The 235253-nt window shown below is 45.7% G+C and overlaps 5 protein-coding genes and 1 long non-coding RNA gene across 14 annotated transcripts; 2 read left to right on the top strand and 4 right to left on the bottom strand.

Moving 5' to 3' along the window:
• Positions 1-14155: 14155 nt before the first annotated feature.
• Positions 14156-34060, bottom strand: ACBD3 (acyl-CoA binding domain containing 3). 2 transcript variants are annotated; one of them, XM_057400028.1, is made up of 8 exons: positions 33744-34060; positions 26312-26453; positions 25153-25293; positions 24219-24377; positions 22048-22222; positions 18550-18742; positions 17117-17401; positions 14156-16235 (listed from the first exon to the last, which is right to left on the bottom strand). In XM_057400028.1, the coding sequence occupies exons 1-8, from the start codon at positions 33997-33999 to the stop codon at positions 16024-16026; spliced, it is 1563 nt and encodes a 520-aa protein (XP_057256011.1). In that variant the 5' UTR covers positions 34000-34060; the 3' UTR covers positions 14156-16023. The 2 variants fall into 2 exon arrangements, with proteins under 2 accessions (XP_057256011.1, XP_057256012.1); XM_057400029.1 differs by lacking the exon at positions 33744-34060 and adding an exon at positions 27860-27878.
• A 5616-nt stretch (positions 34061-39676) lies between these two features.
• On the bottom strand, positions 39677-57925 carry LOC130594263 (uncharacterized). Of its 2 annotated transcripts, none has more exons than XR_008971034.1 (6): positions 57741-57925; positions 48522-48752; positions 47821-48079; positions 41950-42031; positions 41515-41610; positions 39677-39877 (listed from the first exon to the last, which is right to left on the bottom strand). It is a non-coding gene; the product is annotated as an uncharacterized LOC130594263 (long non-coding RNA). The 2 variants fall into 2 exon arrangements; XR_008971033.1 differs by having other exon boundaries at positions 47821-48089.
• Positions 57456-58571, top strand: MIXL1 (Mix paired-like homeobox). The gene is made up of 2 exons (XM_057400030.1): positions 57456-57791; positions 57873-58571. The coding sequence occupies exons 1-2, from the start codon at positions 57504-57506 to the stop codon at positions 58317-58319; spliced, it is 735 nt and encodes a 244-aa protein (XP_057256013.1). The 5' UTR covers positions 57456-57503; the 3' UTR covers positions 58320-58571.
• Positions 58572-61692: 3121 nt separating this feature from the next.
• LIN9 (lin-9 DREAM MuvB core complex component) lies at positions 61693-97575 on the bottom strand. 5 transcript variants are annotated; one of them, XM_057400027.1, is made up of 16 exons: positions 97497-97575; positions 88808-88840; positions 87708-87802; positions 83923-84015; positions 82501-82512; positions 81914-82047; positions 78805-78930; positions 73966-74123; positions 72723-72856; positions 71659-71778; positions 71383-71484; positions 66204-66284; positions 63992-64117; positions 63545-63727; positions 63338-63435; positions 61693-62084 (listed from the first exon to the last, which is right to left on the bottom strand). In XM_057400027.1, exons 1-16 carry the CDS (start codon positions 97573-97575, stop codon positions 61979-61981), a joined length of 1680 nt encoding a protein of 559 aa, XP_057256010.1. In that variant the 3' UTR covers positions 61693-61978. The 5 variants fall into 5 exon arrangements, with proteins under 5 accessions (XP_057256010.1, XP_057256007.1, XP_057256006.1 ...); XM_057400024.1 differs by lacking the exons at positions 82501-82512; positions 83923-84015 and having other exon boundaries at positions 81914-82044; XM_057400023.1 differs by lacking the exons at positions 82501-82512; positions 83923-84015.
• A 5855-nt stretch (positions 97576-103430) lies between these two features.
• Positions 103431-135283, bottom strand: PARP1 (poly(ADP-ribose) polymerase 1). Its single transcript, XM_057400022.1, has 23 exons — positions 135143-135283; positions 131743-131905; positions 130813-130931; positions 129570-129784; positions 124462-124558; positions 122720-122836; positions 121688-121864; positions 121142-121283; positions 119499-119639; positions 118573-118815; positions 117752-117820; positions 116626-116758; positions 115561-115756; positions 114171-114299; positions 110817-110900; positions 109910-110032; positions 108685-108813; positions 107853-107951; positions 107171-107323; positions 106774-106901; positions 106359-106420; positions 105153-105267; positions 103431-103797 (listed from the first exon to the last, which is right to left on the bottom strand). Exons 1-23 carry the CDS (start codon positions 135260-135262, stop codon positions 103716-103718), a joined length of 3036 nt encoding a protein of 1011 aa, XP_057256005.1. The 5' UTR covers positions 135263-135283; the 3' UTR covers positions 103431-103715.
• Positions 135284-185054: 49771 nt separating this feature from the next.
• STUM (stum, mechanosensory transduction mediator homolog) lies at positions 185055-223927 on the top strand. 3 transcript variants are annotated; one of them, XM_057400032.1, is made up of 3 exons: positions 185055-185342; positions 215317-215496; positions 223841-223927. In XM_057400032.1, exons 1-3 carry the CDS (start codon positions 185156-185158, stop codon positions 223879-223881), a joined length of 408 nt encoding a protein of 135 aa, XP_057256015.1. In that variant the 5' UTR covers positions 185055-185155; the 3' UTR covers positions 223882-223927. The 3 variants fall into 3 exon arrangements, with proteins under 3 accessions (XP_057256015.1, XP_057256014.1, XP_057256016.1); XM_057400031.1 differs by having other exon boundaries at positions 215317-215505; positions 223655-223921; XM_057400033.1 differs by having other exon boundaries at positions 223655-223921.
• Positions 223928-235253: the final 11326 nt, after the last annotated feature.

Raw genomic sequence — 235253 nt, forward strand, 5'->3', positions numbered from 1 at the left:
TCCTCCTTATATCCAATCTAAACTTCCCCTGTTTAAGCTTAAACCCATCAGTCCTTGTCCTATCACTACAGTCCCTGATGGAGAGCAGCTACTCCTCTAGCAGCAAGGCAAGGATGCGGGCAGGGACCCAGTCACATCCTGCTCTCCAGCCACGCTCCCTTTGCCTTGTTTTCAGGAGGACTTGCAAGAAATAGGAGATTAAAGTCCTTTGGGCAGGCAAGGTCAGGTATTGAAGCGCCATATGTTTCACATGTGATTGATGGCTTGCAGGCAATGAGGCTGTGCAGCTTCACTGGGCCTAAGGGACTGAATCTGGACCCCATTGAAGGAGCCAACAGCTCCCTCAGCTTCCATTTGTTCCCCCATCTCTGTGCTTCAGAGAATGAGCATTTTGCAGGTTGAGGAAGCAGGAAAAGGGAGAAAACGAAATCTTTGGTTGATTACTTTGCTAAAAAGTAGTTGAAAATTGCTCCTGCCCGTTTTGCATCTATGCTCGGAGCAGTGATACTGACGAAGCAGTGAGGAGCTGGTGTGCACAGGGGCAGCTTGGGCAGTTTTCTGTTCTTTTAAGATGAGACAAAAAGAGTTGGGGGAAAAGGACTCACGGGAGGAAAGCTGCTTGGGGTACAGGGTCAATTCACAGAGGCAATACAGCGCCTGAGAGCTGGGAAAGAAGTGATTTAGCAGAACACAGGGCTCCGTTTCCAACTGTGTGGAATGCCTTGAGCCCTGGGGGAGGCTTTTGCAGGAGTCTGCCCTTTGTCAGTGCTTCTGAGGGTGGTGGCCACCCCAGCACCTGCCTGGCTCAGCGCTGCCCACCACGGTGCTGGGCACTGAGTGATGGCAAAGGCCATTGATGCTGTAGCAGTGCACCCAGTAGCTCACTGGGATAAACTGGCAACCAGGGCTGGAAAGGAGGAGGTGAAGGGCTGTGGAGGTGATTTTGAGTGGCAGGGGGAGAAGCCGAGGGTGTTTGCTCAGCAGACGTGCTGGGGCTGCCCAGCACAGTGAAAGCTGGACCCCTTCCTTCCTCTGAGCCGCTCTCATCCAGCAAAACCAGGAGGCCAGAGGCTGAGGTTTATGGCTGGTGTGTCTGAAACAAATCAAAGGATAGAGGATCTGGCTTGCCCGAGCACGGCAGGGAGCGTGCCAAGTCTTTCATGTAGGAGCACAGCCGCGGTGTTGCTGTGTGCTGGGTCTGGGTGGCGCATCCTGATGGGCAGGGACTGATGGTGACAGCAAGGGATGGGCCGGGGATCACAGATATGGACCAGAATTAACAGAAACAACATAAAATGGACCGTGCAGCTCAGTGCAACAGAGGAAAGCTGGATGGCACCCCAGGGGTTGGGGGTCCCCTTTAGGGACCTCCAGTTGCACTGTGCTGCTTATCCCCTGCCTTCCCAGCCACTTCCCCATTCCATATCCATCCTGTGGCCGTATAAAAGGGCAGGATTTCGGAGATGAGATGAAAATGACCTTTCATTTCCTTCCATCTGTGTTTGCTCGCTCAGTTGTCTGCCCGAGTTCCTAAATCAGAATTTAGCCCCCATCGCCTCCCTCCCGGTTTCTCTGCCTTGTGATTTGGGTTTTCCTTGGGCATTTTTCTACCTCTTGGGCTGTGAAATTTCCCGCTATGGCCATCACTTGAATTTACACACTCAATGCAAAACCTGACAAGCGGAGATAAGAAGTGTGGAAGCCATGGGAGGGGTATATGGTTTGTATAAAGCATCCAGAAATAACAGGACAGCACTGAAGTGCATGGCAGGAATGGCTCCGCAGCCTGAGCCTACCGTGCTGGGACAGCTTTGGGATGGAGACAGGTATGGGGCTGGAGGAAAGCTTCTCTCCGTGGGCGAGTTGCTAGAGGAGCAGCAGCAGGAACTCCTGCACGAGCTGAGCCAGACAGAAAGAAACATTGTCGTGTCTATTTTTGGGTTTTGTGCTGCTGCTCTTCACAATCCCATCCAAATGCATCCCTGTAATGGATGTTGCCCGAGAGGAAGCACATACATCCTCCTGTGAGAGGGTGCCTGCGCCTGTAAGCCTGTTTTCCCAACACTATAAATTGGTCCTGTAAAAGATGTTACCTCTCCCTGCCTCTCCTTAATAACTTGGTTCTGTGGCTATAACAACATTTTGCTGCCTTCATATTTTTCACCAGGACTCCAGCCCCCCCACACCTCCTTTTTATCTTCTGGGTAAAGAACAGCACTCAGCACAACCAGGCAGTTCTGCATCCCAGCATCCCAGCATCCCAGCATCCCAGCATCCCAGCATCCCAGCATCCCACCCCGGTGGCAGCCACTGGGTAGGGCAGGAGTGGTTGGGCACATGGATGTGAACAGAGGGGCCGGCGGAGGATGCTTTGGGAGAAGGTGGAATACTGGTACAGAGGGGAGGGCAGTGGTGATGGGGCCACATGAGGCTGTGGAAGATGGGTCGGGGTGGTTCAGGTACGGACAGTGAGGTCCTGGACAGCCCTCCTGGGGCTGTAAATTCACTGGGTTCTGTCACCGCATCCCATGGGGAGCCCAACCCCAAGGTGGGAGCTGCAACTGGCACTTGGCATTGCATGTGTGTGAAGAGCATCTTTGCTTCCCTGACCAAGCAAAGGCAGTAAGTGCCCACCCAATGGATGGTGATGCCCCACACCAAACCAGTGAATCTCAGGGTGAGATGGAGCAGCAAGAGTGCCTGTCTGGTGCTGGGGCAGCCCATCACCTCCCCACCCCAGCTCCAGCACAGCTTTGGCACAGTGTCAAGGCCCATGGAGAGCATCATGATGTCTTTTGCAATGCAGAAGAGGAATGGGAAGGGAGACTTTCAGTCTTATTTAGAAACTGTTAATGCACAACTCCCCCTGCCAAGTGACCAAGCAGGGAAGTGCTCGTCTGCACCCAGTTCCCCCCCATCCAGCACCACTGGGACCAGTAGCAAAGTTAGGTCCTCTCTGCATCACAGGCATCCAGGACCTGCCAGGTCTTCGTGCAGCTTGGGACTGCTCCTCTTCCTCACATGCACAGGGGATGTAGCAGAGCAAACTGCATCTGAAAGTTCCTGTTTCCAGGATTTCCTTCCCCTGAGGATCCTGAAGACCTTGGAGCCCTTTCACTGAACACTGCAGATGGGGCTGTGGTCCTTCAGAGCTGAAGGTATCCCTTGGATGCACACAGTGTTAGCAGAGCACAAACCAGGCATCAGGGTGTTGTATATTACAATAATAAAGGTTTAAAGTAAGCCCTTGGAGGTTACTCTTAGAGGTGAAACTTTGACATAGCCTTTGGCCACTGGGTAAGGCCTTAGGGACTATCATTCGTGGTTCACCTCTTTTTGTCCTGCTTGTATGCATGGCTGGGTACCCTAGGGGTAATGTGGCGGGCCTGTATGCTAGAGAAGATCAATACATCTGGGGTCAGTTGTATCTTTAGACTTAGAAATGGGACTTAAACATGATCATCCTCTTTGCTGTTCGTTGTGTGAAGGAAAAAGGGAATATTTTGACCACACAGCAGCTTTCCAGTATCTGAAGGGGGCCTACAGGGATGCTGGGGAGGGACTCTTCATTAGGGACTGTAGCAATAGGACAAGGGGTGATGGGTTCAAACCGAAACAGGGGAAGTTTAGATTGGATATAAGGAGGAAGTTCTTTACTGTAAGGGTGGTGAGGCACTGGAATGGGTCGCCCAGGGAGGTTGTGAATGCTCCATCCCTGGCAGTGTTCAAGACCAGGTTGGACAGAGCCTTGGGTGACATGGTTTAGTGGGAGGTGTCCCTGCCCATGGCATGGAACTGGGTGATCTTTAGGTCCTTTCCAACCCAAACCATCCTGTGACTCTACGATTTAAAAAGCAGCAAATGTCACCAGCTCGTCACGTCCTGGCCAATAGCTTGGGCAAAACCAAGCAGCTGAAAAGTCATATCTCTCACTCCAGCCGAGATGGTTTATGGAAGATCCCACCCCTTGCCATGGTTCATTCCTTCTGAGCTAAGCTGTGACCCTGCTGCTGCAACGTTGCTGTGAGTTGCCATCAAGAGCAGCCTCCTCCTTGCTTTATGCCATTACAGGAAAGCACGGGCAGGTATTTGCATGATGGCAACTGTAATGAGCTGGTTTTCTGACGATGCTGTCATCTTGTCATCCTCCTGGCAAATTGACTCTTATTGAACCCCCCATTTCAACTAGCTAAAGTGGTAACGGTTGTTGCTCTATCAGTGTTTCGGTGTACAGTAGCAACACTGGGAAAAAGCCAGGAAGTTGTAGGTATTAATGCTTCTTTGCTTGTCGGGCTATTTAGGTCTTAGGTGTGGGATGAGGGTGATTTAAATAATTCCCATAGATTCATCAGCTTCCAGTGTCACATGTATGGGGGACAGGAGGAATCACACGCGCAAGCATGCTTAACTAGGGAGCTGTCTAAGGGAGTGCTTTCATCTACAGGCATTAGCCGTCTACTGTCAAACAGATCAGGGGAAGAAAAGGCATATTCCCTTGTCAGAGGTTTGCCCTGTTTCCTGCTGTCTTTGATGACAGCATCCTGCATGTGAGAGATGCTCCCAGCATCACAGCAGTGTTCAGTGCATTTGGCCACCAGTGAAACACAAGGGCTCTGAGTAAATCAAACCAGGAATAAACTAAAAGAACCTTTGTAATCTGATGGGAAGAGGCTTATTTAACAAACCCCAATGAGCAGGGGGTCACCAGCCGCACAAAACAGAAGAAACCCCAAATGAGTACCCCATAAAATGAGGAGAAATTTAATATAGGGGAAAAGGAGTCACAAGTTCCCATAGTTCCATGTACTAAACAGAGGCTTTCAGAGAGATGCTTTGACAACACACATTTAAATATGTAATGGTCACGTATCTGTAGTGCAGCAGGGATCTCCAGCCGCAAGTACTGCCCTCAGCAAACGGGCTGTGGGGTAGGAAAGGAAAGTACTGGCTAAATCCAAACATTTCCATTGAAGCAGGAAAACTCTTACCTATGATTTGGCCAAAAGCACCGATGTGCATTGGTCAGCAGTGCTTTTGGGGCATGTGCAGTGTCACCCGGTGCTGTTGGATGCAGGGAAGCACACTGGGTGGCCATCATCTCCTCAGCTTGCTACAGGCAATTGTAAAGCATCTCTTGGGGCTCCAGACTTTCTGCCCCTGGGGCTGGGATTGCTTGGTGTTTCTCAGGCCATAAGCAACCCGTCTCTCTGTGTTCCCCTGGCAGTAAAGCAGAGGGTGTTACAATGAGGGTCCCCATGGGCTCAGAGGGTATTGGTGGTATTGCTGGTGGCTGACTCCACAGCAGGCTGTTGGGAAGAGTTTTGCTGCTGTGGGCGGGAGGCAGACTCAGGTCCTCTTGTTTCCCAAGGTGTTTGTCATCCCCAAACCCAGGTCTCTGGACACATCAGGTGCAATTTTTACTGCGGATGCAGGCTGTGAGTCTCCATCCATTGCCCCGTGCTTTAAATCTATTTCCCTGGAAGCTATGTGGGGCCCCGGCCCTGCTCAGCCTGTGCTGGCACCTCTCCCATCCGTGTTTCCTGACTCCCTGTGTTCAGGAAGCAGTTTCTGGGATGTTGCGGATATTCTTTGTCTCTGCTTCCTATTTCATTTCCTGCTCAACCCCCTCAGCCGGGTGCGTGTGCTGCTGACAGCCTCCTGCTTCCTTGGTTTGCTCTGCATCCCACCATTTATGCTCTATAATAGATGGGAAAGGCTGGGTTTTGGTAACTGATGTTCGCCTGGGCAATATCCCATGTGCCTGGGTATGGCACTGGTGTGCCCGTCCCTGCCAAAACACCACAGCTTTTGGCCAGGCTGCTCCATCCTTCCAGGAGACCTCCCCTGCAATATCCTCCCCTTTGAGTGCTGGGGGAGCAGAGTGGGTTTGGGTGCAGGTTGAGGGCCTGGCTCCTTCTTCTGAGCCTGGCTAAATGGCTTTATTCCCACAATTAACGTGCTGTGGCATGCTGCGAGCGCTGCCAAAATCCCGTCCCTTTCTGACTGCATTGTGGCTTTTCCTCTGGTTTCCTTTGTTTGGGATTAAATGGTCAACTAAGAAAAATCACAAACGAAGTCTTTCAATAACGATCTGGACCCACTGGTGCTCTAGAACCCCCCCGTGTGCCCAGGCTGGTGACACAAACCAAAGGCTGTGGCTGACGTTTTCCCACCGTGACCGCTTTTTGGCAGCAGCCTGCCCTGCTCAACCTGACTTGCATGACAAGGGCTGTGCCTCAGCGAGCCAGACGTTAAAAGGCTTTGAGAACTGGGACCCCTTCGTGTCTCAAGTTGACCTTTAAGACATGATGGGCACTTCTCCTGGGGCTGTTGATCCCTGCATCGCAGGCACAGGTACCTTCCTCAAGGGGAGATGCTCACCCCTGCAGTACTTGGAGGGCCCCCTAAACCCCCCTCCCAAATAGAGCTGAAGCTGCTCCTGGTTTCCTTCTCTTGATGTAAAAAGGCATTAAGTTTCAGCCTCAACAACATGGTTTATGGGGTTTTTAAGTGCACAATTCCTTAGGAAATGCAAGGTTTGTTTCCATGAGCTGTAGCATCAGCTGCTGCTGGGGAGGGGGGGGCAGCAGCTGCCAGGACTGCTCAACAGGCTTTTAAACAGGGTGAGAGCAACTCCCATTGCTGGTAAGGCACCCTTTAAAGAACAGCTCTCTCTTGTTGCTTAAGGTAAGGGAGAGACTTCATTTTCCCCCTGCTGATGCTTTCCCCTTGCCTGTGCCCTGGGCCCAGGCAGGCATCCCCCTGTGTCTCTACTGCCTTCACAGCATCTGCTGCTACCAGGGACGGGGTGTCACAAGTATATCTGAAACCTGTGGCTTTTCCTTGTCAATGTTAATGAATAGAGGGATTCTTTTCTACAGTGCTAGAAAGTGGATTTCTGCTATGGAGAGTGTGTGTGTGCAGGGAGGAGGCCATGCTTGCCTTGATGGTGAGCAGGTTAGTGCAGCTCTGCACTGGGAAAAGACGGGCATGTCCATTGGTCCCATCGCATGAAGCTGGGAGTGTGGCATCGGGATCAAACCTGCCCCATTCCTCGTGGGCAAAAGGTTACAATTCACTGAGAACCTGCTTGGGAATAAAATCAAATCTTTATGGAGAGCAGGGAATATTGAGGGGGATGAGTCTGGCAGCCTGGTGGCATGCAGCAGGTTGGTTTTATGGCTTATAATCCATTCATTACCATAGGGTGATGCACAGATGCTAATGCTGCTGGGGCAAGGACCAGCCCCGCTCTTCTGCCTCAGGTGCTGCTTCACGCACTGTGAAGTCGTCTGAGCTTGCATGAACATAGAAATGGGCTGGCCCTGTGGCAAAAGGGTTTCCCTGTTGCTTGTCTTGGCAAACCCTGTGCCACATCTTATCCCCCGTCAAGTGCCATGAGGATGCTGATGCTCCTGGCGGTCACCAGGCTTGGAATCGTTTTAGACCCTCGAGGTCTGGATGATTACTTTTGTTTTCTGGGTGTTTCTGCTAATACCAGCAGCTCTGACAGCTGATCTGGTTAAGGGCAGAAGTTGGTGAGACTGAGTCTTTCCATAAGCCAAAAGGAACCCATGGGCAGATGAGCACCAGGCATCTGCCGTTAGCAAGGGGTTTTCCCATTTCTATCATCTAATAATGCACCAGGGAAGAATAAGGGGTCTTACAGGGGAATTGGGGTGGATAAACTTTGCATTGTCAGGAGCGGACAATTCGGTATCTTGTCCCACCTACAGCTTCCCATGGGCTCTCTTGCCATGGCTCTGCATCCCAGAAGCATTCATCCCTGCCATGGTAGATGGGGAAGCCAAGGCAGAGATGGCCAATATACTTACCCTCTGCCCCTGGGCAAGTCCTGTCTGGAGTCCAAAATGTAATTTACAAAGCCTAACTCTTTAACTATAGCCCCATCTAATGGTGTGATCCCAGCCGCTCCCTGCTCCACGCTGGCGTTTGGGTGGATGCAAATCCATGTCCGGAGCTGGGGGTTCCTCATGGTGCGCCAGGAGTGCTGCTGTGCCAAATCCAGCCCTTCAGATGTTCCCAGCCCAGGACACAGCAGCAGCAGCAGCACAGGCTGCCACTGTCACCACCCTTGGCCATGCATGAGGTTCCCCCCCAATTTTATTTGCCTCCCACCCTCCCTGTTTACTGGCATAAAACCCAGCAGCCCCCAGGACCACTCTGATGAGGAAGGTTGGGCTCTGGCTCCTGCCACCCCAGCGTGGCCGTGCTTGGATGGATGCTCTGGGAACAGCAGGGTTTGTGCTGCAGGAGCCTTGTCCTGCAGGGCCCTCTTCTGCAGCCAGGTCGGTGTCTGGCACAGCATTCCAGGGCAATGCAGAGCCAAGGGTGTGAGCAGCTTGGTGCCACCAGTGCTCCTCCACAGCAGGGTGGTCAGTAGGTGCTCCTGTGTACATATAAGCTGCACTGGGATTAATGGAAAGCAATTAACGGGAAGCTCTGTGATCCATAGCCTGAAGAGTGCCCCGCACACACACAGGAGGGGCACATCACCGGCACCTCCATGGGACACCCTGTCCCAGCCACACGCACTGGCTGCTGCGGGGACCAGGACACTGCCTGCATCCCAGGCAGAGCCATGGGGGCACGGCTGCCTCCCAGCCCTTTCCAGCAAGGAAAATGGGGAAAATCTCCAGCAATAGCATGGAACGGGCCCGGTGCATACAGCCCATACAGCCCGTGTCCCTGGGCTGAACCCCTGTAGCTGTGCAGAGCCATGCACTAATGTCCCAGTGGCAACAGACTTCCCCTAATGGTGATTTTAATTGAATCTAAATACTACATATGCTGAAGGCATGGGAAGCCGTGGGAAATTAAGGCAGTGGGGCTCGTTTTGCAAGGACAGCAAAGAGGACAGATGCCCAGCAGGCACCCAGCCGCTGGTCTGTATCCCCCACCTTAAAACCAGCTGAGAGCAGGGTTTTTTCCAAGCCTTGCTGAGATAAATGCTCCAAAGCAGATTCCCCGTGCAAGAGAAGGAGTTCCGGTGGGTATTTCCTTTGCTGCCCCCCTTTCTCCATGCATGAGGTTGTTCCCTGAGCTCCCACATGACACAGTCCCCAAGACCCTCATGCTGGTTGAGTTGGAGCAGGGATGGTGACGCTGGGGCTCTTGGAGAGCCCTACAGGAGCATCTGAGCATTGAGAAGGAGGTGGCATCATTGGGCATCATCCCTTTGGCTCCAGAGCGAGCCCCACCTCTCCCACAGCCCAAGCCCAGCTCCAAGTTACTCACTAGCCCTCAACAGCACAGAAATCAGTCCAACCAACACCTATGCCCTTCTGCTCTTTCATTTTTTACCATTATTTTTGGCCTTTGCCCTTCCCAAGGGGCTCCTCCTGCAGCAGGGGCTGGACCGGGATGCTCTGGCATGGCTGGGGCTGGCTGGGCTGGCACACACCGAGGCAGGGCATGCAGGAGGCTCCTTGTTTCCCTGTGGTTTTCATTGGCTTCATGGCCACTGGAAGTCCCCCCTGGGGAGGCTGGCAGGGGGAGAAACCCAGCAGTGCTCCCAGCAGAGAGGCCAGCTGAACAGAAAGCTGCTCTTTGTGGGGTCCCTTCTGCTGGGGGGGGGGAGCGCTCACCCCTGTTTATCCAGCGCTGGTGGGCTGGCTACAAAAGGCTACCTGTACAAACGGGTTTTGGCACCAGCATCCCAGGGACAGCCTTTGCCAAGGGAAAACACTGTCGCCAGGCTCCAGGAAAACAGCGTTACTCATCCAGGGAAAACAACCCTGAGCAGCCTGCATGGGTTTATTCAGTGTGGCTTCATCTCCAATGGTGTCCTGGGTTCAGCAGTAGCAGTCATGTTTTTTCCTTTGTGTTAACTGGTGCAGTGCTGTGTTTTGACTTCTAGTTGGAGAACAGCGTTGGTGAAGCCGATGTTTTCGGTTGTTGCTAAGTGATGTTTACCCTGACCAAGGACTCTGTGAGGCTCATGCTCTGCCAGGGAGGAGGGGAAGCTGTGAGGAAGCAGAGACGGGGCGCCTGACCCGGGCTAGCCGGGGAGGTATTCCATACCACAGCACGTCATGCCCGGGGTGGGGGGTAACTGGGAGTTACCCGGAAGGACAGGGGCTTCCGGGTGGAACTCGTTTTCTTGGCCGGTGGTATCGTATTCTCTTCCCTTGTTATTTTCCCTTATCATTGTTTTAGCTGATAGTAGCGGTGGTGATTTGTTGCTGGACTGTTCTTGTCTCAACCCGTAGGAGTTGCAAAATCCTCCTCCCCGTTCCTCCGGGAGCGGGGAAGGGGAGAGCCCCGGTGCAGGGGGGGGGGAGACGGACACGGACCTTGATTGTTGTCAGCTTGGCACCACTCACTGGGAGTGAGTGAACAAGTTACCTGACTGGGTTTAAACCACGACAAATGGGCAGTAAAGTGCCTGTGGAGAGCAGTGTTTTTCCTCACCTATGTCACCCAGCTTGCCTCACCTTGGGTCTGGGCAGGCCTCAGGGTCCCCAGTCCTCACTGAGGGACACAGCAGGACAAAGGGCAGGGGATGGTTTCGCTGCTGGGATGCTGGGGTGCTCCCCAGGTGCTGGGACACTGTCTGGGGGCTTGGCGATAGGCACAGCTGAACCGAGCACTAAAACACCTCCTACCTTGCTCTTCCCATCACTGGCCCAGCACTGAAGTCACTTCTCCACATGTATGCAGCCATACAAGGCTTAATGAAAGAATTCAGGCATTAAAACCTTCTGGTCCCTGCAAACCAGAACCACATTTACAAGCATCACGTAAAGCTCCACTGGTTGCTCTGCAATCTCATTTGACTATCTTGGCACAGGGGAACTGCAAGTAACTTCCTGGTGGTTTTATGGCATGTGTCAAAGATAAGAGCGTGAGAAGTCAGGTTCAAGTCAATAAGTGACTGTTTAAACCCTCCAATGCAAAGGGCGGAAGGACCTTGTGTGGCTTATGCTAGCTTGGAAACCCCTTATTCTCCCCTGGTGTGGAGCTGCCCTTCAGCTCTGAGCACCACAGAGTGATGGCCGAGACACAAAGGCTGTTTCATCTGGCACAAGAACCTGGCAATGAAGAGGAACCATCCCATGAGCAGCTGAGGAGGGTTCCACTGCAGCTGCGTGGGCAGCCCCTCGGTCCATGCTACCGAGCCTGTTCCCACCTGCCCTAAACTCGGTCCCCTGCACCCTGTGCTGTAGCTTAATGGCTGTACAGGCGTTGTACTCATGAAGTGGAGGCAGAGGCCAAGCATTTGTTCCGCCGGGTGAGCACTGCTGCCCTCCTGCCCACAGCTCCAGTGCTGGGGGAGACCCCCTGTTTGAGCTTACACAGACAGACAGCAGCTCCGGACACGCTTCCCTAGCGCATCCCTGCCGAGCCGGGGATGCTGTGGTGGGAGAGGAGCCACTGACAGGCACAGGAGTGCCCAAACATGCTGCGAGGGATAACACCAAACCTCCTCCTGAGCCCTGGCACAGACCAGGTCAGGAGGGAGCAGTGACCATCACTGAGCAGCCGTTTCCTTAAACAAAAAGAGATGAAACCCAAAGTCCAGCACTGAAGAGAACAGTGAGCTCAGCAGCAGGACTGTGGGCCGACATAAAGGATTGCTTACCCAAATCTGACCTCCAGGGAGGTGGGCCGGTGTTCAGCCCCCTGGTTAAAAGGAGCAGGTTTCTTGTCAGCCTCATGATGGAGATGGTACAAGGCGAGGATAGTCAGGGTCAGGAGGAGAACGTGTTCTTTTTCCTCATTCCTTGCAAGTTTAGTTTTAGGATACCAAATGATAACTTTGCATATGCAATATCTCTATTGCACTGTGATCTCTACATCAATACTAATCCAAATGGTTTAATATACGTCTTTAAGCCAACCCAACGTTGTTACAATAAGACACCTTTGGAAGGTCATTGATGTGCTACGACAGGTCTCAGATATGCGGTATTTGGGGAAGGATTTAGGGTACTGCTTCATACTCTGCTTAACGTTCCGGTACCTGGAGCTGGATGGAGTGGACCCAAAAGCACATTGCTCACGCTGTAACCCACCCTATAAAGCAGCTGTTAGTGCAGATGCCCGAGCCTGGTGCAAGCTGCTGTGGCAGAGCACAACTCTACCACAGGACTCGCACATCTCTATGCCAAACCAAGCAACCCCAAAAGCCTTCCCTTCTGCAGGCTGCCTCCCCGTACAGACAGGCTGGGAGTGGAAGCTGGAAGCTCCCACCACTGGGCTTGGCCTGCAAATGAACCAGCAGCAGGAGCTGGGCTTATTAATTTGACCTGTGCTTTGAGCTCCTGGGAGAGAACAGAACAGGAACAGCCAGGAAGCAGCAGCTTGAAAGAGAGAAACTGTGATTTCCACAACCCCTGGAGGGACATGCCTTTGAGATGGGCTCTTGCTCTAGCCTGCACCTTTGAGCAGCTCCATGCGCATGGGAAGTGATGGCCTAGTCCCTGTAGCATGTGATGGGGCAGCCAGATGTGGAAGGAAGGGCAGAAGCTCCAGGACCTGAACCCAGGCTGGCAGGGATCAGAGGTCTTGAGCAGGCTTTTCCCAGCTTCCTTTTGCTGTCTTTTTTGCTGCAAACGTATCAGAGAGTGGAAAGAAGAGGATTGGGATTGCAGGGTCTGGTGCTAGACAGAAGAGAGCATCGAGCTGTCAGAAAGGAGCTGGCCCACTGCTCTCCTCTATCAATGAGGCTAACAAGTGCCCTGAGCTGTTCGCCGGGTGGACTGGCTAGCACCCAGGTGAAGGATGGCTGCTTTAACTTCTTTGCACTTCAACAGGTCTCTGCAGCCTCCTCTTACACTTCATAAAGCAACTGCATAACTAGGAAGAGGTTAAATGCCTGACCTACCATCATTTGACAGCAGAGGACTGATCTGAATGACCCTGCCCATTACAGCTACCTCAAAGCTTGCATCCATTCTGCTGCTCTCAATCTGTTTAAGCTGTGACTTACAAAGAACAAGGCAAAGAGTGCTAAAAGCCAAGGGGTTGGAAAGACAGCGGGGAGGAGAGGCAAGGATCATTTCATAGAGCAGCCCAGTGGCTCAGGTAGCAAGTTGTTTCAATGGCACTGCTCATCCTTCTGGGCCAGCAGAGCCAAAGAAACCCAGCCTTGGCATCTCCCACCCAACTGCCTTGAAGAAGAGGCTGCACAAGCACTATCCCTATAAATCCTGCTTCTTGAAACGACATCATTTCTATCAGCTGCCTATCCCTCAGGTTACTGAGCTTTTCTCACAGGACCAGTACATTTGGAACCCAGCTTCACCAACCTGCTTGCGTTTCATCACCCAGATTTACTGCTAGTGCCTCAGCTCATTTCAGAAAGCGTTTATGGTAACTCTCTTGTGAGAGAGAGCCGCCTTAAGTGAGCTGTGAGGAGTACAGGGCTTCACTTTTAATTGGAGAAAGGGGAATTTATACATGTGTGAGACAGGTACAATGGGTCCAGCTGGGGAGGCTGGCTGCTGTAATTGCTCTGGTTTTCAATGCACTGGCACATTTCATGTGAAAGTGCTTTGTAGCATACCCAATTTGGTACACTGAACTGCTCAGCATCTTGCTTCTAACAGCACAGCACTTGTTTTGTTCTCACTGAAGATTGCTTCTGCTCCACCCATGAAAGCTGGAAGCACCAGCTTGAGAGGCTGGGGACAGATGGTGCCAATGGGACCTGGCCCACCTACCAAACCATGGTCTCAGCTCCACGATAAAAGCTACTTACTAGTAAGGAGATTCTGGTCAACCAACCTTAGCATAACTTGCCTTTTTGCCTCTGGCTTCTCTTCTCATTCAGTCTAAACTGTGCATGGTGGTGCCTATCTCCTGCCCTTTAGGTCAAGGGCTTTTCAGGACTGGGGAATTAAGCTGCAGGGGGAAAGGTAGGCCCTTTGCTCCTAGGCACAAAATAGCTTACAAGTTTTAACTGCCCATATCCAACCTTTTCAAAACCAAAGGTTTTCCTGTTCAAGTTGGGCTCTTCCAATATTAACAAATAGCCTCACGCAGAGGTTCGTGCAGAGTCTTTGGTCCAAGTGACTTAGCTGCTAAGCCCACGGTGTTTGCACAGTACGGACGGTTTACAGACGAGCGGGAAGACAACAGCCATACGCAGCAATGCCAAGGTTTCCAAGTTAATAAAAAGCCAACAGCATTACAGATAAATGTATTTTAATTCGGATTAAATACTATCTCAAGGTATCTTGAAATCGCACTTGTACTGTACTAATCAACAGCCAGAGGCAATAAAAAAAGTCCGGAAACGTAAAAGTTCTAACATCCAACACATGACAGTAAGTGCTGCCATTTAAAGCGACAAACACCGCTCCCAAGAACAGAGATTCTCCAAGGAAAAAGTTGTAACATTTTTGTATGGACAAAAAAAAAGAAGATTTAAATTGAAGACCAGAAGAAATATATTAGTGCCTGCCTTTTTAAAAGGGGTTTTTTTTTTCCTTTTTTTTTTACATTAAATACAGTTTTCTTTAAAAGCAAGGTACTTCCTAAACTCGTGGTCTATATACTGTATGTACACAAGAGCAGAACATTGTACAGTGCATTTGGATAAAGCAGCACTAACTAGCTAGAAGCTGGTACGGTGTTGCTGAACCAAATGTAAGATGACAGGTTTAAGCACTCTAGGAGAAGTATCTCCATGGTTGGTATGAGGAAAGGAAAGTATCATGTATGTACAAACTGATCATCCAAACAAACTCAACATCATTTGCCATGGAACTGTACATGCTGCAGCTAATCAATGGAAGTCTTACTGCAAGAACTCATCTGAGAAACCCAAAGTAACCGTTTTCTTCCAGTAACAAAGTGCATTACCCACACAGAGAGCACTTACACAAGTTATCACCCCCTGGGGTACAGGGCTCCAAGGAGAGTGGATTCTTACTGCAGCCTTAAGCAGCCACCTGCATTTTTCCACTATACAAAATATGAAATGCCCCAACCAAACCATATGGAACTGAGATTAAAGCTACATTATTATCTGTATGTGCACTCTGCCTTTCTGCAGACAGTTACAGATTAAAGCAGGAAGCCTGCACCCAAGTATCACCAGCTCAGACTAAAACGGACTGGCAGTGATTTCCATAGTTAGTGCAACATTAACTCCTATACTTTATCAAAGTGACTTACTGCTCTTCAGATGCACAACGCACTTATTCAGGTCTTACAGAAACAGACAAACCAGAACATTGTGCAGAAAACTGGTTTCAGGTTTGTAGAGGTACGTATTTTTTTGTCTACCCCATTAAAAACCCACCAAACTTAGAAACAGTTTGTGCCCTGGTTCAAAGTCAATTGCCTCAAAGAGTTACTTTTTATTCTAGGGTTAGCAGCGGGGCAGAGAGATTAAGGTTTTCCTTGTTACATATACTTTTAATTGTCATTCAGAAGAGGTTATTTGCTGTACTTTCAGGATGCTCTTCATCCTTATCTTAGCCACTACACTGGTTTCAGGAACTGAATGTTTCTTTGATGAGGACAGAAGCGAGACAACTTGTTTCTAAACTGCATCAACTTAAAAGTTTCAAGTTTTAATGGTGTAAAAATCTGACATTCAATTACAGTTAAGAGAAACTTGCTACACAGCAAACTGCATCCAAATCTACCAGTTACTGATGGGACTTTAAATGAACTGTTAACAAGTTATTCAAAGCATCCAGACCTGGAAACATCAGATCACCCAGCCAGTGAGCCAGCAACTCCCTCCCCCTTTTTCATGAGGGTTTAACAAATGCAACTGATGTGACCTTAGCACTGGAGCCAATGACTTCCATTGGTTAACTCCAATACCCAAAAGAGCTAGGGAGATCCTCTGTTAAGCCCAATGCAATATGCATTAGTGTCATGGAGCAGGAAGATCCCAGTGTCTACTTGTTAGAAGTTCACACAAACCATACAGATACAGACAGGATAAAACACAGACTCAAAAGGATCCATTATGCCTGAAGAAAATTCCAACTAAAATGACATCTTCTGCACAGCCCAGCCTCAGACACAGCCACACCTTTATCTAGTATAATAAACTCTGTAGTAAACTGTTTTTGACCTCCATAGAGAGTAGGAGTTGTCAAATTTAAGAAGATAAACTCCTCTCCCTGGGTACTGGTGGCTGCCAGCATACACTTCTTCGTGACAGTCTCGTCTGTACACAGGCACTATTTCATCGAGCTGAGGCTTGTTGGCATTCTTTTTGGCTTTTTCTTCACTGCTAGCATTTTCTGCAAGGGCAAAAAAAAAGGTGTCAGTTAACATGGGTGAAACCTTTACAACAGAAAGTCAGACTGATCTGTGGTGCACAAGGCACTCTTTGTTAGTTAGAAACCAGTTGGGCCGAAGGGGTTCATACAGAGGCAGTGGCTAAAGCATTCAGAAGCAGGAGGCACAGTGAGCACTTTATCATGGATTTTACAGTTTGATATTAAAACTCTCCAAAACCAAAGCTCAGACAGTTTGCACAGATGCCAAACTGCATGAAAACTCCAGTTTTCATTCAGACAGTACCCAACACTGACTGATACTGACCCCACATACACACTACTGTGATTACTCAGGGGTAATATCCAGAAGGCCACAGCTTCCTGTGTTAGAGCAATTCCTTCCAAGCACGTCACTTGCCCATTTCAAAATGGTTTTTCCTGGTGGTATTTAGGCTCCCTCATAGGCAAAGGCTGTGACCTGTGTCCTGGCCACTACCAGGAACTGCTCTATTAAAAGCTGCCCTCTGAAGCCTCAAGGGAACTTCCTCCATAGAAAAGGCTCATGAAGAGCAGGGCAGGATACTGCTTAAGGTTTTCAGCATGCAGATCCACACTATGCTCTATTATAGCAAGGGTTTCAATCTAGGTTACTGAACAGCTGAGCTGGACACAAGGGCACACTAAGGAGTAAGTAAAGCTTAGGAAAAGGATGTCCCCACCCTCAACTGCTTTAACTGTGACCACATAAGGTAACTGAAATTACTTCCAGAATTGCACTTCCTATTGCAAATTGAAGAGAAGATTCCAACTAGATGGAAGTTGGGGGAACTAGGACATCAGTTATGTTTTCCCCCATGGCAAGCTCTGCAGGACTGGAAGATCATATAAATAAGCACACTTACCATCTTCTTCATCCTCATCATCACTGGATTCGCTGACATGCACACTGACTGCAGTATTAGGGGAGTCTGTCCATTCAAAATACACCCCAAAACCAATGTCATAATTGTCTGTAGCAAACTCCCAGAAGAGGTAAGAGCCCTCCTCATGAGTTGGTACTCTAACTGTAACAACTTCTCCTCGGCCCACTGTGATCACAGAGTCTGCATCCTGCCGGATTTTCTCCTTGAAGTCTCTTATCTGGGGTCGTGTCCACATCGATGGGGCAGCTATCACTGGAACAGAATCTGGAGAGAGGGGAGGAAAGACTCCAGTTAAGCTTTGTTTCAGCTACTTATGCTGCATGCTTGAGTGTGCCTTAGGGACACTTGAGCACCACAAGCATCAGAGTTGCTTCCAAGTTATTTTTACTTTTATTTCCTTAAGAAACACCTTTTCATGGTTGAAACTTGCACAAAATGCAGTGCAAGTTCAGATATGACACTGCACATTCAAATCCTACCAGTTTACCCACCCACCATACTTAAACCAATAGTGCTTACACAGAAAACTCAGAAGACTAATTTACTGTGACACGTGATGGGGTTACATTGCACAGAAGCCTTCACTGAAAGGAGTTTTAATGTGACAGAACCAGAGGTGGTATATTTGTGTAGAAACTGTCAGATCCTGACTAAAACAACTGGACACCTCATTAGACAGACAGGGACCATGCTAGTGTTGATTTCATACTGGGATCCAAAAAGTCTCTAGGGCTTGCAGCAACCTCACCTAGTGGCAGGTGTCCCTGCTCACAGCAGGGGGGAGGCTGAACTAGATGAGCTTTAAGGTCCCTTCCAACCCAAGCTGTTCTATGGTGTTGATTCTATGCTGATTGTTGATGAAAGTACAGAGGTAACACTCAGAAATAACAGCAATGAAAGCGCTACTAGGAGGCAACTTTTCCTGTTCCCTTTCCACAGCTTCCTAGGAGCTGAGGAAGGTGGGAAATGGGGGGGGGGGGGGATAGCAATCTGGACTGTATGTAAGTAGGGCAGCATTCAGAGAGAGTAAGAATTCAGCTTTATTTTCATCTGCAAGGATAAATCATTCAGTTTTGACCAAGTTCAAACAAGACTGAACATTCTATATTACTGCACAAAATGCCTTTCTGCTGTAACTTTCATACCCCTTTCCTTCAAGTCAAGGGTAAAAAGAGGTTCTGGATCCCGTCCACTTGGCTTGAAATGCCTTTACCGTGTCCTCTTTCTCTCCTCACAAAGGTGAGTTTTGCCTGTGCAATACTGTACTCCCTTGAGAGAGCCTGGACCCAGGAATCAAAGCTAGCTTTTGCATAACCCAATGAAGCCCAGCAAAGAGCCACAGTAACCATACTTCAGATCCTAAGAAGAGCTTTTACTATGTATTTTTAATTAAGGAATCTAGACAGCCCTACCTTTTGGTCCATTTTCCAGTGCTTCTTCCAAAACCTCTGGATCCAGCTCCTTTTCAGGGCTGTCTGCATGGGTACTGGCCTGCCCGTTAATAGACGGGGTGTCCCCTGGGGCAGGTGAATTTGCCTTCGATGCAGTAGTCAGGGGTGTCCCTGTCGATGCCACAACCACCTCCTGCTGTTTTTGTAAGGCTGCCTAAAATGACAGAAATTAAGTCAATAAAACCAAACCATCCCAAGATACCTTCTGTTGGAAGAGGGAGACAGAAAGACACTTGAAAGAATCTCCCCCTACACCCCAGGAAGGGGCTCGACACAAAAGCCCATAAGCAGCTTCCATTAACCACTGATAACTACATCTACTTAGTATCTGGGGAAGTGAATTCACTCTGTTCTAAGCTGGTGGACACAACCTGAACAAAAAGATTCAGCCTCCAAGTTAATCTGGGCACACACAACAAACACTTAACTGGGGAAGTTCTGCATTTCAGTAATTCCTAGAACATTGCTTTCAAAATCAAAGTGATGACTTGTTTGCTGGTTTTTAGCAGTGGGCTCAAAGGGTTCTAGCCCGAGCTCATCCAGGTCTGAAAGAGCTAGAAGTGTTTGAGGTCTATTAAGTACTGCCAATTTGTGACTTAACTTGCTCAACAGGGCTCTCTATCAAATCCACAAAGGCAGTTATTTGATATGAAAGCAGGATGCTCAAGAGCCACAACGACTGCAAGTGATCTGGGAGAGGAGTTATTAAAGCTCAGAAGTGCATCTTTTAGAACATGACTCGCGTACACTGAAGCTCTTTAGGTGGAATTTATCATGCTGTCCCTGTACAAAGGATTAAATACACCTAAAATGAGATTATACAAGGTAACAACCATCCTTTGGATTTAAGCAGGACATATTACCCCTTTAGCTTCAAGGCTTATTCCCCTGCTCCTAGTTATCAGTACAGAGCGATTATACATGTTTCTCTGTGGGGACAGGGAAGAAGTATAATTCACAGTACCATTCTTTAAAGAATAACTTAATACACACATGACTTTGATGAATGAACAGAACATGGTATGAAGACAGTACAGTCCAACATTAGTTAGATTTCAAAGCTGAGCAATTGAACCGGTGCTGCCCAGATCCACTTTCTACTACAGTTCTATACAGTGAGTCAATGTAAAGTGGCAAAAATTTTTCTAGACAACTACTGCATACAGCCCTTCCAAAATTAATGGCATCATAAGCTGATCCATAGCAACTATGACAGAACAGCGCTTTTTAACTGCAGCCAAGGTGGCTGAGATACAGTGATCCAAAAAAAGAGTATTCCTCAGAAGCCTTCAGGAAAGTCTGAAGCAGAATTAGGTAATTTTAGCTCAGTTGCATGCTGCTTTTTCATCCTTTCCTTTACAAGAGTTGTCCAAGTAGAGATGTGAAACATAAGCTTCACTACCTAGCAGACTTTCTATCTTGTAAGCCACTATAAAGGAAAGGCTGTTTTGCCCAGGTCTTGGAGGACATTAGTCTTCTGTAGGTAGAAAGCAGACAGCAATGACTGAAAGAAGCAGTGCCTGATAGCAGTGAGGAAAATTGGCAGCAGTGTCTGACACCTCAGTCTCAAGGGAGTAGTATCAATTACAGAAGGGCAAGACTGATGAGGCTATAGCTTTTGCTTACCACTAGGACACCAAAGCACTGGTACTAAGGTGTCATTAAGCTTCAGGAGTAACTATAACAGTGCAAGAAGCCTCTGACTTTCCTATACCACTTCAACTGCACCAGATCATGGTTTGGCTTGGAAGGAACCTTTAAAGATAAGCTTGTCCAACCTGCCTGCCAAGGGCAGGTACACCTTTCACTAGATCAGACCGCTCAATATTCCATCCAATCTGATCTGAACGCTTCCAGTGATGGAGCATCCGCAACTCCTCTGGACAACCTGATCCAGTGTCTGGCCACCCTGACTGTAAACCAAATTTCTTCCTTATGTCCATCTAAACCTAAGCTCCCTAATTAAAATCACTGCCCCTTGTCCTGTCGCTGCAGGCCCTTGCAAAAAGGTCCTTCTCTGTCTTCTTTATAAGCCTCCTTCAAGTACTGAAAGGCTGCAATGTCTCACCGGAACCTTTTCTTCCCCAGGCTGAACCACCCCAACTCTCTCAGCCTGTGCCCATAGGAGAAGTGTTCCAGACCTCTGAGCATTTTTGTGGCCCTACTCTAACAGGGCTATGTCTATCTTGTACTGGGAACCCCAGAGCTGAAAGCAGGGCTCCAGGTGGGATCTCCTAATAGCCTAGTAGAGGGGGAGAATAACCTTCCTCCCTCAGCCTTCTGGCCACATTCCTTTTTATGCGGTCCAGGATCCAGTTGGCATTCTGGGCTGCAAGAGCCCATTGTCACCTCATGCCCAGTTTTTCAACCACCAGTATCCCCAAATCCCATCTGAAGGGCTGCTCTCAATCCCCTCATCCCCAGTCTATACTGATACTGGGGGCTGCCCTGACCCAGGTGCAGGATCTTGCACTTGGTTGAATTTCATGAGGTTCCCATGGGTTCATATGGCTTTCTTCCTTGGACAGTTCTTCGCTGAGCACAGCCACCTCATCAGAGCACATTATGACTTAAAATTCAGTAACTAATTTCCTGTTAAGTCTTTAGCTCAAGAAGAACAGATCTCAGGCTGGCAGCTATAGGCCATTTAAGATTCAGGTCATGCTTAGAGAGGTCAGACATACGAGAGTCTGAATTCTGGCTTACATCTGCCTAAGACAGTTACAGATGGACATCTCTGAACTTTAAAATAGCTTGAGAAGTGAATACAGCACTTTTGCTAGAGATGCAAGATTCCCCTCAACAGAATTAGCCTTCTAAGCTGAAGCAAAAAAACCCTGCAAAGTAGTAATGTGCTACCTCCACCCATTGATACCAGAAATATAAAAGTTTGTCCTCCCACCCAAATCACGAGGGAGCAACGTGATTAGATACTGACGTGAGACAATAGATGCAAAAGGAGGGAGAAATCAGTAGTGCTCAAGTTGGCAGGGACGAGCGCTCTCAAACCCAGCAGTGACACGACAGTGCTGCAAACATGTTCAGCTGGAAACACATGGCTGACCAAAGACTGCTGCTCTGCACAGATCTTCAGGGGTGATACGTACACAGAGAGTCACTGGAATAGCTTTGTTCATGCTCAGGTGCACTGGTATGTTACCCCCATTAAATTACACACGCAATCGATGCTGCAGCAGAGCGTTTCACATTTGGTCTCCAAGAATAATATTGAACCAAGTAATTACTAATGGCTGCTTCAAGTTTTCTTAACTAACTGCTGCTTCAGAAAACTACTTGGAAGGATCAAATAATGGGGCTCTCGTGTTTGAATCTGAAGCAGCATTAGTCACTAGGACACTACCTCCCCTTGTAGCAATTATCTTTTCAAGGAGACAAGTAAGCACCCCCCAGAGACAGCCTGGAACACAAAATCCAAGTTTCTCAGCTGCTTGGCCATACCTGTTGCTGTGCAAGCTGGACTTGATACAACTGCTGCATGTACTGTTGATAATGCTGCTCCTGGAGCTGCCGAATTAGGATCTGCTGCTGTTCATAGTTGCCCGGATACTGCTGGGCTGCATACTGCTGGAACTGAATGGCAGTCTGGGAGTTCAGTGCTGCCATTATCTGTTGCCTAGATTGGTAGGAGGAGAGTATGAAGATTACCAGCAGCTAAGGGTATTGGGGAAATCCCTGTATTTAAGTCATTTAAGTGGCCTCAAAGACAGCTAATTCAATTCCTGCAAAACCCAATTAAGACAAATCTACATAATAGAGCAGAACCCATAGCCAAAGCAAATGTGAACTTTGCAAAAAAAAAAAAAGCTGAGAATATAAAGAAGGGAGCAACAATTTTTACCCAATGCTTGAAGAAACAAAAGCTCTTACATAATTCTCAATCTGCAGTCTGATCAAGAGGTAGTGCTACAAAAAATGCATGACTAAATTACTCAAACAAGCAAGAGAAAAGACCCACATTTGGTTTCTCCAGAAAACATGCAGAAACCATCCTTCTAGCAGCCCTTCTGCAGGCAGTGGTAAGGCCATACCTGGTGTGGACAGCACAACAATGCTTTCTGGTCCATCAAAGAACACACCACATTACTATCTTAATTTCCCAGGACATCATGCAAACAAATACGAAAAGTGTGACTGACTGTGGCCTAAATCAGGAACAAAGGTCCTGCCAAACAGGGCATCTGCACCTGCAATGAACTCAACTGCTGAAACTTCAGGAGGAACACATAAGTTACTTGTGCACAGGCTCAGTTTTGCTCCTCTTTCCAAAGGGCTAACAAAAACTCTACAGTAAAATTACTAGCTCGCTCCAGGGTTTGTCTCGCATGTTATATCCACCAGTGACAAACTATCAATGCTACAAAAGAAGGAAGCAGCATCACACAAATGCAGGTGTAATTCTTTCCTCCCCACTCTTCTTCCTACGCCAAAAATCATCCTTTAAAAACTCCAGAATTAGACTGGTTTAGTATACTAAAGGGCAAGGCTCAATTACTCTTCCCCAAATGATGATCAGTTTAGATACACTTGGCCTGTATATACATACCCACATTCCTTTACTGTCTCAAGTCTTTATCTCTGTAACCTGCTACGATCACTTAATACACATCTGCTATTCATGTTTAAAATAAAACTCTCTTAACTTCAAGGCGTACGTCAGCTCTTGTTACCTAGCACTGTGCAACAGTTCCTGTTGTGTTCTCTGTTCATTTATGTCTGTATTTGACACTCCTCTGGCTCTCACCATGTTAAACAAACAGCAAAACTTTTGGACTAATTATTTGCTCCCTCCTCAAACACAGCAAACACAGGATCTACTTCAGAGCCACCTCTTGAAAAGACATCTTTCTTGTGGAAAATGGTTGGTTACTGAAGAAGCTTTGATGATACAATATTTTCTTAAATATTATGTGTGCAAAGCTAGATCCACATTTTCAGCACATAGAGATGCGATGGGAACAATGAAATGTAACTAGAGCTGTACACTCTAAGTAAACAATTTAATTCAGGCTACAAACAGAGGTTTAGTGCATTTGACCATGAATGCTGCATCCCTTTTAGAAAGGTGCTAAGATCCAGTGATTGCCATTGTACAAATGAGACCTGCAGACACTTCACATTTCCTAGAAAAGCAGTACGTTTAAGGACATAGTGTTGGGCTACCCCATTAGGAAATTCCAGCCATGCATTCAAAACACCCCACTGAACTGCAGTTATCCCTTTTTCAAGGCTCCATCTCCTGGGAGAGGATAGAAACTTTCAAGTCACAGTTCAAAAAATGCTTCCAGCTGGACATTTAACTCTGCTCGGCTGAGTGCAGCATTAATCATTTAAGAAGCAGAGCAACAAGTTTTCATGAGGTGCAGCCCTTGAATCCAAAAACCTCCAGAGCTTCTCTTTAAACAAAGCTTCCCTGGCACTTTGATCTGAGAAGGCTGCATATAATAACGTGCAAGGATAATTATTCTCTACATACTATGACCCTCTCAGCTAAGGATGAAAACATCACTGCCAGACTCGAGTGCTCTGAACTTCAGATATTCAATCCTAGCATAACTATTTAAACAGTTAATACAGTTGTCTCAAGTGTGTTGCTTGTTTCAGCTACTCACTTCTGTTGTTCCATGCGAAGTCGTTCCTCCTCTATTCTCCTCCTCTCTTCTTCTTCCCTTCTAAGTCTTTCCTCTTCATCTCGCCTACGTTTTTCTTCTTCTTTTTGTAAACGCTCACGCTCTTCCTCTTCGCGCCGCCTTCGTTCTTCCTCTTCTCTTCTGCAACATCCACTCAATAAGCTACTTCAGCATTCCTACAATCCTAGGATGAGTTATTTTCAACATGCTGTAACCTGCCTTTTGCCTACCCAATAAGGTTTTTCGCCTGGTATCATCTCCTCCCACTTAAATTGGCCTAGAGAAGCGTCTTGTTGGACACAAGAAGAAAACATATCACTGCTTAGTTTTACTGCACTCCACAGTATGACAACAAGTGTAAACTCTGTATTATAATTTGGTATTTAAACCTGTTACTATACTATCTCTAGCAGAGAACAGTAGAAGAAAATTGCCTGGAAAGCTTAAACACATCTCCCAAGCTTTAACATCTGTTCAATAAACACACGGATACCGTATTTTAATAATCAGATGATACGTAAATGACAGTAGAAGATAGCCTTTGTCAAGCTGTGAGCCCATGCTAGAAGAGGAGTTTAAAGCACATGACAGTTTCATGTTCTGTGTATGGTTAGTCCACAGGCGTATTGGTGCAGACACTGGGAAGTGTGTACTTCTCAAGCAGATGACAGTATCAGCAAAATTAAAACAACTCTTTCTATTCTAGGAGTCTTCACCTCAGAGGCAATCATTCATTACTGGCAAAGTAAAAAGGCTTAAAAGAGCCTTTACCACTGCTCTAAGTGGTAGCAGAGCCACCTCAACCTCAAGCCCTTCTCTTCCCAGGACAAATTCAGCCTAAGCTAGCTGTGATACTGTCCATAGGTCAAGAGTTATACGCTCCATATTCTCCAACATCAGAGGACTCAAACATTACCTTTTCTTTTCTTGTTCTTCTTTCTCTATCTTGTGGGAAGTGACATACGTTGAAAACAAGTGACAGCACCTATTCAGGAGCTTAACGAATTCTGTCATAGCTTTTTGCTTTGACATGTTTCCAAGGGCAGCCCATTCCTTCCTGAGAGAGAGAAATCAGCTGAAATAACAGAAGGCTCAACTCTTTTGAAGTCAGCAATGAACTCTGAGAACCCAGCAAAGCAAAAAAAGTTGGGAGACCAAGGACCAAAGTTTATCATACGCAGTTTCAGAGCACCAACAGCTTTCTCCCCAAAGTGCTCTCCTCTGCCTGCACCAGAAGAACTCCTTCAGACAGGCATAACTCGGTGCTTAGATAAAATCTCATACATGCCGTCAACCCTACTTAGAATTCTGAACTACATCCAAAAGCTTCCCAGAAAACAAATGAACCTGAAATACTTTTCTACCCTCCATCCACTCTAGTTTGAGGGAAAGAATGCATACGTTTTACTGGATGAACAAACATGGTAACAACCACTGATTATAGCGCTTCAGTTAGTTTAATGCCAACAGCCTGGTTCTTCCTAATGGAAAGCTACATCCATCTAGGCAAAAGCAGTGCACTGGGTCCAGCTCCAAGAAGCCAGTGCTGCGTTGCACATTACCTTCCCACTAGAAATAGCAACAATGAACACTGCAAGCACAGCCTGAACAAGCACAGCAATGCACGAGAGACACTGGGAGTGGCCAGATCTCACAAAGGTTTACTCAGAGTCTGAAGGCATCAGGTATCTGAAATCAGAAGTTATCTTTGGTGAAGGCTGCTACCACTGGTGACAGGTTTGGTGTGCTGTAACCCTGGTGTGGGGGTTAGGATGAAAAATGGCCCTGCACATTAATGCATAGCCACGAAGCCTCACACTGCTGTGAGAAATTGGACTGTCAGCACAGCAGCTTTTCCTAATGCGGTTCAAAAAACCCAATAACCTTCTGTTAGCACCTTTACTGAACTGTGACTCAGATTTCCAAGATGCATTTGAAGAGGCCACTTTCGCTTTCCACTACCATACACACGTATCGAGGCAACCCACATACTTGTCTTCTTACTGCGGAAACTGGATGTCATCTTCAGACAGGAAAAGCAGAGTTAAGACCAAGAAGAGCACCAGTCCTTTTACCTTCTATCATTCCCCAGAACATCAAAGAATCCAACTTCAGGGCAAGTGTCAGGGTTGCAAGGTCCCAGCAGAACCTGCTTGTGCAGTGCCACAAGTTTGAGTTTTTCTTCGTATGTTGGATGAAAAGCTTTGCCATCTTTTTCTGTAGGACAAAAACCAAAAGACAGTTTCACTGTTGTGATTAATTGATTAGGCATGGGACAGCAAAGAACATTTTGTATAACCACCACCATTTCCTTCATAAAAAGAAGAGTAAAAGTCAAGTCACAAAAGGTTAGACAAATTCAGATGAAGTATAGACCTGTCCAGAAGAAACATACCTACTTCAGCTGCTGAAACTGAATTGTGATGTGTTTTTCATCATACCATCCAGTCACACTTAGCTAGCAAGTTATCACATAAATATTTACGATAATTAGTTAAGCATCATACCACATGGATCTATAGCCCTGAAATACTTAAAAACCTTAACTGAAATCAAATGTCTCTGCCAAGTCTGCTGTAGAGTGGCTAGGAAGGGGTTTCCACAAAGAAAGAGGTGATGTTAACGTTACAGATTGCTCTCCTTTCGTGTTCTTCGCCTCAATGGGAGTGGAAAAAGCAAGCCTTCAGGCAAGGAAAACTGCAGAGAGGGAAAATGAGAATTAAGCGAGAGCTTTCCTTGAGGGAACTGGATTGCTGCACTTTGCCAAGGCAGCTGGAATAAATGAAAAGTCTTAGAGGTGACTCCATCAGCACCAACGTGCATAGAGAGCTCCAGCTGCAAGACACAGGCAGCGTAAACCTGAACATAATCAGAATTCCAATGGCTCCACTACAACACCTTCTGAAGCAGATCTGGTTAGATCCTGCCAGGCACTTACTGGTAAGAAGAGACTTGCGTTGATCTAAAATTATACATGAATTAGTCAGCTAGGACTTATCTCAGCACATTTAAAGTGTCAAAACAAATCACAGGAAAAAGCACCGCTACACGTAATTACACTGCTCATTAAGAAGAGACCTTTTTCTTGAGCAAGAAAACAAATAAATAAGCATAATCTCCTTTTGGAAGGGCTGAAATGAGGGAGTTATTACCAGAGGTAAGCAACAGCCATTTCACATGACTGTACTACTAACTGCTCCCCATGAAGTCAGGAACTGCAGGCAGAGCTGCCGCTCGTTTCCAGCTCTCCTCCGGAACAAGCTGTTTACAGCCCCAAACTGAACAATCCAGCTCACACCTGAATTCTAGGGCTGACATTTACATGCAGCAAAATTGCTCAGTTGATGCTTGTGAACAGAGTTATTAGGAGGAAAAGCAGCAAATCTCAGAGCGAAAGAGAAGGGGCAATACCTCTATTATGGCTTACTGAGAAAATCCAAGTGAATACTTCTGAAAATCAGAAGCCAACCCACAGAGAAGGTGTTTACAGCAAGAAGCTGTATTTTCGACAGACCAAGTTCAGCACATTGCTGGTCTTGGATAAAACATCAGGATGAACCACACCATCTGTTATGAAGCCAGAACCAAAGAATTAGGAAGGTAAACATTTAATTACTTATTACCCATTCTTAGAGGACCACTTCACTCTTCCAGAATCTCAAGGATTCACTCTTCTCCCACTGTCGCACAACTTAACAGCAAATATAGCTTCCAGCTTCAAAAAACCAGAAGCCTTTCTCTACAAAAATATCTACTTCCAAAAATACCTGGTGGGGTGGAGAAGAGGGGGTTGCAAAGACTGAACCAGACTCTGCTCAGTGGTATTCAGTGAAAGGATAAGAGCAACAGACACAAACTGAAATATGCCCCATCCCTGGCAGTGTTCAAGGCCAGGTTGGACAGGGCTTGGAGAAACCTGGTCTAGTGGAAGGTGTCCCATCCCGTGGCAGGGGGCTGGAGCTGGATGAGCTTTAAGGTCTCTTCTAACCCAAACCATCCTGTGATTCCATGATAGGAAATTCCACTTAAGCGTAAGAGCGATTGGTTGGTTTGGTTTTTTACTGTGAGAGTGCTCAAGCCCTGCAACAGGCTGCCCAGAAAGATTCAGAAGTCTCCACCCTTGGAGATATTCAAACGCCAAACAGACGCGGTCCTGAGAAACTGGCTCTGAACACAGGGGGCTAAATTCTACACTCTTCAGAGGTCCCTTCCCACCCCAACAAGTCTGTGGTCCTTAAGAGATGCAAATCTTCGTGTCCAAATCTCTCCCTGGGACTCAGGTCTCCTGCTCTCTGTCTTTTCCTTAACTCTTCACACTTCATATTTAACTGGGAACTTGCTTATTAGGTAGCAAGCGCTTCCCTTAGCCTCAGTGAACAACATGCCCTTTGAAATCATACTTCATATCCTGGGGCAGTGTGCTTAAAAGCCAGTCCATCGATAAGGGTACTGCACTGAAGTTTTCCCAGGCTTCTGAGCCAAGTATGTATCTCAAGGGGGTCCCTATGGCATGATTTACCTTGCACAACCTGCATACCTACAACTGTCTGCCAAAACCCATAGCTATTTGCTATACCAGACCGCTACCTAAGCCAGCTAACATCATCAGTACTTGAACTTGCTTCTGAAGAGGGTTAAAGGGAATAAAAACGTTTCCCATGCTGTACACCACATATCTGCACTTTCACAGAACAGAGAAGTCAGACCTCAAGCCTTAACTCTAAAGAGAAACCAAAAGCCTACATTTACAAAGAGTGGCAACCCAAGGGAAGAACAACAAACATGCTAAGTAAGAGAGGAAAATAGACAGATGAGAAAAAGTATGAGACAGGCATTCAGCAACTTGTAGATAATGCAGATTAAAAGCAGACTCTCAGCAAAATATTTGGAGCCGCTCAAGAGAGCGCAGTTGTACATTAGCTATTTTTCAGTCGAATTCTTCAGCATGAACCACAGTATATAATCCTTTCAAAGATTTGGAATTGTTGCTGTTAAACCGAACCAGAGGACCTGAAGCCATCTGCAGAGTCAGATATGCCAAAACCAGCATTAGTGAGTCCAGACAAGTAGAAGCGCCAAATTTATTCAAGCATCCATGAATGTCCCATTTAAGTATTACCCACACATCTAATATAGCTGCCAGGAAGCTGAAGAACATCAAAGAGCTCTGGGGAACACACTGAGAAATCCAAAGGATGTGCACAGCAGTAGTGTGGCAACTATACGTCCCTCCCTATGCCACTGCTGTGTCTGACCCAATAGGGTCAGAGAATGTCTCAGCTTTCTTACAGATCAGAAGACTTCTTTTAGCTCAACAGAACCCAGCAGCATGTGCTCACAGCCCAGAAAGCAATCCCTTGACAGTGCCTTCTTTGTTTAGATGCCTGCAAAAGAGAGATCCACTGAGGGCAGCTCAGCTGAAGAACCCTGAAAACCAGTACTTAAACCATTAACGACCCTCCTTATGCTACAGGCACTTCGCTGACCACCATTTGTGTTGGCATGCAAACACAACAGAAACTGAAGCTATAACTAGCAATGAAATGCAGATAACAGAGGCTTATGTCACTTGGTGGCACTGCACCATTGACATGAATTGGTATAAAACCACACATTTAGACTCAAGGGAGTTTAAGAAACACGCTTAAGAGACTGCATCATGTTACTTCTAATAACTTCAGGTTATTTCTTCCCCTGTAAGAAACATGGCACAACATGCAGCAGTTTCCACTCCCAGCTCCACCGACTGCACTCACTCTAAATGCCCAATTCCCACGGGATGGCATTCAGCAGCGTCATCTAGAAGCAGCTAGAAAACAGTTTGTGAACTGCAAGTTTTTCACCTTGTAGCTCGTAAAAGTAGAAGTCTCACATTAATGCTATTAACTGGTAAAGTTTTAACGAGCAAGACCAAAACTGAGAAGCATGAGAACTGAATCACTGCCTGCAGAATCCAGGACACACCTACATTCCTAATTCTCCTCTCCTGAGGACGTTCTGCATCAACCAAACCAGTTACCAATTGGCCTTTCCAATTAAATGTGATCACAGCTCAACTTCACATCAAACATAGATACGTTACAGGGGTTCTCACACTGAAAACAAGAGCCTGCTTAACTCATGAACTGCAGTCATGCCATCAAATTAATCCTGAACACAAAAGTGAAGTCAAACAATTTAGAACAATGTATTGCTGAGGTCAAAGATGCATTCTTGTTAGGATAAGAGGAAGTAACTTGGGGCAGTCAAACAAAATCAGAATACTTAGCATACCAGGAGAGCTTTTAGATACCAAAATGATATGGTTTGCATACTGTCTACTCAAATGTGGTGCACTGCAAATCACTTCAGACAGTGCATGAACACTTCAGGGACTGTCATACAGGAGAGGTTGAGTGCAATGGTACTTCAACGACAGGATGTGGAAAACCATAAAGCCATTTGGTACTGGAAGAGATTTGCTGTCGGAGCTGTGCAAGGCACACCCTCCTACAGCAGGACACAGCTCACACCTTAAACAACTTACCTTCCCTGGCATAGCTCCTACCACAACAGGATAAGCCACCAGCGACACTTCTGTTCTGCCAGCTGCCCAGGACACATAATTACAGACAGTCCAAGAGAGAAACACATGCACCCCTCTCAATAACATGCCTATGTTCTCCACTATACACTGGATCCTGCACAGTGGAGCAGCTTCTTAATGCCAGCCAAAATGCCGGTTGACTTGAGCTAGGCTTGAAGGAGCAGCAAGGGAAAGAGTGCGTATTGTGAGGAAGGCTCTTGTTTTCTCACAGAAAAACAGACTGAAACACTATTAACCATCAATTTTCTATGCCTCTGTTATTCTGAAAAGCTTTCTTCACAAGCCATTATGGATGGTACAAAAAGCAAGCACACATCTCCTGCACAGCCTAGGGCCTGATGGTTGAAGTGACCCAGGGTCAAGCATTTTAGATCTGCTTTTGTCTTTATCAGAGACAGGATGAAGTAGCTTTTGAGTCTCCTCAATATCTTAGCCTAGTTTCATTTGTGTTTTTCACATTGTTCATGTGCACTCCCACCCTGTCTTTGTCTTCAAGCAATTCTGTTACATGCAATACACCACCACAGACAAGTGTTAGCAGCCATTCTAATACGCAAACCCAAAGTATTTTATCAGATTCGACTTTCCTAGGAAGAAAGTGCATGATGAGTTACATCCACAGAACTCAGTCTGCCCAGTGAAGCAGAAAGGAAGATGCTTAACTAGAAATTGCTGCTTACCCTCTGACCTCACACAGGGACTCCTCTAGTATCCCAACCCAAGCTCCTTCCACCCCAGTCACCACTGTTAATCCAGATACTACTGCACTGCACTGCCCTGAGTCACTTGTTTGCTCTGTAGTAGCTGTGTGAGTAAGTAACACCATACACTGAGGCGTGGATATGAACTAGCTCTAAGACAGAGTTTTCCAAAGACACCTCCCCTCTCCAAACCAGTATGGTTTTCAGAAGAATGATCAGAAACAAGATCTCAGCATTGATCTATCAGCCACGGGTCAACCTTCAGATCCCCCATATGCTGCTCCTCGAAGAAAAGGAGAAATCCGTACTTGTTCCTTGGCATCCACAAGGCTGCGAAACAACCATGCCCACTCCCACAGTTGTTCTGAAACAGGATGCATGAAAACCATTTGGAAACGAGACCGATTATTTTCAGAGCCATGCAGATATAGAACAAGCTGGCAGAATCAGTGATCTGAACTATTACAAACCCCTGTAACTCACCACCACAGCTATAAATAAAACCCCTCGTGTTATGCCACCTTCAGCAAAAAAAAATACAGATGAAAATACAAGCAACGACTTCACGTGACTTATCCCAGCCATAAGGAAAGAGGAACGAGGTCTTCATTTGGAAAGTCTGATAACTCCGTACGGCATGGAAAATCCCCTTCTTCGGAGCAAAGCCATGCTTTATAAGAAATTGCAGAAGGTTAAATGAGCAGCAGTAAGTTGAAACATACTGAAATTAAGCTTTTAATAAAAGGAAGGCAACAAAACCCCCACGGCTGAAACAACAGAGCCAAAAAACTGAAACCTAAACACTCCATTGAAGAGGAGACAAAGGTAAAACGTAAGTGCCATTAACACATGATACCCAATAGGCAATAATGCAGATAAGCTCATTCACAATGCGTAATTTTTACACTGTAAATACAGGTTCCAGTAGAATATTAAACCCAAGACAAAACAAGACCACAGCTGACCGAGACAAGGGATTTGCTACTGCAGAGCCATTTTCTTAAGCATCATGTTTTAAGAATAAACGCTCATTAAACGAAAACAGAACTCTTTCAAGCAGCTTGAAAGGAGAAAGAGACAGAAATACAATGCTACCACAACCTGATCCCTGGTGGCAGCAGCTTCTGGCACAAAAAAAAGAGGAAAAACATGAAGACCCTTATGGATCTTCTAGTTTAAAAGAAAGTACCTCTCTACGTTAGTGTGCTAATAAAAAACCTGCTTTGCAGAAGGGCATCAGAATAGGGTCAAAGAACGAGTGTTCACGAAACCTGCTTAGAGCTTTAGAAGCTCCTAACCACTGCCAATGTGCAAGTCAGCCAAAGTGAAGAAAACAGACAACTCTGTCCTTGCAGCACGGTGTCCACCTGCCAGTGTGCTTGCCCTCAAAAGAGGCAGCTCTCCTGCAGGAGTCATCTAACAACCGACCACCACAAGAGTGGCCTCTCCAAGTGCAGGCACGTCGCTGGGCTCCCAGCTCTGCGCCCCGTGCTCAGCGGCAGCTGCCTGAGCTCCAGCAGTGACACATGGCTGCGAGGTGCTCAGATGCTGCGGCACAATGGAGCGCTAGAGTGAAGACAGCTCTTCCGTCGAAACCACAGTCCATTTCCTCCTCTTAGGAAAGCAAGTGTGGCAAGGTCCCTGCACAAACAAACCTGGCTGCAGGGGATCCCGAGACAAGCGCTCCAGCTCTACACCCTGGGTGTTTTATGGCTCCCTTGCCCGGCTGCCAGCTGGAGTCCTGACAGCACTGGAAGCAACGAAGAAGCGAGCATCCTGTGGATGGCACAGCACCTCACGCCAGCACCCGGGCTGTCAGCAGACCCGATGGCACTCAAAGCGCACACTCTTCGCCTACGCTTACACGGGTTTTCCTCACATGCCACAAGCGAGGATTCCTCCTTTTTGCTCTGTTTTTAGACAAACCCTCGGAACTGCCTCCCCAGCCCCACGGAGCGGGCACACGGCCCTTCCCTCGGTCCCCTGCTCGGTCTCACCTTCCTCACCAGGAAAACCGCATCCCCACACGCCACCTCCGACCGCCGTGGCACGAAGCTCGCCGCAGCCCGCTGCAGCCCCGACCCCCGGGGCCGCTTCTCCCTGGCTCTCAGGGGACCCGGGGCTCCGGCCCGGCGGGCAGACGGGCGACGCCGCGGCTCAGGACTCAGCCCGGTGCCGGCTGCGGGTGTGCGGGCCGGGCCGCGCCGCGGGCGGACTCACCCTTGAAGAAGCGCAGCGCCAGGCCGTACAGCTCCTCCAGCGCGAAGCCCCAGCGCCGCTCCAGGCTCAGCGCCGCCTCCTCCGCCTCGCCGCCGGCCTCCGCCTGGCCCGGGGAACCGGGGCCCGCTCGGCTCCGCCCCGCCGCAGGGTCCCCCTGCTCCGGCCGCGCTTCGCAGTGCGGCACCTCGGCGTTGGGGCTCAGCGTCAGCCCGTCCACCGACACCTCGAGCCGGTCGGAGCTCAGCACCGCCGCCATCCTCCACCCGCCCGCCCTCCGCCTCCCAGCTCCGCCGCGGCGGCCACGTCCCGACTTCCGCTCCCCTCCGACCCGGAACATCCGCACCAGCCCCTGCTCCCACCCCTGGGCTATAGCCGCTCCCAGCTCCGCCCCTTGCCGGTGGCCGGTTGCCGGCGCCGCAGCCGGTTGGTGCCCGCCTGAGCCGGGCCCCGGGGCGCCGTGAGGCCGGCCGGCCGGCCCTGCAGCCCCTGAGGTGCACTGTGCCCCCTCTCCGTGCTCCCGGCGGCTGGAACTCGGCTCCCAAGGCCCGGGTTACACCCGCGGGTGTCGGCCTGCCCTAGCCCGTCGGGAATGGGGCTGGAAATAAACCCATATCCTAGCGTGCAGGAGAGCACGTTAGTGTTTGGGGTGTGTGTGGGGAGAGAGTCGTGCTGTTTGATTGCTTTATATAAAGGAATGATGATTTTTCCGCAGCAGGCCAAAAGGCTTCGGTAGAACGGGGGTCTGACACTGACCCCCCTTGCTCCTCTTGCAGGAAACAGGCTTCAAGCCTCGCACAGGAAAGAAATGAGGCAGAGAAAGGGAAGAAGAGTGTAAGGCAATCTCTTCTCCAAGAGCTGTGTCTGCAATTAGCACACTCCCTTGTGACCATGAAACACCAGTCGCTGTGACACCGTTACCGTGTGCTGCGCGGCGAGGCAGTCCTCCCAGCCCAGGGGGTTTATTCCCAGAGCCTCCTCACAGCGTTTTGGGAAAGGCTGCATTAGCACGAGGTGATGTGGTCCCGTTTCCCACCCAAACGGAGATGGAGGCTGTGCCTGCCTGGTGGTTCCCAAAGCCGATGCAAAGGAAGGGACCTGTGCAGCTCTGCAGCCTTCACTGAATGCAGCCCATTGCTGGGGTTATCTGCAGTCAGTCACACCGCCCTGGAGTTTATGTACCGTGCAAGGGAGCTCCAGATCCATCTGCTAATCTCTCAGGAATGCTGAAGAGATTTTTACTGTCACGCTTACAAAGTGCTTTGAAGCCTCTCGGTGAAACGGAGAAGAAATGTGAAGCTTTAATTTAAAGTACTCTATTTCCCATTAGTATTTTGTGAGTGAGTGCCACACAGGGTGCTGTTGACTACAAATGGGGCAGAATTTGATGCAGATGATAAATCATCTAAGCTTCAAAAGGCATTTTACAACCAATTGGAAATCTTTTGTAGTTCCTTCACTAGCATTTTGGTTTGGTTTTGTGGTTGGGGTCTTTTTTTGATTGAGGACGCTGGCACAGGGTGCCCAGAGAAGCTGTGGCTGCCCTATCCCTGGCAGTGTTCAAGGCCAGGTTGGACAGGGCTTGGAGCAACCTGGTCTAGTGGAAGGTGCCCCTGCCCATGGCAGGGGGTTGGAACTGCATGAGCTTTAAGGTCCCTTCCAACCCAAACCATTCTACGGTTCTATGACCAAATATAACACTGTCTTCTTTGCCCTCTGATCTGACTTCTTGGTGCTATCTCATGCAGCACACTTACAGCAGGACGGATGATTTTAACTCCTCACACATGCCTGCTTTACAAGTCTGTCTCTTCGGCATCAGATCCACTTTCATTTTGTTAGTCCATTTCTATAACCACTTACATTAAAATGTCTGTTTTCAAAGCTTTGATACGACGTGTTTTCTGCTTGGCTTGAGCAGTCTGCGCTTCATAAGTGTTTTCTTATGGCATCAATTCTACGGTTTAATTCTTTGTGAGATTAAAGTTCCTGCTTTAACAAACTGAACTTTTTATCCTAAAATAAATCCTTTGAGTAAAAGGAACTGAAGTTCTCACTGATCCCTATTGGATTTTTTATGTTTCACCAAAACAGAAGGAAATATTTACTTCATTTTATACACTAGCAAAACCAGCCCTTAGTCTGCCTGTGTGTTTGGAGGCCAAGCTAAATCCAGGATGCTCCACAAGCATCTTGCTTGACAAGCTGATTTTGGGAATACAGAAAACTGACTTGCCTCCTGACAGGCTCTCTCCCATAGCAAACATGAGACTATTCCTTTCTTCTTGTGCCAGCTTTGCTATTCCGTGCTACAGACACGCGAGCTGGTGCCAGCGGAGCAGGTTTCTCCATGAAGTGCAGCGTAGTCTCTTGGAGCTATCCCAGCTGGAATGTTGAAATAAGACATCTCCGGTAGCGTTGTGCCTGACTGAAGCATGGCCAAAGCACAGCGCTGCAGCCTGCTCTGCCTCTGTTCAGAGAGCCACCAGGCAGTGCAGAGCTCTCTGCCTGCCTTCCCATAGCACAGCGGTCTGGTGAGCACGGAATGATGTGTTACATCGACTTCCCTGTTTCATGGTGCTTCCAAGTTGGATTTATCAATACAGAAACTTGCTGTTATGCAGCGATGTCAGTAAATGCTGTGATGTGCGACTGGTGGGCAAGCTGTGTGCATGATCAGGTATAGGGAGGGGAATAGGTGTGAGATGATACATTAGGAAAAAGAGAGGTTCAGATTTGGAGAGGAGTCAGGAAGTCCTGATCTGGGATAATGTAGTAACAAAGTGTTTCCCAAATGATGGTGACAGAGAGTTTCCAATAGCTTGAGAACACCCTTAGCTCAATTCACGTGCTGAGTTCAGCCAGTAAATTGTTCATTTATATCTTGTGAGAGCTGGTATTGCATGTGAAAAGAAACACAGAAGAAATACAAGTCCCAGAGAGGCAGTCTAGTCCAGCAACAGTGCCCTCCACTAAGAAATGTAGACCTAGAAACTTTACATAGAATAAAGCAATTCTTTAATTGGAGCTGCTGAATGTTTTAACAGTTAAATACACCAGCCTACTCACTGCAGTTACACAGTGAACCGTGAAAATGTTCATAGAGGACTCGTCTCACTTAAACAACTCTTCTGCTCTCCATGGTGTTTGCAGGTACCCTGCCTCTCAGGCACCCATGGGTGACTCCTGGGTGCTCCCTGCGGTGGTGACTGGCCTTTGGAGGAGTTCCACTGGTGTGCTGGTGGCTAACAGAGAAAGGAGCCCTGCTTTGTAAGACGTGGCCTAACGCTGGGTTTGCTTGAGCAATGGCTGCTAAATACTTGGTTATCTCAGGTGAACACCCCCGAGCAGCTGGGCCTGGCACTGTGCTATGGGCTCAGAAATGCAAATCATTCACTATGAAAACACTGCTATCAGCTTCTCAGGCACGGCTACATTAAATAAACCAGGTGTGAAGATCACTCCCAGCCCTAGTGCTACTGTACCAGCCCAAAGCTGGGAGAGAGGAGAGCGGCCTGCCTGGGAGGAGAGGCTATGTGTATCTCTGGGAGGGGGACCAGCTTATTGGAACAATTACATTCCCCAGGGTTTGGCAATTGAATTACATTTGTAAATAGCATCAGGACTTACCTTGTCCCAGAATGTGACAATTCTGTTCCTCTTTTTACTGTCTTTGGTTTGCATTCATCAGAGTTGGACTGGCTGAACAGACCAGGGCCAGAAGGAAGAAAGTGTTCGAGTTCTTTTACTTTAAATTACTTCATCTTTGTCTGTCTGTCTGTCTTTCCTTAAAGGATGGATACGAGGTGTTTGGTAAGGAGCTGTGCTTACACTATAAAACCACCCATGGATGCACCGGTACAGCATAGCAAACTCCCAACTCTACTAGCAACATGAAGGAAAACAAATTTCATTCGTGCTTACGTCTGTACCTTGCTCTGGCTGATATAATCTAGACTAAAGAGCATATTTTTTTCCCCTTATAGTACTTTTGATCACAGTAATTTCATAGAAATTGATATTTTGGGTGGTTTTTTTTGGAAGCCTGTTGGAAAATAGTCTTTGTCCCAGGGGTTACAGCAAACCTGCCAGTGTTGCCCATTTTGGTCACTCCTCAACCTCACCTACCACAAAGGCCAGGGTGACCCTATTGTATGTATGACAGACAGCAGATCTTCACATGTTCAGGACACATTAAACTCGAGGATGACAATACAACCATGTGCAGCAAATTGGGTTTGGACCTATTGAGATTGGCTGCTCTGGACAACAAAGGGTATAATACCACCACAGAATTCACTGAGAGAAAATTCTCTGAAGGCATTTAAATCTCTCCTTTTTCATTACCACTTGTTTATTCAAGTGTCATATGTCTGTGGAGAAAAATAAGCCAACTCAAGGTTTTACTTTTCTACTTCCCAGTTAAGCAAGAGAGCACTTGGAATCCACTTGTGCAAGACCTCCACCATCCTCTCTGGATCCTCCACCATCCTCCTCTGGATGGAGTTGTGTCAGTTTTACTAAGAACTAATGAAAGCTCCAAAACTAGGTAAGAGTTAAAAAAAAGAGAGAAAGGTGGTTTCCCAAGTAGAAACCTTTATGCAGTTTGGGTAGATGCCTGGAAATAACCACAACTCCATTCTCCTTGTCCATTAAAGCATGGTCTAATCTGGCCTGGCACCCAAGAGCAAACAGCGCCATGTGCTTCATGTCCTGTTGGACAACTCTGATTGACAACAGTACAGCTGCAGTTTTGCAGATGGCATGAGGCTCCTTCTGGAACCTCCCTGCAGCAGGGTGGGTAATAGTTGTCTGCTTTGGAGCTAACACCCTTCACTGTGCTGCTGCCGTGCATTTGTGGTGACACTGACTTCATAAATGATTCCATGAGGTGCAGAACAGCAGTTAATTGGGAGTACGGGCTGGCAATGTGTTATTAGCCATGTCAGCGAACGAAATGGAGTTTATTGACAGAGTGCTAGAGCAACTTGTGAGGAAACATACACATGCTAAAGTCCATCTTCACTAAATATTCCCATTTTGACCAGCAGCAAACAGCCCATAGCACGGACCCAGCTGCACCAGCTACAGGTGATCATAAAAGAACAGCTCAGTGTGATAAAACAAATGGTATCAGTTTTGGTATCTTATGCTGATACGGCTGAATCTGCAGCACCATAACTGTGCAAACAATCACGCCTTTTACAGGCACACAAGCCGAGAGCAGTAGTGCAGCACCGTTATCAAGGAGTCTTTGCTAAACAAGAGAGGGCCAGGAACTGGAGCACTTCCTGAATTTAACCAACTCCTCTAATAAAGTAATTTTACACAAGAGAGAACAGGGAAATCGATGCAATTAGCAATAGCATTTCTGGCTATCTGCCCAGAAGGAAGCTGTGAAGCAACAGCCACCTGAATGATTTCCATCCGTGTCAATGCAGAGCACCTATGGATGCTCTTTTAAAACACCTCCAGAAGGGAGTGGTGCCTCTGGGTCAGGGTCTGACCCCAGCTAGGATGGGTCCCCAAAGGAGATGGCACAGCCTTGCCCTGAGCTCTGGTGTTTCAGACACATCCTCCTCTGTGGTGTGCCACATACCAGCTTCTTCCCTCCCGTGTCCTTTCCTTTTGGCTTCATTTTCAAATGAACGGTATCTACCTTCTGGCCTCCAAGCTGCCCAGAAGCATGGGAAATGATAGGCAGAGAGGGGATTTCTTTGTGAAGTTGCTGGTCCTCCTGCCTGTCTCCTGGGAAGAGCAGGGCTATGTGTGTAGGACCTGGTGCTATTCATGTCACTCCTTCCAGTCAGCAAGCAGGATAACGTACCTTTCAAAAGCACGTGTTAAACCTGCCCCTCTTCATCTGATCATCAGATGCACTCTTTAATGCAGAGCATGCAGCTGCTTCCCATCTCTGGCTCACTTGAGTTTTTTTTTCTCCTGCTTTGGGTTAAATTGAGAATGAGTTTTCATGCAATGGCTGCTGTCAGAAGGAGCTGCCCCAGTCTGCTCCCAGTCACACGCCACACACTCCCATTGACATCCTTGTTGCCAGCTCTTTGGCTCGTTGGACCTCTTGGCAATCTCCTTCACCTTATCTAACAGGCAAACAACCATTTGCTTCCTAGGCTGATTCTCTGCTGGAATAGAGAGCAAGCCTGGTTCACCAAGGGGTCAGGAGAGCACTGGCGGCAGCAGGAAGGCAGGATGGGAAACAGGATGGGAGCAGGTTTTCTTTTTGGGTAGCTTGCAGTTAGAGCCATGAGCTAATGCCAAATAGTGGTGGATGTTCTCCATTCACAGCTGCGTTCTCCTGCCGTTCCCCTTGTGCTGAGCCTAGCAATGGGGTGGCTTCAGGGTGAGTTGATTCAGCTGGCTGATCTGGCTGGAAACTCCTCATTTTCATGGCGCAGTTCACCTCTGTTACCGGCCAGAGGAACAGATTCACCCTGTGGCCACACAGCCGTTAGATGCAATACAAGGAAAGCAATGCAAACAGGAAACAGGCAGCAACTAGCTTGTAGATCAGCTCAGCTGTAATGCCAAACTGCAGCCTATGGAACAGCCACACCAGCCCAGCCACACCTGCTGTTCCTGCAGTCCTCTGATCACTGGATAGTTTGCTTCCCTACCTGTGCTCCTCCACTCTAATGAGCAACTTTCCAGTGCATGAAGTGTATTTTTATCTCCCCTATTCTGTGTGAGCAGAATTGCACTCCAGCAGGCAATTTCAACCTCTTCGGATATGTGGACTGCTAGTGGAGAGACAGATCCTGCACAGCAGGACTGAATCTATTGGCTTCCATTCCTCTGTGGCTTTTGTGGACCTTGGAAGTTGCTCGCAGTGGCAACAACTGTAGACTGACATCTACAGCACAGAACAAGTGCTGAGAATCACACAGGTCCCATCAGCCTGGCAATAGTGTTTTGACATCATTTTCTTCTCTTGTTTTATTTCTTTCGCATCAAGGATTATGAAATCAGAGCAGGTTATGGACAGCTAGGCTGGTGAGCAAAAATGGAAGCTTTGAGCTAAAACCTCCTCACTCCAGTTTCCTGATGGACAGCACAGGACAAATAGCTGAGCCAGGACTTTCCGTTCTCCCTGCCTGTGAGGAGGCTGTCCTCACAGGAGATAAGAGTAACATCCTTTCTTACAGAAATAATGCAAGATCCGTTGCTGCAAGTTTGTGCAGAGGCTGCACTAGTAACAGTTCCTCTTGGAGAGACTGTGGCTCCTCTCCCGATCACTGCAGAAGGCTGGGTTCTGATCCAACTGGGTTTCAGCGGCAATACGTAACTGAAATGCAGCCCTCACCCTCTCTTTCCCTCTCTTTGAACTGGCTTTATTCACTGATCCGGTTCACAGCCCAGACCTATAAGCAATCACAGACTCATGTAATGGTTTGTGTTGGAAGGGACCTTAAGAACATCCAGTTCCAACCCCCTGCCACGGGCAGGGACACCTTCCACTAGACCAGGTTGCTCCAAGCCCCGTCCAGCCTGGTCTTGCACACTGCCAGGGATGGGGCAGCCACAGCTTCCTTGTGCAGCCTGTTCCAGCTCCTCAATACTGTCACAGTGAATTGAGTCAGTACAAGTGTCAGGGTTGCGAGGAGAGCAGTGTGAATGAGTGTGATGGCAAAGGGAGGGTTGGACAGGGTCGCCTTAAGCTGCCCAACCCTCATTTTTTATCAAGCCAGAGTTCAAGACTGGCACATTCAGGACACCTTAAGCCCCTTTGGCTTAAAACATGTGCAGTTTATTTACACACCTTCTGGTTAGTATCTTGCTGATGCTCGAGAGGAATTGCTGCTGATCAGGTCCTATGCTTAGGGAGACGTGAACCCTCTTCCTTTCACAGGCTTTGCTGCAAGATAATGAAGTCTTTGAATGAGGAAGGTAATGACATAATCATAGAATCACAGAATAGTTTGGGTTGGAAGGCACCTTAAAGCTCATCCAGTTCCAAACCCCTGCCGTGGGCAAGAACACCTTCCACTAGGCCAGGTTCCTCAGAGCCCTATCCAATCTGGCCTATATATTAACATATAATTTACAGTACTCATGGAGTCACCCACTGGGGACCTCATCATGTATCTCCTGTAAACCAGGGGCTGGGATGACTGGCACTTGAGGGAATTTCATCAGGGAAAACCAGAGCAAGGATTCCCAAAGGAAAAGCTTAACCAAGGTGTTTACACCTTACCAGCCAGCTTTCTGAACTGTATTCTCAGGAGAGAGGTATCTGAACGCCTGATTCAGTGGTGATGTGCTCCTACACACCAGTCCTAAAATAGCAGAGGTTAACGACACTCAGAATGCCAGTGCGAGGCCCCCGAGATAAAACGCTATCATGATGAAAGGAGCAATTCTCTTGCTTCCTTCCGTCTGCAGGATCTGTACACGCTGGCCTCCACTTCAGGAGCCTTACCAGTGCAATTCTGTGAGTTAAGAGCTGGCTCTTTTGCTGACATAGTCATGCTGATAAAAGCCCTCGATTAGCTACAGCTATACAGACACGGGCAGGAAGAGCGGGTCTTTAACCTCACCAAGACACTCACAGCAAAAGGAGCTATCTCCAGTATAGACAAACCCATGGGCTCAAAAGTATGTGAATGTAGTATCTCCTTTTGTGTGCTGTTTCTATTACAGGCCTCCATAGAGTGCCCATCATTGGAATCGTTGAGTAGCCTTTACATAACAGCAAAACTACACTGGCTAGAGAACAGGCTCTGATATTCCCAACAGCAACTGACATTTCTTTCCAGATTGAAACACAGGGAAGGAATTCTTTGTCAGATGGAGTCCCAGACATCACTAGTAATGTGCCCAGTAGCCCGTTAGCCACAACAGACAGCAGGTTCTTGCTAATCCCCGCTACTCACAGAGAGGGCAGCAGCAATCTGTGCTGGTTGAACCTTATCGCTCTGGTGCAAGATGCCACATTCAGGTCAGTAGCTATTTGTTCTGAGCCCCTCACTACACTTTGCATGAACAATGTCATTATCTAACTGTTCATAACAGAACAACCCAGTGCCCAGGCTTTAAAAGTCAGCTCAAGAAGGGGCTGGTCCTGATTCAGATGTCAGCTGTATCATCACATTCACTGCAAAAAGGATCCAAGTTTTCAATTCACTTTCTTTTATATTAGCAGGAAAACATCTGTTTTGAAAGAAAAGTAAGTTTGTTTTTTCCCCCCCAGTGACACATTGCAAGATCCTGCCTTCTCATGCCTTGCAGGAGTTAGTTTGATGATTCCTTCTGACACCCTAAAGCTTCAAGACTCTACAAAGAGGTAGTGAAAGGATTAAATGAATTACTTGGTCACCGTGGAAAGTCACAGAGTCAGAACACCAGGAGCCTGAGGTTTCTATGGCTATTGTACGAGACAGACAGCTTCATCTTGTCACCTGTGTAGGACTGCAGCACTGTTTTCTTTACTTCTTTGGACAAATGGGCTCATGGCCAATGATTTATCAGTCTTACTTCTAGAAGTGTGGAAGCCACTTAGCTGTTGCAAAGCCTCAGACAAATGTAGACAAAAGCTTTGCAAGAAATCTCAGCTGTCCCCGTTTAGAATGGAGGCTGCTCAACATCTAAAGAACTGAGCTCTTGGTTATCAAGGGATATAGTAAAATCTTCAATAATCTGCAGACTTTCAGAGAACAAATAAAGGCTCTGGCTGTGAAGTTACTGAATGCCCAAGGATTTCCAGTACTCCGTTTCCTAGGTGCCATTAAAAATCCACAACCTTAAATCCCTCAGCAACTCAGCTTCCCCTGTGATACCATTACGTCCACATGGCTGGACACAAAAAATGTGCCAGCTCGTACCTGAGAGCACAGTGCTACACGCTGTAGCACGTTAAATTAATCTCTGTCTGCTGACACAAGTCACCCTTCTTCAGCATCACTTTATTTATACAGCCATACAGCGTGTGCGTGCTAGTGCCCAGAGTCACGGCCGAGCTCGTCCCATGCGGGATGTGTTTCCATCCCAGCGGCTTTGCCTGATGCCAGATCATTCCTCACATTGCCCAACTGTCCTGTCACCTTTGGTAACAGCCGTGCTGGCAGCCAACCATTTCCTCGCAGACTGGTGAGCTCACTGCTGCTTCAGACCTGTGTCAGGGGAGTTTAAACAGCGCTTAGGAACAGGCTGTTCTTCACTCACACTACAAAGGCTCTGTCTGCACTACAAAACCAAACCCAACCTGCCTGCAGCACTGCAGCCACTTTGCACTGCGTAGTCTTGTCCAGGATGCAGGAGGGACCTGGTGCTCAGGCTCTGTGAGGCAGGAGGGTGCTGTCCCTCAGCCTGGCTGGTCCCCACTATAGACCCCACCAAGGCAGGGCTCAGCCCAGTGGGATTTCAGGCAACCACTACAGCAAACTGGGCACTCGTGAGACTCACATTGCTACATGAAGTTCTACTGTCGTTCACTTCATAGAATCCCAGAATGGTTTGGGTTAGAAGCTCATCCAGTTCCAACCCCTGCCACGGGCAGGGACACCTTCCCCTAGAGCAGGTTGCTCCAAACTCCATCCAACCTGGCCTTGAACGCTGCCAGGGATGGGGCAGCCACAGCTTCCCTGGTTCTGTTCCAGTGTCTCCTTCAACCTATTCCTGTGTTTCACTATCCTCACAGTGAACAGCCTCTCTCTGTTCATTCTAGATTCATAAATCATGTTCTCTTAAACAGTCCTGCTGTTAAGGAAAATTCTGGCCTGCTTAGTGTGTTTTCAAATGTACGTGGCCACAATCAGCTGAGGACAAAACCAGGTTTCAAATGATGGATAATACTTTGCTGGACTTGCCCCATGCAAGAGCTTAGATTGTAACTGGAAGTGAATACCAACCAGTGGAAACGCCCGAAGGAGAGGTCTGCTGCCCTGTTGTCACTATGTAGGGATTGCTGATAGCACATAGTCAAGTGCTAGGTGAAAGTCAGGCCACATTGAAAAGCCAGATAAAAATACCTTTCCAGTAACAAACTGCATACAGTCACCCAGTTTGTTTCACCTTGAATTCCTCCTGCTGTCGGGGGACTTCATGTCCCAAATTCCTTGAACTATATAATAAGATGATTGCTATAATGTTTTACTTTGGTTGTGTGCACATGAAATGGGGCAGACTGGTAATACACCAGAGACTGTGCAGAGCAGCAGCTGTTACACTTCCAAAGAGCATTACTGAGCTTTTTATAGTTGGCTGCAGTTGACATCATGGCTAAATAGAGTCTCACTCTAAAATATATTCCACCCAGCCTACGCAGCCTTAAAGCCATGCATTGCTGGAAGGAGATGGGGTCACAGGAAGCAGTGCAATGCCAGCATGGAGGTAAAAGCCTGGGGATGTGTTTCCTTCTTTTTCTGTGTCCATTAGAAATGCTTTTGAAAGACTGATTTGAAAGAAAGAGAGAAGAGAGTATGACAGCGTGAAACCTCTCATCTCAGGACCCAGCATTCAAACCTGGCCCAGGTCAGTGGTGGTGGTCCTAGCGAGTTTCTAGGGGTTAGTCCTTCACAGATGACTGTCCAGACCAAAAGAGACCAAGTGCTTCCACACTGCTACCACCAGTGCCCCTGTGATGCTGCTGGAACCTGTGTAAAAGCAGCTGCATGGTAAAATCCATTGGTGAGGAGCATCACACACCCAAACCCCTTCCTAGACCAGACCAGCAGCTTGCAGAGCTTCCAGGAGAGTGCTTTGCACCATACTCACTGTTGAGAAAATAATGGAACTGAGTTTGGGGGAACCTTATCCAGAACTTGAGGGTATTGAGGATAATGGTCCCCAAGGATGACACCTGCAGCACAGACCTCCCAAATAAAACCTCTGCATTGCTTTAAATGCTCATGGCATGGCACACCACTGCCCTGAGGACCTTCTGCAGTAGCACAAGGGAGAACAGTTTGGGAACAAGTCGCATAAACCTGAAGATGGGGACTCACCACACCAATTCTGAGCAGCTCCTGCCTATATGCTGCAATCTCTGTAGCTAACACGAGGGGATTAGGGACTGAGGAAGGAGTTTGGGCTAGCATGGCCCTCCACACTGCAATGCTCCATGAACTCATCTGATCTACTACAGCATGTAAAAAAACCACATACTTCCCCTGCCTGCTAGAGAGGTACAGGATGAGATATACAGTGTGCTTCTTCCCTATACCTGCCTGGCATTTGTGTCCAGATAGCAAAGATACCAGCCTGTGAAGTTGAAATCACACCTACTAATCCAGTATTTTCCCCCAAAGTATCCAAATTGTTGCCTGGGTTCCTTCCAGACTCCCTTTTCTCTTTCCATCATCTCATCTGTTGGCTGACAACAGATGTGATGGTATCAGGACAGGAGCAGCCGCTGTGACTGCTGTATGTAACTGGTTCCATTCCACATGGGATATTCAAAAGACACTTTTGGCTCAATTTCGTTCAAGGGTGCTGCTCAGGGGACTGCTCATGTGGTACAAGACATGCAAACGAGGGTACAATAAGATAAGGGAGACTGGAACATTGCCAAATGAAGGTTTAGTGCAGAGGTTTCACCAGTGCTGATCGTATGAGCTCTAGACCCCAGAACTTCTAAATCCACCCTGTGTTTGCGTGTGTCTCACTATCTATACTACTGTGTTATTGGGCATACTCCATGGGAATGGCCTGGGCTTCCTGCAGTACCTTTCACACGCACTGCACCTCCCTCTGAGCCTGTGATGGAACAGTGTTTGGTTTTCAGCTATGGCTTCCCCTAAGATCCTAAAAGACCTCATGGGGAAACGTCCATGTGTTTCTCTTTCCCTGGTCTGCTCTGTTTCATCCTGCAAGGACCCACCATCCTGGCAAGAAGTCCATTTAAAAGGCCAAGCTAGGGATATCTAGCCTACCTTCTGCAACATGGGAGGAGACGGAGCATCACCGCAGTCCGAGAGCCTTCCGCAGGCACTAGTTAGATGGCATGCCAAAAACGTCACGGGCAGGAGTTACTGGCACAGCCCCTCTCACAACCTGTTTACCGGCTCAAGGGTGTGATGGCACAATCTGACCTTAAAACCACATGCACACAAGCCTCCTCTATGCTGGAGAATGCCCCATCCTCACAGCCAAGTGCATCAGCACGTACCCAAGTGCAGCAGCCAGGAATGATCAGCACTGCCTTCCCCCTTCCAGAATGCCACATGAACTTCTCCAACACGTGACACCAGCAACCACACGAGTCCTCCCCAGCCTCACCCCGAGGTTGTTGCTGCCCTCTTTATGCTGTGCTCCCAAGTGGCACTCCACAAAGGAACCAGCAGACAGTGTCATACCATCTCCTCATCAAGGCACATGTAGCCCATTTGCTTCATGCAGGGCAAGTGAGAACGGTGCCCTACAGCATCCTCACGATGCTACCAGTGCTGCCCTCTGCCCTTCTGAGCTGTAATAAAACACAGTTTTAACAGAAAAATCTCTATTTTAACAAGCACTGCTTGTTTCCTTCAGGAAGGAGGTGCAAAATAACACTTTGCTGTAGAGCAGCAGCCACACTAGGAGTATTTTGTTAATAAATAATAGGTCATCATCAATAAATAGGTCTAATGGAGGCACATCCTCACTAAAGAAGTGCCAGCCAAAGCAGGTACACTTCTGCTGCGCCTATCTGAGGCACTGCTAGCTAAGGTGTACTCAGCTTTCCCCTTCCTATTCATACCAGGCTCAGTGGTCAATTCCTTAAATGGTCCAAACATCACCCAGAAAAACAATGGCAATTATCTGAACTCTGGCTATTCTGCAAGTGCTCCAGAGAGCACTTCCTTTGATGATTCATGATTTCTCTGGGCTTACATGGAGAAAAGCAGCAACCCAGACCCACAGACAGAGGCAGGAGCGACTCTCCTTTTGTTGTGAAGAAAAAGTAGATCATTCCTACCATGTGATGTGGTTCATGGTGTCTGCATCTGCTGAAAACAGCAGCAGGAGGTTGAGGAGTGATCCTGGGAAGTGTGGACAGGGAAAAGCGATCAGGCAGCCCTGCAGTGACCCGGTCTGCTGCAGCTCTTTGTGCACAGGCCTTTTACATGGTCCTAAGTAAAACTCTCACCTGAAACCAGCCTTTCCACATTGGTCAGCCAAAGGAATCTGGTGAAGCTGCAGTGCTGTTAAGATTAGTTAATGGCCTGGAGAGCAGGAAGCTGGCACCGATTCTGCTCTGGAACAAGGATCTTCTAGGAACAACCCTGTGTGTCTCTGCCAGCGTGCCATGCACATTCCCTTCAGCAACAAGGCAAGTTACAGTGGTATTTGACGTGTACGTTTGGACAGCCCAGGCTCGGCTATACCCTGTTAGTAGCAACATGTTGCTGTGGAAAGCTGAAATGCAAAGACCACCTTTGAGATGAAGGAGGTCTGGACACTTTGTTAGGATCATTTACTGCTTTTACCATAGTATTTCTTGGGATTGCGGATTAAGCATCAGTAAAGAAGAACTTTTCTCTTCCTTTTTCACAAGGAGACACGTGGAAAAGATGAGGGGTGATGGGTACAAGTTACTTCTGGGAATATTCCAACTGGGCACATAAGGAAACCTTCTCCATGAGAGCAATCAGCCACTGGAATAATCTCCCCAAGGAAGTGGTAGTTTGCCCAGCATTGGACAATGTTAAGATTCAGTTACACAGGGTGCAGGGACATCTAGTGTAGGTCATGCTTTACCTAGAAAGGTTGGACCAGATGATCCTTGAGGTCCCTTCCCACCTGGGATTCTAAGATGCTGTGAACTGATGAGGGAAGAGTGCAACACACAGGGGTTTGCTGTGTGGGTCTTCAAGTCTCACAGGTAGAAATTATCCTGGTCCCTGAAGTAGGAGCCTGCTCCATGCAGCCAGTGGGAAGATGACCATTTGTCTGAAGAGATGCAAACCCAAGCTCTGTGTGCAGGGAGGATCAGTCTTCAGTCTGCCAGGATTTTCAGTGTCAGCAGGTCCCTGCTTCTCCTGCACTGCTCTGTACACGCCAGCGCTCCTGCTGCCTTATCTGGTAAGAAATACAAAACACGGAGGAAGGACAGTTCAAACAAGAGATATTAATCAAAAGCAACTCCTTATCTCCTCAGTTCGGCCCTTTGCAGACCCTGACTTCTTCTATCCTGGCAAGATCTGAGAGCAATACATCCTTTTTGAGATGCTAGACAACGACGAATGCTGCTGCGCTGGCACTGGCCAAGACGCCCAAGGTACAAACCACACAGGTGATGTTACGGTTGACACTGGTATTGTGCCCAGTTTCACAACTTCCAGCCACTGGCATAAAGACTTTGCCTACAGCCAATGCTTCAGGCATTGACAGTGAGCCCGAGGGTGGGGACAAAAGACAACAGCAGCGGTGGAACTGCAAATAGAAACCTACATTACAACACTGCTGCACTCTTTCTTGACCACTCAGCCTTGCAGCAAGCTCTTATCACTCCTTTGTATCTCCTCTTACCTCCAAGACCTTAAGACAGCCTACCAAGTGTGAAGATATGGCAGCAAAGGAGGATCGTAAAGATACAGGGGATGGCTAAAATGGCAGTAGAGATCACTGCCTCCTGGAGTCACTCTCGATCTGGGATTGCACTTGTGTCATCTGGAGTAACAAATGTATTGGCTCTTTGGCACGTGTCCAGTGGCCCAGAGAAACTTCCAAGGGGGCATGGAAGAAAAACTGCCTAGAAGAAAAGTCTTAAATCCCCCACATAATATGTGTAAGACAAGCCTGGTCAAATGCAAAAGAGAGGGGAAAGAATCACGGGGACTAAAAGATAATGGAGAAAGAGATAAAAGTATCAATAAAAAGGAAAGAGAGGAAGACCTTTAGTCAACAAAGGACTGAGGAGGTGGCAAGGGTGCGCCCTTGACAAATGGGGCCAAAGTCAAATAGGAAAATAACCCTGCCAGAACTAAAAGCAGAGGAGCTGAGGTTGAATCATAGGGGAGGCAGGGACATGGCCTAGAGAGTGCATTTGTGGAGAGGAGCGAGGCAACATGTGGGATATAATGGGATGGCTTATCTGGGGTGGTTGAGGCAGGAGGATGGGATAGTGGGGGAGGAAGGTGGAGGTACTTTTCTATGCTTCTGTGTGAGTCAGACACCAGAGAACTGTGCTGTGGGCTTACACAAGAATCAGGATAACACGCAGAAATAATGCCTACTGGGTTCGTTGCGTGGTTTTCCCTTTCTTACTCTTTTCTTCGGTGTGATTTTAAATAGCAAGGAAGTATGAGTCAATTGGAAGAGTGTTACTTCATCAAATGGCATAGTAACTGCTGCACTCCCCTGCTATCACCACCCCAAACTGATGATTTACTGCTCAACTGCAAATCCCCAGCTCAGGTGGAACTTCCCACCTTCACCTACATGTTAAAGCTGAAAATCCTCCAAACCGTACAGAGGCCTGAATATCTTGCAAATGAAACACCCCCGAAAAGAATGCTAGAGCAAACCACAATCGTCTTGCTGCAAATGGGAGACCAGCAGTCCTCTGTCTGCACAACTAACTAGAAATGATGGGAAGCATTTAGAATGAATGATAAAACTGCAGCCAGAGCACTGACCTTGGCACAGGGAAGTCAGCTGAAGAAATCTCCAGTCCATGCCACTCAGAGAGGGAAAACTTGGGGAGTTTAATAGCACCAGAGCAGCCAGTTGTAGAGAAAGACAGTGGATATGTGTTCATATTGTAACAGGCATCTGACCTTACTGGGTCTATGTATTCTATGTATTGCCTTCTGGTTTTGAACCGTCAGAGCAAAACTTGCTTCACGTTTGGATCCTTTTCTCAATAACCATGAGACATAAGCTTTAACAACATCCCCCCCCCGAAAAAAACACCCCAACAAGAAGAATAAATTAAATTCTCATAAAACCCTGTTAATTTCAGCAGCTCACACACTCAGATACCAAACACTTCAAGACAGAAACAGTGACTGTCACTTGCCAAGTCAAGGGAGAAAGAAGACCTCGCCGCGTGCAGGGGATGATGATAGGGGTTTGAGCCTGCCAAGGAAAGGTACAAGACAATGCTTTAGCACTTCTTGCTAAGGCCAAGGAGCCTAAAAAAGGGAAAGAGGGGACTGTTTGGAGCTCTTCTTTCTGTTATTCAGTGCTATTGAGAGAGGATGTGGTCTCCCCTGCCACCCTTGCTGCATGTGCGTATTCTGGCTGCACTCTGGAAAGCCACCTCTCTATGGAGGTGCTGTAAGAAAAGGAGGTAAACAGGGCCTTGCCTTTTTCCTTAGCTCCTCCTTATCTTCTTTGTTGGTTTTTGGGTTTGGGGTTTTGTTCATCTGTAGATAAAGAGTTTTTCCCTTTGCTTGTACAGCAAATCAATTAAACAATACTGGGCATTCACATAGCCTAGTAATTTTATATATACAGCCGTCTGCATCAGCAGTTGTTATAAAGTTCTTCATTAAGGAAAGTATCTCTAAGAATGGGGTATGACCTCGTTGAGAGCATGCCAATAAGCAAAGCAATGTGATGAGCTCTATTAGGTAGAAGCTTTAGGCTCTCCCACATGCTATAAATGCTATAAAATCAGAGAGGGCACAGAGGAGCATTGCAAGAAGGAATAGTTTAAGCCTAGGGCTTGCTGCCACAGCACTGTTAGTGGGACTGCTTACTCACTGCAGGGGCAACAGCAAGTCAGGTATACGCACCCTGCCACTGACAGGGCATCTCAATATCTCAATGCTCAAAGGCAGGCTGGAGTTTAAGTGTCTCAATTCAGCCCTGCCCTTTCAATCAGCCTCTCCTTTCTCCATGTAGCTTTCTCCCTATTGCCCTTTCCTTTCCCTCTTCCTACCCCCACCATTTGCTCTTATCTCTCTCCCACTCACAAATCCTTGATCTTCCACTCCCTGCAAAGGTAGGGAGCCAGCTACCAGACAGATCTGCTCTTGCCCCTTTGCTACCTCTGGGTCCTCTCTGAACCCGGGCATCTCACCCCAGATCTGTTCCTGTTGGGATTTAGCAAATGCAGCCCCTTGATCTTTTCATATGCATTTGCTAGGTCCTTACGCCTCCCCCACCGCTGCTTCCTTCAAGGCTTTCTGTGTGTCTGAAGCTCTTATCAACTCCTCCAAGCAGAATACACGAATGGCACCACCAGGTCTCGAAGTCACGTCTCACACCTCTCAGGAAATGGCTTACACCACCAAGTCACATCCCCCTCCTAAGCGCATGGCTAAAGTCACAAGACACTATTAATTCCTTGTTGACAAAAACAAAGAGAGACAGCAGTTTCATTTTCAAAGGAAAACAGATCATGCATCTATAGATGCAATCAGATCCTAGCCCGGGAAGACAGTCTTTTATGTACATGACCCATGAGGTGGAAGTTTCTGTTCTCAGAGAGAACAGAGCCGCTTGCCACATCACATTTACTTTAACACTGTGGAAGACCTGTGCATAGAGCTGTTGGGCAAGATCAGCCCTTTACTTTATGATCTGAAATACCTGGTGGCACTGGCTGCATGAGCAGCGTCCTGCGGTGGGGTTTGATGTCACCAGGCTCTGACACCACTCTGGCTCTCAATGCCATGGGCTCCATCGCATAGCTTTTACCTGGAGGTACAAAAGCCCTGACAGTGGCTCAGCCCAGCTGCTTGGTCACAGGTCAGGATGCAGAAGGAGCCCTCTACATCAAATAAGCTTCCTGGGCTAAGCAGGAGGGCAAACCCCCTCTTCTCAACACAGTGCTGGTCCCTGTCTTAGGGGAGGGTGGGATATGCTCCAGGACTTCCCTAGGAGCAGAGGGTGCTGTGCAGGGTCAGACAGTGAGGACTTCCTCAGCACCCTGCCAGGGCTCTGGTGAGGAGGAACATTCAAGGACGCAGCTGAACATCCAAATGGAGCAGGCAGCTCAGGTCTCTCAAGAACAGACCCCAAGACATCTGCAGACTATGCTGAAGTGAGGACTATAGGCAACCCACCTTCTGAAGCTCTTCCTTGTTATAGCCATGAGGCCCAGAAACACAAGCACTATAAAATGACAACTGTAAATGAAAAACATGACATCACCATGAGACCTCAGAACTCTACCTAAAAGCCTGGCTGTGCCTCGGTATATATATAGATCTTGGTGTGTGTAGATTGGGAAGACCTGATAAACCTCTAAAAGCATTTGGAGGCTGTAAAGAGCTTTGTCACAGTGACTGGAAGCAATCAGAGGGAAATTAAGAACTCATCTAAAGATTTCCTTTTAGGCAGAATGAAAAACCCTCAGAACCTAAGCCTAGCGTGCATTAATGATTTTTGCTATCAGGTCCCTGCCAGAAAAGCTGGAAATTACACGGTATTTCCATGCCAGCAAATGTGTGCAACCATAAAAATGTGTCTGGTCTACAACTAATTTTAGTTGTGAGATAGTTCTATGGGCATTGCTGCTTCATACAGCTTAAACTTAAGCTCAGTCTTAATAGCAAAAAGGTGGGTTTGTTTTTCCTTAAACTTTCTCTAAGTTACCAAAATCAGGTTTGTGTGAGCGCGGTTCCTTTTCTGGTCAGGCTCCGAATATAGGCTTTGACCTTGGTGGATGGTTTCAGTTAAAACGGATGTAGAAATAGAGCTCTCCAAGATACCAAGTCTTTGCGAGGAGACAAGAAACCGCTAAATTTGCACTGTTAAAAGCCTCAGTCTTGGGTTCAGACACCAAAGAATTCACATTAAAGACAACCTTCAAAAAGAAAGCAAGCTTTCTTGGAATGAAATGATACTGTGCAAGTGCCATCTCCATGCAGAGTCCTAGAAGGACCAAAGTGACACGACAAGTCAGAGGAGTCTGAACACAGCAAAGGCTGCAGTAGTGGTTACAAACCACGGCATGGCAAACCCCATCGTGTCTCACCCCTCGAGGGCTGAGCAGCAGAAGTGCTGGTGTGTGTTAGCTATGGAAAAGGGTGCGTTTGTTTTGGCAGCAAAGACACGACTGAATGTCACACTGCCGCCTACTCCTGCTGTGCGTTCTGGGATGCTTCCCAAGCCCCAGCTCCCCGAGTCACGTAAGGCAGGATCTCAATCTGCACGTTTAGAAGATGACTTTGTGGCCTCAACAGCCTGAGAACCTCCCCGAGCTCAATATGCAAAAGGCTGGAAAGCCAGAAGGGCAGAAAACTCTGCACAGGGCCCATCTCCCCTTCTCCAAAATCTGTGTCTCAGAGCCTTTCTTACATCCTTGCAGGCAGCTGTGATACAGAATCATAGCTTAGTTTAGGTTGGAAGGGACCTTCAAAGATCATCTAATTCAACCCCTGCAATGAGCAGGGACATCTTCAACCAGATCAGGTTGCCCAGAACCACAACCAGCCTGGCCATGGATGGCACATGATAGCATGATCTCCACTTGAAGCTTGAAAACCATGCAGGTACAGGCACATTTCATATTGCGAGGCTCTCCCAGCACGGACAAAAGCATAAGGAGCATCTCTCTTGACAAATATGGTAAAGATTAATGTGATTACATTACTCCAAAGGAGGTTATAATCTCCAATTTATACACATAGTCTGCTCTTCCCCTTAGAGAGAGCTATCTCAATTTTAGCCATCTGAATTTTAACAAGCAAGCCACTTCTGGGCTTATGTCACAGCTTCTGTGTTTTGAGGGAAGAAGTAAAATCTTCCTTTGTGCCTAGGCAGGACACAAATAAAAGCAAGTGTGTGGAACAGGAAGGGACAGAAGTCTGAATGTCTTCCTAAATGCTTTCAGCTCTAACCTAGGTATAACTCCACGCAGATGCTGGCACCTACAAGGCATTGGAAACCTCCTTGTCAGACTACAAGAGGCATAGCAGGATGCAAAACTTCTTGTGGAGGAAAAGAAACTCCATACACTGTGCTTTTTCCTTGTGCAGGAGGCACGCAGCAGCACCTCTTAGGCATTGCTTTTAGCACATCGGTGGGATGACATTCTGTGGGAGCTGTAGAGAGGTGTGCCAACGTTGGGAGGGGAGAGAACTGGCAGAAGCAAGCAAAGAGCTGTCTTTCAAGTTGTCCTGCTTGCGTAGGAAGAGCCAAAAGCATCCTACTCTGATCCCCACCTAAGAGCACACTCCTTTACAATTAGAGCACTATCCCCCTTGTCTTTCTTTGATCTTAGATCCCTTTCAAATCAAGCCAGTACAGAAGGGTGGCCACTAGGATCCCACAGAAGAAATTGGTGTGCGATGCTTTGAGCCCCAGGAAAGGAAAAACTCAATTCCTGGGCTCTGGTCTTACTCCAGAATTGCATGTACTGCTGGTATGTGGAAGACGACTCACCACCAAGGTAGATCAACATGCTGGTGTTAAACAGCCAGCCCAGAAAAGGAAACTGAGGCAGAGGGAGCGGAATCAAACAGAGGTCAGCACCAGAGACATACAGCCAGGCCTACCTACTGCTGCCTCCACTACTCACAAGTAAACAGCTGGAACAGCTGCTTGAAAGTGCAGTTGTCTGCAGATGGGTAATGCAATGACAAGAGAGTGAACCCCATATGCTGGAGGCTGTGTGTGCAATTCTGGGCTCCATTAAGGGCACTGAACATTCTGGACATACGATTCAGTCACAGTAGCACAGGTTTACCCACCTTGTTCTATAGAGCTGCAAAACACCGCCTTTTTATTCTGTATCGCAGTACTGGTGGTCAAACTGCACTCCTATACAAGATCAACTGCAGCAAGTTTAGTATGTAGAAGTCATTTTTCTTACACTGTAACTGTAAAGTGGACTTTTTTTTGTTGTTTTTTTTTGTCGTTTTTTTTTTTTATGGTCTGTAATTGTTGTATCCGTGTTTCTTAATGCCAGCTTTCAGGCCTGGGAAACATCTCCATTCATTTCCTCATCAGGGGAAGCATGTTAGCTGCCCTTACAAGACAGCTATTGGAACACCCCTGATAACCTAAACTGCCAGGGAACCGAGAATGCTTTTGACCCAAGGATGTCACAGCAGTCAGAGATCAAAGAGTCAGCCCATTTCCAGATTTATGAGTTGGGAATAGGTCTATTAGCTCCCAGTACTCACTCTTTCCTGAGTATGGATTCAACATACATTGATAAAGTAGTTGTCTGAATGGGAAGTCTGACACTGAAAACCACAACGCTCCTGAAGAGCCTGTCTCTGTTTTGTCCTCTTCTAGCTCAGCATCAGATCCAGGCAGTAGCATTCCAGAAGCACCCCCAGATGGGATCCCATTATTTCCCTTCTGCTCTGCCTGACAGCGCCCGCTTGCTTGTACAGCCATCTACATGGTGACCCATGGCAGGGAATCCCAGGTCTGGCGGAAAAGAGAGAACCCTGCTGTTACTGTACAGTTGATTTAACTTGGATTAGTTCTCTGACCACACGGTGCAAACTCAGAGACACCTTAGCAACCCACCTGGCTAAAGGGAAAGCAGCAGAATGGCGTGAACAGTGGGGGGCCTGTGGTGCCAGCACCTACTTGAGCTTGGGCTGCTGCTGCTGCTGCTCAGAAGAAAAACAACACATGTACTTGTGTGAAAAACCCCCAGTTCCTTGAAAAAGCTGCGCTCTGTCTAGCTACTTAATCCATCTTCACCAAACCCTAAAGTCAATATCCCTGTAAGGGCATAATTCAAAGCAGGATTAAATCCCCCCAAAACCTAAAGGATGTCACCTCTATTCTGCATTAGATAGGGAAGAAAAGTCTGTTTATGTTTTTCAGCAAAAGATACATAAAAAAGAGCAAACCACTCATCAAATAAATGTAATATGGAGCAATTCCCTTTGGTACCACCCGTGGCATCTAAATCTGCACAGAATCTGCAGAGCAACTCAACCCTCCCCAAGTCTTTTATTAAACCCTAAAACGCTGCTGTCCGTGCTTTCTGCATCACCATTCACTTGTGCCCTCTCGTTACACTGCTGAGAACCCTGCACAAGTCTCATGTTTCTGACCATCACCTGCATCCTACAGGTTCGTTTGGGAACTAACGACTCAGAAACTTCATTAATGAAAGCACACGGACTGCTGCACGTGTAAACGCGGAAAGGTGCATTAGGACTTACTAAAACCGGCTTTTAATGATCAAAACACCATTCTTTTTCACACGATTCCTGTAAAGCAAAACGGGAGCAAACCCTTTTTAAGGCACATCCCATTGCAACGTGTGGGCAACGTTTCTGCACGAGACCTCTCCAGCTGGGAAACGCTTATCGCGGAAGCGCCAGGGCTGTGCGAGCAGCAGCATGCAGGCGTTGGCAAGGGGATGCCACCAGCGCCTGCCTCTGCCCCGTCTGAGCCGCTTGGGGCTGCCCAGGTGCATTTAGCTCGCATCTTAAAGAGATGTTTTCGCAGCAGGCACAGCAGGAGGCCGCGCAGCTCGCAGCCAAGCGCCGCAAACAGAGCGGCCGCGGGGAGAGATAACCTTTGTTTACTCCGAGTCTCACACTATGCGGGAGCAGGAGCCCTCCCTCGCCGAAGCAGACAGCTGCTGTCGAACACCCACCTCCGCGCCAGCGGCAAACACCGTAACCGTATAGACCCCGGTGCCGCGTTAGGAATAACCCAGGCTTCGAACCTCCACACACCACGCTGTTCGACCCAGTGTTTCGCGCAGGGCGCCGGGGGCCATCACCCACGGGTGCCACCCCAAGCGGGCACCCCACCAGCAAGCACTCCGCGGGGTGCCCCGGCCCCCCTTCCCCTCCCGGGGCTGGGCCTCCCCGCTCGGAACCCCCGCCCCTGCGGAGCCCCCCTCCCCGGCTATAAAGGCGGCGGGGCAGGCAGAGCCCCTCCTGGCCCGCAGCCATGGCCGCGCTGCGCTTCGGGGAGCCCCCGGCCGAGCCGCCCTCCTTCCCCGCAGGCAGGTGGCCGGTGGGCGGCGGGCCCGGCTCGGCCTCGCCCGCCCTGAGGGCGCTTCCCCCGGCGGAGCCGTCAGAGGGTGCCCCGGCGGCCTCGCAGCGTCGGAAGCGGACCAGCTTCACGGCGGCGCAGCTGGAGACGCTGGAGCTGGTGTTCCAGGACACCATGTACCCCGACATCTACCTGCGGGAGAAGCTGGCCGACGCCACGCACATCCCCGAGTCCCGCATCCAGGTGAGGGGCGCCGGCCGCGCCGCGCCACCCGGGCCCGTCCCTGCCAGCCCGCCCGCCCTCACCGCCGCCCTCTCTCCCCAGGTTTGGTTCCAGAACCGGCGCGCCAAGTCCCGCCGCCAGCGGGGCCCGTCCCGGCCTGGCCCTGGTCCCGGTCCCGGCCCCGCTGCCGCCGAGCCGCCGCCGGGCTTCCCGCGGCCGCAGCGCTTCGCCGCCTTGCGCGGCCCGGAGCGGCCCCGCTGCGCGCTGCCCGGCGCGGCCCAGCTCCTCCCGCCCGAGGAGGCGGGATCGGCCCCCTACGAGTGGCCGCCGGCAGCCGCCTTCCCGCCGGGCCCCGGCTTCGACGGTTTCCAGCCCGGCGGGGCCGAGGCCGCCTCCTTCGCGGGGTCACCGGCGGCCGGGCCCTACCCGCCAGGCCGCGCCTTCTGCGGGCAGTACTCGCCCGTGTCGGACGCGGAGGACACCAGCGGCTACTCGGAGTCGGGCTCGGAGTGGGAGGAGAACGCGCTCGGAGCCTTCCGAGCTCTCTGAGCGCCCGCGTCGGGGATTAAAGCTACACACACCGCCGGGCTTGAGGCGAAGCTCTCCCCCGCCAGACCCCGTCCTGCGGTGCCGCTGCTCGGGCGGGGAGGGGGCACCCACCGCGCTACCTCACCCCTGCCTTGCGACTGTGCACTTTATCCGGTGGTAACCGATTGCACCTATTTATTTAAGAGATACGGGTCAGGGCCGTCAGCTGAGGGCATCTTTTTACGCTGTATTTAAAGGTTGCTGCCAGCACGTTTTGTATTTCTATTTTGTGTTCTTTAGTCAAACAAGCTAACCGAATCCACTGTGGTTTGGGGGTGGGAGCTGATCTTAGGAGTAGGATGGGCTATAGGGATATTTTGACTGAGGGGAAAAAAAAACAACAGTAATAAAAGTTTACATTTTTGCTCCCTGTGTAAGCCTGTGTGTGTACCTGGGGTAGGGACAGGGCTTCTTACCTTGGTCAAGGTGGGGTAGGGAACAGAGGCTGTAGATATGCCACCTGCAGGTTCTCTTCCCAGGTCCTGGAGAGAGGGCCACGTCTGGAGTCCGTGTGTAAGAGACCTATGGTGCCTGCAGGACAGGTTACAAACAATGCCTTAAACTGTGTTGGTATTTGCTTCGGATCTGCTCTAGACAACCAGACCCACCCCTGAATGAGAATGTGAATTTATGGCTTAAGTCATACAAAAGGCAAACCCTCAAATCGTTGTCTTGCTGAGACAAAAGCCTCAATTCTGCCACTTAAGCCAAGGGTAATGTTAGATGACAGAAAGTAGGAGTATTTTGTCAACACTGTAAAGATTCTTTAGCTCCGAATTAGAATACTGGGGACCACACACGGAGAAGCTGTGGCTGTGATCAGTAGGGGCCGTATGTCTGCACCGAGAGCACCAAAATCAGCAGTAAAAGAAGCCTGTCCAGTAAGTCAGGCAGTTTATTTAGGAAGGCTGTATTACTATGTATTTATTTTGAGGGTAAGGCCAGTTCTGCCTGCCTGCAAAGGAGTACTTCAGAGCAAGTTGTAAGACTCCAGTTATGGAAGAGCACAGAACGTACGACCTGTGCACTGATGGTGGGAATACCCTGCATTGAGAATCCTGCCCTACAGAATAAGGTTACCAATGCACAGAATCCCTCAGTGTCACCCCATGACATACCTGGGCTTGCGACACCTGTGACACTGAGCCGTGGTTGAACTGCAGGCTTCGAAGGGTAAGTACCATTGCAGGATTGCTGATTAATGTTCTCCCTCCAAAACCAGAGCTGCCCTTAAAACATGGAGTAAAACCCACCAAACAAATCAAGTTCAGCCGCCACAAAGCAGGCTTGGGTGCCTAAGGAGCTGTTTTGTAGGGGTTGAGAAGCATGCACAGGAGCAGGAGGCAGAAAATGAGATAACCATTTCTAGGGGGCACAGGGTAAATTCAGGTTACTAAGAAAGCAAACCTGTTCTGCTTCCGCAGGCTTGAACTGCACTACAGTAGTTGCAGTGAGTTCTTGAGATCCCTACTATGCTTAGGCCACATTCAGCAGGAACAGTCATATCTGTTAAGTGTATTTGATCAAAACTCAGCATTAGCTCTGACCAACATGCCAGTAACCAAGGAGAAAGGCAGCCTCTTGAAGAGGCATGAATGTTCACGTTGCGTACATGAGCTGGCCAAACAACATGTGAAAGTACATGGTACATGGATATGCTTATCACAAATTACCTACCTTCCTCCTGTTGTTGGAACTAGATGGTATTAAGGTCCTTTCCAACCCTGACGATTCTACAGTACTGCCCTGCAGTGATTAAAAACACCCCACAACACCACAAAACATGCTGGAATTCATGGATTCATTTAAAAATCCACATGCAAGATCTGTCATACCTACAGGAGCAGGGTTACAATTGGAGTGTGGTGGTCACTACAATGTATTCTGTATCCAGTTAAGAAATAAGCTTGTCATGAAAAGCAGGTACCCAGCAGCATCACTCCCCAGACTGGCATGATACTAAACCTATCTGCCTGAAGTTAGGCTCTGGCACCTTTCTCTGTGCACATAAAAAGGGTGGTGGGAGGTGACCTGCCTGCCTTCTTTACCAGAGGGTAACACTACAGAATGATGGGCAACATAACAACAAAAGCAATTGCAGGGAGCACCAGTGGTCTATTGTGTTAAGAGAGGTAAATTTCCACAGGTAACTTGGCAAAATTAGTGTTTAGCGTTATTTTGCAATATCCCTAGCAAAGTTCCTAAATACCTTTAAACACAGCTACTCGCCTTGTCCTCATAACATTTCATTCTCAGCAATTAAAGTTAACTTCTCTTAAAAGAAATGACCTGAGACCATCTGCAAAAAAGTTTGCATTTTTGTGAAATATATCAACTCTCATAGGTCAATTTATTCAGAGTTACAAATTTCATTGAGAATAAAAGATTTATGCATTTCTCTTAATTAACAGAACAAGTTTAGCTAAATAGAAACTCTGCACTAAAGTTTTGCAGTGGCACAATACCAACACAGAATACAGAAGCATCTTTCAACTATACAAAATTTTAAAATTGAAAATAATCCTGTTTACATATTCTTTATACATTAACATATAAAAGACCTCATTTAATGAGGCATCTAAAAGAATCAAAAAACCATCTCTACAGCTATCTCTGAAAATCTGTATCTGGAAACAATTCATTACACAGAAGCTTTACAAGACTATTTAAACAAACCAATACACACTTTTTACAAGTTTAACATTCCAAAAGGTACTCTGTAGGCAGGTTGTCACTTTTTGCAGTTTACTTCACTGGTTATCTTCCATTATAAAAGTCTTTGTATTTCTGTATCTGGTGGGTGTTGGTGGATAACCAGTCATCTCATTTAAAAATTGTGCAAAACAAACAAAAATTTGGAAAAACAGTATGCTTAACCAGTCATTTATAGAAAATACCAGCTAAAGCACTTACTTTGCCCCCTCTGAAGGGTAAAAATCTCTTCCTGGAGAGTTATCCGTTACATTTTTTACATTCCTTCATCAGACTCCTTCTATAAGTTACGATAAATTAAAAGTTCCAACAAGCCACTGACTGATCCATAGGCCTGCCCAGCATCCTCAAGTTTACAGCTTCTCTTTGCTGTCTGCTCCGTATCCTGTTGCTGCTTCTTTAGATGGGGAACACAGCCTGTGTTGTACCCACATTACCCAAAGGCTGAAATGGCACCTCCCATACTTACACAGAAGCCTAACAAAGACCTGCCATGTGGCTACTAATGTGAGCCATTTCCTCTTCGTCACTTCTAACATACCAGGAGAGAGTCAACAGCAAGAGGTGTGCAGAACTCATCTGAACTTTTAAAAACTTAAATTCAATTTAATTTGAATTTAAGTTCAAATTATAAGAAAGTATGTCCTCAAGCTTATTATAATAAATGCAGTTACTAAGAGATTACCAGTTAGCAAAACTACTGTATGTGAATAACAAACGGATAAATCTAATGTAATGCTGGCCAGTAATGCTGGTTTTCTTAAGAAGCAGATAGAATATATTTTAAAGGGTCCTTTGTGAGAGGTTTTTTCTTTCCCTTATCTTCTGGCAGTTAGGATATTTGGTGAAGCCTATATAAAGGAAGAGGATTTTCCAGAACTACTTGCTGTACACTTGAAGGAAAATGTTCAGTCTCTGTTGGTGTTATTAGCTGCAAAAGCATGTAGATTTCCCATCTGGCTCAGACCACTCTGAATATGTGCAACATGGATCTCAACGTTATTCTGAAAACAACTACAGGAAGAAAAGAAGGAGGAAAAGAAAGTGTTAAACCCCATATTTAAGAGTTGTATCTGAATATTTTCACAGTGAAAGTCAAGGTATGAACACACCCAAATATAAAACTTCAGGTGAATTAGAGTAGTACACACTAATGCAACTTGATAGAGATACAGGTACATATAGTGTTCGTACAAACAGCTGCATGAAATCAGCAGTTACTGATTTGGGTACCTAAAAGATGACTTTAACATGGCCAGAGTTGTTTAAATAAAACTATTATGAAGAGATCCTAAAATGCCCAAAATAAGTACAATGAAATGGAAACATCACCACCTTCACAGTGTAGCTCAACCTTTGGCTGAATCCTTTCCTATGTGCAATTTGCAGTGTTGATTATAGAGAAGCTTTGTTTTTACTACTGAAAAATGCTAAAAAACAGCATTTCTCAGGAATTATTCTTAAACCAAAAGGCCATCCTACTATCTTTTGCAAACAAAACCAAAACCAGTAATTCATGTGTGCAGCCTCCCCTTATTATGTAGCAATAAGAGTATGGAGAGTATAAGGAAATACTTAGCATTTAGATATAATTTTCCAAATTGTGTAATTTAGAAGCGTTATAATTATACATATAAAATCCTGGCCACTCCTGCTGGATGCTGCAGTGTGCTCCAGACAAGTATCACCACATTCTTGCTATTTTTACACTGCTTCCTCAGGCACCTGCTTGTGACAACTGTTGAAAAATGGCCCATCTAGAGTAGATGGGCCTTTGATCTGGCACAATATGGCTGTTCATCTGTTTCTTCGTTTAGAATATTGCCAATGGAAGCTGGTCAGAAGCTGTAATTGTCTCATATGCCAGCTTTTGGTATTTACAGATAAGAGGTTGAGTAACAATGCAAAAGGAATACTGAAATGGTACTGTTCTGTGGTTTAAAGAACTTACTAGTGGGATTTCAAAGTCTGAAAGCGTTCCAAAATAACTTATTAGTTGTCATAAGTGACTGAAGAACAAGAGTCTAGTTGTTGTGGCATCAATTCTGCACTTTTTATTTTCTACTCAGGTTACTTCACTGATAGGTTCAAACAGAAAACTGCTAATTTCACACTCCCTTTAAGAAACCCTCTATTAAATGGGACAATTCCTATAAGCTACCAGATTAAAGATCTTAATTATAATCAATATTCACCTCTAAAATACAGTAAGAGTGGCTTGCTGGCATAAAATGTGTAATTAAGTATTAAATATTAAAAAGTAATACCTGATATTTGAGTAGTCTATTGAATTCTTAATGTCATTTAATGAATCTGTTAGTGATTTAAATTCAAAGGAATTCAGATCACCTCCTTCTGCTAGACACTGTAGGAGAAGAAAACAAAAGGCGTTCTCACAGTTCGGCACAAAGAAGCTGTCAGAGCTTTAATACTACGTAATTTATGGGAGAAACCATTTTTTGCAAACATTTTACCTTAATTTGCAGTAATATTGCTGTAAGTCGAGAGATAAGATCAGTTAAGTTTTCACTCTCAACACAAAGCTGTCCTGTTGTTGAGGAATTTGCTTGCCTGACGATCTCCTGAGCCTCCTCTTCACACCTACGCCTCAGATCTGTTGGCTGGTCGGCAGGCTGGAGGCCTTGGTCAGGAGCAAGCTGCACAGATATAACAAAGAGAAATTAAGAGTAAAAATCTCCTTTGCATTTGATGTATGTGTGAAATGACAAATGATTTAGGAGAGTTTTCACAGGTGAACAGTGCACAGTATTTTTTTCTTCATTTATTTCAGCAGTAAACTACTGCTAGTTTAATTTCAAAGTGACCCTTATGTACACTTTATTCCCAGGAAATTCTGACTTTTTTTGGCACTTAGGTTAAGCCAACCCAACAAATACATACAGATTCCAGCAAAATCTTACCTCATAACAATACTGTTGAACTTTATGCAAAACTTTGTTTAAGTCTTTGTTCAGTTGTTCTAGATCTAGAACAATAGTTGCATATCTCCTCTGAAACTCAATGCCTATTGGCATAGAATAGGATTTCTGTGGAAAAGACAAAGCCTATTAAAGTTAATGCAATACTATATATTTGTATCTTTTGATATAGGAGTATATTTCTATTTGTTTATCCAAATGGCTATCAGAAAGGTGTTTACTGTATTATGTACATGGAAACTTGTTTATAGCCTGCAACCAAGACTAGTACAGTGATGTCAAGATGCTTTCCTATTAATAAGATCTCATTTCAAAAAACTGAACTGGAAAATGTGCATCTGTATGTATTAATAGTTCCTCTGAAGGCATCCACTGCCTCATGTATATTTACTTTTACTGTCAGATAATAATGGACTACATTCAGTTCTGCTTTTGGTCAGTTCCATTTATTTCTATATTGGACCAGTCATTAAAAAAAGCCTCCACAAGAGGACTGTTCTAAACCAAACAGTGCTGTTACGCTAACAATTATTAAAATCACAATCGTGTGAATTATCAGTCTGCCAATGAAACTCTACCTGAATGAACTCAAAGGATACTATTTTATTCATGTTCACATATGTTACTGATGTTCAAGTGGATGGGTGCCAGAAAAAGATTCTTGTTCAAAGGAAATACATTTTAAGGGAGAAACAAGAGATTTAAAGGAGATACTCAGTGGCACAAACGTAGATGGGATTTCCAAGGGACAAAGAGGATTAGAAGTCAGGCTAAGAATACGGCCCAATAGGGAAGGTATCACATCCTCTATTTTTATCAGGACAGCCTTGAATAGCAATGGAGGTTGCTTTATGATTGCTGGTTTACAAAGGAAACAGCGCAAGGGAAGAATTTCAAAAGTATCTCAAATCCTTATGCAGGCTACAGCTGAGCTCAAATAGATCGGATTTGATACTTATTTCTAGATCCCCTTCTTCCCTGTTGCTTTTTCGTTCTTTCCATTTTTTGGAATATCAAGGAAAACAACAATAGTTAATTTGTGGCTTAGTAGCTGAGTGACACAATATCTGGATTCTTGTCAGAGGAAGGCTGCTGTCATTCCTTTGAATTTCCTTATCTATGCAAAAGTACTGGTATCTCAATAAAAACAAAAAGGTTTTAATTTCTTTTATGAAAAGCTGGTAATTTTTCAGGTAGAGTTATAGGTTGCAATGGCATGTTTTAGTCTTGCTTCTTTTTTGTATCTATTGTTATTATGCAAAATTAAAAACCAAAACATTTTATGCACAGGAAAAAATAATGTAGCACCTGAAGTGATAACAAGATTTTGAAGAGCAGCATCACAGCATAAAAGAAGAAAATTACAGAGACCTAGGGATGGGGCAGTAGGAAGCAGGATAAAAAGGCACACGTGCACATGATCACTGAAGGGACAAAGAGGGAAATCTTACCACAATAAATCAAATCCTTCAACATTCAAGTGTTTTACATAAAAAAAAAAAAAATCAGCTTTTTGGTTTCAAGACATAAAAAGGCTTCCTCTTCCTTTCCACAAACCTTCAGCCTGCACGTTTTAGAGACAGCTGTCTGAATGGATGCTAGCAGAAGGTTGAGACTGATAGCTTTCCACTTTCAAGTTGATTGATAGCCATGGGTGGTAGGAGAGGCATTCTTACCATTTTGGTTTACTGACTGATGATTAGATAAAGCCTAGCAAGAAAAAACTATTCTGCTGCTGCTAATTTTACTCTAGCTGTTCTGGTATTGTCATTTTAAATGCCTGTGAAGGGCACTCAGAGCTTTACACAGAAAAAATCTCTGAATTGAGATATTGTTTTGGCCAGAAAGCTAAATAAATATCTACTATCCACAAAATAAAACTATGATGAATGTCTTGCCACATAAACTTGTACCCAAGATTCTCAAAGTGCATAGTATTTCCTTTCTCTGACAACTGACATGACATTACTGATGTTAATATTCATCAGTTTCCAAAGCATAATGCTTTCAAAGGAGAGCCATATTTGAAACAACTGACCTCAGACTTGTCTCTAAAAAACATAATTAAAGATTTTCACATTATAGAAAGCAGTAAAATACAGATTTTATCTAGATTCTAGTTTTAATTGTTATCTATTTGCATTTGCTGTTAAAGCATATCCTGCTTTGAGAACTGAAACGAGAACATTCTCACCAGCTTTTCTGCTTCTGTATTCATCTCTCTCAATTGCTTGATGTGTTCCTTCTTGATCATAAGGATTTTCGATAACCTGGTCTAAAACAAAGGAACTATTTTTAGAATTAACAGGTCCTTAAGCAGTTTATAAATGCTGTAGACATTAAGATAATAAAACGTGTGTATCTTTCATCATTTTAGATTTCGCAGCTGCTCATCAAGTTAAGATGCAGAAATAAAAATTAATGAAAATTAAATGATGGATTTTCCAGAGATTTTTAAAGCATTTTTAAGTGTCCTAGATTGGAGAATGCTAAAATCCATCAGCTGAAATTCCCTATGGGAAGACTAATATAATTTATGGCCAGCTAGAGGCTGAAGAATCAAGACTCTTCTTCTGCAGCCTGAAGGAAAGTGAAGGCTATTATCATCAAGTACTACAATTAATATCACTCACCTCACCATACCTTTTTTCACACAGTTCTCAGCCTGTTCTCACAGCTGTGCCCTTGACTGAGCACCAGCCCTTTGTGTACACTCTTGCAGTTAAACCTGGTATAGAGATTGGATCTATTTTATACTGAACAACTCGGGGCTTTCCATTTCCCCCTTTCATAATGGGAATACCCTGTTTCTCCTGCCTTTGGGACCTCGCAGGCTGAAGTGGAAATCACAGGAAGTGCTCTCAACACACACATCACTCCTAAAACTATTCATACTCTCTAGGGCCCCAAGAGAAATCCTAGCTCCACTACAACCAGTAACAGTTTTATTACTGATGTTACAGAGCCAAGATTTCAGGTTTTATAAATTTCATAGGGGATAACTGCATCCTAGCAGTGGAACATGTGACTGGGAAAAATAAGGATTCCTAGTTCAGCATACAATCTGCTTGTATATAATCTCCTTTGTTGATTTTCAAGTTCAGTCCTAACGCAGCCAGGATTCCTGACCTCACAAATCCTAATAGAAAATTATTCCAGGATCTCTTTCAGCTAATTATGCATATTCTTGGAATTTCCATGTTAAACACATTCTTCTTGTTCATTTCACAGTAGTTTGTTCTGCTGAAGCTGTTTTTCAGCTAAATATAGGCTCTCCCTCCTTGTATTTATCCCTGTTTATTCAGAGACAGTAAAAGCATCTCTTCTGCACTGTTCTTTCACCAAACTAATCACAACCCAAGTCTTTCCAGTTTCCTCTCCCATAAAAGGCTATTGATCTCCCAAATTTGTGTATCTTTCTGTACTTTTATTCCATTCACTGCCATCTTTCCAGTATTCCATGACAAGACCTGTAAACTAAGCCTGTAAAACCACATCAATACTTCTTTCTACACAAATACTTTGCCAGATGCATCTTACGAACGGATGGCAAGCCATGGTCAGACACACAGAGGTGATACCAGTTAGGCTACCTATCACTCTTCCAGTTCTATCTGCTCATTTCTGTCCTTGTGCTGTCTCCCAATGCCTGTGCTGAGTCAGCACTTCAATTTTTGCAGCTACATGAAAAACCCAAAAAAAGTTACTCATCAAGCTCTGCTGTTGTCACCATCCAGCAGCTGCCTAACACATCTAAATCCTTCTCCTTCATGAAGCTGGTGAGCCCGCAACCTAATGCGGAATATATTATTTGTCACCAGAGTTGCAAGTTATTTGGTGCCTAACTTCTATTTTGATGTCCAGACATATTCCAGGATGCAGGGCCCTAGTTCTCCAGTTCATAAGCTTGGATTTTATATTACAGTCATCCTATTCCAAGATATACTCCAGTGATCAATATAATCTGATTCTTTCTACAAGAAACTCTGACCTCCCACTGTGTCTGTGATGTCTACCAACCTTTTCTTGTTGGCACATTTTATTAAACAGATTTGCATTTTCATTTGCCAGTATCATCAGTGAATAGTTTAGCTCAGTTTTATCTGCCTTGAGAAATTCTTGGCTAACAGCTCTATTTTCAGCACAAGTCATCCTGTTTATGTTATAATTTGTAGTTCACATTAAACTGGAAATGAGTTTTCAGTAAGATGCTTTTCCACATTAAAAGAGATGAAGGAACAACCCAACCTGTACGCTCAGACTCATACCTTCGATTGCATTTTTTAGTCAAGGGCGCATTTATAAGAACACAGACATATTAAAGTGTGCAGTAAGACACCAATTCCCTTTTCTGCATGAACACGCTCCCTCTACTGGACACGCAGCAACCCTGCAGACAAGCTGCTCTGTCCGAGATGGGCTCCTTCCCAAAGACGAGGGGTGGGAAGCTGCAGCAGAGCGCTTGGAAAAGCATCCTCCAAATTTTAATAGTGACTAGAACGTAAGACTGTAATCTATCGACTCTGACCTACATTACAGCCTATGAAATATTTAAGGCTACATTACACATTGCATGTAAGCATGAAAGACTTTTTGGTTTAAATTTCTTATTTATTGCTGGGTTTATTCTCAGTATCATAATGTTAATTTTTGAGCCATTCTTCTCCTAATACATGATTGTCCATAGTAAAAACCAGAAAGAATAGCAGTCTCTGATAACAAAAAGTACACGCATAGAAATCAATATGAAGATTTAGAATCATGGAATCACAGAACGGCTTGGGTTGGAAAGGATCTTAAATTCACCAAGTTCCAACCTCCTGCCATGGGCAGGGACACCTCACACTAAACCATGTCACCCAAGACTCCATCCAGCCTGGCCTTGAACACTGCCAGGGATGGAGCATTTACCATTTCTTTGGACAACCCATTCCAGTGCCTCACCACCCTCACAGTAAAGAACTTTAGAAAAAACAAGACTCAGTGGTGTAGAACTATGATTAAAATAGTTGTTACAAGTCCCAGTGTTTGCTTACAACTGCAAGTTTTAAGTAAAGAGAATAACCCTAACATTTATATTTGTCAGTGTCTCCACATGAGTTTGGCTACACTTCCTTTTGTTCCAAGTTAATTTCAAAACCCGTAAGAAGAGAACTAAGGGGCTGGGTTGAAACCTCATTCAAAATGTACTGCATTTTTTCCCTGTTTTGTCAAAAATGAAGTTTTCCTAGTAAAATGTTCATTCACGGCATCATAAACAATTGCCAGAAAGTGTTCTTTGAATCAGACATTTCCTCATCATTTACTTCCTGAATCAGCATCAAATCAGAATGAGGGCTTTCACCTTTTTACTGTACCAGTGTATATGAAAGGCTAGAACATCTTTAATAATCACCTTTAATGTAAAAATACACCTGGACTGGTGGATGCAGTGGAATCAATAATCAGTATTTAACAGTCTCACGTATTTCACACCAAATTTCAGTACCAGCCTTAAACTTCTAATAAAAAAAGTTGAAGATGCTTAAGATGCTTGAAAATAATGCACGGTCCTTTAATAAATGGTTTTGGGGTATTTTTAAGCCTTGTGATCCTTCATCAAAAACCTGCATAAAGTAGTAAGCTGCTCACATAAATAAAAGCCAAAACTCTGTGGCTTGATTTTGTTCAAAGTCTTTCAAAAATCTTCAAGCAATAACACATATTAATGGGGTATCTTTGTAAAATGCCACCATTTGTAATGCAAGCAAGAGACCTGTACTTTTAAAACTCGGATTTCGTTATAATGAGTAATAATATACCACCAAATGTGACTGAGAAATCACACGTTTTCAAGTTTAAAAAATACAGAAACAATATCATAAACAGATCAACTTAACACACTAAATAGCTGCAAAGCTCAATACACTGTAACTACCCAGTTTCATCAGTCATTCTCAGTGACTGAAGGAGAATAGCTGCAGACACAATTCAGCAGCACAAACAGTACCTTTTGGACCTTTCCCAAAATCAGCTTCATACAGTAAGTTTTGTCTAAAAGACTGAAGAGAGCATTCTATTAAATAAAGTTAATTATGTTGAATGGCTGAAATACCAGTTTCATGTGAGCTACAGACACAACTTGATTCTTTTGACTGATTACATATACTTTAAAATTTGAGAAGTGTCTAGCAATATTATTTCTTAGTTATTAGTATTCTGAACTGAGATCATTCCCATCTCCTTTAGCAGGTTTAAAACAGCTTTAACTGGTAAAGAATCACAGATCTTAAGGTAAGGCAACATGAGGATGATCAGGGGACTGGAGCACCTCCTGTATGAAGACAGGCTGAGAAAGTTGGGGCTGTTCAGCCTGGAGAAGAGAAGGCTGCGTGGAGACCTCATAGCAGCCTTCCAGTATCTGAAGGAGAGCTATAGGGATGCTGGGGAGGGACTCTTCATTAGGGACTGTAGTGACAGGACAAGGGGTAACGGGTTCAAACTTAAACAGGGGAAGTTTAGATTGGATATAAAAAAGAAATTCTTTCCTGTTAGGGTGGTGAGGCACTGGAATGGGTTGTCCAGGGAGGTTGTGAATGCTCCATCCCTGGCAGTGTTCAAGCCCACGCTGGACAAAGCCTTGGGTGGCACGGTTTAGTGTGAGGTGTCCCTGCCCATAGGAGGGGGGTTGGAACTAGGTGATCTTAAGGTCCTTTTCAACCCTAACTATTCTATGATTCTATAAGCAACTACATTCTTCCATCATGCTGATGGAACTTATCTTGCTTTAATTAGAGTTTTGATGCTCAGTGAATCTCAGCTTCCTAACATTACTTGTCTGTGCTCTTTGGAACCCATGTACAAAAATCACTGAGGAATTACTCCATAATGATGAAGACAAGAACATAGTTTTCTTATCTGTAACGTGTATGTTTGTTTTCAGGGAGAAGAGTGCTGCTTTTTGTCTCCAAAGGGGTAGATATTACATAATATAAAATACAATATTATACAATATACAGTAACACAGATGGCCAAACGTTCTTTGCAGAATGTCACTATATTTTTAATAAACAAAGTCTTAACATAGTCCTAGGCCTGCAGGTAGAAATATCATCTTTTTTAAGACCAAATGGTAGAGCTGGGAAAAATAAGACACTTTTGGAGACAGAAGCCCCTCCTGTGGTCTAAAGAGTAGCATATTTCAAAGCTTATGAACAAATGAGAAAATTAAGAAGGGGTGAGGGGGAATAAAACCAAATACTAGTAGCATCTTCTCAAAAGGCAATTTGGATATCATCATCTCTCTCATAAATCAACAGATGCTCAGAAGAGTTGGCAGAATAAACACAAAAGGACAATACACAACAAAATTAAGAGATGTTCTTAATGCTTACCACTTGAATAAGGAATTCTACTGGAAAACCTCCTAGCGTTTCACTATCTGTGCCTGAAATTTTGTTTTTCCATGAAGACTGTCCTAATAAAGGATCACTGTCCTACACAAAACAAAGAACATTTAATTAATAGCTTATTTTTAGAAGGTTTTGCTAAAGTTTTGATCTTGCTGAATAACCTCAGAAAATTCATCCCAACACCTGCTGAAGGTAACAGCTTCAGCATGTATCAGGAATTACTTCAATGATTAATATTACATGAAAAAAGTAACTTACTGTAATTGGAGACTGGAGTGAAGGTGTATACTGCAATCGGGGAGGGGTCATAAAGAACCTTGAAGGCCGTTGTTTCTGTCCAAAGGCAGCAATTGGCATGGTTTCATGAGGCTCGTTACTCTAAGATACGAAAAACAAGGATGTACTTCAGCTATCAAGAATTTTGCACCTCTTTTGGAATACGTAATTTATTTCTGGAATCTGAACTACCCAAGCCCATCCATGACCCAACACAGCAATGTCAAAAGATTAACGTTATGCTTTGGGCTAGCAGGAGCTTTAAAATTGTATTCCATTGCTGGAGTTTTCAAAATGTTATGGCATCATACCAAATACTTCTAATCCAAAAATTATATTGGCAAGTTTCAGACAAATCATGGCTGAATCATGGAGTTCAGCAGAGGCCCCAAACTTAGGTCATGAGTGAGACTAGACTAATTATGGGCTCTTAGCAGATTCAAGACTATACAAGATACAAAAGAACAAAAGGTCCTCTGAAAATCTTGCAGTCTAGGTCAGACTGTTTGGAAGGAACAATTCCTGGAGCTCGTAAATTGGTAGGAACACCTATGACCTATAACTCCAAATTGTCTGACCAGAGCAATATCCCCACAGGTGGGTGTTGCTCATTACCATAGAAAGTTTCAAAATGAGGTTAAATCAACTCGTAATACTTGCTTGCAACTACCACAGGCCTTTCCAGACTGTGGCAAATCACAAAGGGACAGGTTTTCTTGAACCCTGTCAGGATTCCCTAGCAGAATTTTCTTTGGGATCTTACATTACTTGTTATATTTCTTAATATTAAACTCAGGCTATTGTAATAACCTACAATAGTAGGTCTAATAAACTATTCCCATTTGAGACATTATGTTTTTATCGTAGAGGGTTCTATAAAATCATAAACAGATGCTCATTTCCCTGGAATTTCCCATGCATATTATGTCTGTTTCTATTTATGAAAATAAATATATTTTGAATTTTCTTCTTTTTGATTAAAACATACCATTGTAGATTTTTATATTTTATTTCATACTATTTTAAAATGTGCCATTAATACTTACGAGAACTTCATAATCTGGGATTGTGTGTGTTCCAAGACCTGCCCTGTCAAAGGTGACTCTGTAGGTAGCATTAAGGGTGTCTACAGCATCTATCTGCCCAGTGAATAATCCATCATGGACACCTCGCAAACGTGCTTTAGATATGAAAAAAAGAACAACAAACCAAACATTATGATGTTCTGATACCACTGAGAAAAAGACTTAATACATCTTTTGGAAGTAACCCTTTATAGATATATTTAAAGGTCACACATTAAATGAGAAAAAACATAAACCCAGAAAAAGAATTGTATACAATAGAAATATTATCCAAATGTTTGTCAAATTTATTTTTCCAAGTCAAGCATTGCCCAGATTTAATCCTTAGCACTACACTTGCGGCTACACAAGCTGCTATTTAATACCCAACACCTTTTGACAGACAAATTTTGCAGGAAAAACTCAATTTCCAGATGATTTTGCATACAATTTCTCTTTGAGTACTTTCACTGATGGCTGCATATTGAGCAAAAGACAATGAGGAACACAGCTCATGGATACAGCTCTAGAAGTGCGAGAAGAGGCAGTGTTGTGCATGCCTGCTCTTCAGCAAGAATTAAAGGCAGTGTTGCTGAAGAATGAAAAAAGCAATGAACAGTAATGGCTTGAGTAGGAAATACCATGCTTAAGTGAAAAGCATCAGGATCACAAACAGATAGGACGGTAAAACTCAAGTTTTTATAAGATCAGACAAAACTTGTGGAATGAGAACTTGTTGAATGTTTTTAACAATATTCCTTCTTCAGTTGTGTAAGTTTTTTTCAGTATGGCAATACCATGTTCAATATACAAGCCCAGCTGTATATACAGTATCAATTGTGTATCTGTTTCAAAACCAACATCTTTGTATTTATGGAAAAATAAAAGCTTAAGCTGTAAATTAGGTTAGATTTTAACCTCTCAGACAACACTCAGTTCTTTGCAATTAAGCACAGCTCTCTCTATGATTAGATAGATATACTTGAAAAGAATAAATCTACAATTTGAACCACAGCAATAATAAACTATTCATACTAACTTTGTACCTCAAAACCGTATCGCTGCTTTAAAAATACGAGCTAATCCTCACATGCACCTTCTCAATGAGTTAGCAATAAACCCATGCAAATTGTGATATGTTAACTATGTGCACTAAGTATATTATGGTTTACTAAAATCTTTGCAAAACATTTAGGTGGCGTTTCACTTGTTTTGAAGAAACTACCTGTAACTTTTGTTCCTATTACAAGCGGTAATGGGATTTCTTCGGGAAGATCTTTGAACTGGGAAATGTCTGCAACTTTCCGCTGCTGCAAAAGTCTTATTTTCTGTCGTTTCTGTTTTAACGCTGATCTCTCTTCCTCAAAGAATGCAGAGGAACACCTATAATACAATTCAGTAAAAACTATACTTAAATTCAGCACTGAAAGCATGCATATGTGAAGACACATCAAGTAAACAGGCATTATTTACAAATCAGGGAGGGGAAAATGAAAATGCTTGGGGTGAAGTGCTCAAGAGAAAGGAATTCATTGAATGGATTTAGGCAGTCTTATTCCCCAGAATTAATCACTCCTAAAATAACAGTTTATTTAAAAATAATACTTCAAAATGCCAGCTGTTGCATTCTGGAGTATATAGTACACAATATCAGAAGAATATAGCTTTTAAGGACTTTTTCTGCTTATAGGGATTCACCTGGTGTCACAACAAGAATAGAGCAGGTCCCACATTCAGTCTACTCTGAATACCTGTTCAGTGCATGTGAGGAGGACTCACTGTGAGGTCTCTGGCTGCCATCACTTCCTGATACACAGTAGATCCCTTTCACGTGTGCTCATTATCTCAGTTAAGCTATTAAAGGGCACCAGACTGAGAACATAAAAGGGCATTTCTCCGTCTCATCTTCTTATGTCTGTACAGAGTACAACTCGGCCACAAAAATCTCTCTTATGCAGACGAATTGTTCTGAGATTGATCGTAGTAAATGTACAAACTTGTCTGAACTTGGGCTATTGTACAAAATCAGATAGTCTCTAGCAGTCTCCTCCATCACTTTGGGGGTGTGTGTGTGTGTGTCTTAAATGTAATCTAAAAGATGGAAGACTTACTCACAAAACTGTTACTTGGTTTTATTAATTTTCACTTTTAACCTACTGAAAGGGCATGATGCATGAAGGAGATACCGAAAGCATAACGACATTAAATTAAGGACTCGACCCTATCTCTCATTCCTTATTAAAAAAAAAAGTTTTATGATTCTTGTGTCAACAGAAGAAGTCATTTAGGAGTGCAGATGCTATTGCAGGCCTGCTTAATCACAGCAGCAGTTCTTTATCAAACAATTTACTCCTTTGTTAATTGCTTTACTGCAGTCAAATCCAATTTAAACATTTGCCATGGAACTCACACAGTTATATATTGATTACTGATCCTATTTTATGGGGTTATGTTAGAAGATATTGACAACTCCTTTACTAAGCTCCCCCTTTGACACTGCAAATTGTTTTTTGTTTTGAATCCCTTCAAGATCTTCTTTAGTTACTTATCACTTAGTACCGAGCAGTCAGCTCCTACCTCCACATCTGCTTCCACTCCTCTCATTATATGCCAAAAGAAACATTCTTACATTTTCTTCTGTATGCACCTCACTTGGAGAGTTCCACAAAGCCACTTCACTATTCTCCAAAATTTCTCTTCCTTGCAATGCGTATGGGAAGTCATAAGCACTAAACTTCCAGGACACCGAGACTACTTTCTTTCCAACTGACCAGCAGTCTCACACTCATTTGCCTGTGTGCATACATCATTTGCTTTTTATCTTATATATGGCTCCGAAGATATATAGACAATTAACACAGTGAGATCTTAGTCCTAAGCAAGACATTAAAAATAAGAAAAAAGAAAAAAAAGAATGAACAGGAACAAACTGAAGCTGTGATGTACTTCTGTCAGGTATGTGCACTAATACACTGCACTGAAGGTTCCTTTACTAGGCTTTCCAATCTCTCACAGTAAAAGTCATCACTAGTCTTTGTATAGTCTAGAAAAGTGCGTGGTAGCAACTGCAGGTGCACGTCCCACTCACCAGTTTACCACTGAAGAGCACAATGTGTTCACCTGCAGTTGGGTATTGCCTAATGATCCTCAATTAAGAGCGTATCTGGAAAGGGATATTGCAGAGAGAGAGTGATGGTGGTTGGGAAACTTATGCAAAACTTATTTGCATAGTCTCATTTAAAGATGCCATTTGCTTCATATTTACAAGTATGAAATAATGCTCGTCATGGGCTAGGAATATGAAGTAGCAAAATGCAGGTCAGAGCTTTCCAATTCCATTGACTGGAGTAACTAATTACAGCAAGATAAAAAAAAAGGGGGGGAAGGGGGAAAAAACCCCAAAGCAATATAGACTTTAATATTAGTTCTTCTAATCACATCCAGGTTCTTGCATCAGGAACATCCGTTATCGCCTGATGTTCTTTGACCCCTGCTCTTAGAAATACAAATTCAAATGCTGCTATACTAATCACCGACCTTAGAAGCTCCCTACAATACCAACTACTATTTTACTGCTAGCTCAGACATTCTTAAAAAGTCTCTGTTCCCAATGCTGTAGATCATGGATGTAGAAAGTACTTTCAATGTATTTCTTGGCTTCTGTTAAAGGAAATCTCCAACCCCACATCCCCCATATGCATTTAATAAAGGTTATCCCATTTTCACGCCACTCCTATGAAAAAAAAAAGAAGATTAAAACTATGGTACAGATCACATTGTAACCTCTTTCTTTTCGGTTTCTACCTCAGTAATGAGAACTTGAACAGAGGAGTCATCACCATCATATAGTGGCAGGACAAGCATATCTGAACTTAATTTCATATCCATTTCTATTTCACAACCCCAATGAAGTTTATACAGAGTACACAAGACTAACTATTACCTCTTCCTTTTCTTGGAGCATATCTTTCCCCACAGTCTAGCGGAATCTTACAAGCTTTGCAGGCTCCCATGAAGAATACTGTTGTGCCAATCAACCCCACTGTTGATGGTGTGATAGGACACTTAGTGTAGCAGCAGACATAAGAAAATATTACAATATATTTAAAACAAATTAAGAAAAGAAAGAGACGATGACCATGTGCACAGCTCTCACACAGACACTACCATCCTCCGCCATCAACACTGTGGATGCAAAATGTCGTAGTTTTAATTGCTTCATGGGAACATAGCAGTATTGACATGATATTTAGTTTACTGGCATATGATGAGGACAGACAGAAGACATTTCTAACAGAATAATAATGTATAAAACCAACTTTGCTCTAGAGGCAGATGAAAATTACCTTGAAAAAGGTTCCAAATTATTCAAATGATTTGGAATAATTTAAAATCTGTCAGAACTGTTAAGGCCAAAGACCACTATGGGCATACTGAAAAAGACTGTCAATATTTGATGATTAAAGAAATGAAATGCAAACAGGGATGCTTATTTTATGTTGATAAAAAGCAAGAACTCAAAGTTTTGGTTAACAAACAAAACGAGGCAATATCCAGTCAAATATTTGTACTTCAGAATTCAGGTAAAACAAACTTCTGCCTATTTAGACCTGTGGTTCCTTAGGCATGAATCAGTCTTCTTAAAAAGTAACTTAATAAAAAACCCCAAAATCAAGCTCACTCCCAAAAAAGAAAGCAAGCAGTTTTATCTTTGGTCCAACAGAATGCTGAATGAGGCAAGCTGATCTTTCATACTGGTACCCACTTTTGGCAAAAGTCAAGTGAATAAGTGATGATATAATCTCCAGATACACCATTTCCCTCTCAGTGGGAAGCATGATGATAAAAGGAACGAAAAGCTATCTCAGTTAAGCTCAAATGATATGAATGCTTTTCCAAAAGGATCTATTTTAAAGCTGGCTCTGCTGTTTTCCCTTGACTGGCAATTTTTAAGTTTTGTAAAGTTGTTTGTAAGTACAGGAGATGAAATAGCCTCCATCAATCAAAGTATAATCTGACACTGTACAGTGATCCATGAAATGAATTCAGTGCTTTACTGTATTTTCATAAACAAACCAGTCTTATTTCTGCAACACTACTTACACATTTGTCTCTTGATCTTACACAATGCTAGGATGGTTGAGCTTGGGAGAGACCCTGGAGGTCCCCTGCTCCAACCCCGTCCAGCAGAGACACATGCAGGAGGCTGCCCAGGACATGTCCAGACACCCTTCAAGTATCTCTAAGGATGGAGATCCTATCATCTCTCTGGGCAACCTGTGCCAGTGCTCAGTCACCCTAGCAAAAAGAAGTATTTTCTTATGTAAAGACTGAATCTCCTGCTTTTCAGCTCCTGCCCATTGCCTTGACCTATCTCCAGACAATGCTGAAAAAAGCCTGGCCTCATCTTCTCTATGCCTTACCTTCAGGTATTTCTACACAGAGATGAGATCCTCCCTAAGGCTTTTTTTCTTTAGGCTAAAGGTCTGTAAAAAGGCTGAACTGAAGTCAGTAGGTTTAAGACTGGAGAATTTTAAATTAGTGAAAAAATTATGCCCTGCATTAAATTCTGACTTCATTCTATACAATGTAAATATTTCACGGGTGACTATCTCCTCTCTCCGTTTTGGCAGCCAAGCCAGGAAAAGTCAATGATCCATAAAATGGTATTAAAAATAACAAAACAGATGAAAATGTGCACTTGTTTTCCCCATGGAGAGCTAGTTATAGCCAGGAAAAAGGAAAATCTTGAAAAATTGGCCTGTCTTCTATGTCAGGAAGCACTGCAGCCTAGAAGATACAACAATAATTTCAACATATCCTAGCTTGGACACTTAGTTATCCAGATTGGTAAGAGAACTTTTCAAGCACAAGCTCATGAGAACTGCATGGACTGGACACATGCATATATGTAACAGAGGGTATGTGGGAGAGTGGGGTGTGTGCTCAGAGAGCTATTATTTTCCTTTACTGCCTGGATGCAAAAGTATTTTAAAAGGAACAATTCCAGTGACATGAAAACTACATGTAGTTATTAGCTGAAAAGAAGAAAGAAAGAAATTACCTCCGTGGTTTTCCCATTAATCGTCTGATTTTCCCCCATTCTACTCTTGTCAGTTTTCTGGTTTTCAAATTTGGAAAAGATTCTTTCAGGCAGACACAGAAGTCATTATCGCCTTCAAATAGAGGTCTGTTGAAACATAATTGTCCTCTGTTAACTACACTTAATAAACTTTTGTCATGAGATTCCAAAACCCATCCATTATAAGAAATACATTGAAAACAAAATGTATAAATTAGTTGTATAAACAAGACACTCCAAAGGACAAATTTAACCTGAAATAAATTCAGCTGAAAACAAAGACAAAGTTTCCAGGAGTATTATTCTACTTGAGCCTTACTATCAGTCATGTTTAAATATGTTCCTCTCTTCTTACTATGGGGAGACATGTATTCTTCCTGTTTTGGAATGTATACAAAGGCACCAAATGAAACTTCAGCAAAGGCAGTGCAGTGCCATGAGGATACTGCAACACACTGAAGGAAACCATAAAGTTGCGGTGAGATGTTGAGAACAGAGGAAGAGACATACTGGAATATATGACACTCAGATTTCTCAGTGATACTGAGACAGACAGTACCTTTTTCATAAATTCATTCAATTATAACCCTGATTCTCAACAGAGGGTTCCAAAACACAGGAAACTGAGCCAAGTTGGCATTCTCCACAGCTACACACGTAGGACTTTTATTGTATCATACCATGACTCCATGATGAAGCAGAGGATCAATATTACAGAAGTGACAGTTCAGATAACCTACCTACACAAGTTATGAATTTCTCTTTGATGCTATGATCTGTCTGTATCCGTCTGTTTTATGACTGCCTTTTACTTTGTAGTACTACATCCTTCTTGGGCTGAACAGACAAGGGAGCAGCAATGGCTATACCCATTTAATAGCAGGTTAATCATTAAAGACTATGTGCAACTGAAATAAATCTCACCCAGTGAGAACAAAAGAATAACTGCATCCTAGATAAAGCCACTTTTCTCCACTCTCTGCAGGGTGCTGGAGTTTAGAGGGGAATATCCTCAAGCCCAGAACAAAGAGGATCTTGGAAGCCACACTGCTTTCAAGTGAGTATGTGGGTTGGCAGTAGAGAGGAAAGGTGCATGGACACATGGAGACCCAGGCAAGAATGGAAGAGAATATTTTCTCTCAGCAGTAGGAGGATCTGCAGCTGTGGCTTGAAGTGAAAAGGAAACCACAAAGAATGATCAGCAAGGCTCAGGAAACAGACGGGGGGTGCATAAAAGAGTTTTACTGTTGCTAATGTAAGATACCTGTGTAAATAACAACTGGTTTGGGAAAGAGAATCTGTATTTGATTGGTTTTACTATCATCTGTCCCTAAGCAGGGAAAATGTAAATCCACAGCATCCACAAGACTGGAAGCTCTGGGAAATGGTAAAAGCAAGCTACAGCTGCATCTTGTTCTGAGTCTACGATCACTGCAGGGGTAACTAGCTCTTTAGAAGCCTGTGTGTGTCAGAAGTCAACAGGATTGTCCTCTGCAGCAGCACAGAAAGAATCCAGCTGAAACAGCTTCAATAATCTAATAACCACAAATGATAGCCATAGAGATTAAAACATTCTAAAAACTTAATAGCAGACGTGGCATTTAAATTGAGGATTTCAATTTTGGATGAGACAATTCGATTAAAATATTCTGAGACTTGTACAGCGAGCCATATTTTTCAGTTGACAGCTCTATGCTTTAAACTTTTTCTTGTTAAATCTAGATCATATACCACTCAGAACAACATACAAAGTTTTTCTTCCAAAGATATGTAGCTTCTCAGTAAACTATATTATAATATCTTAACATGATTATATCTTTCTTAGCATTAAAGCATACATGAGTAAATTTCAAAGAGGTTTTCACAATTGCTTGCTAAACTCAAATTCTAATCTACTGACAGACTTAAAGTTCCACAGACAATTATTGGAGAGTAAATGTCTCAAAGTTCTTGGATTGTTGTAAAAATCATAATTATACATGTCACACATTAAAATTAGTACTAGGAATAAATAGGGTTTGGGTTGTTTGGTTTTATTTTTTGGGGGGGGGAGGAGTGGAGAGGTTGTTTTTTGCTCAAATAAGGAGCATGTGAAAGACAAATTCCTCTTTCAAAGGAATTAAATGATGAATTTAAAAGTAACTAAAATGGACAGGTAATTTTTCTACTTGTGGTGAATATATCCTGAAACATTTTTCTGTTGCTATGACTGCCTTCTCAGCTAAGGAAAACAGCCCCAGCAATCATGATTAAAATAGGAAGGAAAAACAGTAATTATTTTGCTATGAATGAATTCCAGAAAAGAATGCTTGATAACTCTGAAGCTATTCTTTAAAATATTACATACTAGTGTTTCATCTGTTAGTCAACTGGTGTAGATTTTAAGATTCCATTCATCAAAAAAGATTTTTACATTTTAGAATTTTTAGGTTTTCATGGTTAGGGACTAAAATAAAATGGATCTTTTAAATAATTGGCACCATTTTGCTAGTGGTGTTAAAGAGAACAAGTGCCAAAGACTCCAAGGGACAAATTGCAGAAACAGTCTAAGAGACAGAGTAGGAAATCCAAGAAGGATGCCAATATGTAGACAAAACCTGAACAGTCACGAACCAAACTCTGTTAGAGATCACAACAAAAAAAGGATGATGAAGAAAAAAATATTCAAAATCAATGTTTACATCTTTTAGGGAAGCAGCACCTTATGAAGCAGCAGTCTCCTTCCCATCCCCCGTGTATAACATTGATCCAAGGGTTGAAAAAAGTCCAAGTGTTCTGGTACCTTCATGCCTAAGAGGCTAAAAACATTATGAATAAAATCTTGTATCTGGTAGAGGCAGAGGTGATAAAAAGAAGATTATTTCCATGAAGGATGGCTCTCCATAGAAGACTATCCAAGGAGGTTGCTCATTATTAAAACAACAACAAAGAAACAAAAATCCCAAATAACAAAACAATGACAATTTTCAATAACTAATGCTTTAAGAATAAACTTTGGAGTATCTAACTACTATATGGAAATTTGCAGCTGAAGGTCAGAAAATTACTTGATTCTATACTATTAAGAGACAATGATATAAAACAAACATACTTATCTATATTTGAATAGAACCATTCGTATATGCACCACTTGTGAGCTTTGGGAAGTTTGAGCAGGTTACGAAGCCGCAAACCAATCTTCTGTGATGCTTTCTTGTCTGGTGTTGGCATTGTTGTATTAAACTTCTATATAGTAAGATAAAGGAAACAGTTAAACGCAGTCTAACATTGTTAAATATTCAAATGATTACACTAGATTCTCTTGACAAAAGTTTGCACATTAAGAACTCTTATATTTTCATCACACATACTGTTTCATGACAATGTTTTGTTGCAGATCTGTAATAATCCTTACTGCATTATATCAGCAGCACATCAACTGAACAGATGCAAACTTTAGGAGGATCAATACAGCAGATTATCTCCATACACATATCTCTTCTAACACAAACATTTTCCAACACTGGAACTGCATTATTGGTAACAGCAGCATGGCACTAAAGTACACACAGGCTTCCGAAGTTTGAGGCACCGCTGAACATGGTCTCTAATAGCATATGTGATGATGTGGCTCAGATACCAGCAACACCAACTGCCTCATTTGCAGTAGCGCTTTTACTCTTGCTAGCTCTTCTTAACCTGAGGGTAAAGCTAGCACAGAAATGTGACACAGCCAAAGCTTTGAGCAGTGCCTGATTCACAGAAATCTGCAAAGGAAACTAGCATGGACATAAGCAAGTTTTGACTTCATTTGAAAGCTATTTTATAAATTGCAGAAAAGACACTGTCTTGGGTTACATGCGTAATACATAGACATGTGTATAAACAAGAGTGTATAAAACCAATTCCATGCTTTTGTTCCAGGGTTGGCTGTCTTAATGACAGACAGAAAAACTTACTTGCAACAAAAATCACAGCTTTCGAGAATATTAGTTTAACTGAGCCCCAACACCATAATCAGTTGTTAACCTTCCCCACATGCTCAAAAGCACTTTGACCTTTAGAAGCACCAATAACGGGATAAAGCATAAGGCAGGCCCTTGCTGGCTCGTGCTGGGTGTAATCACTATTCTACATACAGGTCCCCATTCTCTCACTGGAACTCCAGGAGACAAAGCCCAGCAGGACAGCAAGATCTGTGAGCTACAGCAGCTGCAGCCCCTCACATGTTTATCTAGCAACTGCTGGACCTCATGAACCAGACATTTAAGTACAAACCAACAGGCATACAGCGTTATCCAGCCCTTTCTACCATTAAGAAATAATGAATAGAGAGAAATACCATGGCCCTCATCTCTTAAGTCTTCCCTATTTGATGCTGCAAGGTACAGTTCAGAGTACAAATAAGACCAGTATTCAAATAGGATTTTTAAAGTGTGTCAAATTCAGGGTTATAACGTGAAGGTACAGAGAAGTGATCTGGAAGACAAAGGTACTAGAGAGCCAATTCTTTGGGACTAAGAGATGTTGCCCTGTCTAACATAGCAACCGAAGGCTGAGAAAAATAACAGCTATCCTTGATACAGCATGAAAAAAGCAGACAGTCAAGTGGGAAAGTAGAAAAAAAAAGCTGTTTGAACTGGAAGACATCATTAGAGGATCAATAACGTAATAGATGACCATGAATCCATTTAGGCTATAAATCTATAGCAAGTTCCTAACTGTTGAAATATATTCGTTCTACAGCAGCCTCCTAAATGATATACTCAGTGCAAAAGAAGTAGAGAGTTTTTAACTGAAGATGAGTAAGTTTATGCAGACTACAGGAAACAACTGTTTGTGGGATCAAGATTGGCAATTAGTCTGGAATCCTTAGCACCGCATGCTTATGTCCAGGATCAAAAAGAACAGATACTCTCATAAACTGAGGAACACACTTGTGTGAAGTATAAATCTGTTTTGAATTGTGGCTTACTCCTAGCAACATCTTTCCTCACAAGAATATTCATAAACTGATAATGCAACTTGAGAAGCAAATATATTCTGATTTTCAACTAACACAGATAGGCTTGTTGCCCTGTGTGGCAAAAATATCCGTATGCATGTAGATCTCTCTAGAACCATCACAAAGTTCTGATTTCTTTTGGGTGACCTTATGTTTATTTGCCTGTCATCTTCACAGAAGAGCTGACTCCATTTTGAGTTTCTGAAGGGCTGCATGTATCAAAATTAAGAATGAGTTACAAGAAAAGTAATCTAATTTCTCTGTTCATGCACAGAATTCACAGTGAGAGAAATTGAATGCCTTTTCTCTTGCCACCTACTGGTTTTAAGGCACATGGTACACAATAAATAGTGCCTCCTAGCAGTTGAAGATCTAAGGGCTGAGAGAAGAAGGAATGTAAGATTCCAAGCTTTCCAGTGCTAACTATAACCCATTACTATACTGCTGGCCCAGTTCCATGGAAGTATTTAGAACCTAACTCCCACTTGTTTCCAGAGGAGTTAGGTGTCTAAACACTTGTGTATCTGAGCTTGCTTTGATTATAAGCACATCTGTTAAACAGTTTGTTCCAAATTATGGGTCAAAAAAAGCACTTATTCAAACAACGTATTTGTTCTGGTATGTTCTCAGTAAAAAACATTAGCTGGATATAATTTTTTGGAAAGGATTTGTTTGAAGTCTAATAAAGCGTTGTGGGTTTGTTGTTTTTTAACTCATTGGAAGTGCCTACACTGCAAACTGCCAAGATGAAGTCTGAAGAAACTAAAGCTTGAATAAGTTATGTAAAAATATCAGAAGAGAGAAGAATTTAGAATTTATGCTAAGTAAAATTGACTTGTGTGCTAATTGACTATGGCTCAAATAGAATTAGAAGGCTGACTGAATGCAAGAAACCATATTGCAAATGTGTGTCATGAAAAAAAACATTTCCATTTAGTTATTCCTCAACATTTTAACCTATGACAAAACACTTGTATTTCAACGAGGATGAAAGAGTAAAAGCTGCTTTAGTAAGCTTTTCCTTCCAGGAAGACTTTGTGGCCCAACACAGGAGCCAGCCACAGCTGAAATATGTCTCCTTTGCAGTACTGCACCCTGTAGCGTTCCTTGTACTCCTAACTATTTACAAAGGTGATGAGTAAAGGCAGAATAAATGCAGATTTCACTTCTTTCAGTACAGATGGCGAAAACACTACAAATTGATCTCGGCATGTCATCTGTTACACAATGTGAAGAACACTGATGACAAATACAAGATTTAGTAAGAGTCAGAAACAAAATAAATCACAAAAGTAAAATAAATTTCACTAACAAGCATCTATCCTTAAGAAAGATGTTTAATAAGTCTGTGACTGATTACAGTATCTATTTGAAAAGAGTTATTCTCTATTAAATTCATCAGTGGTAGCAAAAAATCTGTCCTATGCCATGAGAACAGCTGGAGCTTTCCAGGGAAATGCACCCTTCTTATTCTAAACTATATGTATTTTATAAATATAGCCACATAAGTCTATTTCAGCAACAGTACTGCTATGTATGCACTAGACACCTAAGCGCATTCAGCACACAAAAGAAAATATCCATTCCTTGTAGATGTTACAAACCAGGAAAGAGACGTACACTGAACAGAGGAAGGTAACTAAATGGTGCCCACATCATATTAACAGAGTAATTCGTTTATCATATTGTTATGGATGCTGTTTTTCTCTCTTCACCTACATAAATCAAGTTCTTTTCTTTATATCTCCCAATTCACTAACCTTAAGAACAATCTTAAATTTCAATCACAATGTCTTCATAGGTTTTTTTATAACATCTCTACCATCCCTGACAAACCATCACCCTAAAAGAGGTCAGAACTATTCTAACTTCTGAGCAAGAAAACAATAAATACTGTTCCAACAATAAAAACTCTTCCAGTGCAGAACTCTGGGACTTGCTCATCACAGCGTTCTGCCCACAGGATGAAGAACCAGGTTCAACAATTTTATTTTAGTCTTGACATTTGAGATGCTGGTTCCAGAACAGTATTTTTCTCCTAAACGTCTACCTAGTTCTTCTTGCTTTTGCGAGATTACACATGACGAAAAGCAACACAGGAACACAAATGCAAAACCAATCTAAACAAAACTTAAGAGTTCCTTCAACCTTATGTTAAGGCTATGATCTGGATCAAGAGAGCTATTTTACAACACTCAACAGAAGCTGCCAAATTCTATTCCAAGGAGCTACCCAAACTGATGAGAGTGTTTCATCAGTCTGGATTGCCACTGCCTCACACGAGAATAAAATAACAAACACGGCAAAGAGGTATCATCCTCGTGAGCTAAATAGGTCAGGCATTTTTGGGAAGATTTTTCAACCAAGAGTACAACAGATCTGCAAAACTTGTAGTGTTCAGGGAACTCAAACAAGTACAAATGACTACATCACATCTCAGCAACATGGGCCGCTGCTAAGACATGAGACTATGCTCTGACCCTTCTTCCAGCTTTCTACAGAATACTGAGCCGCATTCAAAGTTCAGCTCCTTATTTTTAATACCTACAGCCAGCATACTAAAGATTGACAGGAGTTTTCACACAAATATTATGCCTACTGACTTTGATTCTTCAGCATATGTGATCTTCTAAGATACGAGTAAGGCTTGTTTCTGTGAGAAGATGAGCATTCCTGGGGAAGAGCTGAAAACCGTGACATAAACCTCTGCAGGAGGCTAAGGGCCATCACAAAGCTCTAATCCTCTTATGTCCTCTAGCATGAACACATAGCAACATGCATGTATATATATATATCTGCATCAACCCTAGCAAAATAAATACCTTTCTCTTTGTTTGTCTACAGGGAGAAGGTGACACAACAAACTACATACGACAGCTATTAGTCACACAGCTTAATGTACTACTGGATGCTGCTCTGGTGTTTTGACTGTGCAGAGTAGGCAAGCGCAACAGTTTTCAAACATAATGTTTCCCTTCCAATAAACAAAGGGTTCACAAAGATAATGATTTGAACAAAAAGCAGATGATAGCTGGCAAACTGCTTGCAATTGCTGTAGAAGACAGCAACACTGGAAGAGTATGGGAGGAAGATCTACCTAGCAATTGAGACGGTATTTCATGTACTCTCCAGGGTGTAGTATAAAGAGCACATGGCATTACAGATGTAAACAAGGCTTTGGGTGCATTATAACTGATGGCAAAACCAAACCAAAAATCACATGATTTGGAAAGGTAGAGGAGGCTGCGAACAGTCAAGAAAAGCTTGAATGTGATACAAGGGAAAAAGAAACAACAATGGAGTACTTCAAAAAGAGAAAGGGAAATGGTCAACCCAACCACCAGACCCATGCCCTTGGAGGCTGTGGGCTCATCACCTTTCATTCCTCTACCCAAGCCTATTCTTTAACCTAAGGTCTCCTGTGGTACCCCTAAAAGACATTTCATTGACATTCCTTTGTTTATATGAATATCTGCCCCCCAGAAGGCACAATGATAGAAGCACATTATGACATTTTCCCTTGCTTTCCTTTACAAGTCACTTTTCAGCCATAATTAGAAGTGAGGTATTTAATGACATAAAACAAATGGTTAATCAGAATTAGTGATTCCTAAGTTCAAGGTTGTAGACACAGTACAAACATTTCACACAGCACTTGCATTACAAAAAAGAAAGCAGATGACCTTGAGACATCTTCAATAAAGTCAGCAATGTAATTTGATCATTCATTTACAAAGCATGTTTTCAGCTCATACTCAAACTGCACAGACTGCTTGGGAAGGACATAGTTTAACATATAGAAATTATGAAACTAAATCTCAGCCAAATTTTTTACTCCTTAAATTTGACTTACTCAAAGGTATTTTACCAATCTTGAAGTTGTCTTTTTATTGCTTCTTACCATTTCTGCTGCAGAACCAGCATTCTTGCTTTTCCAAATTGGCGTTTTCTGCAGAGAATTGTACTTTTCATTCCAAGAACTGGATAAACTTCCCTCTGTTGTGAAGAAATCATGTCTTTAATATAAATATATGTATGCTTTAACATAACTACTATCCAAAAGCATCATCACCAATGTATTTTTGTTACCTGCAACATCATCTTTGGATTCAACCACAAATGGATTTTAGATTTCAGTGTTTTTATGAAATCATTCTGAACACTAACTGGAAGAGATTTTAAGTACAAGGAGAAACATGAACAAAACATTTTGTTCCTCCTGGCAGCATTTCAAGATTCTTTGAAGCCTCCTTTGCTGGTATCACTTACTTCCAGTGCCAGGTTGACACACATCTATAGACAGCCGTATAGCGTCTCTAACTGAAACCTGGAGAGGGTAAAGCTCTACAAGACTTGACCTTCTTCTGGTTCTAAAAATGATTTAAGTAGGTGCACACCAACAAGTAAATCAAATTTTACTGAAATAAACCTATATTAGTTACATATTCAACACACCCATTGTCTGTGTAACAGAAGTCTTGTAATAGATGAAGAATCTGCCCAACAAGGTTCTAAGTCCTCAAAATTTGTACAAATGTTCATATAGACAATTTCAAATAAAAAGATGTAAGAAACAGATTTTTTCTTTAGCCCATAACTTCCTGACAGAAGACAAAACTGAAATTCCTTCTTACTGTAAATTCCATCACATGTACAGTTGTCACTAAGAACCCTCCCATCTCATCCTCAAGAGAGGAAAGATTACCTCAATCTTCTCATCAAACCTGATGCCTAGGCAGCACTTACGAATTAAAAACACATTTCAGGAATTCCACTCAGAAAAGCAGTGTCTAAATACACCACAACATATGTAGTTTCAACCACCAAGAATTATTAGCTTATAGAACTAACAACTATACACAATAAAATCAATCACATTTCAAAAAAAAAACCAAAACCCAAACCTTCCTCAGTGTTATTTTCTTGAACTTTTTGAAGCAAGAAACTAAATGCACCTGAAAGACAGACTGGGTACAATTAAACAGCACATTCATTTCTTACCTTTCAAGCTCACAAGTGCTTTTGCTGAAGAACCTGCAATGCATCAAAAAGTCCACATAAATCATAAGTTATTTCAAACCATACAACCTATGCAGAGTCTACCCATTCTTAGTTTACTAGGCAGAAAGTAGAATTTAACATTGAATCTTTCAGGGCAGAATGAGCGAACCCAGTGCTCCCTCCATGGCACTAAATACAGAATTATATGTTTATTACCCAATGAATCTTGAAAGCATATTCATGTTTTGTGGGTTCCCCCCTCCCCCTTTAGTTTCACATCTACAAAACAGCTTCAGATGCTAGCACTTTTGTTTAACATAGCAAATTGGTGAAAGTGCGTGCCATTTGGGATGGAGAGGCAGAAGCAGGGCCATCAGGATCATCAAATGGATGAGATACTAGCTTTTCACATGGACCGCTATTCTGAAAGATCTCAAGCACTTATGAACATACAATCATTTTCCTCTATCAATCAAGAACAATCCATTCAGTCAAGGGTGAGTATGTCTACAGCGGAAAACAAAACAACTCGGCAAGAGGCAACAAAGCTTTTATGTGTCAATCTCATAGCTGAAGTGCCTGAGATCCTTTGTTAACCACCAGACTCAGATGCTTCACCTGTGAAATGATGGTGGATCAGCAGAGCAGGGCATTAGTTGACTGACATCAGAAACAACAGGTAGAGAAGTGATGGTCGGCACAATGTTACTGCACTACCTAACTAGCTTTATAAGATCACCACTCCCAAACAGCATTAGTTGCCAAGCAGTTTTCCACATGGGATAGTTAATCTTCAACAGATGCATGCTAGAATAAGGCTGCTCATTTGTTTTGATTTAACTTGCAACTAAAGTAATGTAACCGGAAAAAGGCATTTTTATTTAGGAATACAAGTGTCCAAATAAGGAATTTCTGATCTAGGCAAGTTCAAAGTTAAACTAAACTATTTTAACATAACAAGCTGCAGAAAATTACTAACACCAACAGTTCTGTAGCTTAACATCTCAGAATATATGTAGGATATAAAATGACAGTGTAAATATCTATAAGCTCAATTTTACCTTGGAGGCAACAATGATACATGGGGTTTCTTGTCAAATTCTTCTATACTGATTTTAGGGGCTACATACATCAGCACGAAACTTCATGGAATATGGTACATCTCCTTGCTTTTTCCATTTAGCATATACTACCAGGGCCATCAACCCAGAAACTAGGATGATCTTCTAAGCAATAATGTGTTACAATAAAAAATTATCAATATTTAATACAGATTTCAGAAACTATGTAAAACTATATAAACTATATTTCAGAAACTATAAAAACTGCAAAAGTGAATCAGGATAGATTAAGTTTATTAAAACTATCCAAAATTTTAGTTTAAATATTTATTAATTTATAGTGTTCCAGCCTCACATTAAATGCCAGTAATTTTGTACACAACTGTTCTGAATAACTAATGTATAATCATAGGCAGTCTTTTTAACCAGCATTTCAATTACAGAGATTAAAGTAGAATATGCACACTTGAATGTACATAATATATGCTTGAATGTAAATACCTATTATGACAATGACACAGACTTCATTTCTGCAAACATCAAACACCAAAACCAAATGGGTGGAAAGGAAGAAGTAAGGCCTATGCATCACTTAAGGTATTACAACCAAAATCTACTTCCAAGCTCCTCCAGGTTCAGAGGATCATGGAGGCGACTTTCTTAATACTGAGAGTAAAAAGAACCTCAGCCTACGGAGGAAGTACATCCAGCAGTGGCTCAGGAATTAGCAGACCTGCTTTCAGTAGCCTACACTAACATACTATTCAAATGCAAACTGTACGATTGGCTTAGTCTTGCCTTTAGCATCCTACTGAGTATTGCTTTGCATATGTTAGGGAATTCATTACTTGAACGGAGTGTTCACACTTGACTACTTTTGAAAAATCAGGGAAGTTTTCAGAACTAGAACTAAAGACATGCCTTACTGTGATAAAGGCAAGACTCTTCAATCTTGTTCTTCCCAAAGAAGGTCAAGATCTGCACTGATCACAAGTATCTACACAGGAAGATAATTCAGACAGTAAAATAGCTTTGCAGCCTTTCTTCAGAAGGAAAGGCATAACTAGTTCTATTTGTCAGAAAATGGCATGGGGTAAGTTCAGGTTAGCAATGAATGCAAAGTTTAACATATCTGATGTAACTGTACCAAGAAAGGTAATGTTGAACTCCCTACTATTAAAAAAATCTTTAAACCAAGCTTTAATTGATTTTTAAAGAGAAAACCATAGGTAAAAAGGAAGCATGGAACTGATGCACAGAAATTCCAAACAGAAGTGTCCTAGCATGCTTAATGAAGAACGTAAGATGATTATAATGGCCTTTTCTGGACTAAAAAATACCTGTAAAATATGTGCACCACAGATGTGCAGTAAAAATAACTGTGTGCTAGATTCTGAGGCATTTAATAGTATGGTAGCAGGAAGCTCATTAGTAACTAAGAGTCAGGAAAAAGCGTATTTATGTGTTTTATAACACTTTCAAGAAGCAATATTCATGAAGTCCATGTAAAACTGAATTTAAAAAATATTAAAACTAAATCAATATTAAAATAACCTTAAGTCCACTGAGTTTGGCATGATAAGGATCCTGATGCTTTCATGCTAGAAACCAGATGAGTTCCAGCGGCTGCAGGGCCTGGTGATGGACAGCTCCCCTCGCCCTGAACCACAGCTCTGCGTGCTCTGGCTGTCAGGAATCCTTCCCGTAGGCCCTGCCTTCTTCTCCTAGCACAAGGGAGCACGTACAGAGGTTTGCCATGAAGAGAACCTAAATACCCTCCTCTAACTGCTCTGCAAGCAGTATGGAACACTTAAAAGGAACGCTGGGAGACTGTATTTGTAATGTGGAAATAGGCTTTGAAGCATGGGAAAAGAAGGGCAAAAGCTTTTCTCCTTTTCAATAATTAAAGTTGAGTTCAAGTTTAAAATCAAGCAACTACTTACTGTCTCCCCTCATATGAAAATATCATAACTGAACAGAAGAGGTGAAGCATGACTACAATTCAGTACAGGCACTTACGAATGCCCTGATGTGTATTTTCAGTACCAACATGAAGCAAGGCAGTTTAAATACAGCTTCTCAACAGCTGATCTTAAAATTTTAACAGGAACACACACAAGCACATTACATTTGTAAAAGTGTTTTCAGATTCTTTTATAATGAATTCCTAACAGCTGATTTTTGAAAATAAAGGTTACAAGTAACCACAGGGATGTTCCATAGCTACTGATTTTACTAATGTGTGGGCACAAAGGGGCATATTTCAAAATTCTAGGATCCAGATCAGCAATTATACAATGTAAACCCTCTCCTCTTCAGATCATTACACTATTTTTCCTAAATTCTGCACAAATGAGCAGTTATTTTAACACTGGTTGCATGACTACCTGAAAAACCTATGTAATTAAACTACATTGTCAGCACTACACATGGTGTGATGGGAAACTCATGGAGAAGAAAGGAAAACCACGAGCCTTTATTATAGATTGAGTCATTAACCCTCTGAGAGATCACTCATCTACACAAGCTCAGCACAAGTTGTTCCAGCATCTCAAACAACTGGCCACTAAGAGGATAGCTTATTTAGGAAATCAGGGGTTGTAGTGATACAACAAGGGATAACAGGTTCAAACTTGAACAGGGGAAGTTCAGACTGGATATAGGGAAGAAGTCCTTTACTGTGAGGGTGATGAGGCACTGGAACAGGCTGCCCAGAGCAGTGGTAAATGCTCCATTCCTGGCAGTGTTCAAGGCCAGGTTGGGCAGACTCTTGGGCAACATGGTCTAGGGTGAGGTGTCCTGCCCACGGCAAAGGGCTGGAACTAGATAATCTTAAGGACCTTTGCAACCCAAACCGTTCTATAAAAACCATGTATCAGGGATAAAAGTGGCTGTGGGGAACTTGTAAACTCCCCCAAAACCTGGGGCTTGTTGAAGAGGTAAATGCATAAATGAACAATAATTTATTGCTTCAAGAAGGAATCAGTATTTCCCTCGTGTTACAAGCCCATTAATAAACTGACATGTATTTTGTCAGCTTAGAGAAGGCTCTGAGGAGAACTTACAGTCTTCCAGTACCTTAAGGGCCTACAAGAAAGCTGGAGAGGGACTTTTTACAAGGGCATATAGTGACAGGACAAGGAGGAATGGCTTTAAACTGACAGAGGGGAGATTTAGACCAGATATTAGGAAAAAAATCTTCCCTGCCAGGGTGGTGAGGCACTGGCACAGGGTGCCCAGAGAAGCTGTGGCTGCCCCATCCCTGGCAGTGTTCAAGGCCAAGTTGGACAGGGCTTGGAGCAACCTGGCCTAGTGTGAGGTGTCCTGCCCGCAGCAGAGGGTTGGAACTGGATGAGCTTTAAGGTCCCTTCCAGCCCAAACCATTCTGTGATTCTGTTTCCAAATCCTTATTAGCTATTGGATGGAAGTCAGTTTTCCAGACACGTGAGCCCTTTTACAGGACTTGTGCAGACAGCAACCACAATACCAAAGCCCTTTTTTTGCAACACTGCATTCTCATGATGGTCAGTATACTGATACCATAGGAACACACAATTTTAAAGGTACGAAGCACAAATGATCCCAAAATTATTGGGTGTGGGTACTATTTAGCAGCCACGAAACTGATCTTGAGCCTTCTCCCAAATGCTGTAATTTGATGTACTTCTCAAATCCCTCAAATGTCTGGAGCACAGCGGTGCTAGGCTCACGACCCCTAAGGAACGGATAATGAAAGTGGCAAGAAATGTGCCACATCCCTCCTCCAGCTACCCAGGAAAGCATCAGAGCTGAGTAACTGGCTGTGCAGGGGCAGGGGGACTGTGAACCACACCATGAGGCTGTGCTAAGAGTAAAGACAACGGCTCCATCTCTGGCAGCGTTCAAAGCCAGGATGGACAGAGCCTTGGGGCACATGGTCTAGTGTGAGGCATCCCTGCCCTTGGTAGATGGTTGGAACTGGATGATCTTAAGGTCCTTTCCAACCCAAACCATTCTATGGTTCTATGATTTCTACACGAAGTGTCACCCCTGCTGTGACCCCTTATCCATGGGATAAAAGGCCATGCAGAAAGATCCTTGTCCCCCTTCTTATGCCTGTCCTAACACACAAGCCCCTAAAAACACCACCGGCGATGTCTACCAGTGTACAGTATTTGGCAATATACTGTTTTCAGTACCTGTACTGCAAAAGATACCTATCACTACTTCAGTCTGGCTTCTTTCTCCGATTCACCTGCCTCTTGGTGTTTGCCTACATAAATCACAGTAACACTGCAGTAACTCAGTGGTTTACTCCTGGCATCAGCCCCACGCTGCTGATCATTTAGTAAGGTAAGCATGCTTTCACTTCCATCACAAGTGGCATCTCACTCTCACTGTTAGAGAGCTGATTCCAGGTGTCCTCATTCAGACTCGCTTGTGCAAAAGCAAGCACCAGGATACAGCTTTGCTGTGCTGCTGTCCACAGAGCTCTGCCACTACCAGAGCTAGGAAGGTCTTCTAGTCACATTTGTACATGATTTCTGTTTTACCAAAATCTCATCTTGGCTGTACTGCATGTACTTTATAACCAAGTAACCCACAAATCAGATTGTTATGACTAGTAGCAAGAGACAGGGCAGCATTATGTACTCTTTAATACACTCAACTGTTTTCTGAGACAGAGAGAAATAGCTGTCTAGTTTTCAGCAGGAAAACTACCCACCATTTACCTCCACTGCAAAATTACCAGGAGGTGGGTGGGGGGGGGAATGCATTGACTAGAACTAGTCACTCATCAGGCACTAGCCCAGCAGTCTGCAGAAACAAATTTTGGCCTTAAAATATAAATCAAATTATTAGTATTGGAAGTACTTCTGCAACCGAGATCTTTCATGTTCTGGAATTTGCCAGCTAGGGGATTTGCACAGAACTGGTCTTTCTTCACAGTGTTTTGCTCCATCCCAGGTTAGTGTATCACACTCCCCTGGCAGCACGAGTAACAAAACGCCTCAACTACAAGAGCCACACATAAACTTAAGACACTGGCACCTCCATTTTTTACGTTGTCAGTGTGAGCTCTCTTATCCATTTCAAAAGGACAGAGCATCAGCTCTAGAGAAGAATGAAATAACAGTAACTTTAGCAGATAATATAAGCACATATTATGAGACCCAACTGTGCATTACATTCTTCTCCCTCCTGGGTTAAGGAATATTCACCGCCCAGCTGCAATACTGAAATTGCCACAGGGCAAGCAGGTGCTATCAGAATACTCTGGGAGAAATTCCAATTCATCAGGTTTCTATTTTGAAAACGAAACTGCATAGTTCCTACCATACTGCAGAATCCCAGTTTTCTTGTCACCAAGTATGCTGCATTTACCTATAATTCTTCTTACATGAAAAACCAGTTATGGTCTCATACTTTATTACAAGCTATGCTGGAGAAAATTCCCAGGGACGATACATAGATCTGAAAGCCTGTTAGCCATTAACTATTCTAACTTTTTTAGAAACTTATTTTTACCCCACTATGGAAGATGCCAAACCCAATTTTGCAATGCTTACTTATTGTCCTGTATAAATTAAGTTGCAGACTGAAAGCTGCATGAAGTCAGTGTTAAATCAGTCAGGACTAAGTTTACATCTAAATACAGGACTGGAAAGAACTACATGAGGCTACAGTTACAGTTCACCAAAATGGGAACAAATAGGAATGGAAGCACAAGGCAAACTCTCTTTGAAATTTTCACATTTTTAGCTTTCTAGTTCACCAACACTACAGAAAATATGAAGCTCCCTATTTGATGTAAACCCAAAAAAAATATCACCTACTTGAACCAAGCTCCAGTAAATACAAACCTTAGAGGTAAGGTTAGCACAGGAAAAGCCCGTTACCTTCACAAACACATACACTGTGTGTCCCCTTCACCTGCCTAGCAGATACCATAACGCTGACACTGCTGGCAAGGGTCTGCACTACAGCACAATCCTAAGTGAAATTGAGTCACACGCTCTGTTCTAGTACCTGTTCCAGGTGGAGCAACAGACCTGTCACATCTTCCTCATGCCACTGTAGGCAACATAAAGGTGGCAGAGCTGAAAAGTGTTTGGTTTTTTTTTCATACTTTACATTAACTTCTTGACACACAATGGTGCCCACCTTGGAAGATGCGTAAGGTAAAACAGTAACTTAAACACTGTCCATTCTAGTGCACAAGTAAAGTTGATTCAATAAGCAATAAAACGCAGCTCATTATTAATTATCGCTGTTTCAGTTCGTCCATGACTTGTATTAATCAAACTCTAATACAGTACAGCATACATGACTGGGCTGTACCAAATTGAGAGTGTTGGTTCTATCCTTAATTTATGAAGATCCTTCATAAATCTTTTAACATGACACCAGCCACTTAGGCACATCATAACCAATTTTTCTCCTGACAGTTGCTGGAGTTGTAACAAAGACCCTCACAAAGTAGTCAGGAAGATTTCACCTCCAAGTCACCTCTCTTTGAGAATGTTCTGATATAGAAATAGTTGGCATAATCATTAATTTGCATAGTGATGCACAGAACAGTGGCACTAAAAATGTAAGTCTATCCTGTTGTATGTGCATGCATTGAAACTATTAAACACCTTTGTCTTAGCTTGGCGTGTATCTACAGTTGCTAAGAAGTCATATCAAGATAGCATGTAGAGGCATTTTACATTGAATGATTTCCTGCTCTATAATACTCAAGAACCTTGTCACACATCCACATCCACAGCAACACGTGTCTCTTTTATCTAGACCTCAGTCTTCACCTGCTCCTCACGTGCACTGAAAATGACATCCCCACAAACCCTATGTATGTGTATAGGTCTGTGTGTACACAAGCACGAACGCCACAAGCAGGCATGTATTTTCATACTGTCTTCCTACACAGCCAGTTTTCGCCTAATGACACACACAACACAGGGTCTCTGAGCTCTTCCCTCCGCATTTATCAGTGCCCCCTAGATGCAATGCGCACGCCCTAACCCCCCTCCCAGTCCTTCAGGGGTACTCACACTGTACACAGCACACACCATAAACACATAAGCCCTCCTTCCCCGTCCGCAGGACAAGAAGGGACAGGAGCACCAGGCCACTCGGCCCTCCCCGGGGCACGACGCTCCGTGCCCCGCACTGCCCTCACACCCCCGCCGGGCCAGGCTATCAGGTGCGCCCCGCCCGGCCCCGCTCCCCGCGCCGCCGGCCCGCACCCCGCCCGCCCGGCCGGTGACTCCCGGCCAGCACCGCCGCCTCACCCGGGCGGGGCGGAGGGGACCCAGCCCCAGCACCCCCGAGGGCAACGGGGGTCGCAGCCCGGGGAAGTAGCTCCCCGCCCGCCGTCCTCCCCGCGCCACCGGCTGGGCCGAGGCCTCACCCGGGAGAGGCGGCAGCGGCGGGGCGACGCCGGAGACAGGGGGAAGCCGGGCCGGCCCGGTTGCCAGGGAGGAGGCTCGGGCTCCGGCCCCGCATAGCGCCCACGGCGAGAAAGGCAGAGAGGCGGGGCGCGGCGCGGGCGTCCCGCCGGCAGAGGGGGAAGGCGAAGGAGGGTAGCGCGGGTCCGGCGGCGCCGGTGGCGGGTGTGGGCGGCGGGGGCAGCGGCCGGTACTCACTCTCGTCAGGCAGCTGATCGAACTCCGCCATCTTGAACGAGCCGCGCCGCTTTTTCAAAGGCTGCCTGGCGCGGTGCATTCTGGGGGAGGAGACGGGGCCTTGCGCGGGGCGGGCGGACCGGGCGCGTGCGCGGCGGCGGCGGGCGCTGAGGGAGCCCCGCTGCTGAGGGGAAGGAAGGGGCGGTGGGAGCAGCCATTGCGTGTGTCCCCCCCCTCAGCCCTGCACCGCACCGCACCGGTCCGGCTTCGGGAGCTGGGGCAGCGCCTGGCGTACAACGCGTACATTGCCCCCGCCGCGCCGCCTGGGTGCCGGGCGGCTCGAGGCTGTCGCTTGTTGCAGAGGGTCACCGCTAACTTAAAGGCTTTAAACAATCCCCGCGTTGCACCGATCTTCCTTCATTAAGTGATGCTTTTATTTTCTGAGCTGTGCCCGTTTGCCGTGTCTCTGCTTTCCTTAGCTGATGGCTAACCGCAGCGACTGCAAAGGTGAGACTTCAGAAGCAGGCTGAAAACCCAGCGTGATCGACCCTGCCCTTGTAGGCACGGCCCGTAGCACCCCCGCCGAAGAGCCCGCTGAAACACCGAGTTGAGGGCAAGGCCTGAAGGTCAAGGTCTCACTTGTTCTCACCCAGAGCAGAGCCAACCCACCACTGGCAGTGGGTAGTTGTGGCCTCACACGCTCCCTGGCCGGGTCTGCCTTCTAATGCAGTCACCCAGCCACCATCGCTGAGAGCTGTTTGGAGGCCCCAGAGCTAGCTGCTTTGTGCTAGACACCCTTAGGGCTCGGGTTTTTGTGTTCAGAGACCCTCAGCTCTCTGCACCACAGGGAATTTGTAAGCTTCTGCACCAAGAAATCTAAGTGGGGAGGTATCACTGCAAACCACAAGCACCTTAAATGCTTACGGACCACACTTTGGGTTGGGCTTTGACAACAGTACCTACCACTACTTATACCAAACAAAACACCTTGTATTTTATATATATATATATGTATATGAAATGCAAATTGAAGTTCAAAATAACAGTCTATATTAGTCAAGTCTAAATCTGTGTCACGTATTGCCAACAGCACTGTGGTGTAATGCAAAATGGATGCTATGCCTGTTTGCGTGGATTTGACAGCATGCAGGTGAAACCAGTGATTCTGCAAAACACAGAAAATGTGGATCTGGGGACATGGAATAGAGTTTTTAATTTGTGTTCTTAATTTGATAATGAACGCAATGACTGGGCACTCTGGCAGGTTGAGGGGCAGATATAGGTCATCTTGTTATACAATTAAAATAAGAATAATAGAAAAAAAAAATCAATGCTGCCCTTGAGCTTAAGAGGGAAAAACGAGTTTCTAAGAGAAGAAACAAACCGAATAAAATCCTTTAGAAATGTCCCCAGGGCTTTTTATGTACATTGTAGAAGAATTGTTAGGGTTTGTGGCTTGTTGTTTTGGTAAAAAGACAGCATTTCCACCCCCTTTCCCACGTCTTTTTTAAAGGCTGCTAAACCAGCCTTCCCTCCCCTTAGTCCCCAAAGGGCCCAAGACATTTCAGCCAGAGCTTGCCATACTGCACCACAGCACAAAACAAAGCCACTACAGTTGAGACACAAAGCAGTGTAGGCGTAACACTAAGCTAGTAAGAAAGAGCAATGGAATAGTGATCTGTGCTATGTGCTATTTCAAAGGCAAAACCCACACAACATTAATCCCTGTGTAATTTTCCCCTTTAACAAATTGCCTCTGCCACCAACAAAGCCTGATATGGACCAGACCTCCAGGCTCAGGTAGACAGTAATGGGTAACACCACCAGCAACTGCCTCTATTTCCTCAGACTCCTGTTCTGAGGGCTGTATGTTAAAGCTCAGCTAGAAGTGGTGACGCAGACTTCAACAGCTGACAGAAGACACGGATCGTCAGCACAGTTTTTACTGCTGGGCTTTGTAAATCTCGTCATCAGGTCTGCCTGTGCTGAAAGTAGTGGTTGCCCAGTGCCATCCTGATGCAAGAGCTTTCACCAAGGCAAAGAAAGGGTTGTCAGGGAAGAAGAACTTTTACAACACAATCACATTTTGCAACAGTCCTTAGAGCTTAGATTTCTACAGGGGAGAGGTAAAACAAACCCAAAAAACCACAGTGCCTTTCAGGGCTTCTTTGGACATTATGATAGAACTAGGAAACAGATTAAAGAACCAAGAGAGACTTCCCAACACCTTCTGCTTAACATCTTAAAAACTACTGGGTCAGAAGGTACAATTCAGCTCCCAGCAACAGGACACTGGGTATTCCTGCCTTTCATTCCAGCAGCTGCATTTGGAAAACATTTAGCAGAAGCCATTACCACCTACTGTGCTGAAAGCGTAACAATTGACACATATTATGAGGATTCCTGCTATACAAGACCTTTCACATCTTGGCCTTTTATGAATGATGCAGTATCTCTACATTCTGGTTTTCCATTTCTCCTGCTTCCCAGTTGCACAAACATGACCCTGTGTGACAAAGCCACAACCAGTGCTGTTGGACAATACACACCCAAAGTTTCAGTGCATCCTTTCACCATGCTGACACACCTGCACTTTGAACTTGTGTGGAAATGACACAGCTCTTCTGACAGACAGGCAGAGGAGCCAAGAGGATCTGTGCTCATTGCTAACAACCTGCCATTAGGTGCTGCTGACTCACCTGCCTTGCACAGATGGACGGAGATCTTTAAACCTGCTCTGCTCATGCCATTTGCCTTCCCAAAGGGTCATGTTCGGCAACTGCTCTTAATGGTGTGCGCCAAAACGCTGCAGAAAGCACCTCCACGCTCCCATTTCTCCTTAATTACTGCAGATGATATTAAGACATGGGTTACACCACCTACTAATCAACGTGTTCACAGTCCTGTCAGCACAGCGCAGGTAATGCTGTGTCCCAGAGACGGCTAGGGTGTCATTTTCTCATCTCCCCTAGGCAGGCACTGGGATTAGGAAGAAAAGCACAGACAGCTGGCAGGAGAACACGTTCTCGTCACTGAAGCACATTCCTGTGAAGTCTGAGCCTTGCTGCATTGATCACATTATGGAATTAGAATTTGTAATGAGGAGGCAGGGGAAGCAGTAGTTTCCCCTTTCAATTGCTGGGAAGCCATTCCTTCTCACCTTCAGACCGTACTGGCATACCTCTCCCTGTGAAAGCGACCTGCAAAGCCCACCAACCTATATGCTGCCTCCCCACTGGAACAAATGGAAACCAGCAAGTCATGTTGGCTGGGATCTGCACCTGCATTTCTCCTCATAGGTGCCAAAATGATCATTTCTGGAGAAGCAGGCTGACTATATGAAAGTAAAAGGTCACATAAGGCTCTTGGTCAGATGCATGTACTCCCCAACAGTGGAAACTATTTTATATGGGCATAACTATTACAGACTAAGTTAGAGACCTCACCACATATATAGAAGTAGTTAAAGTAAAATGCTAAGTGGGATATAAACAGGCCACAAAAAAAAACCAATAGTTCAGCAAAAATTATGTTCCCAGAACACATAGAGGGAGGTCTGGAACAGTCTTCCAGAAGGCAAGCTGAAGCAAAGACCTCAGTCATTACAAACCCAGCATAATTCATTTAAGGGTAAGTACAAGACTGAATGGTATTGAGAAAGTTTGATGTGCCCAGAGGCCTTTTTCATATATGAATTACTTGTTAGTTTGGGAATTTTTAACCCCCTTTCCACTGATTCGAGACACAAAGGGGCATGTGGGGATTTCATTAAAGGCTGAACCAACTGATATAAAGTTTGATTCATGGCTGATGTACCAGGTTGGGTGACCTGTGCTGTGTTTTTTTCTCCTCAGCCACTTCTTTCCTGCATGAACTCAGGCCTAAATCACAAGCAGTTTACACTGACTGCCGATCAGTAAGCCCAGGCTGGCATTCTTCAGTTTACACCCCTCATACAGACTTCATGAACTATCATAACATTTGTGAGCCATTGTACAACAGAGTCTCCAGCCATGCTAAATGGTTAAGTATTTATAAATTGCTTTTTGTAGCTGAACTGTAGCTCAGAAATCACTCCTCAACATACCCCCTCTGGAAAAGCAGAGGAGGTCATGGCACCTCATGTTTTGCCAAGAAATGGGACTACCTACTCATGAAGCTCTGCTTCATGCACATCCTCCAAAAGTACCACCTTCAGTGGTTATCACTACGCTGCTCTTCTCAGCCTGGCCCTGGGGACGAGCTGCCTGTGTGCTGGGTCACAGCAGCACCAGTGCCTCCTTTCAGAGGCAGGGCTGCCTTGTGGTCAGACAGGCAGCAGAAGCAGTGCCTGAATTCCCATCAGATTTCACTGCAGGACAGTCACATCAGGGCTCTCCTACAGTGCCCAAAGGGGAGCTGCTGCTTCTTCATTAAAGTCCCGTCCCATGGCATCTTTCACTGCTGTATTTGCAAGGTTAGACAGATTGGGATATACCTGCTCATGCTGCAATTGTAACTGAGCACTACATATACCCCTTGCACTTGTCTGGGTTGGAGAAAAAGGGAACTTTGAGCCACCTATGATACAGTTTGACCGAGGGACCATCAAAAACATCTTCCTTTGATTCCTGGTTCTAAACTGTAAGCTGTGAGGAGAGCAGGGAACCAAAAAACAATCTACCTCACAACTGGACTGAACCAGTTCTCATGTTAACCTTCAGAGACTGAGAAGATTATACTTAAGTATACTGAGCAAACCTTTCTGTTGGAAGCAAGACAATCATTAGCCACTTGTTAAACTACTGAAGAACCAGAAGATAAGGGAAACTCTCTTCACTTCCTCTCAAAATCCATTAGAACCAACCTCAATTGATTCCTTTTTGTTGAACAGTCCTAAAGCCATACCCAGACTTACCCAGTTCTTCCACATCTTCTCTCCCCAGCAGCAGCTTTGTTTTCCATTTACTACTCCTCATCCTCCTCTCCTTCACGGATCCTGAAAACATCTGCACCATTAGCAAGCACTCTGGCTTCAAACTCCTTTTTCAAAAGGCACTGGGACATGACAACTGTTTTAGGAAACAGATCTTCTGTTTCCATGCAGGTTACTGAAGTCTATAAAGCTGCAACCATCAGAATGAGCTTGAACTGGTCCTTTTGGGAACTGTCATAGTGCGGATACTGAATGCACAGTGCTGCCCCTGGGGATTAGCCAACTTGCCCTAATAGCTCAGTAATTTTTGCAGAGAAAGGACTGATGTTGCTGTATAGTTAAGTACTCCCATATTGCTCAATGACTTACTGAAAGTGAGAAGTAAAACACATCACTAAACATTGAAATTATTAGTTTATATGGACAAGACTGGGAATTCAAGACTGCCTGCAGACTGGCAACAGACCTCACTCAAATTCATGATGAGCAAAGCTTGAGCCCAAACTCAACTTACAGCTTCGTTAGGACATGACTCTACAACAACCAACTTACATCACGTTGAAGGTAGATATTTAAAGGAGGTTTATTGGGCTAATACTAAATTCAAACAGCCACAAGTCCATTTTCCATGTTTACCACACCAACTGTTGACAGATGAAGTCTCACTGGAAAGTCCAAATTTTCATCTTGCCACGACTTCCTGAAACATGACTACAGATTTCAATATCTGGCATTTGATCTTGAGAGAGAGATATCATGTTTTAAGAACATTCTGCCAAATACATTTAAATCGTGACTCAAACCCAAAACAATGTGGAAGCTGTGAAACATAAAGCTGTTAGTATGAAATTAGCTTTTATTTTTTACCTCAAAATAAGTGAACATTTCTCATTTATTCCAATGAAAACTGAAAAAGAGTATCTTAAACAAGAGGGAACCTTAACAGAGCAAATACCACAAACAACCTCAAGTTCCTTTAGTTGCTATTGCCCAGCTCTGTTTGTCTAAAACACAAGCTTAATTTTTTTTTGGGGGGAGGGGGGGGGAGAGGTAAGTTTGCTCAATTAAAAGAAACACTTGAAACCCCCCAAATTAGAAGTGGTATATAACAAAACCAGGTACTTGTTCTCATCACAATTCAGGTCCATGTGTTGCCACATGTTTATATAAAACTTTCACTAAGTGTTGTACTAAATAGGACTTAGTAACCTCTTCTGCAGGTTAGCTCTTGGTGTCTTGGGACGAGAAGTCAATGCGTAAGCATGTCAGAAGTCAACGCTATAGTGTAACTACAGTATATCTCTAACAGGGCTTCTAAATACTGTTCACCAAAGTGATGTCTTATAGTTGAATTTCAGTTTCAGCAGGTACTTCAGATTCACCTGAGCAACGTCATACACAATATATCTGGGAAGAATGTTAAGGAATAACCACAGTTGCTGATACTGGTAATAACACAGAAAAATCTGAAACCACAGTCAAACTTCACCTTTGCACTTGTGTTACCACACAGCTGCCCATGTGATTAAGCAGTTCTAACTGCTCAAACCACAGATCTTTAAATTTGACTTCTCTCTGAATCTGAAAATGTTTTATGCAATATTTAGAAACAAACAACTAACAGTAACATGGAGAATTAAGGATAGTGCAGCAGGAATCCTGAGTGACAGACAGGTGAAGATTAGTTTTTGCCAGCCAGAGCCATAACGCACATCATCTCTTGCACCATCTAAACAATGGAGCAAGGTAGCCTAGATGAGATCTGCAGTTACAGACCTGGCATCTGCAGTTATAATTGCAGCTCTGTTGCTGCTTTCCAGCACAAAGTCATTAATGTCCTTTTAATTTCCCACTAAACCCCCCCCCAAACTGGGATCACAGAGAAGAGCTCTACAATGGTTGGCAGGGCTTGCACATTCCATCACTGCATCACACAGTCCCAGCTCATCTATTTCTCAATGCTTTAGGGGTCAAACTTACCTCCAGTCCCAAATTCAGGTGAAAAGCATCCCCACTACATACAGTGTAAACCAAAATGAATACACATCATGTTACCTCAATTAACTAGCTCAATAAGAGAGAAAACAGTTTCTGCACAACTCAGAGGTTGTATTAACAGGTTATCTCTGCTTCACTAGCAGTGAAGAGACTGACCTGGGACCTTAGACATCATATACCCCTATGACCATTGAGCACACATTAATTTGGGGGCATTTGCCTACAAAGAGGCTTAAGGGCTGCATCTCTGATGGGCATCTCAGGTTTACCTCAATACTTGCAAAGGGTCTGGGGAACATAAAGAAGCTGTGTGATGAGAGACTCCCATCAAGCCACAGAGCTGGCTCCATCATCTCCTCCTGGCCAAGCTGGCCAGCCACAGCACCACAAGGAAGAAACCGGACTGCAGAGATGTGAAGCCACAGGCTGCATTCCCCCACTCCTTGGCTGGCATGTCTCTGAGCAAGACACTACTGGGCAGTGTTGCCTGGCCACTCCAATGCCTCCAGGTACTGGGTCCTGTTGTCTCAACAGCTATTTCCTACGTGTATTCTTCCCTCTTTTTGCAGGGTGACCATTTAAGTGTGAAGACTGTAAAATCATCTCCCTTGGAGAAGAGACTAAATTGTTTGTGAGCACTCCCAAGCAGATCTAAAAGAAGCAAAACCACAGTGTGCCAAAACTCCTGGGTAGCATTAGTGAGGTGCTGCTAAACTCAGCAACACTCAAACACAGCGTGCAGCCAACACAATAGCAAAGGATACTCATTATACAGAAGACAGGTATCATTAATTCCTGTTGAGATCCCATTCCCTAAGGGGACCTCTACACCACCAAGGGTGGTAGTGGCTGTGGGATCGGGTGCTGTTTTGCCCAAGCCTAGAGAGGGAAAGAACATTAGTTACAAATCTAGGATGCAAACGCAGACTTTGCACATACAGAAAATGACTCATCAGCCAAATATTACTTCACATACATTTTCAAATGCTGATCAAGCGCAAAGTGTGTCTTAAAAAGACTACAGAGAACACAGCCTGTTTATTCAGTTCAGCATCACCAGACTTTTGGCGGTCATGCTCTGCTATCTTAAAAGTCCGAATTTCAGACTTCTGGCTGTTTAATTGTCTAATCTGTATGATCAAAGCTAAACCAGAGCAGACTTAAAGCTTTCACATCCTAGGTCCATTACTGGAAACATGCACATTGTAGCATTTTCAGAGAAATACAGCAAACCAATTCTCATTCTCTTCAAACTCTTTGATACGAATCTGGTTTGACATCCATAATCGTGTGAGTAGTATGAAAAAAAATGCTAATCACATTTTATTCTATTTTGGACAACTGATTTTTAAGCCTCTCAAAATGAATAAAGAAAAGCCACTCATTACTGAATGTTACTGTCCTCACTCCCCTGTTTCAGAACAGAAGACAGTCACGCTCACCATTTCTTTTGCTTGAATTAGAGCTAAGTCTTTTCTCTCATCTTTTTCAGGGTAATACACTGACACATATTGCAGATAGAAGTGTAATGAGAACAGCTGTTCCATCTGAACTTCCATTCTCAGCTTTTCCCTTCTCTCCAAGCTTCTAAGGCACTTTGAAAGCTAAACAATTATTCTTCTGATCTATCAAACTTCTCATCTTTCTTCTAAAATACACAGTATTGTTAGGATGAAAGCGAGTAAAAAGTCGAAGAGCGCACTTTACATTTTCTCTTGTGTAATATCAAATGAAAGATTCCTCCTGAACTCCAGGCAACACATTAACTTTGGTCGTAACATTCAAAGTGCACCAACTCCCATCTCAAAACACCACATACACATATAAAGATGCAACTCTACAGCAACATTATGCAAACTCTTAAAGGAAGTACAGCTCCTAAATTACTATAGTTCTCTCTGCTAAGCAGAGAGCCATAATGTGAGTTTGCCATCAATAACAGATTACTAGTGGCAACTACTAATGCTTACCTTTCACACTGTGCTTTCCCTTGGGCAATTTTGTGATGTGAGAAGCATTCTTTAGCTCATACCTGGACAGCACAAAGAACACAGAATAGCATTTTATATTTGTCTTAAATTACCTTGGTGAAAAAAAATCACATTTCAGGCTTCAGTTTATTGTGAGTTAATATAAAGTTGATTCAGATTCTAGTCTTCTGGACTTAACAGCCTTTGTTACTAACTTTAATTATATTGGCATTTGATATATATTATTCATATATAAAATCATACATATATATCTCAAGCACAATATTCTAAGACCTGTTAAAAATGATGTTTCTCTCCACCCAGCACCAAATAGCTCTCATTTTAAGAAAATCAAAGTCTTCTTCGAAGAAATAACACATAGTCTTTCTTCATATACTCTTCATAAGTTACTTACATATTTCCAAGGGCAACTTCACCCAGTAGTATTAAGCCTATGGGATCAGCTTGAGATGTGTGACAGTAGTTGGCACTCTTGGATACCATGTCTGCAAAATAGATGCCCTTCCCAAACATGTAGCCAGTCTGCAAGCAGAAAAACAGAAACCCAAAAGATTGGGACAATAAAACACAAAGGCAGCATTAAATCCACCTGGGCTCCCAGCAGAGCAAAACTGCAACTCAAGCTCTTGTGGGCACCAGTCAGAACCCCACTCTGGACACAAAGTGTTGTCTGCATGCTGGGAGGTAACACTGTGCCCGCCCCACACGGAAATCCTCCCATTTAGATTGCCTCTGACTGCGACCACCGCTGGGCACAGGGATGTAGGAGCAAGAGAAGCTGTTTCACATACCACAGGAGCCTCAGGGGGAGCTATCCGGAGACCCTGGGAGAGGATACCAGCGAAGTTGGTGGTGCGGGAACCATGCCACAGCAACTGGCGATTGTGAAGCTGCTTAAATGGCTTGTAACGCTGGCTCTCCCCTTCACGCTCAATCCTGAAGATCTTCAGGTCAGAAAGGGATAGAACAAAAAGAACAACTGAGCAAATAAAGTGTTACCTTCACGGATCTAAACCATCCCATCCACAATACACACTAATCTGCTAGGAAAATTGATCTGGATGGTTTTAGTACTTGCAGTTTGCTATGTCACGTTAGCAAAAAGGAGGCAGCATCAATCACACAGTACTTGTTATTGATTAGTTCTCTGCCTGCCCTCTGTATTTTCATTGAGACCATAATTTTCTGAGAAGTCATTAAATGAGCTAAGGCTCAATTTGAGATGATTACTCCTCCACCTCCTTTTGAGGCCAATTAAATGAAAATAAGAACACATCCCCAAAGAGACCTCAGTAAGCTTAGATTCATCTCTGCTTAGGCTTTTTCTATTCAATAGCAATTGGCTTATCAAAGTATCCCTTCAAGAAAGGAAACTGGAAAAGCTACTCAAGAATAAAGGCAAACAGCAAACCAGTAAGTCAACTTAGAAGAGTTCATCTTCACAAAATTAAACCCCAGTACTGCCCAACTTACATCCACAACTTTGAGATCATACGCGTTGTGAGTAGCAGCATGAGTATTTTTCACATACTGTTTAATAATCTTGGCTTCTTCTGAATCTTTGTCAACAACCTGCAAAGAGGCAAACGAGAGAAGTTTCTTTAGCATACAAACTACCAGGGTTCTTACAACATGAGACATCCATCCTATGCTTGCAACTCTCCATTTTAAGCCTCTTTTGTAGTTTTGGTGGAAATATATTCCCAGCTAGCGAAGAGGTACAGGTATACAGACAGTGTATGAGACAGGAAGGCACCTCTGGAAACTGAGATGATTTTCAACTCCCCTGCTCAAAGCTGCAGCAGCTGGGTGAGGTTGCCAAGGACCGAGTTCAGTCAGGCTTTCAACACCTCCAAGAATGGAGCCTCCACAGCCTTTCTAGGCAACCTTTTCCAGTGTCTGTTTGCTGTGAGTGGTCAGAGAAGAAAATATGAACCAAACACTATCAACAACAGAAGCTTTTCTTTTGTTTAAATGCAGTTTCCTGTATTTCAAATTGTGCCCTTTGCCTCCTGTCACTGGAAACCACTGAAAAGAGTCTGCCTCTGTCTTCTTTACTCCCTTCCCCAACCAGACATTCATAAACATTAAGAAGATATCCCTCAAACCTGCTTTCTCCAGGTTAAAAAGCTCCAGCTCTCTCAGTATCTCTTGTACAACACATGCTCTAGTCCCTTAACCACCACAGCTGTCCTTCACTGAAATTATGCCAATACATCTGTCCACTTACAGTTGGTATGATTTGCTATACTCCAAACTAACAGGATATCAGCTTGTAGTCAGTCACTCATTTCATTTCCTTTACCTTAATATCAGTTCGAAGTTTTTCATAGTTGATGTCAATTGGGTCTTTATCTCCATCTTCATTTCCACCTCTGAGAAGGCTGTAAGCGACCTCAATATCAAGCAAGTTGTCCAACATCTGCACTTTGGCCTGGATAATTTCAAGAGGTTATTTTACTTGTGCCTTTGACATGGTCAGAGAAGAATCACAGAATAGTTAGGGTTGGAAAGGACCTTAAGATCATACAGTTCCAACCCCCTGCCATGGGCAGGGACACCTCACACAAACCATCTCCCCCAAGGCTCTGTCCAACCTGGTCTTGAACACTGCCAGGGATGGAACATTCACAGCTTCCCTGTGGCAACCATTCCAGTGCCTCACCACCCTAACAGGAAAGAATTTCTTCTTTATATCCAATCTAAACTTCCCCTGTTTAAGTTTTAACCCATTACCCCTTGTCCTGTCACTACAGTCCCTAATGAAGAGTCCATCCCCAGCATCCCTATAGGCCCCCTTCAGATACAGGAAGGCTGCTATGAGGTCTCCACACAGCCTTCTCTTCTCCAGGCTGAAGATTCCCAACTTTCTCAGCCTGTCTTCATACAGGACATGCTCCAGTCCCCTGATCATCCTCATGGCCTCCTCTGGACTTGTTCCAACAGTTCCATGTCCTTTTTATGTTGAGGACACCAGAACTGCACACAATACTCCAGGTGAGGTCTCACAAGAGCAGAGTAAATGGACAGGATCACCTCCTTTGACCTGCTGGTCACGCTCCTTTTGATGCGGCCCAGGATACGGTTGGCTTTCTGGGCTGCGAGCGCACACTGAAGCCTGCTCATGTTCATTTTCTCATGGACCAACACCCCCAAATCCTTCTCCCAGGTACCTCTGGAATACCCCCCTATTAAAGTCTATGTGAATCACTGGTCATGCACTGCTCTCTAACAACACAACAACCCTACCTTTTTTCTTTAAACATATATATATATATACTTAAAATATATTACAACACACACACACATACACATATTTAAGCCGTAACATATAACTTATCTTCCAATACTTCAGACATATAATTGTTTGTGTACCCACATACATGCACATAAACAAAACAGTATTCTGAAGAAAAACAAGCTTAACCTCATGACATTAAAGTAAGACTTAAAGCCTCACACATTCTCTCTGCTGGATGCCTGGTATCAGACCTGTTCCCTGCACACAACATACTGTTTCCAGTCGATACCTGAATGTATTCCAGGTTGTTTAGGAGAGGTGGTTTCTTCATCCCAAAGTCATGAGGAATCAGAGTATAGAAGCGGTTGGAGAGGTCCAGGATCTGGGATTCTGAACCACTGTCAGAAACTGCCTAGACAAGACAACAAGCACCAAAGAGTAAGACAAGTCTCCGTAGCAATAGACACACAAGATACTTGAGGACTAACACAGAAACAGCAATACATATAGTGCTAATGCTGAAACTCTCACAGGACTAAGAAGAGCAATTCTGTTTGTTTTGCATGCAGTAAGTCACAGCACTTGCACTGAAATACACAGAACTTCTGGTATGAGAGAAATCTAGTGGGGATTATCTTTCTGGAAGGCAAAATAAAGGCTTCTGGATATGGAAGTGGTGCATGTCCTTGGTAAGATTCTGATCTACTCTAACAACTGAAGTAAAACTTCCTGTACCTCTGCTTTGCCAGGGAGCCCATGATAAAAAAAAAGGGACTTGCTGGTACACTTTTACAAGCAGCACAGGCAATACCATGTAGTAATTCTTGGAATTGTCCAGATCATGATGTGTAAATACAGTAAATGTCATCAAAGCAGACCCTTTCCTGTGCCAATTTAAGCTTTATTCTCATCCTCTAACAGACTTCTCTGGGGTGGAAACACCAGCTCCATTTGCTTAATTGCCATCTATGTCTGGCTCAGCCTGAAGTTCGTGCTACAAAGGTGTGAAAGGTACAAGTACTGCCCAAACTCGTACAACAGTGAAGGGAACTGACTGCCTACCCACGGAAGCCACATCCTCTTCTCCAGCTAGAGAGAGCACAAATCTTTATACACACAGCTCAGCATTCACCCCACACTGAGCCCAGAACAACTTCTGAATTCCCTCTCTGCTCTAACATCTCTTTCATGCTCACCTGCTGAACCTCATTGAGGATGGAGTATGCACTCTGGATCTGCCTCTTGCTCAGTTTTCCCAATGGCATCTTCTGCAGGTCAATCTGATGAAGATTTAAATGATTAAACTAGGATTTCATTACATTGAAACTACAGAATTCCCTCACTGGTTTCTAGGGAGCTGATCTCTCCATCCTGGTAGGACTGACCACACATTTCAGACTTGGTATTAATCTCTGTGGATCCAGGGATTATGTCAGAAGGACAGTGCATGATACTGAGAAGACATCCCGTATACAAAGGAACACTGCAATAGGAAACTGAGCATACATGCTAGAGCAACACAAAAATAGCATACCAAGCTTCTGTTTTGAAGTTTAATATTAACCTGGTGTCAGATGCATTCCTCAATCACTTCAATAACCATATGGTTCAGGCTGGCAAAGAAACAAACTGAATGAAGTAATTCTTATTCCCAAGATCATAATCTTATTCATAAGATACAAAAACTTTACCCAACAGTTATCAAGGGTCAAATGCAAAGAGGTTGCAAGATGCTTCATATTCATTAATGGAAAACAAGCAACCAAAAAGAAAGCAACTAAGTTAAAAGTGATGTCTTGGTTGCCTGCGTTTACCCACTGATTTAATTTATATGTTGCTTTTGTTTGTGTATTGATGGATCTTGGAAGAGTTTTGGATTTGTATTAAATCCCTGCATAGTTAAGGACCATCTGAATGCACAAACATTTGCCAAAAGTCAAGTCCAATGGAGTCGTTTACAAAGATCATACATACACCCTCTGAACTCTTGATAGGACTCACCATCCACCCTGCAGGTCAAACTAGCTTTTACTTAACTTGATAGGTTTAAGATTCGGCTCAAGGACAGAAGATCCTGTGAAACCACGTATATGGCTTACTGTCCAGGTAAGTTCCACGTTATTTATTCACTGTGGAGCTAGGAAACCCAGCAAATCTCCTCTTCAAGCTGAACTCAGAAGGTTCTTCCAAGTAACACAGCCTGGTGTGAAAACCCTGAAGTGATTTTGCATGGAGATTTCCACACTGTACTGGGCTTAGAACTTTAGCTGCTAAGCATACATAAAGCCAGATACTAAGAAAAAACAAGATGGACTGCAAGAGAGGAGACACTTCAAAACTGACCACGTTTTGGGCACACAAGACACATGAAGCTGAGATTAAAAACCTAATGAAAACCAACCTGCAATAGACTTGTAGCTCCCAAACTTTTGGGGCAAATTCTTTCATGTTGAGTGCCATACATCCATTTATTAGCTGACAAGTCAAAGTGAAATGGGCCATTTAACTGGGATGTGCAAATAGCTGCAGACACCTATACTAGCTGTTAAGTCATATAAACATATAAACTAACACACAGATGCACTAACACATAAACACTAACACCTATAAACTAACGCATCCCCCAAAAATGTGATTTAGGAGAAGTACATCTCCTACAGACCCCACAAACAGCTAGAGGGTTAGAGCTTGTGTCTCCTTTGACTCATGGGAGGTGAACAGAGCCAGCCTCTGAAATAAAGCTAAACTGCATCCAAAGCTTTATCATTAGAGGCATCAAAAGAACACAGCAGCCAAAGGGCTGGGTCTAAAATAGCAGCACTGCAATTACTGCCAGATGCACTGAGGGCAACATGAGGAATTAGCTCCACATCACAGACGTGCGCACCAATATGTCAGGGAGAGACTAGGGAGATGTTTGCCTTCCACCCAGGCACAGCACTGAAACAGACTCAGCCCTCTGGCCATTTGATGTAAGGCAAAGACAGAGAATTGCAATAAACTCCTGTATGCTCGGGGAGGTAAAACTCTTGAAAACTGTATTAGATGCAGGAAGAGAAATGCATCAGATAAATCTATTGTTGTTTAAGGGAAAGACTTAAGAGTTTGCTACAGTTTTGGGAGAGTGGGAGTGCCTGGATGGAATGAACTAGTTGAGACCAGGCTGATTAAAGGAACCAAGTAGCCATTTCCAGAGGATGCACAGAAACCTCTAACCAGGAAAACCATTATTTCCTCTAACAGAAACCAGCTGTTTGGCAGCAGCAGCAGCACAGGAAGATATATCTAATGGGAAGACAGGCCCATCTGGACTCCCAGGTCTGCTATAGATCTGCAGATGGTGTGAATTAAGACAGTATCAACAGAGTTCTACAAAACCAAGTTACATAAGATGATGATCAGTTCAGAGTCTTCAGCCAGTTCCAGCTACAAGGAATTATTAATATTTCAGAAGACTTTGATGTAAAAAACCCACTGAAGATACACAATTAACCCAAGGGACTACAAAATGTTGGGCAAGCCATCTGAAAGCTTGAAGATAAGCTACACAAAATGGAGCAAAGCCTGTTCTGAAAAGTAGATACACCAAATACTGATACAGAGGGCAAACAGCTGCTTAAATATGAAGTCTTAGGGCAGGATAACTAAGCTGGCTGAAGAAAACTGGAATTTGTTATTTAGAATTAACCCAGCTTGAATGGCTGCATTAACACAAACTGCAGGATCTCCAAAAACCAGTAAAACACTTTCTATGCAAGGAGAGACAGATAATGCTACCAGGTGACTGACTCTCTGAAAGCTTGTTAGAAGCACACATCAAGGAGTGTGGAAGAAGGAACAGATGAAAATAGGGTATTATTAGAACAAACGAGAAACACAACAATAAAGGAAACCTGAAACTGGCCCTGTTCAGAACAGGATCTGGACTTTGTAAAGGCACTTCATCAGTGCATGTATCATCTGGCAGGTCTTCTCAAGTCTGACCTGCATGCTCATTTGCTACCTAAATTAGTGGCAGTACTGCCCCTCCACCTCAAAATATGGTCCACCACTCACAAAAAGAGAAGTGCATCAGGCCTCACGTCATGAGCAACCTGGTTATCTGTTAGTACCTTAACAGTCTTAAGGGCATTCACTGAACAGTGGTCACAATGTATGTGTCGCTGGGAGGAAAAACCCAGCAAAACCCACGAAACAGCCCCAAAACAACCATCACCCAAGGAACAAACAAACAAAACCTCCAACCACATAGAATGACTGCTGATCCCAGGACCAGCAGATGAGTTTCTCACAGGCATTGCTAAACTGAAGACACCGATACAGACATTCTGCACTGAAGAACAAAGAATGCACCCCTGTTTTATGCGTGTATCATAACTAAGTTATTGCTTCCAGTGCTTGGCAAATTCTGGTCATGCTCTTGCCCTTATTTTAAGGCTGATCTAAAACTCACACTGGCTTTGGAGAAGTATGATGCATTGCAAAGAACCTCCTTCCAGCTGTGAAAGTCTGATGGTCGGAAGTAAAGGCACATGAATGTGTGTACCCACCTCAAATTCCACCATCGCTTTCTTCATGCTCTCCACGTCAAAGATCATCTTAATAAGGTCTTGGATTGGCTTAGCCAGTTTTGATTTTGTCCCAGCACCTACTGTCAGTTTCCTGACAGCTTCTTCATCCTGGAAGGTAAAAACAGTGCCAGAATTAGCAAAATCACAAAGGATAAAAGTAACAGGCTGGCTGCCATGGTAACAAAACCAATTGAGCGTATGCATACTATGACTAGCCTGAAGTTCATGGGAGCGTGGGACATTGCTCTGACATTTTGGAACAAAGTGGGTTTAAAAATCCACCTATTCAGTAATTTGGCACATGTTATTTCAAGAGGTGTAAAACACAAGTAGAATTAAGGGAATAGGAACTTTCTGTGCATCTCTGCTTCACCTCAAGCAAGGGCGTTAATTACCTTTTCTGCAAGCTTTCTGCTGCATAGAGACCTTGATATGAAAAAATGACTGTTTACTTTGCTGCCTTCATGACAAAATAGAGATGTAATAACTACTTCCACCGAGTTTTTGTGATAAAGTCTGTCACAGATGAGTACAGGAATCATCAATTAGCCATAATACCATCTACATGCTTCCACGGGTAGAGCAATAAAACATCTGCAGATGCTTCAGAATACCACTGTACACTGCAGCGTAACAGCCACTTTGCCATTGCAACAGTCAGATTTCCAGAAATAAAGCTAAGCATTAAGTACTTCACACTGAAAGATGACAGCCAGTAATTTGGCCAGAGAAAAACGCAATAGCTGGAAATACATTCTCTAGTTCTTATGCTATTAACAGCATTCAACTATTTAATCTGAAATCGGTTTAAGTTATGGGTATGCCTTTAAATAAACACACAAAACTGCAGTGGGTAGAAGGAACAGAATTCTTATTTAGCTTAGTTGTCTAAATAGCCAAATCTTACTGGCAAGGAATAACTCCTCTTTCTCAGCCTGCTCATTAAGTGCACTAAGCAGAACTCTGCATAGGAGCTGCTTCAGCATTTGGATGGATTTTGGATACAGAGGACATATGAGAAGTGTCTATTTTAACTAAAGGAAAACAGTGTTTTCAGACAGGACGTATGTGAGATGGCTGCTGAATTAAGTTCAAATTAACATCCTTAAATCTACAGAGCAAACAGGAATGAGCACTCAAGGGACTTCAGACTTGACAATGGAAATCTACTTAGTTTCCCAACGTATCTATTTCAATGCATGACACTCACTGATCTACAGCCTTTTCTGTAGCAGAGAAGATGCAGTAGTTGCACCTGCACTTCACTGTTCAGGTTTGTTAAGTGTGACCCAACAGGTAGCGCAGAACACAACAGCCATAGCAAAGCAGCTCAGCAATGCTCCGCTGGGTACAGGGACATTTCAGTTACCTGTCCATAATCGATTTCCAGCGGGTAGAACTTCTTGGGATATTTAGTGAAGTTCTTTGAATGCCAAGAATTGCCAGTTTTCTCTTCATACAAATTCAGGAAGTGTTCAACAGCATCTTCTTTTGATGGCATCTGCTCCAGCTTATTACTCCCGATTACAGTGCCCACACGACCCCAAGATCTGAACACCCAGTATCTAGAGAAGTGAAACACCAGATAAACATAGACATAGGGTACCTCTAGCTTCAAATCTCAGTCCTAATGAAACTGATCCTGCAACAACCATGCATGCAAATCAGCCATTTCACACCACTGAGTTCATGGAAGACCTTCTCTATCAGCGACTGCAGAAGAGCAACACAGAGCGTACATCCAAAAACAGGTGTGAAGAAGTGCCCAGTGTTAACACATCAGGCCTGCAGCCCCTGAGCATAAATGAGTGCACAGCAGGAAAAGAGAGAATACTATCTCTTCAGTCTTGAATGTTTCACAGACACCAATCTTCAGACTATTAGGGTCATATATTTGAAAACTAAACTCAACGCATCTTTAAGCCTCAAGTCCCAGAGCTCAGATTTTCAGAGAACCCATAAGTAACTCAAGTATTTGTGTTACTGACACCACCTTGGTGCTGCTTCTGTATTTCAAAGGCAGCCACCCTTGACTCCACCACCCTTGGAGGTGAATAAGCTCCACCCTTGTCACAGGTTGCAGGAATGAACACTACCACATGCAATTCTACAAGCTTATTCACCTCCAAACTTTGGCTTTGTCAACACCACAAAGAAATGTCTCCACGGAGTGCAGACATCTCCATGGGTAGTTTGTTTTTAGTTGTTTTGTAGGTTTTAGTGGCTTGAGGGAGTTTTTTGTGGTGTTTTTTTTTAATGAATATGCCTATCTATACTTCCTCACAAACACATTTTCACAGAACCCTAGAATGGTTTGGGTTGGGACGGACGTTAAAGATCATCCAGTTCCAAACCCCTGCCATGGTCAAGGACAAAATCCAGTACTTACTGGAAAAAGGTGAACAAAAGTCTTTCTAGATAAGACTAAACCCACCTGTTCTCTCTGTCATCCTCCAGCAGCTGCAGTTTGTAATAGGAATTTGTTCCTTTCACAATATCTACAAGGCCCAGGGTTGCACTAAAAATCTTTCCACCTTTTTCAAAGACATGAGCAGAATCCTCCAAACCTACAAAGAAATAAATCAGAACACAGAGGAAGTTACCACTTTAGGTCTTTCTCCTGCACTCGTGCTCACCCAAGTGTTTCATGAAGTAGCGTGACTCTTAAGAGAAACACCATAAGATTGGTGATCACATGCTCATTCAGAACTACTTGAAGCATGTTTTCTTTTTAGTAAGTGGTGAGCACACACTTTCAAATACACTGAAGTGAATATCAAGCCTAACTGGTGGGGAAAAGTAACTTTTTATAAAGGACCATCTAACATCTATGTTTAACACTGCGTGACCGGATGAAGGAATTCTCAAGAGAGGTACAGCTCTGCAGGTGCCACATTAGCAAATGAACTGAAAAAACAAAGGCTGGCCTTGGATGCAGCATGAATTCTCAGAACAACATCCATGCACTGTATGTTTGGAGAACAACATCAGCTGCTCCCTGAAGAGTCCAGGGGCAGATGCTCACACCAGACCTATGATCTCTGCCAGCTGCACCTTTATGCACCCCACTGACAGATGCTCCTGAAGCTGAACAAGGTCCACACCTTAGTGCAAGTGGTCCTTCTAAAAGCTGCTCTGGAATATCCACCTCTGGATGCCAAACCATATAGAATCATAGAATACTTAGGGTTGGAAAGGACCTTAAGATACAGTTCCAACCCCCCTGCTATAGGCAGAGACACCTCACACTAAACCATATCACCCAAGGCTCCGTCCAACCTGGTCTTGAACACCGCCAGGGATGGAGCATTCACAACCTCCCTGGGCAACCCATTCCAGTGCCTCACCACCCTAACAGAAAGAATTTCCTCCTTATATCCAATCTAAACTTCCCCTGTTTAAGTCTGAACCCGTTACCCCTTGTCCTATCACTGCAGTCCCTAATGAAGAGTCCTTCCACAGCAAAAAAAAAAACATGTCTTCAAAAAAATCACTTTGTTTTTACGGAACCCTTACCCTCCCACAGAAACACACATCCTGAAGACTCTGTTATCACTCACCAGAATCGGGATCTACTGCTGCTCCACCCTTAACTGTTAGCTTCATTTTCTTTTCAGACTTGCTAGGTCCTGCAGAGAGAGGTTTTTTTTTTCACTGGAATCAGCATTTAAATCCTCCATTTGCATAATTATCACCCTAAGGAGACTTTAAATTGGGTTCCCAGTACATGAGCACAATGACTCCAATGGCATTTTTTACCTGGCTTTAGCAGCTAATTCACAGCCCCCACCCCGCCAATTAAATGAAAACCAGGATCTCCCCACATTCTGTCTCCTTCCTCCTGGGTGGGCCTTCTGCTTCCCAAGGGATGGGCCATAGCATTTTTTCACCTGCAGAGCAGATAAAAGTCACGTCTGTGGTTGTGTTTAGGTGGACTTCAAAAACCTTACGGGGCATGTGGGGTGCTCAGTCCCAACGGAGATGGTACTGCTCTGAGATACATACCAATTGTATGAGAGAAACCTACACTTGGAAGACACGGAGAAGAAGGGATTCCAAAAATAGGCAAGCAGATCCAATGGTTCTGTTCACCATCCAGCATTAATAATGCAAGCTCACTATGGCATTGGTCAGGAGTGCCATTGGTGTTGGACAGTTTTGCTCCTCTGTTAAAAACATGTTATGTTCTAAACCAAGTAGAACAAAGTGTCACTGCTCTGGACCCCAGTATCCTCCCACCTGAAGTCTCATGATTTAAACTCATTATGAGAAAAAGGGCAGAGAACTCAAGGAAAGGGCAAGGATAGGCTATACCCAGATTTGCTTTGTGCATGCACAGCACTGAACAGGCCTGTGGAGAAACAACTGCTTTGTTCATCACCTTGTTCCTCTTTGACCTTCCCAGCACTTTTCATGCTTGAGGGCTTGCTGCACTTCCCATCCACAGCCATTTCCTCGTGCTCCATTTTCACCTCTGCACCCCAAGGTGAAAGCGCATGGAGAGAAACGAGCTCCTGAAAGTCCTTGCTGGAGGATTTCACATCCTGAAGAAACCCCTCTGAGACCACACGGACTTTGGCCTCCTTCACCTCTTCCATCTTCTTGCTCATTTTCTCCACATCCTCTGCAGGGGCAGGGTGGGAAACAGAGGGAAAGAACCCATCAGTACATCAGTGGGGTTTCAAACTTTGACCCTGTAACACTAGTGGAAACACAATTCCACCACATTTTGGATTCACCATGTAGAGCAAAATCCCCATTGTCTCCAAACTGCAGCTTGGGCTACAGCAGGAACACTCCTGTTTTACCTGGCTGCTCTGGCAATCCCCTTCCTGGAGCTGGGCTGGGGCTGGACAGTCCTGGCAGGTAGAAGCAGATCTCCTACCTCAGCAGCCAGTATGCACCTCAACACCAACAGGGAGCAAGAGCAGACCCCAAGCTGCCAGCAGAGAAAACGACTGCCATCAGGCTCCCACAGTCCACAGTAAGCTCTGCAGCTTCTCCAAGGCAACCACGGACACAGCTCCCAGCACCAGTCATGCCAACAAGGGTGGCCTGCATACAGACCTGAGCTGTTGCAGACCCAACAGAGCCTGTCGGCACAACCTGCAGGGTAACTCGCTAGGTAAGTAAAACCAAACAGCACACATCTGTCTTTACCCTTCCAAGCATACTAGGGCATGTGTGCACACAAACCACTCCCATAATCCAAACACTGATCCCCATACAGCTCTGAGGACACATGTGTTCCGTAATCCTCTCAGCTCCGTTACCAGTGCTACCAGTAACCACGGCATGGCTGCTCACTCTGTGTGCTGATGCACAGCGTGGCCTTGTTAGCTGTGGTCGTCATCTTTCCCCCCAGGTCCTCCACAATACTCTTCACCTCCTCCTTGTTCTTTGACAGCTTTCCAAGAACCAGGATCTTCATGTTGGTCAGTGGTTTGTCTAGGTTCGGAAATAACACAGCGTGTTAGCAACAGGCACAGAGCTCCCTGGACAAGGAACAAGCACAAAGGGTCAGCATCCCCACACTGAGCACTGTCAGCCCAGCTGGCAGGGACACAAGGGTCCAAGCAGGTCCCCTTCACCACAGCTCAGCACCCACCAACAAACAGAAGGGGTGGAAGACAGGGAAGAGGCATATGTAGGCACATTATTTGCCTGACAAGTTTTTGTTTGTTTTAAATGTCTGCTTCAGCTCTGTGCTACCAGACTGTCCTCTGCTTCCCTCTTCTTTTGATGCCTGGACAGCATGGAAGAAACTCGCTGCAAGATGAAAGCTCCTGCTTCTTCAAAAGGAAATCAGTTTTTGAGGGGCTAAAGAGAGAGAACTGTCTCTCAAGCAACAGTGTTCCTACACTGCAGCATGTTCGAGTCTTGATCTTACAGACAGTACAAGGTTGTAGCATGCAAACTCCATAACAAGTCAGGAGCAAACTGGTAGCCATCTGAGGTGCCATCATGTCATCGTGTTAACACTTTGCAATGCAGCGGGGTCCAGGACATGGTAAGTAGAGTACATCTGCACTACTAAAAATAAATGCTATTAACTCTGGTTGACCAACTGAGAGTTTTGTTTCCTCTTCTTCCTCCAGCTCAGATTAGTTAGGTTGCTAGCAAACAAAGTAACCTGGTTTTAATTCTGGTCAATGTTTTGAGTTTAGTTTTAGGGCACACTGGAATCAGAGCCAAGACCTGGGTCATGTAATTTCCATCACTAAAATAACATTATATGGCTAAAATGAGCTGTGCAGAATTATTCCCACCCTTTTCACCAAGGAACAATACTCCCCTGCTCTCAAAACTGTGGCCAAGGCTATCAAGGCTGAATAAGAAAGAAGTCAGTATAGGTTGTAGTGGAGAGGCTACATCATCAAAGCATGCAACTCATTCCAACAGCCTACAGGGAATTTCTGGAGTCCAGGTTTTTGTGGGCTGGAGAAGGCATTCCTGTTTTGCATAACAGGAGCCAGTGACTGGCAAGGCCAAATCCCAGTGGAGGATTTAAAAAACAAACCCGAAAAACCTTTTGCCCTTAAAACCTCATACGATGTGGAACATGTGGTGTTATGGAGGTCCCTGGGTGCTCCTCAAGAAACCAAGCAAGAAGGCATTTCACAGCAGGTCTTCCCTGGGACACATTTGGCGACATCAGCCTTTAAGTTTCTGATTCATTTCAAGCATGTAATTTGCTCACCACCACCAAATACCCAAATGAGCTGTTAGAAAACAACCAGCACCTCAAGCCCATGTCCCCAGGCAACCCACCATATCAGGGTCTACCTGCCTGAGGAAGATAAAGCAGGTGAGACCCTGCTCTGCTGTTCTTCATTTACCAGAAGAGCTCTGCCTGCCTGAGGGCAGGAGAATAGCATGCCTGGTCAGGCTGGGAATGGCATTACACACCATGCTGAATGCCACTGACCCATGCCCAGGCAGCTGCTCACCTCTGGGTGCAGACACAGTCTCTGACAAAGGAGCAGATGCAGAGGGAGGAGGCACCGAGTTTGCAGGGGCAGCGTCTGGAGGAAACACCCTGTCCTGCTTCTTACACTTGAACTTCTTCAGGTAAGGAATTTCCCGAAACTCCTGTGGGATGGAAGCATAAGTAGGGCTTAAAACCAACAAATACTATCATAAGATTTAAGGGTTAAGTTGAGGACTGGCCAGATGTTGGCATTTACTGCAGGTCTTGGAAAGTATTTCTGAGACATTCATACTGGTAGGCAAATACCCACTGTACTGAGTGAAGTAAGAGGGTAAATGATGGGTTTCAAATCAAATCAGCAACGTTTCTTTCAATTTAGTGTTACTCAGAAAAATATGATTTAGCTATGCATTAGCTGCCTGCCCCTGGAGGGGTGTAGCTGTTACAGGACTGCCACACTGCTCTCCAGCATCCAACACTGACTGCTGCTTATTGATCTCCTTACGAGGGGTAGCATCAGTTAAGAAACATGCTTCAGATCATCAAATCTGGAGTAAACACCCACCTTTGGGATTACCCAGTCTTTCCTGTTGGGAGTCTGCGTTTTAGCAACACACTTAGTCCAGGCAGTGATATCCCCTGAACAGTAATATGCGTCACTCTTGAACACAAACTGCCCCTTGCACTCCTCGCAGGGAAGCAGAGCTCCAAATGCCATCCCATCTGCTACTCGGTCCAAAATCTAAAGCAACAAAGAATACAAAACAGGTCATGGCAGAAGGAGGCTGGAAGCCCATGTACTACATTACACTGGGATATACAGAAAAGTAACTGTCAGGCTGCTAGCACACAGACACAGATGTCTCCAGTGCTTGCCACATGCACAATGCACATAAACCAAGACTCTTACCAGCACCAATTGATTTTATGATGTGAAGTTTCCCAGGTCACAAAGTATCTGCTCAGACCCCTCCTATTCAGATTCAACATTCAAGGAAGCTGTGCCAGAGCAGCCAAGGAGGAGGCGAGCTACTGCATCTGAGCGCATGAGTAGGTAGGTGGGAATGTAGGCTCAGACAAGTCCTGCTTTTCCTGCCTAGAGAGGATTTCTTGGCCATTCTGAGTCTAGACACTTCCCACATCCCAGCCCACGCTCCTTACCAAGATTCTTAATAAATACAAATACTTCAAGTGATGTGTGGCTCCAACAGAGAGAGCACTTTCACAAGTTACACAAACTGACTGGTTTTAGAAAAGATACCAGGAAGGAATTTGTGCAGGTTTTGTGTCTTTTTGCATAACTTAGCAGTTGAGGGAGGCAACATGAAGTGCCATAAGTAACCTGCACTTGAAGAGCCAGCAAAAACCCCCTAACATGGACCAGAATAGAGGCACATCACTGAGATGAAGGTGCTGAATTCAGCATCACACACAACCACACAGCCCTTCACAAGCAATAGTAACAGCAAGATCATCAGCGTCCTGGGACAAAACGCCTGGGCTTTCTGTATTGTTACGTTAGGAACGGGCTTCAGGCTTGTGGACCTTGCAGCCACACTGGTTTGGGTCAGCTTCACCGATTCAAACCCCAACTCACGGCATTCTCCCCTGAAGGAACTTCCTGCTTGTTGGCGATCAGCAGCTCTTTGAGGTCGTTCGTGGAGCAGACCTTCCTCAGCTCATCCTTGATGCCCCAGATCAGCTCTGTCTGCTCCTGTTGACAAAATCCAGCAGCTTAGCTACGTGCAATCGACTGCTTTCTAAGAACACTCCTGAAACTGCAATATGCGGACAAGGTTTTAGCAAGGCCAGGGTATCTTAAACACAGACTGTGAGATGAAGAGCACCAGGAACCAGTAGCTCTCCCAATAGGGAGAGTCACTTATTTTACCCAAAAAACTAAATAGGTTTTTAAAGCCACATGCTTCAGATTTCACTATGAATACATGAGCACACTGCAGCTTCAGCAAATACTATCTCAAGATTACATGCAGAAGGATATCCCTATGGGATTCTGTATAAATCAAGGCTTCTCCATCACGTATATGTGAAGACAAGCCAGAGAGTAATCTTTGTCCCTCTATTCCACACAAGAAGGTACAAGTGATACTAAGACAGCTAGCCATGTTTTAGGCAGAATGGAATCCATCTTTCTATCACACTTTACCCTTAGCAAGCTCTCAACAGCCTCAGCAAACCTCATCGAACTGGTTGACACTGACAACAGCGGGGATGCAGCTGCATTTGAGCACTGCATTAAAACAAAACCCAGAAATGCTGATCAGCACTTCTCTTCTTTTAAGCCACCTAAGCATAAGAGGAACCTGCAGCAGGGCAGAGGAACCTGCACATTCTCTGGGGCCTTTCTACAAAAGGGGGAAGGGCTGGGCAGCAAAGCAGCATCCCAAAATATCTCAGATACTTTCTGCATGTTATTTGTACAGTCAAAAACGCAGTCTACCCTGGAATAACTGGTTGACTGTGTTAAATGGTTTAATTTTCAGTGTTAATGACCGTGCTTGATAAAGTGCTGTAAAGAAAAGTTAACCCTGACCCACAAATTGCCTTCATCTGTCCTAAACATCTGCACTGCAGCAGCGCAACCTTGATAACGGCTCAGCTAAATTCTGATGCTAACTCAGGTATTGCCACACAACGGAGAAGAAAACTTTGGTTCACAGGCACACACCATTTTTCTACAGCTCCATTAAGATTTCAACTGCAGTAAAAGCAGCTTGCTCATTTTTTTCTTGGAAAAAAAAATGCCAAGCTTTCAATATACAAAATTCCAGATGTTCTATGGGGAATTCTTCCCACGTTATTCTATAAAGTGAACAGTAAGAAGCTGTGATCTGTCACATTTCGTACCTAAGGACTGAGCGCAGCTCCCCAGAGGGTGAAAAAGATGCGGTTTCTCATTAATCTCGTTCATTAATCTCGCTCAGCATGCTACCTCTGTTTACAATGAGCTGTTTAAGGGCATCTAACCTCTTCTGCAACAGTGCTTGGGCTCAGAGCTTCAGCCACCACCACCAGATGATACAGGAAGGACCACAGGATCAGCCTCCCTGAGAGAGAAGGCACTTAACCTAATCTATCCAAATCCAATAAGCACAAGTCCTGGACAACTTCCTGTGTCTCAGGAGAAAGCAGCAGGGTGAATCCCTTCAGGAAAGCCCTAGTGACAGGGCACCTCCTGCGCCAGAACACAAGGACTGGCTGTGCTGTAACTGGGCACACGGCAGAGCCCCTGTCTAGGTGCCACAGCTCTTCAGCTAGTGCCTGACACCACGCTCCTCTAATGAAGCAGTTTTGAGGATGTGATCAGCTAAAACTCACCTTCAGCTGTTTTTCCTGCTTTGATTCTTTCTCTTTTTCTTTTTTCTGTTTCTTTTTTGTAGTCACATTCCCATCTACCTCTTCTCCTTTTCTCTTTCTAACAGGGAAAAACAAAACAACACACACGAGAGGAAGTTACTTAAACGCCTGTCCAGTAATTATCAGAGCTCAGTGTTCCGATTGCTGCTATTTGCAGAGGCTTGAATATGCTCTGTTTTGGCAGGCAAACTCATTTCTCAAATTCCTCAGTGCTAGACTGCAGACTTGTACTTGGCTCTGCAACACGAGCTGCCTCAGTCAGCTCAGGTACGCTTCAGGAGCTTTTCCATGGGGTAATCGTAGAGCACATGGAATACTGCAACATTTTCAGGTGTATTCATCTACACCTGTATCAGTTACACCAAAGGCATGCCTAAAGATCACAGCTCTCCAAATATGAGGTGTAGTGATGCGGGCTGAAAGACTACAGTGTCTTTCAGCTGAATCAACAGCTTGATTTTTCAGTTTAGACAATCCCTATTGCAATGAAGGACAGCAACCATTACAACTTTAATAAGACAGCACACTGGGAGACCAGGTATTTCTCTGCTAGGTCCTCTTCAGGCTGTAATGAAGTCAGGTCAGGAAGTTTCTCCTTGCAAAGCACTGCCAGGCTGAGAGCAGTTTCACGATGTACTACTGTGCAGTTGCGTCTGAGGAAACTCATTTACCAGCTGGGGCTCTAGAGCTGTTCAGGGAGAAGAGAAAACACTGCTCAACAAAGACTGGAAAGAAGAGGAAGCCAAATGAAAACTGGGGGACTTTGGCAGACTTCAGAATGACAAGGGACCTCAGAAGAAGATCATTTACATTCCCAGAGTCAGGTCATCCCCTTGGTCTGCCTGGCTTCAAGATACATCAATATCAAACCACATCAGCATGTTCCCCCCTCAGGAGAGGATAATGGGAAGTTTTGCCCCATCCGAGGCAGGACGGACCTGTCACTGGAGGCAGAGCATGAACATGGCTTGGACCTCACACTTCATTTCAACAGAGCTGCTGTTGTTATGAAACATCAGCCAGGTTTCCTCTCAAGAAAGCGTCCGTCTTAACTTTATAAGCTGTGGCTGATGGTTAAGCCATAAAGTTGACATTCTCAATTGCTCTCTGCTTACAGTTTTAAACACTTCACTTTCTAGTTAGCACTAACCCTGTATGACAGTTTACTAGCTATAAAGCTGCAGGAGGATGTCAAAAGGTCCTCTTCTTCCAGACACTCATGCCTGAGAGACCTGTACGTTCTAGTAAGTGTCCTGGCCCTAAGACTGGGATAAGTTCTCATTTTATCTGCGGTGGTCACCACCTACCCATCACATTAAGGCGCACTCAGAGGACACAACAGTCACAGTATGCTACCAACAATTGCTTGTGTTCTCAAGCAGGCAAGCAGGAACCAGCATCGCAGGACTGGATACAGCACACACACAGCCATGTCTTCAAAAGCATCCATGCCAAGCAAGTCCACTCTGCTCCCCAGCTGCAGCCCCTATAAGGGCAAGACCAGAGCATCACTGAGCCCTGCCACAAGGGCAATGACTTCTACATTTTTAGAGTCGTGGGTACACAACACAATGTGGGAAGAACACATCAGCCTGAATGCAAAGTGCTCTGCTGCACCTTCCGAAGCCACGAGTAATAACCTGAGTACTTGGGGTGGGTGCCCAACTGCTGTGCATCTGCGGTGCCTCTCCCTCGGCAGGCTGCCAGCGCTCACTCCCGTGCTGTAACTTGTCTCCTGCTCTCCAGAAGGAGGAGAGCCAGCACACCAGCCTCTGGAAGGCGATCATTCTGCACAGGGGCCCCAGGGAATGCAGCCAAATTCCTGCAGGGACTTGCACTTCTGGCAGCTTTCCCTTGGAGTCAAGGGGACAGCGGGTCGCTCTCCCGGACACAGGGATTACTGTACCTGTTCCAGCCACTTGAACAAACTGCAGAGCAGGAGGGATCATCCTGCTTGCACGGAGGCATAAAACCTTCTCTTTTGTCCCTGGCTGTGCCCAAGGCTTAAAGCAAACACTAATCAATTTATACAGCCTGGAGAAGGGAATGGCAAAGCTGAATTCACCTCAAATGAAGATGAATTTCCCCCATATCAGCACATTTTAGAACAATCTACAAAACACACACTCACTGACACACACCATTTTATCTTCTGTCCTTGGGACCAAACCCAGGAGCTGGGCACTACTGTGTACACCCTTTCTCTAGCTGGGGAAGGGACAGTATTCCCACATTCAACAGGTACGGCCCAACAGCTTGCTTGGTACTTACCAGCCAACAAAACCTTCATGGAGGATACACAACTACAAGATTTATTCCAGCTTCTGAGAAGATGAAGAGGAAAGTGAACTATCCCGCTCTAGCCTGGCCCTTCCTTAACATCATGTTCATCTCCCTGCAATGAAAATGATGGCTCGAAAGGACAGTCACAATGACCCTGGATAAAGCAAGCAGCCAACACAGGGAGGAACAAGAACTCCCCTCCTTGTAATGCACAGCCAGACTGCTGGTGAGTACTCACCCTCTGCCTCAGGAAACCCCTGCAGTTAATCGGATGCTGCATGACGTACCTCCAGAATGACACTGCTCCTGTCTGGGGCACTAATCCCACCCAAACAAAAGAGGCAGAAAATACAGGAAGGAGCTGTAATGCCACATGCTACTGAAGAAGCACAGTCAAACGGAGCCTGCAAGCTGCTACTTCACTCCCTACGTCAGTAAACAGGCACTCTTTCCACAGAGAAGCTACTGGCAAGGAGACAAGATCCTCCTTCCTCAAGCTTGAAAGTGCTGGTGCTCAGGCACAACAGCCCATAGTCCAGGGGAAGGTCAGCATGTCTCACCTACAGATGACCAAGGAAAGGAGCCAGGATCCTTGCAGGACACCTTCCCATTTTGCCCTCACCTCACTTCTCCCATCTGCAATAGGCACGTCACACTGCCACCCTTACAGACAGGGCAGTCCCAAAGCTGGTACTCAAGAGTACCAGCTAGACATGCAGAAGCAGCATACGAACCTGTATGTGTCACACCTGAATCGCAGAGACACCCGAGTCACGATATAATCTGGACGCAGCACAATCAGAAACATCTTTAAAGATCACTTTGAGCATCTCACCTGCAACAGATCCCTTAACATCATTTCTGTCATCTGACTGAATGCATGAGATTACTTATCTGAGGTAACTGCATCTCATTCAGTTTTCTGGGGTGTTTCATCTGCTCCAGAACTGCTGTGCTTTCTTGGCAGGCACTTGCCAGGTAGGAGGCACACCACCCCTCTCCACTCATTCTATTTACACTCTCAGTTTTTTAACAGACAACTGTTTTTCCAATTGACCCTTAACACCCTTGGCTAGAGCACACAGCCCAAACAGCAAAGTACTGGAGCGTAGGAGACAGCCAGCACCTTCACGGTTGAGGGGCTTGTTCATGCAGTGCTTAGAAAGCAGGAAAGATGAGACGTCCTGCTGCTTTTCTGGCTTTAGGTCCTGGTTCAATCACCCTACATCACCACGCTGAGCTTTCTTCCATTGCAATTCTAGGCTTTTATTTACACAGTGACTTGGCAAACCACACTGTGCCCTGTCTTTACAAATGCCTTCACATTCTGCAGGGCATCCCAGAAGTGGCCCAGAAAAGGGAGAGTCAGGGCGGAGAAGAGAAACACATGCACAGTCAAATCCCTACAGCTTTTCTGAACAGATGGGAAAAAACTACGAATAACCCTATGAAACTCACACACTGTTCTAGGACAAAGCAGAACACGCACCTTGGCACAAAAAGCAAAGGACTGCTCGAAAAGCTGCAAGTGCATTAAAACCCTGTACTTGGACTTACATGCTGCAACAGACCCAGAGGTAAAATGGTTGTATGAAAAGACAGCAGCAGGCTGCCAGGCAGATGCAGACAGCTTGTCTCAGTCTCATGAGGCTGAACTGTAGAACCTGACCAGCTCCTGCAGCACTGCAGGACCCTCCCCACAGCACCCGCACCACTGCTGAGTGTTCTGGAGCAACTGTTTGCCAACCAAGAACGAAGGGTGGAAGCTGCAGCCTCTTAACAACACATAGATCAGTCGATGTGCACTCTGCCCTGTTACCTACAGCTGAGGATGGAACTGATACACACAAGGCTCTGAACAGCACACCACGACCATCTGGCACACATCTGGAGGATCAATGCTGACAAACACTGCACAGATTTGATGTGGTTATGGCTTCTCAGACCCCGACATCAGTCTCACTGGACCGTTTCACGTAAAGCTGAATTCAGTCTACAAGGTGCATGGAGAAACCCAATGTTTTACAATGACAATGTCTTTCCTATTTGTAGGACCCAAAAACCACCTAACATTCCTTCCCCAATGCAACACTGGCTTATGTTATGAATCATGACTCCAGGCAATGTCACTTCAAAAACAAGTAACAAAAGCGTTCATTAACAGAGAAGGATTGACCAAAGCTAGCAAGTCACCTGGAAGCGCTTCTCTGTCAGTACAAGTCCTGTCAAGAACCTCCACTAAGAATTTCAGTGTAAGCCAAAGAAATTTCAGGCATACCACAAAAGATCCAGCAAACAAAAGCATCCAAGTGTGAGCATCACTTGGTCAGTAAACACCATTATCAGATTCAGTGCCTGTCACAGATCAGCAGCTCATAGATAAGAGCTGTCAAATCAATTCTCAAACAAGTGATTAGAGCAGAGAAACCATCACTGATAACAGCATCACACAGGGAGGCACAGAGCCCAGTATCCATTTGTATTAAGCATGCATTATTTTATGGTTGAAAGCCCTACATCAGCTTTCCAAGTCACAGCTGCTGGTCTGTGCATTTTCTCAAGGCAATCACAGAAGGCAAGAGGACTGCAGGGGGATGATGGGCCATTGCTCCCAGGGATGGGGAATTTGTCTGTTGTCATCTGCCTAAGGTCACAGGAAGGACCGAATCCTCCTGCGACCAATATCCTAACAGAAATAACGGTGTAACAAAACATTCGCCATGGATGTATCTGAAGGCAATCAATGGCTCCTCCGCACAATGCAATCCCTTACACTGCCCACATACCCTTCACTCTTGGTAGCTGGGAGCTGCTTCTTCAGAGTTTCTTTATCTTCAGCTTTCAGGATGCTGAAGCCCAGGAGCTGGGTGGCCCCATACACTGGGAGGAAGCCCAGCTCAGCCCGGCGGCTCACAAAGCAGTCTGGGTGGTACCAGTTATCGATCATTCCCAACTGCGGCTTTTCAGGATGCACCATCTTCTTGGAAATCCGGATCTGGCCCTGATGGAGGTTAAAGCAACACAAGAACAGTTGTTAGGCCATTCTAGAAGGAGCTGGGTGTTAAGAAGTTCCCAACATGATGCTTCCTAAACACCCGTAAAATAGCAAGTTCCTCTATCAAGGCCTGCGACTTTTGGCTCAAGCCCTTTCACCGCAGTTCCTCTGCTTGCTTCAATACCCTTTGTAGGTTGAACACACAGCTTTTTAGACAGTTTTCTGTTCAAAAAGCACTGAAAAGAGGTAACCCTGTAGTCTTTACTCCAACTCCCAGTGAGCTTGACCAAGCAAAACTCACATGATCAAACCCCATGCAGGCACCTCTGAAACATTTTGTCCCTACCTCTCAAGCACCAGCCCTAATATGATCTCACCCCATCTTACTGCAAATTACTTTTCAGATGCCCCATGAGTAGTTGTATTGGGTGCTTTTAGACTGCCATACTTCATGCTCCAACAAGAAAACATCTACACAAGTCAGCAATGTGTCTGCAGATACGAGCATACCAACACTGCTGTTTGGTCCTTACCAACTCTACCCAACTGGTCTATTCAAGGCTCACAACTTCATTTTGCCAACTGTCTTTAAAAGTAGAGCACCAAGACACGTATCAGCTACAGGGCTGCATCACTGCTTTTGTCTGCTTTCCTGGAGTTAGTATGGATATGCTGCACACAAACAGAGCTGGTCTGGCTAAGGAGGAGGCCAACATCTTTGCAGTGCTGCAACAAGCAGGAAAAGCTGCAGTCAGCAGCAGCTCTCTTGCCACAGAAATGCTGGTGAGCAGTGTTCCAGTCTGCTCTAAGACCCAAGTGAAAGGAAGCACGAGCAGGTTTGAAGCCAGGCTACAGCGCCTGAGGGATGCCTTTACTGTCAGCTGTGTAGGATACAGCTGCTCCTCAGACACAGAAATGCAGCTCTGCGAGTGCTTTCCATATGCAGGAGAGACAGGAAGCAATTACAAAAGTCACTCTTTGAATTGGAAATGGTGGGAGAAAAGACAAGAGATAGAGAAGAAAAGTCTTTTTACCTTTTCTATTTTCTGTTCACAGCCTTTGCAAGTGCTCCTGTTAGACTTGGCATATTCTGCAGCAAAGTCATTTAGGCTCTTGTCAGCTTTGCCACCTCCTTCCTGCTCCCCTCCTTTTCCTGGAGAACAAAGCAAATACAGAGTTCGGCTTTAAAAGGCATTCCCTTATTTTCTTATTCTGTGTCCCAGATTGTTAGCAGTCTGGATTAATAAATCCGTGTTCCCTCAACTCATCTGTCAAGAATGCGTGCACAGAGCAAGGTAAGCACTCCACGTTCAAAAGTGCTTTTATAATAGAAAGAGTTCTTCAAAACAGCCATGTCACAACTGTACAGGACTGCTTATTTAGTGTTTTTAAAAGACTTTCAAGGGTGCACAGAGCCAAACCTTTTTACTTGTTCCCTGAAAGTAGTGTAAAATGAGATCTTACTGAAGACCTGACTGTAATGGGAGTCACAAATAGCTCTGCTGCAAAGCAGAACTCCTCTTCCCACAGCCAGTTTCCTTCTGCATTTCTACATTTCAACAGGCAAACATGAATCTACAACTGAGACACAGTGAGTTCCCCGCCAACTCACCAGTTAATGGTGTAACAAATTCAAAGTGCCACTGGAACCATACACTGCAGTGAAGGTACCACTAAAACAACATACTTATAATAGCATTTGTTAAAGAGCTGAGAACAAAATACACCAATTGTGACAACAAGAAATACTTGGCAATACATCTGCCAGGTGACTTGGCTTTTTCCCCCTCATTGATTCAACATGATACTGCCAGTGTCCTAGCCCTGGAACGCGGAGACACCACCCCAACTCTTCCAACATCACTTGCTGAAGAGACATAGCAATCAAATAACCACAATAACGGCTTGAGAAGAGGGAGCATGGCTCCAGCTGAACCTTCAAACACCAGGAGACCTCTGCTTACCTCCTCCAGGGCCTCCAGTCTCAATGGCTTTCTTGATTTTCTCCTGATCTTCCCACCGGAGCTCTGGGAAGCCGTCAATGTCTGCATGGGACACGATTCGAGCCCGCTTCCAGAAGCAGCTGTAGTGGTGCCAGTGAGGGACTTTGCCATCAAACATGGGAGACTAGGAAGAAAGCACATTGTGGCAGGATGAAGGAATGAGACAGGATCAAGGAGGGGAAAACAAAACAAGATAAAAAAGACTGAGTAAAGTGATTTCTATATGCATATATATTTAGGAGATTGATACTATTTAGGACAAAGGCTAAGAAGAAAATCTAATATGACAGACAAGCTGCTGGAGAGATCCCAGATGGGACAGACATGGATGAAGCATTTACCTGGCTTAACCAGTTCATCACCCTGCTGCTTAGTCCATCTGTTTTACTCAAAACAGAAAGGTCATAGCCTCAGCATATCCATACCAACACTGAGCAGACAAGGAGAGAATGAGAGCATCTGCAGGCATGAGCAAAGCAAAACAGAGGATGTGGGAAAAGTAACAGGAGTCACAGCTCGTGGCTCAGCTGCTACAACCCCTTCTGAGGCTGCTGGCCATGCTCAGCAGGACCTCTGAGGGCATCACACCATCCCTTTGAGAGCTGCTTACCCAGCAAGGTGATAGGGTCCATACCCTAGAGCCCATCAACAAGCACAAGACAGGAAGAGCAGCTCCAAGGACTGTGGCCTCAAAAAATTCCTGAGGGAGCTGCAGGAGCCCAAGGCAAAACTTCACGGAAACATCAGAGTCCAAGAGTCCTGGATCAGGGCAGAAGCATCACCCAAATGCTTCCCAAAAATGCAGGTCCAGAGCACCCTGCCTTGCACCAGCCTCATCGTGGAAGCGCTCCACTTGCTCTTGCCTCACATACATTAAGTAACAACCTGGCATCAATCACTCTGGAGACCCATCAGACAAAACAACCGTGCAGTGGTTTGGCTCCAAGTAACACACAAACAACTGCTGTACTAATAATACTGACTGCTGTGTAATTATTATTAGCAATGATACAGAACTAATGACCTAGGAAAGCATTCTACATATCACTCACCAACAGGAGGGAGATCTCCAAGCTGGTAACAGCATGTATGAGCAGGAAGAATAAGGAAAGGGTTCTGAAGACCACAGCATGGGACTAGAAGAGCTGGGAGCCCAAAATACAACTGACCATCAACCAAAACCGTAAGAGGACATTGGCATTTCCACATGGACTCTTCCCACAAGCCAGGATTATCAGTTACCCTCATAGCAACATGGCAGCTCCCAATGCGTCTGGAAGTCACAGGCAGCTCTGGCACTGAAAGTTGGAGCTCTGGGCTCGTGTTTGGAGCTCTCCTGGAGTCCCTCATGACTCTGTCCCTAAACAAGGCTTTGGGGGCACAAGGCACTGCAGGTCATGGAAAGGGGCAGACATAGCTCAATCTTTAAATCAACCATGCAAGCAGGGAGTAGATCTTTATATGGGAAATGAAACCTCCAAGTGAGCTAGACCTTGTTTACACAACTTCTCCCAGCTCACCTATCTCTAGACCATAGTTTCCTAAACAAACTAGGGAAGAAGGAGAGACAGATTCACTTTCACAGTGCACATGCAGATAAGAGACACTGTTCAGCTCCAGCTGGAAGCAAAAGTGGAAGCTGTGCTAGTCCTGCAGAGCCTGGGTGCCAAACACTGAGCATGCCACTGCCATTCAGAGCTCTTCACTTGAGGAACCAAAACCAAACAGTGGTTACAATAGAAATGGCACCCAGGTAACGACTGTCTGGGCATCCCTTTAATTTCTTATGCATGATTTGCAGACCTCAGTGCACTGAAGACAGTGCAAAGGCTGCTCTGCAGGGGATTTCCCCAAGAGGAAACACGGGGATATGTGCTCTGGCGAAATTTGGGTCTCTGAGGAGGATGCTCAGCAGCAGGGTGTGAAAAGTGCTCTGCCAGCACAAGAACTGGCAGTGGGTAGAAGCAGCCCTTTGCAGAAGTAAATTATAGGTGGTTGGTGCAAGACCAGCAGCTTTGGGGAGATGGCTGGCCAAAAGGCAGTGGCTCTGTGAGAGATGGCACGGTCTCAGCAGCCCCCAGGAGATCACTCAATAAAGCTAACCCTACGAAATCACACTCCATGAACATGCTGCGCTCCGGCACGCTGAGGAAAGGCCACAGCACCTAAACTTACTGGGGAAGACAGGAAGGGATAACAAATGTGAGGGAACCGGAGAAGCAGCAGTGGGAGCTGGGGAGGGGACTGGACACTTCCATAGTGCAGCAGGAGAAACAAAAGAAAAGGCATCAGGAACACGTGTGAGCAAACGCTGCAGCTTGGCACGGAACGGCTCCACATCCTTCCCAAGGGACGGAGGCTTTGGGGAACAAAAGCAGAGGAAGGGATTTCCTCGGTGGGGAAATCAGCTCCTGCCTCCAACCCGGGCAACTCAGGCAAGGGGCAACTGAGCCCTTCACCTCCAAGCGCAGCCTCTCCCGGGGGCACAAGCCACTCCCGGCCGCTGTTCGCAGCCACTGCTCCTCAGGCGATGGGAGCCCATCCGCAGGGCTTCGCTCCAGCGTCCGCACCCCATATCCTTGCTAGTTCTCCATAGATACACGTATCGGCATCATTTATCTTTCACCAGACACTGCGACACACACCAGATTCAGCCCGCTGCGCCTCTGCACCACCCGAACGCTGCAAGAGCTCCTTCATCTCCCTCGCCAAGCAGAGGCCGAGGATCACCCGACCGGGAATGGCGAGGGAGGCTGTGCTTCACCCCTCCGCGCATCCATCCATCCATTCATCCATCCCCCCAGGGGAAAGGCGCTTGCCTTCCCTGCAGAGACACCGATTCCCTCCCCATCTCGCACCGCAGGATGCGATTTCAGGCCGACCAAACCGGCAGCCTAGCTCCGTGCACGGCCCCCAGCCCTCCGAGGCCAGACGGGGCCTTTCGTTTTGAGAGGAAACCCCACCACTCTCGCCCCCAAAAGACAAAATAACCCGAGGCCGGCTGACAGCGGAACACGCCTCCGCTCTCAGACTGCCAGCCGCAGCACAGCCCCGCTCCGTGCGCTGTACAACCGCATCACACCGCCGGCAGCCCCAGCCTTGCCCCGCTTCAAGGGGAAACCCAGGTGGAAGCACGGAGCCGTCCCCCCGCTCTAACGCGTGTCGGGCTCGGTTGCTGCGCCCCACACGCGCGCCCCGCGGCTCCCACGACCCGACAACGAAACACCCCGAGCGCTCCCGGGGCACAGAACCACCGAGACCCTCGCTCGGCCTTCCCCGCTCCGCGCTGCCAACAAAGAGCGCCCCCGGGCCGCCCCTCCGCCACGCTTCACCTCCAGACGCCCTCCCCGCCGCGCGGTACCTGCACCATGAGGGCGAGGCGTAGCGAGTCCTTGGCGATGCTCTCGCCGCACTTCTTGCAGGAGGCGCGGCCGCTCTTGGCGTACTCCGCCCGGTACAGCTTCTCCGCGGGCTCCGCCATCGCTGCCGCACACCGCGCCTCACCGCGGGGGGGGGGGAGGTAGCCGAGCGCCGAGCGAGCCCCGCCGACGCAGGGCCCGGGCGGATCTGCCGCTCGGCAGCTCGATTCGGCGCGCCTGGCGCCGCCTGGAACGTTCGGGTTTGGTACGGTGTATCAATGGGGGGTGGGAGCGGCGGCGAGTCACGTGGCGCCCCCGTGTCGGGCTCCGCGGGGTCCTATAGCCCGGTCGGCCCTTGGGCTGAGCGGTCCGTGCCCGGAGGCGAGGCCGGCCGGGGGGGAGGGTCACCCCCGGGGAACGGCAGCTCCCATCGCTGTGGATCCAGCGGCTCCGTAAGCCGGCGTGGAATCGGGGGTGCGTGGAATCGGCTCCCCCCACCTCTCCAGGCAGAGCCTGCAGAGGAGAGCGGAGCCCCCAAGGCTTGCGGGATCCGTGCTGCCCCTCAGCCTTTGCTGGTCGCACGATTTCACTCAAGGCGGAGTTCCCTCGAGTTTCGCTGGGATAACAGTATGGGTGCTGGAGAAAGCAAAACAGAGCTCTTCGATGAGTTCAGTGTTGTCTTTTCTCGCTCTTACGGCAATATCCTCTAGCATCAGCAGAGGGCATTCATTCCGTAGATTCGCTGGAGAAAGGGAGAGAGCACTGAAATTGTTCCAAACCCTTGATATTTGTCCTTAGTTTTATAACGATTCTGGAATTAGGGTTCAGCTAAAGCATGGTCCCGGGTGGGCTTCAGACACCTCGCAAGTATCTACTGGAGTTGCACACCAGCATCTCGGCAAACCTGCGTGGCCCGGGATGGTAACGCGTAACACATCTCTAATCCTTCACTTCCCACCTCCCAGGCTGTCACACGTTTGCTATGAACAAAGGAATCCTTCAACCTCCTGTAGCCAGCAGAGTGCCGGGGATGGAAGGCACCCTGGATGCATCCCTGGGGAAGGAGGAAGAAACTTAAATCACTGTAAATCACTAGATGGTGCTGCGCACACACCATCAGGTACAAGCGCTCACTACAGCAGCCTTCGTTATTTCTAGTTACTTCCTACAGAAGTTCTTGCAGCAGACACAGTGGATCAGGGGTGGATCAGTCCCACACTGGAGAAAAGTGAAAGACCCAGAGGGCTTTGATCTAGAGGATCTGCCCAGGAGCTGGAGGTGGCTGCACCCCATCCGTTGCCTGCCAGGGGCTCTGCCCTGTCTGAAGGTGAAAAGTTGCATTGACCCATTTCAACAAACCTGCTGCCATCCTGCTCCACCCAAGGTTTTCCATGAGAAAAGCAAATTACGCACAAGGAAGCGTTGACTCTGTCCTGAGCCTGTTTAACTCGGATCCCGCCTCTTCCAAGAGCTGACACAAGAAAGGCCAAGCAAGCAGTAGCTGCTCTCCCAAGTGTTTGCCAGCCTCCTGAGATTTGTGACGCAGGGATTTCCTGCAGGCTATCGTCCTGGGGGGAATTTTTCTTCCAAGAATTTGTCCAGCTATCTGAAAATACTTATATATATATATTTATATATGGTATTTATTTATGGAGTTTGAGCAAGGGAGAAATGGCTTCTTGTTAGTGTCTCCTCTAGCTGGGACCATTTCTACTTCTAAGGGAAAGGCAGCCCTGTCTAAATACCAAAGCACTGCTTCACAACCTTCAGCCTAGAGACCGGCAGGGATCTGTGAGATCCCAAGGAGCAGTCTACAGAGCCATACATAGACACAGGCTTGTTTTCTTTGCATGAAAACGAGCAAAGAAAGCGTCAGTAACAAATGGTTGTTCAAAGTTTAGCCTATTTTTTTTTTGGTTGAGAATGCAAACCACTAAACTAATGCCATACAAAATGGGGTTTAATGGATTTTCCTTTTAAAAGGGGTAGGTGGTTCTTCTGCATGAATGAGCTCAAACACACCACTTGAAAGGATCAAGCTCAAAGCTCTGGACGTTCCACCTTTTCAATCTTACTTTGAGAATGCAAAATGTCAGGATATTTGGTGTTTTTCTTAAAGCCTCTGTTTCTGGGCTCGTGATTATATAGGGATCCCACCTTTAGGATGCTCCCTCCAGAGGCCCTCTTCTATTACCCCCTTACCACCCCAAAACAAGCAAAGAAGAAAAGAGCAACCAAAGAAAACACAGCTCTGACAGTTCTGAGACTCTCATTATGTGAAACTCAATGCCAAGCATTCAGATGCCTGGTTTGTGACTTCAGAACACCACAGAAATCCGTCTTTTCCTTTCTGGGCCATTTTGCACTAGAGTCCTCTAAAAGCCAGAGCGAAGTGGGTTCAAATTCCGGGTACCAGGAAGCCATAAGATATCTCTTTAGTGTCACAGGATTAAATGCTTCTCCTCACATTGTGCTGACAGTACCCTGAGCACTCAATTCCCCAGACTGCTGCTTGGGGCTCCATTTCTGACATGCTTGAGATGCCTTCCTTCAAGATTTCCACCCTGCTAAGCATCTCATAAAGGGTGAGAAAATGCTGGACATATATATGGAACATTATTGCTTATAGCCTGCAGAAGAGTCAAAACTGTTCTTGCTCAAGTCTGGATTTGTTGCCTGGGGGGGAGACTTTACATTATCTGCCTTTGATATTGGACAGCTTGAGAGTTCTGTAACAAAACCCCATTCAGTGCTGGGTTATCCTGTCTATGTGGATGATCCACTTCTTTTCATGCTGCTGCACTTAATCAGGGTGGCTGGTATGACCCTGTTTGCATTTAGGCAACAGGCTACAGGCAACAACTGCTATGGCTCAGCTATGTCTTCCTTGCTTATGCGAGTGATCATTGACATCAGTGAGACTATGCCGATGGGAAAGGGATGCAAATCATGCACCCCACATCTAACCAAGTGTCGTATTGTCTTTTCTTTCCACTGAGTAAATCAGAAAGCTTATCTTCCTGTCTGGGGGTTCTAAAAAATGCTTTGAAGAGCTTAATACCATCCCACGGCTCCTCTCTCCTGGATGATAACTAACATATGCAATCTCTTAAGCTGAATTTTGAGTGTTCCTGCAGGGCAGAGGTGAAGTTTTGGTGCCCAGAGCCGACTTCCTTCTCAAACCTCCTGAGCAATTTTGGGTTACAGACCAGCACAGAGCTCTTTGGGAAGCAGCTCTCATGGTTCCCCCATTCCTTAGAAAGCTTCTTTAAATAAACCTGTTTTTTTTCAGCTTTCCAGACGCCTGGGAAAATAGATGTGGGAAGAGGCAAGGAAGGAGGGGGTGATAGAGGAGGAGCAGCATTTCAGACTGACTGGGAGTTTAACTGGACAGCATTGTCTCAGTAAATACAGTGGTAACAAAGCAGTGGTGTGACTTAAACATCCTGAGCCTGGGGAAGATCATAGTCTGAAGTCAGTGGCAGAGAGCTGAGTGCAGCCACAGTGCTTGCCGTGGTATCTGGTTGCTTGCCAGGCTCTGAAGTTATTCCCTCTGACACTATCCCCGTATAGGGAAGGCTGTGCCATTATCCCTGTTTTACAGTCCCCATGCTGCAAACAAGACACAAATGACTATTTGATGAAAGTAGAGAGTGGGAAATTAAAAAGGGTGAAAAGAAATTTGTCTCCTGGCAAGTTAATTAAACCACAGCATCTACAGCTAAAGGCAGATGTTGTGGCAAAGTAATGCTGAAAGAACTCATTTAGAGCTCTCCTAAGTGCCAATGCTAAAAGAGACATAAAACGTTGAGCTTTGGAGATTAAGCCTCTACCTGATTAATGATGGTCATGAGGAGACATAACACAGGGAAGAGATGATCCTCGGTCTCACTGCAGGGCCCCTTTGAAATGTTCAGTCTGATGAGTTGGAGATGGATGAGCACTCTCCAAGCGGGCAGCTGTGGTCCCTTCTTGATTTCTGCTACCTGCCAACAAGAATAAGGAATTACTTCCAAGCAAAAAGCAGATTATAGCTCTCCCAAATCCTGGACTAATCCCACAGCCATTTGGTCAGCCTCGGGCACAGTTCATGTACACAGTGCACCTTGCTATTTTGTGTGTGTGGACACTTCCCAGAAGCTTGCTCCCCCACCTGAGCTCCCAAGCACCATCTTTCCCCTTTGTGATGCAGCACGGCTGTTAAGCATCCTGCCTCTGTGGATGCCACTTGTAAAAACCTTTGCTACGAAAGAAATTAAGCACCAGCTGCAACACTGGAAATGTTCAGGAGCAGGGACTGGGAGAGAGTTGGGAAGTTCATGCCCTGAGATATGTGTGTGCCAGTCCCAGGCTATAGCATTATGGAGAACGAGCTCAGTTAAGGCTGGCAGTTTCCCAATACAAAGCTCCAATCAAATACATCTTGTCTCCATGTAGGTTTGAAACCAAGCTTTGGCTTCTCACTAGGGGACCATGTTACTTGGCCCCATGGCAGATAAGCACCCCTGGGATGGCAGATGCCTGCCCTACCTGTGCCAGCAGTCTGGATATCCTCTGTGCCTGCACAGCTGCCAAAACACACATTAGGCAGCACAAGATACCACTTAGAGAGTCTGGATGTGGCTCCCACTTTGGGTCCTTGAAAATGAATACAGAAAAGCAAAACATAAGAGCCTGAAAGGGACAGAGCAGACACTGACACTCGCAGTAGCATTGTGCTAATGGGCTACAGAAGAAAATGACAATTCCACTGTCCTATGTGTGCTCTTTAGGCTGTACAGGTCTATAGGCCCCTTCCACAGGCACCACCAGCCTCTGAAACAAACCCATTTTGCAATAGCAATTTCTCACAGCAACCTGGGTTCTGCTAAAGCAGTGAAACTGCCCATGGAATTGAAACATGCCAAGTTACTGCCCCAGCTAGTCCCTGTCATTAATCCAAAACCTAAATCCCGTCAGATTTTGATGGACACAAACAGTTGAGACCAGCTGAACACAGACTTTGCTTTGCTTGTACCCACACCGGTCTTCTTGTCAGGCAAAGGGCAGACCTGCATTTGTTCAGACACTCTGCAGTTCTGCCCAGGTGAGCAGATGATGATTTTTCAGGTCTCTGAGCACCCATTACGTGACTGATTGCAGTAATTCATTAAGTGCCACAAGTGAGTGGTGACAGTGGAGGCTACACTGGTCCTGGTCCATAGGAGCCCGGGCTTAGCCAAGAGCTCGGCAGTCCTTACACTCATTTAGAGGAGCTGTATACTTTCTGCCTTGGTTGTAGCTTGATGAAAACCAGTCTAGCTCCTCTGTAAGGAGCTGGTTTCAGTGATCTGCTCGTATCAAATGCCACAATGGGGAGCACTGACAATTTCATCTAATTGAGTTAGCTTTCTGATGTGTTGTTACAATCACACAAGTCCATGTCAATAAATATCTCCAAGTATGGATTTTATCTTGACAGTCTTCTTTTAAACTGTATAATCCTGACAGGGAATCTCAGTTTTCCTTTGTGACTAATGAGAGTTAGGGGGTTGCCTAAAGGATAATTTGTTTCCTTGTCTTAATAAAAATGAGCTTTTTTAAGGGCATCTGATACATTCACAAATATGCAAAATATCCAGCCACTAATTCAGGCCCCTTGCAGTGTTCTCATTCCAGAGATCCCACTTACACAACTTGCTCTGTAGCGATTGCACAGAGAGGGAAGGCTGGAAGCAGAACCCAGGGGTCCTGATGTCTGACCTCAGAGAACAACATCAACACCAAGTACCCAGTAGAGGGAATCAGGTACAATCAGACTAACTTTGTTTGCTCTGTGTCAGTAGACAGACTATACATAAAGCACACCAGGGACCTAAGGCCCACAGGACAGCGATAATATATGGCATAAATTAAAGGAAGCCATGATCAAAGTGACTGCTTGATAAATACATCAGGCTAGCCAAAGGCAACACATTTCAGAGGAAGATGTTAGCTTTCAGTATAGCTGCAGCAATCTCTCTGGGTACTGAGTGAAGTTTACAGAGGATTAGCAGCCCTGGAAACTGAAGTCCTCTCTTTGCCCAAGGGAAAGATGCATGAGGGCAGTAAAAGCCAGTTTTACCACATCTTTTTCCTGTGCACACTGACCTCTTAGTAGGAGTAGGAGTGGAACCAATCCACCTCTTTGCTGAGGCCATGAGCAGCCAGACCCCAGAAGTGAGCGAGCTGAGACCAGGAGCCCACTTCATGAGGTTCAGAACATGTTCATCTGCTGGCAGCTAATTTAGGGTACAGTTAGCTTTCAGTTACCTACAGAGAGCTTGCATGGCCCTGACTTCCTGCAACACCACAGGCTATGGTCCAGTGCTGTGAGGGGCGATGCAGAGGACAAGCAGCTCCTGCCTGCCTTGAGAAACTGTCCTTGGCACTTCTCGTAGGGGAAGGCCCCAAGTTTGCTCACCAGATCTTGCCTTCAGATACTTTGCCTTATCCCAGCTTTTGCTCCATCTGAAAGAAGGAGTTATGCCCGCCTGACCCAGAGTCAGCTTTGGCAGAGGCCTCGTTGCTGTTCTCAGCTTCCTCAGGTCGTGTCCCCTCTGCTGTGTCCACCTGATTCCATGGTCTATAGCTACATTTCTAAAGTGGCTTCTGGAAATTGAGGTCCTCCTTTACAGTGTCTGTAGCAGAATCAGCTAGTTGCAGGGACCAGGGCAGAGGCCAGAAATCCTCTATTTCATTAAAGGACAAACAAACCAATGACCTCTGGAATCGATCCTGGAGTCCCAGTCTTCCTCTTCCCAGGGTTGTACATGCAGTTGTTAATTTGTTGTCATGTGCACACTTACCTCAGTGGCTGCTCATTAAGACAGACCCGTTATCATTACTGCGGATAGGATGAAATGCTCAGACCCCCCGCTGAACCAGAAGTCTGTAGGAATGAATGGGGTATCACCACTTTCATTATCTCCTTCTTTAACACCAAGAATTGAGTGACAAAACCCAGCAGGAAACATAGCAAGGAACTTGCATTTCCTAGGCAAGGGAAAGCATATTGAAGTCAATTATCTAGGGCATGAAATGCTCATGGTTCTCCCAGAGGAAAATGCTGTTTAAAGGTCTTAATTAGTTATCATACGTCATATTTCTATTCACATCCCCAGGAATCAAAACAGGCCAGTATATGACAGTGTACGCTTCTCAGGACAAAGTAAGAGGAAGAAAGGAAGGAGATGTATAGCAGCACTTTGGGCTTATTTGGGCTGCCTGACACCTTGGAGGTCAGAGCATCCTGGCCAGGGAGGACCTGGGTGCAAAGCAGCCCTACAGTTGCTTCTACCTGCACAGCTGGGATAAGCAGTCTGGGCCCAGAGCTGCTCTAGCTAGCAAAGCTTTCTGCCCTCCTAGTCCTGATTCAAGCCTCATGTGCATGGGTCTTACATGTCTAGAGTTAAACGTACACTCAACATGTCTCGTTGGGCTCTTAAGCCTGATGCCCAACACATTTTCTTCTTAACTTCGTATTATACAGTTATCTGTTGAGGTGACACCAGCACCCAAAATGTGAGCTTCAATAGAAGAGACTTACTAGAGCTCTTCAGACACTTGAGAGTACAGTTCCCAAAAGGCCCCTTACTTACGGTTCTTTAAGGTTTCCTGATTCACAGATTTTACTCTTATTGATCCCCTATTTGGTGACCAGGGCAGGGAGCCGGCCTTGAAGTCTGAAAACATTGACAGAATTGCAGCCTTTTACTCTGGGTTTGACTCACTACATCAACCACTTCTAAGGGGATCAGCATTCCTGAGGGACCAGCACTTAACATCACGTATCAAATCCACCTGGAAGGACAAAGGGCCCTCTCAGAGGTGACCACCACAAAGTGTTGGGGCACTCATAGGCTTTTGAAAAAGAAAACTGAACAATTGATTTGGAAACTTGTTTGGAGAGGAGTTTCCCTTTGGCTCTTCTTAGCAACACATCTGGTCTGAATTCCTTGATCTGTGCAAGGCTCTGAGCAATGTCTGACTCTCAGATCAAACATGATTTCTGTATGTTTTTGTTCCTCTCTTAAAGGTCATCTGAACCAGTGGCTCAGACTAATTCCCCTGGAGTTATAATATCTGAAGTCTCATTGCAGATACACAGTCTGCAACTCTGCCCATCTTTCTTATGTGACCCAAATTCTATTAACTGAGAGCAGTTAGAGAAGACAGAACCAGACCCTTTGGAGAGGTGTACAGCGCAAGGATGAAAGGCAACAGAGCCGATTTGAAACCCAAGAGATTGTGACTTTGATAGTAGGAAAAAAGGGTTGTCAGGGATGTGATGAAGCACTGGAACAGGTGCCCAGGGAGGCTGTGGGATCTCCATCCTTGGAGATATTCAAAACTCATCTGGATGAGACATTGAGCAGCCTGCTTTTGCTGGTTGTGATTTGAGCAGAGGCCAGCAGTGGTCCCTTTCCACTCACCCCGGTCTGTGACTGTTATGAAGCCTGTTAGAAGCACAAGGAAAAAAGTAATAATTTCTACATTTTCTTTAAAGGAGCAATAATTCTTGTGATCCTGGTGAAGAACCAATGGGCTAATATGAGATTTGACACGTTACTAAGGAGAGTCAGGAACTCCATACAAGCATAGGGACAAAATCCTACCAGTAGCTGAGCACATGCATTGAGCTTAATGGAACTTGAGGCCTTTCATCATTTTGTAAGATCAGTTTTTAAGAAAGAGAACCAGTAGGAGATCCTTGTCACACTAAACTACATGTCAAAATGTCTAGCAAGTTCAGTGAATGTGAGCACAGATGCCTGTTTTCAAGCTCAGAATATGTGTTATAGTGGAGTCTGATAAAGACTTGTGCAAAGTGCTTCACCTCATCCTTTTTTATACCCAAAACCAGAAAGCACACCCAGAAAGGTGGCACTGTGGCTGCTTTCTGAAGGGAGGCTGAAATCGCAACCGTTCCCTTCAGTTCTCTCCCTGGTGGCTCAGTTGTTCTGGCTGGCTTTCTGACTTCCAGTGACTTTCTTAGCAAAACCTGTTTCACACCAGGTTTCAAATCCCACTCCAGCTTTTCTTCTTCATGGAGGAAAGACAAAACCCACCAGCTTGTCACTTTTCAATCAAGGAACATGCAATGCCAGAGGGTGAAGCATCCCATTCTTCGCTCTTTATGAGGCTAATTAGAATCACAGAATCAACTAGCTTGGAAAAGACCTTTAAGATCATCAAATTCACCCATTACCCCAGCACTGCCAAGACCACCACTAACCCATGTCACTGAGGGCCTCATCATTAGTATTTCTTCTAAAGAAGATTAGGAAAAGAAAACAGCCACCAGGTATTGAAAACAGAAATTGCCTGAACCCACACTCAGAGCAGTGTTCTGTGAAGAAACTGGACTGCCTTGTACAACTCCAGAGGTCTCCAAATGCTTGTTTGGGCAGCTCATTCGTGGGTGAGGAGGAAAGCCCATTCACTGAAGGCAGCTTCTTTAGCTAGCTTTACAAGCAGCAGAAATCTGCTTTTAGGAAGGTACAAAACCAATAACTCACACTTGGAGGAAGTACGTTTCTGCCCTTTTGAGCTCCTCTGACCTTCACTGTAGGAAAACCAACTATAGGAGGCTCAGGAATTCCTACCATAGGCTGCAGCTGTGGCCGTAGTCAGGAATTTAAGCCCATCTTTCTGAGTAGGGGAGGCTCCAGCAGTGCAGCCTGGAGATAGCTTGGAAAAGCACGGGAAGTATTTTGTAATACAGTCTTATGGCACAGGACACTGAGGCTTTGTGCAACGCGTCCTGGGATGAGCGGAACTGCCCAAGGAACGGACCTGTTGGTGTTTGCTTGTTCAAAGTACAGCACGCACGCTGGCCTCCCTCGCTCTGGCAGAGACCTGGAGCACAAGACATGCTGTAATGCTGTGCAGCCCAGGTCCTGCGGCAAATGCATTTCCAAGGAATGCGTTACCTATGTGAAGTGAAGAAGATGCAATCACAGGTTTCACAACAAGTCACAGCCCTGAGACAAGCTGCTGGCTTGCACACACCGCTGCACTAAATCAATCACACCATTTCCCAAGGCCTGATCTGCTGGGCGGCAGCAGAGGTCTGGCTGGAAATGACAATGCCTGTGGCTGAAAACAAGGTGGTTGCCAGGCTCAAAGGGGTTAAGGATGCTGGTGATCTGCCCTCCGCCCCTAGGTCTTTGCTTGTTGTCTGTGAGACAAGAGGGCAGCTGGTGCCTGAGCTCTTCTCCCACCAACAGCGCATCCTGCAACCATTTCTTTGTATCCAAGCAGAGTTTAGAGCCACTCAGCCCCAGAAGCGGCTTCACTTGGTGAACCTGACCCCCATCCATGATGCACTACCTATGGATGCTGGGCTCGGTGCTTTATCCATTTGCACATAACCAAAACATCACTGCTGGCACCAAACTAAGAGATTCTACTTCTCCATCTAGTGAATCTTGTCCAGAAAACTCAGTTCTAATACAGCATTCCTCCTATAAGAGATGCAATGCTTTTGGAGTAAGAAATTGTCACCTCTGACTTTCAGAAATAGGTGTTTTAGTACTGGCAGTATGAAATAGATGCTACAGAAAATAAGATGCTACTTGCTTCAGTAGATAAGTAAGAGGAGAACTTGGAGGAGGAGAAAAAGGAACACAACAGGAACGCAGAGAAAAGAGAAGGAGGACTGACAACGAAAGATACAGAGCTGGGCTGCAGAGTGGAACTTTCCTCACATCTTAGAGACAAACTTGAGTTTGCGGCTCAGGCTCTAGTACCTCCTCAAGCTCCAAGATGTGCCTTTATGACTAGCAACAAGTTTTACAGGGGCCAAAACAAACTATGAATGTAGGTTGACAGTGGGGAAATAAGCCTGTGGGCCCAGAAAGCTGGTGAGGGAGAATGTCTGTGGCCTGGGCACAGTTCTTCTCATGTACCCCAAGAGATTCTTTTTTGGTGGGATGAAGCTAAATTCCACGGCTTAATGGTAAAGATCACATGGATTTGTGGGGAACAGATGGGAGAGGTACTGCCTAAAGGCTGGGTTCTGTGTTCTTTGATTGCTGCCTAGTAGCCTTTATCTCAGACTCTTGGAAACACCAGCTTTCTATCAAAAGGAAATGTCACTGCTTCAGCTAATAGACTTGTTTCTTTCCTTTGCGAGAAGCTCTAATTGACTTGCTTTCAGTTTAGTTAACTTTAAAAAGGAATATTTAATGTCAGGCATTACATTTTCCATATTGGCTCACAGAGAAAATCTCTCAACAAGCAGAGATGCTTGTCAGGAGAAAGAAAAGGCAGACCAGGCAAGAGAAAGAAAAGCAGAGCAGGCCTCCCTTCCTTGTCATACACAGGAAAGGATCTGTCTTGGAGTAGCTCTGCTATCTGACTGCATACATGATTTTGTGTCTGAAAGGAGCTTTTTACTCCCAGCCCTTCCTGAAGGGCTCTGATTGATGGGAGAGCTGCCTTCTGCACCCGCTATCTCCAGCACCCACATGCTCCATTCACAGAAACACTGCCTCTGGCAGGCCCGTGGCTTGCTCCTGTGCAGAAATCAGGGGCACCTGCCAATTCCATGTAATCCATGTTTTGTTTTCCCCCCAGCTGAATAATTCCCCAGCTTTATAGATCAAGCAAGAGGCATTAAAACCGCTGTGCAGTACTGAATGCCAGGCCCGCTGAAGCAAATGGAGGACATACAATTACAACGAATCTACTGAACACTTGTTTGATTTCGTGTCTCTGCTTAAACTCCTTGACTGCAGACTTAATGCATGAGCATATGCTCTGCACAACAGCACTTCTCGTATTTGCAGAGCCGGGGCCATCTGAGGCACTGCTGTATTACATGACAGATCCCAGCCAGCTCCTGCCACCCCATGGCAGCCTAATAGCTGGTGCCAGACCTGTTTGAGAAACCAGTGTTAATGTAAGTGAAGTGTCTCCTATACCATGAACCGCATCACATCCAGCCTGGCCTTGAATGCCTCCAGGGATGGAGCATCCACCATGTCTCTGGGGAAACTGGGAGCTGAAAAAAGCTGTAGTAATGCAAAGGCTACCATGAACTAGGCAAGACAGCTCAATAGTCAAGTTCTTCTCAGAATGAGGGCAAACACATTAACAGGATGCCCCCAGGTTACATCCCTTCCCAACCCAGTCAGTTTGCCCTGTGAATTGGGCAGGTTTCCGTTTATGTTAAAACTGGGAAACTGCTTTCATCCAAGGGACTATCTGGTAATCTCCTAAGCCATTTGCTGCCCGTGCAAATCGTGACCGGAACATTTGAATACAGCTACTTGCTAAAAATAGCCCCATTTTCAGCAGCAGAAGAGCTGGCAGTTCCTTCCAGTCATGTTAAATATACCGCTTCAGCATGACTTCAGCAGAGAGCTGCCACCAGCGTGCTGTGGGTGCGTGGGACTGCCTTGTCCCTGCACAGGATTTCCTCCAACACGTGAGACAGCTTGTGTGCCCCACAGCTCAGAAGCAGATAAGCTACAAGGTCCACAAACGCCACTGCAGGAGCCACCATGCACCTTGCGCCTGTTGGCTGCTTCTTTGCAGCTCTGCGGATTCTGAGTCCAGTTTAAGGATGCATTAGGTACAACTGAACAAAAGATTCCTCCTTATTAGGTAGGAACCTAAGGCACAAAAATGACATGCTGATTGCTGTTTGTATCTGCTAATGAACAGCAGCAGCAAGTCACGTATGAGGAGGAAGTCCAGGTAGCCAGTGATCTCTCTGGATCGGGTGTTACCCACTGGTAAAGGAAAATGACTGTGACATATTAATGACTGCTATTTTAGTGTGGGATGTTTTGGTGATAATAAGTAGTTAAATATAAAAATATATAAAACAGTTTAATATATGTGTATAATATATCAGTATAGGTGTGATTAATATAGAATTAATATATATATGTATAATATATTAATAAATATATTAACATATATTTAAAATATATGTTTTTATATTTTTATTTAATTGTAAAATTATTAAAACAGTTTAATAAATATGTGGAAGGCCTGGATTTTAGAAAGTGGCCTGCTACAAATCCATTTTTCTAAATAATATAGGGAATCCCAGACTGGTTTGAGTTGGAAAGGACCTTAAAGCTCATTTTGTTCCAACCCCCTGCCATGGGCAGGGACACCTTCCACTAGACCAGGTTGCTCCAAGCCCTGTCCAACCTGGCCTTGAACACTGCCGGGGATGGGGCAGCCACAGCTTCTCTGGGCACCCTGTGCCAGCGCCTCAGCACCCTCACAGGGAAGAACTCTTTCCTAATGTCTAATCTAAATCTACCTTCTGTTAGTTCAAAGCTATTCCTCCTTGTCCTGTCCCTACAGGCCCTTGTCAAAAGCTCCTCTCCAGCTTTCTTACAGCCCCTTTAAGCACTGGAAACTGCTCTAAGGTCTCCCCTTCAGGAGCCTTCTCCAGGCTGAACCACCCCAGCTCTCAGCCTGGCTCCAGAGCAGAGCTGCTCCATCCCTCATAGCATCTTCATGGCTTCCTCTGGACTCACTCCAGCAGTTTCACCTCCTTCTTACCTTGGGTGCCCCAGAGCTGGACACAGGACTGCAGGGGGTCCTCATGGGAGTGGGGTAGGGGGTAGAACCTCCATTTCTAACCTAAAAATGAGAAGATTGCTATTTTTGGCTAGAAATGTGTGAAATGTTAGGAGGGCATGATTTTCACTCCACATTAGCAGGAAGCTTTGGAAAACAGCTGGTTTCTGCTACTCAAGATGATGGAACTCATGCAAAAAATACAAGTGCTGTGCTTTTAAACCCAAACCCATGATGTAGCTGTGTTTCGGTACTAAATCCTGGTTTTGAAGTTACTCTGAAGTCAAACATTATGCGTTAGCTCAGCTGTACTTTGAAATGATGGATCTGGAAAGAAGAGGAAGAATGTATAGCTACCAGAATACCTAAGACAGCTCAGCCAGAGACATAATAGGTGTGAATGTGTCCGTACAATACAGCCACTGCACGAGAGCGCGGACGCACTGATAGCCCTTTTGCTAACCTACAGCTATATACGTCTCAATGTTTCGTTATTTCATTTGGAAGAGATGCTGCCTTGTAAGTACAGACCAGCCCCAAGGGTCTACAGGGGATGAAGGGAAAGAAAGAAACAAGCTTGCTGATCGTGGACCTAAAAGCCATAAATAAACCAGTGCCATTAAAGCTGTGGTCAGCTCCTGCTGTCCTCCCAGCAGAATGGGTCTGGGAGCCAGGAACCAACAATTCACATCTGCCCCTGCACTAAGTACCATAGGCACATCCCTTTTCCACACCATGAGGGCAAGCCTGGCCTGACAGCAGTGTCTGCTCATTTTAAAGGTTATTGGAACATTTCCATTCCTCGTGTTGCTCCCAGCAAATCCAATATCTGGTAAACTTTCTCGCACTAGTTGAAATGATGTATTGATAACCTGCTAAGCCTAATGTTACTTGCTGCTGCTAGCTGAATACAGCTACCCAACCTGGGTGCTGCAGCAATACAAACCACCCCTGCTCCTCAAAACCTGCTTCTCCAGGTTTAATATACAGACATGCAAAGAGCTAAATATTAAAGCTCAAGAGAGAATATTCAGGGGTGTTACACTGAGACCGTACAACAGGCAAAAATGAGCTCTGTCTTCCCAGTACTGTCTTGTTGCATGGTGTCTCTGCGCACACACTGTGCCTCCTCCACTGCCCTTTGCACTGTTATCCAGCAGGATAACAGCCTCTCCTTATCGGTCGTATTCCAGCCATGTGGCACCTGTGCCAAACATTCAACATTCCCATTGCTGCTACATAGATGTAAAACTTTATATAACTGTGTTTAGAATGGCCAGCTCCCTTAGTTCCTTGGGCCAAGATTTCAGGAATATTTATGATGTTTTGGGGCTAAATAAAACTCTCCCCAGTTCAGTTTGGGGCTATGGTCCTCTGTGCTTCACGAGGGTGATGGAGCCCAAGAGCAGTGTCCCAGCATTGTCACGTGTTTTAGGAGATGGATGGATCAGCTTTCTTGACCACCTAAAGTAACAAACATGTGTCGTAGAATCACAGAATCATTAGGGTTGGAAAGGACCTTAAGATCTTCAAGTTCCAATCCCCCTGCCATGGGCAGGGACACCTCACACTAAACCATGTCACCCAAAGCTCTGTCCAACCCGGCCTTAAACACTGCCGGGAATGGCATTATATATCATATGTACCATGCACATACACATGTTAAGCATCACTCAGTGTTTCCCCTCAGGTGTGACCTGGTTTGTCCATGTTGCTTAATTTCTTCCCCCTAAAAATACCCTCCCTTTCCAAGCCCATCCCATGTGCTGCAGACCACCAGGTCCCACTGCAGCCTGGCAGGGTGCAGCACCAGCAGAGCTCTGGTCCTGCCACCCTTTAAGAAAGATTCCAACACTGCCCCTCTGGACACATACGAAGGCTTCCTAAGGGTCTGGGGTTTTATTCTGCTTGCTTATGAGCCCACTGAACCCTTGCAAAGGATTTTCATTAATTGAAAGAGAGTTGATGATTAGAGAAGATCCCATTAATAAATTAATATGTTCCATCAGGGTACTTCAAAACATTTCCATCAACATCAGCTTCATTTCACATCATGAGTGGGCAAGGCAAGAAGCAGGAGGTTCTCTTTCACAGGGAGGAAAAGCAAAGCCAAGCACTAACTGCACACCAGTGGGAGAAGTCAGGACCCCCCAACTCTCAGCCCCTTGCTCCAACTTGTGGCCTGAGCTTCCTTCTGGTGACAAATCAACTGCATGTGCATTATAAGGGATAACAATGTTATATAAGTACTAAGTAGTAGGATTATGGGTGTGGGGGAGAAAGATCTCCTGGGGAGAGGGGACATTTTGCATCAATCACTGCCTCCCCCACAGCCACCCACCGGCTGCAGGGATTTTCAGAGCACTAAAGATGATATTGTTTGGTACATTTCTATGGTTTCTTACTCCATAGGATTATGGTAAAAGCATGGCTTTAAAGACAGAAAGTAGGCACACAGCAATTAGGGGCTGTGTAACCCGCAACGGAGCTACACCTAAGTGACAATGCATGCAGTTGAGATGCCATGGAAGAGACTGTAGCTACCACTTGATATCTCATTGCACCCCACTGGACAACAATGGTGTCAAGTACTAGGACTGCAACCAAAAAGTGATGGCAATTTGAGGGCAAAGTAGAGCAGAGAAGCCTGGGAAAGGGCTGTGGCAATGGGAGATGAGATACCAAGGTACACTCTTTACCAGAGGATGTGAGGAAAACCAAACTCTATTCAAGAAGGATAAAAGTATGTTAGGAGTGGGCTAGAGGAATGATGCTTTGATCCTAGTTTGGCACTCTAGAAAAGGCCTTGATGTTTCCTAGATCTTTCTCAAAAGAACAGTGAAGATTTCTGTCTCTGTCCAAATTTTCCTCTTAAACCTTCAAATATTTGTTTTCCTGTCCTGGCCCATATATACAGAGAGAAGGGAAGGTGCTGAGACATCTTTTTGGGACAGAAGCATCAGGGGAGGAGGGGAGCAGCACCCTGGGACTACTGTCATCACAGTAGCTACGGCCAAGTCTGGCACAAGGTGGTAGCGTTTGGGCTGCTCTCATCTCTGCTTATGTTTGGGCTGTGCCTGAAGGCCTCATCCCTAGAGAGGAGAATATCAGTAGTGTAGAAGAGGGCAAAGAAATGCGGAAATGGGAGAGGAAAGTCTGGTCTGCTGCATGCTGTAGCAATCCCTCCTGGGCCATAAATCCATCATCTATAACTTTAACAAACTGCCTGAATCTGACACTCATGAAATACAATATAATTTGACTAGCTGTTGAAGAACAAAAATTTGGTTTCTGTTGCTCATTGAAAAACCATAATAATAAAAGAAATACCCTAACAGACCCTCCATCCCATCTCAGGTAGCCTGAGCCTGCTCACTGCTTAGTCCATCAGGATGCACAGCTGCTGCTTAGGGATCCTACGGGTTATAACTGCAGAAGTTCACTCCCTGCTGTGTAGAGGTACACATTATTTATCTGTGAAACCCATCCCCATGCACCTTCACTCTAGTACTGTGCAATTTAGTGAAGAACAACTTTGTGCTCATTTTATCCCCTTGTTTCACACTGGCCTAACAGGAATTCAGCTTGCTCAGCCTGGAGAAGAGAAGGTTCCAGGGAGACCTTAGAGCGGCTCCCAGTGCCTCAAGGGGCTAAAAGAGAGCTGGAGAGGGGCTTTTGACAAGGGCCTGTAGGGACAGAACAAGGGGGAATGGCTTTAACCTGACAGAGGGGAGACTGAGATGAGCTCTTAGGCAGAAGCTCTGCCCTGTGAGGGTGCTGAGGCGCTGGCACAGGGTGCCCAGAGAAGCTGTGGCTGCCCCATCCCTGGCAGTGTTCAAGGCCAGGTTGGACAGGGTCTGGAGCAACCTGGTCTAGTGGAAGGTGTCCCTGCCTGTGGCAGGAGGTTGGAACTAAATGAGCCTTAAGGTCCCCTCCAACAAAACCCATTCTGTGATTCCACAGATGCTGGTACAGAGCCCAGGGAGAGTTTGTACAAGCTGGAGGACACAAAAGAAGGATCTCACCTCAACAAACTGATTTTTCTGCTAGTTTTCCCTCCAGCTTTCCCTGGTTAAGAAATAAGTAGCCAGAGAAGGCTTAGGTAGCTTCACTGTTAAATCCTGTTGGTATATTCCTGCTTTATGCTAGCATGAGTCAAGCAAGGCAGAAAGTTTGTCTTGTGGAAGCTAATCTTGAGTACCTATTTCTGTTACTTCATAAATCTTAAACATTTGTTGGGTTTTTTTCCAGGGGCTGTGCTTATTCTTGCAAAAAATCATTTGCCATACATGTTCTGTGCAGAGACAGCACTGTGGAGCTGTAAGGAAGCAATGACAGCAAGGGAAGCAAGCCCTTTCACTGGCTGCACGTGAAAAGCATGAGATACATGTGCATTTAGTGCCATTACTCCAGGGACACTCACTGGAGTATCCTGTGGTATAGCTACTGCTGCACATCTTCTCACCCCGCTCCCTTCATTTGGGCACTGCAGCTGTTGAGGGACATGCAGTGTCCTCGCTGACAGCAAGCCAAGCACATGGACAGCATGCAGCATACCCCAGGCTCTGTCCATGTCCCCAGCAGCCAGGACCAGAGCTGCTCTCATGCTGCAGCTCAGCCCATCCTGCACACTTGCCTGTGGACCAGCAGCAAGCACCAGCCCTTTGCTTGGGGTTGACCCCAATAGAAGCCCAGCAATAGACTGAGCCGCCAGCACCCCATCCCCTGCACTACATAACGCCGTGAGGGGAGGAAGCAGACTCAGCGACAGGCTCAGCCCATCTGCTCCTAGCGCTTGGGTGCTGCGAAATGAGGAAAACATCCTCCGAGCCCCTGCCAGCAGCACAGAGCAAAGGGGATGGAGTGAGGGATGAAACGCAGGCACACGGGCTCCAGCCTCGCTAACCACAGAAGGGAGGTTTCCTGACCCACAGGAAGAGAACAGGAGTCAGACAAGGAGGGTCTGGAGTGAATTTGCACCCGAAGCCCTCCTGGCAGGCTCTAACGGGAGCACGGGTAAATCACTGCATGGGAAGATGTGAATAGCGCTGCTCTTTGCCCTCTACAGGAGAGCGGCATTCATTTCAGCCTGCTGAAATGACTGAGTCACTCATTGAGTCCGTTCAGATCCGGAAGCTTGAGACCGAGTGTCTAGAACTGGTGGAGGTAGTGGGAAAGAAGGACAGGAGACAGCACCTCACCCTCTTAACCCTAGTCCTCCTGCAGGGAAGATGCTATGAGGAGACACGTTTTTGCATTAACTGCCTCTCTATGCCTCACTCGCTTCCCCCTGCTGTTTCCACTGGCCTGGATTGTTGTTCCATCCCAGGGATGCCTTCCCTCACCCCCACCAGAGGAGCAATTTAATGTGTATTTCTTAAAACAGGACACCTCCATCTCCTGCTGTCTGCTCAGCCCCAGCCCTCAGGTCCAGCACCTCCTCCAGTGCTTGCTATAGCAGCTGTGCCTGCCTCCTCAAAGCCATCACAGCTCTGCTCCACCTGCCTGTCCGCTGCCTCAGACGCACTCAGCTATCCATCTGAATCTCATAAGGAAGAGTCCATATGATGTCTTAACGAGTCTTAATGAGATTTTTGTAATTAAAAAACCCAACCAACCAACCAAACCCCAACAAACAAACCACTCCATCTCCTTTCCATTCTCTTTCTGTTTCTTGGTTTTTTTTTTAGGGGCCTTACAGGTCAGCCTCAGGCTGAAACTTTGTCAATGTGGGTATTTCCCTTCACTAGCTGACAAAACACCCCAAACTCCACTGTACCTGAGAAGGTGCCCTAGTTTCCACCACTCATCAGCAGATAGTGACCAATCTTCTTTCTCTGCAGAGCTTCTCTGCACTCTTCACAGCTGCCAGATGCTCTTTTCCATGGATGGACACCAAACTGGCCCATTTGGGCATGGCTGCTCACAGATGGGAGAGAGTGATGACCAGCCTCAGGGAAGTCCTGCCCTCACCTCATCCCTCCCTCTCACACTTACTGAGACCTGCTCTCTTTGGCAGTGGCATGAAGAGCGTAACGTTTAACCCACGTCTGAGGGAATGAGGTGAGCAAGAGCTTCAGGGGCTTCAGAGGTGGTATCACTGGAAAAGCTGGAGAACTACTTGAAGGGTTTCTGCACCCTAATCTATCAGGAGGGAAAGGAAAAGCCCCTTATGAAGCTTTGGTTTGCCTTCCTTCCACCCTTGTGCTCTCCAGGAGAATCAGTATTTGTGGTTTATTGTAGCTCCTACCCCAACTTCCTTTGCAGTGAGCTAAAGATATTCCTGGCCCCCCCCCCACGGGGATGGTCATTTGTGCCGAGTGAGAAGATATTTGTGTCTCTTATAGATTGATTACTCCCCCAGAGACAGCAGTAACATACTCCTTCCCAACTGACACAGCAGCCGTTGCGGCACCAGCTGGCTTTCCCAGGCACATGTCAGCCACACAGCTCTGCTTCCTACCCCCTCTGCAAATGACTGAGGAAAGAAAACAGTTTCATATGGTTGGGCCCCAGAGACCTGACAAATCTGCACCTTCGTGCCATCACACAGCAGGAGGGAGCTGAGAGTTATAAACACGTAGGTGGTTTCTACCCATGAGCAAGAGAGAATGGGAAATGCCAGTCTGCCCCTGGAGTGATTAATCCTGCAACTTCACCGGCGTTGGCTTCATCCTAAACAGGAATGAGTTTTCTTTAATGAACATTGATTTCCATTAAAGCTGCTGGCCCAGATTAAATCTGAGAACTCACTTGTCTCTGTGGAAGGGAGCAGGCGGCACTTTTGTGTCACTCTGAAGAACTGAAGAGGCAAAGGGCTGACACATCCCTCCTTGAAGAGGCAGGCACATGGAGTAAACGATGCACAAATAGAGCCTGTGCTGAATTTTAGGTGCTCAGCTGACTCAAGTCTTTCTGAGAACCTGAAAACAACTACTGCTGCTGATGCTCAGGCAACTGAGCTTTGAGAAACACAAAACTCTTTTAGTCTGGTTTGGTTTAGTGGTTTTGTATTGTCCTCTCATGCCACAAATGCAGGCGCGACAAAATACAGCTGCATCAGGTAAAGTGCTTTCACCTAAGCTGCCTTGGTCCCAGATCCTCTAACTGCTCTTGGGCCATAGGGGCTATGCCAGGAGTGGCCATAAAACAGAGAAATGAATCAGAAGTGAATAGAGATGCAGAGAATTTGAAAGTATGGAAGGGTGTGCATGGGGGAAAAAGGCAGGAGGAAATGCAATAGGCAAAGAAAGATCCACATTCAGTTAGCAGGCACACTCCCAGCTAAGTACATAGAAATGAATCTGGACCATTGCGTATCTTGGCCTATGACTGTGCAAAGAGAAGGAGAATAAAGTTTAAATTGCAAAAAAAACCCAACCCCCTGTTAAACTAGCATTTGGACATGCTTTGGACACTTGATGGAGATGCTTCCTTTTGAATTATCAAAACAAAAGCATGGAGCAGCAAGAAATAATCACAGGTGAGGTGAGACTGAAGATTAAATCAGTGTGATTGAGAGGCCATACTGACAGCTGGCCAAGTCGAACAGCAATAGAACAAGTACCCCAGCTAACAGGAACAGAGCTTAGGCAAATGCTGCAAGGGGAAGACTTGTCAGTGCAGAACATCTTGGTTTGTTAGAAATAGAATCTTCAAAGAAAAATAAAGCACGAGCTTTGCTTCTAACATTTCCCCCCCCTTTTTTTTTCCTCTTTTAAGTGCAGCAGAAAAAATGTTTCATTTCCACACGCATCGCCAGAGATGTTCAGTAACACATGCAGGGAAAGAACAACAGAAAAAGAAGCACTGTACAGGATCTTATTGCAGTGCTTATAATGATGTCTCCTGACTATTTCGTGTTTGTAAGGCCCTATGTTCAGTGGCTTCCAACTCAGAAACATTTTTCACGGGGCAGATGTAAGATTTCCATGTCAAATGTCTACCTCTGGGTCAACTTGTGCTTCAGACAATGAGGTAAGAAGGTAGCTGGATAAAGAGTTTGATTATGCTGTGGGCACAAACTCCACTAAATGAGCGTTGTGGTTTAAGCCCAGTCAGCCACGCAGCTTGTTCGCTTGCTCCCCCTCCTTCTTCCCCCTTGCTCCCAGAGGGATGCAGAGGAGAATCAAAAGAATGTACCTCCCACGGGTTGAGATAAGAGCAGTCCAGTAACTAAGGTATAACACAAATCACTGCTGCTACCACCAATGATAATAATGATAAGGGAAATAACAAGGGAAGAGAATACAACTGCTCACCACCCACCAACCAACACCCAGCCCAACCAAGCAGTGATCAAGCCCTTCTGGGTAACTGCCCCCAGTTTATATACTGGGCGTGATGTGCTGTGGTATGGAATATCTCTTTGGTCAGTTTGGGTCAGGTGTCCTGTCTCTGCTTCCTCCCAGCTTCCCCTCCTCCCTGGCAGAGCATGAGACTCAGAATGTCCTTGGTCAGAGTAAACATTACTGAGCAGCAACTAAAAACATCGGTGTTATCAGTGCTGTTCCCAGGCTTAGAGTCAAAACCACAGGGCTGCACCAGCTACTAAGAAGGAGAAAAATGACTGCTACTGCTGAACCCAGGACACTACACAAAGAGGAGCCCGAGGAAGAGGAGGCCAACAACATGAGAATTCACTCAGCTCCAGCATTTCTCACAGGATAAAGAGCATCATTTTCAATATAGCCACAACATGAATTGTCGCTGCTGTTATTTTGCTGTGTCTCTCTGGTCTGCCTCTCTGCCGTAGCCACCTTTAAAGTCTCACCTCCCAGACTACCAACTTTCTGCAGCATGTTTGTGCAGTGCCTCAGACAAGAAGGCTTGACCTGACTTGGGAGCACTACGACAAAATATGTGTTTAAAAACAATGGGAGCTATTATGCTGATGGCTTTTTTCAGCTAATCCCAAGCAGACGTAGTTATGGTCTGACCGTTGTACTGTGCATACAAGAAGCAGCTGCTTGACTGTACATCTTTATTTGCAGGGTCTGTAGTTCATCTTTTTTGTTGGGAGTAATCATTCATTTCCTGATTTCTTAACATTTGGCTTAGTTTTAGATGTCTCATCTTTCAAAAGACTGGGGAGGCAGAAGTCCCTGCTGCACAATAGCAAGCTTCATCTTAGCATGTGTGTCAGCATCACGGTTCATGAGGATGAATATCTTTAGGGCAGTAAATTAACCTCAGATCTTTCTGGCCTGTTTAACTGAAGCATATCTAACAAACTAATATCTGAGTGGAGAACCACTGAATTCAACATAGAAATAAATCAGCAGTAATACACAGGATAAAGCCTTTGTATTTCTTGCAAAATCATGGAAGCCCTAACCCTAACAGAAATCCAATTAATCTTTCCTTCAGCAGCCTGTTGCTGTGGTGGTTTTTCTGTCACTTTCTAGTGACAAATATCATAGATAATGTTTCAGTGCAATACAGAGAATAGTAAAGAGGTCTTTCAAATGCTTTGTGTAATTAGGGGAGGTGAGAAAGGGAAGCTGTGTTTCAATACCTGTCTCAAGCAATTGGCTGTAACTGATTAACTTAGTCTCTCGGGACTTTTAATTCCCTCATTCTCCCAACAACTCTGTGAGGAATTGTTATCCCCATTCCAAGGGCCTCCAAGGAACCATGGCACAGAGACATAAGGGGCTTTGCACTGCAGCAGCTGAGCTGGGTACCCCTTCTCTCTGCAGGGAGATCCTGGCCCCCTGATGCCAGTGACTGCACCCAGCCCTAGGACACTGTCGTGGCACAGGTGCTCTGCTGCATGGGACCAAAAGCTGGTGAGGGAGGTACCTGCCTGGCTCCGGGTGACACAGTGGATCAATGGCAGAGCAGGGACTTGAACACTAGCTTCCCAAAGGCGAGAGAAGAGTGGTTGTGAATGCCTGGTTCACCCTCTCTTTGCATTTTGCTCTCTGATGCCCATCAGGTTAAACTCATGGCAAAGTACTCCAGGCTAGAGAAAAATTAAGAAATCCATTGCTCTCTGTAAAGAAAGGAAACACCCAGATCCATTCTGCAGTTCTTCTGTAACAGCTTGGTGTACAACTCTGCTCCTCTCCCAGTCAGCCAAAATCAGTGAATTTACGTTGGCTTGCTTCATCAAGACAGGACCGAGGTCAGGAGCAGGTGTGAATCCAAACACAGCGTTTCAGGCCTGCCTCAGTTCATCTGAACTAGCTGATCTATTTCAGTGTTTGAGAAAGAGGCTGCTCCTCTTGGTGCCAGGAGGGAAGGAAATAGCTTCAAAATACTTCCTCCGTTTATGTAAATAAGATGCAGCTGCAGCAGCTGATGGAAGCAGCCTGATTGCAGCTCCACTTTAGTTCAGTACATGTAATACATGTCCCTGTTGGTTTTTCAGGGTATGTATAGTGCTGTATGCACTTGGCAGACTGAGGGGAGAATCTACGATTACTAGCCCCTAGATATATTCTTAGTGTGAAGTCATTTGCTTAAATATATTACCAGGTATTTGCTTGACTGAAGGTATGAATTAGTTTGGCTTCATTCAGTCTCCACTCACTTCTTAGTGTTCTAGAAAATTAAATTCTTGGTATATGTTTGCACAGACACAATCAATTTTAAATTAATTCATCCACATGAATCCAGACTCAGGACAAATACATAAATTCCATTGTCAGTCAAAATGGAACAGAATTACCCTTGGATCACCATATATCCCACTAACTCCAGAGACCTGAGAAACCACCTGGAAATCAAGAATCATAGCAGAAGAATAGTCACACAAAAATAAGAATGAATAAGAAAATAAATCACTCTTGATTTATTTTCAAATCATGATTTTCCTCAAGAGGATTACTTATCCAATGTGGAAAAGAAAGCGAGGATTGCCAGTTACATCAGTCGTTGTAAACTGAGCAGTCAGCTTAGTGATGACACGATTCATATCAGAACTATTTTCCACAGCAGACAAGAAGAAAATGGACGAAGCCTTGGGTGACATGGTTTAGTGTGAGGTGTCCCTGCCCATGGCAGGGGGGTTGGAACTGGATGATCTTAAGGTCCTTTCCAACCCTAACTATTCTATGATTCTATGGTAGACTTATGTGGAAGGCAAGAAGTGCCTTACTGAGAAACGAATTGTGTGAGTACATCAACCTGAAATCTTTCCTGATTTATGCAGCTTTCACTTACCCCTTCCAGAAGTTAAGAACTCTTTCTGCAGACGTGTTACAATTGCCTTCAAGTGCAACTTGTATTTTTGATTTCAGTTACATGCCCAATAAATTAAAAAATAAACCCAAACGCAGTAAACGAACGCCTCATTTCACTTGCCTGCAGAGCACCCATGAGCTGGGTGAACATTGCCATACTTACATGCTGCGAGGGCTCCTTTTTCTTTTCCCACCTTGTCCTTATGCTGACTCAAGAGGTGCAGACTCACTCACCAAAGCCACCTCTGAGGTCTCAGAAGACAGAGAGCCGCAGCGACTGCTGCTTCACGCTGGAGGTCTATCAGCAAGACAACTCAACTCCCATTGCCAGGCACACATGATAGTTATGTAATGGAGCTCCCCCCTTGCCCCAGGTGCTACCCAGCTCATTCAGAGAAGGCCGTTTTGCTTGTGGTAACCACACATAACTAATCTCAGTTTCCACAGCACCATTTTCTCCTCCATCCTCAGGGAAAGGGCAGGGTAGGAAATATAACAAGAAAACTATTCACAGCGTGTTCCAGCTGCTGGGTTATGGAGCTCCATAGCCCATGGTAACTGACTCCTGTGATAAATAATTGTTTGGAGATGTCATTGCAACAATGAGCTATACTTCAGGCACAGTTTACTGCAGAGATGATTTATTCTTTGAGAATCACCTTCTTATTACTGCAATTAAATTGTTCCTACCCTACAAACACAGTGGTAGCAGATGACTTTCTGCTAGCGTTTCTGTAGGCAACCTGAGCATAACAAAAGGACATTCATTTAAGAGCTGTAGGTTTCCATCAAAGACTTTAATCTTCCAGAAATGGATTTCTGAAGCATATTTCCAGCACAGCTCTCTCTAACTAGAGGGTTGCTAGGGGAAGGAAAAGACCTTTGCAGGTAAGGTGGTAGTTATTCATAGGACCAGACACTCGCATCTGTTACGGCAAAGCGTTTGCATGTTTGAGTCAAAGTATTTTTCATTAGAGAAAGAAATGAAGAAAAAACTCCAAATGCAAAATAAATTAAGAGTCCCCAGGGGACTTATCACAGCCAGGATGTGGAGTCACAGCCAGGATTTGGAATCACAGCCTACCTCACAACTCTCCTCAGCTCACAACTGGACCTGCGCAATTCCCTTCCCAGTCCTTCCCCAGCTCTGCTCTACCACTTGCTGTCACCACTGCGAACCAGATCCCAAAGCTGAGCCAGTGAAGAGCTGTTCATCCTCTTCTGTGGAGCTGGGGTCTCTGCCATACTTTGCTACCTGAATTAATTTCTCTGTGGACAGATAAATGCCAGAGCTGATATAAGGAAAGCCACAGGACCACATAGGGGTTGGGGGAAGAACACCACCTTCTCTAGCTGGATGCTGTTAAATCAATGTCTGATGAGAAACTGCACCCCAAAGTGCAATTCAATTTTCCACACTTCTCCTTCAGCCAGGGCCCTACCCAATTACCTTAGCCAGGAATTGGGCTCAGCTGTCCACAGGCACCTTCCCAGCTGAAAGAGCCATCAGCTACCTGTACAGGTCTTTAATGATACCCTTTTCAGTCCATCTCCCTAAGCGCTTCGTTTGCACAGCCCTAATCATCAAATTATGCCCTTGTACCCGATGATCACCTTTTTTTTCCCTCCTGTGTAAGATTAAGAGGCTGCTTGTGCATGGATATTCCCTAACATGATGACAGCCAGATTCTAGTGTCTGAAAGAAATAATGCAGCAGCTCCACAGCAAGTTTTTCGGCAGAAGCAGACATCTCCATCCAGCCACCAGAGACACCTCACTGATTTCAGGGACATGCTCACAGGCAGGTGTCCTGGTTTTGGATGGGATAGAGTTAATTTGCTTTCTTAGTAGCTGATACAGTGCTGTGGTTTGTATTTAGTGTAAGAATAATGTCGATAACACACCACTGTTCTATTTGTTGCTAAGTAGTGCTTACCCTAAATCAAACACGTTTCAGTCTCTCATGCTCTGCCAGTGAGGAGGGGCACAAGAAGCCATGAGGGAGCAGAGACAGGACACTGAACTAGCCAAAGGGGCATTCCATACCATAAAGCACCATGCTCAGTGGCCAGGAGCCACTGGTCACTGCTCAGTGATGGGCTGAGCATCAGTCAGTGGGTGGTGAGCAATTGTATTGTGCATCACTTCTTTTTTTTCCCCTTAGGTTTTAGTTCTTTCCTTTTCATTACTATTGTTATTGTATTATTGTAATTGTATTTTACTTAATTTCATTATTTAACTGATCTTACTTCAACCCAAGAATTTTAACATTTTTCCTCTGATTCTCCTCCCCATCCCAAAGCAGGGGCAGGAGGAATAAGCAAGTTGTTGCTTGGCATTTAGTTGCAGGCTGAGGTTCAACCATGAAGCAGGGAACAACTGTAGCCTACCAGGGTTAGACTGTAAGATGACACTGAAATGGGCACATAGCTGTACTCTACAGCGATGTGCAAAGAGGAGCCCGGAGCTGCCTGGCTCCTTTCCTCAGGGAATTTTCCAGGATCATTTGCTCAAACACAGTCTCTTTGGTGGTCATGGGATGTGACTGGGGTGTGCAAAAGCCACACTTCAACTGCTTGAATGCAGCCCAAGTCTTGCTGCAGAACTGCTCTGCTAGAGACTTCTCTACCTGTTTTCCCCACTTGGGGAATATGAACAGCAAAGTAGTCTTACCTCTTCCAGATGCACAAAGGTCACCAAGGCTCCAGGGTCACAGCCTCTCCTCTGCTGCTTTCTAAATGTATTGTCTCTTCCTTGGAGCTGATGTAGCTCTATAAAACACAGAAGTAGATGCTACACTCCTACATCACCGTAATGTTGGTTATTGAGGTTAACTAACCATTGTGAAGTGCTGTGAGGCTAGGTGTGACGTGTGTACAAGTCTGATTATTTCAATAGACTTTCACATAGCACTAACAGTATTTTTTCTAGGCTATTTTCAGCAGCATTTTCAATATGTAACTTGGATTTATTCTCCCTTTGCCTATTTAAATTGTACTCACCACAGAGACTGAGGGCTCAATAAGAAACTCGAGTATTACCAGTGTATTTCATCTGAGGTGGTGGATTTCACATCTGTGAATTAGAGCACTGCTTTGTATTACTAAGGCTACTAGCCTTACTAGCGAGGGTTGTCAGATCTCATAAACTAAATAAGGTCAATCCTTGGATGGAAATATTAGAACACTTGTATGCTACGTGAAGTAATATTTCACCTCTGAATCATCCCTCTCACCCCCAAATCATTTCTATAACAGGAGTTGTTATGCGTTTGGGGTTCTTTGCTGATAGTTATTATAGGTATTACAGTTACTATGGTTCAAGGTATGTTCAGAGAGAGTCCTTACCATCTATGACCATTAAAGAGCTCAGAATTATTACCCCAAACCTATATCTATAGGTATTCTGCACAGGTAGCAGTCTGTACTTTATCTTAGAAACTCTGCCAGTAATTTCATTTGGGTTCAGTGTTTTTGTCTGCCTGGAGCAATGACAAAATGCTAGAGGTTTCATTGCTTCCAGACACTGTGAATAATTGCTGCTGACCAGGTTCTAGAGAATGCAGAGGGGAGCTGCAGGTGCTTAACATACCTCAGAATATAGTCCAACAGGACCCTGAGGTTTGGACACAGCTGAGCACTGCTCACATAGCGCTCTGAGCACATTCTCCTCATGTGCATGAAGATCAGGAGAACACACTCTCAGAGATGCACGCTTGCCTACCTAGATGGATGCCGATGCTTGGGCACTGTGCACATGCTCCTGGCAGCTCCTGGGTTTGAAGGCCCTGTGTGTTCTGAGAGCAGGCTGAGTCCTTAGGCACAGAGGTGGGCTTGAGCTGCCCAATTTTGACATGTGCCGTTTCATGTTTGGGTCTCAAAACTCCCCACTTAACACTCAGCTGTACCCAGAATCTGATTGAAGGCTCATCTTTACTTTTCCCGTGTTGCCTTTTTTTTGCTTTATAAAGAGTAACGAATAATTTGGCCTCAAATATTACTTGTTATTGCTTTAGAAAGACAAATCATAGACTCATAGAACGGTTTGGGTTTGAAAGGACCTTAAGATCATTTAGTTCCAGCCCCCTGCCATGGGCAGGGATACATTCCACTAGACCATGTCACCCAAGGCACTGTCCAGTTTGGCCTTGAACACTGCCAGGGATGGAGCATTTACCACTTTTTCAGCACCTTCTTTTCCTAAGGGTCTTTATCAGTCATAAAAGACAGGTTCCCTCAGTCCACTCAACGCTTTAATGGGAAGAATTACATTTTTCCTGTAGAGAGCCATGGATGATTTATTTTTCATTTGTATGCATGGCACAGTTTTGTCTGTGGAGCTTGCTACTGCAGCTCTTGTAATTTAATATTTCAGGAAGATTACAATAAAAAATGGCTTGGAGAAACTCAATGACAACTTTATTACTTAGCTCTCTTTCTAACCATGAAAGTTAACCCAGGCTTCTTGCTTCCCCCCAGAGATATGATGGCTTTTCATTTGTTTCTGATTCTACTGGGGATCTTCCCTTAGTGACTTGCTACTTCCCTCAGTGACAGCTACTTGATTCATTTCAGGTGTGAGAGGGTACCAGCACAGATATAAAATGTAAGCCATTTCTGAAGGAAGAATCAGTATCCAAACCATGCTTGCAATAATGACTGCTTATTTACCAGACTTTCCCTGAAGAGCCTCAAAGTGTTATCAGTGGAAAGCTGTGTTTTCAGAAACTTGTGAGACTGAGAAAACATAATTGCTTCGTTATATAAGAATGGGTTGTTGCAGCTTCTGTCTAACAGAGACAACACTTATGGTTTTAGCTTCTCAGCTCAGCTTTGGCTCTATTAATTGTTCACCGAGATTTTTTTATTGCCTTTCGTACTCATCTGACGTGAATGGTATCACCGGATGGATGCTTGATATCACGCTGAAGTGGCTTGAAGAGTTACTGTGCTTGAACCAGAGATCCCCACTGCACTGCACAAACACAGCAACCAGCTGCATTAACATACACTCTTCCAACGTGACATAAAATGAGGACAGACAAGTGACCTGCACCAGGTCACTACAGAAGTTAGGAGAGTATGAACAGTTATTGCTAGAAGCAGGTGGGAGCAGGAACCATAACCTTCCATCCACCTGATCACACCCAAATGTTGCCCCTTTCAGCAAAAGGGTATTGGCACTGGCACAAAGGAAGTGAGGCTTGTTTAGGTATAGCTCATAGGTGAATGCCAAGATTAGGTCCATTCTTTAACTGCTAGGGACAAGGAATTCTTACTGGCCTCTATCTTGTGTGAACACTGAGTATGAGGCACCCCAATCTCAGCAGTTCCCTAGAGATAATAATAATATTTAATAATAATAATAGTTATTTCTTCTAAAGATCTGTTAGTCCCAAGCTGCGAAAAAGAAATTGCCAGTTCACAGCTCCTCTCAATGAGCCCAGAATACGAAATAACAATGATGATGGCTCACCATCTGTTCAGCAACTGATATGCAAGGGCTGGAGGATCCGAATCCAGTTCTTCACAGATATCCATAGCATCCATGTGTACATCACCTGTGTGCAGTCAGCTGTGTGGAGAAGGCAAGGTTCAGCACAGGCACTACCTACACATTGCTTGTGCACAGCTACACCTGTAAGTCCCTCCATGGAGTGGCAAGTGCGTTTTCAATCTGCCTACATGCCTGTGTCCTGATGACACACGAGGAGCATTGCAGTGATTTGAATCAAACATGAGCCACATGGCAGATGATTCCAGGGCCCCCACTGATATGAATTACACCCCTTTAATTACGCCCATGACAAAGCACTGACAGGGAAAGCTCTGGAATAAATTATTCTCATTTCTGCTGGCTGCATTCTCCCACTCCAGCGATGCATCCCTTGGCTCTGTCTGTGAGCTGTACCAACATCTCAATTTCACTTTAGAAAGTCAAACAACGTTGCACCTGCAAGCCTTGGTTCCTTGGGGAGCCTGCGTTCAGAGCTTCACCAGTCTGCCAACTGTACAGCAAGTTGTTTTCACCTCAGTGTTACTATGGAAACAGAAAAGAAAAGCTGTTAATTTCAAAACACACAACAGGATATGTGTTCCAGATGAGCTCCTTCGTGTTCGATTGTGTTTGCTTTTCTCACCTCATTACAAGGTCCTGATGCCTCTTCTAATCATGCTGGCTGTAGTGACCTGGATCAAGCCGGCTCAGACCTGCACAGGCTTTATCCAGGCAAGGGTTTTACAGGAAAGCTCTGTATTGGGGGGGTGTCTACTCTATCCTTGAGTTCCACAGACTAACTGGGGAACCTAAACAGCTCTTCTCCGTTGAGCACTTCGGGCATCACTAACAATAGACACATAGAATCATAGACTCATAGAATAGTTAGGGTTGGAAAGGACCTTAAGATCATCCAGTTCCAACCCCCCTGCCATTGGGCGGGGACATCTCACACTAAACCATGTCACCCAAGGCTTCGTCCAACCTGGTCTTGAACACTGCCAGGGATGGAACATTCACAGCTTCCCTGGGCAACCCATTCCAGTGCCTCACCACCCTTACAGGAAAGAATTTCTTCCTTATATCCAATCTAAACTTCCCCTGTTTAAGTTTTAACCCGTTACCCCTTGTCCTATCACTACAGCTCCTAATGAAGAGTCCCTCTCCAGCATCCCTATAGGCCCCCTTCAGATACTGGAAGGCTGCTATGAGGTCTCCACGCAGCCTTCTCTTCTCCAGGCTGAACAGCCCCAACTTTCTCAGCCTGTCTTCATACAGGAGGTGCTCCAGTCCCCTGATCATCCTCGTGGCCTCCTCTGGACTTGTTCCAACAGTTCCATGTCCTTTTTATGTTGAGGACACCAGAACTGCACACAATACTCAAGGTGAGGTCTCACAAGAGCAGAGTAAAGGGACAGGATCACCTCCTTCGACCTGCTGGTCACGCTCCTTTTGATACATCTCAAGATCTACATAGCTATCCACGCCAAATACCCTTTTCTTCCCCTCCAGTATCAAATAGGACTCTGTTAGTCTTTGAAAATGCACTGAGAATAAGACTGGAAGTTCCTGAGCCACCGGTAACTGAAGGCTGGACAGGCACTCTGAAGAAGAATCATTATTGATTTTCCTTGTTCTTACATTCACCCCTAGGCATCCTTTCTTGGCCATTGCCCAGGGACAGGATGCTGCGCCAGATGGACCTTTACTCTGATCAAGTATGGCCCTTCCAATGTTCCTGTGTAAAGTATGACAAACTGGCAGTTATGAAATGCAGTAGAACTTTTCAATTTACCACTAACGAAAACGTCAGTTTAATTTCCACTATCTCAATCCTCAACATTCCCAATGCATGCATATTTCTGTTTTCCTAATGAAAACAATACTCGCTAAAAGCAAAACCACTCAGAAACATGCTATTTGCTGGCTCCTTGAACAGCTTCTTTCCTTGGATTACACAGGTTTATTGGGAACAGGTAGCTTGTCTTTCTCTGAGGTCTCTGTGAGGGTATCAAGCCACAAACATACCTGTTTATCATTGCAGTTGCACACAGCACCCGACAGACAAACGGTCTCACTGGCTGCTGCCCAATCTCTCTGTCAACTGGTGCTTCTTTAATAAATGGGATGTTTGCAATGCAATTCCCATGTGGAAATTACAATGGCTTCAAGTAAGTCCACTATTTCTTTACTGTCTATTCTAAAGCATTACATAATATTGTTATAATCAATTAAACAGCCCTCCAGAACGGAATGATCTCTATGTGCTACCCACTGACTTCATCTGAGTGCTTTCAGATTTAATGAATTAATATTCCTAGAGCACATTTTAATCTTGGAGTGAAAAGCCGTATAGCACTCAAATGGAAATGGGTTTAGCCATGCTAACCTGCCTGACAGTGGCGTGAAATGGGAACACAGATTTTAAAGGAGAAGCAAGATAAATTGTCTCAAGGACCAAGCCAAGCAGAGAAATTATGTGACAGGGCACAAAAAGCCAATAGTGAGATTCCAACCGAGTGATAATTTGGCCTACTCATTGTTGTCAACAAGATTTTGTTGTCATTAGCAAGGAAATGAAGGTTGATTTTCACAGTCTAGAATTGCTGAAGCCCTCAGAAGGCAATCTGTTGAACATTATTAGTAGACTTCTTTCTAGAACAATGCTGCATAATTAAAAGCTGTCAGTTGAATATTGGGAGTTTTACTCTTCATGGCATCTTTTGAAAGAGTTTTGTGGATTTTCTATTACTTTTCTGAGGCAAAACAGCCAAAATTACACACTCGTTATCCATTTGAAAGAAACGAGCCTGATGGAAGGTACCTGACAAGGACAACTACACAAATCCAGAAAAGACTAAAAATTACTTGCTTGGGAATGTGGTGGTTTGTAGCACAGAACAATACAAGGACTGTCCGCCTTTAAGAATAACCTTAAGGAATAATTAAGGGATGCCCTCTCTCCCATCTCCAGGATCATTAATTTCATAAGCAGGTGTGACAACACTGCTATAAATCAAATACTAAGACTTAAGTACAAACACACTCTGTATAAGTGAACACAAAGGCTACAGGTCACTGAACCTGCACTGGTGGCTGTGTGTCAGTGAGAACAAATGTCTCATCCTGTGTTTACAGTGAGGGAAGGAAGATTTGAAAGTCACAGCAGTGACTGAATGTCAAAATCTTAGGGTTGGGGCTCAGCCCCATCCAATGCACCAATTTCTCTGTCCTTTCAGCTGGAAGTGTACACTGAATCACACTTCTTGCAGTAAATGATTCAATAGCTGCTGGTCCCTTGGCCTTAGATCAACTGGCTGAGAAAAACACACTTGCCCTTACTAAGCTGTTGGAGCTGTGTGCTGGAATTGCTCAGAGAAGACCTCCTCCTCCAAGGGATGAATGACAGTTTGTATCTGTTTGTGTACATACACCCTTTAGATAGGAGTAGCTGAATGGCCTGCAATTAAGATGTCTCCATACCTTTGACGTCATACTACTTGGACACGTTTTGCTGACATGGGCCCATCTTTCCTATGCTGAAAGGAAGATAAAACAAGTTTGAATTAGTTTTGAAGGTTTACCCAAAATGGAAAACAACATTAAGGAAAAATATATGTAGTCCAAACTAACGGACCTTTCTTTTACCTCTGAAAACCTGTTGCACATCCCTGTCACAGGGCTATTGACTAAGAAAGAATATAGCTGAAATCCTGGATTCACTGCAATGAAAGCAAAACCATTGTTAGATCCAAAGAGAATAGCATTTCATTGTACAAGTGCGCTGTTCTGTGGCAGAGCAGCTTCGCTTTCCTTAACAAAGAAATGGGTATTAAATCACTTCAATTCTTCTCTACTCTTTTCACTTAAACACAGATACTCCACAAGTGTGTTCCTCAGGACTGCTGAGAGTTCATTGCTTTCCAGGTGAAAAATCAAAAGCTTTAAAGAGGGTTGGGGTTTTGGGGGGCTCTTGTAAAGATACTTTTGAGAAAAGCTTTTGTTTGTCTGTGCCAAAATTAAAGCTAACAGTGACCATTTTTAAAATCAAAAATGGGAGGAAAAACCTGATTCTGCAGAAGCTAACAGAAGCCTCTCTGTTACTACTAACTGTACTTCAAAGTGCTTGTAAACATGCATTTAGTGAGGCAGCCATATTAGGAACAGTTTTGGGTCATGCCAAGTACTGATGGAGAGAGAAGTTGTTACCTTGTAAAATCTCTTACCAGACAAGCACAAACCACTGTTGTAAGAACTGTTATTATTGCTCTTGGATTTGGGGATTGAGCCAAATACCGCTTAAAAAGCAGATGGGTCTCAGCTTGGTCCTTTTTGTGTAAGTTGGATGTACCGGGTTGAGCCAATGCCTAGTAACTCTGTGGGTGTTTGCTTAGAAATGGCATTTGGATTAACCACCGCTTCAGTGCCTGTACTTTAAAGGGTCAAGTGGTGGTGCTGAATTTGATAGAGAATGAAATTTGGATGTTTGTGCTGGTCATTTAGAAAAGACAAACCTTCTAAAAATCTCCTTTTAGGTAACAGCAAATAAAACTCTGGACCGTGGTAGTGACAGCATAGCTTGCGTACTGGTGTGTAAGAGATACCTGATGTGTAAAGAACTGGCCACATTTCTGAGCCATCTTAGATGAAATCTATCAGCTCCCGAGATATTTCTAAGCTGGATGTAAGGTCAAGGTGAAGAGCATTTGCTGTGCTTGAAGAAATACACTCTTGAACCATTACACTGTGAAGTTTGCTTTGTGACATAAGATGAATTAAACTGTCTAGAGGCGGCCCCTGGATGGAAAGCTCATACTTCTATTCTGCTTTTAGGCACACATAGTCATGGTCCAGAGCTCCGATTCAATCTCTGACCTAATTTGGCACAACACTGGGCAAATGGCTTAAACTGTTGCTGAGCATTCAGATGAGAAAATCAAATCCCTGGTAATGGTGTGGTTTTGCTCAGAGCCAGGAGTGGGTCAACATACAGAACTCTGCAACAAGGAGACCTTTGGGCTCCTTGCAGTGACTCTCCTTTTCACTGCCTAGGTATGTCTGGAAGGGTGTGGATTCCAGAACTGGACCTTATACATGCTGAACATAAATGAAAGACTATTTTTCATCTTGATACCAGCTGAAAGTCAGCTTTCATACTCTCTTTGGTCAATCTGAGTGGGAGAATCAGCGATTCACAGAATGGTTTGGTTTGGAGGGGACCTTAAGGCTCATCCAGTTCCAACCCCCTGCCACAGGCAGGGACACCTTCCACTAGACCAGGTTGCTCCAAGCCCCATCCAACCTGGCCTTGAACACTGCCAGGGATGGGGCAGTCACAGCTTCTCTGGGCACCATGTGCCAGGGCCTCAGCACCCTCACAGGGAAGAGCTTCTTCCCTGTATCTAATCTAGATCTCCCCTCTGTCAGCTTAAACCTATTCCCAATTGTCCTGTCCCTACAGGCCCTTATAAAAATCCCCTCTCCAGATTTCTTGTTGGCCCCTTTAGGCACTGGGAGCTGCTCTAAGGTCTCCCCAGAGCCTTCTCTTCTCCAGGCTGACCAAGCCCAGCTCTCAGCCTGTCTCCAGAGCAGAGGCGCTCCAGCCCTCTAATTATCTTTATGGCCACCTCTGGCCTCAGAGACTCAGTCACGATGCTGTAATTCCTTTTTGCTCATGACAATGCTGTGGGAAACACTGGCTTACATTCCTTAGCACTGCCTGAGCACTACAATAAACATGGAATGTTTTGACAGCATCTCCTGAGCTCTGGAAACACAGTTTGCTGAGAACACCTTAAAAAGCAAGCCAGAAATCCGAGTTTACAGAAAGAATTCTTAGTCAGTTTATCTGTTCCACATGTTTCAGTAAATCTTATCTTTGCTAATGAAACAGCAAGCACAGAGGCATGAGCTGGATTCTGTCCTGGCTCTGGCAATACCCATACAACTGTCAGCTCAGCACTATTTGTAGCTTTTCTCTTGCTTGGGTGGTGTGAGAGACAGAACATGCTTCTCAGGAAGGGGATGAGGCTGTAGGTCAGGTTCTCTACTGAAATACAGACTCAGGGGCTTCAAAGCAAGAGTCGTGGCACTTCCATGCTCCAGAAGTCATGGTGAGATTCCATACTCACTCTCCTTGATGGCTTTTCAGATTAAGCCCTCTATTTTTCAAGCTTGAAAGACAAAGGTCAGGACTATGGAGCCTATTTTTTCACTGATGTAGTTTGAAGCAGCACCAATATATACAAGATTACAGGACATGAACCTCTTCTTAGAAGACGTGCTTGTTTTTCTCTCTTATTTTCTTTTAGGCTTCTTACAGCTATTTTTAGTTAGCATTTAAACCTATTTTCCTGCTTTCTGAAGGGAAACTTGGCCTGGTGTAGCGCCCTCAGGATCACACCCAGCACCTTTCAGAATGGAGATCAAACTGGCTGCTTCTAAAAGGTAGTTACTGGTTTTAATAAAAGATTGTATAGAGTCCTAGTAGGTCTGCTAAAAAACACGCTTTCCAACTGGTTTTACCAATATAGTTTGATTTTTACTTCCTTCACCTTTACTAGCTTTTTCCAGTACCTCCTTTGACACCTCTGCTTCTTACCACAGGTCACTATTGCTAACTGAAATTAAGCTATATCCCCCACAGTTTTTCTTCTGAAGGCTCATTCACAAGCATCCTCTCCCTCCTTTTCAGTACATTCATTTTCCTTCACTTCTCCTTTTACTGCCTGATGGGCCAGTGGCACCAGTTCTGTTGGCTAGCTCTCCCTGTGTGATTCACAGCACAGTCAGACATGGCAACAACTGAACACAAGACAGTCTAAACCCAGTATTGTTACAGATATGACAGTGGCTTACACTGCAAGATGAGCTATAGAGGACCTATCACCTGTAGCTGTTATGCAGGCCAATATATGTAGGAGCACACCATGAAGTCAGCAGTCTATTTGCTAGCGACAGTCTAAGTTAAGGTGCCAATAATCAGGCATCTTCACAGTTTGCTGTACCTTCAGTTACATCTGGAATGGGTGGTAGCAGCAGATATGATCTACCTATATAACAGTCTCCCCCGAGAGAAATCAGATCTGGAAGACAGTCTATCATATCATCTGCCATCACCCTCCTGCAAGCAATGAATTTTCCCTTATAATATAATACCAGTTGCCTTAAAAGTATCTATTTTGGGCATATTTTGGAAGGGGAGTGGAGGCACATACACCTTCTGCAGTTCTAAGTAAATGTCAACATGTTGAACAGGAAATCTGTGGTGTGAGGCATGTCGAAGTGCTCAGAGCTGGATCTGGATTAGTTTTGGAAGAGAATTCAGGGTCTATGTTTGCAGAGAAGCTGAGGACCAACTACACCAGTCAGTGCCAAGACAGCCAGATTAAAAATACAGTTCTGACTTCAAGAGCTAGTTTTGACTTATGGAATACTTTGCATGTCATTATTCCCAATGGCATTACCAGGCACCCAGACGAGGTTTAAAATGAAAATGAGAATCCTTTTTTCTTTTGTCTGTTTTATGTGCTAATGTAGCATTAGAAGAAAAGGAAGGATATAAAAGTAAGGAAGAAATAATACTTCCATGCTGAAGGCACTTCAATTCAACATCGAATAGCCTCACTGCTATGAAAAAGTGTGTCTTTGTAAGCTATGGTTATGCTGCTTCCCTGCCATCACCACCTATAATGTTTCATAATGGCCTTAACATAATGCCTCTCCAGGTATAAAGAAGCAAATGGCACAGTTCCAGAGAAAAGAAGGCACTGATACCTTTTCAGAGGAAAAAGATTAAGCAGAGCATTTCAATTTGTGTCTCAGCCTCCTTTCTTCACCTCTCCTTTCCCATTTCAATTGAAACTACGTATTTTATACACAAAAAAAAGCTATTTACATGAAGGAAAAAACCCCACACAACCTACCTACTAGACAGAAAACATAAACCATATTTCAGAAAAGCAATAATGTGGGAAATGACTTAACATGTGTGATTCAGTCTGTGTTCTAACACACGTATTGGCATTACCAAGGTCACCGCTACAGCGGATGTAGTTAGCACAGAGGATCACGCACTTGGCTGCAACACACAGCTTTTAAATATCTTGTTGCATACTAAACTCTGCAGGCCCAAGAAATATAGGAGGGAAGAGCCTTAGAAACCAACTGAGAAAGAGGTTGTAATGCATAGGAAAGATTTAGGGCTTCGCTACCTGAGTGGCTGATGCACCAAAGTTCTGATCTTGTAGGAACAGTCTTCCACTACACTTCCACAGGGGTACAGCAACAGGATAGCTTGAAGAGGAGGTACCTACCCCTGTCAAAAGCCCAGTGGGGATCATCACAAGAAGGAATACAAGTGCTGCCTGAGGCTGCACACAGCCCGAGATACTTTTTTCATCACTGGCATCCCATTGCTACTAGAAGAATAACCTATTCATTGATGGTTGTGTGTCAAGTAAGCTATCTTCTGTCATTTCTCTCCCAGTGTGATATTATTCATGCTCTTACTGACTCTTCCTCATTCCCCCCCCCACCTCCTCCCTGCTAAATCTTTTCTGTTCTTCATCTGACAGAGGGGACTCACACCCCCAGCAAACAGTGCCATACCCGTTGGGCCTGCTGTTGCTAAGAGACTAAGTGAAGAGAGGGAGGGAGACCCTGCCCACACAATTTCCCCTACCGATCCCAATATTCTTCCTATTGTTACTCTCCATTTCTACTGGGGTACTGTTGATGCAACCTCAGCATCTACAGATCCATAGGGTTCTTATGGGATGTTTTCTCCCGCTGACCAGCACTACCAAGAAAGTTCCAAAAACACTACAGTAGAGGGCATGTCATTAGGGAATCAGCATTGATAGCAGAGGCAAACTACCCTTTTGTGAGAAACCACTAAGGCCAGAAGAGGTAGGAGATCTTGCCACAGACTAGAACACACACGTAGACCAAGGGTGATATTCACAAAACCATCTTGGGAAAGCCAAGCTAGAAGTGAGCCATCAGAGATCCCAGCAACTGGCAGAACGCTGGATTGGATGGATTCTTGCCCTGCTGCAGGAATTCCCTTCAAAGCTTAATAACAAAGATTTTATTTCAGTATTCATAGAACCATAGAATCATTAGAATAGGGTTAGAAAGGCCCTTAAGATCACAGTGCTTACCCTTTCTTTTCAGAAAGCAGGGGAGTTTGCTCTGACAGTGTTTCTGGCAGCAGTCTCTCTCCTGCCCATAGAAAGGCTAGCAGGCTCCAAATGGTAACAAATCTATTGACATGGGGAAATACGGAGGAAGGTTTTGAAACTCTCCTGAAGGATTGTCATGTTGCTAGGCTGACTAAGTTATAAACCACTTCTGTCCCTGATGGTAGTGACAGACTTCTCCAGAACTGTAATAGCTCCCAATTGTGAGGCCTGTTTGCTGCCTAAATCTTTCAGGCAAAGCCTGCAACTTCCTAGATGTTTAGTTCTCCATTAAATTGGGGTCACTGATGAATATTCATGGAGAGAGTTCAACCATCATAGCAGAATCATGCAGTATGTGAGTGGGTAATGTCATGATACCTTTGTATGTGCACAGAAATAGCTAAGTTGGAAAGCTTTGCTCCTGAACAGAAGGCATAACAACAATAGATTATGGAGACAGAGAGAAGGCTATCTCAAGGCTCAGGGGAGACCCTATAACAGTCTTCCAGTACCTAAAGGGGGCCTACAAGAAATCTGGAGAGGGACTTTTACAAGGGCCTGTTGTGATAGGACAAAAGGGGAATTGTTTTAAGATGAAAGAGGGGAGATTTGGATTATTAGGATATAGATATTAGGAACAAATTCTTCACTATGTGGTTGGTGATGCTCTGGCACAGGGTGCCCAGAGAAGCTGTGGCTGCCCCATCCCTCGCAGTGTTCAAGGCCAGGTTGGACGGGGCTTGGAGCAACCTGGTCCAGTGGAAGGTGTCCCTGCCCATGGCAGGGGGTTGGAACTGGATGAGCTTTAAGGTCCCTTCCGACCCAAACCAGCCTGGGACCCTATGAACATCTCAAAAAATATCAAAGGTTAGGAGCTTGCCAAGGAGCTCCAGGACTATGAATTCAATTTATAGAGTGAGTGGAGCCTGAGGTACAGCAGTGAACAGATTCAGAAGTACCCTTGGGAATCTGTGAATTAACAAAAAGGGAGCAAAGAGATCTGGGACTCGCCAGCCAGAACCTGGAATTTCCATTTTGTTTTGGAACGTGTAACTTTCCATTCATGAGCAATACAGACGTCAACTAGGCCATCCTAAGAAAGGCACAACTAGAGGGCTAGTGTCAACAAGGCTGAAAAGCCATACCCACACTTAGATTGTATTTCTTTGCATAAGTAAGCATATAAATTGATCAAATCTTCCCATGAAGGCCTGTTTTCTGCTCTTAGATCATTTGAAAGTGATTCTAAGGGTTTTTAGAATTAGCTCCACCTGTCTTGGAGAGATAAAGGACCAAGTCCATTGTGTTCTGTCTCCAACATTACATGGCATCTGCAGCCTAACTGCAATGTTTACAATCACAACTATTCCCCTTCTGTGTGCTAGAAGGCAATTTTGGATTAAACCCCCAGGCAGACCACCAGAGGCAAGTAGAAGCCTATAACAAGGCACAAAGAGATCAGAAGAGCATGGGAAGCTGATGAGCAAAGCAGCAAGTGGAGACTGACAGACCTATAGCACAAATGCTTCCTCTGATGAAGAATTACAGATAGCTGGAGAACGTGGCATGTTTGAGGGGAGAGCCCCTCAGAAGGGTAGATTATATGCAGAAGCAGCAGACACCAGTAAAACAAGTTTTCTGTGTAATGTTTATAAGGAATGGGGAATGTGAAGAAGATGCCAAGAACAGCCATACATTTTCTAGTGAAGAAAGCAGAAACACTGTCAGAAATTGAGCTCATGCCAGGAATAGTTATAAAATTCTTCAGAATGTCACAAGGCTGACAAAACATCAGGGCCAGATGGGATCTGTCTCAGAAAAATGAAACCCAAACCGTTAACTAAAATAAATAAGATAATACAGCAGCACATGAATCAAAGGAGCGAGGTTCATCGTGCTTCACCCTGCCAGTTTCACAGAGGCAGCTGAGTGGCAAAAGCCCTGCGTAGCCTCAGTAAAAGCCCTTGCTGAATGTGCCACAGGAAGATAAAACTCGGGAGCATCCAGCTTTTCCTGGCCAAAACTTCACACAGTTGCTGCCACTTTAATCCTTTACATGCAAAGCAGCTGTCTCAAAAGGCAGCATGCTCCTTTGGGGTACACGACCATCCACAGCACTGTTTGTTGGCAGTTGAGCAAGAGCGATGTGGACACTGTTTCTGAGCATTAAGAAACCAGAGACCACAGGAGCAAAGGAGATGGTGGTCTGGAGAGGTGCGAGTTCATACATATGGAAGTATGCAAACTTCCATCCGAGGTTTAGGAAGGATCCAGGAAGAAATCCACAGCTTGACTTCCCCAGCGAGGGGGTGGATGCAGAACGGAGGTGCTAATTAAGGACACACAAGAACCACTCAGGAAGCAGTGACTTCATTAATGATAAGGACTAGATGGAGAATCATACTTAACAAATCTGTTGCGCATGGATCTTCCAGTCTAATTGGACGTTAGAAATGCTCTTTTAAATACAGCAGAACCTAATACAGAAGACTGTTCAACAGGAAGCACACGGGCAAAGGTTCTCAAGTAACTACAGTAAGGGTTTCATAAGAGAGAACAGAAACTTTGGATGTGGACTGATCTTGCAGATGAAGCACTAGGATGCTCAGGGATCACTGGATCAAATCTCCCAGTCTCTGGTGACATGACCAGGCAGTTCTCTACAGCCGTGTCATTAACAAGTATTCCAGCTGGCTCAGCCAGCATTCCTATGGAGCCCTGGAGAATCAATGCTGGAGTGAGATTTTGGAGTGAGATTCATGACACAGAGCCCAGGGCACGTTTCCTCAGCACAGACCCCTAAGTCTCCCTTAGCACTGAAAGGGGGAAGTTGGATTAATGGTTAGCGAGGCAGTTTTAGTCAAGGATGGAAAACTGCAGACTTCCCCCTCTCCCTCAGCCTTTGAAAGCCAAAAGCAGCTATGCTGTTTTCTTTCCCTGAGCTCACCATTGTCCTTTATCCAGGATCTCCCTACCTGTTGCACCTCTTTGCTGGGAAATGCAGAAATGTAATCATCTCCATTGTAAACACCCCTGTCGGGGCTTATACACCACTTCCTGCCTAGTCCCCATTGCACTTGACTCATCTCTCCAAATGAATGCACCAGGTATCCTCTGTATAGGCAAGAAAACTCATGAGGTGATCAGCAAATGCAACATTAATCCCATCCTAGATTAAAAGTAATTTAAGTAGATGTTTTTATGTGCCAAGAAATTACTTAAAGTAATCTTCCAGCTTCAACAGGAGAGGTAGGAAAGGAGTAGATGGATTCAGGAAGAAAACAAATATATCCTCACAAGCAGTGGTTTAGATTGGCAGTGCATAAATAGCAAGAGAACTCTTTTACAGTTAGGTGAATTGGCAAAACAAATGAGGAACCAGCCTCCCTCCCTGCACATCCTTCCTTGAGTCCACTTACAACAGGACATTCAGTCCCTCTGCATCCTGGTAATATCAGCTCCCACTGCGCGAGAAGCAGCTTCTGTCATCATTCCCTTCTCGATTATGACAATCTGCACTTTTACATTCCCAGCTCTTGCCAACATTAGTTGGGTGCATTATGCTTCAAGTGAAGCTTTGCAATTTCTTCTTTTGCTGAACAAGCTTAAAAATACCATTTTTCTCCTATTTTAATTCCTAATAGCCATGGAACATTGCTACAATTTGTATGTCCATGCAGCATTTACAAAATGAGCCAGTACAGTCTCAGAAAATCAAGTCCCCTACTTGCTCGTAAGAGAAAGACTTGGCAGCATCACAGAAAGTTCATGTTGCAGTAAGTGTTTGGCAGTGCATAGGTAAAAATTCTCCTTCTTGAAGGCAAGACAAGACCTGCTGAAGCATTTGTGAAGAGCCCAGTCTAGTGTGGACAGAGGTTCTACATAGGCTTTTACACACCAAAGGGAGATTCCCTGTAGCCCACAGGATGACTGCTCTGAGGCCCATCCCAGTTTGAAGTCCACTGGGTTATTCAGAAACACCCAACAACCCAAATCAAACTGAGATTCTTACATTTCCCAGCCCACCAGACATCTCAAGGAAACATTCCTCAGACAAAACCCTTTATCTATTCTCAGCAGGACTGGTTGGAGCTGTTAAAACACCTGGTGAGGACATCGACACATTAGAACAGATGAGAGACCTACTGCTGTCCCACAGAGTGCTGGACAACAGCCTTCAACATGGACCAGAGCCCAAGCAGCCATGTTTAAGAAAGCATAAAACTTCTTACTCTCCACATATAGAACTCCACATCCCGTTGGAACCCCCTGAGCTAGCCAGCAGTGCTTATGCCTTACACCTCTTCACATGTGACCCATCTCACAGTAGCTGCTGATTTCCATCCAACTGAGAATGCAAAGCTACAGGCAACTGTAGCACAGAAACAAGGACCGAATGCCTCCTACTCCTGGACTTGTAATTCATGTTTAAAATTAATCCCTCCAGATAAGGGCTAGAACAGTGTGACAAAAGCATGCATTCCCTCTGTTCTGGTGTTGGTAAATAGAGGACTTCATTCCTCACAGTTTGTCAAATAGATGGGTACCTTTCTCCAGGGTAAAAATCTATGTATGCTGGCAAATCAAACCTCTGTCAGCATCACGATTCAAGCAAATCCCAAGGAAGGGGAGCAGCATATGTTTTTCTATTTCACAGCTTTCTGCAGAGTCTGTTTTACAAGACATAACATTTAATCCTGTCTGAAGCAGCTTTTATTGAGAAACAAAAAGTATTAAAGCTTCAAAAAAGCTGATCTGTGGAGTAATTTCATTTAAGGCAGAGCATGATGGCTCTGCAGCAGATTACCCGATAGACTGATGTTGTTCTTAAGTCACAGGAGAGTCATAATTTGACTCCTTCAGACAATCTGAAACAGTCTGTACACAGAAAGCTCCAGTTTCACCTCATTAGAAAACATGTCCAAGAATAATGGCTTGGAGGGGGTCAACGCAAGTGTACAAAGGAGGGAATCTCATCTGTCCAGGCACTGCTTTAAGTTATAACTAAGATACCCTAAACCCACTAAGACCTGCTTACTAATCCATTCCTGTTTACCTTCCAGGATCGCTTAATCTTTCAGGCACCTAAATTTAGAGGTGCTTCACTACACAGACAGGCTATTTCCTTACTGCATCATTTGAGTTTCCTGTTGCTGCTCATTCGTGCTCCTCTATGGAGACGGGTATCTCTCTCCCACCTGCAGTTCTGCTGTGGTTTATTTTAGGCTTCTGAACTCTGCCCAGGTCCATCATGATCACAGCATGACAAATTTCATCTTACATGGTGGTAACAGTATTCAGCTTTTAAATAATAGTCTCTGGCAGAATATTGAAAACACAGATACTTGGTTCTACTTTGTGTGAAAGGTACAAAACCATTCAGTGTTTGTCTTCCAAAAAGGGAGAAGCAGAAAGGATGCCAAATGCATGAAAATACCAAACATTTCCCATTGTTTCCTCCCAGTCTTAACCAGAGAAACAGATGCTCAACTTAAGCAAACTTGATCATTCCTGGAAGACCTGGGGATCTGCTTCTACTGACTGCAGGAGGGACCATACATGGCTATGTAAGCTTGCAGACAGCAGGAATCTCACAGTGTTTGAGTAAGGCTGGTACTGGAAGCTATGGGACAAGGCAGAAAGGGAAAACCAGATCATCCTGCAGAGACATCAAGACTGACTGGACATGGAGATCGTGACTAGTGGGAAAGAGGGGAGAAAAAAGAGACTGTATTTGTGAGGTGTAGGAATGGGCCTGGAAAACACAAACAGCAAGATTTTGGCATTTCCAAGCACCATCTTCTGAACCATGGTAGAAGAGGACTGAATAATCCATGATACTAACTATCACAAGAGTTAACTCCTAGAAACTTCATCCTGCCCCCCACACCTACAACAAGTGGATGCCCAGGAGCATCATATAATGCCTGTGATCAGTAATTAGTTCATGCTGGAAAGGACTGCTTAAACCAAATAACATGATGGAAGCATGTAGGAATGGTAGCTGAATATACATCTGTTCCAATGACAGAAAAGAAATGAGTTAAAAATACAGACAGCATGAAATGAACCAAGCAAGAACCAAACTACGTCACTCCTTTCCTTCCCTAAGGATTTTGGGAGATGTTTGGAGGTGAATTAAAATCTGCCTCTAAATTTTGTCATTCAGGTCCATCCCCACCAAAACCACTTCATGATGGGGAAGAAGAAATGAAAAACAAAGACCACTATTTCAGTGGCAGGGAGTCATCAGCAGGATACCGTTCAGAGCAAAGGACTTGCATTTGACAAGCAGCTGGTGTTAGAAGGCGAGTAGAAATGTGTTTCAGTCAGGTTGCTTTCTTTATCTTCTGTGATGCAGCTGCCTGATACTATTGCAGGTTTCACTGCAGGTTAATATCTTTGCCAACCTGTAGCAGACACAGGTAAATCCTAGCGCTTCTTGGTGACATTGGCAGCATCACATACTCTCAGGACACAGCCTAACTTGGCTGCCAATGCCACCATTAAATGTCCGAGGCCAATAGGAATTCATGGAAAGAATAAGGCTCCCTACAGTTTCAACAAAATCACGTAACAGAAGATGAATTAATAAATACGAGGCGATTATTGCTCCCACTGGAATCAGTGCAGCATTTCCACCAGCCTGGGCACAAAGAATCCACTTCAGCATTATTTTTACAATACGTGGAGCAATGCTGGATTTACAGCGGTGTGCTGGAGCGCAGACTGCGGGGCTCCAGCTGCCCCCAGGGACTGTTAGTGAGCAGTAGCCCTGCTTGGATCCTTATTGTCTTTGTTAGAAAGACTTCTAATATGATTTGTGTTTGGTACTTAAGGAGACTACTTTGAAAGGATCCAGGCCCAAGAGTGGGGTGCCCCAGTTATGGCAGATGTGTCACTGGTATTCAGTTTGCAGGTTTCCTCCCTTTCCAAAGCGAGAAGCAAACTGCTCCTGGTCCTCAAAACACTGTAAGAAAGCTGCACCATCCTTTCCTTTTGCAGGATCTCTAATTTGCCATTGACCGCATAAGAACAACTTAAATACTAGTAACAAGCACAGAGGGAAGGAAAAGTTGGTCTACAACAGCAGGGCAAACTCATACAACCAACTGATCTTGATGTTCCCTTTGGCCTGTGTCATGGTTTAAGCTACTACTGCTACTGCTGAAGCCAGGACAGCTGGACAGCACTTCCCTTACCCTTCGGTGTATAACTAAAACCACCCATACCTGCAGATTGTTTGAAATACAGCTTGTTTATCCAGTGTGGAAACCCAACAAAGGGAAAATCTCCCATTATAAAATCTCACATCACAGCTCCTTGGAAGTCAGCTAGTGACTGTGACACAAATGCCTTCTGTCCTCAGCTGGGAATTTGGTGACCGTGAGCCACATGTTGGACTCTCCCAGGCTCTCATAAAACTCTCAGGATACTGATCAAAGCTCCAACATATAATGCCCACACCAGAGTCCACATGCAGTATAACTAACGACAAAGGCTTCACAACAAGACCACTGGCTCCTGTCCATCAGAAGGTCCAGCTTCAGTCTCGGCAGCACTGAGACAAGGCTATTTCACAACCAAGTTCTCTGTTTATGCTTGCTTATCAAGGACCTGGCAACTATAGACACTCTTTTCAACACTAGAGGAAATCACAGGCCAGACTACTTTGGTTTTAAGAGCTACACCAGTGTTGAAGGCTCACCCATCTGCAGGATGCCCTGCAGTCTTGTTGCCACCTGGGCCAACTACAACCCCTACTCTTTCACCAAACATCCAGGAGATTAAGGTATCTCAACTTCTTAAGACTATGAAGTATTCGCCCTTGAGGCACAGCTGCAATGCTTGTCTTCCAGTACCTAAAGGGGGCCTACAGGAGTGCTGGAGAGGGACTTGGGTAAGAGCAAGTAGTGACATGACAAGGGAGAATGACTTTAAACTGAAAAAGGGTAGATTTAGATTAGACATTAGGATGAAATCCTTCCCTGTGAGGGCGCTGAGGCCCTGGCACAGGGTGCCCAGAGAAGCTGCGGCTGCCCCATCCCTGGGTGTCCCTGTGCCCGTGGATGAGCTTTAAGGTCCCTTCCAACCCAAACCATTCCATGATTCTATTTTACAGTGCTTGCCTCTCCCAGCAGTACTATGAAGAGAAGTCCAGAGAAGGCTTGGGGGGGATGCATCCTCACTCCTCTGTAATCCTCAGAGTAATGTTGCCACTAATTCACTTGTTTAGAGAGAAGCTTGGAAACGTCACAACTTTTACACGACGGCATCTTTAATACACTCCCAGCCAGTCATAACTTCTGCCTGAGGCGCCTGAGAACCTCCACAAACACTGGCAGCCCAGAATTAATGATGCAGTTCAGTCTAGAAAGGGCTGCACTTTAATAGTGGGTACAGCAAGCCTTACGTATTGCCAACTAATCTTGAAGAAGTAAATGCATCAACTCACATTTGTCAAATGCTTTGAGATCTTCCAAGGAAGCGTTCCATAAAAGCACAACCTGTTATTAAGTATTTATGACAATATATTGTTTTAATTAATCTTCATCTTTGGTTTTTCATCTTGGGCTATACTTATGATGGCTTTTTGATTGTTTTCAGTATAGGTAATGTAGGCTCACCTGTATATGACTGAGCCTTCACCAGTTCATCATCTGGTTGAGTCTACAGAGAATTATATCACTGCAAGTTATTGATAGCATTCCAACTGCCTTGCAGTCAGTCAATATTCATACCATAAAGATTTCTCTTCTGACTGTAGATCGATCAACCAACATCAAAGTCACATCAGTTACATCAAATCTTTCCAAGAGAAAAGTGCAGCTCTCCAGCAGCTTTGGGTCTAGGGCATATAATAGGCTGCCATGAACTATTTTGATAGAAATAAATGTCACCATAAAAAACCAATAAATAGCCAAGCCAGGCTGGCTAATATGCTCCAGAAACATGTCTGAACTGTGCATTTAATCACAATGAAGTGAAAAGATTTTTCGGATGAAAGGCACTCAGAAGATCAGCAAAGAAAGCCTGAAGTTAAAAATAAGAGATTTCACATGGGATGGCTACGATTTTATGGCTCAGAACCCAGCTGTTAGAAACATAAACAAAATATAATCTAGGAACAGGATTCTGCATCTGTGTCATTGAGTTGACCTAACTTTTTCATGGTATTAAGTCATAGTGAAATCAATTGAACTGTTCAATCACATGTTTGTCAGGTGGCATTCCAATGGCTATATATAAATATTTAAAGATTTTATGCAGGGATCTAAATTCTTTGCAGGAATTCCTTACCAAAACCACAGCTTTGAAGCACATGTAAGACACAGGCTCTCCTCTATCGCTTACGCAAAAATCTTCCATGTGTGCCACACTTAGGTTTTATATCAGCATTTATGCCTTTAATATTTGCGCTGTTTTCCCTACTGAACCCCATCTGCAGTGACCAGCCTCGCCATAATTTTTTACTACAGACATGATCAAGTTCTAGTACCATTTCACCCATTAAACTGCATACCAAACAATAATTACCAGCCCTACAAAAGGGTATTTCATTTATCAAGGCTTATGTGAATTCAGGTACGTTCTTACGGCTGTCCCAAGCCACGATTAGCTTTGCAGGGGTATATTTTTCTTTTCTTTTCCTTCTGATTTTTGCATCTCTCCTCTTTTTTCCTCCTCTTCCCTCTTACAGTGGAGCTTTTCAAGCAATGAACAATGTGGGTTCAATTTACACCTTTTCTTACACCTTCACATCACAGCTACTTTTAGAACCACACAGGGCATTATTTTCACCCCCTTCTATATTCTTTCACGCCAAAATGGCTTTTCCCCTTCCCAAAGATCGAGCTGAACCAACTTCTTGCCCTCTCTTCCCATCCCGGTACAGTCTGGAGGGGGCAGCACGCCTCAGAGGGGTGCACTCCCCAGATATTCCCACAGTCCTGAGTACAGCCCAGCCTGCTTTCATAGAATGATTTAGGTTGGAAGGGACCTTAAAGCTCATCCAGTTTCAACCCCCTACCACGGCCAGGGACACTTTCCGCTAGACCAGGTTACTCCAAGCCCCGTCCAACCTGGCCTTGAACACTGCTAGGGATGGGGCAGCCACAGCTTCTCTGGGCACCCTGTGCCAGTGCCTCAGCACCCTCACAGGGAAGAATCTCTTTATATCCAACCTAAGTCTACCTGCTTAAGCTCGAACCCGATGATTTCGGACGGGTTGGCCAAGTTCGGTGCCTGCGTGAGAGGCCGGACACCCCTCACAGGCTGCGATGGACGGGGGGGAAGCAGCGCGGCCCAAACCGCCTCAGTCACCCGAGGTAGGGACACTTCTAACCGGTGACCGGCCGCTGAGCGACCCGCGGCGGGGTGATGAGGGATAACGGGACGCGGGGATGCGGAGGGGAACGGCGCCGGCGTGGCGGGCACGGCTGCCCGTGAGGGGCGGGAGGAGCGGAGAGGAGGGGAGGGGAGGGGTCGGCGCGGGCCCGCGCGGCGGCGGGAGCGCGCTTGGCGGCAGCTGGTGGCCCGGCGGGGCACCGCCACCCTCGGCTGCACCGCGCCGGCCATGGATCCCTTCCCCAAGGACGGCGAGAGCGCGGCGGGCGCGGAGCCCAGCCGGGGCGCGGCCCCCTCCAGCGGGGTGGTGGTGCAGGTCCGGGAGAAGAAGGGCCCCCTGCGCGCCGCCATCCCCTACATGCCGTTCCCCGTGGCTGTCATCTGCCTCTTCCTCAACACCTTCGTGCCGGGGCTGGGTAAGGAGCTCCGCAGCCCCGCACTGGGGCCGGGCGGCAGGGCGAGGGGGGTCTATGGGGAGAGCGGTTGCTGGCGGCGGGACGCGCTCTCCTCACCGGGGCCAGACCCCGACGCGGAGGCAACTTTCCTCGACGACGGCGCTGCGAGGAGGGAGGGGACGAGGGAACAAGGGAAGGAGGCGGCGAGTCCCTGCGCCCCGGAGCAAAGTTTTGCGGCGGGGTCCCCGGGAAAGCCGTCGTGTTCCTTGGGACCGCCGCGGCGCCGTAGCGCGGCTTCCCGGGACAGCGGGCAGGGAGCGGGGCGTGCGGCCCCGGGGTCTGAGCGCCCATCCCCGCGCCTTCAGCCCCGTGCGCCCGTCCGCTCCAGCCGGGGCACAGCCCCGCACAGGGAATGGCGTGGTTTCGGGCTGTCACGGCTCTTGCGAACTGTCATGTTAGTCCGAGGACCGAGGCGCAGCGCGACCGTGTCACTCAGCAGCTGCAGAGGCAAGCTGCCCGAGTTTCCTCAGGAGACCCTTGGAAAATGTTGGTCCTGTAGCATTGCTCTAAGAAGCCGATGTCCGGAGAAACTGGGGACTCACGGTTTCTCAATATGAAGTCCCTAGTGAGTGACTCGGGTAACGCATCCGTGAGCTGTGGCTGTGATCACAGAACAGTTTGGGTTAGAAAGCACCTCAAAGCTCATCCAGTTCCAATCCCCTGCCACGGGCAGGGATTTCCACTAGAGCAGGTTGCTTCAAGCCCTGTCCAACCCGGCCTTGAACACTGCCAGGGATGGGGCAGACACAGCTTCTCTGAGCACCCTGTGCCATTGCCTCAGCACCCTCACAGGAAAGAATTTTAACCCCTTCTCTATTTCACTTTACTGCTTTTTAGTTCAGAAATACTCACTCACTGCAAGCAGAGCCTAGACTTTGAACAGTTACAAAGGCACCTGGAACTGAGAACTAAACACAAACATTCCAGGTGCAGGCAAAACCATCGCATTTAAACAAACCCAAACCCATTAGTCCATACCTTGAATCTCTCATAGTCCTTTCTTGTCAGCCTTTTCTGCTACTCTGGCCACTGCCGAAGCCTTCTTTGTGGTATGGGAGTATCTCCCAGCTTGCCCTGCTTTTAAAGAGCTACTTAATTGCTTGGTGTGTTTCAGGTGGCTTAATTCTTTCATGAATCTGAAATTCTCTAAGTTCTTCTGATTAAAATATCACTTAAGTCTGAGTGGTAAACTGTGTGCAGTGTGTACAAGCCAGTGCTATTCCAATGTGTTTGCTTTGAACCTGCAGATGTGTTTCAGAGGGAAACTTCCACTGTTTGAAATAGCTCCGAATTTTCTTGTGGAAAGAATGGCATTGTGCTTCCAGCTGTAATGCTGCTTGCTCAGGTGTGTTGCTTTCATAGCCCTTGTGCGCAGCCACCTGCAGAACCTGGAGTGATGCATCAAACAGAAACTCCCCGGTTGAGTGCTTTCATGGGGTTTTAGGTTATGGTTATTTAGCAGTTAATTTCCCACCATCTTCAGAGAGAGCTGTTCAAAGCCAGAGCTTTCAAAGAGAATGTAGTTTTCCGTTGGCGTCAAAGAAACTACATCTTCACTGCAGATGTACAAGAAAAAAACCTGACTTACCCTGTCCTTTTCCTCATTTGAATGATCTTATACTTCAAACTGTGCTGCTTTCCACAGCACAGTAGAAAACACTCTGTGTTCTTCTTCATCCTAGGAGGGTAGATCTCCATAAGCCATCCTTGTGCCAGAGCTGGCTTGAGGTGTGACTATCTCTGGCTGCTGCTGCAGGGCTGCTGGACATAGCCAGTGTTGTGCCTTCCATTGCATAGAAGACATTGGTGAAGGAGAACAGTAGTTCTTCTACAGTAGTGCTTCTTCTAAGGTAGTGCTTATTTTCCAAGGGCAAGTGTATAAGGCTCCCAATCTGTGCTGGCTTGAAAGCTTGAGAGGTGAATCTGGACTCTGCAGCCACGTTGGTTGCGTTATCACCAACTGGTTGCACCAGCCCAAATGGATTTAATCCTATTTCGGGGTTGGTTTTTCTTTTTCAACAGGCAGAGATGTTTTTTTTTAAGCTTGTTTTCCATTTCAGCAGTACTTTCTGGCTGTCAGCACCACTGTTCCTCCCAATCTTCTGCTGCAGAAGTAGCAAAACAAACAAACTACAAATCAAATCCATGTGGTGCTCTCACAGATTGGTGAAAAGCATCATTTGGAGATGCATCCTGAACTCTGTATGCAAAGCATAGCACTCAGGCTGTGCATAAATGAACCATTCTCTTAATGAAGCTGCTAATATCATACGCATTTTGATAGAAAATTTACTCCCCGATAATATACACTAGAAGTGACTAGAATATGGCTATTTACAATCACAGGCATATCCTGTCCTATATCACATAGCCCACACATAAGGGGAAACAGGAGGAACACAAATCTACTGGCAGGAATAGTCAGAGTAAAAAGGGATCTTGTGTTACTGTCGCACTTCAGCCATCTCGATGAACTGAGCAACACTTGTAAAATAAATACTGTTTGCAGTGGTGTGAAGTGTTCGTGTCTAAGATGTGAGCCTGTTCCCAGGGAAGTTAATGGCAAAATTCCCATCGATTCCTGTAGTCCAGATTTATAACATGTTAAAATGATGTTTCACAGGCTGTTTATTTGGCCTGCTTAGGTGGGGAGTGTGACTGTGTTTACAGGGCAATGGAGGTTCTGTTTTTCAGTCCCTGAATTCATTCCTCCCTTATTTTGTACGTAGTTGTCATTCATGTGTAGACTCTGCAGTGCAATTTCAATGAAGGGTCAGAAGCCACTGGGATACACAGGAAAATTGGCAGCACCAAATACACCAAGTGTTCCACTGCTTGGAGGCTGGTGCGTTTGAGGTGTTCATTAGTGCTCAGTACCTCAAAACAGTGATATCCAAACAGAGCTTGGGCTCCGTTGCAGGCTACCAGATACTCAGGTAGCCCCAGCATCTGAAAGCCTCTATTTTTTTTTTCAGTTAAAGTAATTTCCATGTATTATGGAAGTCATCTGTGAGGGTGAAATCTGAGAATCTGAAACCTTCAGTTTCTTTTCCCTTTCCACTCTTCGTGTTTTGCAGTAGTACTCTATTTGGACAGGAGAAGTAGCACTTTCTCTTTGTTGATAGTCACTTCATTTTTTCCAGTTGGTTAATTTTCAGGGTTCTATGCAGGATCCCACAGCTGCAGGTTTTAAGATGCATTGTAAACTGGGGTTTAATTACTTTTTGCATAATATGTTACAAAAGACTCATGGTGCGTTTTTCATACCCGTCGGATATGTTAACTTTCGTCTTGCCAAAACTTTAAATTCAGACCAAATACAACCTAAAAAAGCTTGATTAGCCCATCTACTTGTAATCTGTTTTGCAGAACAGCCTTGGATTTACACATGGCTTCCATGCACTGGGATAGACACAACCACTTGGAGATGTCCTGGGTCAGGATTTTCCATGGTCTGATGCGATCTTCCCCATCTGTATGGGATAGGGCTGCAGGGCTGAGCTGTAATGAAGGTGTCCCTAGCTCAGGTTCATAAAAGGAGCAGCTAGAACGAAAGGGAGAAGGGGGAGCTGGTGTTGTCAGTGAGTGCTGTAGCAACACCCATTGTGCTGTTGGCTACCAACGATCCAGCTCTGCCGCAAGCACCCTGTGCCACCTTTAGTTTGGCTTAGAGCTTCTGGAGCAGGCTCTGAGGCCTTGGGGTCAAATCATGCTGTGACAAGCTCTAGAGAACGGAAGGTGGTGACACCACCAGATAAATGGTGGTGTATCGTCTCTTTTCCAGCTCCCGCAGGACTGAGCAGTGTGCACCTCCAGCCGGTACGTGCTGCAGATGGCAGTTGAGAGAAGGGGCTGGCCATGCCCTTTAGCTGGCAGACTGTGTTCTCTTGGAGCTGCCGTGTGCCAGTCAGCGTGGGAGAAGATCTGGCTCCTTGTCATTCCCTGAGCTGATACATGGGAATCTTGCCCTCCTTCCTACCCGTTTTTCCGTCCCTCAACATCACGTGTGTGGGAGGGGGGAAACGAAGAAACGAGAACTTGAGGCAAATGTGAGAAGCGAGTGGAATTATCTCAAAGTATGAGGTATTCTCCAAGATGAATCCCTCCTGTCAGGAAGGGGGTGGACTTTTGGATCACAGCCTGAATTACGCTATTTTTATGCAGGGAGTAACTGAAATACGTAACGTGAAATTGTGTTAGCGCAGGATAGGAGAGCAGCCACCCATGTGCCGTGAAATAGCCGGTGGAGGAGATCATGAGTGACAGCTTCTCACAGACAGCTACAGAAAGAAGGGATGATTCCCAGCCCACTAAACTTTGTTCTCCACATTGTACAGCTCTCCTGTTCCTGGGTGTGTCAGCTCCGTACTGAGTCTTCTGCCATCTGTTAGTTCTGCTTGAATCTCGATAGAGCTCAAGGGCTAGACCTTCAACTGCGTAAATACAGCTTTACATGCTCAATTTATAGAAGCCAAGCATCTGCAGAAGGCTCTCATTAGAAGCCACGGCTCTCTTCAGCAGCGTGAGCTCTCCAAAGAGCTGAATAGAAGTGCAGAACACAACACCCAGGGAAGTTGCAGGGATGAGTGCTGCATAAAATTACCAATACCCATTTTATTTTTGTTGTTGGAATGGTAAATATGGATGCCTCAAGCAAACATCCATCGCCTTCATTATTGAAACAAAGACTTTCAAGGGAAGAAAACACATTTTCTTATCTGCAGTAGGACAAATACTGCAGAAAAGAAATAGGGGCTTTCCAGCCTCTGTGCATTGAGACCTCAAACTTGTTTTGGCTGTTGTCTTCTTAATCATGCTTGTTTTTCCCATGGACATGCAATCCAGTGAATCTGGGTGATGTACAAGCTGCTTTGTGGAAAACACAAGTTTTTCAGGTGTTTTTATGGATCTGTGTTTGTGAACATTATTACCGGAACTCTTTAGCTAACGCTGCCTTTCAGCCTGTAACGTAGAGACTGCTGGTAGTCTGCAGAAACAAGCTATTTGCTCATGAAAGCGTAATTAAACAAAGCAAACTTCCTATCGGTAGGCTTCACTGTTGCATTTTGATCTTGACAGGATCAAAAAGTTCTTTGTGGTAATTTCTTCATCTGCTTGTGCAAGGCAACCTGTGATAGAATACCTGCATCCTGGTTACTGCTCCATCGCTGGCAGCGGTATCAGCTGTGCTGTACATATTCCTTACGGTGAGGTAAAGCTGGGCACAAGAAGCACTGAATCTGCAGGTTTCTCCTCCTGCAGGTTCTGTTCTTGTCAGTATGGAGAAATCCATTGATTTTTTTCCTAAAACAAAGATTTAAGTGACAAATCTAAATGTCTTATATAACTCACTTGGCTGATCAGATTGAACAGGCACTCGACAATCTTGCCAGCACAGGGTAGTCTGGAATATTTTTGTGCCACGAAGTGTCTGGACCATCTAAAATGACAAACAAGCTTGAAAAAGATCAGAAGTGGTTCTCAGATAATTTGTGATCAGAATAAATGCCAAATTATCTCAAGTTTGTGGCTCCTTGGTTGCGACAACTCCAGCTTTGTATGTGATCAGCAGAAAAACAAGCAGGTTTTATCTCTGCTGAGGGATCTGGCGTGCTCCCTCGGTTTTAATCCAGTGTCCAATGGCACCATGCCCTGATGTGTTTTAGGAAAAAAAAAGCTGCTTTCTGCTTTGTGGCTCCATTTTATTAGCCCATACTTGCCTGAATACTTAATATAGTCTATTCTTGTTCCCTTTCCTATGTTTTACACTGAATCTCTTCCTTGACTTTATCCACTTAGCCGTAATAGTCACATATGTACCAGCCATCATCCTCCCATAGCTCATTCTTGACTGCAGTCTCTATCACAGTTGAAATATTTAGTACTGTTTATGCCCTTTGGTCAGTATTTACTCGTCATTCCTAGTTGGTAGAAGTCAGCTGTTGAGCTCTACTTGCATTTACAGTGACTTCTTGGTTCATTTAGCTGTCAAGCTGTGCACCAGCCCAGTGCTGCTGCTTTTCCATTGCTGCCACACCAACTTAAATGCAAACAAGTTTCTCTTCCCTCCCTCATACCTTCTGTTTCCGTCAAAACAGAAGACAAAAGAAATGGCCAGTGACATTTTTCGCTGGGTTTTGTTCACTGCTTGTCATCGAAGCAGTTCTGTGGAGGTATTCATTACTTAACGAATACGTAAGGAGATGGAGTTTGCTCAGCATCTTGCAGTCCTCTTTGCCATTTAATGCAATTTGGACAAAGGTACTTGAAGATTTAGAGCGAAAGTGGGAGCAGGCAGGAGAGATGAGCTGTTAAATGGCCAAGTAAACCAACTGAATTTTAAGGAGTCTGGAATGCTGTTCCAGAAGAAGGTTGTGATGTGGAGAAAAATAAAGAATCAAGCCCAGAAGGAGAAAAGTCCATTCACTGATAATTGGTGAGAATGCCAAAGCACTGAAACTTCTTGCAGTAAGAGAGAAAAGGAGTGAAAGGATTCGAAGATGAAAGTGCATTTTGGCTGGTCTGGATTGCAGGATGGGCTGAATTGTTCTGCTGTGAATCAGTGGGTGTCAGAGGTGTACAAAGTGATGAAGCACAGTTGCCTGCAGCAGTTTGCAGGCAACAAACTTTATCTCTGCTCTGTAGCGGTTGTGTTCAGGATAGGCAAGGGAGGAGCAGGAAGCAGAAACGAGGTTCCTCAGGCTCTTCCTTAGCCGTCAAATCCCATGAACACAAATACAACCATAGCAGCTGGCAAAAAGAACAAGGGTGAATTTTAGACTGTATACAATTTTGTATTCTGTGGAGAAAGGAGTGATTGGATACTGAAGGGATTCTAAGTTAGTCCCTAAGTTTGAAAAAGGGACTGGAATGTGCAATTAATTTATGAAAACTTTGATTCAGAGGTAACCTGGAAAAGAGAGAAGGAAAAGAGCTTTCTTCTTTTCTTACTTTCTATGAGATATTAATGTCAATCTGTCACATAACATTCTGTTGTCTTTGGACTTGTCTTCATTTTAGAAGTCTGCATTTAAAGTTACACAGTTGCAGTACTGCAGTGGATGTATATAGGCTTGGTTGTAGCACTGTGCAAAGATGCTAGTCAATGGAGATAGAACAGGATAGAATAGTTCAGTTGGAAGGTACTTAACAACGATCGCCTAGTCCAACTGCCTGTCCACTTCAAAGCTGACCAAAAGCATGTTAGGGGCATTGTCCAAATGCCTCTTGAACACTGAAAGGCTTGGGGCATCGACCACCTCTCTAGGAAGCCTGTTCCAGTGTCTGACCACCCTCTTGGTGAAGAAACGTTTCCTCATGTCCAGTCTAAACCTCCCCTGGTGCAGCTTTGAACCATTCCCACATGTCCTATTTCTGAGTACCGGGGAGCAGGGCTCAGCACCTCCCTCTCCACTTCCCCTCCTGAAGGAGCTGTAGAGAATGATGAGGTCACCCCTCAGCCTCCCTTTCTCCAAACTAGATAAACCCAGGATCCTCAGTCCCCCCTCCCAGGACATCCTTCCAGCCTGTATCTGAAAGAAGGTAAACCAGTGCTTGGGATGTTTTTAGCATGAAGGTTCTGGCAAACCTTACTGACACTTATCAGTGCCTTACACAAGTTCTGCTGGAAGTTACTGCTCCGGCAGCAAGGGAAGCAGAAGGGAATGCTCACCTCTGCTGCAGCTATTGCAGTTCACAGCCCAGCATCTTGCTTGAAACTGCAGTTTGAGCTCATTTGCCTTTCAGATGCTGCTCTGTGAACTAGAGCACTTGTGGTGTGATGCGCGCTTAAGGAAGCTGGTGTGGCAGCCATAACAGAGCTGATGTGTTCCGCAGCAGAGAGCTGCATCACACAGCAACCTTAGACATCATTGAATACAAGCCAGATGCAGGACGTGACATCAACATGGGCCTCACGTGAGAAAGAAAAGTTTGTGTTGGTCAGCTTGCTTTAGGGATTCAAGGAATATAAACCCTGGGTTTCCCTAATTCTGCTGAAGATTGGGAATTTTTCATAAAGCGAAGGAGTTAATTCCTCTTCCCAGGTTTTTTGAGCATTTGTGTTAACTAGGAGCTCCAAAAGGAAAATATTGTAAAAGCCTGAGAAAAATCACATGCAGTTCTACGTGGCTATATTTCACTTGTTGAGTCCCAAATGTTTTAGATTTACTAGGTTTCATTCGGTGTAGAGTCAAGGAAAAAATAAGTAGAACAGAATATTTGATTTAAAATACTCATTTCCACAGGCTGTTTTTTCTCCCTCTTACCACTTTAGATGGAGTTAGAAGCTGCTCCCACCCTCCTTCCTCCTTATTTTAAAGTCCTTATAATAAAGGCAGTTCAAAGCTCAGTTTTTCCATTCCAAGTGAGTTACAGGCCAAGCAATTTCTACTTGATAGACCCTCAAGAGGTCTAGCAATGCAGTCCTGACTCCAACCACATTTGGTGTTTCCTTAGAACCCTGTCCCCTGAGGCTCTTGATTACATGAGAATCTTTGCTTTTAAGAAGAGGAAGAAAAATGAACTCTCATGGCTTTGGAGCAGGATTTGAAGACATGATCCTGTCTCAAGAAAAGGGAGGCAAATGGAGGGGGAAGGAAAGCTTCGGAGAACCTGATTAATGATGTTTCAGCACTATTATACTGAGCAATAATGACGGCAATATTATACTGAGCTTTAAAATAGAAGCAGATACGTTGCTAACTAATCTACAACTCTGCCAGACTAGACCAACCCATGCACACTTACGTCTTTGAGCATATGATCGTGAAATACCCAGACTAGTAAATATAAATGAGATGGTTGATGAAAGCTGATTGCTAATACGCTAACTTAGAAGTTCCAGTATAAGCATAGAATCATAGAATGGTTAGGGTTGGAAAGGACCTTAAGATCATCCAGTTCCAATCCCCCTGCCATGGGCAGGGACACCTCACACTAAACCATCTCACCCAAGGCTCTGTCCAACCTGGTCTTGAACACTGCCAGGGATGGAACATTCACAACCTCCCTGGGCAACCCATTCCAGTGCCTCACCACCCTCACAGGAAAGAATTTCTTCCTTATATCTAATCTAAATCTCTGTTGCATACCCAAGGGATATTCATGGTCAAATCTTGCTAGAGGGAAGAGTGAATACAATCAATAGAGAAGCTCTTGAGACATAATTGTGTTCACCACAGGGGCTCAACCTGTACCACATGTCTAACTTGAGTAGCAATGCTTATACAAGGAACTGCACGGGGCACCAAGACTGCCATCTTTGTGAACATGAATTTAAATCTATCACAGCTAATTATTCATCATCTCACCATCTTGCCATTTGTCAAGGCTGAGCTCTTAGTGTGCCACAAGCGCTGATGAGTATTTACACAACACCTAAAAGTGCCCTGAGTTTGTGGGCAGTGATTTTGTCCGGTATACACAAGCAAGTTTGTAAAGGATGCAAAACCTGGATGGTCAAATTAACCCTGAGATTGTGTTGGAAAAAAATTAACTCCTTCAAAATAAGAATGTTGTTTTCATAGAGTGTTTGTACGTATTTAGGTAAGCCCTTGAAGAAGTGAGATGTTAATGAAGATTTAATAAACTAGATTATAATGAGCCACTGCTAGGAGTTTACTATGTTAAAAAGTTGAGTCATTTTACAAAGTATGAATCATAATATTTATACAAAATATTTTACCTGAAACAAAATAAGCCCAGTGATACATTAGTATAACACTGTCCAGCTGAAACAGTTTTGCTGTTTCAAGTTTAGAATATGTATTTATTTGTATGTATTCATCTATTACACATACCCAGATGGTGAGGTGGGATCTTGGGTTTAAATAATTTCTTCCTCATGTAGGTAGGTAACCATTTGTTGTATGTTTTTCAAAGGCATTCATAAAAGAATGGATTTTAGGTTTCATAAATGGTTTTGTTAATTTGCTATTTTTATAATACTTGCAAGACCTCCTCTGTTGCCATGACAATTTGATTTCCATAAACATGGTTTTTTGTGTGCGTGAATATCCAACATTGTATTTTCTATGCTGTGCTGGGAGGAGATGGCAACTTGATACCATAGGAATCACTATGCAGAGAGGTTCATACAGTCAGGCCTCTTTCACTGACACTGGTCAAGACTCGATTCTTTATAGTAAGAAAAATAAGCCCTTGGATCGAGGTTTATATATTTGTATTTCCTGTAAATTAAGAGACTATTTTTCCATGTCTCCTTGTAAACATGGGTTTGGAGTCAGGAAGTTTTCAGTTGCCTTTCCACTGAAAATTGCTTCCAAGAATCTGAAGACTAAATTCTAGCCAAGAGTATGGCTGGACCTCCTTGGATCTACATATACAAAAGAGTTGTAAGGGCATACAACTCATTGTCCTGCAACCCGGTGTGGAGTTGGTTTTGTGGTGGGAGGGGTTCACAGGAGATTCAGGCCTGTGAGAAAGTGGGTGAAAATGGAGATGTGTGAGGTGCAACAAGAACAAAATCCTTTCTAGCAGTGGGATCATCTCCACACCTTCCTTTTGTCTTTGTGAAACGATTGCAATAAACCAGCCTTGTTTCCAAACCCATTTGCACCAGAGTGATTATTGAGTAGCCTGTTGAAAGGAGTAGCTACATTGGTTTTGATGTAGACATTTGGGTTAGTGCAGATTCTGTGGGTTGGCCATTAAATTATCTTCCTTGATCTATTTAATTGTGAAAGCATTGCCATATCTTCCTGTCTGTACTACCAGGATAATGGTTTTGCTATGTGTCTCTTTCCTTTCGCTGTGCACCTGGCAAACCAATCAATAATAGAGAAGGCTTAGCAGGGGGTTTAGAAAACCAATCATAGGGTCATAGAATGGTTTGGGTTGGAAAGGACCTTAAGATCATCAAGTTCCAACCCCCTGCCATGGGCAGGGACACCTCATACTAAACCATGTCACCCAAGGCTCTGTTCAACCTGGCCTTGAACACTGCCAGGGATGGAGCATTCACCACTTCTTTAGGCAACCCATTCCAGCGCCTCGTCACCCTCACAGTAAAGAATTTCTTCCTTATATCCAACCTGAACTTTCCCTGTTTTAGTTTAAATCCCTTACTCCTTGTCCTATCACTACAGTCCCTAATGAAGAGTCCCTCCCCAGCATCCCTATAGGCCCCCTTCAGATACTGGAAGGCTGCTATGAGGTCTCCACACAGCCTTCTCTTCTCCAGGCTGAACAGCCCCAACTTTCTCAGCCTGTCTTCATACAGGAGGTGCTCCAGTCCCCTGATCATCCTCATGGCCTCCTCTGGACTTGCTCCAACAGCTCCATGCCCTTCTTACATTGAGGACACAAGAACTGCACACAGTGCTGCAAGTGGGGTCTCATGAGAGCAGAGTAATACTATTTTTTAAATAACCCCAATATTTAAGACTCAGCATCATGAGGTTTTTTTCCTCCTACTGAAATTCTATTGTGGCTACAGAGGGCTGGTGGGATGGTTCCTTGTCTTGTGTAAAAGAGAAAAGAGCACAGAAGCTACAATCACTGGCAATTGTGAATACAGAAACGTTCTTTTGTTTTCCCTTTTAAAATCCACAAGGTAGTTTTATACATTGACTTGCATCCGAGTACTTATTTCACTCAGCCCTCTGCGCCTCCCACACATCCCACAGAAACAGCATTCAAATGGATCCTCCTTTGAAGCTGACTCCCTGAGGTGATCTAACTTTCGTCTTACTTCCATTGGTCAGCTGTACCCAGTGACCTGATTTCTGTGCGTTGAGACCCAGTCCCTTATACTGTGTACTGCCACAGAAGGCCCACATTCATTCGCACCCATGTGGCAGAGGTGTACGTAGCTGCACAAGTGCAAAGCAGAGCTTGGAGCAAGCCATGAGTGTGAATAGAAGAACTGGGAGGACTCTTGTGTTCAGCCATTAGCCATTCTGTGTCTTGATCCAAATAACTCCTTACACACAAGGGTTCCAACAGGCAAATTCTCATTTCCATAAGTTAAGCCTCAGTATTCCCGCTTCGCATGGTAGATTTGGCAAACATAGTTAAAAGTAAGATCTCTCTGTGCTGTTGAATGTTAGTAAAAGATTCAAAGCTGACAATGAATACAAGATCTTTTTTTCTGTGTATTAGCTAAATATGGTATACATGGTACAATTGAAAATCTGGCACATGTGTTTGTATGTTCTGATCTCAGATCGGTGCTTACAATCCACTAGATGTTCTTTCAGTGCTCATTTAGTCTGTGTGCCAAGGCAGACTTGGACAGAGAGGATGTCCGCTTTCTAGCTGCTCTGTGGACTCCAGGTCACATTGCTGGGAGCAACAAACAGTCATTTGAACTAGTGCAAATCAGGTACAAAACTTTCCCATGTCAAGCTAAACCCACTTATCAGAACTGAGAATCCACAATGTGCAGCAGTGTGATGTTGAGCCTCTAGGATTTTTAATTCTTCTAACATTGAGCTAGCCCCTTGAGCCTGTTCCTGTTGAGTATGACTGTGAAGAACTGAGCTCTTACATTGCACTTAAAACCAGGGAAGACTCTTCCTATGTTGCAGTACCAAGTTGGACTTCCCAAATCAGCCAGCAACCAAATCTGAGGCTGTTGCATCACAAAACTTACTCTGCTTTCTCCTTTACAAGTGAGGTTGTTTTAAATATTTATGACACTTCACACACTACTAAATGTTCTTTAGCATGCTTAGGAAAAGGAATGATACATAAATGACACAAGACCTTATTTCAGTGACTGTGATATAAGTCTTCCCTGAGAAGTCCTCTCTACTGGTGTGACAAGTGCCAAGTAGGTACTTCAGCAGGGTAAGTCCTATTACAGTACAGAAACATGAAGGAAGAGTTATGTCACACATTTAGAGTGTTTACAGTCTGAATGGAGAAGTCAGAGGAAGTCACCTGCTGCAGATTGTTCAGGAAGTTAGTGGCAGAACCAGCAAGAGAATCTACATGGACACGTAGTCCATTCAGTCCCTCAAATCCCACAGCCATACTTTAGCTTCCATTGATCTCTTCCAAGGAAGATGTTTTTAATGAACTGCCTCCATCACTCTTGCACTTTGTGTTCAACAGGAAGCAAGGTGGTATCTGTGCCATGCGTTAGTGAAAAAGCAATGAATAAGTAGGATGGACGAGGCAGTCGGTAGTTCGGATGGGCTGGTTACCCCCTCACGGGATCCTATGATCTGCTTTATGCCTGTGAACGCTACACGCTGTCTTGTATGAAGGGAACTTCAGCATGTTTTAGTTAGTACATGGCAAAAGACCCCAAAGCCAAACAAGCACAGATGCACCCTAGAGTTGCCATTTAAAAGAACACCAATTTGTACTGTGCCTTGTAGTTTAGTATTAACAGATATTTGCAGTAAGTAGGTTCCACTGTGTTCCTGCTTGTTTATGCCACGATTGTGTGCAAAATGAGGCCTGTGGCCTTAAAATGTACCATTTTAAAATGCATTATACAGTTGTGTAGGTGACCATGGCACTGTACAGGCAGAAGAATGGTTCCTACCCCAGAAGGTTGCGATATAAATGTAGCCCCAAGAGTCAGATCTGATTTAAAAGAAATCTTAATAAAACCCCACAATACAGTGTAATGAAAAGAAAAATACTTCCTTGAGTTGTATGTTTAAAGGCAGAGTTTTAAAGGCACAGCTGGGACTTGTTTCTTAGCAACAGGGCTCATCTAAGCCATACAAACACTGTCATGTTGGAAAAAGATACCCTCAAGAAAGGCAGTATGAAAGGAGCTAGAAACATCAAATTTAGATGTCTTCCTGCTGTTGCAGGAGCATTTCATCAGCACTGAAAAGCCTTCAGGCAACAACCAAGGTAATTTTGATCTACTGTAGTGATTAGAACAAAACCCTTGTCTTTACTGCTCTTTCTCAGCATGGAATAATGGCAGAGGTATCAAGTTATGTGCATTGGTATTACAGAGATGGCATAAACCATAGTTTAGGTCCCATCTTCCTTGTGTATCCATAACAACACAGCTGCAGTCTACACCGAGGGTATGGAAGTCCTGCAGGACAAAGTCCTTGCTCTGTTGCAGCTCGTGCTGTATCCAGTACTAGATGTTTCAGAGGAAGACCTTTAATGAGCAGAGTTGACTGCAGTAACTTACGAAATGCTAAGATGAAGGGAGAACTAGATAAAGGGCTGCTGTTGGTTAGTATGGACATTAGGAAAGAAGTATCAGTATGTTCAAAACAGAAGAGAAAAATACATGCAGAATTATTTGCATATGTAGAAGAAATATTGAAGGGTTATAAATAGTTTCGGGCCAGACGTTTGAGAGGGATAAGAACCATGTTCATGTTCTCTCCCTGCTGAGCAGTTTGGCTCAGCTGTTAAATCTTCACTAACTGGAACATAAAAAGCACTTTTCCAATAGCCTTGTATCGCCTTAATCCCAGATCTAAAATGTGATGTTTCACACAGATACCATGAATGGTGCAGGCTATGCCTGTCTTACATGATTTGCCACTAGGCTAGCAATGATGATACTGAACTCTTCCACAGCACCAGACAGGTTCTGCTTTGTACAGCCAACCAATGTGTCAGCAAAAGCTCCAGCACCTTCTCCTATTACTCCTTTCTTCCTTAAGGTATGCTCCGATTTAGGGACTGCTACCCCACAAGTTGTGACTGCATCCCTCTTTTGTAGTAGCCTTTGACCTTTCTTCTATGTGTATTTTGATCAATATTAGTTCAATTAGTAGCAGTGAGAGTTGATCACACTGTCTTTGCTTCTTCCAGTCCTCTTCCCATTCTCATCCCACCCCAAATCTGATCTTACCTTCTGTCAGATAGGCAAATAGAAGAGCAAGTTCCACATGACTCATAGCTACTAGCATATGCACTGGCTTGAAGCATCCTGCTGCCAAACACACCACCTCTGAGGTAAGGCATGGTGGGCTTTGTGCAAGGCATCATTCAGCCAGAAGGCTGAACACAATCCCGATGGCAGCTCAGGTTAGTCCAGTGCCCCCAAGAGCAGAGGAAGAGTTATGGGGGAGCTTAAGCAACAATATTCATTCTACCTTTGCAGGCACAGGTTGGTTTTGAGGCTCTTTGCACAAAGAGCAGGGTGATCTGTGGATCTTGAGCTTAAACTTCCCTTCTTGCCATCATCTTTCCTTGCAAGGAGTCACCACAGGACAGTGGTTCCAGTTTTAGAGCACAGTATGATCATTACAGGCTTCAGATCCTACAGTAGGCCCTTCCACACTGTCCTAATCACTTTAATCTGAGATAGAGACATGTAGTTTGCTATGGATGGCTTTGATGCGTCAGTGTTAGTGGTCCTGTTCCAATCCAGTGCCGAGGAAAGCAGTAAGATGCAGCTGCTTTGTGGCGTGGTCCTAGTGCATTGACAACTTTGGATTTTGGATGGAATAGATATTTTTCTTTAGAAAACACTAAGTGTAAAATTTAAGGTAATTTTTCATGATTGCATCTGGTTCAACAAATGTTCCTTTAAATGACAATAACAGGCTTCTGCTATCAGATTGTTCTGTGTAGCAGTCAGCTAAAAATACATGCTGATTTTTTTTGCCATTGCAGGCACAATAAAAGATGGCAGGATAGCGCTAATGTGTCAGATTGTTGCTTTTGTACAATACTGTACTAGGAATCTTATTTTGTAAAATGTGAGGGAAGAAAATTGCTCAATTTTTGAGTAAAATGAAAGAAAAATTAATTATTTTAGCTTGAAATGTGGGATTATTTGATGTTTAAGTGTAGGAAGCTGTAATAACTGTAGAAATAAACTTCAGGCGCCTATAGGAATTAGCATAGAAGAGTAAGGAACTGCTAAGCAGGAAGAGAACATTGTGGTATATAGCAGTATATCAGTGTTCAAAGAGTGGATCATTTCAGAGAGCACACAGTACCCCAATGCTTTAAGGGGGGGAAGCATGAACTCGCCATGGTTTGTGCTAGTGAATAGCTGTGTCTCTGCCACTACTTACTGACTTTGGGCAGGTGAAAGCATAGCCTTATGTTATTTGGTGGTTAGAACTGCAGATACCTATGTGTGTAAGAAGTATTTGACCTATTGATTAGTCTCAAAAGAGTACAGTCACACAGCAGTGATTTAGCTGATCTAGCCTTTATAAATTCTAAACATGGATGGGGACATTTAACTGTGTAAGTTGCTGCAACAAGTTACCTTGTGCCAGGAACTACAACAGATCCCCAACTCGGGTGTGGAGGTTGAGTTGCAGGGTGTATATAGGTAACAGGAACTGATGTTCATCAGCTCCAGAAGTCTTGGAATAGAGAGCATTTGATATGGTGTGCAAAGGGAAATTCTGGCTGGAGAATAGGCTACAGTGATTGAAATGAATGTAAGGAAAGAAGAACATGGAACTTGTTGACTTGAAAGAGAAAAGGAAAAAGTATTTGAGGTGACCAGAATGCATGGGAAAACTAGAGGGAGGAATTCAATATGTAATTCTCCTCCTTCTCTTCACTTGCGAGCCTGATTGATGAGAAGGTGGTTGGTGGTGTCAGTGAGAAGCATTCACTATGCAAGGGAATGGAGTTTGACTTTGCCATCTTTGCTAAGACAAAAGGATGTTCAAGCAGAAATAACAGAAGGACTAGGCAGGACATGGGAAAAGTGTCCTGAAGATACACAGGAGCTGAGTCACTGGTATAGAAATAGAGATGGCACATGAAGGCTCGTGTGTGGATGGAGTTTGAAGAAGGCACGGTATGGAAAGAACAGAAAACGGGGAAGGGAGTTGGGGAAGCTCAGTCTGTGCTTCTGAAATAGGAAGAGAAAGATGTAAAGCAGGGTGAGAGATACGGAGGACATGATAGGAGAGAGAAATACAGAGGTCCCAGCACTCACACAGGCTCTTTGCTGAAACCATTGTCACTACGGTCTGCAGAGGGGACTGAAGACTCATCTGCAAAAGAGAAGAAAATCGAGGTAATGTTGCAACATCTGCAGGACAGAGGGAGGGAGGAAGGCGGTTGGGGTTAGCTGGGGACAAGTGGAGCTGCAGGACTGACACAACTCTGCCGAAGTAGGAGACTTACAAGAGGCCTGTTTCTGTAGTGGGGTAAAGTGTAAATCTCACCTTCATTTCAGCTGTGCCGTCCCATAAACTGAATTCACATCACAGTGAATGTATGTGTCACAAGCAAACAGTGATAGAGTAAATCCAGAAATGAGCTTAAACCTCAGCTATGAGAAGCCATGGAGTTAGAGGAGCTGGATAAGTACTCTCCCAGCTATACAGCTTTCAGGCACACAACAAGGCTGGAGAGCCTGTCAGCGTGACCAGGCACTGTGGTCCTGCTCACATGGGGAGCAAGGAGAGCAGCCACACTGCCTGCTGTATGGAGCAGAACCTGTTCCTTACACAGCACAGACTTGCCAAGAGGTTAGGAAAGTGCAAGCATGCATATAGGATTGATTTCCTGCAATTTCTAGCTCTCCTTGAATAAGTATCCATGCAATTCATGTTGGCCCTGTTCAAGTTCACGTTTTAGTTTGATTCAGGCTCGCACTGAGCAGCAGGCATGGACGGTTCACCACAGCCTGTTACTACTATTCAAAAGAATAGTCTTTCTGCTGTTTGTACTGAACTGCTGCCAAGATCAGGTTAGACCTGATGAGCCAAATTAATCCCCAGTGTAACTCTGTAGCACTCAATGGATTTATGACAGAGATTAATCTGGGCCCAATATAGACATGGCATTTGGCAGAAGGAAAAGAACAACAAGAGCGATAAATAAAGGTTAGATGGATGGGCCTTCAGCTGTGCCTGCCCTTTCAAGAAGGGTTTTCCTTCTGTGCCCACCCCATCTTTCCAAGGAGATGTGTTCCTCTGCCTTCCCCGCTGCTTGCCCCACAGTCCTGAACCAAAGGAGCCTCACAAGGTGCAGGTGGCAGTCCTTGGTGGCCTAGAGGTTATGGAGCTTTTTGAGTCACTCCAGAGACTTTTAAGAGAGTAGATGATACCAGTTCAGGGGAAGATATGGCAGAAGTAGCCTTGGGAATATTTAAGAATGGCAGGATGAGCTATTTGGGACAGGGAGACCCTTCCAGGGTTCATACATTGCCTACCACATTGAGGTCCTGGCTGGCATGCAAATAGCAAATACAAATTCCCTTTCCTCAGCATGCTTGGTACCCTCCCCAGAAACCAGCCCTTTTTAGAGAACACCATAGAAAACTGGTTAAGAACTCAGGTGAACCCTTTAGCATTTACATAAGGGCTTCCAGCAGTGTTGCATAGAAGAGTTGAATCATTTAACCATTATCCCTAACCTGAGTGTAACTTATTCAACATGGGAATTATATAAAAGAACCACAGGCAGGATGAAACTGATAATTTCCAGTTTCTCATTGTATAACACTTTCCCTGGTGCATCTCGCTCAGTATAAATCTTCTGTAACCTCTGAATAACGGTGTCCTTGACTCACTGTATAATAGGGGTATTACTTTTCATATTTCACTCAGAATAATTGCATGCTATATTGTGATGTGGGGAACTTGGTTCTTTGTGATACCTACAAACAAATGCATATGCATTTTTGTCTAATGCTCACCAGTAGATAAATATTGGAACTCATTCAGTAAAGGGAAGATCTGTCCTGTAGCAGAAGTTAAGTGTAAATCAGCTTCTATTTCCTGAAAATTGGGAATGCAGGAACTCCTAGAGACATGGTGTGCAGGGAGCATTCAGATGCAAAGACCACATGTAAAATCTCACAAGCACATTTACTTGGCTCTGCAGAAGCTGGACCTTGCTGGACACAGCTGGCCAAGAAGCATTTACCTGGCTCCTGAACATGACCCTGTATTCATCTGTGTTTCTGACCTGCTCAACTAAGCTGTGCTGTTTGCTTTAGCTTTGCTTTCAGACAAAAGAGGACTAGACCCTGCAGAAATAATGATTCTTATCCAAGTCAATATTTCTTTTGCATTTAAAGAAAGCCCACACTTTATATAAGGCACCATTTCCTCTTAGTACAAAGGTATCTCCCGTCAGAGGCTGGCTGAGCTGTTTGAGATGAGCGAGCATGCATGCACTCAGAGGGGCAAGTGTCAAAGTGGGGGGAGCTGTTGACGTGAAGTTCACCTGTTTTGGCACGATCAGCAACTCAGACATGCTTTCTGCTTGGGTGTACTGATTGCTATGAGAGTAGTTGCACCTGATCTCTTAAGAACCAGAACAGCTCTTCACAATCAAATTGAAAAAATCATGAAGAGCCCTGTGTTCAAGTTGTGTAGTGGCATGGCTCTGGGAAGAGAAACAGAAAGATTAGCTAAGGCTTGTGTAGAGTAGTTAAAGTTACTGAAATGCCATAGAATGGCTGAGGCTGGAAGAGACAAGAGACTTCTGGAGGTCATCTAGTCCTTCCTCCAAGTGGGTTATACGAGAGCAGGCTGCTCATGTTCTTGTCCACGATATTGTAGGTGCTTGCTGATACAGATACAGTGCAGTAACCTCCATAATCTCCATTTTCTCCACCTAGTAAGAAATTTTCCTTTTAGAAAACAATGATAGCTGGGCTGAATTCATTTGTCTTGGCTGGTGCTCATATTCACAGAATCTGTAAGATCAGGGGTCACTCCAGCCTGCTCTATTTATGGAGCCTGCAGTGGGGCGATGTCAGGCATAAGGTACCACAGCTCATTTCTCTGCTGCCAGCAGCTCATTTCTCCACTGCTTTTGTTGGCCTGCCTGAGGCCTTTCCATGGGGAACCAGAAAGGCTCTAGAAGACTCTAGATCTCCCCATCTTCCTCATAGGAGCAAGATCGTAGACAGCAGGTGATGTGTAGAAGCTCATTCTGGCTATATGCTTCACCTCTACAATTATAGCTCCCATCTTCCTCACCAAGGAGTCTGGGTTTGTTACAGCCCACATCTGTGTGGTTCATTGTCATCCTCTGTGGTTTTGCCGGACAGGATAGGACATCTTTGTATTCTCCATTAGGTAAACTATGGTGAAATGAGATTGCTTGTTTTCTGTCTGAATCACCTGGAGGTACCAAAGGCAAACTTAAGAGTGTAAAGCATCACCTCCTAAATATTTCAGATGTTATGTACGTAAGTAAAACAGCAGCTTTGCAGAGGGTTGAGTAGATAAAGTGCTTTACTTTTCACCTAAGAAAGAATAATGCTTTTGTGAAAACTATCCTTTAAAAGCAAGACCTGGTCACTATCTGACTTACAGTAGCACTGAACAGAAGGGATGTAGCCCCATCATGTTAGGTGCATGAAAGATACTAAATTACCCAAGACAAGACTAGCTAAATAGGGGAAAAAAAGACTTGAAATTAGTGGTGCTAGCACCTTAATAATGTTACTCTGGCACTGCAAGAAGAAAGTCACCACTTAAGAGTTATTTATCAAGCAGCTGTAAAGCTAGGACTGAATTCTGGTCTCCCAAAACATATTCCAGACTCCCAGGTGCAGCACCACACCTCTGGGCTACCAAGTGTAACTGTCATGTCCCCTTTAAGTCCTGCTTGAGACACTTGGGCTCAAAATGCATGCACTGATATATCTTGGGTTAAAAAAGAAAGGTATTTTTTAGTCTCCTGCACATTTATCTCTGTACATTTGCCATGGGTTTGTTTTACATTCCTATGCTAACTTAAAAGATAGCTTGTACTTTGGGGTGATTTTGGAGGCTGATGCGCTTTATTACTCTTCCATTTCAGTTGTCTTGATTGGTAGCAAAACGTAATTGCTCTGCATCCCCATCTAACTGTCTAATAAGGTTAATCCTGTTTTGTGTCTTGATAGTGCCTAATTAAGATAGCTTGTCTTCACAGTTAAGGACTCCAGGGTATTAGAGCAAGCTCAGATTCACCGCTCTGTGAATCTCAGTAGTTAATCTATCCTTCCACAAGCAGAGCAAATGCAGTTTGGTAGCTTCAAAGGGCTAAAAATTCATTGCAAGGCAGTGATCAGAAAGACAGACAAGCTGCAGACCTCACCTTGAGCTGTGGCTGCTTGTCTGAATGCAGACAGATAAAGCAGGAGAAAGAACCTTACGTTGCCCTTAGCCTGCTGCTTTCCTTCTGCTGAAGAAGGGCACCCTGAAATGGGTACTAATAGCGCTTAATTATATGTGGGAAGGCAGCAGCAGGAAAACAGATGAGCATTTGATCTGGCTTCACCCAGCAGAACACCGAGTGCCTTTGTGAGCCCTTCACTAAAGGTGGGGGTTGAGACTGGAAGGTCACACACACCCTCTTCCCACTCTGTACCCCACAAAAATGAGTGTTACCGGGTACAGGCAATAAAGAATAAACTTCTGTTCATCATTATATAATTGGCAAGAGCCTTTGTGAAAGTTCTTGAGACTCCATAGCCTTTTCCTGTTTATTTTTCTCCTTTGTGAAGCTCATTTCTGAGAGCCTTTCGGAACTGGAGGTATCAGAAAGCCAAAAAAAGCTTTCCTTACAGGTGGTTTCATGGCCACTCAGAAGCAAAAGGGACTCTCTGCAGACATTCTGCTCTTGAAGCTTCCAGGTTTGTAAGGTTTGCGTGAAAAGCCACATCCCAATTAATTATATATCAACAGCATAAAATGGAATGACTCAAATTTTGTTTCTGGAGGTACATTAAAAAAGCCCCCAGAAAACTGATTTCTGGGGATGCTCGAGAACTGTGAATTAGGATAATAGTCTTAAAAACATGAGATATTTTAGTGGAAGATTCGAATCTCTTTGGTTCTCCTGTCACTTGGATCCTGAGCCCCTCCAGTAGGTAGGTACAGGGCAGCCTGGGACTAAGAGAGGCATGGCTAGCACCCAAGCTGGTGTTCCTGGGTAGCTGGTGCAAGGAGAGGGGAGTACAGGGTGGAATAAGCACCTAGCTTCATTGTAGACTGCGCAAATACAGGAAGTTCTGCATGGCAGGAGACAGCAGAGTGAGACCAGCAAGTAAGATTATTTCCATGGAACATAGCTTTTAATTTGCTGATAAAATTACAGGGTAGCATGAATGCATCCACTTAGGGCAGACGAGCCTATAGCAAAGTGCCCTATGCTGTAAACAGCAGTCATGCCTTATGTTTGTTGTTGTAACTGGAAGCCAATTACATTATTTCTCTCAATGCTCCATACTTAATAAGGATGCCAATTAATTGGACTTCTCTCCTTATTCCATTAGCAAGGAAACAAGTAAGGCTGCAGTGGCTCGGTTCTTTTCATAGCAGCGCCTCTGGCTAGCCGCAGAACAAGGGCATGTCATTTAGGCTCTTTGTTTCCTCTCTGTGTCATGCAGACAGCCTGTGGCCTGCTTCATAGCAAACATCTATCTTACAAGTTGCAGAGTACTACTGAGAACCATATTAGCTTTAACCAAGCTAGTCTAGCTGCAGGAAAGAAGCAAGCCGCATTAGTCTCTGGAGCTGAAGCTGCTAGGCTACTTGTGCCTAAAGGATGACTTCTGTACATTCAGCAAAGTGTTTATATCTCTATAGCATGACAGTCAACAAGGCAGGTGTAGTGAACAGCTACAGTTCTACTTGGACAGGCAGGGATGCTCAAGTGACCCAAACAGGAGCCGGAACAGGTTAGGAAGGAAGATGGCTGTTGGTGAGGTGCTAGCATTACATCAGGAAGAAGCTGGGAAGGGGCGACAAATTGCTTTGTGTTCAGAGAGTTAACCCGTGTGTCAGCTAAGGTAAGTGGTAAAGAATTTATCATAGAATGGTTTGGGTTGGGAGGGACCTTAAAGCTCATCCAGTTCCACCCCCCTCCCATGGGCAGGGACACCTTCCACTAGACCAGGTTGTCCTGGCAGAAGTCTGAGGTCTGCTCCACTACCATATGTTACGCAGTGGGGCCCTGCATCACCGTTCAGCAGCAGAACTTCTCCAACCTCAAATACTTCAAGCACACCCTTAATTTGAAGCACAAAGTCAACAGAATTAAACCCTAGGGCCGGATTGAAAAACTTCACCCAAGGATTGTGGAATGTCTGGCAGTGGAACAAGCTGTGCTGCAGTCTCACTATTTATGGGTGGTTGTTTTTAAGTGTTCAAAACATTGCAGAGTAAAAATAATGCCAATGGCTCCATATATAATTAAAGCATTAGTAAGTCACTTCACCTTCACGCAACCCCTCTGTGTAATTTGAAATTTCACCGTGTATTTTTAGCTGTGAAAGTTTATTGCAGTCAGGTTTTAAAGTTTGTGTTAAAAAGCTGCGTTTTCAGAAGAGTTAACTTTCTAAAGCATTAAATAGGAGGAAAAGTCTCATTTTTGATGCAAAGGCAGCGCTATCTTACTTGCTCGTGGGCCGCCTTGTGTAGATGCTACATAAACATCACCAAGTCTGTTCTGACCACATGACATAAGCCTACTAATAACAAACAGATGCAGAGCTCAGTGCTGGAGCTGCAGTGATGTACTAAAGCAGTTGTGATCAGTCATGGGCATATAACGCTTTGGAACATGCTGGACTTCTTTCCACATGCATAGGGAAAACAGAAAGCTGATCTTAAACACAGTCTGCCTTCTGTAGACTTGGGAGTTGGAACAAATCCTGCGGAGACAAGAACCGCAAGAAGCAGCTGTGGTTTTTTGCCCATAGTGAAGCCAATAGGACTGTAGAGAGCCAGAACTCACTTTGAACGTCCTTCCGATATGGAAGGGGAAAACAAAACCAGTGTCCTGGCAGGAGCTAAACAAAGCATTTTTAATAGCAGGCCATGGAGGAAAATTCATGAGCTACTCTCCATGGCAACATCTAGGTTCTGTCACGTTTGCTGCCTCCACTCTCTCCTCCTTCCCTTTCTCTTCTCCCTCTCCTACCCTTCGGCTCCTGCTGTTCTTGCCCGAGTCCTGTCCACATTGCTCTCCACGAGACCTGACGTTTGCTTTGCCACCAAGGTGCCTGCACATCACTGATGTTCCCCCCTCGCAGCAGTGTTTGTTACGTATGGGATTCAGATTTTCAGTTTTAAGAGCTGCTGCCTGTGATGAAGCAAGGCTCCTGTTTTCCAAGCTGTCCACTGCTCCTGCTTTCTTCCCTCTCAAATCACTAAAGCTACCTATCCACCCCCTTGCAGTGTATTTGGCAGGGGTAGGCTTTAGTCTGTATGGACACTGGGATGGGAAAGAGAGCTTTGCCAATGGCTATTTAATTAATCTTTAGCCTAACCCCCAAGCCTTTAAGGTGTTTGTCTAAACCACCAGTATTTCTTAGAGAAAACCAGGTAATTGCACTGAGTCCTAGCTTACTTCCATGGCTGAAATGAGCTACAAGGGGAAGGACATAGGGAACACCATTGACACTCAGGTTGTGCGTCCTCTTGGGTGGGACACCTGAGCCTCGCTGGCACTGCAGCACTACATTGCAGTCTTGTTTCTTGAAATACAATGAGCATAGAGATGACAAGTCCCAGCACCCACTAACAGGTGAATTGTGTGTGTGTAAACGACAGCTTCCGTACCCTGGACTAAACACTGGCCCCAGCCCATAGTAGCAGCATGAGTTCTTCAGGATTCTCCATGTGAGAAGGCCACAGACACTTCAGCTGGATGCTCTGCTCCAGGAGTGCTGCTGTGTGCACCTCTTTTCAAGGGGACCTGTTTGATGAGTGGCTCTGTGTCTTCTGGTGCTTGCTTGGAGTGCCTCTGAGGCAGCTGGGTGGGAATATGCTCTTGGCCAAGGAGCACACCTGGCCATGGAGCCTGGCCCAGGTAATCAGAAGAGGTTAGCTCCCTCAGGGTGACATGCTCCAGCCTCCGCTTTTGCTGCAAACCAGGAGTTCACTGCATGCCTCCTGCCCACAGTCACAGCTCTCAGAGGAAGCTAAGGCCCTGACAAGAGCACTGTATTCAGGCTGTGAGAGCCATAGTAGATCACACACAGATGCATCAAGTATCCTTCTGAAGCAGCCTTTTCTGTCCAGGAAGCTTGGAAAGAAAGCTCCCATCTCAGAGGGTTTAGGTGGTACATCTGCACTAGCAGGTTCTCTCTGGTGCAGCCTAAGTCCTAGTGAATTCCAGCCAAGCAGAGACTCAAGGCACTGGTGAGGACGCACACTGACCAGAACACTGCCAGGGGCTTGTACTTTGCTGCTGTTTTCTCAAGCAAAGACCCAAGCAATTGCTTTAGACTTCAGCAGACAATCAGTGTTAATGCTTTGCAGCTTCACTTCATTGTGTTGTTAACAGTGCCCTTTTCACAGCCCAGTCCTACCTGCCTAAGCAGAGGGGAAGCCTTTTCTGCATCAGCAAACACCGCTATAGCCCTTTCTTGGGCAAGTTTTAGTACTTCTCTTTCCCTCATCATAACCCAAAGGACTACAGTTTAGCATATGGATTAATGCCAAGGATGGGAGGCTTCCACCACTGAAACAATGCCCTACAGTTCAAATTAGGGTATAAAAGAGTTCACAGCCCTTAGGAACCAACGATGTCTTGACCAATAGATGCCATATATTGACTGAGGAAATAAGTACAACCCTTATCACCTTTCTCACACAGTTTTTCTGACTCAGGCAAGCAAGACCTAGCACATCCACATCTGCCTCGTGTACCTGCCAATACCGGTGACAGCTAATAATCATGTCACTTAAAAAGATTCAAAGGCACATCAGACATGTCCCCACACAGAGCACCCACCTGACACAATACAGCTACACAGGTATATCTCCTCCCCACAAAACACACACGTTAATTACATCCCCCACTGTCGATCCAACAGACTTACTCCCACGGACACCTCAAATCTCATTCCTGTATGCTTACCTGTAGCTTTGCTCCAACTCCTGAGTTATAACATGGCCCTAAATTTCCCTCTGGGAGCAGGAAAGGAAGCACCACACCTCTGCCTTATTCTCAGCACTATATAATGTCCTAAATGATCCCCAAGCTCATGGGAAGAGGAAGGGGTATTTCCCAGCTCCAACCTGTCTCCAGGTTTTTTGTAGGTTAGGGAATCGGGATCATCATCATCATCATCATCATCATCATCTGCACATGCTGCTGCCCTGACTGTGCTGTTCTTGCACCTGTAGCAGGACAGCTCATCAGACGCGGTTTCCTTGCAGCACAGATGCTTGCTGTTATGAAGTTTCAGGTATCTGGTAGTCAGTGGGAGGTCCACTAACCGGTTGTCTGTGTGCTCAAATCACACCTACCCTGTGGCCATCGGTGTCTCGTCTCCCTCTGCTTTGCACCCTGGTTCCAACCACTTCTGATGTTTCTGGGGTGGTGCCATCAGAAGCGTGCTCAGAGCTGGGTCCTGCACATGAACTGTGCCAAGCCCCACGTCTGACTGAAGCTTTTGCTGGAGTGCCCAGGATGGGCTTTCTTGCAAACAACAAAAAGGAGAGGAAAACTTCTCATGCAGCTTAAGATATTCCATAACACAGTCACTGCTGCGCTCAGCATGGAGGAGACTGCTCAGGGCTTGACCTCATGTCTTCTTCCACCCAGGATAAGTGACCCAAACATTGTGACCCAGGAGGGTTCTCTCCAGGGTGTGAGCTTTTCCTCCAAGAGGAACCCCAAACTATTCCTCTTGCACTATTTTGATGTACTCCGTGGGGCCAGGAGTGGGCGATGCTCTTGGGAAGGCCATGCATACATCCATACATCCGCACACATTCCAGCATACACCAGAGAGGAGAACTGGTCCTGCAGGACAACAGACCAGAGAGGAGAGAAATTGTCTCTCTCTTCATAGTGTTATCCTGCAGATAACACATCCCCTTCATGTTCAATGGGTTAAACTGTTGGAGACAAAAAGCCTTCCATATTTATGGTGTAATCTAAAAATACCCTAATTCTGCTGACAGCAAAAGCAAACACAGGCTCCCAGGGGCTCTCTTTCTTTGCCCAGCCCTGTGTGGATGCCTCAGCTGTCTGACACTGCCCCATGTGAGATGAGATGAGTCAAAAGAGTAAGCTCGGATTCCCATTGCCTCCCAGCCTGGCCCTGAAGCTGCTCCCGAAGCACAGACCTCAGCTCCCGCCCTCCCTGTGCTAATTACTGTGATATAAAATAATCCCAGATTTTACTGTGGTTTGGGTATTTTTCATTGGGAAGATACAAGAAACGCTTGCTATAAATTACTTACACTGGCATATGGGGGCTTTCAGTTTAGATCTGCTTTCAATGTCAGCAGTTTGTGTGTTTGCTGGTTACACTCGCAGCCTGAGACCTTTGGGGGCAGCTGATTTATTTGGCCAGCATCATCCCAGCTGCAGTTTGTGTACCAAGTTTATGATTTCCAGGCCATAGCTATTCAAGGGTCTGAATGCTTGGACAGGAGGGGAAATGGTTTGGTGGCCCAGCTCTGACGCAGTCAGGAGCTATCAGCAGATCCAGCTTGCTTGCCTTCCTCCTCCTCCTCTCCACCTCTCTGCTTCCAGATGCAAATGCTTCCATATTCGGCAATGTGTGACTACAGTGGCTTCTTAAGGGGAAAACATCTACCTTGGCAAATGCATTTCAGAGTCTTTCTTCTGCTTCACATTTTAAAGCATATGTGAACTAGAGCAAAAACCCCCTCCTGTTTTATGCCTGCTGGCATGTCTCAAGCCTTGTATTTAAAAATGCCAACAGCCTCCCAAAGTTAATCATAGTTAATACAGAAAATGAATTGGCTCCCATGAGTAGGAAAATGGCCTGAAGGGGGAATCGTAAACCAAGGTCCATGGGATTTTAATCCTAATTTTTATATCAGTTCCCTGTCCAAGGAAGGACACTCAACTGCTTTGTTTGCTTTATTCCCTTCTGAATGGGACTGGCCGTTACCTTAGTCACTGTGGTGTTTAGGGGATTAATCAGCTAATTCAGCAGCTCACTAATGATGTAAAAATCTTAAAAGCTTCACTGGAAGGATTTGAAACTGTAGCTTAAGAATTATTGCTCATTTATGGCCTTTTTTTTGGTCATAACATCTTGGAAGAGTTAAAAGTAAGGCGAGAGGGAAAGGTTTTCATTCTCATTTCAAAAAGAGACATTCATTTACCATTTGGCAAGATTCTGTATCCTGATGGGAAAATGTAAACACGCAGTCTCTGATCTTGCCTCAATCCATTTTTAATCTCAGAGAGTGCTGTGGTGTAACTTTTGCAGACAACGATATCACAAGCATGGGGGAATGTTCCAGGCTTCCTTCTGCTTTGGAGAAACTGTAAGGGAAAAAATATGTGAAGTGGGGCAGAGATCTCACATAAAGCCAAACGGAGGACACAAAAGACATGGAAATCCATGGGAGAAGAGGCTGCCCCTCTCCCTGCCATATAGCTGCCTCCCAGCACCCCAGCAGCGCTCCCCCATTCCCCTCTGCCCTGGTGCTGCTCCAGGTAGCAAAGAGAGCAGGAGGGAGCATAGGAGCAGATGGAGCCAGTGGCAGGAAGATGAATGGGTTTCAGGAGCTGGTGGAGTGTTGGGAAGATGCTGGAGCTGAAGCCTGCAGAGGATGGCGAGATTAAAACTAGGCTGTAGCCAGCCTTCACCAGCATTTCAGCATCTTGATTGCCCGGTATCCTTGTGACCTATTGAAGGCGATAAAGCAATGGAAGAGATTACCTCCTCCACCACCCTGGCAGTGCAGGATGAAGTGGTATTTTGCTCCCAACCAGGTCCTTCTGCTCTTTCTGTCTGGTGAGGTCTTCTAGAAAGGTTTAAACTGAGTGTTGCCTCCCCATCTTCAGTTAAACCAAGGGACTCCCTCCTTCCTCCGAGTTTAACAAGGCGCTTGCGGGGACTGAAGATCGCATGCAGTCACATCTTACAGGGCGTTTGCAGGCTTTCATGCTGTGACAGGAAAAGGGGTAATGCTTGTAGAAACCACTGGACATTGTGCTGCAGGATTTTTGATTCTAGATATTCATTAAAGAAATGATATTCATTAAAGAACCAGGCTATCCAGTACAATCCACATTGCACCTTTGTACCTGCCCTAGCAATACGGTATTTGTATAAAAACCCCAAAGACAGTTCATAATGTTAAGAAGTGTTGAAATGCATGCATGCATTGTGACTGAACCTCCTGGCCAGCAGCTCTCACACTGTAGGGGTCAGAAACAGTTTCTTCTGCTCTTCACCTGTGTATTTCTGCAGGTTGGTTGTGAGACAGACAAAGCTTCCCCGGGCTGCAGGTTTCGGCTTGCCATGGGCTCAGGACATCACCTGCAAATAGATGATCAGTATATTTGGTACATATAGGAAGAATCTTTGCAAAGGTTGCTGTGGTGTGGATTCCTCCCCTACTTTAACTTCCATACATCAACAAGATCCTTTCATCTGAATTGTCACAGGAAGTCCAAAGGGTGATTGTTATGTTGGTTTCAAGCAGAGCCACAGGCTGCAACACCAAACCGCCTGGCTTTATGGCTCCAGCCTTGTTTTAGCTACTCCTGCTTTGTTTAAACACGCTCTCAGGTAACTCGTGACTGGGGAAGGCATTGTGCAGAGATGCAGTGCCGCATTAGCATCCCTTTTACTTTGTGTGCTCCTTCCAGAGCAGTATCTGTGGACAGTAACAGACTGACAGACCTGCACGGGTTTCTAGAGCCAGTCCTGCTCTTAACTCTGGTGCAATTTTCCATTGTAGAGCTTCTGTGTAGTAAATACCCCAAGAGAGACCCACCAGGCAAAGGAAAAGGCAGACTGGTATTTCCACAAACACATCAGTCCCTTGTAACCTGCCTACAGTGCATGAGTGGTTACTGTTGGGTGAGGAGCAAGGAGCTAAAACCCAAAGAGCTTATTTTCTGTCCTGGTTCGTATCGTTGTGATTCAATGGGAGAAAGTAGTGTGTTCAAGTGAGATGTGGCTGTGCCTCTGCCCTCCTGTGTTCGCAGCACTGCAGTGGGAGCACAAGGAGCGGGATGCTATAAGTGGGTCTAAGGGAAGGAATCTGGCACGAAGCCGTGGCTTTCACTGGGTGTTTTGTTGCTGCTCTCTCCCTAGGAACGTTTGTATCCGCTTTCACCGTGCTGTGCGGAGCCCGGACTGACCTCCCCGACAGGCACATGTGTTGTGTGTTCTGGCTGAACATTGCTGCTGCTCTGATTCAGATCCTGACTGCGATCGTGATGGTTGGCTGGATTATGAGTATATTTTGGGGGATGGACATGGTCATTCTCGCAAGTAAGTACAGTGCACTCACCCCCCCTTGACTTCTCCTATCCATGCTGGGGTTGCTAATGCCTCTGCAGGCCATTGGACTGTAGGGACAAAGAGCCACAGGATGAGCTCTGCAAGCCCATCAGAAACACAGCAGGCTGGGAGATGGTTGGGGTGGGCCCTGTGACACATCTGGAAGAGCCTCATGGGTTAGGATCTTCCTTTCCCCTTTATGAAATGAAAAGTGCAGGAAGGAATGAGGTCCCCCAGCACTGTGACTGCTGCTGTCCTGCCCTGGTCACCTCTGTGTGTGTGTTTGAACGAGAAAGCCCTTTCTCCCTGGTGACTCCAACTGCATCAGTCTGGTCAGCGAGACCTTCCCTCGGACTGGTCCTGCTCCCAGGGAGCACACAGAGCCATCTGTACCCAGAAAAGCCCTGGGGGCTCTCCTGGATCCTCCCGAGAATACACTGACCCAGAGGCTGTTCTTGATGTTTAACACCAAGATCTTAGGCCGAGGAGGAGTGTTTAGCTACTTCCAGAAGGGTTTCCCTTACACTCCTTAAGGAGTATCCAAAACACCAATTTAGGGGAAGAAAAGAGGAATCCTTTTATAAACATACATAATTTAGGTCACCCACTTAGTATACATTACCAGTCTAGAACACAGGATCTGTGGCTTTATCTGCTAACGACTTCTGTGGGTGTAAAAGTTGTATCATACCTATATGGTATCACAGAGAATCAAGGTGACAGCCTCACCTCCAAAGCCAGAAGCAGCCCACAGCTCAGGGTATGATTGCACCCTAGTCCCTTTCCAAAGGCTGGCAGAGGCTGGTGGGCATTGCCCCAAACCAAACAAGCCTGAGATCCTTCAGGGGGGCTGGCAGGGCAGGCAGTTCCCAAAAGGAAGCTTCTCCCAGAGGACATCTTACCAAGCAGCTTTTGCTTTTTGGTTGGAAGGGGCTCCACTTTGTCATCATGAAATGGAAAAACCCACTCACCAAACCCCTAATTGCTGAGCCAGCTTCAATTTACAGGCTGAGTTAAGGGCAATCCCCATGAGGAGCAAGCAATGGATGCTTAAAACCCGAACATAAGCGAGGCAAAAGGCTTTCCTCAGTTCAAAGGCACCACTGCCCTTTGTTTTTCCCTGCAAACCACCTGCCAAGTCTCCTCTCAGGTGTACCCACAGAGCAGGGGTAGCCCAGGCTGTTTCTGAGGCTAGATTGTGAATCAGTGTACATCTGTGATGTGTCTTTTAAGAACCTGCCCAATCTGTGTGTAACCCCATAATTACATGTTCATAATCATATGCTCTCCTGCTGTTCCTCTGCTGGATAGCCTCCGTGTGCAGTTTGCTGTTTGGCAGGACCCAAGTGTGCAGTTGTGGGGAGAGGCAGGAAAGCATCTGTCCGGATAAGGGGCTATAGCTAAAACCATGACTTGCTTTCCTCCATGGTCCTGTTCATGTGTGTCCTCCAGGTAGAGCAGCTGGAGGTCAGGAGGGTCTTACTGTAGGTTTTCCAGTTTGGTTTCTGGGGAAAACCATGCACCTTGGAAGTATTGCCCCAGAGCTGTGCCCCACACCTTGCTGGACCCCACCAGTCTGGGAGGCAGAGGGTGAGTGAGCAGTGCGTGATGGGGATGGTTAGGCAGGAGGTCCCTAACCATAGAATCATAGAATAGTTTGGGTTGGAAAGGACCTTAAGATCATCCAGTTCCAAGCCCCTGCCCTGGGCAGGGATGCCTCACCCTAGACCAGGTTGTTCCAAGCCCCATCAAACCTGGGCTTGAACACTGCCAGGGATGGAGCATTCACAGCTTCCTTGGGCAACCCATTCCAGTGCATCACAGTAAAGAACTTCTTCCTTACATCTAACCTGAACTTCCCCTGTTTAAACTTAAACCCATTACCCCTTGTCTTATCACCACAGTCCCTGATGAAGAGTCCCTCTCCAGCTACCACAACAGTATTTCATCCCATCCCCTCTGGTGGCAGTCGAGAAGGTTAAGAGGGGTCAACATGTCTTATGTTAACCAGCTATACATAATCTGACAAGTTGCAGCCCTCGGCAGTTTCTTGCTGTCTCATTAAATAGCTGGTTTTTAAGTTTACTCACCATGCAGAGAAAATAATGGCTAAGTAAAACAGCTCGTGGTTGGTGAAGAATAAAAGGAAAAAACTCATTTTTCAATCAAAGAACAGAAGTGATCCATTTCTCCCAGCTGGATCAAGCAACCCTGTCAGACCCCACATGGGTTGGGTTTTCATGTTTTGTTTTCATGTTAAACCCCCCCAAAAGGGTAATAACTCTCAAATGCAACAAATAAGACATTCCATTTAAAAACAGTGCCAGGAAACAGTTTGCTTTGGTTGGGTTTTGTTTGTGTGCAAACTACTTGATGCACTAGATGGAAATTGTACACCTTTTTGCAATTCAATTGCAACTTGAGTCTGAGTGCAGGTGGGAAATGGTTAAATATGGAATTACTGCCCACCTCTGGTCTTCCTCACCTTGAAACGGCCAATTCCAGGCATCCCTGAGAGGGTATCATATGGTTTTGATGGGCTACAGAAGGGCACAGGGGGTGGTTGTTTAAGCTGATGGAGGCTATTAGTGAGGAGAAGGGTGGGAAGCAGCTGGAGCTCAGGGGCATGCTCCAGCTTTTGCTGAGGGGATGAATCAGGATGGATCCCCAAGTCTCTGAATCAGGACCTGCCTGTCTGTTAGCTGGTAGAGAGTTGGGTGGGAGTTAGGAAGGCTTGATGATGTCTTTCGTCTTCTAGTGCTAATTCTCAGCTATTAAAGGGAGAGCTTACTCCGAGGCAGAGATTTGGGGATAACATAATGCTGTGTTTAATGAGAAGAAAACAAGAAGAATTACAGGCCAATCTGATATACTTCAGTTCCTATGAGAAATAATCAAACTGCATCCATCAAGTGATTGCATGCTTAAAGAAGATCAGAAGAAACTAAGTAAGCCCGTGTTTGTCCAGAACAAGCTGTCAGACCGTCCTGGTCCTCTTCTGTGGCAGAGGGATCCATTCTGGGTGGTGGTGCTCACCCATCCTTCCCGACTTTCAGGCACTGACACGTTCTCCTACCCACAGACCAGGGAGAGGTGGCCTGGGTGAAAATGCACTTGAGAACTTGCTCTAAATGCGTGCTCCTGAACTGGAACGATACAAGGCAATGATGTGTGTTGAAAGGTGCCTCCTGAATCCAGCTCTGCTCAGTGTTTTCATTCATGGCTCAGTGATGGACTGAAGGGGCTTGCCAGCCAGCTACAAGGCTATGTATGGATGTGTGAGGGCAGTGTATGGATTCAAGCAAATCAAAGAAATGGACTGATGAATAAATGCTGTTCAGTGGAGACAAGCTCAGGACACTAAGGAAGGATTATCATCGAGTGCAGAAGTACACATTAGGGAGCAACTTGTATTTCAGTGTTCGCAAGCTGCACGAGAGTGAGTTGCTGTGGAGGGAGCAAACACCACGAGGCAGGTAGGAGCAGAGCCTGTAGGATGTTAACTGGTCCCCTCACCTTTATTAGCACACATAAAGATGCGTTGAGGCTCATGGCCAGCTTTGGATACCGTACTGCACATGGACGACTTGGAGAGAGTCCAGAGGACCAGGAGACAGCAAGCAGTGAAGAGGTTCAGCAGGGCAGTAAACGTGAGAGGGCTGCAGTTTAGCCTAAGACAGACTTAAATAACAGCAGGGAAGATGTGTGTGGAATTAGGAGACGTTTTCCCTCTGGTAAGGTCAAAATGCTGAAGAGGTGACACAGCAGGATCTGTTCTCTGTCACTGGAAGACCCCAACAGCAGGTAGACCCACATCTGTCACAAGCAAAGCGGGACATGGGAAGAGATCAACTGACCTCACAGAGTCCCATCCAGCCCTCATCTCCTGTAAGGTGCCCTTTAGCAGAAGGAAGATTAATTGAATGCAGTTTTGCTGTCACACTTTAGTTCCTTTTGGCAGCACGATGGCATGGGTCATTTTTTCTGCTAATTTAAATGGATTGCCAGCTGGCCCCATTAAATGCCACAGGCATCTTCTTCAAGCAACCATTTGGCTTTGGGAACTGTCCTTTCCTTTAGGCGCTGTCCGAAGGCAAAGGTAGATACTGAATTTCTTTGAACGAAACAATCGGGACTCTCCCCTTGCTTCCCCTTTGCCATGGCTGCATGGAGCCGAGGTGAAACAGCTAGTTGGCTTGCCAAGACAAACTGGAAAATGAGCCTCCTAAGGCTTTCTGGGCAAGGTTCCCTCTGCTGATGGCACACCTTGTCCCTAGCCCACGCAGCACGTCTTCATTAGCTGCACTGTGCACAGCGAAGGCAGAGGAATGGCCTTTCCAGGAACCCCCCTACTGCACAGAGCTTGTTATAAAAGGGTTTGTGCCGTTTCTTGACAGAAATAGCACGGAAATCAATGCAGTAATGTCACACTGGGGTGGCACAGGGGACAGAAGTCCGGGACTGTTTGTCCAGGCGTTGTTTTGCCTCTAATGAATGTAGCCGAAGAGTCAAGTGTGGGCTTGTGAATGAGCCAAGGTGCCATCGCTTGTGGTACCACAGGACAGGGAGTCCTGCTGCAGCCCCTGCTCCTGCAGTGGGCAGCTGGCTCTCAGGGACTGATTGCCAGCCAGTAGCAATAGATTGCCTGCAATCTTGCTGTCTGCTTGTCGCTCCTTTGCTAATTACAGCACTCAGACCTTGCCAGAAGCAGCAGCAGATGATTGCATGGTTACAGTACGCTTGGGCTACAAAGCGCTTCGGAGAGCATCACTGAGACTCTCTTCTCTGCAGGGCATCTGCTAGTGCAGGTAATGCAGCTGCCCTGGGAAGGAAAGGGTGCAGAAAGCACTTGAGAGACACTGAGGAGAACAACATCCTAACCCAGCTGGTAACCCTTCATGAGGTGAAGGGGATGCTGAGGACAAATTGCCCACTTAGACCCATTACTTTTTCTCTTTTTTTAATCTAAATATTGCTGTTCCCCAAACCATGCCTGAGAGAAGCACCTACCAAATGCTGCGGTAGGGTGAGTTCTGACAGTATCCTAGGGATATGGAATACCACCAGGGTCTGCAGCATGCAGCCAGGCTGAGGCACACTGTGGCTGTACATTACTGGTGGGCACAAGCAAGTGGTGAGCTGAAAAGCAGATGAGGGTTCCTCCATCCTCTTTAAACAAGAGCCGCAAATGAATCCATCTGCTTCAATTGCAAGGATTTTAGTGTTCAGCCCTGGTGTGAGTGTCTGATGTAGAGCAGCTGTTCTCTGTTTGCTCTGCAGCCCTGATTTATTCGTTCTTTTCTGGTTCTCCATGTGTTTCGGATATATTGTCTACAGTTACATTTCTCCCTCTCTCTTTCTTTCATGTTCCTTTGCCTCCTTTTGTTCACCATCAAAGTTTCACAAGGTAAGTTTGTTTCTGCTCTTCCTTCTCCTACTCTCCTGCCCTGTGGCAGCTCCCCATGGACAGCAGCGAGCATCAGCCAGGACAAGCTGTTTGGGATTCATTTTGGTCAGTGCTGCCCACTGCCAGCCCAAGTCCACTTGTGCCTCTGTACGTGTGTGTGTCGCCTGTCTCTGCATCTGTCTTGTGGCCACACAGCCCCAGGGACCTGCTCTTCACCCAGCACTGAAATGCCCCTTGGGCTGCCCCAATAGCACCATTGGAGGAGGGCAGAGACCTGTTTCAGCCTTGAGAGCATCCCAAGGCCACTGCATGAACCCAGTCCCTGTGGGACAGCCGGTGCACAGAGGGGTTTCTTCTCACTGAATCTGACTTGCAGTGGTTTACAGAAGAAGTGCAATTTCAGGCAAACTTGATTAAATCAGCAATTTTGAGCAGAGATCCTCAGGCCGGCTTAATCTTCGTCCCAGAGCTGTCTGCTTTACAGAACTGCACCTCAACTGTAATGCAGGTGTACTAAGGTGAAGCTGCTTCGTACAGAATACCTATCCCTATGCAAGAAATGCAGTAACTGTTTCCATATATAAACTAATAAGTCTGAACTATTTTAATAAGTTATATTAAATAAGTTCTATAACTATTTTAATAAGTTTAGCTTAGGACAGGTCATCTTTGTCATCTTTTGGCTTACTTTGGTCATGTAAGAGACACACAGGCTCAGCCACTGCAACTGGCTTCCAGCCAGCTTAAAAACTGATGGCAGAACTGAAAGGATTTCTATTATATCTTAATAAAAGCCATGTCTGTGCAAGCAAGTTAATATAATCATAACCCAGCTTGGTTTCTTTACCTAAGGATTGGCCTAGCTCTGGTCCATGTGGTTTCATTACTGTGCTCCCTAAACAAATTAAACCTGTGCTGTAGGACAAGTGCATAATCCAGGTTTCCAACCGGCTCATCTTTCTTTCAGAGCTGATTCACACTTAGGTCATAAATGTGTAAGAAACCCTCATTTTTCCCCCTAGAAAAAGCTGTTTGAAAGATGTGAGAATCTTCCTATTCAGCTGCACATGATGGACAGCAAGGCAGTGCAGGATAATGCGTGCTGAGAAGTGTCATTAATCTCCTTCTCTATTCCTTGTGCTCGTTTAGCAGCGGGAGATCCAGGCTGCCCAGGCTGGGTGAATGCATGGACTTTTCCACAGCACAAAGTTCATTTGCCAGGGCCAGTTCTTAGTTCAGCAAAAAATCCCTTAAGGACAGAGGTTGTGGTACCTGCTGCTATTTTGTGTTCAGCTTTAAGGGGCTTACAAAAGCCTGACATAAGGGCTGGAAAGAAAGATTAAAAAGCATTGATGGAAAGGTGCTTGAAGAGCTCCGTGAGATGTGAAATCTCAGACTCAGTTGAAAGGTGGGGTATAAAACTGACAGGCTGCTTATGTTGTTTAAACAAAGAAAACCTCTGAGTTTTTAAAGGTTTCTAGATGAAAAGATCTGCGCTGCAGCGAAGGTAAGGATGGTTTGTTTCCTCCTTTAAAAGGGAGGTGTTGTGCATTGAGACTACTGTAGTGACAATCCCAGCTTCTGTTGAAGAGAAAGCAGGTGAAGCTTCAGGTGCATTCATAGCAAAGTGTTGAAAAACCCCATATACTTCTCCTTATCCTGTGTCTGCACAAGAGCTGTGGGTGCTCTCCTATTGCGCTTCCTGGCCTTATTCCCCACAGGGGAAAGCAGCGCCTCTATGGGGACATCCCTATGGGGTTTGCAAACTCCCCTCAACCACTATATATGGGATAACCCATAAAGTGTGGCCCCAGAACCCAGGGCTCTGCTGCCTTGGTTGGGAGATGCATTAAACCTCATGGCCATGGGAAGAGGAGGGGTTGGGAAGGAGGCAGCATCCAGGCAGTTTTCCAGTGCCATTGGCTTTGTTGCTGATACACCTTAGTTTTCTCCAGTTCCACCCGATGGCTGCTGTGCCCCAACAAAAGCACCTGTAGTTCTGCTGGGCTGGAGCAAAGCAAGCGCAGAACAAGGGAGGAGAGCATCATTAATGAAAGGGCCCACAGAGGCATGCTGCGGTCCATGGTTGAACTCTGACACATCAGCCTGTGATTAAAGGCATCCCCCTTCTCCTGCAGGAGATGTTTGTTCACCTCCACAGACTGATTGCTGCTGGAGAGCTCTGCTAGCAAAAGGCAGCACAGGAACAGAAAGGTAGATAAGGGGAAACCAGCCTCCTCCTACCTGGCACTCCTCTGGAAGGACAAGGTTCTGACATAGATCATTAATAGATATGCGTATCGGATGCACAGCCACCGGGCTGCCAGGTCAGCAGTAGGGAATGGCCGTGTCTGGAGCAGTAAATAAGGCATCCATTTCCCCTCTGCTGCAGAAAAACATTCCATAAAGGCTTTATGTTACTGGGCTGGACTGGAGTTAGTGGCCACCAGTACCTCCCGAGCCTTTACAGCATCCTCGAGCAGATGTGCCTCTGCCTATGCTGGAGCTGGTGGCACCAGGCACCTGAGCAGCAAGGCTGCCTGCCTTCCTGTGCCCAGGAAGGTGGTTGCACCCCATGGGTGGTTGCACCCTATGGCTGCATGGGGCAAGCAGGGCTGAGCCTGGCCAGGGCAGTGCCCCTGTTTTCCCATGTAGTTTGCCACTCCTGGTAAACCAGGCTCACTTGAGGGTTCTTGTTAGGGATTAACACTAATCATGTTCCCTTCCCCTCCCTCCTCACAGGCTACAAGGAACAGGGGATCCCACAGCAGCTGTAGTGGCTGGGACAAGTATGGTCAGAGAGACACGGCGAGAGATTTCCTTTGGCAGCTGTGGGCCACGGACCTTTTCATTACCCTTTGTCTTTCTTCTTCTTCTCCCTTTTGTTTTGTTTCCTTCTGTCTGAACCTGGTCCATCTGCCCACCCAGCAGAGCGGAGGTGCAGAGCAGCCGACAGAGACTTGCACTGATCCCATTGAGCAGCAGAGATGGGGCAAGCACGGCGTGGGGTAGAACGTAGCACACGATGGGCGACTGATGTGGAGGAGAAGGATGGTACCAGGAGAAGGAAACACCCTTGGCAAAGGGCTGGAGGTGCTGCTTTCTCTCTCCTCCCAGGAGGAAGTAGCTGAAGATGTTTTGCCTCCTTTTTATGCTCACTGTTAAAGGAAACTGGCTGCAGACATCAAAAGCCAAGGAGCTGTTAAGAGATAATGTCTACAGTATATAAAAGCAAACCAGTTGTACTCCCCCACCCTGAGAGTCCATCCTTGACTGCTTCGTGGTAGCAGAGGGCTCAGCCCAGCCTCCCCTGCTCACTGTGTGTATATGATGCTCAGTGAAGCTCTGTCTGTGCAGATGTCTTGAGAAACGTGCTTGCTGTAAATCATGCTGTACTGATGAAGGGACTGAGGCCATCCCCTGCTTCCATCCACTGGCACTATGTGATGACCAGACCTCCCACCAGCCCCAGGGGGCCTTTATCTAGCAAGGGACCTTGCCAAAGGCTTCTATTGTAGAACAGTACTGGGGGAGCCAAGAAGGACTTTTTCTCCCCTCCCTCTGAAAGAGACTTGGTGGCAGTGTCTCCATGCTTTGGAAACAGATCCCATCACAGCCCAGCACGTGTTCCTGGCTGAAGCGGCATCCCTGCTCTGCTTCTCCAAGGTAAGTATCCAGAGCTCAAGTATCAGGACCTGGCTCTAACCAAGTCTCAGCAGCAGTCCTGGTTGGAAGACCCGTGGCCAGGTGGGGTAGGGCATCCAGGCAGTGACTGCCCTGATCCTGGCTGGGTGTTTAGGCAGGGCCAGAGATCAGCCAAGGGGGACATGGCTGCTTTTCCGCTCCGAAGAGGTGGCAGAAGAGCTCTGATGCAAGAGGGCAAAGCCAGACTGCTGCTCTCGCTTGGGGAGGGTCCTGGCCACATATTAACAGTGATCCCCTGCCACTGTAGGTGATAGACAGATCACTGCAGCTGAGAAACATCCATGAGCAGTAGATAACAGCCTCCAAAGCAAGACTACAGCAATAACTCAGGCTGCATTTCTTTTGCCTCACACCCTCAGCAGCGGCTCATGCTGCTACGTTGACCAGCCAGAAATAGGTATTTAGCAACTACCCTGTACCCAAATGGGGGTGCTGAGCTCAGCTTTTGGGGCTGCTCCACAGAAAGCAAAGATCTATAACATGATGCAGGCAGGAGAGCTGCTCGGTTGTAACCGTAGAGGAAGATAGATGAAATAATACCAGCTTTTAGGGAGATGAAAGCCACACACACAGGCAGCAGAGAGGCAGGTTTCACTGGGAGACAAGCACCAGTCAGTGCTTCTTGTTACCCCAGCGCTGGAAGTGCTCAAAAGGAAAAGCAGCACACTTATCCTGACACACATTGCACCACGGCGTGGCAGGGTTACCTTGCCTTGCAAGACAGCAGCACTTTGAGAGCAATCAACTCTTAGTAGGTCAGTGTTGGAAAGATGGAAGCCGAGAGCCATCCAGCGTCTGTGTTAAAGCCCAGGGATGAGCTCCTCAAGACTGCCATTGCCACAGCAGTCACCAAAAGGATTTCTGCTTGTTATATTCAGTAATTCCTCCTCTCTTTGGCCATTTCTACCAAAAGGACTGGTTAAGAGGTGGCTGCTCAGTGACCTGTGCTGTAGCACTTGCAGTTCTGTGGCTTGCAGGACTGTACAGGTGTTATGAATTGAGCTGCATCATTTTACCATGAGACAGAAAAAGCCCTGCTCCTTCATTTCCCCCACAAGGGGTAAAGAGAATCATAACCAGAAGCAAACAGGAGCTCAGTAGTTGGAAAACACCTTCCCAAGCTGCTGCTGTGCTGGATGAGAACTCTTTTTTGAGGTTTACAAGTAGTTATTAAGCCACCCAAGCAACTTCCCATTGCAGTGAGTACAGTGACCAAGAGCAATGGGTACCCCTCGCATCTGCCAAAGCAGAATGGCTGCTTCAAGTGCTAACTGCAGGTGGCACCGGAGCATCAAGTCAGTTGTGCTGTGGTCTCAGGACAGATGCGCAGGAGCCTCTGCAGATGTGGCTGGCGGGTTTCCCTAGGCTAGCTGGTAGAGGTGTTGGGAAGAAACCAAGCAAAGCCTCTGGGCTTAGAAGCTTGGAAATATGAGCAGCCCAACATGGCTTAAGAACAACTTGTTCTGCTGCCTGTGCAGATGGATTCACATCCTTCACATGTGATGGATTCACATTAGAAGATGGATTTAAATGCCCAGTGGACAAGGAGTGCAGGAAGCCTCAGATTGAGGAGGATTAAACAAGCTGGGCATTAAACAGCCAGAAGTCACATCTCCTGTGGCATCAGATGTACAGGCATCAGACCCAGCACCTATACAAGAGGTCCCCTAGGAAGAAGAAGGGGCAGGATTAGCTCCTTGTCAGCATCTCCAGGGTTTTGCTGGCCTTTTGGGCCGTGTTTGGTGCTGTCTGTCCCAGTGCTCTAGTGAGGATGGGAGAACTGGATTAGTGGAGGAGGGCTTGTATGGAAATGCTGCCCTATTCAGGAGGGCCAGAGGTCTCCAGAGAGCATTGCTTCAGTTATGCCTGTGTGCTGCCTACATCTATTGCATAAGAGAGTTTGGCATCAGCAGCCCTGCGCAGGAGAGGTGTGGGCTTAATCATTTACCTTCAGGGTCTATAAAAATACCTTATTTTTGACCTACCAAATTGGTGAAGCCAAGCAAACAGCCAACATTCAGAGGCTCCGACATCTGTCAAATGAACAGCCAGGATGAAAGGCCTTATTTCTGCCTGTCGTGGGGATTTGCTTGATGGATTTTAATTAGCACCAGACAGATTCCCACTCTCTGCTTTAGGACAGGAGCAACTTCATAGCTTGACCTTGCTACAGGAAGCAAGCACCAAACTGTGTTTTCCCCAAAGCTGCCCTGCTGCAGTGATAATGCTAATAAAAACTTCTGCAATAGTCCTGATTAAAACCAGCCCCTGAGCCCAGGGGTGAAGAGCAGCTCACTCTGAGGCAACAGCAAGCCCCTCAGCCTGGTTTCAGGTCTCCCTGTGGCAAGATGTGGGGAGTTGTGCTGCAGTGAGCTCAGAGGCTGAGCTGCAGGAGGGATTTCAAGCCTTTCTTTGTGGTCAAAAAGGAGCTCTGCTCATTCCCATCCCTAATACCACACACATCCCAACTGCAACTGGTTTTTCCTCCTCTCATAAGAGACCAGAGCTTTGTGCCAGGGACAGACCGGGTAGAGCCCATCCCCTCAAGGGGCCCATGATGTGGAAGCTGGCAGCAAGCTGGAGTTACATGCATGGTGCTTACAATGCATGGATTAGTTTGGGGCGGAAGGGACCTTCGAAGCTAGTTCAGTCCAAACCCCCTGCAGTGAGCAAGGACATCTCAGGTTGCCTGGTGAGAAGAGCCACGCAGTGAAGACACAGGTAGGAGCGCTAATCTGGAGCTTTCCTCTCCATCACCAATACCTGTGTTTCTCTTTAGGGCCAAATTCACCACCCAGCGCTTTCATGCCTCTTTCTGGAGCACCATAGGGAAAGGTCACCTCCTCCAGGACACCCACCAACACCGGATAACTCGCCTCCCACTTGCAGGAGCCCTGCCATGACCTCCCACCAGTGCCACATCACCACCACCACCAACCAGCCCCTGTCTCCTTGCTGGCACAGCAAGAGGTCACAGCCTGTGAACGCTTGGTCTGGCTGAAGGCACCCGGCAATCGCAGCAGCATCATCTGCTTTATAAATATAGATGTTTTCGATGCAAGTTTTACAGCTAAAAAGAGTGATAGTGGGTAATGAAGAATAAATGCAGTTGCTTCACCCCCGTCTGCCAACAGCACAGTGTTTTCTGCTGCTCTTTCCCAATTGTGAAAGCCTCAAAAGAAAAGAAGGGTTTTAATGAAATAGTTCCTTGGTACCTGAACCCAGCCAGGCTGAGCAGCTGATGTACCAGGCATTGGAAAGCAATCCCAGGTAGGAACCAAGCCAAATGTGTTTTTGAACTGTGTGGCCAGTTGTAAACCAGTTTCATTCTGGGTCAACCCAACCATTTCCATGCATTTTTGATTCGCCCGAGTCCGATGGGGTTGCCCAAATGCACACTTATCATGGAAAAGGTGCTAAGGCAGACAGCTCCTGCCATCCCAGCCCTTTGCCTGCCTGACCACACTTGCTGCAGAGGGTCAGCATCACTCAGATGTGCCTGGCAATCGGAGTCAGGAAGGTCAATGGGGCTGTGTGCCATTTAGTAGGGTGTTGGACACAGGAGGTGCCTCCCTCTGTGCCACATCCTGTGCTTCCTGAAACAAGGGGCTGCCTGTGGCAGGGGGGTGGAACTGGATGATCTTAAGGCCCTTTCCAACCCAAACCTTTCTGTGTTCCTCCCTACCTGCATCCACTGTCACACATTTTGTTAAAGATCCTCCAGTTCTGTTGGAAGCAGCCCCTTGTCGTAGTCGCACCGCGATGCGGGGGTATCTGAGCTCCATGGATAGGAAACCAAAGAGTCACGGTCTCATTCTTCAGGGGGCTGTTTTATTCCATCCTTGCCTCCTACGTGTTCTGGGGTGACCCTGCAGTTCACATACATGCACACACTCCAGCCAGTGCAATTCTTTACTATTCATCCCAAACTGCATCCTCTAGAAGACACCACCAAGAGTTCATTTAAAGCCCAGACACAAGAAGAGCTGTGAGCTTGGCTGGATCTTATATTCCTCCCAGTCAAAAGCAATAGTTTCTCCCACACGCTTGCTAATCATGGCATGATAACACAGCCCTGTATTGTCTGGCTGACTTCATGCTCACACACACAATGGCTTTTCAAGCCACGCTGCAGTTGGTTTTCCTTAGAGGCACTCAATATCCACCCATCCATGGGGCCAGCACGCTGCAAAACCCCAGCTGATGATGGCACCAGCTGAACCAGGGTTAGCGACAGTGAGTTCCCCCAGAGCCTGTTCCACCCACAAGCCATCCTTCCTCCTCTTGTCATCCATATGCATAACTAGAGCCAGGCTAAGATTCAGTCCTGCTTCTTCTGCACCCACCCACCATCCAAAGGGAAGCGACACCCCCTTTTCCCCCTCCACCAAAGCTGTGCAGTGGGATGTGAAGGCTTCACGTACACTCTAGGACTACCAAGGCAGGAGTAGTTTAAACCATCTTCCAGCTCTGAGGATGCTTCCTGCAGGCAGGTCAAAGGGAATGGGCACATTTGGGCTTGGGATCAAAGCAGGAGGTTGCCTCCATTGGTACTGCCTGGAGGTGATGGCATCCCTGCCCCAAGCACCCCCTTTCTCACCCACCTCATACAAACAGACACTGCTCCATGGGCTGGCAGGGGAGTATTTGTCCATGTTTTCCTTGGGTTTGGCCATGCTTGGGTGTATCAGGATTTTCCCAGCTGAAGCAGGGAATAGGTGTGCGTTCCTACCTGTGCCATCTGCATCCCGATGGTGAGCCCACCTTTTGGTTTTGTGCCAGAGCCCAAACCAAAGGGTTAGAGAGGACCATTCGATGCCTGTTTGTCTCACCCAGTATTGGCTTGTGACTTGCTGTGTTTTGATACTGTGGATTATTACTATTTTTTAAGTTAAATATATTCTGTTGCTGGACAGCTGGGATGCAATGCAGTCTCTTTATGTAGCCTGGAGAAACCTCATCAGATCAAAACAACCCTCATCTGCATCCGGCAGACACCAGCTCACACCTTCATCACCTGAGGAGGGCAGGCAAGGGCCAGGACATGGCTTGCTTAAGGGATTAACAACCCAAAGCCTTACAGGGGAGCAGAGGCTGGTGAGGAGCCTTCCCGCACCTCTGAAACAGAGACAAGGGAGGGGAGAAGCCCTGCTGCCCTTCCCCTGTGCACACTCCTACCAGCAACCCTCCTCACCTGGGATCTCCGGGTGGGTTTTGCACTTCATCCACGCACATTATCCCTGCTCCCCATGTGAGAGCAGCCCCACTGCTGGGGGCTCAGCCCTGCATGCCCATACACAGCAGACCTCTGCCGGGGATGCTCCTGAAACACCCCAAAGTGCCACCGCCTGTTGGGAACCACACTGGAGACCCCATCTGGGCTTGTCAGGGCTCCCCTTGGTCCGAGACAAGCAGGGGTCTGAAGCCTCCAAGCAATTGCTCATTCATACGAACAACCACAGCCTTGTAGCTTTGACCCCAGGTACAAGCATGCAGGCAGTTGCTGCCAGGCCTCACCCGGCCCTGCTTGGATGCTTCCCCTCTGTAGGAGGCTCCTTGCAAACGCAGCTTTACACAAGCAGGTTTGTCCAGCACCAACCATCCTCTGCTGGAGACCTCTCCTTCCCCATCCAGCCCCTCTGTGCAGCAGGGGCTGCAGACATCAATGGCACAGAGCTCGGTGACATCCGCTGCCCACCCAGAGCAGGTTTCGGGCTGCCCTCCCTTCACAGACTGCCAACAGGGAGGAGGCAGAACATCTCCAAGAGGGAATTCCAATGGGAATGCGCCCATGATCCTCACCCTCCGTAGCCCCAAACACAAGGGCAATGTTTGGAGACAGAACTGGGGACATCTGAACCGCACAGCACAACAATCCCGATTGCACAGGCTCATGCAGGAGGACGGCAAGAGACCGAAAGCAAACACAGCCCTGGAGAAGTGGGAGCTGGCACCCACCCAGCGAGGCTGGGATGGATCCGTCAGGATCAGCGCAGGTCCTGGTTCATCCCAGCTCAGGCCATCGGTGACCGGCCTCAGGGGGGGGACTCCCCATTGCTGACACCCCACAACCAGCACAGCCAGCCCCATGCAGCTTGTCTTTAAGGGGAACGGGGAAGGGCGAGGACACAGACTGCTGTCTGCAGCGGCGCCAGAGGCAGGGAGCTCATTCTGTGCCTGACCAGTGAGGAGGCTGTTCCTGCACCCCATGGCTTTGAGGGACCCGAGGGGAGGCTGAAAGCTCCATTTCACTTGCCTCATCCTTCTACTTAGGCTTTGCCCCTCAGCATATGAAGTGCTTTGGGATGAGAACTGATATATAATATTATGATACTATTAATACGCCCATGCAGACACACCATCACGTGGCAAACCCTCTAGAGAGATGTGGGATAATTATCTTGGAGAGAGTTTCTGTGACTCCCTGCTAATTCAACCATCTCCGAAAGGCAGGGAAGGAAATTAAAGCAGAAACTCTCACAAATGGAATGTCAAGAACTGGAGCTCAGTGGAGTCACAGAACCCTGGGAAAAGCCTCCGTGCCTTACCCTCATCCAAGCACCATCATGGGAACAGGTCCTTCTTTCCCTCACCTGGAGGAACAAGCAGATCTCCAGCAGTTCTCCATCCCTGCAGGCTGTTGGCATCCACATCACAGGGCACCTGCAGGCAGGAACCCAGGAGGGTTTTAAGGGAGGATAAAAGAGGCAGAGGGGTGATGAGCACCTTTCTCTGGCTCCTCACATGGGCAGCAGCACCAGCTCTGGTGGGGCAGGCACCACAATACCTGTTCTGAGAGCAGCATCACCCAAACCCCCAGCAAAGGGGGTGATCATCAGGTTCCTGGGGTGCTTCCCTCACGGTACAGCAGCCCTTGCAGGAGGCAGCAGCCAGCAAACCTCAGGCCCCTGGAGAGATGAAGCACCCATCACAGCCCTGCTCTGCCCTTCTCCAGCATCGCATCAGTGGGCAGAAACCACACCAGGGCTGCTCCTGTCCTCAAGCCCCAAGCTGCACCCCAGGGCCCACTGCCCTCCTCCACACCACACTGCAGCCCCATAGGGCGCACCTGGCCACTGCACACCCCTCACCCTGACTCTGGGCACAAACTGCTCTGCCCAGGTGCCCTCACAGCACAGCCACAGCTCCTCTGTGCACCCATTCAGCACAGCAATGGTGGGCCCAAGGCAGCTGCCCTTCCAGGAGCCACCATGCAGCAGTGACAATTGCCCTCCCTTTGCACTTGCAGTCTCCTCCCCTGCCCCCCAGGCTGGGCTTTTACCACCCCCCAAAACACAGACCCCATTCCCAAACCAAGCATCACCTACCACAGGGATGACACACGCTGCTGGGACTCATCCAGCCCTCCAGTAGCTCTCACTGGGAAGCACACAGGGCTGCAGCCCGTAGCACTGATGGGCAGTGGCTGAGGCTTTATGTGTGATGTATAGCAATCAGTGCAACCAGGTGTGCTTTGCATGAGGCCACCTGGGGCGGATCAGGCTGCTGGCTGCTCTTACACCCATGGGGCAGAAGCATTTTAGGCAGGAGGGCTGTGTTTGCAGCTCATGCCAATGGGGAGCCAGGGATTGCCTGCAGGCAGCTCTCCCCGGTGGCAATGCAAAGACGTGGAAATGCACCTCGTGGGTCTTGTGTGGTGGGGCACACGGTGCTGTGGGGCATCCCCGCAAGAGAAAAGGGGCTTGGGACCAGCCTGTGGCCCTGGGGACTGTCACAGCCCTGTGTTTTGAGCCAGCTGTTCCCGCAGGTGACCCAAAAGATGCTTCTAAGGAGGGAGCATTCCTGTTTGATCATGGCAGGGCTAAAGTGAAGCCAAACCAGCGTACAGGCGTCCCTGGTGCTGGGGCCTGAGGAGGCTGAGCCGTGAGCCCAGGAGCACGGCCAAGAGGGTGAGGCTCCTCCCGCAGAGGCAGGCACTGGGGGGGTTTGGGCGCACCAGCCACCCTCTAACACTGGAACACCAAGCCCCAGCCCCGAGCGGGCAGCGATGGGCGCCGGCAGTGAGGTGAGCTGGGTGCGAGGGTGTAAGGGTGCATCCGCTGCAGGGATTCCTCCCGTGCTGTCCCGTCGGGAATTACTCGGGAGCCCCTTCCACGGGCTTTCCCCTCAAAGCGGCGCCAGCCGCAGCTCTCCCGTGCTCTCTGGCTGCGGAGGGATGGAAGCGCAGCTTCTCCCTGGAGCTGAGCAGGAGCCGGGCGGAGCAGGTCTGCGGGAGTGAAGGGAAGGGGCGGCTGAAGGAGGAAACCTGACAGGACAAAGGCAACACCAGCGCCTGGAGCATCGCCGAGTAACCCCGTGTAAAGCCTTCCTCACCCTGCCTCTCCTTGCTGGAGAGCATCGCTCTTAGTGGGGCAGGGGCTGGAGATGTAGGAGATGCAGATCCGTGTCCCCAGCCCCGCTATGGGGTGGGCATGATGATGCTCATCTCCGGGGGACGGGACGGGACGGGACGGACGGGACGGACGCCGCCACCTCCCGCTTTTGCAGGTGGGGTTTAAATAAGGTTTTACCCCTCACAGTCACAGATTCCTACTCTTTAAGGCCGTGGAAGAGAACAAACGAGACCCAGAGAAGAGACCAGGGCCTGTGACCGGGATGCTGGCCCCAGGCGGCTGAGCCCAGGCGGCTGAGCCCAGCCCTGCCGGGGGAGAGGGGCAGGTCCCCACCGGGGAACGGGCAGGGTCGGGAGCGCATCCCAGCCGAGCCTATGCCCACGGGGAAGGGCAGCCCCGTCCCGCAGGACGCTGCCGCGGCTGCACCGCCACCTACCGGCCAAGGGAGGAAGCGCCGGCCCCGAGCGGGGGGACCGCGGCTCCTTCGGCAGGGCCGGGCGGAAGGCGCAGCCCGGTTTGGGGTTAAACCCCACTGGATCCCGGGGGAGCGAAGAGCCGTAGGGACCAGCACATAAGTTACTGCTAAAGCTGCGGGACCTGGAGCTGTCAGGCGCATCCCCAAGCAATACCGGGTGAGACCAAAGGCACCCCCAGCATGCTGAACCCACGCAGCACCCACGGTAGAAGGGGACAGCGGCTCGGGGGAAACCCAAAGGGCTGCTCCCAACTTCCCAAGCTCGCAGACTCACCTGATCCCGGGGTGGCAGAGAGGGCTTTCCGGGGGAAAAGCCTCATCGGTGTCAGCACCAGCTCCAAAACCGCATCATTTCATCGCTCTGCACCACCTCAGTGTAAGAAAACCCGTCCTGGGATCCACCTCCCGAGCTCCCCACACCGTCATTTATGAGCAGCAGAACTGCCAACGGCTCAAGCAACTCATTTAAGCACTTAAGGTCTTGCTTTTGGGGTCTCGTTGTTCCAGCAGCGCAACCCTCCAGCCCACAACACACAAGCCTCAGACCCCAATCAGCAGCCACAGCCGAGTCCTGCACTTTCAAAGATCAGATGCCCCCCAGCCCCTCCTTATTTATGGGAGGTTCGTTCTTGCAAGTAGCATCTGATCAGGTACTAAAGGAGAAAATCAGCTGCCCCTGCCCAGCCACAGCCTGAGCCGGCTGCCACATCCCCCGGGATAGCGCTGGGAGGCTCCATTCGCCAGTAGAACGAATGCCTCAGCAGCACACAGCGGAAGCCTCAGCAGCATCCAAACTGGTCTTTGGGGCACTAACGGAAGTGCTGCCTTCTCTCCTCTGTGTCGGTCCTTAGGTTGTTAATCCCCGAAGTGCCAGGGACCCCGAGGTGCAGCAAAGCTGGGCCGGGGGCAAGCAGGGCTCTAGCCATGGTGCGTGCTGTGCTGGTGGTCCCAGTTTGGCACTGCTCATAGACATCAGGGTCAGCAGGCACCAGCACTCAGGGACAAGGGGTTTCTTGCTCTTGCACCCTTCCCCTCTCCACCACAACGTCGTGGTGCTTCCTCAGCTCTCAGGAGAAGCTTTCAGTTTTTACCTCCTGGTTTTGCGCTCCGGGGTGCACCCGGGTCAGTTTTGGAGGCTTTTGGTTTCCTGCACCGGTAGGAAGAGGAGGCACGGAGCACCCATGAGACCCCTGTGGCTGGGATTGAAACACCGGCTGCTGGTAAGGATGTGCGAGCCTGCCGGATGTGTGTGCCCGCCTTCCTGGGAGCGCAGGGAGCCCGCCAGGCACACGTCCTGCAGCCTCAGGACTGCAGTGCTATGAGCTCTCTCTTGTGCCAAGATGCTTCCGGGCTTCAAGCAGAGCCCACGCTGGGTTTCTCCTGCAGTTAAGTTTTAGAGGCACCGTGGTGAGCAGCAGAGATGCTGCGGGGACCCCAGGGCCCTGGGCCAGGCTTCTCCTGGGGCTGTGGGCGTGAGATCAGACTCTGCTATGGGGCAGCCCCCCAGCCGGCTGCGTCAGCCCCAGGACAGACTCCTGCTTGTACAACCAACCAGGAGGGACCGGAGCTGCCTTCAGGCTCTACAGCCTCATTTCTCCTTCAGTGCGAAATCCAGGATTTTCCCGGTGGCCTTTGGTCCCAAGTGCTTCCTCAGGGGCTGAGGAAGAGGAGCAGGGGAAGAGATCAAGACACTCAAGATGTGTCTTGAGCATAGACAACACAGGGTGGCACTCGGAAACCACTCAGCTGGAGCCATCCCCCTGCACTGGTAAAACCCACACTGAACACGTTCCTGCTGTGGAGCTGC

The sequence above is a fragment of the Pezoporus wallicus genome, unplaced genomic scaffold, assembly GCF_028554395.1.
Source record: "Pezoporus wallicus isolate ANWC-B61680 ecotype Strahan unplaced genomic scaffold, APGP_CSIRO_Pwel_v1 contig_7339, whole genome shotgun sequence".
Classification (NCBI taxonomy): domain Eukaryota; kingdom Metazoa; phylum Chordata; class Aves; order Psittaciformes; family Psittacidae; genus Pezoporus; species Pezoporus wallicus.

What these genes read in the sequence shown, in the direction of transcription:
- STUM (XM_057400031.1), top strand. Translation starts at nt 185,156, where the DNA reads ATGGATCCCTTCCCCAAGGACGGCGAGAGCGCGGCGGGCGCGGAGCCC. An exon ending in CACCTTCGTGCCGGGGCTGG is followed by an intron (nt 185,343 to 215,316) that starts GTAAGGAGCTCC and finishes CTCTCTCCCTAG; the next exon opens with GAACGTTTGTATCCGCTTTC. An exon ending in CATTCTCGCAAGTAAGTACA is followed by an intron (nt 215,506 to 223,654) that starts GTGCACTCACCC and finishes CCCTCCTCACAG; the next exon opens with GCTACAAGGAACAGGGGATC.
- MIXL1 (XM_057400030.1), top strand. Translation starts at nt 57,504, where the DNA reads ATGGCCGCGCTGCGCTTCGGGGAGCCCCCGGCCGAGCCGCCCTCCTTC. An exon ending in TCCCCGAGTCCCGCATCCAG is followed by an intron (nt 57,792 to 57,872) that starts GTGAGGGGCGCC and finishes CTCTCTCCCCAG; the next exon opens with GTTTGGTTCCAGAACCGGCG.
- ACBD3 (XM_057400028.1), bottom strand. Translation starts at nt 33,999, where the DNA reads ATGGCGGCGGTGCTGAGCTCCGACCGGCTCGAGGTGTCGGTGGACGGG. An exon ending in TCCAGCTTGCACAGCAACAG is followed by an intron (nt 18,743 to 22,047) that starts GTATGGCCAAGC and finishes CTGTCATTTTAG; the next exon opens with GCAGCCTTACAAAAACAGCA. An exon ending in TGATGAGGATGAAGAAGATG is followed by an intron (nt 16,236 to 17,116) that starts GTAAGTGTGCTT and finishes TTGCCCTTGCAG; the next exon opens with AAAATGCTAGCAGTGAAGAA.
- PARP1 (XM_057400022.1), bottom strand. Translation starts at nt 135,262, where the DNA reads ATGGCGGAGCCCGCGGAGAAGCTGTACCGGGCGGAGTACGCCAAGAGC. An exon ending in GACTGGAGGCCCTGGAGGAG is followed by an intron (nt 130,932 to 131,742) that starts GTAAGCAGAGGT and finishes TTTGTTCTCCAG; the next exon opens with GAAAAGGAGGGGAGCAGGAA. An exon ending in TTCCTTCAGGGGAGAATGCC is followed by an intron (nt 121,865 to 122,719) that starts GTGAGTTGGGGT and finishes TTGTTGCTTTAG; the next exon opens with ATTTTGGACCGAGTAGCAGA.
- LIN9 (XM_057400027.1), bottom strand. Translation starts at nt 97,575, where the DNA reads ATGCACCGCGCCAGGCAGCCTTTGAAAAAGCGGCGCGGCTCGTTCAAG. An exon ending in AGCACTTGTGAGCTTGAAAG is followed by an intron (nt 87,803 to 88,807) that starts GTAAGAAATGAA and finishes TCTTCACAACAG; the next exon opens with AGGGAAGTTTATCCAGTTCT. An exon ending in TTAATGGGAAAACCACGGAG is followed by an intron (nt 74,124 to 78,804) that starts GTAATTTCTTTC and finishes ATTGTATTATAG; the next exon opens with GTGTTCCTCTGCATTCTTTG.